The sequence below is a fragment of the Megalops cyprinoides genome, chromosome 6 (genome assembly GCF_013368585.1).
Source record: "Megalops cyprinoides isolate fMegCyp1 chromosome 6, fMegCyp1.pri, whole genome shotgun sequence".
Lineage (NCBI taxonomy): Eukaryota > Metazoa > Chordata > Actinopteri > Elopiformes > Megalopidae > Megalops > Megalops cyprinoides.
The window spans coordinates 19656902-19945259 of NC_050588.1; the positions used below are offsets into that span (position 1 = coordinate 19656902).

At 43.7% G+C, this 288358-nt stretch overlaps 9 protein-coding genes, 1 long non-coding RNA gene and 1 pseudogene across 21 annotated transcripts; 4 read left to right on the forward strand and 7 right to left on the reverse strand.

Annotated features, from left to right (window-relative positions):
• Positions 1–253: 253 nt before the first annotated feature.
• On the reverse strand, positions 254–49702 carry LOC118779229 (extracellular sulfatase Sulf-2-like). Of its 2 annotated transcripts, XM_036531215.1 has the most exons (22): positions 49551–49702; positions 35719–35772; positions 16475–16715; positions 14379–14618; positions 13830–13981; positions 12976–13145; positions 10224–10374; positions 9371–9546; positions 8498–8626; positions 8127–8183; positions 7550–7679; positions 7161–7347; positions 6349–6586; positions 6029–6125; positions 5696–5790; positions 5082–5141; positions 4784–4953; positions 4194–4336; positions 3711–3819; positions 3594–3627; positions 2922–2975; positions 254–2174 (listed from the first exon to the last, which is right to left on the reverse strand). In XM_036531215.1, the coding sequence occupies exons 3-22, from the start codon at positions 16647–16649 to the stop codon at positions 2144–2146; spliced, it is 2598 nt and encodes an 865-aa protein (XP_036387108.1). In that variant the 5' UTR covers positions 16650–16715; positions 35719–35772; positions 49551–49702; the 3' UTR covers positions 254–2143. The 2 variants fall into 2 exon arrangements, with proteins under 2 accessions (XP_036387108.1, XP_036387109.1); XM_036531216.1 differs by lacking the exon at positions 2922–2975.
• A 28868-nt stretch (positions 49703–78570) lies between these two features.
• LOC118778692 lies at positions 78571–80050 on the reverse strand (annotated as a pseudogene).
• Positions 80051–81271: 1221 nt separating this feature from the next.
• LOC118779391 (MRG/MORF4L-binding protein-like) lies at positions 81272–85255 on the forward strand. 2 transcript variants are annotated; one of them, XM_036531473.1, is made up of 5 exons: positions 81272–81431; positions 81932–82053; positions 82160–82241; positions 82701–82775; positions 84705–85255. In XM_036531473.1, exons 1-5 carry the CDS (start codon positions 81293–81295, stop codon positions 84896–84898), a joined length of 612 nt encoding a protein of 203 aa, XP_036387366.1. In that variant the 5' UTR covers positions 81272–81292; the 3' UTR covers positions 84899–85255. The 2 variants fall into 2 exon arrangements, with proteins under 2 accessions (XP_036387366.1, XP_036387367.1); XM_036531474.1 differs by lacking the exon at positions 84705–85255 and adding an exon at positions 82942–84094.
• Positions 85256–91491: 6236 nt separating this feature from the next.
• On the reverse strand, positions 91492–92731 carry LOC118779349 (DNA-binding protein inhibitor ID-1-like). The gene is made up of 2 exons (XM_036531411.1): positions 92149–92731; positions 91492–91935 (listed from the first exon to the last, which is right to left on the reverse strand). Exons 1-2 carry the CDS (start codon positions 92515–92517, stop codon positions 91900–91902), a joined length of 405 nt encoding a protein of 134 aa, XP_036387304.1. The 5' UTR covers positions 92518–92731; the 3' UTR covers positions 91492–91899.
• Positions 92732–123101: 30370 nt separating this feature from the next.
• On the reverse strand, positions 123102–135909 carry LOC118779128 (minor histocompatibility antigen H13-like). Of its 2 annotated transcripts, XM_036531042.1 has the most exons (13): positions 135552–135909; positions 133254–133352; positions 131889–131971; positions 131265–131353; positions 130629–130714; positions 129888–130013; positions 129370–129427; positions 128868–128951; positions 128393–128429; positions 128194–128296; positions 127965–128050; positions 126179–126322; positions 123102–125276 (listed from the first exon to the last, which is right to left on the reverse strand). In XM_036531042.1, exons 1-13 carry the CDS (start codon positions 135774–135776, stop codon positions 125210–125212), a joined length of 1287 nt encoding a protein of 428 aa, XP_036386935.1. In that variant the 5' UTR covers positions 135777–135909; the 3' UTR covers positions 123102–125209. The 2 variants fall into 2 exon arrangements, with proteins under 2 accessions (XP_036386935.1, XP_036386936.1); XM_036531043.1 differs by lacking the exon at positions 126179–126322.
• A 2848-nt stretch (positions 135910–138757) lies between these two features.
• Positions 138758–189925, reverse strand: LOC118779431 (nuclear receptor coactivator 3-like). Of its 3 annotated transcripts, none has more exons than XM_036531549.1 (24): positions 189855–189925; positions 161409–161486; positions 159153–159202; positions 153938–154042; positions 153053–153213; positions 151051–151151; positions 150509–150683; positions 149967–150143; positions 149552–149638; positions 149287–149427; positions 148698–148845; positions 147634–148205; positions 146222–147216; positions 145464–145593; positions 145081–145269; positions 144460–144696; positions 144168–144288; positions 143742–143913; positions 142680–142985; positions 142399–142503; positions 141614–141860; positions 140467–140647; positions 140163–140349; positions 138758–139594 (listed from the first exon to the last, which is right to left on the reverse strand). In XM_036531549.1, exons 4-24 carry the CDS (start codon positions 154021–154023, stop codon positions 139583–139585), a joined length of 4530 nt encoding a protein of 1509 aa, XP_036387442.1. In that variant the 5' UTR covers positions 154024–154042; positions 159153–159202; positions 161409–161486; positions 189855–189925; the 3' UTR covers positions 138758–139582. The 3 variants fall into 3 exon arrangements, with proteins under 3 accessions (XP_036387442.1, XP_036387443.1, XP_036387441.1); XM_036531550.1 differs by having other exon boundaries at positions 142399–142500; positions 161405–161486; XM_036531548.1 differs by having other exon boundaries at positions 161405–161486.
• A 20998-nt stretch (positions 189926–210923) lies between these two features.
• Positions 210924–231050, forward strand: LOC118779045 (protein kinase C-binding protein 1-like). Of its 4 annotated transcripts, none has more exons than XM_036530902.1 (20): positions 210924–210994; positions 217883–217953; positions 218765–218916; positions 220261–220476; positions 221450–221563; positions 222140–222232; positions 222660–222747; positions 223279–223334; positions 223839–223916; positions 224068–224183; positions 224447–224925; positions 225027–225164; positions 225661–225813; positions 226412–226951; positions 227503–227940; positions 228708–228898; positions 229057–229137; positions 229229–229307; positions 229604–229843; positions 230192–231050. In XM_036530902.1, exons 1-20 carry the CDS (start codon positions 210981–210983, stop codon positions 230362–230364), a joined length of 3510 nt encoding a protein of 1169 aa, XP_036386795.1. In that variant the 5' UTR covers positions 210924–210980; the 3' UTR covers positions 230365–231050. The 4 variants fall into 4 exon arrangements, with proteins under 4 accessions (XP_036386795.1, XP_036386796.1, XP_036386798.1 ...); XM_036530903.1 differs by having other exon boundaries at positions 227506–227940; XM_036530905.1 differs by having other exon boundaries at positions 220333–220476.
• A 2838-nt stretch (positions 231051–233888) lies between these two features.
• On the forward strand, positions 233889–262812 carry LOC118778736 (death-inducer obliterator 1-like). 4 transcript variants are annotated; one of them, XM_036530392.1, is made up of 17 exons: positions 233889–233967; positions 241165–241255; positions 243032–243147; positions 243597–244449; positions 244985–245312; positions 245551–245769; positions 246394–246595; positions 252316–252850; positions 253184–253343; positions 253737–253853; positions 254253–254411; positions 255037–255217; positions 255343–255823; positions 256041–256194; positions 256543–256632; positions 256786–256981; positions 259282–262812. In XM_036530392.1, exons 3-17 carry the CDS (start codon positions 243066–243068, stop codon positions 262797–262799), a joined length of 7275 nt encoding a protein of 2424 aa, XP_036386285.1. In that variant the 5' UTR covers positions 233889–233967; positions 241165–241255; positions 243032–243065; the 3' UTR covers positions 262800–262812. The 4 variants fall into 4 exon arrangements, with proteins under 4 accessions (XP_036386285.1, XP_036386288.1, XP_036386287.1 ...); XM_036530395.1 differs by having other exon boundaries at positions 254253–254363; XM_036530394.1 differs by having other exon boundaries at positions 233901–233967; positions 241170–241255.
• Positions 262813–264819: 2007 nt separating this feature from the next.
• LOC118779762 (transcription factor-like 5 protein) lies at positions 264820–268324 on the forward strand. The gene is made up of 5 exons (XM_036531994.1): positions 264820–266070; positions 266393–266570; positions 266668–266833; positions 267116–267323; positions 267738–268324. The coding sequence occupies exons 1-5, from the start codon at positions 265370–265372 to the stop codon at positions 268057–268059; spliced, it is 1575 nt and encodes a 524-aa protein (XP_036387887.1). The 5' UTR covers positions 264820–265369; the 3' UTR covers positions 268060–268324.
• A 4097-nt stretch (positions 268325–272421) lies between these two features.
• Positions 272422–276558, reverse strand: LOC118779457 (opioid growth factor receptor-like). Its single transcript, XM_036531581.1, has 5 exons — positions 276502–276558; positions 276260–276338; positions 275875–275941; positions 275624–275772; positions 272422–275173 (listed from the first exon to the last, which is right to left on the reverse strand). The coding sequence occupies exons 1-5, from the start codon at positions 276548–276550 to the stop codon at positions 273013–273015; spliced, it is 2505 nt and encodes an 834-aa protein (XP_036387474.1). The 5' UTR covers positions 276551–276558; the 3' UTR covers positions 272422–273012.
• Positions 276559–277115: 557 nt separating this feature from the next.
• On the reverse strand, positions 277116–278579 carry LOC118779458. The gene is made up of 3 exons (XR_005005034.1): positions 278365–278579; positions 277556–277615; positions 277116–277180 (listed from the first exon to the last, which is right to left on the reverse strand). It is a non-coding gene; the product is annotated as an uncharacterized LOC118779458 (long non-coding RNA).
• Between the last annotated feature and the right edge of the window lie 9779 nt (positions 278580–288358).

Genomic DNA, 288358 nt, shown 5'->3' on the forward strand with positions numbered 1-288358 from the left:
AAGTCCATGTCACAATGTTGTATTAGTTAAGTTCACTTTCATTTAACAGAAAGCACTCTTTGTTTGGGAAGTAAGATGTAAGCAATGGTGAACCTATGCAAATAATGATGCAATAATGCAGTATTTCTGAGATATTTCTATTTTACATAACACATTATTGGAATATTGTTCCTTTTTATGTGTACCATATGTTAACATTTGTGTGAATTGTAAAACACATTTAAATAAATACAGCAATTCAAAGTTTATTTTTATGACTCAACATAGCACCATGTGTAGCAGGAAGAGCAAAATAAACAAGCTCACAGAAAAGAGAAAATATTTCCATTGAAATCAACCAATTTGTGAAGAAAACTCTCTGGATGGTTATGTCATCAGATGGATTTTGGATGAGAAGCTCCTCCTAGTCGCTGAAAATGCTCCTGAATACGGCCCACTTCCGCTGCTGCTCCACATATTGCTGCTCCAAAAAACAGCCAGTGTGCAGCAATCATTTGCCTGCAATCCACACAGCCAATACCATCACCCCTGTGCTTACCCCTGTGCAAAGCTAAAATAAGAAAAAAACATTCTGAAGTTCATAGATACCTTCTTCTTTACACCTTTTCTTTTACACCTGCAAAAAAAACGAGACATCTTGTCCTTAAATATTCTCTACTATTTTTTTTAAGTTAACTTCCCTGCACCCATTGCATCATGGGTATTGTCAAAAGCAGATGGTACATTTGCTCAATTTGTTAATAGCCCACCAGCAGAACATGAAGGCAACCCCAACCTTGATCCACTGAAACAGACCTCTTCTGCCAAAGGCAGGAAGAGAACTATAACAACGACATCGCTGGAAATAAAAAAAAAAACCCATGGAAAATTACGGCCAGTATCAGAGCCACAATGTAGTGTAACTGTTATGTACACTTTGTTGAGAACAGCTGTACAGTGGGTTTGCGACAGATGTGGGAAGCATCCCTGTCACCATTTTTGTCTGATTATGTTGTGTAGTTTCCCTTTAATTTCATAATATCTGGTTAGGAATCCAAAGAGGACAGATTTCAAAATCTGCAAAAAACTTCAAGAATTCAAGAATCAAGAACATTCAGTAAACACCTGGTTTTTAAGAGACATAACAAACTGAAAAACAAATAAAAAATGAAAAAGATTGAAATCAGGTAGACATGAACACAATACCAAACTTCCTTTGCAGTCATACACAGAATGAGTTAAGTTAGGCATCAAAAGTAATGATAGAACTCTTGTGTGGAGTGCCTTGTCATATAGATACTGAGCTGCAAATTAAACTAATTAAACAGCTGGATTAAAGTATTGAAAATGGCGAATTCACGAGAGTCATGGTGGTCCTTGAAAACGTCTGTCCACCCTGTTTCTTTACAGGCTATAAAACATTTTCAAGAAAGCTTCCTTGTTTACCAATTAACTTGTGCTACATTTGAAGCTTTGGCGAAGAATAACCCCCAGAGAGCGACAGTGGGATCAGACAGCTTGCTGCACAGTGGACAGACACACAATGAATGAGAATAGGGGACTTTGCACCTGGACTCTTCAAGTTAGATCCTCTTTGCAGTAGGAAGTGGCAGTATGATCTGGTGTCAGGGCTGGTGGTTAAGAGTGGCGTCTTGGCCTGAATTCTCCGGCTGCTTTTAATGAGAATGAAAGAAAATGTGGGGTTCAGATGAGTGCCCCCCACTGAAACCCTTCCGTCACTGCAGTCACTTTTGAGTGTGGATCCCCCTCCACCGATGTTTCCTATTCCTCATCCAATGTGAGCTGGTTGTACAGTAAGAGGAAGTAAAGGCCCAGTCACTGCTGAAACTGCCCTCCTCCTTGGGTTAGTCTGGCCCAAGCTGTCAGGCAGGCAGCTGATTTCTGTTGATTCACAGATGACATCCAGAAGATGACTGTGGCTGCAACTGTGGTATATGTTTCACGGTTCTGTTAGACTTATAGAAATTTATCAGCATTCCAAGTGTTCTATCTGCAGCCGCTTGCAAGTGGGTTTCAAGTTCAAGCTGGGTTTGAGACACCAGTAGTGCCATCCAGTCTGTGCAAGGTTCAAAGGTCACACCAGTTCTTTTTATTCCCTGGGAAGGTCCAGATGCTGAAGACAGGCACCAGGCTGCAGGGGGGGCTAACCTTCCCATCCATCCCAAATTTGTCCCCTAGTGGTAAACAACCACAAAGCACATAAAAGTCTTGTTAAACTTAAGGTTTAAGAATTCTCCTTCCTTACATTCGTTTAAAACAGTGATGTTCACTAGTAAGAAAAGGGGAGATGATGAAAATGTTCCTTTAAAATGATACTTCCTGAACAAATTTTGTTTCATAATAATCAGGCTTGCCAATTTGGTAAGGATTACCCACCATCAGCTGGTTCATTTTTTCACTTAATTGTGTCATACATCCATACATCTGCCCAATTCACATGGAATTATTTAATTAAAAAATAGATTTCAAGAGTGTGTGGTTAAAGCTGATCGCTGACATCGTCATTATAATCAGAATATTATATATGTGACCTGATCCATCCCCTTGTTATAGATAAATGAATAAATTCATATAAATGTTTTAATGTAAAATGCATGGAAGTCCTCATCCTCCCCTATTCCACTAAGAAGTGATGTGGAAACTGTACCATGCTCAAGTCAGTGGGCCAGTGGTAGGCAATTGGATTCTGAGTTGTAGCTTGTAGCTCTGTTAGTATATATAGGTAAAAACCAATGATGTCAGAATATCACCATTCAGCTTGCATGCACTGTATCCAACACAATGAGAAACATAAAGCCAAAGAGGAAAACTGGAACTGGAAAAAAAACAAGCTTGAAAGCAGGGATGACGACAGAGGACATCACAGCACGTGATGACAATGTCTGTCAGAACAGAAAGAGGCGTAAGGAGTCCTCACTCACGGCGTTTTGGACGCTGGCCTTTTCACTTTCGGCTTTTTTCGACGAGGAAACTGCCTGGCGCACACGCAAGCAATGACAAGACAAGCTGTTACACTGCCCCCGCAAGCAGAGAGTCAACAGCCGTTCACTCGACACACAAAGACCCTGCTTATGATAAGCTATAAGGACAAATACTGTCAGCCATGTGTTATCATGCAAGATGCAGAAAAGCAATACTGGGCTTCATGAAGCAGACCAAGAGATCTTATTGTCTGTACATTTAAGAACATTCAAGGTCACTGTGACAGACACACAGAGGGATTCCCAGTGTAAGTGAGACATTTTATCAAACATCAAGATATTTTTAATGTCCCACCATAACTGAATATATCCCTGTACATATTCATGGAAATGATCTCTAAAAATAGGCGTGCCCAGGAAAAACTTGATGATCCTTTCTCTTTTTAAATAACAATTAACTACAATCTTAACTCAGCCACTGCCATTGGGAAGACAAAACAGGAGTATGACTATTATATGTTACATTCTTCAGTTCATCTTTCACAAATAAAATCATTTATTTTCCCAGCCGTATGTGATTTATCAAGTTTTTCCATGACACTAGTCAAATTAGTAATGGAGCAGATACATTTCTGTGAGAAGTGACGAGGGCACATATAATAAGCAGAGTACCTGTGCTCCTCTGTGCTGGTTTGCTCTTTCACCCCTGAAGAGGAGATAGTTTCATCAGTTAGAAAACAAATATACCACATGTCACATGAGTGTGTGTGTGCGGGTGTGTGGGCCCACCTATCTCCGGGTTACACTGCTTGTGTCCCTTACAGCTGCGCAGTTCCATCAGCTGAACGTGCAGTTGATTTAGGATGTGGCGCTCTAGCGTGCTGACTACGTTCATCAGCTGCAAACACAACAGCGAATATCACACATTAAATTACGCGTCACATATGTCATATATCACATCAATCAATATTTACTTTGGAACAATGATGAAAATTCAGGTCCCACAGCAGACGTATTTGTAATCTCAGTCATTACGTCTTTACACATCACCTACTCAGTGTTATAAACCTCAGCTGTAATCAGTATGCGTCTAGTTTCTGAGTCTTGTTTGTTGCAATATTGAGCATGCAGAAAAACAATCCCAATTATGATTTATAGAAAGAAAAAGTAAAATATAATCATGCAGGACAGAGTCCCAAGGGTGTGGCACATGGTCTGAGGAAGCTTCCTGAAAGGAGGAGGAGGGGCTAGGCACAGGGTGAGGTACGGTACCTGGTAAGGGTCAGTGTTGAGGTCGAAGTACTCCAGGAACCCCGTAGCAAACTCACAGAACAGGAAGTTGTGTGTGTCGTTGAGCGTCCTCATGCACCAGTAAGTGTTGTTGTTGGCGCTGGTGCAGGCGCAGAAGGGGCCCACTAGGGGACGCACACACAAAGAGCAGTCCGTTGGCTCCGACAGACACCCACAGACACTCCCATTCACAGGAATGAATTATGCTATGATATGCACTGATGGATTGAAAGATCAAAAACTCAGCTGCTGACACCTAACATTTCACAGTTTTACAATTTTAAAAAATACTACACACGTAAAAGACAATTGAAAATGAAAGTATACATAAAAGGAAATGTAAGGAAATCAGAAAGGATAGTGAACCTTGTTTACATAGAAGACTAGTTATTCTCAACCTGGTCAATAATGGTATAGGACTCTTTCTGAGGTGCACTTCTAGTTTCACACATTCCAGCTCCGTGTATTTTCCACTAAACTGGGATCAGTTCACCCAGCTCCAGTTCTAGCCACAATTATTATACAAAAAAGCATGATCCAGGGCCAGTGACTATGGAGCTGCAGTGCCTTACTTGTCCAGAAGGGGGCTGTCTGCCAGTGCTGGTTGTCGTGGGTGAAGCAGGTGAGGCCGGGCATGCTGCAGGTGTCATTGTTGCGCAGTCTCTTCAGCAGTTTGCGCAGCTTCTTCCTGCGTTTCTGCTCCTTCAGGACCCACTGCTTCTTATCCTTCTCCTGTGTCTTTCTGTTTTACACGGACAGACAGGCACAGGCAGCTCAGCATTGCAAGTATGGTAATATCTGTTCCATCACACACATTCTTGGATGCATCTCTGCCTACATGAATGGAAGATGGAGGAGTTCATTCTCTACCTGAAAGGATGGACACGGGCCACCTCGAACCCCAGTTTCCCCTTGTGGCTGGACTCGTAACTGAAAAATAAGAACAGGTACATCACTGGTGAGACAAAACTGACCAACATCAGTCTCTACAGCCCTTAGTCCCCTATATGGAGCGTAACACACTAATGGAGTATTTTTGTCCTCAGAGTTAATGAGGTCTGCTGACTCTCCTGGACTCAGAAACTGGGGGTTGTGGGTTTCAGGCAGCAGTATTGCATAGTGGTGACGAGCCAAAAGTTGCCAGGTGGATTCCCAGGTGGGTAACTGTTGTTGGGAAAGGTACTTCACCAAAAAAATTGGCTGTATACATGGATAACATTAAAATTGTGGGCAATGTAAATTGCACAGGATAAGAGTATCTGGTGAGCTAATGTAAGGCACAAAATCCTGGGAGAACCTAAATGTTGGTGTTTACTCCACAGAGCTTATCACTTTTGAAAATGAGCTTTTATGAGCTGTTCCTATAAAACCTCAACTGTATTGTGATCAGTTAAATGATGTGATAAGGATCACGGGTCACTGGGGATAGGGCTGCATTTGGAAAAACTATGTGCAAAGCAGGGGATGTGTTTCTGACCACTCACAGGTGTCTGTCACAGTGACACTCCTCTGGCCGTGACCTCTTCAAGTGACCTTTCACCTCACGCAGGTTCTTTATCTTAGTCTGCAGGGTCTCAATCTGCATGGTACAGAAGCAGGCATGCACACACACACACACACACACACACACACACATATGCATGTAAAGAAACACTAGTTCTTTTCTACAGTGTAGTGCTTAGTAAAATACTTTAAATGCAGGTGTTCACTAAATAACGTACAAAACAGCTCAACTATTACATTATTTTGGAACAAAAATGTGGGTTTCCATTTTTCTCATTGGTCTGAAAATGTGCAGAAAGCTGGAATAGCCTTACCTCATGATCAATGTGCAGCTTGTGGTCCTTCCAGGCCTGTAGAGATTTATACAGCCCTCCATCACACCTGACTGTGTCATTCAACAGGATGGAACACCTGTGTGAAACACCATTTCTCAGACTGGTCATCCACTCAGTCTCTATACACACACACACACGCGCACACACACACACAAACATGTATGCATGCATGGCATGCATAGACTCGTACACATAGTAATACACTTACACACACACATATGTAGATACATACACACTCACACTATCTCACACACACACATGCACACACAAAAAACACAAACACAATCTCTCACTCTAACCTGAAGGTGACCTTGTGTGAAAAAGGTACAGTGGAGCTGCTGTTGGATTTTGGGGTAGTGGTCACACCCATGCCACTGTAATCCTCTTCCTCTCCCTTGTCACCTGCCTGGCTAAAGTTTCTGGGGCCTGAGGGGTGTGGCACAGCTCCCAGCAGTCCTGTGTACAGACCTCCATCCAATCCTAGTGGCACAGACCGTGCCCAGCGATTCCGGGACAGGCCTTTGCCAGTCTTGAGCTCTGCCAGCGGGAGATAGGGGAGGATATTACACGGATACTGTTCCTCAGTGGAAATGCTCACCACATCTGTTCCCTCGCTATCAGATACAGAGCTTAATGCACCAATACAGAGCTTTGGCAAAGGGGCCTGAGCAGGGCTCCTTACCAAAAGACTACGGGTTTACTTCCAAGAGTGGCCACTGCTGCTGTACTCATGAACAAGACATTTGACCTAAATTACTTCACCTGGTATCCAGCTGTATAATATAGGATATGTATAACTTACTTTGAATAAGGGCATCTGCTAAGCAAATGTTTTGCAATGACTGCTATTGGTATTACAGATTATCATTCTTTCATTAAATCACATTGACTACTATCTAGTCGTGGGATGGGATTGTAAGAGCATAATAACGTTATAATGATGATAATTCATAATTATAAAACATGCCATTGTGTCATCATTTTCCCTGTGTATGAAATAAGGATACTAGACTTTATTATGCAAGTTTTTCAAATTCACTAGCTGATACTATAGGCCATTAACCTGCACAGTGGTAGGATGCTAAACAGGTATTCAATGAGCTGTACTCACTCTTCTTAGGCAGCAGTCTCTTCTGCCTAGGGGGGTAACAGTGACACCCCCCCAAGTCTGAGCCACGTCCGTACCCCTGAGACCTGCTGCTGGACATGCCCTGCTTGGGCGGGGCGAGCAGGCTGGCCATGCCTTTACATTTATAGAGCCTCAGCCTCCCTGTGGGGTCTTCCACACACTGCCACTTCTACAGAGAGAGAGAAAGAACACAAACAGACTCAAGCTTGTGTGTGTGTGTGTGTGTGTGTGTGCTCACACATGCATGTGCGCTTTGGATGAGAATATCTACTTGATGTCTACAATGTAAACGTAATGTTACATGTACTCATCTTGTACATCACCCTGGGTAAGAGCATGTGCTAAGCAACAAAGTGTAAGTGTTTCCATACCTGTCCAGGCTGCTCGCATGGTGTCTGATACTCTGCCCTCTGGCACAGGTCTTTTACCCTCTGGTACCTGGGCAGGAAGTTTTCCTCTTGTCCCACCTCCTTCCCATCATCCCTCCTGTGCAGCAGCTTCCTGGGGAGAAATGAAAATAGGGCCCACTTAATGGTTGCTGTGACGGGGCCACCCCACACACACACTTTACCCCAGTTCATCCTCTCTCACTTTAACACAAAACTTCATTACCAGAGTAATGACGCATTCCCACCGCTAACTCATAACGCCCTCGCAACATTGCAGAGATGATGTGCCAATTCAATAACATCGCTCCAATGTCACATGTCTCTTCCGAGGTCATACTGTGCAAATTGGCCCCCTTCTGTGCATTGTATTATGTTGCTAGAACAAGCTGTTCGACAAATTACAGTCATCAGTGAATAGAAGCTATCCCCTGCTGTGCAGAGTAATATTTAGGAAATAGAATGCACAGCATTGCATTATAGAGTGATTCAGAATTCACAGCTTGTTCAGGGCTGATTAAAAAGGCCAATTAAAAAAACATGAGTAGTTTCCACGACTTACCCTCTCTCTACCAGAAAGGACTGCCTCCACACTTTCCCCTTCCTATTCAACTGGAACCTGCGAAAAACCACAGATTCCCTTACTTATTCCAAGGTGACAGGTGACAGTCTACAAAAGAGTCAAAGTATGTGACATTCTTTAGCTGTTGGCCTGTATGTAAAGGTGTGTGCTGTTCTATAACCTGTTGACCTGTCTGTAAAGGTGTGTGCTGTTCTGTACCTGTTGACCTGTCTTTGAAGGTTTGTGCTGTGCTGTACCTGTTGATCTGTCTGTGAAGGTGTGTGCTGTGCTGTACCTGTTGACCTATCTGTAAAGGTATATGCTGTGCTGTACCTGTTGACCACTCTGTGAAGGTGTGTGCTCTGCTGTACCTATTGACTGGTTTCTCTGTGTCCAGCAGCTTGAGGATGGATTTGCCATCCATGTCCAGAGGAATGTCCAGGCCAGCGATATCTAGGATAGTGGGTGCCAAGTCAATGTTCAGCACAATTTGTGGGTTGCTATGGGAGACAGGAAAAAAGAAACGGAGGTCAATTAAAAAAATCAGATATTGTCAGAATAAGAGAGAGGAAGAGAGAGGGAGAAAGAGAATGAGGGGATGAGGTTCTTGACTTGTAGTACAAATTTTAGTAGCATGGATGTATTAAACATCCTTTCACATGAGTAAATAAGACACAGTATCTGTTTCCTTTTGGAAACTGTAGCTGTATAGATGGGTTAAGGTAAGCATGTAAGACTGCCAACACTGTGAGTCACCATGTAAAACATGACAGCTAGCAGAAATACCACTTCAAAAAATGACAAGCATATTAATAAGATTTATGTTTGTCTACCACGATGAGCGTTGTAAGCAGAGCATTTAATGATGTTTTCTTCCCCTAAGGTTTTGATAATTATTCGCATTGAAGTCTTTTGCTGGTGATTCAAACGAGCTGACTGCAGTCAGTGTGCTCTCCACTGCCTCTGGTACTAACTGATAATACTGTGAATTGTGTTCAGCTGTTGCAGCTTCCTTTCTTTTTAAGCCAGCTTAATTCTACAGTAGACCAAAATGGCACCAAGTGCCCTTTCATTAAGCAGACAGCTTACTGTGTCAGACTCTAGAGAACAAGATGGAGGTGGACAACTCTGCCTAGGCTGTTTTGTAGAGGTTGCTCATCTTGATTGGCAGTGGGTTAATATTAAAGCATCATCATCATCGTCGTCGTCGCCATTGTCATCATCACTGTCAAGGCATCACTCACATGGTGCCTCCCTCCACGCTGGGGCCGCGTATGTAGAAAGGCACACGAATGTCGAACTCATATGGCATGGACTTGCCCTTGACCAGGCCAAACTGGCCGATGTGGTAGCCGTGGTCCGATGTGTAGATCAGGTAAGTGTTCTCCAGTTCACCCGTTTCGACCAGCATGTTGTACACCTACATGAGACAAATGGATGATACAATACCATAAAATACAATGGACAAGAGAGAAACTATGATAATAAATTGTTCATTTCTTTTCAAGAATCTACACCATAATCCATGCACAGAGCAAGTTTTTTCAGTTACTTTTTGCAGTTAATCATAGCTACTGTAATGCCCTCATAAATCTTTGTGATCTCCTGAAGATACATGAATCTGTGAAACTAATTTCCTCCTTTCCCTTTCAACTTAATTGCATCTGATCCAGGGTCCACAGGGTAAGTGTCACCTATCGTACAGCAGAGGATAAGGAGCACTGTTCTGCTTGAATGGCAGAAAAAAAACACAATAACACTTGCATAACCCAGCACCCCTGCATCACATAGATAGAAGTAGGAGCTAATCCACTGCATGCATGATTCCCTCAGGGAGAATAAACAAAATTGCTGTCTACTGCTATCTCCCCGCCGACCATCTCAATCAAGCGACATAGATTTGCATCAGCATGAGAAAGGTACTTTTACCTTGTCATTGACTGCAACACTGGCATCACCAGACATTGACAAAAGGTAGAGACTGAGACTGCTCTGGGTTGACAACATTCATTTGTAGCCAAATCCAGGTATGATGCAAGCACGCTATAAAGGTTGCATCACTGAAATCGCCATGGAAACGAAGAGAGGCCGTCCCACCTTTTCCACGCAGTCATCCACAGACAGCAGCGTCTGCAGGCGCCTCCTCTGCAGCAGATTGGTGAACTCCATGTGCACCGGCTTCATGGCCCCTGTGTACCGCAGGATCCAGTGCTTGTCCAGATTCGGGGCATAGTTGTAGCTCGGGGTTCTGGGACAGAAAAGGTTAAAAGCAAACACACACTATCAAACATAGCTGCGGGTGCAAAAGACGTCAGGAATGAAGTGGTGCCCAGCCAATGATGTTACTTTCAGATGTGGTCATTTATTACCAGTTACTGTACTGCATAAACATACAATGCTGACTGTCTTGGTCTTTGATGGTTTACCACCACTCTTTGCATTCTTTGTTAGTCTCAATAAATCATCACTTCTGGCCATGATATCAGTGTATGGGTATTTTTTCTTCATGTAAAAAAAAGAAATTAACACTAAAACACTAAGAATAAAGAAACATGATTGAGAGAGGCAAATTGAAATTCAACTGCAGTCTTATTATTATTATTTTTGAGTCTCATTACTTTTTGCCTTAGGCAACTTATCTAAATTAAATTTCTCAAGTCTCAGGTGTTTGACTGAATTTGCCTCAGTCATGCCTTCAATAAACATAGCAGAAAACATTAAATTATCGCAGAGGTCAGAGGAGTAATTACATTTTGCAACGCTGTAGGCCATTTCTTTTTGTCAAGCTATAATCATGGTGCAGCTGTTTTGCTTGAATGTGAGGTATGTAAGTAGATTGGTTACCTGCAGTCCCTCAGGCTTCTCACTGATATTTAAAGTCAAAGCTGAAGCCATTAAAATGTGATTAACATAAAAATTATCATCATTAACTCTATTTTTAGGCTCTGCTTTTACCAATGTGTTAGTTATTCAGTTTGTTGCTCTTAAGGAGATCTTTTTGGTGCTGTGCTCCTTGTCACCACTAGAGGTCCTCGTGACCTAGCTGACGTAACAGAGCATCAAAATGCATTTTCAACATTTTGATTTGTTTGCTCTCAGTTTTCACGGTTGAGGAACAGAGTGAAAGGTATTTGAATGCCCCTGATCAGCCTTCAGGAATCTGAGCTGTTTTTTTTTTTTACAGCAGGGCACAGAGCTCAGGCAGGTTATTCTACCGTTCTTCTAACCTGCAGCACTTTTAAGGTATCAGTCAAACAATCTTCTTCCCTTAGGACGCTGGCTGATCCAGATCAGCAAAACCCTCTCTACTGAGGCATGGAAGTGTATCAATCTGGTTAGAGTAATCACCCAACTTTACAGGCAATCTGATTTTTAACTATGTGTTTGCAAACATAGTAAAGGGGGAAAGAGATTAAACCAGGATGATTATAGCAGATGTGCCTGGCGTGGATGAGTGATGAGTGATGATTTTTTTTTTTTTTTTTTTTACAAAGTTCTAACTTACAGTGCATGTGTGCCAGTGTATGTATATGTGTGTGTATGTATTTGTACGGGTGTGAAACTTTAAAGGTGAATGGACTGAAATCATGATTAAGACAGAAGCTAGAAGTGTGCATGTACATTAACTTAGTCACCATAGATTAGTCATGCTAATGTTCCATTGAACTATTTAACTGAGATGGTGAAGACATTAGAGAAAATCCACACTAATTGACAATAAATGCTTTTCTAGTCTTAGCTAGTCCCATCCTGTTGTATCTTATTGTATATTATTTGGTCTTATCTTGTTTAGTCTTGTCTACTGTTGAACATTCCACACAAATGGGCGATTTTTACAGGGGGAGAAATGGAATTCCATTCGGAGACTCAGTGACTTCCATGTCGACCCTCTGCTGAGAGAAAATGAGATCACCAACATCTTGTCATTGTGATCAAACTGCAGCGCCTGACTTGGGGTGGGGGTGACACAGCGGAACAAGGGGGGGGGCATTAAAAATGCAAACACCCTGAGGAGAGGTTATGGCTGGGGCCAGTCTTTGTGATAATGGAATTTTACAATTACAGGAAGAGAAACGGTTTCCAGAAACACACTCAACATGGCCTTTCTCAAAGTCTATCTCCAGAGGGTAGTCTGAAAGATGCCATTAACCCCAGGAACCTAGCATTACTGTCTCCATCAGAAAACCTCACTGTGCCCTCCCACTCACCACAACCCAAAAGAAAAAAAGCCTGAACTGGCTCTCTCAGTTTGTTAATTACACATGATTCAATATCATAAATATTTCTTATGAAGGCATTATGAATATTTTCAAAGGGGTCAGTCGGAAAGGCGCTATTAACAAGGGACCATGCATTACAGAAGCAATTAGAAACATTGCACTTATTTTACTGGATAGAATTAAAAGGAACGTTAAGGGCATAACAGGGCATTGCAAACCCTCTCCAGTACCCCTGGGTCTGGGCTGGAGGTCTAAAGCCAGTTTTCAGTCATTTGGGCTCTCAGTATGTCATTTACAGTCTGTGTCTCTTACAGATGCCTGTGTGTATGTCTGTTTCTATATACATACAGTACCAGTCAAAAGTTTGGACATACCTGATTAAGTAATGGGAAACATGCATTCAAAGACATTTTGATCTGAAGACTTATGCTTAAATGCTTGATTGTTTCTTAGCTGTTACTCTAAAATGTGGAAAATAGCAAAAATAAAAACCCTTTTATGTGTAGGTCTGCCCAAACTTTTGACTGGTACTGTACATATAAAGAGAAAGACATATACACATATGTGATGTGTGTTTGTGTGTGTGTGTGTCTGTGTGTGTGAGTGAGTGTCTTAGCACTTGTACTCACATGTGCTGTGAAGCGTTGGGGAAAGCATTGCTGTACTGCGGTGCTGCATCCTCCGGGCCATGGGGGGCAGCATGACTCAGCACCATCATCACTGGCCGGTGAGGGTACATCCTCTTAGATGCACGAAAAAAGCTGATGCTGTCATTGGTGATGATATCAGTAAGGTAGTCCTGGATAGAAACAAGAAAATAAAAAAAGGAGAAAAATCAGTTCAGTTGTTTGCATCACTACAAAATAATACTGTAGAAGAACAATATGTATGTTTCTATGAATACATCCAAACTACTTGACCACTGATTCATTATGATTGCATTATATTCGAAATGACTATGAAAATATGTAAATGTACTTGCATTTGTCAGTAATAATTTACATTCACCTCCAATAACATTAATGGAACATTTTAACTATTATTTATGCTTTTATTAAAAATGAATTGTTTTCAGAACTGTTTTTGAAGTTAAGTTATTATTTTTCAGTGTCTGTGGTAAATTTGAGCCCGCTCCAGAATAACTTAAATATGAAGTGAACATCAATAAACGCCATAATTAACTGACAGAGTTAGGAGCTAATCGACTACAGATATGATTTATGGAAATGTTTTACAGTGCCTGTCCTAGAGTCATTTGTACAGGTAAATTTGACATTAAGATAGACACAGAAATAAAACTTCATATTGTTTCGATAATGTACTAAATAAAGACTGATGAATGGCACCTCATTATGAAGTATTACCCATTTTGACCTTTGCATTAAATATGGCACTTTATCTTTTGCTCTACAAACAGCCCTGTACAGGAGTGTCAGCAGGATCAGTGGATATTGATAAAGAGTAAGGGTGCCGAGGAGGGTACCTTGGGGTACTCCGAGCCGTGCTTCTCCCTTGCACCATTTCTGCACAGGGTGTAGTTGTAGAAGCGGGAGTTCTTCACTAACGCTACCCACTCCTTCCACCCAGGGGGAACATAGGAGCCGTTGTACTCGTTCAGGTATTTCCCAAAGAAAGCTACAAGCACAGAAGGACACAAAGCACTAAACATTAAAGTATATTGAGCTGCCATAAGAAAAAACATCTTTTACAGCTGTTGTTTCATGATTGTATGGGTGGCAGTCAGCAAAACATGCTGGGACCAACTTTCAGCAACAGGCTCAAGGTTTTTAAGATAATTGGCAGTAAAAACTCTAGTTTGCAGTTTATTGTCCTGGATGATTTTTTAATTTCTCTGGAAATAGGGTTTTCATTTTTTTCCTGAAACTGCTTTGTCGCATTGATGAAATGAACAATAACAGTAAAAAGATGTGGGCTCACAAGGCTTCACCTTGAGAGAAAGAGTAAATGGAGAGAAATGAATGAGAGATGAAAAGAGAAAAATGTCGAAATATGCAGAGGCGGACTAGCTGACCTGTCCTGTAGCCGGTGTTGTTGAGGTACACGGCAAAGGTGTGTGGCTCGTGTTGGGCCTGCCAGGAGGGGGAGGAGCAGTTCTCGTTGTTGGTGTAGGTGTTGTGGTTGTGCACGTACTTCCCTGTCAGTAGGGAGGAACGTGAAGGGCAGCACATGGGCGTGGTTGCAAAGGCGTTGGAGAAGCGGGCGCCTCCTTCCTCCATGATGTGCCGCGTCTTGTTCATAGCCTGCATGGAGCCTATTGGGGGTGAGAGGCAAAGAGGATGAAATGATTTTATTCAAAATGACTCTAGTTAGACAAAAAAAAATACAGAATCCCTTCATTAAATCAACTCAAAAGGACTCATCCAATGAGAAGAAATGAAATATTTACTGTACTATTACTGTAGCATGAATAGCGCTAAATTAGAAAGTAAAAAATAATTTTCCATCTTGTACCATTGACAGTGCTACTTTAACACCCCCATCCTTTTCAATAAGACTTTCATTTTGTAGTTATTAGAATCCAATCCAGTTCTGGCTTCAATCACATCATGAACTAGTACAATCCAGACTTGATCCCTATGGTCTATCATTTTTACTTGTCTGCTTAGGCATATTTTAGCATTGCCCAAATAAAACTGGCCTGGCAGATGAAGGACAAGGAGTGAGACAGGGAAACACACCGCAAAAAGGAAAAAAGAGGGGGAGAGAAAAGGGGTTGAATCACAGAAATATTATTAGATACGCCATTTAATAGAGCTAAGACAGAGATCCCAAAAGAGGAAGAGAGAGAGATAAAGAGAGAGAAACAAACAGAAAGGAAGAACAAGAGAGGGATTGAAAGAGAAAAAGGAAAAGAGAGCCAGGGAGAAAGAAAGAAAGAGGGTGAGTTAGATTACAGAATGAAGCTTTTTCAGTTGAGAGCAAAACAGTTGATTCCCTGTGAATTCATTGCATGCTCTCAATGGAACTCCAACCTCCAAAACAATGACTAGTGAATGACAGCATCCCTCTGTAAACCACAACACTGCTCCACTGGCAGCTGCCTTAGTGAAATCAAAAAGGCTCAAGGACTACACAGAGGTTTCATGACAAGGACCTGGCCAGGGTTTGGCTCTGAAAATAATGTGCTTGATTGTCCTCTAATTTCCAACTGTGCCAATGGTCTCCCTCATTCCCATTCAACACTAAAGGGGCTCATTTTCTGACAGGACCACACAGGGTCATGGTTGAAAACAGTCTGGTTTGCTGTAATCCTAATTGCTGCCTTTATAAAATCCTTGTACAGCAGTGAAAGGAACAGGCACAATGTTGTCCTTTATATCACAGCACGGTGGCAGGGTGTTCATAACTCCATGTACACTTGAGTTCTCTCGTTTTGATGGACAGTTTTCTGAAACCTAAAATTGTTTCTACTGGGCCCCTCTCCTCATGGTTGCATGAACTGATGAATCTAATGTGCGGTTTTTCTCTTGTACATTGAAAAAGTCCATTGTAAAAATGGTAGGATAGGATAAAAGGGAGGGATAAACAAGCAAACAAATAGACCACAGCTCTGAGGAGAACAGTTGCTGCACTTCTCTCTCTCCCTCTTTCTCTCATTCTCTGTCTCTCATCCCCAGAAGAAACAAGAAAAAAAAAACACATGTATGATGGTTTATATGAGTGTTTGGTTGGAGATTGTCAGCAGGCATGAATATGCTCAGTTTCTGAGGAGGTACCAGAATGTGGAGATTCATGGGCTGTGTCAGGTGTTCTATTATCCTCCCTTTGCATCATGGGAGAGAGGGAGGGGTGGGGTTAAACAGTCCCAGTGCTGTATTTGGCTTGGGATAGGTTCTGCTCTTGGCCCCTTCCAGGTTGTGCAATCTAGGTCTCCTCTTCCCTGTGTTTTAGGGCATTTTGATATGTATGCAGTAGGCTGTTTGCTTTATTCCCACTCTTTCTTGTGTTTTAGGGAGTTGTGGTATGCAATAGGTTGTTTGATTTAGGGAGCTGTGATATGCAGTAGGTCGTTTGCTTTGGGGATGTGTTTTACGGAGTGGTATGAGGTAGGTTCAGGCCTCCTCTTCCCTGTGTTTCAGGGCGTTGCGAGGAAGACCATGCCCTCACCCAGCTCAAGGTCCTGGTCATCGGTGAGGATGAGAATGATGTTGGGTCGGACATTGCGGCGGTCCCTCTGGAAGCGGGCCTTGAGCCGTTGGCTGGAGAGGAAGAGGGAGCCATGTGCGACACAGAGCATGCCCAGGAGCAGGGCGAGGTCAGCGGACAGCCCCCACCCAGCCATGGCATGCACCCCTGCCTCCCCGTGACCCTCCTTTAAGGCTTAGTCACACTCTCACTGTCACCGATCCTGAAACACAGAACAAAGAAGTACGGGTCAAACCCAATAAAATCCAGTCCAATTTTACTATATACAGTACGCCACTCTTAAAGGAATGGTTTCAGAACAGTCCAAAACAGAATACATTACAAATCAAGAAAAAAAGGCAGAAAACACCCAAGAACAAATAAGCATATTAAAAAAAGGAGTTGTTTTCAGACTATGCCATGCAAAACCCTGTGGTTACATAAAGGAGGCAATCTTGAGAGATGAAGATATTAGGTAGGAAATCACCATAGTACAGAAGGCACTTAAGCAAGCAGACTTGTATGCATGTAGAGACACACACTTATTAATACACACACACACACATGTTCACTCCCCAGTCTGAAACTAGCATATGGAGCAGGTGTACACCTCTGTATAAATGACCCAGTTTATGCCCGCTAGTTATTTATCAATCATTAATGATGCATTAGAGCTGTATCATTTTCATTCCCACATGAAGTAATCTGCTGGCGATGAGTTCATGAGGGCCGTCTGGTGCACTGATGGTGCGGAGAACTGGGCTACTGCCCAGTATGGAGAGAGGGATGGAGAGAGGGAGGGAGAAAATGAGAGACAGAGGGATGGAGGGAAAGGAGGGAGACAAGGATGCAGAGAAGGAACGAGATAGGGATAGAGACAATGAGGGAGTTAGAGAGATGGAAGGAGGGATGGAGGGAGAGTGGGATGGAAAGTTTGACACAGGTAGGGAGAGAGGGAGGGAGAATGATAGGGAAAGAATGAAGGATGGGGAGAGATTGAGGGCAAACACAGTAAAATAATTTCTAAGCACAACTCAAAGCAGAGTGACGGTTGTTCCCCGAGTTTCATTCCTTTCATTTCATTCGTTTCATTTCATTCATTTTTTTGTGAAATCTGCAAAATGTATTTCTGAGATTTTCTGGGGTTTACATCAATACCCAAATAATTTGTCCAACGATGGTTCAGAGTTGTCTTCATTTAATAATGTAGCACATAAACATTATGAAATGAATCTCCATGATAATTTTAAATGGTCACAAAATACTTAAATTTCATATAAGAAGTGGGACAAAATTCCCTGTAAGTTCCATTGATTAAATAAAATGTCCTTGTTTTGACAAAGAAATTAGTCCGCTATGTTACAACATCATTTACATTAGGCCTGCATCACTACATAGGTAATTAAACTGAAACTACAAAAACACATCACTAAGTTTAAATGTGATATATCTACAATGCAGTGAACAATTCAAAACGGCAGCATTAGGCTACTAAAGTAGCTAGCTAACCTGTCGATTCACTGAGGTCCGGTTACTGGGTAGACACACTCCTACTTTGTCCACAGTTCATAGGCCTAACTAGTGGTACACCTAACTTAGCAAGCTAGCTAAGTTACTTTTCGTTTTCATAGGTTTGAAATTGTTTTGCACACTCCCATGAAAGGTACAGTTTTTGAAATACAGGCCTAGTTCCTGGCCATGTTGCTCCACCATTTTCTGTTCTTAACGGACAGCTTCCAGAAACCGTCATGGTAGCTGTCTGCCTTATGGCCCCTCGCTGACATGATCTCCTTGGTTTTTAATCCGGCAATGGAAACCATTTGCAGGGTTGTATAAACTATAAGTCAAATGTCCCGGCTTCTTTACATGTGTAGTAGTCGTAGCTGACACCGAAACAGCAGCTTGCGTTGCTAGCTAAGAGAGAGGAGTTTGGGTTTGGAGCCCTAATGGGACACCATCACTGCAAACATTGAATAAGGCAGCAGCACTCAGTTACATCAGTAGAATTCAGCTCTTTAAATTTGTACGATTTAAAACTTTAAAGGGTGTCTGCTGAGCATGTTTATTAATTATAAATGAACTTTTTCGTTTCTGAATGAAATATTAAGGTTCTATAAAGAGACCCCTGTACACTTGCTGTGTCTTATTCCTTGCCCTGATGCAGAGAGATGATCCCATACAAAACATCTCCAGTCAGACTGGAATGAAGAGGGTAGCAGTTCCTGTCCTGGAGGTCTCTAATGTTTGATAAACTGTAAATATGACCAGAAAAAGAAAGTGAAGCAAAAAAAGCTAATATTCATACATTCAAGCCCATACAAAAATAAAATACATCGTAATAAACTGAGAAATATGTTGTTCAGCCCAAGAATTTTTTTATTGAAATATAATCAAAATATATTTATACAAATCAGAAATATATTGGAATATACCAAAACAGCAATAATTTACATATTTTAAATACATTTATTGAACTAAAAATGTACTCATACGCACTCATACACTCCCACCGCCACACATTTACATGCATATACTATATACTCCCACACACACACACAGCATTATTAGCATTTCTCATTCCTGTATTTATGCAGGAGAAACTTTCATTTCCCCATACAACACAAAGCTTTTCTGAGCAGCAAAAGAACCTAAGAAAGCCATAACCTGCCAGCCTCCACACACATCCCCCTGTTACCTGGGGAAGAAGATAAAGTACAATGGAAGGGAAAGTGACAGTTTAATAAGTGCCTGAAAACAGACTGAAGGATGATATTCGCCTGCTGAAGGAAAGAGGCACAGAATCCCTCTTCTCCAGCACTGCATACATTCGCAGTATCCCTACACCTGTCCACCCTGCACCTCCAGGTCTGTCTCCTGAGGCTGTCTAACACTGGCCAAATGCTTAGGTGCAGCCAAATGCTTCCCATCATGCACCAGGAGAGAGACCATCCAGAGAGAGTGCTGTACACTGCTGCGTTGTTATCCCAGATAGCTGCAACATGAGAAACTGCGCTCCTGCACAACACCTTATCACTGTAACTCTGTATCTGCATATCTCTCACTCTCTGTCTCTCTGCCCTGCCTGATCTGCAGCTCACCACAGCAGCTTCACCCGCTCCCTCTCTGTATGAATTAAGTTGCCATATTCCTACAATGGCAGACAGTTTTGCTTCGGCAGGAGTGGCAATAAGCAGCAGGAACATACAACAGTCAACAATACAGGTCGTTTTTTTCTCTCACTCTTCTTTCTCTTTCTCTCCCTCGCACTCTCACTTCCTCTCTCTCTCAGAAATTCACGGCTACTTTCACTCGCTCTTCACTTACCAGACACCCAGTCTAACAGAGCAATATGTTCTGCTGCCTTCAGTGCACCAGTCTCCGTACTCAGAGGGTGCTGTTTTCAGTACAGCGGGCAATTCCAGGCTTCGCACTCAGAAGCATTCAATGCGCCTCTGTTTGCTGGGGTTAGGAGTCGCTATGGCAGAAATTGCTCAATGAGCTGATACATAAGTGCTGTGCACAGTACTTCCTTAGGTACAATCTCACTCAGCTAGAGGCAAAAAAGACCCATGACTGTAAAATGACTAAAATATTATAAAAACATGAATTATGTGCAGTACTTATATTTTGCACGCCGTTACTGTTTATATTGGCTTAACAGATGCGCTTATGCAAGGCAATTTGCAGAGCTCACACTTTACACATCATACTTCCACATAGCCAGGTATTTACCGAAACATATCAGTTTAGGTACCTTGCTCACAGGTCCATATGCAATGGCCAGCGGGGTACATTTCATAGCTCCAACCAGCTACATAATGATGCATTACATCTACACATTTTAATCTCCGCTATAATAACTATTTTCCTTGTCTTAGTGCTTTATTTTTGTGTCACACAGTGAGAGATGAGGTGTCACTTAACTGTCTAAAGTGTCTGTGTTAAGTGCATGTTAAGTCCCACTTCCAGTAGTTTGTCTGGATTGCCTTTGAAGTGATCAGGCAATAATCTTCCAGCCGTTCCATACTGGTTAAAAAGATGTCTTTGTCTGTTTTTACTACTCTCTGGAAAATGGCAACTGTCAACTGTTCTGTGACAACGTGATTATAAACGGCACTAAACTGAATAATGATTGATTTACGGCGATTCGATAAATCTCTTCTTTCAAAGACTGAATTTAATTCAATGTCACATTAAGAGAGGATGTACAATTACTGCAGTCTTATTGTTAAAGGATGTACACTTTGTCACAGAGTCTTGTTCCGATGTGTCCGAAAAATGTGTATGAGCACCATCTAGCCCTTTCTTTATTGTCTGCTGTACAAAGACTCCGAAAGTGGAAGGACGAAACTTGATTTAAAACTTTTTAACACAAATGTGTACTGCACAGTCTCCATTGAGATGCTGACTGTAGCAGAAAGTTAATTAATTTACACCACCAGAGCTTCCAAACAAATCTTCTGAGAGAGAGAGCAAGCGAGCAATACAGAGAGCTGAATAATGAATGCTTACATTGCTTGTGGAAATGCGGCAACATATTTTCAATGTCCTTTACCATCTATATAAATCACTTTTGAAAACACACACTCTCTTCACATAGGAGACGTTAAGGGGCATGTATTGTTGCTCAATAATGGATGGTGAGGAAATTGAATCGTGTGTGTTTTTTGTGCATTCTGCAGATTTATAATTGGCGTGTCTGACATCATAAAGCAATGCTGCTGACATCACAATTTACTGAAAGTAAGAAGGAAGACACTGTGGCTAATGTGACTGCCACTGCATGTTTTATGTGTGGAATGAGAGTAGGAAGACACACGTGAACATATGTCATTTGAACAGTGCAAAGCATTCCTAGCAGCCCTTTATATCAATTTAGTGTGCATTTACCGGTGAATTGTAATGAATAGAATGGAATTTAAATGAAATTTACCGGGTAACAGTAAGAAGCATGAGTTTGTTATTTGTTGTGCATTGCTGTGCGAGTTCTGGGGCCTTTGTTCGATTAGTTTTGCTAGGCTATAACTGGATCCACAGAAAAACATCCTGTGATCAAATACCACACCTTCCACATCTTCTACAGATAGGTGTTGCCGCAATTTCCACACCTTCATCAGACAGGTAGTTGCACACAGTTAACAGGTCTTTCACAGGTTGAACCTGATGCACTTTCCCTGGCAGTGATGTTTGTGGATGTGTGTACAGGCTTCTTCTGTTTTGTTGCAGTTTAGATCTGGATATGCATGGTGAAACCCACTCTGATTTTTAAACAGACCTATAAGAAAATCCAAATTTACCCCATCAGAAAGCTAAGTGAAATTTTATTTTCTTTTGTGTCTGAGCAGCAAAACACAGTTATGCCCTAATAATAACCATTCTGAAAATCAAACAGAAAAAAATCCATTGCATCCTTTACATCCATCTCAGATCAAAATCTCAGGATGGGTCTTTTGTAATGATTGACATGTGACAGCCTCGCTCGCAGGAGACACCTGCTTTGAGTCAATCACTGCTCACAAATTCACCACAAGGCTCCTCGCACACAGCGCACTGCCGAAAAATATACAAGCAGAGAAATGAAAAATTTGGATCATTTGAGAAAGGAGGGGGGGGGGGGGGGCACATTCTCTCTTGATTTTAAATCAAACGATTGTTGCATTGCCTCTGGGGGTAGAAAGCTGTCCCTTTGATAATCTGTCTCTAAAAGGCCTCTCTCTGGAAAGTTTACTAATGTTGTGATCGGAATGTGCAATGATTGGAATGTAAATGAAAAACAAGGAGAGAGGAGAAAGCAATAGAGGAGAAAATGCAGGCTTCTCTTAGGCTCTGAAGAGAAGACTACGCTCCATGCATTACTCATTTTTTTTTTGCTGTGGAAAATTTAATGTGATGTAAGACAATGTAATTTTTCAGTCCAGCCCGGCTCAGAGCCCATATGAAATATGCAAGCGCCTGCAAGGGAATTGCAGACTCTTTGATAAAAAAGCCCTACATCTATAGGCACGCACAAGCAAGACTCTGACAGCGTAGTCATGAGTGCCGAGCATGCTGTAAAAAAAAAATGAGTTTCGAATTTAATTAGAGGGCGCAAAACAGACCTGGTGCTCAAAATGAATGGAGGGGGACTTACACTGAAGATTACATCTTCCACGTTTCATTTGCATAATGGTTAGAATTCATGTGGAGATGTATGTTAGCAGCAATTGCAATGCCAGACAAATTGTCCAATTGTTAGGCTTCCTGTTCTTATTCCAACATTTTGTGTGCTCCATTCCAAACCATGTGGTGTCAAAGAGACACAACAGCACCTCTCCCCTTGACGGTGGGCATGAAGGGAGAAGAACTGGGCTAGAGAGCACATTTTTAGGCTGGAGCTGTTTCACACATAAACATCATAAGCATCGGTCCCATGAAAAATGACTAAATGCAGCTTAAATTAAGGGTGAAAAGATACACCTGCATTTGTACAGGCGGAGCACAACAAGCCAAGATGCTCCCTGGCTGTTTCCGGAAAGCTCTGACCTCATAAATCAGGCGTGCCTGTGATAATGTAGCCATGATTTCTAGTTCTTAAATACTTCATATAGGCCAGAGAAGGATGTGAAAGGATGTTAATAGCGAAGGATAGAAATAAATAGAATTGAAAATAAAGAAATAAAGAAATTGAAATAAAATAAAGAAATTGAATTGAGAATAAAGAAAAAAGGAACAGAGACAGGAAAAACACACTTTCAGAAAGTACCACATTCAGTGGGATCTTTTTTTTTAAAACAGAAAAAACACACAAGACCTCAAATGCTCCTTTCTTGGTCTTTGATGAGACAGGAAACAGCTTGCAGATGACTCTAGCTGAAAACAGCTGAAGAGGAAAATTGAAACGATCCAACGTTCAGAAATCTATGACTTCACACCTCAATAAAGCTGCACCTGGCAGTCACATCCTCAAGGCAACGGACTGAACTGAAATACTTTCCTCTCGATCGATGCTAAAAGGTTTGAGGCTTTTGTCCACCACTGTGAATGGAACGGCTTTTGCTAACCGTACCAATCTAAAAGGGATGGTTACACTCCAATGTGCAGGGTTACCAATGCAAAGGAAATGGTGGGATTTCTTTATCAGTATAAATTAATGGGTTTGACAGTTCTTGACAATACAAAAGAAACAGGTATACTTTCCTCTGCCAGTGACACTTGAAACAATATGTTCTGCTCTGTTCTCCCTGTCTCTCCCCATCTTTTCCTCTTTTCCTCTGTCCCTATCTTTCTCTTTCACTCTGTGTCTCCCTCTTCTTTGAGGTAGACCTGCTGAAGAACGCAACGCTCTCGGAGACTTCATCACAGGCCAGCGCAGTACTGGCCCTGTCGGAGCGATACCTCTCTCAGCCCGCTGCTGTCAAACACAGTCACCATCTGCGACCACAACGGCTGACAGCAAGCGGTCAATACCACACCGTGCTGATTCTGGAGCGCCGCAGAAAATGGGTTTTAATGACTCGACAGACACTTGACACTGCAGTCTCCATGCTGGATGCTGTGAGCTAAATTGATCATGACAGCCTCTGTTACCCCTCTGTTGGCAGCTTGTAAAGTATCAACAAAGGAAGCATGCTGCAAAAAAGTTAGGTCATTATTTCCTCCAGCCCTTATTGCAAAATTTTTCTATTCAATCTTTCAATGTTGGCATTGTTGCATAATAAAATATGCATTTATTGATCTATTTATCTATTTATTTATCTGGGGGGGGGGGGGGGGGGGGGCTACATTGTGTATATTTACACATCTACGCCTGACTACAGATACATTAAAAAATCTGTACAAGCTCAACTAAGGTGCAGGGCATTTCTCTAGCACCACAGACCAGTGTGACAAACTCACAATCCCCTGACCCATAATCTGGACCCCTAATTACTGCCCCACATTGATGTTAGCCACTCAGTCCTTTGGCATTCTTTGTGCTCTCTGTGACTGAGAGCTTTACATAGCCAATATCCCTGATTAATGCAATGTGCTGACCAGCAGGCTAAGTGTTAGAAGACCTCTGACATTAAGAGACACTATTCCTCTGTCATGCATGTCTTTTATTTATTTATTTTTTTTAAATCACTGTTTAAATAATCCCTACCTCTCAGCACTCCAGCACAGTGCTGCAGGACTGAATTTTTATTTAGGCATTTGTTTAGATTTAATTACAGCCTGTTTATACCACTAATCGTCACCGGCCTGTCTGCTGATGATTACAGACGTTATCGCTCCTCTTTGGTAAACAGACATGGCAGTGAATAAATAAAAGAGGTGGGAAATCAATGGCTAAGGAAACAGTAATTCCAGAAAGGGACCCTTGTGAATCAGAACACAGCAGAACCACCTCAGGCGTAGGCTGATACAAGCATTTTCTGAGCACAGAGCATGACTCAAAGCGAAAGGCATTAGCATGCTGTCGCTGATGGGATTCAGCGAAGAGCGGGTTTGAAAAGTCTCTCGTTCCTATTTTTGTTTTTTTTTTTGTCAGATTTAATGGAAAGACCAGGTGAACTGAGCTCTCAGTCCGATCCCCCACTCCCTCTTCTGCTGGAAGTTATGTCTGAGCCTGGACTCCACCACTCTTACTTTTAATAGCACTGATTTTCTTTCTGCTTGGCATGTGGCATTATAGACATTATAGATTAGGGTAATGACTCCGTAGACTGGTATTTTTTCCTGGGTGGAGAACTATTAGATAACATTTGTTTGGATGGTTGCTTGAGCGAGTGATTGAGTGATTGGGAGGGTGGAGTTGCTCAGCCTGTTCCTTCAATCTTTCGATCTCTTTCGCCCTGGTAATCCATTCTCACTCTCTGTGATAATCCATTCTCAGTTTCACTTGGTGACCCATTCTTTCACTTTTTATACGACACCAAACATCATGCTGTAATAAGAAACAATACAACTTGTACAAACGACTTGAACATGTATGTACTTATTTTTTTCACACTAGCTCAGATGCCTGTATGCATGTAATCTCTCTCTGTCTTTCTCTCTCTCTATCTCTCTCTTTCTGTCACACACACACACACACACACACACACACACACACGCACACACATGCACACACACACACACGCACATACACCAGATAGAGACCTGGTTATGTTTCTTCTTCCAGTGTCAGTGTACGTTATTGTGACTTAAAGACAACTTTCCTAATTTAGAGGTTGCCAGCCAGTGAGACCTCTGGCTTATGGCCCATGCACTAAGCACTCCTCAGGCAATAGCAGCCATCTCCAACAGGTTCCTTGCTGCTTCTCTGGCGCTGCAGTATTGATATAGTGTCCTTTTACAGATACCTAGTGGGCTTTTAATGATGGATCTTATCAATAATGCATGGCTGGATCGTCTCTGGCTAATTCTAATTGCTATCATTTGTTTTTCCCAGCAGATCCTTGCCTTTAATGTGTAATCTATACCAGTCACTGGCACAGAGACACACAGGAGGACACTCATGTCTGGGTTCACACACATACGCGTGCGCACACACACACACACACACACACACACACACACACACACACACACACACATGCATACAGACATGGGTGCAGACGTTTTCATGTGAGGCAGTTCTGTATGTTCTCTGGTGAGAACATGGCGGTTGGTGTCATAATCGGAAGGCAGCTGAGCATAATGTCGGGTGCTGCAGAGGAGCTCATAACTGTCTGTAACAGAGTCATCACACAGCTGCCCCCTCAACGCGGGTGCATGCACATATGGAGGCCATTTTACAGAGGGGGAAACAGATAGAACATGGATGACAACTGGGAATAAAACGGGAAAACTGCCTTGGCCACCTGGCCCCCCTCACCCCACACCCTCTGAGCCTCCCTGACCCAAAGCAGCATGAACACACCCTCTTTAATCAATCCAGTAAGATTACCACAAGCTCTTCATCCATGGACCGCTGCTTCCAGAGACCACCAGCGATGTCACAGTAGGTTAAAGGCAAACTGTGCCATATCCACTTATTATTACCAAACTGGAACTAAGTAGCTCCATTGTGATACATGTGTACATGGGGCTATTTTGTTTCTGCATTGGTGGCAGGAAGTGTCAGGCATAGGAGCCAAGGATCACTTGGTTTATCTTTGCTGCTCTCATGCTGTGATACATAGAGTCACAGAAATTTGAATACAGGTAGTGCTATACTGTCCACTGTAGTGCTGCACCTAAGCAAGAGGGGAAATGAAAGGCCTGCATTGCTAATGACATGGTAGATAACTGGCTACCATGAAAAACAGTAGCTTCAATTAAGTCATTATTTTTTGGAGCAGTCCAGTGTATGCAGCCTGCTGTTTTTTTTTTTCAATTAAGAATGTGTAGCTAGAGCTACCAAATGTCACCATGAATGCTTAAATGTTAGGAATATAACAGTTCAATTTATTAAATTCTAAATTATTTGTCACACTTCACAGAACATCAAAGGTCCCCTCTAACATGTTTCTTCCCTGACAGCTTTGGCACTGGCTGACATTATGCATTTCCCCAACTTATAATCAAGCCTGTACCAGACTTTCACGGTTGTTTTTTTGTACAGTAATTTTTTTTAAAAAGACTGGAAAACTGGGACGGAGCTGTACAATTCACGGTGCGGCTGACTGTGACACAAAAATGGAGAAAGGGCGGACTTACTAAAAAGTGACAGATGTGGTCACTCCTTGTTGAGCTCTACTTAAACCCACCCTCCTCCTTCTACTCCACAACGCCATCAATCCCCCCATCAGAACTTTACCAGTCACACACACACATGCACACGCATACACACAGAAAAGAGGCACCAGTCATTAATACCCCAGGCAGACGCAGCACGGAAACGCTGCCCCCTGCTGCCGGGAAACACATCAGTCATGCCCTCTGCTTACTCCCTGCCAGGTGTGCTGATGGCATCATTTCTCTCATAGATAACCCTCCCCTCCAACATCCACCCCCCCTTGCCCCCAATCTGCTGAGGAGGCAAAGCTGAGGCACTAGATTGATGGGGCATTCTGGGAGAAATGAGAGAACCAGAGGCGCTAAATCACTGATATTCCACCACGTGATCTTGTGGTGATTTTTATTTATGAGAGGCACTGTGGGAGGAGTCTGTGACGAAACCATGCTCTCAACCCCATTAGTGTTTCGAGTGTCTGGTCTCAGGACTGGCCTTCTGCTTCATACTGACTCTTTCATTCATGAATCTTTAAAAAAAATTCTGAAGTGGGAGAATGAAGAATAATTTTTACAGTGGTGAAGAACAGAAGAACAATATCGACTTTTTGGATGTTTGTATTTTGGTTTAAGTGGCTTCATCATCTACCACTGAAAAATTCATGCACTCTGCTATCAGGCGGTTTAGAAACCACATCCGCTGTGCAGGACAGAATGGTTGCTAAGGCATTCCCAGCACAAAGCAACACCACCTGACCCCTTTCTCTCCAAAAATGGATTAACATTACCTCTCACCGGTTCAGCAGGTAGATTGTTCTGTACACTGTATGCGCATGTGTGTGCATGCAGGTAAAACACAGCCTGGTGGTAATGAAGTGTAGGTGAATGGTCTGGCCTTTGCTTTAAAAGACTACTTTGCTTTGAAACACAGTCTGCTTTTGGAGGCTTGCAGGATGCTGTGAGAATGAAGTGTGGCTTTGGTCCACTCTCTTTCTCTGCACATACTGCACACACGACATAAAGCCAGACAGTCTCTGAATTCACTGCCAAAGGGGAGAGTTAGCAGCAAAAAAAAAAAGCCTTAAAGCTTTAAAAAGCCTTGCTTGAATACATTGGTCAGGCTTTGTAGAATAACCGTGACTCCAAACCCACTGCATTGTGTGTCACCAGTTTCATTCCCTGACCATACCAACACTCATTCACATGGATAAAATTCAACATCACATATAATATGTAAACTTCCCACATATGCCTTTAGTACTGATGCACTAGAATGGATATTCCCATTCCTAGCATTTGCTGTAACATATTCCCTGTGCTGTGTTGTGTGTGTGTGTGTGTGTGCAAATAAATGTTATTTATTTTTATTTTATAATGCATGTTTATAGATACATGAAATACATAATTGCACAGTAAAGACTGAGCAACAATTACCTTTGTCTGTTAGGGAATATGCATTGTTTTGCATATGCACTGAAATTACAGACTAGTTCTTTGGAGTGGATTTAATTAAATCAACCTGAGGGCTGAGTCTACTGATGGAAGAACAGGCCTATATAGAGCCTTACACAGCCACCAAACTGGGCAAACTGCCAGCAGTACAGATGTGGAAGAAAGATTGACGATGGCAAATCCACTAATTAGAACTACCACTCACCTCACGTTGTCGTGTACGCTATTGTTGCCGGAGGGATTAAATGCAATATTTCAAAAGGATGACTTTGAAAAATACACTTAAATGACATTTTCATTTTAATTTTCTCTTTTGTAACGTGCTGAAGATTTTCATAGCCTATTTCGTTATTAGCCAGTGATTTTTTTTTAATCATAAAGGTGAAAAAGTTATTAATACCTCACGAGAACGAAAGCTGGTTACAGCATATTCCTCCACAGCCCCTGTAAGTATCTCTCTAAAACAACTGTTCTGCCTGCCTCCTCCTCAGACATGCAAGCATGCAGCCATACACATTATACAGTCACACAATTACAAAGACTACCTGGTTTGTATGAACTTTTAGCTTTATGTTTCATCAGTTTCTCCTCCTCCTCCTTCTTTTTCTGTTTTTTAATGTGTTCATTCCTATTCATTCATTATTCTGAAAGCAACATTAAAGAGCATTCATGAAAACGTTCTCTCTCACACATCCCAATTAGTGCTGCACCCCATTGTGTAAAACAGCTCATTTTCTTAATGGTGCAATTAAACTGTTCCAGGATCAGTCCAGGCTCCCCTTGGCCCTGTCAGTAAAGTGATAGAAAGGTGCACGATAGGACCAGACATCGTTATGCCTACTTTTCTATTTATGACAATGATGGTAATGATTGATTTCCTTGATACAATAAACCTTCTTGTGGATCAGACAGTGCTTCAGTGTAGGAGAGAGGCAGGGAGTGAATAGACCCCCACCTGGGTGATGAATGGCAGCCATTTTGCACCAGAATGCTAACAGCCGAGGTAGAAAAGAAAGGATTTATTCCTTCAGTTAAACTGGAGGATGATTAGATGGACAGATTGAAAGAGCTAGTTTGCGTATTTTTGCGGAATTAGTGCTATGTGATCTTTAACAACTACAGTGAATCAGGACCGCAGTTTAATATCTCCTACAGCACAGTGTCCCTGTCACTGCACTAGGGCACTAGTTGGTCCAGAGGAACGACTGCCCCCTATTGCTTCCATCAGCAACTTGGCTTTCCTGGGAGGCCTCCCATACAAGTACTGAGCCTGAGCCATTAAGCTTTTAACCACATTCATGATGCAGAGGAAGGCCACAGGGTGGTATGACTATGTGCCTGAACCCTTCTACAGCATGAAACTCTAAATTTCTGTCTTGTCTTGGGTGTGTATGCTTTGAAGTGAATACATTCAGGTTCCAGATGAAAGTGTGATATGGTGGCTAACAACCTATACTTGGAACAGGAGGTTGCAGGATCTATTCTTTGGTGGAGTATTGCAAGTGTACCCCTGAGTAAGGCCTTTAGTCTGCATTGCTTCAAATATTCAGCCATGCAATAATGTTCACACCTCCCTGAAAAAGGTGTTGTCTAAGAAAAAGAAATAAGAATGTTAGTTGCTTGTGTAGATGATCATAGACTCTGTTTATCCTGCTGAGTGAAAAGGTAATAAAAAGAATGGGAAATTCAACAGGTTTGGTTGGACTAGTTTTCAATTAAAGACAAATATAGTGTGGGAATGAAATACTCTGTGAGTATTCCCCAGGTGGAATATCGCTGATGGTGAAATTAGCTGAGTGCACAAAGCCGTCAGATTGAAATAGCGACACAAATCGAAACTGCAAATCAATTCTGAAATAAAAAGCCAACACTCCATAACAAGGGTGCATTATAAGGGGAAACTGATGCAGGCCTTAGTGGAGGACATCAAATTAATGACCCTGGGCTTTTTGTGAGCACAACTGCTTTATAAACATGATGATGGCAGTATTGCCTGGTAGAGGTTGTCAGGTGTGCACCACAGGGTTAAAGCCCCGCGAAGCCGTCCCCAGTGGGGTGTATCTGAGGTTACCAGCTGTACAGACTCTTTCTGCTAGGATCATCTTGTCATCAGAGATCATCAGAGTTTAAAAGAACAATCAGTCATGATTTTGGCCAGTAAGCACTATGCTGACCTTGGTCCTGAATTTCATTTGTAAACAGTGTGCATCAGGAGAAATGTATCATAGCATAGGACAGTTTGTCTTCTACAGCATGTAAACTGTTCATATGCATGCTGGATAGTGATTATATGTTTTTCCTCATCAAATCGATTAATTGAGCGCTTGATAAATTGAGCAGATTGGTACAGCTCTGTACATGTCTTTCTTGAGATTTACCAGGCTTCACATTCAACTGAATAATTATCACATCAGTAATAAATTAAGACTGGATACCCCAGGCAGTAATAAATGATCAATTAATCAACATGAAGCCAAAACCAATTAACGGATGTTCTAAATCCATATTTTCCAAAAAGCATTCATACATAAATAGCGTGACAGGTTTCTTCTGTTGCTCAGTGTACTACATTTATTTAGCTCCGAAACAGCCAGTAAAACAGCCTTTACAATAAAGGTCCATCAGCAGCATGGAGCAGCATAGTCAGACTGTGGCAAAGAGCTGGGCCTTCAGGACCCTGGACAGAGGTCATCTGCTCCTCTACATGCTGCTCTCTGCTCTCGGCTCTCTTTCTCTTTGTATCATAAGTTACTTCTGCTGTCAGATCTGGAAATAGATCAAACTGCACAAATGCTTCAAATTTGTGAATGTTTTCAACACTGTCATTTTGAAAAGAGTGTGACAGATCACACACACAGGTACTACAAAAATAAATACATATTATAAATGATAGAAAGCTCAGAAATGTTTAATTCCATATCAGGGTAGGAAGCTGACAGCATGTACTGCTGCTTAATTGCTTATGAGCTTTGTAATTATAACTCAAGGCTACTGATAAAAGCAATCACCTCATCAGTGGGTTATCAGTAAAAGGCGAAAGCTTGAATAATAGCCCTTCTGTACATGCCGTGTGTCTGTAGAAACACTCACCTTCATGCTCTATACTGAGAAAGTTATTCCTCATCAGCTTCAACTTGGCTTTTCAATTTTTTAGCTTTAATTTGTCAGTGTCATAACACACGGGAAAGGTTTGAGCTTCAAGGAGAAGTGCAGCTAAGGTGTGGTGACTGAGGAGAGAGATCTTCTGTCTGTCTGTCAGCTGTGCCTGTGAAAGTCTCACAGGGCAGGAGAAGGTAAATAAAATCACCTAAAGCACAGTCTGGGCTAGGCAGGATGCTCCTTATTCCTTCTATCCCACAATGCCTCTCTGCCACTGTGTGTGTGTGGCCTTCAGTTGGCAGCTGTTTTGGGTTTGGGCGCAGTGCAGCACAGTTTTTGGCATAGCTTTCTAAGCCTGCACATGGCCTGGTATCTCCTGCTGTCAGGGTGTTTCTGTGAGCATGGAGTGGAAAAATCAATTAGGCCTGCACACAATAGACCATTTGGGTTTTTTTTTGGTCTTTTTCATTTTTATTTAAAGCTAGGTAGTAGCATAGCAAGGTAGAGGCTGAAATATTTTTGGAGGGAGTGAGTTTGGGGGGGGTGGAATACTGGAACTTCTCACAGATTCAGACAACATCTCACAGCAGCCCAGAGCAGACAGATTAAAATGCTTTCCGATATCTTGCTTCTCTCTCACCAACTCCCTGTGGTTTGTAGTGGCTGGGATGATGATGAAAGTGTATTTTATGTAATGGCTGAGCAAACATCCTTATCCCGCTTGACTTACACTGAAACACATTTTACATCTGGCACACCTGCTGCAGTCCATTAACTGCACATAGCTGAGTAAATGGACTCAAGAAGTACTGTTCTGTATGTGTCAAACAGTGCTGTCTCACCCTGATCTGGTCTAATACAGACATTTGCAGAATAAAGTGAAAGATCACTCAGGTGGGTGCTTAATGCATGTTATATTCATTATTGGTAAAGAGACACAGATGCGTTCCAGAAAAATTCAGGATAAGTCAGACAAATTCCACAACACGAAAGCCGAGGTGGAGCCACACTGATTGCAAATAAATATGCAGTTATAATGAGCTGATAAGCAAAAACAATCCAAATGTTTCTCAACTGCACGTTCGTCTTAGTTACACTAAAATTCAAATTTAAAAAAATTAAAATGAAACTAAAATTACTTAGTTATGAAAATTGACAAAGCTCCAGAGAGTGTATTTTATTCAGTTTTATTCAAAAAGTGCTTTGCACCATTTGACATTATTGCTATGAAACAGTGAGACACGGTTCCCACTGGTGGAATGACAGGAGAAGAGGCACACACACACACACACACACACACACACACACAATATGAACCATACCTCTGAAATAATATGGGGTGATTTCTCACTGGTCTCCGTTTTATTCCTGCTTCAAAGGAGCAGGCTGAGCTTCTCTAGAGGCCACCTAATCATCACCAGAGAACCAGGGGAACCGAACGTTTCTGCGCTTTGAAACTGATACAGCGACCGTAACCGAAGCAGAAATTCAAAACAGTGAAGGCTTTTGATCTTGGCCTTAGTCTCACACTCCACAGCAACGGCAAACACAGAGACAGAAAATAAAGATGCTGCTCAGTCATGCATAGTCACATTTTAAAGTGAATCAGCAATACTACTGCTAAGATACACAATCCGTTCAGATTGAAATCAAATAGACTGTAGCAATCTGTTTCATGGTTATTTGGGGGGTTTGGCAGCTGTGTAGATATAGACACATCTGTTAAATGTGCCTAGGGAATTAAGTCTGGCTGCTAAATGGCTGCATATGGTAACTGGGTTACCTCTGATTATATTGCTTTTATTATCTATCAGCTGGCCCGCATTATGCTTCTATTCCATTGGTCTAGAGGGCTCAGAATGCTCCAGATTTGTTTTGTTTTTTTTGCCGTATTATGTTCCTACAGCATGTTGCGCAGTGCCAGGGTCTCTGTAGACAGGGGACATGGGAAAACTGGTGATCGGGGAAACATTATCATCCCGTTAGCAATCACTCTGAGAAAAGAGAGTGATGAGTGATCAAGTGAGTGAAGTAGGGATGGAGAGAGAAGGAAATGCACAGCGAGAGAGCAGCAATGTGTCTGGCACCAGCCCACCCCCTTCCCCCCACCCCTTCAGGGGACCAGTGTGGTGCAGATTGCTCTTTTATCTCTCCACAGGGGGAGATGAACTACTGTTATATTGGCAGATGGCAAAAAGAAGCAAAGAGTCTTGTTCTCAACTGGGGGGGCTATTTTCTCTCTAACCTTTGGCCTCTAACCACTTTTTTTAGTCAAAGTTTAACTGCCGTGGTCCAAGCCACCACACAGTGAATAGAGTACAAGAGGTTTCTGTGCTAAAGACCCAAGTCTCCATCTCAGGGAACCAATCACACTCTTGCACTGACTAAAGAAGGTGATGTCACCTTCTATAGCAGACCTACACGCTCCTCTGAGCCCTACCACAATTCTGTGGTAGATTGCTCTATTATAAAAAAAATGTCCTTATCAACATGTCCAAAAATACATTTACACAAGGGTCACAAAGGCCCAAGCAGTCCCCTTTTCTGCAGTCCACAGAGGTGAAAGGGAACAGATATTAAAGGTTTTACTTTTCTGTTGTGCTGAGAGGCAAAAATGAGAACAAAACTCTTCAGCAACTGTGACCACAATATGGCCAAGTAATCTGAACAAAAAAATGGCAGCCTAGAAAGACAAATGAGTAAGATTTGAGGAAGAAATCTGAAGGGCGAAAGTGTATCTTTCTTTCTGCAGCACCCTAAACCCTTATCCATCGATCGCGAGGTAATGCCACTGACAGTACAGAGCTGTCACTGCTCTATATGATCTATGTGTGTGTTTGTATATCAGTCGCAGAGGCCTTTGTAAACTTTTCTGCCTTCAGCTTGGGGCAACCAATAGCCGTGACCCCATCCCACAGACTGGCTCACACATAATGTTTTCAGCATCTCTATTGGCTAAGGCTGAGACTCCACACACATAGCGTTCCCTCGACCGTGAAATGGCCATAGTTTTGAGTCAAAGCCCAGGGTCAATCTAAGTCAATTGAGACCTAACACACAGCTGTGCTCGTCTCCATTGTGTTTTTTCCCCATTCTCTTAACACTATATCAGTTTGCTACACTTGCATAACATATACATGTATTTTCACTGCCAATGCATGCCTGTGACAAATGAATTGGGCCACAATAACAAAATTACCCAAGACTACAATATATGAATATGAATGAGTTCATAATTGCACAGAATAGTTAGATAAAAAAGGAATTCCAGTGAACTAGATCAGTAAAAATGTTACTAAAGAGTATGACATTCTAGAGACATAAATGATTAAGCTGAATGTTGCAGGCAGCAGGCAGCTACATTCAGGCCTCGCTTGACCTTCCTCTCTCTCTCTCGCTCTCATTACAGAGGACAGAAGGGCAGCATTAGATCCTGGGGCTTCAGACGTGAGAAGAATGGAGCTGGCATGGTTGATGACACTCTGCCTAGCCACACAGACACACACACACACACACACACATACTGTGCAAGTCTTGTCAACAAGCATCCTTTATGGCTACTGACTGAGGGCTTAGTCTGAGGAGACAAAATATGTGAAGAGATGTTTGGTTTGAAGAGGGAAGGGAGTCAAAGCTGGATGACAATAAGCAAAATCATGCCCTCTTTTGGAGGTTTCTAAGACATAATATCCGAGAAACTCTGCAGATAAACTGCTGTTGGTAACCGATCTGGTTGATGGAAAAAGCTTTCAAGGAGCTTGATGCTATCCTCAGAGATAAGCCCACCAGACAACCACAAATGCTTTTGGAATCATGCATCGTCATGACAACAGTGTATTCACATCACTAATGGAATTCCTGTGTACAACACTCAAGCACAGTAAACGTCTGTAGACACTGTAAATACAGTAGTTGAGCCAGTCCAACACAACTACTTTCTTTGGTCACACATTTCAGCGGAAGCATTGCAATAATTCTGGATAATGATGTTGACTTACCTTGTAAACAGTGGAAGACTTCACTGCATTCACTTAGGTTAAAGCATCCAAAATCTAGAAGCAAACAAAAAAAATGATAAGACAATCAACCACCTCATATTAATAAGCCTCTAGTGAACACTGTTACATCATGAGCTTAGAAACCTGTCACAGGAGGTATGTGTCCCCATAAAACGAGACAAAAATATTAAGTCATACAAATTAAGTACACACACAGTCAGCACATAAATCAGTGGCAACACGTCTAGTGCTTAAATGTGACCTCTGCATTACCTGTGCTCACCTCCTCAACTTGTTTTCCCCACACTCAACTGACAAATCACTTGCTCTTCCATTCTTAACTAACCAATCACTCACTTTCCTCATTTATACTATCCAATTACACTCTCTTCTTCTGTCATTGGACCAATAGCATGTTCTCCTCTGTACAGACCAATCACCAACACTCACACCTACAACAATCAGACACTTTTTCCTCTTCTTCCTTCACTTTTCTCAGGGCTAACGCACTCTGCTTTTTACACACCGCTGCATGGTCATTTAAGCCTATTGCTGTCCGGTTGTCATGCCGTTCCCTCTCACCCAGATACTTGCCCCGCTGAGTCACAAGGCCTTTGGGTCTGAGTATTAATCACCTCTGTCCGTTTGTGTCAATCCCAGCAGCTGCAGAGTCAACAGAGTGTTATAATTACTGCTGCGAGGGCAGGAAGCGGAGGAGGGCCGCGTGGGTAGGCTGCTGATTAATGTGCCACTCTTATTGTTGTGCCACTGTTATTTACTTATTTATTTATTTATTAGTTTATTAGGTTTTTTTGCCTGGCAGACATCTTTGGCCTTTGGCAAATTAAATAGTTTACATTGCAGTAATGAATTTCAGGTCAAGTAACTAAGAGAATAATGACAGTGTCGTCGTCCCCCTCCCCCCAGGGAAGCAAACCTACCACCTTCTGGGTACCAGTGCAGTTTGTTAAGTATTGACCTGTTATTGACCATGTTAATGAGCCATGACAGCTGCGTTAATTGTACATGTTACCTCCATTTAACCACGCATTTCATGCACAACTCTCTTATCTGTATAACCCTGTCTGCGAAGTTTCAGCCCGTTCAGAATTTTTTGATTTTGTAATACTACCATTTTTCATCAAAACTGGGTGGGTTAAAGAAATAGCTCTTGACTGAAAACCCCTCCTCATGCCACTCACAGACAGACACCACACCCCCATCTCCACCCCCTAACTGTTGCCAAGGTGATACAGGAAAAAAGGAAATATTTGTGAGAATCTGCTTGACAGCACCCTCAAGTCAGGGCCGGAGAAGGGAATCAGGTTAAGAGTAAAGCAGTGCCTCTTTTTTCAATCATACTGACATTTAGACACAGTGCTGCTGAGATGAAACTAGCTTATTTATTTTTCTGTCAAACATGCCACTTATAACCTGTAAAATGCCTAAACTAGATCCTGAGTCCAACCCCCCCACACTGACAGGGTTCAATATCATCAGCTTAGGTCTGCACTCACAGGAGTCAATCTCAATCCACCAAAATGCTTTTCATATCTGTTGCCGTTTTTGATGTTTTCATAATACTGCACAGTTGAGTTCCTTCTGTCTTTTCCTGTCCCTGTGCCTTTTGTGTCAGAGCGCAACATGACACTGATACATGACATGCTCCATTTATTCTCATTACAATAGCCTTCCCTCCCCCCAAACCCGAACCTCACAAACCCCTACAAGCCATGAGCTCATTCATCACTGCCACATAGCATTTCCACAACGCTTCTTTTAATGTTGCCTTGATGTTTACCCCCACCCCCTTTCAACAATGTCACAGCAATGTTATGAAAATGTTATGTGTCAGCTGAGAAATGCCCCTATCCTGACTCAAAATACAAAATTACTCTGAAATTGAACAGGTTGCCAGACTCCACTTTTGTCCTTGGAGGCATGCTTTTCCTTTTTTTAACTGTTGCTATTTCTGATATTGAAAATACGATACAGCTGTTTTGTGCCTGGTTCTGTAGACACGCTGACAGCATTCTGGCTCTCTGACACACATTGTGATTAGCTGTGGGGCACAGCCATTGTGCAAATCATGTATCTCTGCCAAACTACCACTGCGCAAACTCTGCATCCATAAGAACACGGCAAGATGCTTAGGAGAGGATATGCTGATGGAACAGCAAACCATCTTCAGATGTGATTAGACAGTACACTCTGGAAAGCACAGGGGTGCCTCTAATAGCATTACTAAATGAAATCTTTCTGAGCTGACAGACAAGGTGGACAGTGTATCTTACATAATGCATAAGGTTTCATCTCAGACTCAGACAGGGCACTATTGTTTATGCAACAATCTACAAAGCAAAAAGCTCAAAATACAATATACCAAGAAATCAACAGTTAATTGCTTTGATCACATCCACAGTGGAGAGGTCAGAATCTGTACCCAAATTCAAAATGCAGCTCCCTGTGATGGAATCTGGAAGAATCCATTCATACCTGTGTAGCATCTTTTGCTGTTGCAAATAAGCAGCCTAGAATGTAACCTCTTTTTGTGGAGATTTCTATAACTGAATGTCCGAAAATTTCCACTGTGCACAGCACTGCACTGCACACTGCACTCGTAGTGAAGGACAGCAGGGAGCACTCAGCAAGGGAGTGAGTGGAGGCACAGGTGTTCATGTTGCTTACACACTCGCCTTGCTGTAATTTGGCTGTAGCCCTCAACTGTCATTTGAGTGTGTCTGATGGGTAACCTGGGTGCTCATTGCTCCTGGCATGCCTCGGACCTCAGCAACAAGATGGACCGAACAAGGCTGAAGTATACGGTTGGGTGATGGATGTGATTTTAAATCATCCAGCAGTGTTTGGCAAGGTATTCCTGCCACATGCAGGAATGAATCATTGCATGATTAGGACTCTGTTTTCTTTTCTGTTGGACTGGTGCATGTGTCTCTGGTATTAACTGGAAAACAATATTTAACGTATCGTGAATGTTTTTGCTTCTTTAAATTGTCAATAAGTAGGACAGCTGTAACTAAGTATAGCAATAGGAAACAGCATTTGCAACCTAGGACAGATGTACTGCCCTCGTTGTGAATAGTATGCTGTCAGTTTCATTTGTGTCATGAAACATATTTAGAGCTGCTTACCAATATGTCACAGCAATCCAGCAATGGAAGCAAGGCTTCAAAATTTCACACATCAAATCACACGTCAAATACAGCCTCCAATTTATAATGCACTGGCAAATACAAGCCACACAAAATGAGATGTTTGACATGTATAGGAACATTATGTGAATGTTTAATTCAAGCATCTCCGGAGTCTTAATGCAATTATGTAAAAAGAGGGGAGGGGTGGGCAAGATAATTAAAGAAAAGCCATGACGCAATTGAATTAGCTGTTTCCTTGTGATTGACCAAATGTCAGATTAACAGACAAATGCATAATCAGGCTCTTCAGGTTTCATATTCAGTCCTCACAGTCCGCTTGCACAAACCACAAAATTGCCAAAGCACACTGAGCTGATTTTGGCTGACTTAACCCAGATGAAAGGTTGTGTTCTTTGATGAGAGGATTCTCTTCATCATAGTGTTAACATGGTGCCAAAGGATGATCCATAAAAGCAACTCCCATCAGAGAATACCATCCCCACAATGATTCTGAAAGCACTGATGGTTGTAATGATTGGACTGTGAGAGCTAGGCTCAGGACTGGTGCAAGTTTTGAAAAACCACTTCTGAACATTTCTCCAAATGACAGCATGAGTTGGGGGAAGGTGGGGGGGTTGTCTAACTTGGCTGGTGCTTTGGAGCCCTCCCAATCTGATTCATGGGAGAGAGAGAACCTTCAGGCGGGTAGGGCATTAGATCCATCTGTTATCACTTCCAGCTGATTGATTCCAGAACCCTCTCTGGGAGCGTTCTGGGGGTTCTTTGTTCTAATGAATGGCAGGGCGGATTGGATCATGGGTAATCTCTCCTTTGCTGTCTCTCTCTCTCTCTCTGACTGTCTGACTATTCAGTTGGAATCCTTGCGTTCCTTGGAGAAATGATCTATGTCCGTCGATGAAGCACAGCGTGTGACCCTAAGACCTGAAATCACAGCACAATTATCTCGACTTTCTCATGACCACCCTTCACAGTTTTGCTCATGTCCCTTTCTGTAGTGTGTCAGCGCCATGAGATCTGATCTGACGAACGGTGACTGCCGCCGACCACCAGAAAGTGGTTTGATTGATTTACCACGGTCAACAATGGGAAGATAGTTAGCAGTGGAGGAGTAATCCTAACCCCCCAGCTGCAGCAGAGCTGGACAGCCTTGAGGCACTGCGCGGTCATTACACAGTGGTTTCTGATCAATTTTTCCATACTGATGTGTGGTTTCTATTCAGTATTGCTATAAAGTTTAGGAAGTCAAATGCAGACTGTAAAACTCCTGCTCTGCATGACACGCTTATTTAGAGTGGGAAGTCTTGTCACATGTTTTCACAAACCTACATAACCAACCTGCAAGAACCATTGTAAAGGGGGCAGAGATCAGTGAACATCAAGACACAGTAAAGTGAAAGGGCTGACAGTGAAACGCAACACATTGCAATATATTCCTGTGTCAGGTCTGCAAAACAAACATTCAACCACTGCCACATAAAACTAAATGAAACACAACATCAATTTGAGAGAGATGCTTTGTGATGAAAAGTGGTACACCTGCCAAGACATTCTCCTCTGCATTTTTCTATTGCCATTTCACACTATTTTACCTCTAAAACAGTTAACTCTTTCATCACTGAAAAATAGAAAAAGAATTCTAATGATTTACTGTATGGAATCAACAGTGATGTAAGAGTCAACCTCTAGAAACACAACGCTGTTTATTCCAGTAAATTCTGGTTCGTACTTATTGATGTCACTGAAGAATCCAGGCTTGCTATGTGGAAGAGTTCTATTCAAATAGAGTTCTTGCCTCTTTGTTGTTAATATTTGGCAATAAAGCAGAGATTTAAGGAATGCAAAACCGCTCTGAAAACATAAAATCAGGAACATGAAAAATAAATCAGGAACAGGGTGTGAAAGATAAATGCATAAGTTGCCTTTCCCAGCGAATCTCTGTGTGACTAACTTTTTTGAGGAAATCCAAATGCAAAAGTAACTCTTTACCTCCAATATGTCACCTGCCATACCTTTTGTTCCATCCTTGCCATTGAAAACAGTTTCTTTGACACACCGCAAAGGTCCTACACCCCAAGACAGACTACGCAGGTGCACTGTTGGTCCCACTGAAGGACACGCTGTGCACACATTCTGAGCAGACACACCATGGCACACACTGAAGGGCAAACTATGTAGATGCAGTGCACAGTGTACTGACGCTGCGCACACACACACTGTAGGACATACAGTGCTCCAAGATCGAGTGTGCAGACACTGCACCCGGCCCTACAGCTCACTCCTTCTGGTGAAATATTGATGAGGAGACTTGTGTCCGTTATGATTTATTCAATGCTGCTGTTGAACGCTCCTTTGGCTCCTGCGTCATCCACAGCGATGAAAGTCTCTTCTCTCAAGCTCACAGGAGCATCCTCAATCCGTTCCTCTTCATCACACTTCTTAACTCCCGTCGCCAGCTGCAGGGACATAAAAGCTGAGCCCAGCATCACACCCACATCTCTCTGTGATCTTTTCACCCATGTCCTCCTGACACACGTCCTTCGTGCACCATTGATTTTTCCGCTCTATGGAAAAGACTCAAATTAAAGCACTTTTTTCTGCTTACATCACAGCATCTGCTGATTAGGCTGCAAGTGTCACTTAGAACCGTCCCACTGGAGAGAAGGGACTGCAAGTTGAACTGTCCTGTTATGCTCTATAGCAGGGAATGGGAGTGAAATGGTCCTTTCACAGTAAAGAGCAGGGACGGTAAGATAACTGGTCCTTCCACGATCAACAGCAGAAACTAGTTAAATGGGCCTCTTAACACTCACTGAAACAGGGGCTATAAGTCAAACGACAGTATCCTTTCATGCTCAAGAACAGAGCTGAAAGTTAAATGGTCCTTTCACATAAAGAGATGGAACCATAAATTAAACGATCCTTTTGAATTCAAGAGCAGGACTGCAAGTTAAACGGTCCTTTCATGCTAAAGAGCAGGGACCATACGTTAAACGGTCCTTTCAGGCTAAATGGCAGGAGCACTAAGTTAGAAATTTCAGTCCTCAGAATAGGAATGAGTCCACATCAACATTCATCAGAAAAAAAATATCTGAGGATATGGAGCTGATTATGCTAGGCATTTTCATCTTTTTTATCATTTTCATAATTTTCATCCTTTCAACTTGAGTCATTGTTGTTCTCATGTTGATAATTGTGAAATAAAAGCTGCATGATCATGAGAAAAGACTGAAAGAGTGGAAGTGGGTGAAAGGAAAGGGGTGAAATGTTCAGATACAGGCCCCCTTGAAATATTTTTTGCTCTGATTTTGATGTTCCTTGTTCATATACTAGCTAACAAATTATCATAATTAACATAACATCCACTGTGTTAATTATGTTATGCTCCATTGTACATTTCAATGCTTTGGCAGTCTTTACTATATTGTATTTCATGCCCATAAAGTCTTTTGAATTTGTGAAAAATAAAAATTGGAGAGGAAGAGAGTTTTTCAAATGGGGCTTGATTTGAGAATGGGTTCCTGTTTTCAAGAGACTCTAATCCTCTTTACTGGTGCGCCTCCACAGTCCCGGGGCCCACAGGAAACAGTGATTGGCCTGTACTGCTGTAGTGCATGCCGTGTGTGAGGGATTCACCTGCAGGAGGAAGCTGTCTCTCCAGCAGTAATCAGAAAGCTGACTGGCTCAGCAGAGTTCTGTCTCCACGCACAGCCACTCAAAATGGAGTTAAACAGACACAGTTTGGGAGAAAAGAGCACCATCCCTGTCCACTATGCTCCCAAGCAATGCTAGCACACAAACGTCATCACTGCCCTCTTTTCTTTGTGTGCGGTATTTCCCACACCCCTCCTCTTCAATTTGTATATATTTTGGATTCTCAGGTTGGGTAACTTATGTCCTCAGAGACAGCAGAGCATCTACCCAAGACTCCTAGCAAAATACTTACAATTCTTCACTCCCTTATACTGTCAATAACATACAAAGACTGTTCTGTTTCTACATTTTATTTTTATTTCCTCTGTTCATATATTTTATTTGCCTGAGTGCCCTGGACTCTTAAGCATGCATTTTCTGTAACAAATGCTCCTGAAGAGCAGGATATGTAGATGAGGTCTGTATCTGGTACACAGCCTTCACACTGCCACTGCATACAGCCCAGATGCACTATGAAAGGCAGCGCTGTGCAGAGACGTGCTGTAATGCGAGTAGTCGCCAGAATTGCAGGTCTCACGGACAGGGAGCCAGCGATGTCACCTTGAATAGCATGGCTGTGACTGATATCCACTTCCTGCTGTCTCCCGCCCGGGGTGTTTGCGGTTTGCGTTCAGTGATCTGTCAATATCACTTTCCCCTTGTTGTGAGAGGAGAGGCAGCGTCTCCACTTTCATCCAGCACAATCAGAGCCGCTAAGGCACTCGCATGGAAACACACACACATAGCTATGCACGTGCACACATGTATGAACATTTAAAATAAAAAAAACACACACGTAGACACATATAAATGGACACACATATTCATGCATGTACACACATATACATGCATACCTGTTTAAACACATGCATATACATACACACACATACCTACGTATGCAAGTACACATATTCAGATATAAACATACACACAGACATACACACATACACACTCACTCACTCACACACAAAAACAAACACTCTCACCACAGGTCACACAGAGTTGCATTTTCATTTATTTTTAAGTTATAGCCATGGGGAGCCGTCTACCACCTCCATCTGTGTAATGTTTTCTCCTCTCTGTAGTAAATGATTTACTTTTGTTTACTTAGCAGGCTCCTTGACCCACTGATACTTGCATCGCATGCAGGTACACGTACATTTATATTCAATGAAGGTAGCTGGATTCAATAACTTGTGCTCAAGGCCACAACAGTAGTGTCCCACCTGAGAGTCAAACTGGGCAGCCCTGCTCCTTATCAGTACACCATACTGCGGCCCTGCTCCTTGTCAGTACACTGCACTGCTGCTCTTCTCCTCCCCACTAAACCACACTGCTACACTAACATCATTGTGATGTTTTGCACATAACAAGAGTATGTAAAGTCTAAACTAGGAGCAGTTACATCCAGTGCAGTATTATGCAAGTATCCTACATATAGTTATAGTGAGCAGACAATATTGATCATATTTACCATAACCCACAGCCATGTATGTAAAGGACAGTGGGCCACATCAAATCAGACTTGTTTCTGACCTTCATAAAAGAGGCACAACACATAAATGCAGTGCAAATATGTAATGTATTGAAAATAAAAAAACAAAAACGCCAGGTAACAAATTAGGTAAGATGCAAAAGCAGATACAGGGCTTGGAAGTCATGATTCAAAAGCTTTTCCTTTTTCAGAATACTTTGCTGTGACAATGTCCCATTCTGCTAAATTCAGGAATGAGATAGTTTCTTTCTGCTGGGGGCTTTGGGGGCGGGGGTGGTAAAGTCCCAAATCGAAAGTGATCTGTTCCGCTTCACCTAGCCCTGATTGAAAAAGAGACCAAGACAGACAGGAAACAGATGGAAGACAGAAAATACAGGAAGGAACATAACATAAACGTAAGGTACAACACCTTTATTTCCATATGTGTTTTACTACACTCACACTACATATTGCTTTTAAAGACACACAAAAAAAAAAAACATTTTTCGTAAACTACACAAGAACAACTAAATGAAAGTCAGATCACAAACACAAAAATATTATACCAACAAGGTAAGATGTCTTTCATTTGAACAATTTATCTGTGTTTATCCATGTAGTCATTACAGTCTCATTGACAGAAATGTGAAAATACCCTGTTAATAAAAAAAAAAAAAAATCATTCCTGTAAATATTCAGGTTCGCACACTGTGTTCTATAACAGCTAGAATGCCCTTCTGGCCAACAGCTAATCTGGCTGTTTTCTGCAATAACTCCTGATAAGACAGGTGTTTACACTCTTTGCGACCACAAGCCCTCCAGCAAGCTGTTCACCATCATTTACCCTGTAGTGGAGCGCCAACCACATCCGCTGACAAGCTGGGGTAGGAAACTCATTCTGAGAATGAGCATACGCCCTGTAGATAGTACTAGGAAATGTTTTGAACTCAGTATGGTGAGAATGCCTTACCTGAGAGAAAATCTCCCAATATTTGATTTAAACCCCCCTCCCTCTCTCACTCACTATCTATCCCCCATTGTCACACACATCTGTCAAAATATCAATACATCAACATTTGAACATTGATCTATCTCAATATAATAACATTTCAACATTTACCAACATTATGCCTAAGTAATCATTTCCTTTTGTTACTTTTTATTTCCTAACCACAAGGCTGCCTTGATAATTTGTTCTTTAATGCTTAATTCATGTGGCTGAAATGTAACAAATGAAAGTTCCTTTCTGTGAATTTCATTAGATGGACAGTTAAAATGTAATTATTATATTTCAATAACTATGGGACCTCTGAAAAGGGGAGAAACAAGATTGGCCATGAAGGCACTTTAAATTAAAGAAGGCTTTTTATGGCCCACCCCCGATGTTGCCCATGCATGAGAACTGAATCTTCTCTCTTGGATAGAGTAGGTATTTTAGTAGTTGCTAGATGAGCTTGGACAGTAAATTACCCTGCCAGGTTTATAGATCCATTAAACTTGATGGAGCATAGTCTCTCCCCCAATACACTCTCTTCTATACCCCTCTGAGCAGTGGGGTGAGAGGTGCATAGTGTGTACAAGGGTGAAAGGTCATATTTATGATCTGAGGTCAGTGACCCAGGTAATGAAATTTGTCTTTCAGCAGAGCTGAACTGATCACTCATGCACCTGGGGTTTTCGCTTGGTCATTATTGGACAAAGACTTTAATAATTGGATTTCTTAAATGCATGTGTTCATTGAGGTTGTCCCAGAGATCCATATTATCAATTTCAATGACAAATCTCTTTTTGAAACATGATACAGAACTGCATCTAGAGTTATTTCTACTTTTATAGACTGCAGAATCCCTGGTTTAACAATTTTTGCTAACAAAACTGAGAGCAACTGTAGATTTCTATCTGCATTGCACTGTGATGTCCGTGCTGTGCTGCATACATTTGTCTGGCGTCTAGCGTTCCCTCCACATCCATGGGTTATGTTTTATGCTTTTTTCCCTCTATGCAGCCCTGTTTTGGAATCATTTAATTGGAATTGTATATGGTAATAGGCTCCTCTCACAATGACAACCTCTCTGCTCACACAAGGGACTGAGGTGAGAACGAATACAATCTTCACACAGCCAAGTACTTTCCACACTGCAAGTCACACAGCACATGACAGTGGAGTGGGCGCTCACTGGAAGACAGACCGACAGACCCTACTCCAGTCATTTGCAGGTGTATTCTGGTATAGTTAATGGTGCCTCCCACACCATCCCTACCATTTCCACATACCTCTCTCCCTGCTGTACAATAGGCCAGCTTGCTCTGGTCACAACACTCTTTTGATTTTTACTCTGCCAGTTGTAGCATGGACACAAAATCAGTCAAAATGATGTATCACATCTTGGTGGCATCTGCACTTCCTGCTTTGGGCTCTTAAACGCCTTGTGATGGTCTTGAGAAATCAGTCATAGTAATATGCTCTGGTAACTTGCTCACTTTCCCCATAATCTCATTGCAGTGAGGACTCCATCTGTAGCTGGAGGATGACTGATTCATGTCAGGTCGATTGGATGGGATTTCCAGTGCCTTGTGCAACAGGACAATCAGAGGCAGTACGCTCTCAGGCTCCACCACCTGCACTTTTCAACTTTCAGTTTTTCCCTTGTGCATCAGAGAATGATGATCTCATTCCAAACAGCAAAGTGGGAGCAGCTGAACAGCTAATTTGGGACATTACAGTTCTCCTGAGCCCAGCAACACGCACCTGTTTACCCTCCCCTTAAGGAAGCAACAGTCCTGTACCCGGGCTCCCTCAGTGACCCCATGCAGCGACTCGCCCTCCCTGATTTTACTGAGCGCTTATGTCATTGCACTGGGATCTGGCTTCCTGATGCTGCCTGACCTGACCTGACCCAGCAGCACCGTCGCCCGGCCCTCCTGAACAACAGATTCCCACACAGCCTGTCCCCTCCGTCCAAATCTCAGACTCCTGACCCCACACGCAGCCTACCCCCTCCACGTTTCACTGGAGCATTCAAGCAGCTACTGCATATAGTTATTTTGGCAACCTATCTTTATTTCCCAGACTATCTATTTTGATAACCACTTATTTACAAAGAACATCACTTTGATCATACTATAAAGCCTAAAAGCACACCTTGTATGCAGTTCATTCTTTCATAAGAATCTATTTTCTGTGTTGATTTGAGATGAAAAACAAACAGCTCAATAAGTGAAAAAGGTTTCTTTCAGTGAGAATATAGCAATACTGTTCTGAGGTCAATTATTGACTTAAGTGGAACTTGTTCAATCGAATCAAGCCCAGGGTCTTGGGTCTCAGAATCAATAAAATATGTGTTTACTCACTGAAGCATCTAAAACGAACATGACACGTCAGCATTAGTTTCTGCTACTATTTCATAATTTCTTTTTACTTTTTCATTGTTTTGGCCACCAGTACAATGTTCATCAATATCTGCAGCAAATCAACCAAAGGGCTCCGTATACACGACTGTCTATGAGTAATCTTTCAAACATGAATCAAATGAACTGAATCACACTAGAGAATAAAACAACAATCACAAACAACTACATAGTCATTTCAGTTTTACAGAGTCAAAAGATATTTAGCTTTCCATTTTCACACAAGTAAAGCAAAAATCTAAATTCCATTACCAAAATTAAGAGAAAAGAAAACAAAACGTCCACACTGTGCAAAGACAAAAAAGAGAATCAGCTTTTCGCTGAAATGTTTGTCGTTCACACTTTTTGCACTTTCACGTAAGTTGATTAAATAAATTCATTCTGACAGACCTTGCTGGCTGTTTTACTTATTTCTGTGGACTGCATTTTGTTCTCTTGACTCTTGATTAGTTGCCAGATGCACCCACAAAAATTGAATATGTATTTCCTCGACTGAGCACAAATGCTTTCACTCAAGTTATGACCAAATTGTTAGAAAATCGATTTGTCAACATCTGAAATCATGCACCAGAACAAGAAAGGGAAGAGGGGAGTTCTGCCAAAACACTGCATTGCCCTCTGTGCTGCCATCATGTAAACCTCCACTAGGAGGAGACATCTAGATGCCACGCAAACTGAAACCCCGCAATAGGAAATGTTTATCTGTGAGGTACTGGAGTTTGGTAAATACCCAGTGCACACATAGTGGAGCCCTGTCGTTCTCAGCTGCAGCCCTAAGATTAAGTAAATAGATACAATGCCTTCAGGGAGCGAGTGCATGACATGATCACAGCTCTCATTTCCCCCACTCAATTACACCCGTTATCACTGGAAACACTATTAGCAGAAATACACCAATGTTAACCGCTGGGATAATGGGGCATAAATATCTCTCTTGCCACACTCCGGTAACAGAGACAAATCTACGAGGAGCAAAGATTGCACAGCACATCTTTAGGGTCTCTGAAGAGTGATTGAAAATTTCCCCTCAGTGTCATCATTTAGCACAAACGTCTGATTGGATTCTGATATTTTTTTAATCATTGTTTGAAAATTTAAATCCAGGGAAGCTGTTTTCCTGGACACCAAGGCACCCAATGCCTTCCATGCTTTTGCCATTCAGAAAACAATTCTCTCTGACCCGGGACACAGGCAGTCTGAAACAACCTTAGAATTTGTTGGAAATTCAGTGGGTCTTTAAACTGATCTGAAGCAGAATTTTCAGTATTATATACCTGTAAGGAGCTCACACAAAATGAATGGCCCCTTTAGAGGCTGAAAGAAGAAGGCATGTGAAATACAGACAGTTTCCCTGATTTTACTTTATAAATACAGTACACGACTCACTGAAATGCTTTGCTGAGAGATGTCACCATGCAGAGAGGGACTGTGGATGGAAGTAACACAATGGCTAGATGAACTCCACAGCCAAGTCCACTCAATCAATCAATGCATTCACAAGAAATTAAACAGGTAAATTAAGGAGCCTAAATAAAAAAAGCAGTTCAAAAGAACAGGTCTCTGTACAATATGACATTGGCAGACAGAGAAAGAAACAGACGGGGGAAAGAGAAGGAGAGAAAGGGGAGTTCTGTCCATCATCGGACACTTTAACACATCTAAGTTGCAGAGAGATTGTGGCAGCTCAGGTGTGTAACCCCTGTAAACGGAAGAAGCACACCACCTGGAAACAGCTCTGATATGCAGGTGAGACAATGCAGAGAGACAGTGAGACAGTGCACAGAGAGAGACAGCAAAGGAGGAGACACTGGGGACAGTACAGAGAGAGACAGTGCAGAGGCAGAGTGGAGACGCGCTGAGATACAGTGGAGACTACTCAGAGATACAGTGAGACAGTGCAGCTAGAGTAGAGGCTGCAAAGAGAGAGAGTGAAGACAGCACAGAGATACAGTGGACACAGCGCAGAGAGAGACTGGAAGCCGTGCAGAGAGAGAGAGAGCAGAGGCTGCACAGAATCACAGCTGTGACAGCACTGACACGCATCGGAGACAGCGCGAAGATGGAGCAAAGTAGGGCAGTCACTATACCTCAAAGCTGCAGCATTTGACTGCCTGCCGGAGATGGAGCTGATGTTCTCTCGGTTGGACAGCGATCACAAGGGTCGTGAACTCATCACCACTCTGCTCTGCCCAGAGCTGTTCTCTCTCCAGCCATTCAGCGGTCTGACAGAAGCACAGCTCTGGCACAAATATAGACACACAGAGGAGTGAAAGGGAGGAGGCGGGGTTTCAAACAAGGAACAGAGAAATAGGGGAGGGAGGGCGGAGACAGAAAAGATGAAAAAAAGTCCCTCTCTTCACTTTAATTTCCCTGCACACCCTTGCTCTTTCTCTCAGCCTCTCTCTCTTTCCTCTCCTTTGCTCTATTCTCTCTTTCTTTTTCTCTCTTTTTTTCTCTCGGCCTCTCTTTCTTCTCTGCCGCTTTATTCTCTCCCCCCTCTCTCTCTCTCTCTCCTCTGTCTCTCTCTCTCTCTCCGTCTCTGAGCTCTCATTCATCCAGCTGCTGTGTGACTGAATCAGGACAACCAGAGCCATCTGTTGGAGCACGCCTGTCTCTCCGCTTTACCCCCTCACTCTGTCACAGAGCGAGGGGGCAAGAGTGTGAAAGGAAAGGGGGTGCATGTGTGCGTGGCTGGCTGTAGAGGCAGAGCCAAAAAGATGGTGGGAGAGCCAGAGAGGGAGCAATAATAATGCTGGAGGGAGAGTAAGAGGGAGAGTGAGAGGGACAGCTTGGCACAGGGACTTCATATTCAGGAGGCTGCTACAGTTCAAAGTGAGTGGCCCATTTGAGGCGGTCTACAGGAGCGGGAAATATTCCTACAGGACACGAAGGAAGAAAGCAGATTTGCAGCACACCCACGCAAACGACAGAGGCGCTGGAGCAGCAGCACAGCATAACGAGTCTCTCCTAAAATGCAGAGTTTCTCACTGAGTCGAAGCAGGTTATTCAGCTTCGGTCCTCTCCCCGTAATGAGAAGGTAAGAGAGGATGGGGCTTACTCTGCCAGTGGCTGTCCATCAAGCTCAGGGGGCTGGGCCACAGCCAATGGCCCCAGCATGAGAGAGAAAGTGTACCTGTCACGTCAGTCAAGCCAATGGAACTGACCTGAATAGAGAGGAAGAGAGAGGGAGAGAGAATGAGAGAGATAGAGTGAGACAGCTCTCAGTTGTCTCACCTGGCTGAGGAGGTGCTATGATAAGGTAGGCGTGTCCATCCAGGGTAGGGTGAAGCCACTGCACTCCTGCTGAGCAGACTGCAGAGTTTCTAATAGTAGGGACACTGGTGTTCAATTGTTGGCATCTGCTTTTTCTAAACCTCAGTGATTTCTCATTAAACAGAAAATTGGGAGAATCCAAAGGGGGGGGGGGGGGGGGGGTACTAATCCTTCAAACCTTTAAAAGGTCAGGTTGCTAAGTACAACACAATTTAAAATTGCAATGAAACGTCCACAATATTGGGGGTCCAGTCACATCAGGATTCATTGGGGCGGTCACAGTACCCTCAGGAATTATTCATGCCTTTGATTAAATAGGAACATGACAGACATCGATCATTTTTTATGATTGTTTTTATAATGTTTGTAATGTTAATGTTTTAAAATCGTTTTTAACCTTGATCTTAATAGTATTGCACAGAGCAAAGTCATATTTACAATTTTATTCAAGAAAGTACATTGCATTATATTTTTGTTCCTATTTAACCGTTCAGGTTTTTATGGTTTCCCAGCAGAAATGTGTGATAGAAATTGTTTCCACGTAGAATGTTCACATCTTTTACAGGTCCCCCTGACAAGAGCAGGAGAAACTCCATCCCCTGTCCAACCGCCACACCCTGACCTCTATTACCACGCTTCTTTCAACGGGACTGCCCTGCAAGAACACAGATCCGCAGCACGGTCCCGCATGCATTCATCAATACCCCGATCACCATACGGCCCCCGGATCTTATTAGTGCTCATTTCTATTAATAAAAGTGCTCCCGTCATTTATTCCTAGCATATGGTGAAGGCTTGGAAAGGAATCAATCAATGCCTCGAAGATGGTGTTTTATGCTTCTGGGCAATTTATTTGCAGACATAAGATGAAAGCACACAAAATGCATTATAAATACACCAAACAAGTGCAGGCACACACACAGACACACATGCTCTCTCTCTCTCTCTCTCTCTCTCTCTCTCTCACACACACTCACACACACACACAAAATAGATATCCATCTGAAACATATGGTTTTACAGTTTTCATAGTGTTCTACGGTAAGTAAGTATATAAGTATTAGCTGGGACTGTGTGAAAAACATCTGTTCTTTTGACAGTGTATGCAAAAGCACTCAAATAACACATGCTAAATGACTCAGAAGGACACTCTCAGCATGAAAAGTATAGATTAAACGTATTACTATCACTGCACAGCTGCCGTTCTACAACTTATTCCAGTGTTATATTAGTAGGTGAGACTGTCAAGGATGCAATAACATAAAAAGGAATCGATTGCTAATTGGTGGACCTTATTTAAAGCGGCATGCTTTTTGGTTGTGGAAAATGGCCAGAACCACATTTAGGAGGAATGTCAGTTATAAAGGTCAGTTTATAATATAAACAATATATAAAGGTTTGCTTCACCTACCTGTGTCTGCCTGCGCCACTGTTCAGAACTGCCTCCAGAGGGACATCTGCTCCACCTGGAACAGCATCCAAACAACTAGATGGAAACCATGGTGACCCCGACCTGCTGACCAAAATCAGAACCAAACAGTGGATACAGTTTAATCATACCACATGAGTCAGGCCCACCCGACATGGCTCTGTCCTCCTAAACAAGCCTCACCCCTAACCAGCTCGGTGCTCCTCAAATGGGTCCCACATCGACTGACCCGGCTCTATGCTACTCAAACATGCCTACTGATCTCTGCTTTCTGTCTTATTTTAAAGGTCACTGTCATTACTCATGTAGCATTAATTGGTACCCTGGAGGCGTACAGTGAAAGGCAACACATTTAATTTAGATGAGCATGAATAGATAGACCGAAATGCCTTGTGTGTCTGTGTGCCTGTGTGCGTGGTTGTTTGTGTGTGTATGTGTATGCATGTGTGTGTGTGTGTGTGTGTGTGTGTGTGTGTGTGTGTGTGCATATTTCTGTGTGAGAAGGGAGCAGCAGTCTTGGCATTAACTCGGAAACAGAACAGAAAAACAAATTGAACAAACAGGAAAACAAAATAGAACAAACAGAAGACAAAAATACCCCCTCACCCCCTGTGAACTAAATCTGTTTTACAATGAAGGAGAGGCCCTTTCCGACGGCCCGTGTGCCGTAAATAATCTCCCCGATTTATAGCTGCATTTTTATTCTCGCCCACGTCCTCAGCAGCTGCCGCGTGCTGTCAGGACTCATTCTGCAGCACGAGGGAGACGGACCTGGCATGGCTCCCGAGGACAACAAACAGAGCAGGAAAACCAGAGAAAGAGAAAACATCACACGAAGACAAACGAGCCGGTCCGGCTCAACGCACAGGGTCTGACGGCTCTGCGGCAGCACGGGTTTCTGACTGATTCACGAGCTCACAGAGAAGGCGGTTTGTTGATTGTGAGGCCTTCGTTGCACCGTACACTGCTCACACACTTTGAGGCTGGTGTTATTGGTGTGTGGTAAGCGGAGTGCACATGGTTACTGATAAAACAGACAATGAATGCTCTCAAGACAAGAACAAGGAATGCTCTCAACATACAAGGATCACATCATTCGATTATTTAATATATCAATCAGAAATTAGATCATCTCATCACTTAAAATATCAGCAGTCAGTATAAAGAGTTCAGTCCCAGTAAAAGTTGCCTGCCTACTTATTTAGTGTCGGCATGTTCATCAACATTATGGGAGATGTAGGAAATAATGAGGTTGTTGGCTGGTTGTCTCCTTTTTAAGGAATACAAGATGCACAATAAACAGCCTTTATATTCTCATTTTCTTTAGTGAACTCACAGGAACGTTAGGCTCAGATGTGAAAAGTCCTGGAGTGGTTTGGGAGTCAAAACAGCTCTCAGCAGAACGAGAAAAAAAAAATACTGCAAATATGTCAGGCGCAAGCTCCACCCACTCTGACATGAGCAAAAGTGTGGGTGGAGGGGCAGCACTCTGTTACCACCCATTGGCTCCCCAGGTCCATAACCACCCTCCCACAGGTGAGAAAACCAATGATATCATAAACGGCTTATTCAGACATACAGAACAATGCACACACTATGATCTTATTACCAATCTAAATTACCCTTGGGGGCAAAAACAGAACGAGCAGTACATTCAAACCAGACAGGAAGGAGGAAGAAACCAGAGGCGGGAAAGAGCCTTTCTTTACGGGAATAGGGACAGACTAATTCAGCCTAGGACAGGCTGGTGCCATCTCAGGAAATGATGTCATTCCACCTCCTCTGAATTCATCTGTGACATCTCCCACTGGAAAGTCGGACTTTCCAGAGTCAATGTTGCTTTTCCATCATCGCCCCCCAGTGGTGGAATGAACTCCCCACCCCCCTGAGAACAACTCCTGCACTCCAACCTTTCAGACATGGGCTGAAGACACACCTCTTCATACTCTACCTGGACTGACACCCTTGCCATCTGACCTTGCAAATCTAAGATTCTTGGCTCATACTTGTAGCACTCTCTTACGTTGTATCTGTAGCACGTTTTTGCTTAGGTAGTATAGCAGCACTTTATTGTCCCAGTGACTGTATTTGATGTATGTAACCTTACATCAAATTAGTTCTGTCTCGCTACACTGACCTTGTGCTCAGCTTCAGCACTATCTACATTGTATGACCTGTTCAGATCTTGCCCTTGTGCCTGCTGTTTGCCCACTATATGCACTTTTGTATGTCACTTTGGATAAAAGCGTCTGTTAAATGAATAAATGTAAATGTAAATGAAAGACCAAACTTATTTCCTGCAAAGCTGGAACCAAGAGACACAGACAAGACAATGTGTGAAGGATTCATTCCCTTACCAAATGTCAAGTTTAATTTCAGTAGACCCAACAAATTCATCTGTAATTCAATCTAATTTGGCAAAATCTAATTGCCAAACCGTAAGTCTTCCATTAAGCAAGCAGATGACAAAAATCATTTACAGTATGCTGCTGAATGAACTGAATTATCCCTTTAATAATTTCCATATTTACATGCCTGAAATGAAAATGAATAAAGCCCCCAGAGTTTTGCTCCATTTGGCCAAATGTTTTGTCCTTTCATTTTGTCTTCTTTGGCTAAAAGTGCTAATTAGTTCCTCAGGGGAACTTTGTCTTCATTCAGAAGATCACAGGCATTGATCTGGGTTCAGACACCTTAAGTCTAATCTCAGCCTATGCGGTTTCAAGGGAGCTGGAGAAGCTGCTAGTCGGACAGCAGACGTGAAAGGACTTGGAATTACAGCTCCCACACCCTGTCTGTCTGCGCGAACTGAAAGTATAATTCAAACAGTTTCATAAATGTACTTGTAATTCCCTACATTTATTACAGTAGTAGTCCACACTGAAGACCTTTACTGATAATTAAATAAACTCATTTAAAATCACTTTGTGGTTTTATTAATTCCAGCTATTTGGTAATCAAAGTCTCCCACAAATACCTGAATGCCTTTCAAGTTCAAATATAGAGAGGAGGTTCAATCTCACTGTACTTGCTGGAGACTAGAAGTAGATAGAAGTGTTGAAGGAACTGCTGTCTGTGTCACTGGAAATCTTACAAAATAAAAACAGCTGTATAAAAATATAAATGGATTACTTGATCGAAGGCAGTCACCTAAAAATGCTTTGCAAATTCATATTGAAATCGTAAAAAAAAAAAAAAAAAAACGCTGGCGTGTTGCAGGGAGTCAGAACTTGGATGTCCAATCATTTCCTGGAGTAAGGAACCATATATTTATGTTTTGTAAATAGAAACTGGAAAAAAACAATTGAAGTTGTCTGCTCCTGATTTGCATGCCAAATGAATGTGTGCACTAAGGAGCAACAATAAAATACATTCATTTTCAGGGTGCATGCTCCTTTAAATCAAAAGTCATCCACAAATCCAGCCAGCAGCTGAGACTTTGCGCAGCTTTGCACTGCTATTGTCATCTTCAGTGCAGCTGCGATGCACAGTTGAGCCTGCTACTGTGATATCACCCAATACGGGAGCTCCAACCACAGAGACGTCCAGAGAGTGGACAATACTGAGCGGTAAAATATGCCCATGACATCACAGGGGCAACTTCCACTGGGTCTACATTATAAATAATAATGATTTAAATTAAATAAATCAACGTGTGTGCATTCCCTTGTAGTCAGCGAAGTCTTCCACATCGTTCCTGCTGTCACCATGCAACAAATCTCCCCTGCTGCCTGTTTCCCCCAACCCAAATGGATTTGACTGTCACACACAGTTTGGCAATTCACCCCTTACAAGGCTAGAGTGCCATCCAGTACATTACATTCATATACATTCATTAGGTTTCATTTTATTTCATTTTAGGTTAAGAGCTGTGTTTCAGCTCAGTTCCTGGAATAAAAATCAGTCAAAAGGAATTATAATAAAGGTAAGTAACCCAACATTCAATCTGAAACCCCCTGCTGTGGAGGACACATATGCTGCTCTTAGTGAAGTCTGCACCAACTCTGTCCACTTATTTCTGCCAGTACACCCAGAACAGGCTATGGGAAACAGAATAAAACAAGCAATTACTGCACAACAAGAATGTGGCATAAAACTATTACAGCTCAGTTCCCTGAATAATCAAATGGATTCCTTGAAGTCATTTTCCTCCTCCTTGAGTCACTGGAACATTTACATTTTGAGGACATTCCATGCACGTATTTCACAGCTGAAGATGGCCGCTAGCAGAGATTTTACTTAATGCACCCCTCTTTGGGATGTGCTAAATGTGGATATGTCCAAACATGCTGAATTGTCCTATTTATCAAACAGGCATGGTTTAATGTGAGATGGTGTCAATACCAAGACCCACCTTGGATATGTGAATCAAGACATCAGGCTCCATTTGTTTTACTTGCTGCTGTGTAGACCCTTCGCAGATTCACTGCTCTTTGAAATCATATGGATAGTTCCTTCTACTCATTGAGCCAATCCACAAACAGTAAAGGTCAGTGACTCCGTCTTGTATTCATCCAGAAAACAGGCCCCCTGACATTGTGCTCTTAGAATTGTGTGCTCCAGCTCTTTTTCTAGCAGGAAGTTGAAATCTCAAGCTCAGGAGGGAAAAATAAAACTTCTTTCCACACTCAGTATGAACAACAATTGTACACACATTGCTGGGAGTATCCATTCCCCTGCTAAGTAATCAACAAGTAAAATGAAAAATGATATTTTTTGACAGTGCAAGGACTCCAAATGGCAAAGCTCAGACTCTATTCCATCCTCCTCCTCCCCTCTCCATTTTGATGCACCAGCTTACAACTTTTCAACTGTCCTTTCCCCAACCTCCATTCCTCATCTTCCAGTCTCTTCTCTAATGTATTCCATCTGGCCCTCAGCTCTGTGAGCTAACAAGTAAAGCTTCTCTTTATCCATTTATATAAATATATTTCACATGAAACATTTTTTCTAACTGCATTGCCTCAAAAATCATTCCTTGACTCCAGGAAAAGGTGATTGAGAAAACTCCTAGAAAACAGTGGTATAAGCAGCATACCAAAAAACACACGAAAGCTTGTAAACGCATGTATCCATCAGATCATTGAATGAATCCAGAGACACTCAAGTGGCTGGAGGGATGACCTTCAGTGACACATGGCACACTTCTCTCAGAGATTAATGCTGTACTATCAAGGATGTGCATTCACCCATTGTAAATCATCTCTTCTATTCAATGGGTCTGCACTCCTGCAGACCAGATAAAAGGATGTGCTTTCAGCTGTGAAAAGCTTATTCAGTTTGTGTCAGTTGTATGGTTTCCAAACAGAAGCCTTGTCTTGCCCTCTCCTCCTTCCTGCACGCACCCAAGAGCCTGAACTGTATAGGGAAATAGACTTTGTAATGGTGGACTAATTAGCCCTAACGAGCCCACAGTTTGTCAGCTTGTTAGCACGTATTATCAGGTTTCCAATAAACCTGTCACCACAAACTGAACAAGATGCTGCTAGTTTCCTTATTGCTCCTCAGCTTCAAGCGGCAGCCACAGTAGAAACACACTTTCTATTATCTGCTCAGTGATTACAGAGTCCACGGGTCCACATTTAGTGTTGTATTTCATCATTACACATGTACACAAGTGTGAAATACAAGGAATTCTGCCCTGTTATATGTCTTGTGTGAATACTGAATTGCATAGTGAAAAATAAAGAACCAGCGTATTCATTTTTTTTAATCTAATGAGTTTTTGAGCAAAAGGGCATTAAACTCAGATAGCTACATTAGTGTTTGAAAAAGAATCTACTGAAATGGGAAAAGGCGAATTAGGAGAAGGTGTACAAAAGGACTCAATCAGTTTTAGCGGCAGTCGCTGGTTTTATTAGCCAATAAATCAGGGGAGATACATTGCAGCTGGCTATGCTGATTGGGGGAGCACCATGTTCAGATTAATTCTCCAGTGGCAGTGGCTCTTGACATTCTAAACACACTGCTATGATTTGTGGTTCCAGTTAACCACAGAAATACCAACTGAGATAGAAATCAGACAAAACAGATTACAGGAATCTGATTTATGTCACAGTGTGACTGTGGACATGGGAGGCAAGAGCATGGATGAAGATTTTTCAAAAGGAAAATTTCTTACTTCATGGTTGTGAAATCTCTGCTTGCTTTCTATGTTACAGTGTCCATCAAACACACACACACACACACACACACACACACACACACACACACAAGCAAACACACATGCACCTGCACAGCCACACATACATGGAGTGTGCACAAAGCACGGACACACATGCACACACACCCAATTTATATGACACTTACACATGCATGCACTCACAATCATACGCACCTACACATACATGCACACACACATCATGCCACACATGATGGACATGGATTCAGCTGCCTGATGTTTTGTTCCATCTCAGAGGAACAATATGGTTGTGGCCACACAGAATTGCCCCGTTGGGGGGAGGGCAATTAGAAATTGTTGTGCCTTTTTAGCATTATGTAGATTATCTTGCAGTAGTGATACAGTCATTAATAATTAATGTGTTGTTTATGCAGAAGCAGAAATTCCCCCACTCACTCCTTCCTTGACACCCCCCAGGTCCTATCACCAGTTACAGACTGCTGAGCACCGAGAGTATGAGCGGTGCAAGGGCAAAGCTTCTCAGAACATTGCTGCAACATAGAGCCAGTCTTCAGAGAAGGGGGGGGGACAGGGGTTGGAGTTCTGAAGTCACATCAAGCCTATTGAATCACTGTGTATCCACAAAAATGTGTTTAGTCCACAAAAACAGCAAGTTACTCAAATACGTGAAAAAGACAGTATCTATTCTCTATTGATTTAAAAATAAAAATAGGTCTTTTGATGTGAAAATGGGATAAAGTCGCACTAAACAATTTTGGCTCACACAAACTACAGAGTCAGCTTACAGTGAAGAGTGATGTTTGCGGCGATTCCGCTATGGCGTGTGCCCCCCTCACACATATGCACACATGCACACACACACACACACACACACAAACACACACACACACACACACACACCCTATCAACATCCCTGTCATTCCAATGGCAAACAAGCTAGAAGTCTCCCCCCCCCCAATGAGCCAGAATTTCCAGTTTGAGAGGTAGAGTACATTTGATGGATGTACCAGAATAATAACATTACAAGTAACAACAACAATGTTAATATGAATCTTGTGAAAAGAATGCATTACTGGAAGTCTGTTCTTTCTAAGCTTTGTTTCCATTTGTGTTTTTAGGACACTCTGGCTTAGATTCAGTGAACAGTCTCACCCTTTCATTTTTTTACAGCACAATCTGTGTATCTGAAAGCTGTGCCTTCTCAGAAACGTACGCATTCCTTCAAAAACGAGCTGGTGAATAAATTGTGTGGTGTTCCAGTTATGTAGTTAAAGCAATAAGGGATAAGATCTTTAGCTACAGACCTCAATCTGATCTGATATGTTGACCTCTCTGTTTCCTGGAACAGATTATTAACAGAATTCTCAGACATGTCTGTCATCGATGCTAGAACACCCCAGTATGTGCACACAATCATAGCCATGAACTCAAATCACAGAGTTTACAAATGCATATTCAGGATCTGTGTTCATTTCCCTGGTTAGTTATCTACACAGTAGCAACCACCAAAGCTCTCTTTTAACCACTGTTACTGAATGACCTCAAGCCTTGTTGGGTTGTAGCTCACACTCTTTTTAACACATACAACTGGAATCAGTTAGCATTAACTTGGGATCAAAACTAAATAGAATTTAATTGTCATCTTAGGCCTTCTTCTGTAGAGATGTAGCCAGGCTGAGACAGAGATATAATCAGCCAGTCTGGTTCCAGCTCTACAGTGAGAAAGAAGTATAATGAGTCAGCCTTGTTCCAGCATTACAATAGAAAAGGGGTGAGAATCCAATGCATTTTTTGCATTCTATTCTGCACTGGTCTGCATCAATAGCGCCTAACACTCACTCAAACCTACAGGCAGAATGACCCATCTCTTGTTTTCAAACACCAACTCATGAAACCTGCGGACAGTGAGAGGACTCCATAATAACCACATTTGCTTCCCAGCATTAGGTTGAGTGGAAGCATCCTGAGCAACAGCACCAGAACTTTCACCTAGTTCTCAGGCCCCTCCTTACCTTTGATTTAATCCCACTGTGACTGAGAGGGGAAGCCATGTTGGAGACATCAAGACATGATTAGGTACCATGGCTTCAATAGGAGGAAGGGAGGTTTCTTGTAAGCAGAAATTTCCTTGCAGATAAAGGTTTAGTTATTGCTGTTTTTACTGACGTGATGGGCTTCATTAATATCCTCACAGTGTTGTTTCAATGTTACAAAGACATTATTCTATATCGCTTTACATCTGCAATGCCAGTCAATGATATCGTAGTCCTGCCCTTCTAGTGAACTTTCATATGAAGGTTAAAGGTTCAAATTGACGGGTTGAAATAGTAACCTGAGGATTTAAAAGTCAGAATTGTTTTAAATTTACCTACTTGTCCTCTAACAGACTCTGTATGTTCATGTGAATTAATATATCCATCCATATATGAATTAATATATCCAGACGGCATTATACTCCATGGCACTAAGCCAGGATTTTCCAGCTGCTTATATGCCTCAGCTCTTCAGCTGTCTTCCTGGGAGACCTGCTTGGAAGCTCTCTTTTCCGAATGAGAAACCTTAAAACCCACAGAAACAGGAAACGAAAACCTGCGCCTCAGAACGTGCTGTGTGAAGGGAGCATATATAAATCAGCAATTTTTTTTTTCCAGATGTAATTGGCTTCATAAATCACCAGTGACAGGTGGTCTCGCACTCAGTGTTTCTGGGATTCTTCTAATCCCAGATACATTTCTCCATGAATTAATGACTGGCCATCTGAGGCAAACCTGACCCACAATGAGAACAGATGTTACCGCACAGGTGATAACTCTGAAGGAGCAGACCCTCACACAAATCCTGCCACATTACAGGGAGGGGGCTGTGCATCTTGGTGTCCTCACCATCAATCTGAGAAAAAAACATATTTTCAAAAATGTGACAATATCACAACAACTGATCTCCATTCAGCTCTCACACAAAGTCCAACCACTGATTTTATCATGTTCTGCCACAAGCAATTAGAAGTTTCTGGCTCCCCTGTTGGGAACGACATCAGTGGGATTAATGTTATCATGGGTATTATGACCTCCTGAGGTCTAAACTGGCATTTAACACCATTCCAAGACATATGACCTGCAGAAATTACTATGCAGAGATAACAAAGCTAAATAAATAAATAATAACTTTATTATTACTAGTATTGTTGTCATTATGTAATTGGACTCAGATTACCTCACTACTACATACAGCTGCTACATAAACAATCCATGAAAGCTACTACATAAATGCACTTCATTATTATTAGTTTTAGTGTGATTATTACCAACATCACAAGTTAAAACTTATGGTTTATGGTAAAATATTTAATATTCACACACTCAGTCTTTATTTCATTAAGTAATGACCAGGACCTAGCATGCATTAGATTTACTGTTCATGGTAACTGATTAAGCAAAGAGCATTTCAGAGAAATGCATTAAATCAAAAACAATTGTAAAAAATATCACCTGTTTAAAATGCTGGAGTGGCATTTCCTGTTGAATGACATGCAGAAGTATCAGGGAAATTTATCACTATCAAGAAAATACACTCCCACTCCTTTTGCTGGTTGACAAAATCAGTTATTTGTTTCTCTGTAGATCAAATCAAATTCACAACAATCTTTAGAATGATAAAAACAAATATTTGTACATGTACCCAATATGACAATCTCTGATTTAATTTCATTTCAAGTTTGCCTGTAGCAATACTTCTATTTTAGTATTCATGAGAGACATTTCTATCTTTAATCATCAAAGATTATAAACAGCGTGAATATTTGAAGGATATTGGAATGAGTCATTCCAAAGTAGTAGCAGAACCGTACATTTTAAATTAGGCTTTTATTAATCTCAAAGAGGTTCTGTCTGGCTTTGGGACTTTCATGCCTTACATTTTGAATACAGAGGGTCACCCGAGACAAATACAGAAGACAAATGGCTAGGAGAAATGCATGCTGGGAGATTTCTCTGAAAGGGACATAATGTCAGGCTTGGCAGTCACATTAAATTAAACTGTGCAACACCACGTTGTGGCCACGAAATAATTCAGTTACCGTTCTAATACATGTGGTACAGAAAGGTAATATACAGTATGTGTCTTATATGCTATATGTAAAATGCATTTATGGTATTTGTCAAGATATGTAACATATATCATATCTATGCATGCAATATTAAGTTGTTTAGTATAGAATATACATATGATATGTTAAAGAGTATAAACGTACAGTGTAAACATTCATTCAGATAGCTTCTGTATTTGCAATTATTTCTGCATTCTGTAACTGTAAATCCCATTCTGCACAAAGTCACATGATAAAACTGAAAAATGTGATTGCTGGTACTTATAGCAATACACAAGCCTTGAAAAGTGCCAATTCCATTATTTCTCCAGAACACTTTGCTTCAATACTTTGTCCTGCCCTGAATGTCTTTGCCTGGGGCAGGAGTGGGGGGCAGACAAGCTATTATTTGTGGATAAAGTACTCTTTATATTTCACATTTGCAACAATGTACGCCTCCAAACTAAGTCTGCTTTACATGTTACAATGGGCCCAATTGTCTGGGTATTTGTGTTCCACCTACAGAAAGATAAAGGGTTTTATTTTGCAATTGTGTCAGCTTTTGCCAAAAACTCCAAATGCAGTCAGGCCTTTTGTCAAATGATAGACAGCTTTTTGCGGTAGGAACATTTAATTCCAGAGTACCCCTGTAGATTAGAACACAAAGTCTCCACCTCCCTCTCTCTCTCTCTCTCTCTCTCCCTCTCTCTCTCTCTCTCTCTCTCTCTCCCCCATACTCTTCTTCTCTCTCTCTCTCTCTCTCTCTCTCTCTCTCTCTCCCTCCCTCCCTCCCTCCCTCTCCCATTCCTTCCTTGCCTCTCCTACTCTGGTTTCAGGTTTTTTATGCAAATTTCTATGAGATATGAAATATCAAATGGAGCAAATAAACAAAATAACAATACCCCTGAAAGGGCAGACTTTGTAAAATAAGTAACTTTTTTGTCGAGTTAAAATGCAAAATTGTATAATAATAATTATTACTATTATTAGTAGTAACAGAAGAAGTAGTGGCCGTAGTAGTAGCAATAGTAGCGTTATTCTTGTTAGCTGCCTCTGTGTCAGTGTATTGCGCCGCCAGTTTCAGTCAGTTTGGCACCTCTCCCAAGAGGATTGGAACTTTCTCTGTATGTGGGAGGTCAGGGAGTGTTGGGGCGGAATTGGTTTATTTTGGGAAAACAGAAAACTCTTCTCTCTGGCTCTCCATCTCTCTGTTACCTCTGTATTTTATCTCTCTCTCTCCTCTGTATCTTCTCTGTGGGGAACCTAACGAGCCAGTAACACAGGACGTACAGTATGGTCACTTATGCAGCACATATTTGTAATTGTATCAGTCTAGACTGCATTGCCTACAGTAATTAGGGATAGGCTTGGTGCCTCTCAGACACCGCTCTGTCACAGCAATTACCAAGGAATCTAGGAGCCGACACAGACAGACAAAGGGAGCAATTACTCCCAGCAGGTAATTACAGAAGAGTTCTACCCTCGGTTAGGCTGGGAATACCACAGATCTGGACAGATCTGCTGTTGAGATGAGAAAACTGAGCTAGATGGGAGAAAAAAAAAACTACAAAATCATTCCACCAGGTCATCCATGCTTCACACAGGAGTTGTACCACCATCTGCCATTTTCAGAAAACAAATTATGTCAGTACAACATTATATCAACTATAGAAGGTTATGCATTGTAATGTAATCCATAGATAAAAGATAATTTACTGCAGTGGGTTCTATGTATATTTCATGACATAGATTACACCTCAAAGGACACTGTATAAAACTACATAATAGTATATGTAACAATTCATGAACATATTCACAAGCACATAATGGCTGTCATAATCAGTTAGAGACAGTCATAGCTGTTTTTCACCACTGATATAAAATATCATAGACCTGGCAAGGTATAAAAATGTGACATGCTGCATAGTTTGTGCTTATGATAATGACTAGCTCTGAATGCTTATGAGCAATGTCACTTTGTTTTATGCAGGGTTGCTTATCTGCATACAGCTGTGTGTTAGTAAGGAATCTGCAATATTTTTACTAAAGATCAATGTGACACCTTTATAAATATCCAGTTATGAAAATATATGTTTCCATTTTCAGGTACAAGGACAAATTGGTACAAATGGCATGACTGGAGCCTTGTTTACTGAGAGGGACAGTGGCAATAGTTAATCCTAATATCCCCAAATCCCTCCAGCTTTGAATTGCATATGCAGCCATAACCACTTCCCCTCAGACCCACTGCCCCCAGCCCTGCCCCCTCAGAGGAGGGCAGTAAGGAGACCTTACCTGCACTCTTTGAAACCCCTGAGCTCCATCTATGGCCCTGTTAAATTCCACTGATTCAAAATGCATCTGCTTTACTTATTCTGGCTTCTTTGCATTTTATAATTTATCTTTACAGACATTTCCCTGACAAGGCTCTGGCTGATTACTGCGGTAAACAGAATGACAAAGTTATGCAAATTTAATCGTTTGCATAAATACGGAATATAATTGCGTGCAACTCGGTCATTACAAATTAAAACAGCACCAAAAACAGGAAACAGATGTCTTGCAAACAGCTCCATGCTCAGCACGCCAGGACAGTGAGGTCAGTGCCATAATGGATTATTGCTATTCCATAGCCAGATAAAAACAACACAAAACACAAGTCAAGAACAACAGGCAGCCGCCAGGCTTTCAGGTCAAAGGGCTGGGGGCTTTGAGTCACGGTCATGAGTGCATCTAGGGATAAAGCTGGAGACATGGGGCAAATATTAGTTGATTGAGTGAATTCTTGCAAAAAAATATTTTTGAATCACAGGGAACCTGAGAACAGTGAGATGAGAGAACTCTGGCCGACCTACCCACCCCTATCCCTGGCCGAACAAAGCCAATTTGTTCTGCTGCCGTGGGATCCTGATCATTGTTGGTAAATGACACAGCTGATTTCAAACCTGGGCCATAAGGCTCAGTTTGCGCTCAAAGAAAATGCCAACCCCCAAAAATTATTTACACACCATTGAAGACAAGTAGTGTTTACTGTGTCAGAGGGGTCAGGGACCTGGAACCATAAAAAAGAGTTAGCACTGTACAATTCATGCCTATTGAATGCAAAAAATATGACATACAGTGAATAAATGAGTTTGGTGAGATGTTACTCACTCGTGTGAAAGCTGTGGGTGTTTGGTGGCTGTATTGGACACAGTCTGGGAAACGCTTACAGACTAAGAACAGTAGTTACATAACAGTATGTTATGTTAGAGCTTAATTAAGTAGTGTGTGAGAACTAATGCAAAACTGTGGTTATTCCATATTTTGCTTGGGTGGGCATTGCTGGTAAATATCAAGTCCAACAGAATATAATGACTTCTGTGCTAAATCAGAGAGGGACCCAGTGTTCATAAGGGAAGGAAGGAGTTTTACTGGCTGCAGGGTGTGATACAATAGCCCTTGCCCTGACTGCAACCTGGAAAGCAGCAGCACTATTGTTAAGCTAAACACTACTGTCCTCTCCAGAATATTATCACACAAAAGTGTTACCTCCACCAGTGGTAAAACATTGGAAACATCATGCTAAGAATGCCAGAGGTTATCTGTGGGTGCTCAGACAAACATTGTGTTTCCACCACACACTGCAATTCATTTTAATTACTTTCTTACAGTGGGATTGGCCATGGTCAGCTGTGGCTGTGTGTACCGAGGGACCTGGAGCTATGGCAGTAAGCATGCATAGACCCAGAGACCACACCTTACAGGTACCAAATTTGTGAGGTGTAAGTGGTGACCAAAGTGACTCATGGGTGAAAAAGGTATTCAGTAACCATAATGGGAGTGGTACAACACCTGAAGTGAGGTAAAGTCCTCCTGACACACCTAGACACAATGAATAACAAACATGCCACGCCTGAGTCCAATAATTCAACTCGTTGAGTATGAATGTTGAGCAGGAATTATATTTTGCATACATTTTCCATATATTTTGCTGTGAGGCATGGCTGGAGAGAGAGCTATGACCAGCGGTTTGCACACAGTAGGTTATATTGTGTGATCAACTTACCATGCACAAGATGAATGAGTGAATCCTGTGAATACATAAATGCTAGGAAACATTACTGACACATGGCAGAGAAACGTGGTGTGGCCTTGGGCAGAAGGAAACCAAAAGTGTTTTATGTGTAAACACAGACCATGACCAATAAGCCAATAACTGTGTCAAACTGAGGAAAAACTGCTTTCAAGTTAATCAGGGAAGAATAAGAAGAAGAAAGGAAGGAAAAAGAAAAAAAGGAAAACAATACTAGTAAAACAGAAGACATCAAAAACAATTTTCAAAAAAACAAACATTGACATTTACAAGAGCAGTTTTAACTTTGAATCATCAAACCACAGACACTATCTTACGTCATGCTTTAATTGTCCTCGTTACGCTGCTTTGATTATTCTTATTGCCCTTTATTTTTATGTAGGCAAAAGCAAGACTGTTGTATAGCAGATGCTCTCATCCTGGGCAGATTACAGGGATTATAATTTTAATAGACTATTCATTTACAGAGATGTATTTGACTAAAGCAAACCTAAACCAAGGATTTAGCAGAAGCAGCACACTTAGGACATGACTCTGCAACACCTGGCCTTCAAGCTCACCATGTCACATGCTGTACATTTAGAACTGTCTATCATTTTTGACCAGCCTTCATAGGTCTAAGAATTCTTTACAAATCATTCATAATCATGTATATTCTTTAAAAAAAAATAATAACTGATGCTGTAGTTTTAGGAACTAGCTTCAATGAGTCACACGTCTGTGTGTTTGCATGCATGCTTGCATTCAAATGTGTGTGTGAGTGTGTCCAGGTTTGCACAGTGTGTTTGTGTGTATGTGTGTGTCTTTAAGCAGAAGGAACCCTCTGGTGACACATCAGCATGCTGCAGGGAGAGTTAAGCGCTGGGGGTGGTGTGGGGAAACTCATTCCCATGAAGACAGCCATCCTGCTGGTTTTTGACCATTAACACAGGCAGCCCTGCAGGCAGTGCACAAAAGCCTGGAGCTTTTTAAAGCCGCGTGCATAATATCACAACACAAATCAGAATGACATCTGCACACTCAGGTTCCACACAAATTGTCTTGTTTTTGTTCCATGCATCAACATGGAACTGCTCAAATGACTTAAGAGTTTGCATGTCTTTCTTTTGAATTAAATACTTGTAATCATGCTCTTCCTTCTTACACAAGCTGGGTTCAGCGATTTATAGACTTTGAATAATATCATTATCATTATACAGCCAAATTACAGTCTACTGGCATCCAGCTGAAAAGGAGTGCTGAAATAAAAACAATAGTAAAACTGTAATGCCTAGCAATCATCTATAGCAACAACATAGTTACATCACACTAAAGTGAATCAACAGTCAAACTATAAATCTATAAAAGCAACATTAACTTAAATCACAGCACTTGCCACAGCACCGTGGTGCCAGGCAATGATATTATATCATAATATATATAGCATAATATTACCATGCTCATAGTAATTAACAAGCTCATGAAGGAGCTACATATACACTGTATCAGTACTTGCTTCAGCATGAGTACATGGCATAGAACAGGTGTAAATTTAGGGTAATGGAGTGCTAATATTAAAAGAGGTCACCTTCAATTAAAGAAACCCGAGAATGTATGGTAAATTGCTCCATAGTGCTCTTTGAGTTGATTGTGTATGGTAGGGATTATGACACTCTTGAATCGAGGAAACATAATATATCAGCATATTAACCTCACCCAGCTAAACGTGAGGATAATAAGATAATGTTTGACCTTCGGTGGAGACATCATCCAGCTTTGGTTGAAAATGACAGACCCTTTAATTGCAATTAAAGTGTTTCGTTTGATGTGGCAGCTAGCAGGAGTGTTTGGCATTTTAAATGAACTTCCAAATGTCACAGCAGTTAGTCTGAGGCACAGTAAATGCCAGCCTAATGATATCACCGCAGTGTTTTTGAGGAAACGTTTACATTCCAGGCAAGGATCCAATTTGCATTGAAGCATCGTCCTTGCCGTTTAGAAATAAATACATCTGGTCATGAGCTAACACTGTGTGGGCATTTTCAATGTTTTTGACAGTGGGAGCCTTGTGATTCACAGAACCAAAATTAGGGCCATATATGTCCTGCTTCTGAAGAATTAAACAAAAAACATACATAAAATGTATTATTGTGATGACAATAGGTTTACTATTTCGACTGCAAACTTAAGACACAGTGTGGTTAAAGCTAATATGCCTGTGATGCCTGAGAGAAGCTTTGACGTGATGCTTCTGCAGGTGGTGTGAGGAGAGAAGAGAGGGACGGCCAACTGAAGGGTGAACGGAGGACCAGAGAGGAAGAGAGGGCAAGGTTTATTGGAGGAAGAGAAGCATGCTGCTGTGACACATCTGGCGTGATAATGACAGAAACAGCATGGCCTCTGCTCTCCCTGGCACAACCGCAATCAACACAGAGAGACGCACGCAATGAGAATGAGATACTCACAGAAACAGAGACACACAGAGAATGAGATACTCACAGAAAGAGAGACACACAGAAACAGAGACACACAGAGAATGAGATACTCACAGAAACAGAGACACACAGAGAATGAGATACTCACAGAAACAGAGACACACAGAAACAGAGACACACGGAGAATGAGACACACACAGAAACAGAGACACACGGAGAATGAGATACTCACAGAAACAGAGACACACAGAGAATGAGATACTCACAGAAACAGAGACACACAGAGAATGAGATACTCACAGAAACAGACACACAGAAAGAGAGACACACAGAGAACAAGAAAAATGCAGAAACAGACACAGTAAACAACACACACACACACACACACACAGACATAGACAGTGTTATACAGAGAGAGTCACTCACACACACACACACACACACACACACAAGCAGACACCGAGACAAGCAGTGTGTGTGTGTGGGGGGGGGGGGGGGGGGGAGACAAACAAAGTGAAAGAGACAGACTATGAGTGTGACTGAGGAGGACATTTCAGCAAGGCTCTGTGCTGCTGCCCCCGGGCTAGAAAAGTAAAAACTGAGCTCTGCCCACCCTTCCCATTCCATCATACTTATTGATGTATAATGCTGTTACATTAACACTGAGGCAGAGGGGGACTTACCAGGCAGCTGCACAAGCTTTGCATAAGACACTTGAGAGAGCCCCAGGGCTACACTGAGGCTCTCCATCAAAACATGTTTTGTATCTAGATTAAAAAAAACAGAAATACTAAAGTAAGTTAACCTGGCAGTTCCATGAATGCTGGAAAGCCTTCATCCACAGACACGCACGCAGCCTGGGATCACGGTCTCGGGTTCGGATCGCTCTCTGCGGACACATTTCCGCTTTTCACACAGCGAGCCAAACTTCCCATCACCCCTGCACTCACCGCCTTTATCGGTTCAGATGCAGTTCAGAGAAAATTGGATTTTTTTTTTTAAACATTTATGCCCTGCAAAATTGTCCTACCTTGTTAAAACGTCAGGGCAGAAGAGAAACAGAGCTAAAACCTAAATGTTTTCAGGTTGACATTTGTAACACAGCAATGTTGCAATAGTAGCACATATTAATCAGCCTCCATTATGACATCATTTTATGAAGGATTTTATGCTTGACTGTTTGATTGAGTAGATATAATTTATATATTTATGTATTCAGCTAAAGGGAAGTGGTGACCTTTAAGTTTGCCATATTGTAAAAATCATTAAAATCCTTAATTTCCTTTAAAAAAGCTTTTCAAATTCGAAACAAAAATATTGTGTCCAGGATGTTTTGAACATCTATCATATGACCCAAGTATAACACAATGCAGAACCATTGCACTACACATAAAACAGCAGGATGAAGAAAGACATACAAAACATTCATTTATCAAAAAAAAAAAAAACCACACACACACACACACACGCAAACCAGGACACAGCCTTAGTAGTCCAAACCAACTGCTCAACTCATTGCTCATCCTTCCCAGCTCATTACAGCAGCCAGCCTGTTTTAAAGTCCGTTAATTAGCTTGTTAGCCAATGGCAGGCTTCTCACTCACACACACACACACACACACACACACACACTATTTACAGTTAACCAATTTGCAATGGTTGGATGTTAGGTGAACCTTGTAATTTGCACTATGTGTGTTTGCACTAATGCCCAGTAGCCTAGCCATGGATATGGGGGGTGAAAAAATTCACAGGGATAAGAAATTCATTAAAATATGCCAACTCTCTGCCACCAACATGCTACCAGCACATGATGTACATAAAGTTCTTTTCAGTCCTCCTCTTCTGTTGCATCACCTGTATATGTGTGCTGCTTCCTCCCCTCTCTCCACCTCTTACTCGTCTCCTCCTACCTACAGGTAGGAGCTTTCCGGGCTTTCTGGGCTGTACCTGAAACTCTTCTGTCTGACCGTTGATGACCATTCTCCACGGTTGGACCCAGGGTTACATTGGCCTTTTCTGCTCCGAGCAGTCTAGGGGGAGAAGCAGGTAATGGGTCTCATAGTACTGCCCTACATCCATGCTGACCAGGTTCTTCCTGAGGGATTGGACCACAGGTCAAATCAAAGATGCCTGCAGACCTGCTCCCTGTGCAGTGCAATCATGAACATTTCAGGTCATGAATCTCCATAAAGTTATTACAGTTGTTTAGGAAATTATTTTCTTTTTGAAAGATATTGAGCTGTACACCAGTTTATCACACTGGTGCTGTGGTGCTGAGCTGTGGGGTCTGCTAGTAAAAGTCTACTACTACTCTATTGTAGGCTTCATTGGTAAAGTTTGCTTCAAGATGTTATGTTAAAGTGTTCTTGAACAATGTTATGCGAATGTTTTCTTTAACAAGGTAATGCAAACCTGCTTCCAGGCCACTAGAGACACTGTTGCTGGCTGACTGTGCCCTGAACAGTCAGTATTGGCTTTTTTATTAATAATTTACAAAGAAATCACTAATTTAAGCAATACATTTCAGTATTTGAGTACTGTAATTATTATTATTAACTATGACATTTTTATTTTATGAATAAATGTAAGTGTTTAATACAAAATGAAAAATAGTTTTTTTTAAATCCATCCAGGGGCTGGTGTTAGCCTTTACTATAAACATTTTACTGCATCTTGTTGTCATAACAACATGCCAGTGTTTTATGAATGAATATGTTGAAATCTGCCTGTGCTCTGGTCTCTAATCCAGCCATCCCACAGCGGGCAGACATGATTGGGCGGAGTCCTGCAATAGAGACTGTGGTCACGGATGGCTGGCTTCACACTGAACTCCACCCGGAAAGCACAGCTGTCAGCTGCCTCCATCAGGCATTTTCCCCCATAGGAAACTCCCTCTGTGATCCACAGGTGTTTCTCTCAGATCATCAATGGCCAGATGATGTGTGTCCTGTACTTATAACCAGAAAGTTTAAAAATGGCAAAATATGGTCAAACCTTGGTCATCCCCCCCCCCCCCCCCAGCCCAAATAAGCCTGAGATGAAAAGGAGCACAGAGCTCTGAAAAACACTACCCTCCTCCTTAAAGACAAATTTACTAACATTTAATTGTATTTAAATTAGCCAACACTTTATTAAGTATTTATTAAGCACTTATAAACTTTCACTGATGTAATCCTAAAAGAGTTAGGGAATGTTAAAAACAAGCTGCAGGGAAACCCTTGAGTACAGTAAACAGCAGAATGTCTGGATTATAGAGCCGTAGGTTTCTTTACTTTTTAGCTTCGCGAGCGCTCTGACAAGACAGGCCTCTGTTCCATGTAGATATAGACAGCTGGCAGCTGCTTCATTTTGCTTGCATGCTGTCCTGATGTGTGTGTTGACATCTCCAGCATATGGTGTTCAACACATGCTCATTTTTTCCATTTAACACATGTTTTTTGACATTGTATCTCAGTTTAATCTTGTTCATCAACACATGAATATATTCAATGGGACATGATTATGTGTGTGTGTCTGATCGTGGTGTGTGTTGTGGTGAGAGAAGGGAAAAGATGGATGAGGGAGAGGAACACAGCTCTGCTCTATGTCTCATCTTATGATTTTGTTTTAGATTTACACACAAACACACACACACGCACACACACACGCACACACACACACACACACACATATACATACACACGCATACACAGTGACCTAATTAAAATAACAGAGTTAGAGGTCCAATATGACCAGGTCTTTAAAAGATGATTTATGAAGAGAGACTTAAAGTACTTAATCTCTTTAGTCTCAGTAAAGGGAGGCTCGCAGGGGATTTGATTGAAGTTCTTCACATTTTAAAAAGGATTCATGAGGTGAACCACAGCAGCCATTTCAAACTAAGTTCTGCTGACAGAGGGCACAGGTGGAAATGAGTTCAGAGCAGGTTTCACACTGAAACTGTAAAATATTTCTTTACTCATGCATGGATATGTTCCTTGGATTTGTAGAGGAATCAGAAACCTTGCGATCATTCATTTCATCAAAGTGATAAACTGCATTCCATGCCAGATGCTGGTCCTCGAAACACTTGATGCTTTATCCAGCGTTCTGTGGTGTTTTCCTGTCATTATCTGGAGGGGAATGAAATGAGAAACTACAGCTACCCACCCAGACAAAGAAGAAATACTAAAAATCCCTGTTCTGCCATGTCAACCAATGTTTCAGGGCCCAAATGAGTCTCAGCTTCATGACACATTAACTTTGGCTGAACCTGAAACTTGTGGTGTTCTCAGAAAGCCTACATTTGATCTCTTCGAGCAGCTTTTGAAAGTCTTTTCACCCCTGTCCATTACTGCTCTGTCTTCCCAAAGTGAGGTTAAGCCAGCCTAGAGAACTTTAAGAAACATAATTAGAAAATGGTTTAACTGGTTTAACTCAAAATGTATTCAGTCACGGTTTGATATGTGTCATTTAATCAGTGTTGGGGAAGCTACTTTGAAAATGTAACCAGCTAATTTACAAGGGACTCTCCCATTGTAAATAAGTAAGCTACAGCAAAGCTATTATTTTGTAGAAAATTGCTAACTACACTACAAGCTACACAGAAGAAGGAGCTTGCTACACTGAAGTTATTTCATATAATTGAAATGTAATAAAAAGTGACACATCAGGATCAGATCATTGAGGGGACAAAAACTGCTTTATATCAACTAGATTTTCAATATTCAAGGGAAACACTCGAATCGCTGCACACAACATTAACAGGATGTCATTCAAACTCCATACATTTTAGTAAATCTGGCAAGCGTGGATCTGTCACATCTTTGTTCACCAAGGTGCTGAAAATTGTTTGTGCACTAAGTGCAGACTGCCTACGAATTACTATCTCATACAGGAGGTTGTGAGGGAGGGACACTGATAAAGGTTGAAATAAAAAAGCCGTAAATGCTGTCATAAAAGCTGTTGGAAGCTTTGGTTGAGATGCCCTCCTACTCGGCAACAGAAACAGTTAATTACAGAAAACACTACATGATTCTGAAATTAGCTTCACAACCACCCTGCTGCTGGGAAATGTAGTTAAGACAATACTTGGGCTAACTAGTCCCCAACACTAGATTTTGGTACACAGTATTTGGTATGAAGAAAAGTATTGCTTTCAGAGTATTATATCTCTGAGAATGAAAATTATCTTTCACAGTTTCTGTGAACCTCTGTAACCAAAGACGAACAACGGCAGAAATTTTGGAGAAATACCTTTCACCTGGCACTCCTTCCTGACTTTATTTGGGTTGCCTGAAGAAACACATCTATGAAGCATTTGCATTTTCATGACAGATAAACTAAAGAAGACTTGCTAGTCATGATCATATGCATCTGAGTTTAAGTCTGGATAACTCACAGGACATGGAGCAACAGCGGGCAGACAACTCCCCTGTTAGAACCAAAAGAAGCTCAGCTATTATTCCGTTGCTATAGATATGCTTTGGGCATGGCATTGATAAGGGGTAAAGGTCTACCATGAAATACCAGTCTGGATTGCCACATCAACCTTTAGTAAGCACTTTCTTCTACTCTCCCTGCACTGGCCTGGAGCACAGCCTAAGAGAGTTAGTTTGTTGACTGGAGGGAAATGACACTTTTGCCAGTGTTCTCAGTTATGCGTGACCAGACCCAACCAGGCACGGTCTCTGGAGCCAAACGGCAATGTGGTTCACATCTACAAGGCTGAATGTTCACTGCCACCAGACAACCGTGTCTGCTGTGGATTATTTATCACTCTCGCTGAATTATTTATCCTCCATGGTTATATTTGGATTGTTCAGGACACTGCTCGCGGGTCAGCAGCAGGAGAAATAACTCATGACCAAATTAAAAAAAATACAGTTTTCTTTTTTTTTTATAAACTGATTGTTTCAATTGACCGTGACAGTGGTATTTATGAAAAGGAGTGAAAAGGAGCCTGAACAGAAAGGGGTACATGCAAACCAAATGATATTTGTCTCTGTATTGGCTGACAATGTCTTGTTTAAACACACATCTTTGCGGAGTCTGCCTCTCTTCTGCCCTGAGCTAAGTTTACAAACACATTCTGCCACTACGTATGTGTATCTATGTATATACTAATAGATGAAATTAGATTAATAGATAGACACACAAACTCTACGTAACAAGGGCAACTTAAATTACTAATTTTACACAGTATCCACCTGTACTTAAAATTGGACTGGCAGCCTCACAAGCCCGTCTGCTTTTAACCTGTGCTGCCACTTTTGAAGCACAATACCAAATACTATCATTAATGGTGAAGAGCTGAACAAGAGGACACAGCTCCTCGTAAGCAGTGACTCTTTTGAGAAGCTTGCAGGTAATTGGCATAAGATGCTATGATTGTATATTGGAACGTGACCCCTTTAAAGCCTCGAGGGATTCTGCACGAGCTTTGAGCGGACGCAGGTGCTTCTGTCTTTTGAATTCTCCCTGTTGTCTTTTGGGTGTCTTTTCTCTTACGGCCTGTCAGGCTTTTGTAGGTTTTTTTATACATTTTTTATTTTATCACCTTCCTGTATTTTGGCACCAGATTTTGAGACCAGTGAAAAAGAAATTTATTTATAATTTATAATTTAAATAAAATGATATATATAATGATAAAATTTATATAAAATATAATTTATTTATAATTTAAGAAATGCTTGGAGTTACAGCACATGTTATGTATTTTTTCTGTTTGTAAATTGCAAAAATAATATTTGTAGATCATTGGTACTGTTTCATGATGGATATATGCACAAGTATAACTGTAACAGCCAGTAAAAAGTGTACAAGAGAAACTGGCTTTATTAATCAGGTTTTTAATTGGTTATTGAAGAGCTATGATATGTGATAGGCTCTGTTCAATCACTGAGCTCTCACAAAACAAACTGCTTCTTATATATACTGCATTTGTCTTTATTCTGGCTGGGTGCTGATGATGATGTAATCTCACTGCAAATACTGCATGGACCCTAACAACTGTGAGCAAGAAAGAGGAAAGTTATTTCGTACGTGCTCAGCAATGACATAAGTTGCCGATAAATCCAATGGTTTTGTTTTATTAAACCAGGAAAGACTTGCTCCTGAAGGCTGTGTTTTCTGCAGTCTATCACATTGGCTGTAATTACATGACTTATCATTTAATGATGGCCTCTGGCTTTTTCCGGCTATTTACTCGAGCGAGGAATTGACCACGTGACCCCACTGCAAATTCACTGATACTCTGTTACCGCCTGGTGGAATGTTCAGGAAACAGTGGCAAACGGAAGCTGTATTTGAATCCTTTGATGGCTTAAAGCTGGCTCCCATCCCTTTTCACAACACACAGCTAAACACCTCCTGGATAACATGAAATTACAATGGCAAAATTGTATTCAATTTTGCAAAAGATGGACACAGATCTGCACTATGAGCCAGGGGAGAGGAGGGGCACGTATGGTCTAAACCCTAACATTACCAAACTATTAAATGCTAGGGAGTACTAGGACAGTCAAAGCTGGAGTCTTTGCACTGCATGCAAAATCTCCCTGAAAAAAATAATATGATATATAATATGATAATATATAATCTATATATATAATATATAATATGACACTATACATTTGCTTAGCAGGCACTTTTGTTCAGAGGGACTTGCTGGAGTGCAAAATAGAACAGCCCGAAGGGAAATTCAAACCTCATATGTTCTGGTGACAGGCCCAGCTCCCTTTCAGCTACTGTACACTGCTTCACAGAAATCATGCACTGAGTAGTTAACAAATCACAACTTTAAAAGCATTAGACTTAAACTAACTTTTGTTTTGTATTTTGATTAGTGACTGCTTTGAGAAATAATATCACATAACAGCAAAAATGTCAGCACAGCCTTTTCTAATGCAAAGACAATAATGAGGATGAATGCTGTATCTTGAATTGCTGCAACTGGATCAAAGTCAGTAGGTAGCTAATGATGAGCAAGTGTCTTCTTATACCAGGAAAATGAAAATGATAGCAAAATGTTTAAGCTGTGTGTTGTTTTTTTTTTTTTTTTTTTGCAAACATAAACTAATGTAAAGTATAATTCTATGATCAAATTTTAAAAGTATAGTACAGGTCCATGTACTTATGGACTTATACTTAACAGAAACATTAATAAGCTATCTTTATATTGGATGATTGGAGTTCCTGATTGAGGAAATAGCTGGAAGAGTAAATAGTTGGAACAGGACTGCTCCCTAGTGGTTAATTTCACACAACACACCAGATAAAGGTGGCAAACAGAAAGAAGAACAAGTGCACAACCTTTGGTGAAATCCTGACACTACCATTTGTTAAGGATAATACATTCACCTGAACAGAACAATCGTAACATTCACAGATTTCGCTGACATCCAGTCTTTGATGAGGAGCATTTCACGGGCATGTGCGTTGTTCACTGGCTAGGTGCTAGAGGAAGCTGGTGGTGGCGGAGGAGGTGTGGCCTGACCCAAGCACACAGGCCCACACACACGTGCATGCACGCTCACAAAGACCCACATACGAACACGCACATGGATAACAGAGCGAGTGCATGGACAGCAATCATAATTCATTCACCCACATACACTGTAGCTCAGAACACACCCCCCATCCCCCAAGGAGGGGGATGGTAAGAGATAATGGACAAGCTGCAGTATAAATTACAGGTAATAAGTGGCAGGAGACTGGTGACTGGGTGTAAAGGATATATCACATGTTACAGGACCAAAAGGACATGTAACGGGGAAAGGGGATAGATGTCAAGGACAGGTGACAGGTGTAACAGGTGTAACAGGTGTAACAGGTGATAAGGGCCAGGTACTCACCCGGCAATGAGTACTTGGAGAAGCTCTCCACACACATGGACTTTCCAGGGACCGTGTCCACAATGGCAGCATCGCCAGACTTAAGGGTCTTGGGGTTGTCCTCCAGTTTCTGCCCAGAGTGGCGGTCGATCTTCACTTTCAGCTCGGCAAACTTGCAGGCAATGTGGGTGGTGTGGCAGTCGATGACGGGCAAGTAACTTACACTGATCTGACCTGAGTGGTTCAGGATGATCACCTGAGAGACTGAGAGTGGCTAACCAAAGTGTGTCCCACTGCAGTGCTTTCACATTGCATAGATATTCTCCTGACCAGAGCCATGAATTCTGCAGCCTCCTGGGGGAGACCTGCTGTCCTTCCTGAAGGATGTCATTCACAGACGTTGAAGCCCATGAAGTCACCAGGCAAGGCCTCGTTCATTGCTTCCTGTTGCATCTCCACTGACTTCACCTCTGTGGTGCTCATGGGTGCAAATGTCACTTCCATGCCAGGTCACAGGACCCCCGTCTCCACCCGCCCCACTGGCATGTTTCCAATGCCTGCCAGAGGTGAATGACACATGCATCATGCTTTGATTTAAAACTTTAAACTTATTTCTATAATCTATCTATTTTTATCATATTAATCTGAGTATCTGTTCATCATCGTTAAAGTGTAAGTAGTTTTGTATAACACTAACACAATTGTGCAGCAGCAAGAAATGCCCCTGGAGAAGGAATGATTCAAAATTCAAATGGTGGATCCACATCTCTTATTTACTGGGAAAATGAGCAAAGACACTCACGGATGGGATAAGGAGGAGTGAAGAGGTTGGAGGGTGAAACTGGAAGTGATAGTACCAGGAGCGGCTGGGGACTCACTTTGGGGATGGCTCTAGCATGTTGTTGCCATGCCAACCAGAGATGGGCACGAAGGGCACAGAGAAGGGGTTGTAGCCAATCTTCTTAAAGTAGGCTCTGACCTCCTTCACAATCTCGTCAAAGTGCTTCTCGCTGTAGGGTGGCTCTATGGAGTCCACCTTGTTGACACCCACAATGAGCTGCTTGACACCCAGTGTGTAGGTCTGGAGGGCATGCTTCTGCCTGTTCTTTGAGATGCCCGCCTCGTAATCCCCCATCCCAGCCACTACAATCAGTACTGCGCAGTCTGCCTAGACAGAGGTAATACACATTAACACATGCATGCACAGACATCTGCTAAACCAGTCTATGCTGAATATTTGTGGGTTAGAATGACTGAGTTGTTCAAAACTGGAAGTATTTCTGTAACCGATAATATGTGTGTGTGAGTGTGTGTGTGTGTGTGTGTGTGTGTGTGTGCAAACATTTTGCTCTAAATGCATGACAGGAACAGAGCCTCATGACTGCATGACCTACTTTACTTGCACTCCCAGCTATTGGTGGCCCATGAGAAACAAATACAGGAGGCAGAACACTTACTTTTAAACTCATAATGGTCTGCAACTCCACCTGTCTTTGATTTTTACGAATAACAAGCCACAAGCGTGTAGCATAGTGGTAATGAGCAGGACTCATAACTGAATGGTTGCCGGTTTGATTCCCCGCTACGGCACTGCTGTTGTACCTTTGGGCAAGGTACCTTGGGGTTACACGATATAGGTTTGCTCATGACAAAAACTGGAGATTTTTTGCTATAAATGAAATGAAATGGAACCACAAACCACACTGAGTTGACCTGGTTTTCATATGTTCAAAAATAAAAATGTTGTTGAACATTGCAGACTTCTCATTCTTTGATTTTCACCTCCAGTGAAGAAATCTAGTTACTGCACCCCTTTGGTATGATTGAAAGAACTAATGAATGGTGAATAATAAATAAACACAGGATGGTGTAAAGAAAACACTTAATATGCTCCATTTACACACACAATTTCCCCCTTTACAAGTGCTTATGTCTATCACACCTGTGAGGTCCCTATGAGCATGTTCTTGATGAAGTCTCTGTAGCTGGGGTTATCAATGATGGTGATATAATACTTGCTGGTCCCGAACTTCCAGAGGGAGAAGTTGATAGTGATACTCTCACTCTGCCTTCAGCTTGTCCAGCATTCAGGCATACTTAAAGGACCCCTTCCCCATCCTGACAAGATAAAACAGCAGATTGCAGAACCCTGTGTCTGTCAAATAAATAAATGCTAATAAAGCCTGGTGGCCCACAGATGAGCCCTTCACCTCTGCTGCCTCCTTCTCAGACTTTTCAATGGTCCTCTTGTTGATGCCTTCACACTTGTAGATCAAGTGCCCGGTAGTGGTGGACTTGCCCAAGTCCACATGCCCCATGGCCACGATGTTGATGTGGATTTTCTCCTTCCCCATTCTAAGGTGCCCATGGTGGGTATGGTGTCAAAGCACTGCGGAATACCAAAAGAGAGGCTATTCTTTGAAAACATGGATGGGTCGTATCACAACATGAAGATGGAGACAAACACTTGGCATTGCATACCATATAGTCTTTGAATGTAATTAATGCTCAACTCCATTGATACCAGTTTTAGTCTTGAGAGGGCAGGGGTATTCCTTCTCCCTGATGGAAGAGCATTCCATGTTTTTATTAAACACGTTTGCCAAATGTACAGGAGAGCAGCCTCTTACGTGTATTTTATTTACAAGCCAGTAGTTGGATAGGGAACTAGTTTTAACCAGAGGGCTGCAGGTCCAAACTTCAGGTGGTCTACCATTGTATTACCTTTGAATATGTTACTTATCCTGAATCCCAAAAAATCTATCTGAATAATTAGACAGCATGTGAGCTATGTTTTGTGTATAATCTGAGATAACAAGATCAATATCTTGATCAGATTTAGTAGAATTTTCTTTTTACAGCACAAGATGACCAAATGTTAACCTGCAGACAAATCATTCATATATTGCCAATGTAAGTGCTCAGAATGAACCTTTTGTGACAGTAATTCATCTGTCTGAAATCTCACCTAATGCTCCACCTTACTTAGAAATTGTTTATTAGATAGAATGATAACAAAAAGACAAAAACAAACATATGTTAACACATGTCTAAAGAATACTATTATACTTTAAAAGTTTCAGAATTACAATGGCCAAAGAATCAAAGTATCACTTTGAAAACAACACGTGAATATAAGACAGAATGGAACATGGCAACTGCACATCAAGGTCAAGCATATATGTCCCATCCTGTGTTTTCTGCCATAGACCTACCTCAGGATGCCTACGTTAATTACTACTACTTCTCATTGCCCTTGTAAAATAGGACCACGTGGCGGTCGTAGACAGTTATGCGCTGGCTTGTGACTAGCTATACCCTGTCCTTGGCCAGAGGGAAATATATTGGAGCATTACTGGATTCAAAGAGAGAGGGTGTGGAGCATTTTCTGAAATATTATTTTAATTTACCTTGTATGAATTTGCCTCCTACAGTCGGTCTGGTACTGTATATGTTATTCCCCCGCAGGATATCACAGCGCACTGCTTGTTGTTTTGACTGTAGATGGGGGGCGTAGTTTTACCATCTCTGTATTTTTACCATTTCTGTTTCTTTTCCTCGGGCTCTTCCTGAGTTTAGAACCAGTCTGCAGAGTCATGGGGGAAGCCGGAGCGTCTCCTACACCCGAGGAGAAACAGGCAGATTCGGAGGTTAACACGGCTGAAGAGTCGGTCTCATGGAGTCAGGAGGTCGAAGTGTGCCTTTTTCATGCCATGCTCGGACACAAGCCAGTAGGTAAGATTCTGGAGGACTGCAATGTGCAGGGCGTCGTATTTTTACTGTAAACCCAGGCCCACGGACAGCCAAAAGTAGCACACGTGTTAGCTTATAAGGGCTAAAGCATTTGATTGCTGGATATCAACCGCTAGCCTCACTGCGTACATGCAAGGAATCGCTTTGTCATGTAATATTTAACTGGAACAGCTAGCTAGACAAGATAGCCGTGGGTGCTTGCCATCATGAAACCATGGGAACCTAGATAGAATACATGCATTCGTTCGCTATCATAAATAGTAGTAATAATAGTAATAAAAATAAATCAGGACGGATCCAGAATGTTAACACATTAGTGTAAACACAACGTTACATGAACCCTCTCCGTCCTATCAGGCTAACTGATGTTAGCTAAAATTTGAAGCCTGCAGAAACCTTTAGCTAGCAATGTTATACATTTTGGGATGCCCGTACTATTAGTAGATGGCTAACTAACATATACATGTTCTTTGCTGTTTTAGGCGTTAATCGCCATTTTCACATGATATGCATTCGAGATAAATTCAGCCAAAATATTGGAAGACAAGTGTCCTCAAAAGTAATCTGGGATCACCTCACCACCATGTACGACATGCAAGCTCTGGTATGTTAGCTAGCAACCTGCCTTTCTGTTTCTTTGAATGTGATTTTGGTATTCGCAACGAATAAATTATAAATCAAAAGATGACAGTGCTTCTTGTTTACTGCAGCATGAATCTGAAATATTGCCTTTCCCGAACTCCGAAAAGGCTTTTGTTCTGCCAGAAGAAATAATTCAAGAAGTGAAAGAAGGTAATCTTCCATCATCTTAATTTACGCAGTACGTGAACGTCCGCACGTACGCGTCATTTACGGCACTGAATTCCTTGGCAGGTGCTTGTATCCAGGGTGGTTCGTATTGTGGGGGGTGTTGAAATGCAGAAGTCGCTTATCTCACATATTCTTTCGGTAAATTGTTTAGGCCTAGTATTTTTTGTGCTGGAGAATTTGTGGTAACAGTCAGTCAAGTGTGCAGTAGTGAGCTGTCCTGTCTGTGATTCTGAACCTTCCGAAACTCTGCACCTTAAGATACAGACTGTAGTATTGGAACTGCATCTTCACCTAGATGGCCAAGGTGCCCACCCCATTCCACTCCTTGCCGGGTGTGTTTGAACAGGAGGGTGATGAGGGATTCTTTTCCTTGCCATTTTTAGAGAGCCGGTTCTCTTTCAAACAGTGGAATTTTTTCCTTTGTCTTTCTCACTTTGATAGGGAAACTGGGGCTGGACGAGGACTCAAAAGAGGGAATCAAGGAGGAGGGAGACTTGTCCACGTCACATGAAGAAGGTTCTCTCCTCATACATTTTTTTTCTGATTCATTTCACTGTATATCCTTGTGTCTCTTTTGTGGAGTGATTTTGCTGGCTGTACCATGGCAGTTCTTCTTCACAGCCTCCTGGCAGAGATGTCACCAGCGTCCCTCACCATGGTCATTTATGTCTCACTTTCTAAGGTCAGGGTTCCAGTTTGGCTGGCCAGGAATTTGAGAGGTACAGACAGAAGAGCTCTTTCACTGTCCAGTGCTCCAACATGACCCCAGTAGAGACCAGCTCATGAGCAGTGACCTTTGTGTGAGATGGCAGAGTGCACACATGGTGCATTATGCGTGGTGCATCATTTTTCCTCTTTTTCTAACCAGGACTGTTAACATTGTGGGTTTTTTCCCTCTATTCGCTGCAGTGGAATTTGAAAATGAAAAGCATTTTGTGTGGACTCACAATGGTATTACCTGTGTAAGAACATTACTCTGTGGTGTCTACCTCAGGTGACCTGTTTTCACCCAGTGGACGAGTATTTTAAACAAATGGGTGTGGGTCAGTATGAAAAGGATACAAAGCAGTCTTGTTCTTTTTTTGTTGTACGTTTTTTTTATGGAATGACTCATGTTGCTCTTCTCATTTTTCCCCTTTTACATGAATTTAAAGAGGTGGTGTGCAACCAGAAGAATTGGCACACATTTTATTTAACAGATGCTTCTTCTGTTACACAGGGTTGGTTAGTAACTGAAAGCCCATTTGTGCTTGCAGCTGCAATCACTCCCTCTGCTACATTTCCCCAGCTCTGTATGGGATCTAATCCCCTCTCCTTAGGCAAGGGTAGCTGTGGTTTAAGAAACTGGGTTTGTATCCAGTAGGTTACAGGTTTGGTCATCTGTCAGGTCACTGCTTTCATACCCCTGAATACGGTACAGTACCACTGCTGCATCAGTAATTATCCTATTGTGTAAGTGGATGTATAAAACTTAGCTGTGCATGTCACCCTGGATGAAGGCACCTGCTAAGGAAAGGAATAATGTAATTGATTACATTAGACACTGGTTTTGTATGGAAAATAAAAATCGTCAAAATCCGGCCCCTTCTGTGCTGTCTGTATCAGGTTATTAACCTCTAAAGCTTGTGACCATCTTGCATCTGGGGGATGTTTCCCAGGGCCTGGTTGTATTCAGTCCTGCGGCTGAATCACAACAGTAGACTAAGGAGACTAAGTGGAAACTGCTGCGGCATCATATGACTGTAGAAGGTGTCAAAATCAAGGCTATATGACTTTGTATATAATTCTACACTGGTGGCCGGCTGCCCAACCCTTTCTGTCTAGCTTGTGCACTGTGCACTACAAAATTTGCTAACATATGTTTTCATTCTTTAGTGGACTTTGCTGATGCTGGGCAGCTTTTGGGTTAAATCCATGTTATCTTTGACCTCAACAAAATCTCTGATGTCCCTTTTTATTAGTTGCCGACTGGCTGCATCTAGCTGGTTTTGCTGTATCTACCTAACTAGCTATTCATGTGATGTCATCACAGTTGTCCATTTGGTCTCTTCTGCTACTGCAGTTGTTCTTGACTTGTGACCTAGCAAGTGACCGAGGTGAGAAAGAGCACAGCCAGAGAAAGAGAAATTTTTAAGGTGAGGTCATTTTAGGCTGCCTTGCCTAAAAAAGCTAAATTGTAGTTATGAAACATTTACCCTGTGCAGAAACAATGAATGTAATGGGCTGAGAACCACCGGCCAAGGAAGTGACAGAGAAATAACTCTGTAATCGATATATGGATTAAAGAGTCCAAAGTTTCTTGCATCTTCTGTGATATTTCTTCTGCTTTTTTGTGACTGAATAGGGATCATGCTGAAATGAGGAGAAGGTGGCTCCCTGTGGAGCACTGTCCATTTTGGAAATCTTTGGTGATTTCACATGTTAACATTCCCAACACCCTTGCAGGCAGCAGCTCCTCGGTGAAGACCGCTGGAAAACCCGCTGTCAAAGACAAAGAGAAGGAACGAGAGAGGGGCTCAGGTGAGAACTCTGTGAAAGAAGCGTCGGACAAGAGGAAGAGGAACCGCATCACTGACAAAGTGCTCGGCCACAACAGCAACCCCTCGAGCCCAGGTGGTTCCAAGCGTCGCCGGACATAGTCAGCAGAGGGGTGTCCATGAGCTGACCCTCATTGCCAGATGGGCCTGGACACCATACTGAATGGAATTCTGAGACCTGCAGGGGTACAGAGGAGCAGTGAAGGATCATGGGGGGGAAAAGAGGTTTCCACCATTCAGAATGTGGACAGGTTTTTTTTGTGAAGATGTTTGTAGAGCAAAAAAAAAAAAGTTCCATTCAGAGTAGGTTCAGGGTTGTCCTCTCACTCTTGCTGTAGAAACTGCTGTGTCACTTCCAATAGCTGAGTTGATTAGCAGCCTGGTAGGGTTTAGTTAACCACCAAGCCCCAGACAGTAAGGGTGACATCATACTCTAAGCATCTAGCTTAGAAAACTGGTGGCCTGCACTCTTCCTTGTTGTGATGTCACTGAAGGGATGTGAATTATAATTATAACTCTGTAGGATAATTGAAAACCCTGTAGTGAACTGGGTCAGCTTGTCCATTGCAGGTCAGAGCTGCTCTTGGATCATAACAGGGTAGTGAGTCTCTAGTCCTGATCCATGCTCTGCCAGTGGTTGTCACCAAAAAGATGTGTTGGTGTTTTTTTCTTTTTTGGAAGCTGGATTGATGTTTGGTAAGAATCCTGCTTTGTGGTAAGCGCGTGTGCACACATTAAACTGATGCCTTTAACAGAAACTAGGAAAGGGAAAGGGTAAATCCAGTGTTTCCTGGTTCCTCTGGTAATGTATTTAGCTAAATTGACCTATATCTGCTTCCTGGAGAAATACCACAGGTGGGAAATATAACTTTTCTGTGCCCACATTTCTTTGCAGTGGTGTGCCTTCCTTGAAGTGCTTTTTAACTGTAGGTGTTGATCTGTTAACATTTACCCATGTATACTTTTTGGCCTAGGTATGGTCTGTGTGTGAAGGTCATCTTCCTACAGCAGCAGCTCCTAGACTCATCTCGGGGGGAATTCATTGAAAAATCCTGACCATTCCACTTTTACCAGACTAAGCATGACAAAGGAACACTCTAAGAGAGATATTATCTGTAGCTTTCAGGAAGCAAGCATATAAAGCACTCTTATGCCTGCCATTCCATTAAGTGTAAGTCCCTAGTCGACTGCACAGAGCTGGGGTCCAGTTAATACCCATATGTCCAGTTTTTTCCATTTTTGTTTTTGCTGTATTCCAGGTCTGTTTCATAGTGGATTAGTTGCATTTGATTGTGGTACCATTGGAGAGAATTCTGTATGGATACCTGTTCTGTTCTATCACTTGGTTCCATGTGTCTCACTTCTATAGACTGAGAAATGACTGCAGGGTGGATGTACCCTCAGAAGTAAATGCTGGCATTTTCTGTTTTGTTTTTTATTAGTGGCTGTCTGATGACACGCTCTGAATTTTTAGTTCTTTTTAATTTATTCAGGATGTGAGATGCTATTTTTAATTATTAAATTGTATTTTTAGATGAATGTGTGAGTCCTTTGTTTTCAGACCTAACCACAGCCATTTTTTGCTGTGTGTCTTTCACAGTTAACAAACAATAATTGGAGTAACAGCATTACAACCCATATATCATCTAAAATTTTTCCCAATGAAAGTGATCATGTGAGCACTATGGTGGAATTCAGCCCCCAAAGCTGGTACTAAAATGGTTAATCCCTTGGGCTGCAAGTGGGGAGTGCAGCATTTAAAAACACTGCAATCCTGCTTCTTTTACCATAAATAGCTATATGAATAGCTATAACTCACAGAACATTTACTGGTCTTTTGTCTTCAGTGTATGTGTAATTGTTCCTGAATTCCTTTGTAGGCTACTTAATTCTGGTTCTGGAAGGCTGAAATTTCTTTAAAACAGGAGTGCCTAAGGTGAGTAGCAGTGAAAATTAGCTGAGATCACTGCAATAATTATCTGGACCCACTGTTTGCTGTTGCCCCCAGTCACAAGGCAAAAGCACTGTATAAATATATGTATGTTTTTTGTTTGTTTTTCTGACCAGGTTAGATAGCTAGCTGACTTCCTGAGCTGTCAGACATCTGCCATATAAAAGTGTTTAATAATTTCTGAAGAGAATGTACTGGTAAGTGAGGCTAAGGGTGAGACTTAAACCATCATGTGCCCAAAGAGACCCTGAAAAAAACTAGAAAAGTCAGGGGACCATTTCTCATTGTGAAACAGAGGTACTTAAGTTTCTCAAGGTTTAGTTTGTGTGCCATCCTGTACTAATAATTTAGTCCAGTCATTTTTCACATATCTTGTACAATGTACATTTTTTCTGCCACATATTTTGAGAAATGTACAGGTGTATAAATGTATACTGTGATAAAGAATTGGGTCCATCTGAACCAGGAAGGGGTTGGAATAACAATCATACTTCAGGAACTAATATTAAGCAAGAGCTCAGAGTAACATTTAGTAAAGTGTGGTATGAATGACAAAGTGTCAGAGACTGTGGTCATACAGTGCTGGCCAAAAGTATTGGCACCCCTGCAATTCTGTCAGATAATGCTCAATTTCTCCCAGAAAATTATTGCAATTACAAATGTTTTGGTAGTAATATCTTCATTTATTTTGCTTGCAATGAAAAAACACAAAAGACAATGAAAAAAAAATTAAATCAATTATCATTTTACACAAAACTCCAAAAATGGACCGGACAAAAGTATTGGCACCCTCAGCCTAATACTTGGTAGCACAACCTTTGGACAAAATAACTGCGAACAACCGCTTCCGGTATCCATCAATGAGTTTCTTACAATGCTCTGCTGGAATTTTAGACCATTCTTCTTTGGCAAACTGCTCCAGCTCCCTGAGATTTGAAGGGTGCCTTCTCCAAACTGCCATTTTCAGATCTCTCCACAAGTGTTCTATGGGATTCAGGTCTGGACTCATTGCTGGCCACTTTAGAAGTCTCCAGTGCTTTCCCTCAAACCATTTTCTAGTGCTTTTTGAAGTGTGCTTTGGGTCATTGTCCTGCTGGAAGACCCATGACCTCTGAGGGAGACCCAGCTTTCTCACACTGGGCCCTACATTACGCTGCAAAATTTGTTGGTAGTCTTCAGACTTCATAATGCCATGCACACGGTCAAGCAGTCCAGTGCCAGAGGCAGCAAAGCAACCCCAAAACATCAGGGAACCTCCGCCATGTTTGACTGTGGGGACCGTGTTCTTTTCTTTGAAGGCCTCGTTTTTTTTCCTGTAAACTCTATGTTGATGCCTTTTCCCAAAAAGCTCTACTTTTGTCTCATCTGACCAGAGAACATTCTTCCAAAATGTTTTTGGCTTTCTCAGGTAAGTTTTAGCAAACTCCAGCCTGGCTTTTTTATGTCTCTGGGTCAGAAGTGGAGTCTTCCTGGGTATCCTACCATAGAGTCCCTTTTCATTCAGACACCGACGGATAGTACGGGTTGACACTGTTGTACCCTCGGACTGCAGGACAGCTTGAACTTGTCTGGATGTTAGTCGAGGTTCTTTATCCACCATCCGCACAATCTTTCGTTGAAATCTCTCGTCAATTTTTCTTTTCCGTCCACATCTAGGGAGGTTAGCCACAGTGCCATGGGCTTTAAACCTATTGATGACACTGCGCACGGTAGACACAGGAACATTCAGGTCTTTGGAGATGGACTTGTAGCCTTGAGATTGCCCATGCTTCCTCACAATTTTGCTTCTCAAGTCCTCAGACAGTTCTTTGGTCTTCTTTCTTTTCTCCATACTCAATGTGGTACACACAAGGACACAGGACAGAGGTTGAGTCAACTTTAATCCATTTTAACTGGCTGCAAGTGTGATTTAGTGATTGCCACCACCTGTTATGTGTCACAGGTAAGTAACAGGTGCTGTTAATTACACAAATTAGAGAAGCATCACATGATTTTTCAAAGGGTGCCAATACTTTTGTCCGGCCCATTTTTGGAGTTTTGTGTAAATTGATACTTGATTTGACTTTTTTTTCTTTCTCTTTTGTGTTTTTTTATTGCAAGCAAAATAAATGAAGATATTACTACCAAAACATTTGTAATTGCAATCATTTTCTGGGAGAAATTGAGCATTATCTGACAGAATTGCAGGGGTGCCAATACTTTTGGCCAGCACTGTACATAATTATCAGTCTTTAAGTACATGGTACTGGATGGTCTACTCAGAATTTATTATGGAAAAATGAATGCTTACTTCCAGGCAATACCCACCATGGTGTTCCTCTCCATTTTGGAAAAAAAAAATGTTGAAGACAGTTATGGCACTAAAACAACAGCCTTTGGGCCGGTTACAAAGCACAGACCATCAGATGTGCCTTTAAAATTCGTGCAACTCTCAATTTGAAATTTGGTAGTTATGTGTTTACTTGTAGCTGACTGTAGGTTTGTTCATGTGTTTTCTACATTCATATACACTAGGTGGCGTGAGAGCATTAAAAGTCAGGACCCAGTTTAAAACTACTAACTTTGTCCTTAACTTCGAGCAACGAAAGTGTGCTTTTTTACATACATTTTCCACCAGTACCCATGACCACCGAACCCACAGGAATGTAGGTAAGGAAGTAATGCTAACAATTACTCTTCCGCAAACTGATAATGGAAAATGTATCTTTTGTTATTCTGAAGATACAAAACTTATCTGGAAAACGTTGCCTTAGTAACAATAAATATTAATGACACTACATGGTAACAAATAAAATGGGGGTAATTATTAACGTGGTGATCAGACCAACACGGTTGTGTCAGCTGGTTCGGGTTCGAGACTAATAAACAGGATTCTTCAAAAAGTGAGCGAACACTCCCTTATCTCATCCGTATTTCCGAATTATTCCAAGAAAACCAAGTACAATAAGCATTTAACAAAGACGTTATACGTTGTCATTGTACGCCACTTCCACGGGTCACCTAATTTATTCATTTTTTTCCTTTTTAATTATTCATTTAACAGACGTCCTCACAAAGTTACCAAGCAATGAAAAACGTGTTAGGCAGCACCGCTCAGCAAATACTGTTAAAGGTTGGAAGCTTACAACAACATTAACAACTACCCCTTTCTGGAATCCCCTATATTAAAAGCATCGCGCAGCCTATTGGAAAGACCCGAAAATCTTAATTTATTTTTATCTATACTGACAAGAAAAAAAGCAGAGTGAGTTAAAAAAAAAACAGGCTGCTGGATTTTAACTGCTGCACAAATATTTAGAGAGTAACCGAATAATTTCCCTCAGGGAGAAGCTGAAGTTTTTTTCTCTCTGGCAACGCAATAGTTAACTCCGCTCTGCAGTTCTAAGTAATGGCAATTCGCTGCGTGATTTATTTTATCTCCCTGGTGCAATGTTTTCCCCATTCCCCTGCAGCGCGATGCACACAGCTGCGGAGTTAACGTTCAAGCAGAGCCAGTGTGTGATTCTGTTTGTGTGATAGCTTTGTGCCAAGGGCAGCGAAGGGCAGGCGGGCCCAGACTGAGCGGCGCCTCTCCACACCTGGAGAAGTTCAGGTTAAATAGCTCCACATTCCTTAGCGCACAGCTGACTGAAACATTAACAAACAGTAATCCGTGAGCCAGGCCACAGATGGGCTGGGATCGCAGCCAAGAACCAAGACTGTGTGTGTGAGACAGAGAGAGAGGGAGAGAGGGAGGGAGTGAGAGAGGGAGAGAGTGGAGTGTAACTGTATTTTATCTAAATACTATCATTTAAAATACTGTATGTGCATATTTGACACTACTCTTTTTCAAGATATTTTACACAGTAACTCTTTTAATTTTATGTTTTAAAAATGCAACTCATGTTTATCCATACATGAGATCACCTGAATTCTTAACATATTGGCTCATGCTTAAAAAAAAAGGTTTAAGGACAATGGGGTGCAACATAGCTCTGTGAACTATAACTGTACTGGGGAAAACTTCATATTCTCTGGTGTAAATGATTCTCAGCACTATTATCCCACATTCAAGGAAATTAATACCCAAGAGTTGGTTTTTTAATTCAGCTCAGAGCTGTTGTGCTCTGAATCAATGTACATGATTTGAATTAGTAAAATGAAATACAGAACTGTATAAATGGTACGTGAAACTGCCATTCTATTGTGCCAGAAGTCACTCTGGATAAAAGTGCTAGCTAAATGAATGTGATGTAATGCAATGCAATGCCAGCCAGGTCTTCTTAACAAAATAATTCAGATAACCAGGCTCCGGGTGGGAGCCCATCAACACTTGACAGGTAAATTGACAAGTCTGTTCTTGAGAGCACTGTTTACACTAGGTGATGTGATATATCATTTTAAGTCACATCAGTTCTGGACCGGGTCCCGCCACCAAAGTATAATAGGCTACAACTTTGTACTGCTAACCGCATGTGTTAACAGAACACATGCGGTTGAATTCCCAACCTATTGGTTAACGTCAGTCATATGTATTGTATTACTGCTCTGGTCATGTCCTCTGCTTCAATGCAATCGTTTTAGATTACGTGTGTCCCTTTGGGTTGGGTAGGCCTATCTATACGAAGGAAAATTACTACACATACACACAAAATAAAGAGCCATTTTCCATAATATTTTCATGTTTTAATAAAAAAACGTAACTTAAGATACATTGTAAAAAAACAATATGACTTTCACGTCGTAAAGCATTGTAATATACAATACAATTATTACTCAGCAATCTGAGAAGTTGACTTTTTTTTAACAAAATATAAGATCTCTTCTACAGGTGGGTTAAACAAAATGTGACAAGAGAAAGTAAGAATGACAGAAAAGACTCGTGGAATCCAAGAAAAAGCAAGATGCAAGGGGGACGACATGTGGTGATATGGTGGTAGCCACCCCAGTTTCCCAGATAAAACGTCAGTCTCACGGAGCATGACCCCGGCGAGCTCCACTGCAACAGTTTCGGTGCAGTTCCTCTTCAGTCGCTGTAGCCTAGATATCTTGTTCAGACGTCTTTCTGCCATCATGGGAAGCTTGCAAAAAGTCTCTACAGGTTCAAGGCGTGGATGTGAGGAAACCTCACGTGTAACCTTGATTGTTATTCGAGCTGTTGACGATTGAAAAGTTAGCGGCACAGGATTCTGTCATCTGAGCATCCATTCTGTGGAGAGATGAGAAACATGAGTTCCTGGTCTGGTAGACTGTGCAATAAAACACGATCAAGCGAGATTACATAGGCTCTTTTTCTTTTTAAGATATAGATAGCAAAAAATCTGCCGCATAAAGCATCCTGGCTTAGGACTTAAAATCGATAAATGTGATCTAAACATTGATTGAAATGTAATCGTCTTTGAGACCCCGACACGTAACCTACCTCAACAGCGATGCTCGCGAGCTCTGAGTTGAGGGTGGTGAGCGGAGAACGGTTGAGGGATGAGCTGCCGGTCGCCTGTTGACGGTTCATGCCCGGCTCGTCCAGCTCTACCTGCAGGTCCCAGATGTAATCAATGACATGCTGCAGGATTTCCATTTTGCTGGCCTTCTTGTTGGCTGGCAGAGTCGGCACGAGTTCCTTCAACTTGCTATAGCAGCTGTTCATGTCCTGGAGGAAAACGCTCATATGTTCGTCCAGCAGCGGGATTTTGCATTTGGAAATTGCCAAACTCTGGTCTGCAAGGCAACGAACAACCTCCCCGCTGCCAGCCTTGCTCTTGAGTGCGCAGGTAGATCCGACCACTTTCATCTTAGCTTTTTCGCTGATTTCAGTGGAACTGCAGTTGTAAAAGCACTTGCAGTTGTAAAAGCACAACGTAATAAACGGGAAGACGACGCTCGCAATACAAATAACCAATGAAGACTGGCACGTGCTCTGCAAGTGAGAATCTAAATTCGCTTAATGTTCTGTTTCTGAGATATTTTCAAGCGAACTTGGAATACAATAGTCCTCTGCGATGACAACTCGTAGATCGCGACTACGGCCTGCCGGTGCCTCGATTTTATTTGACTTGGAGGTTTATGGGCGTGAGCACACGATCGGAGAAGAACCAATAGGAAGCGTGCTTTACACTTCAAGGGTGGTCCCGTTTTCTGGTCTCCACCAATAGGAGCACGGACCTGATTATCAAAATTAACAATCTGTTAGAGGATGGTGTTACAAATGGAAACAAATGTGTTTTTTTATGGGTGATATGTGGGAACCCAGCTGTCTGTCGCTCGGGGACTCGGCAGGTGTAGAAATTGCTTCGAGACACAACGGGGAGGGAGGGGTGTATTTTCATAAGAATGCAGCAATTACGTGGGATGAATAGGCTTTTAATTGTATCCTTTAAGTAGCCTACTACTCCTGGCATGGTTGGGCACACTATACTGCAAGTGTAACCTGGATGAAGAAATCCCATCGATACACCGATCTTATCATATAATTATTGTTTATGCTATTACAGAACTGCATTTGTGTCTCCATATCATAACCGATTATTACATATATACCCCACTTTAAATTACCGGGTTGCTCTGGGCGTATTATGAGGAAGGTTTATGTGTCTGCCAAGTTCAGACATAAAATGTTCTTTTTAATGTACCACTGGAATTTTGAGAGGAAAATAAATTCTTTTACATGCCAGTTGAAAATAACTCGACGTTTCATATAACTGTAAAGTTTGAAGCAGGCTACAGTACATCGTATTCCAGAACAGAGTAGAGTTATTTATTTATAATCGGTACTAACTACAAGACATGTAACTAGACGACACTTTTTCACAGTGATTAAATTAAAATAAAATACATATGGAGACACAGATGGCTATACACTGTTGCAGTATGAGCTTTAGCTAACTAATGCCTCAGAGGAATTCCCATACACCTTGGCTTGCTATCCCACCGTTTAACATGTTAAAGAGGTCTTTATACTTACAAATTGCACATTTTTAACCCCACCCCCTCCTCCAATTTTTCCCCTTATTAAAAAGGATTCCCTGTGAATAGCTCCACAGATTTTTTTCACATGTTCCCACTGTGTTTAGCGTTGTGTGCATGGCTCTGCTCTGAATCTTCCCCCCAGATTGTCTAAACAAGCCGAGGCAGACTGGAAGGCGCCAGCCCCGTGACGTCAGCCATTCATACAGTCCCTGACGGCTGTCAGCCTGGCGCCGCGCGGGCGGTCTCCATGGAGACCACAAACAACAGGCTCACACTCCCCCCATTCACCTGCGCAGCGCAAACCCTGAGAACAAACTGGCTGCAGAAGTCGTCATTCATTTATCACCTAAAACCCCTCTCTGATGAGATTACCGCTCCGCACACCTGCAAACGGTCATTGTCGCCAGCCGCTCTAAAGGAAAAGAAAGAGCGATTTGAATAGAAATGATAATTCCTGGAAGTCTTTTGATTGGATTTTTTTTCTTCAAAGAAAAATTCCTTTAGAATAATTAGTCTTAGTCATTCCTTTACACAAAAACATTCTGGACATAAACGGGTGGCTTGTAGACTGAAGCACACGTTTTTCTAAGATGACGTTTAAATATTTTTGTATTTACATTTGACTGGATATTATTATTACTGTTGTTGTTTTCCTTTTGAACAAGCTGTTTATTTTGGACTTTGTTATATTTGAATATTGGCTGTAAACAACATCTGCATAACCACAAGTAAAATTACTCAAATGAACAGCAGTAATAACAGAAAAAAGACTCATAAAGACTGCCTCATATTTTTTATATCCAAACAGCAATTCAAGTTTTGTCCCAATTTTTAGAAGCAAGTTCCATGCATCAGTGCTTATGTTCTACATGCTTCTGCAAGCCAAAGGGGTCACAAGTTTGATCGCGTTTCATGGGAAGAACTAACCAGTCCAAACTATTTTCCTTTTATATGAAAAGTAATGGACAAATCACGAAGACATCTGGCAATAGGTTGCTTTTACATGGAAAGTAAAAATCTGTATATCAGATAGAGCATGTGTATCAGATGCTTATTCAAAATATCATATATATATATATATATATATATATATATATATATATATATATATATATATATATATATGTAACTGCACCATTTTTTCCAGGTAAACATAACATAGGCTGTGATTGGTCAGTTAGTTTCATGGAGCATACTCCATACAAAAGCCCCCCAGAGGTGTAAATAATTTAAATATGGGGGCTTCCTGAGCCAATAATATCAACAAAACAAATAAAAGTGTGCACTAAGGACAAATAACAATAACTAAGTCGATATTTTTTCCATAATTTTTTCCCATTTTTCCATAACGTTTGGAAGAATGTGGTATAGGACCCTTAAACTGCAACATAGTGAATGTCACTATTGTTTTTTTATACCCTGCCTCCCTGTTGGCCAATAATTTGTGCTGTTCACACCCACTGAATTTTATATTTTCTCTTAAAAGCAATATTGCCACATTTAACTAAATCTTTGCCCTGTCACTCCTCCGTCTCTTTTTCCCTCTCTCTGTCTCTCTCATGTTTCTCTGTAGCAGGAGGCAGAGTTTTTAAACATCCTATTGTCCTCCCTGCTGCCTGATGTCTCAGGCCATGACTGTGGGAGCTGGGGTGTGTGTGTGTGTTGGGGGGGGGGGGTTCAGTCAGAACAATGGGAATGTAGAGCAAAGGATTGTGGGAGAAATCTAGGCTGGAGCCACTGTGTCTGGAACGCCCCTCTGGTCTCCCGTCCAGCTTTTGTTCAGCTGCGAAAGCTATCAGCATTTCCTACTGACACCAACAATAAGTCCTCACAGCTGGTCCTTTTAATCTTGTTTACAGCACATCAAGGCATCAAGGGGGGGCTTAGCTCCTGATTTTAACTGACAGAAAGGAGTAACCCCCCCCCCCCCCCCCCCATCTTACTCTGATGATGAGTAATTAATTGGAAAAGGTATTACTGTTTGCGATATATTTTGAATTAATTGATATATATATATATCAATTAATCTTCCTCTCTCTCTCTCTCTCTCTATATATATATATATATATATATATATATATATATACATCTCTCTCTATATATGTTATATATATTATATATATATATATATATATAGAGAGAGAGAGAGAGAGAGAGAGAGAGAGAGAGTCTGTTTGTTTGTTTGCTGTATTTTTTTCATCTGGAGAAGTCGGAAGCAAATTAAATGTTTTAAATTTGGTTTGAATCCAGCGGCCGGATGCAAACGGTGGCAAACTCCACCCCAAGGGACAGAGGAGGCACAAACTTTGTTTTGGAAAGCCATCTTCCTTCACATTATACTTTCCTTTTCAGAAAGGGGAAGTGCATCGGTCAGCCACACACCCTCTTTATCACAGCAAAAATAGACCTCCAAAGGCTGTGAACAGGATGTTGCCTGTGAGAAAAGCTGGATGACAGTTTATGTTGAGGAAAAAGGACATTCCACAAGTGTTTCACCTCTTTTTGCTGCTCTGCCTGTGATTATAAAAATAAGCTATGCCCTTGTAATTGTAGAAATAATGTCTCAGCATAAACAATTGGTAATAACAAATTGTACTGAAGCTGACTGCCACATGAAATAGCTTTTAATTATTGTATTCAATGGATGTGGTGGTTTATTTCATGCTAGGAGGTTGGAGACACTTTGGAAAGTTTTTTTTTTTGAAGGAAATAAAGTCATTTCACCAGATTTGACATGGAAAAGAATGGTTGAAATTAGCATTAATCTAATGAATTATGAAAGAAGGCACTGTCCAAATGACTGTCTTTGATTAATATTAAAACAGTCTATAAAGTAAGGATTGAAATTAAGTAGTCAGTTTTGTTGATATGGCGCAGAATGTTTTGATGGGGAGGTGTGCAGATACAGGGGGTAAATTTGCTTCAGCCTGTCAATGAAACTATAGCTGGTGAACAAACTCTTGAAAATGCCATGCATATGTGTGTGAGCTGCAGTGAGAGCATGTGGGTTTATTTAATCCATCCACAGAAACCTACTACCACTACAAACAGCAGTAGTAAGACAAGAGGTAAGAAACAGCCAGCAGCAGAAATAGTTGGTGGCTTTTTGCATCTTGAAGTTACGATGAGCGCTTTCTAACTTCAAAAGGCAGCACTAGTGACCGGTGGGTAGCATTGCGCGCCATACAGATTATTGCTGAGTCCTAAGGCAGTGACACACAGTTCGATTCCCCGATTTCAGAACTGGGGTTGGTGTGTCAGCCCTGATTCTGCAGCGGCTCACGTGTGCGGTGGGTGAGGTTCGCTTGTGGGTGTACCTGCTTTTTTAATGTGTGTACAGTGCGAGCCAGGGCTCATTCTGTGTCTTTCGTATTTCCAGCAAACTCACCGTGGAAAGAACACCTCCCGTGTCGTTCAGCCATCTGTCAGCAGCTAGTGAGCGAAATGTATGGACAGGAATTCCTCTCACGCCGCACCCTCCTCCTCCACTCCTGGATTTGTACGTGCTTCCTCATCTCGCCCTTCCTGCTTGACTGATAACGATCACCTGCATGCAGGTGTGCATGGTACAGTGGGAGGGAGAAATATTACCATGTGTCTGTCATATCTGCTCTAGCCTTCATAATACAGGGCTGACTTGTACAGGCTTTTGAGAAGTGATCAAATGATGCCTGGTTTCCCATGCCAGGCCAGGTGTCTGCAGCATCAGTGCAGTGGAGGTAGGCAGAAGAAGAGGAGCATTTTCTTGCGATTATTGAATTAATGTTTTGTATGACCCCGGAGGGATTGATCTGACTGATCTGTGTAACGGTAAGCGTGATCATGTTTAAACCTTTGAGATGGCTTGAAACAGAGAATAAAGACAGAAAAATGTGACTCTCTCCCCTTCGATGGTGGTTTTGACTGACATCAGGGATCACTTTTTTTGTAACAGGAAGCCTGATTAGTCTGGTGTGGTTTGTTGTTTGAATAGCACTTGACCCCTAAGACAACTTGACAGTTTTGACTGGATCCAGTAATCGGTCCTCTCTTTGTTACATCAATGGATGGACTGAGAGTGGGCACAAAAGCGGGCAGAATGGGAATAATATTTGAGGTGTCCTGTTCTCTCTTAATTAAGCTTCTTCATATAAATGCCACGGTAAGATTTTGCATTGGTCTTGTATTACAGGACATCTCTGTTGGGGCAAGGGCTCTGACTAGCCATGCAGAACTGTCTGAGGGGCCACTTTGCAGGGTAATGCTTACATGAGTGTAAGTATTTTTCAGTTGTATTATCATATCATATACTACCGCATTCTGTCATATGTCAAATTCTCTCACCAGAGACCCTTGTCTAGAGTGACTTATGCAGTTTTGATCATAGACAATGCACATCATCACGGCTGGATCTTCACTGAAGCATTTCAGATTAAATTCCTTGTTTAAGCTGCAACTGCAGTAGCCTCACCAAGGATTTCCCTCCAGTTACAAAACTGGTGCTTCACCCACCCCTCCACAGTCATATAAAGCCAGTACAGAGACAGGGATACCCTGGTTAGAGGCACGCGTGCGCTCCTTGTGAACTGCGGGTTGTGGAAGTACAGGCAGTGCAGAGGTGAAGAGGTTAAAGGTCAGAGAATGCTATGTGCAGCGCTGCAGCGTGCCAGGCGGTCAGCTGCTGATGCTGTAATGCGTTTTCTCTCCGAGCCCCCAGGGAACAGTGGCTAATGAGCGTCCTCTTGGAGTCACATCCTCCCTGTTGACAGCAGCGGCCTGTTTGGTGACATGCCATTAGCAGCGGTTTGGCTAATCCCAAATACATGGCTGACTCCCCCTGCCCCCAACGTCCACTCCACACGAGGCCAAGGGGGGGATTCAGAGGGGGACGGGCCTTACAGGCAATTTGCCTGAGGTTCAACCATGACATGTTAAAAAAATTAACTTAAAAATTTAAAAGAGAAAAAAAAGGATTGTATAATCACAGAGAGGTGACCCTGTGTGGTACCTATGTGGTGTGTACATGGTGTCCAGGGTTGCCCTTTCTCACACTCAGAGCTGGGGCAGGCGATCTGCAGCAGCTTGCCTGGGCATTCAGGGCCTGAGCACCAGGCCCTCCGGCAGCCTGGTTCCCACACACACTATCAAAGCACTTAATGGCCTCTAATTAGCTCACCATCTGCTGGTGACAGTGCACCAATGGCACGCAGAGACCCATTGAGAGCGCGGACATTGTGCTGCAGAATACTTTCCACTCCAGTGACAATTGCTTTGAGAAAGCCACAGCCATGGGAGCCACACACGGCCAGGGGCTTTGGGGACACAATGGCAGACACTGTTACAGCTTGTAGCAAATCTAATAAAGCAGGAGTTCTTTTCCATGGCATCCCACCCGACACCCCCGCATACACACACACACACACACACACACACACACACACACACACACACACACACACACACACACACACACAGTCTCCCTCTTCTCAACTCATCAGCTGCACTTCTTCCTCTTTAAACTAATCTCCTGTGAGCCTCTGGTATCTGTGAAAAGAGTCCACTTCCTCTGACATGACAGTCCACCTGTTGGAGGTACGAGACACAATCAATCATTCCATTGTCCCTTTGCACCTTCTGCTTTGGGGAAATGGGTGCAAGGAGGTATATGGTTCAGTCAGAGATTGCGATGGGCACATAGGTCTGTGCAGGTGCTCCAGCATGTTACCTTGTTGATGGATTCAAACCAGTTGCCTTGAGCTCCGCACTGCCCTTTAAATCAAATCACAATGACGTGATGTCATCCACAATATTGCCAGCAGAAACACAAGAGCCACTTAATGCGCTAACTTCTCTTAGATGAGCTCAATTTGGCCAAATAGTATTATCTGTTAGGGCTTCAGATTTTAAGGTGTTACCTACCAGTGGTTATCAGACATCAAGAAATATTTGTGCCTTTTATATTTTATCACATGCAAGGTAGAGCAAGGTTTCATTATGTGGTGTATGTATGTTATCTGTAACGCTACACCTTGCCCAGGGACAGATGAAAATGAGCTTATGAACTAGTTCAGCCATAATATTTTATGGGCAACAGCATTCACGTCAAAAATTGGACATAATCCTCATCAAATAAATGAATGAAAAAATGGTAGAGATGCAAGGCTTAACCTAAGGGGCAAGCTGCTGCTAAACCGTTTTACAAGATGCTGAAAATGGTAAATGGATCCAGCTTTTTTAAAGGAGGGGAGCGGTGAATTCCTTTACTGAAATTCTCTTAATTTGCATGTCCATTCATTCTTCAAAGCCCTTTTGAAATTAAAGATTAAAAATTAACCTCCTACTATCAGGAGACTTTTTGTGACATAACATAATAAATGTTATGTGAGTAAACTATGCAAAACAGATCTCATTATTATTATAAATGTATTTTACTCTAAATAGATTTTTGTATGCCCTCCAAGAAGAAAATACAGACAATCATATTCATTGCAAAAAGATATGATGTAAGCTCCACATGAGGAACCACATGGTTCCTTTTTAAGAGAACAGTAAACATCTTTCGTCTCACAAAGTGATTTTGTATTTATGAAGACAATAGGTTCTGTCTTAACGAGGCGTTTTTGTCAGATGTTACTCTGGTGTTTCAGATTAGCTGAGCCATGCCCTCTGCCCCACCCCCTCTCAGCCTTCAGACACACACACACACACACTCTTGGGGCGGGTGTGGAGGAACGCCCCCCCCCCCCCCCCCCCAGGACCCGCCGCCTCAGGAGGACCGGCTGTCCACAGCTGGGCAGCAGCAGGGCGTCTTTGGCCAGGCAAAGAATTACAGCCCCTCAGCCGCCAGCTGTCAGCCCCAACGGAAAAACAAGCGCGAACAAAGTACACCAAACTGTCAGCCCTGTCAAAGGAGTTCCGTCTCTTCCTTCTCACAACTTTTTCAGACCCCCCCACCACCATCCTTTCACCCCACTCACCACAACAGGAATAGGAGCCCTTATCTGGATACCAAAAAGGAATGCATGCTGCTCGTAAATTTGGATCAATTTCCACCTTTACATCTTCTGTCCATTTCAGCGGGACAGTACCTGAAAATACAATGGGCTCCAACATGAAACCAAGGGGAACCCCTAGGAGACATTCTCTTTCATAACTTCCATTGGGTTGGTTTGTTTAGTCAGGGGCAAAATGTAGCAGTCCAATGATAGCAACTTCAATCGAAACTCAGTGAACATTATCATCCTGGTGACAGGTCTCTAAAAGGCTGGGATTGAAGAATGTCATTGTCTTTCTACTCCTACTACTGTCCTATCCTTTCACTGCTATATATTATATATATTTTGTTTTTTATCCAAAGCATATTGTAATGAAGCTCACATCTCGCACATCATTGCAAGAGCAACAAGTACTCTTATTTACAGACAGCAGAGTAGAAACGCACCACATTCCGTCACACCTTCTTCTGCTTTCAGCACCCGTTCCAATGACGCCACACGCCTCATGGCCAGGTCCAGACCAGGTGCAGGACAAGCACAGGCTATGTCAGGGATCCAGGCTCAGGTGTGAGGAGGCGGAGTCTAACAGGCTTGTACCGTGTTTGTCACATGCCTCTCATTCCTCATTCTCCGCTGTCGCTTCTGTCCTTACCGTGCACGACCTGGACAGAGTGTGAAACTCACCAGCGTGACCGAAAAAAAAAAAAACAGAGAGCAGAGAAGCAGCACAAATGGCAGAGCCGGGCTAAGCGGAGGGATGTGCCTCCGTCGGAGCGTTTGCAGGTCACCTGTCCGGCACGCTGCGGGCTGCCTTTGTGAGGAGGCTGAACCACAACAATGCACACAGAGCCCCGCCCTGTATTCAGAGCCTGGGAACGGGGAACAGGTGTTCAGCGCGCTCGGGGGGGGGGGGGGGTCTGGGAACCCCTGCCTGAGCACACCCTGCGCTCACACACCTGCACACATTACTGCATGCCAGCCCCCTGTCAATCAAACTGTATTTACACTGTGGGCAGAAAACACTGATGAAATGACAAGTGACAACTGGAAAACCGAGGATTTCTGTTTGATATAGGTTCAGTGATCACAATGATGGTGTAATAGAGTAACAATAATAGTGTTTTAGTAATAATAATAGCAACAAAAATATTATTATTAGCTGTGATAGTAGTAGTAAACACTTACTAGTAATTATCTGTATCATAATGTTGAAAACACAATGACAATGATGGTATTGTTTAGGGTTGTAATGACAATGATAACAACAAAAACCATTATGGTTATTGTTGCTGTCGTCAATGCCATCATTATACATTCATTCATAATTCTCGGAATTACATACTCTAATCTGTGTTTTTGTGAGCCGAAATGAATGGACACGGGTATGCTTTTAACACATGAGAACTGAGCGGTGCCCGAGTGTGAGAGAATGTCCCATCTGTTGGCATTCATTCTCTCTGCATTCTCTTTAATAAAGGAATGAATGCTTCCGAGCAGCAGTGTCCACCCCCTCCACCCCCCCCCCCCCCCATCCCCTCTATGTTTAAAGAAGTAGTTCCCATAGCATAGTTTTAATGTCAGGCAGCAGCAGGCTGGTATCCTGCCCTCTGTTTGAGTATTTTTTTCACTGGCCTGCTTTCAGCACACACTGCTCCATCAGGAAGGGATTGTGTGATAACCTGGCAACCTGAACACGCCAGAAGGTGCCCTAGAGTCCCTGAGTGTGAATCTTTTAGGCTGTGGACAAGGGGGAGACCATGACTCCATGACTGTGTGTGTGTGTGTCTGTGTGTCTATGTATGTGCAAAAGAGAGAGACATATAGAGAAAGAGAGAGCCAGAGAAAGCATGACTGTGTTTTAATTAACTATGATAATATTTACAACATCATGGGTATACATTTGACACCACTGTCTAAGTGAAATCAGAACAGAGGGGTGTTATTGTTCACACAGGGACACATTTACTGGAATTATAGATTTTTTAAAGCTGTAGTCTGTGACCAAAGGGAAGAATGTGCGTGTTTGCAACAGGTGGGAGAAAGAAGGTAGAAAAGGAAAGAGAACAAGATGAAGGAAATCAAAAGTATGTCAACACAGCAGTAGAGAGTTATTATTATTATTATTATTATTATTATTAGTAATAGTAGTAGTAGTAGTAGTGGTGGTATTAGTTATTTTTCATTACTATAATTGTTGTTGTATTATTGTGTGTGATGATATATCTCATTGATTTCTTGTTCTCTGTTCTCTTCCTTATGTTTTGGGGATATGTATTTTGTATATCATGCCAATAAAGATTACCTTGAGAGAGACAGCGAGAGAGAGAGAGAGAGAGAGAGAGAGAAATTCCTCTGTCCTACACAGAGGCGTGATCTCTCCCTCCCTCTCCTGCCCCTGGGAAAATCAAACAGGTGGTTTGGGCCTGGTCAACAGTCCACTGTAGCCAGTGGTGGGCAGAACCACAAGGTTGCTGGGACTATCAAAAGCATGTCGGCCCAGCTTTCGGCTGATGCAGAGTGAAAACCCAAGCACCTTCATTACCATGTGAATTCTGGGAATGGCGGCAGGCCCAACCCCCCTACACACACACCAGAAGACACCGACCTTCCAGCCCATATGGCACTTGCTCACTCGGCAACCGTGGCAACTGCAGAGGATCACGGGTGAATTCAGAGCAGAGGGGTGCCCTTCCCAGCGCTAATATCAAAGGGTTCGAGGGTTCACACGCTGGGACTCCTTGGCCATTGTTCCTGGAGGGCCAGACCACACAGAAATGACATACAGCAGTGGTCTGTGCTTCCTTAAGGAGAGCTTTCCCAGTCCCAAAACCCTCTAATTTCTGCAGGTCTTTTAGCTGCCCTCATCCCTGCCTGTGATATTGGTGTTATCCCCTTGATAATTTCTTATACTCTTTTCTTATTATTATAAACAAAGATATTTTTAGATCTGTTTTTGAAAGTAGAGCACTGAGCATGATTTCAGTGTGTAAAAAGTATGACAGACCGCTTTGGATTATGATCTATAATTAGTGCTGCAGTCAGTGTTCAGGACTACCTGGTCTGTGCAGTTTGGTAAGTGGTCTCTCTGAATGCTCAGGTACTTCGATCAGGAGAGAAAGGTAGACATACTGCACCAGTGGTAAATCACAGAATAGGCTTCATGTTTATGTAATTGAAACAGAACCTAGATTTGTGCCATATGTAGGATCTATCTCCTCCTGGAAGAGGGAGGTGGGGGTGTAACTGTTTGAACTGACCCATGTGAGGGTGGGAGGCAGGGTAACGGGATGGGTGGTAGCAGGGTGCCACAGTGGCCGGGTCACCCCACAGGGCCACTGCACCAGCTGCCCGCAACATGCCTGAGAGGAGAAGAGGGAGGGAGTGAGAGAGAGACTGAGAGGGAGAGAGAAAAAAAGAGGAAGGGGGTACTGAACACAGCGGGGGGGCAGTCAGAGGCAGAACGTGCTGGTGGGCCATTCTTTAACCAGCTGCCAGCTGCTACACAGAGGGACTCCACACACACACGCACACACACACACACATACAAACACACACACACATCTTACTCATTCACACAAACACACCTACGTACACAGGCAGATACACACAATTGCTTTCAGGTGCTCCAAACACATACACTTTCACTGAACATGCAAATAAACCAACAGAGTGAGGCACATGGACATTTCTCAATATAATATCTCTATACAATATTATCTATTGTCTGTAAACATGCACATTACCGGGCATATAGTGTATACAGTGTCTGGATACACATTGTTAGTTGATCCTGGATCAGTAGTTATTTCCACAGAGAATCCCTGGTGGCTTAATGGATCATTTTCACACAAAAGACATAAAAAGATTTAGTGAGAAGTTTCCTAAGAGGGGTAAATAAAGTTTATGTTCAGGTATGGTTCTATTTCTATATCAGAAACCCAAAATGACCATGAACCAGGTCTGACCGCCTTTTCCTGCCTAAAACAGGCCAACCCCACCACTGCTCAAACTCTGATAGTAATCATGTGGAGCTATCACCCTGTCAGCTTCTCTGCAGCCCAGAAAAGCAGAACCAAAACAAAATGAAAAACACAGTCATCAGTCTTGTGACTTGTTTAATATGTGAGCAAATGTTTAAAAATGTCTCTGATAGCAAGATGTCAGTAGTATTGTGCAAATGGGAGACACCTGCTGACTCTGGGGGAGTCAATGGGGAATGTGTGACACAGTAAAGCATTCTGGGGGTTTGCACAGTAATAGGGAGAGAAGCCGCTGCACATCACAGGACACTGCTGGCACCATGGTAACCCTCCCGTCAAAGCATTGACAGCTCAACACTGGCACTTCAATCTTAACTGGAAACTGGCCTACTCTCAAAATTTATACAAACATACATGCGCACAGACACATCCACACACATAGTGATGCACACACACATACATATATATACTGTATTTCTTTCTCTACTTCACAATTTTATGCATGTGTGTGGAGAGAAAAAGTGATAGAGGGAGAGACAGAGAGAGGGACAGAGGGAGGGAGAGAGCAGAGGAGGGAAGGAGGGAGAGAGGTAGGGAGGTAGGAAGAGAGAGGGAGTAAAGGAGGTAGGGAGGTATGGGGAGACGGAGCAAGGGAGAGGGAGGGAGGAAGAAAGAGAGAGGGAGGGAGGGAGAGCGGGAGAGAAAGGGAGGGAGCGAGAGAGCGAAGGAGGCGATTGTCAGGCAGAGTGAAGGAGGGGCTGTCCCACTGACTCATGCACTCATGCTCTTGCCCTGCAGCTGCAGACGAGGCCTCCACGTGTTGCCAGCGTTGCTGTCATCGTTTAGCAACATCTTCCCGTCCATCGTCGGAAATTCCTCCCCCCCCCCCCCCCCCCCCCAACACACACTGTCGAAACTCTCTGACTGTAAGGCAGGTGCAGGAGTTAGTCATGGCTTCTTCCTAGAGCAGTGTGTGGGGGTGGGGTTAGTCATCACAGTTTTAAATGAGATTGGCTCTGGCGCAGCGGTCAGGCCATGATTGCCTCCTGACCACAGAAACTCATTGGTCACAGGTATGTGTTATAATCACCCTCTTGTGAAACCCTGCTCCACAGCCACCTGTGCCTCCCCACATACATATACATATGCATACACACTTATACACACCCAAATAAAAGTCTCCCTGCTAAGATTTGTTAACCACAGCCACAGTTTTTGTGTCCATACCAGAACTGTGAAATGCTAGTGTGACTGTGGAGTGGTTTGTGAGCACTGAATGACTCTTCAGCACTACAGTGCTCCTATTATCCTCACAGCACTACAGTGATGTGGGAAAACATTACCTTTTTCATTTTATGGCACCATGATTACGCATTTTTTGTCTGTGTGATTATGTAATTGATTCTGTTGTCTGGAATGGTTTTATTTATGGCCTGATTGGGTTTCGGACCTCATCTGCACATACATATTTGATTTTTTGTACTGTAATAAACTAAACTAAAATAGATTTCGACTTTAGCTTGTTTGTTATTTATTTACTTGTTGTCTTAAGATGCGGTGAAAATGGCCCATTGGTGTGGTGTGAAAGCCCTGCTATCTGTCAGGCTGTTAGCACATTCCTTTCTGATGTTTGGAGCTCCTTCAGATGTTAATGGTGCCAGTTTTCCTCATCCCAGCTTTAGCCCGACACAGCTGGGACAACCTGTGGAATTGTGTTCAGTGAAAGCCATGCAGTGCTGTCAGGCTAAGGCTCCCTAGCTGCTAAGGGTGGTATGGTTACCAAAAAAAAAACAAACCCAAAATTATCAAAACATCAAAGACAGAACTAATTGTGTGAACAGCAGTTTTAAATATTATCCTTAACAAAAGTTTTGAAACTGTGTTGCCATGTTAAAAATATCTCTTAAATGTATCTCTCTGATAAAAAACAGCTGCTTTCCTCTCTCTCAGAAGCTGCCTCAGTATGATATTTGACCAAAATGTTTAAACGCAAGGCTATCTTTTGGGGTTGTTTAATTGACCACTGGGTATTATGGGAGATGTGTCTTGTCATTTGAGCTGTTTTGACAGGAAGGAATTAGAGGAATGGTGATGAGAGCACCACGGAATGAATCACACAGGAGAGAGAGAGAAGTAGAGAAATACAAGTAAGCAGAGAAAATGTGTAAACCATTTGACCTGTTTGCTTTTCTGTCAGACATGATGGACCAACTGGAACCACCTTGCAGTTCTTTAAACCCTGAAATAAGACCAAAAGACTAACTCTTATCTGTAGCAGTAGGAATAGTCATCCACTTCCGACAGAGTTCAGTGGTCTAAACGCAATAAGGTCATTGTGTATTGGCCAAACCAAGTCTGATCAAATATGTGCCTGATAGGATAGGCATGTGCCGGATAGGCATGCGTGGACCTTCGCCTGCTCTTTCTGTCTTTTTAAGAAAACAGCTTTCAAGTGCCCAAAGACTTCACTATTGCCTCTTAGCCCTTTCGAATTCATGGTCAGAGGAGTATGTAGCTCGGTTAATAGTAGTCCAGTTAATGGCTTACACATGACGTGGAAGCAAAAGGATTATGGTTCCTCCATGCCTCTTGTAGTTCCTTGCTGGAACAGATCCCCTCTTGTGACCAACCAGTGGACTCCCAGAAGGCACAACAATGCTGTCGCTCACCAAGGGGTGCTTCCTTCACCTGGATGTGTCAGTGCTTGTTCACAACAAACACCACTAAGAGATACCCTGGTCTGGCCAGGAGACCAGCGTTCTTCTTTGGTAACGTTTAGAAATGGAGTGGATACTCACTCTGCTTCTATCCACTCACTGACAGCTGAGCTGACTCTTCAGGTTTCTAGCTTGCTCAAGTGTTGCTTTCCACGTCGCTGGATATTTACACAGCACCTACATTATCCTCTAGTGACAAAAGAGTGCATTCTTTCCCTTGTGTTTGGATGCAGTTCTGATGCCAACTGCACACTGCTCTCGAGGTGACTGCTTGAGCTGAATCCGATGTGATTGGTGAGCGCACATGCCACAGTTGGGATCAAAATGGTGTGAAAAGGAGAATTTGACCCAAATTCAGTGTGTTGAAGTCTCTGTCCATGGAGAAAGGAAGCGCACCCAGAGTCCCCAGAGAGGAAGCGACACTCTCTGCTTCAATTTCATGGAAATCAGCAGATGTGCACAGCCTGTGTGCACATTTGTGTGTGTGTGTCTGTGTGTGTGTTTGGACCACTTAAACAAGAACGCAGAGACCTATTGGTAGAATAAGCCCAGGGGAAGTGTTTCAGCTGGATGTTCCCAACATTTAGTATGAATCTTTGTACACGCTATCTACACCATGCACGTTTGGGCCTTCATACCAAACACTTTCCCTGACTTAATTGTGTTAATTTACAGTAGCAAAGTGGTATAATGGCCATGCTTGGAAGGGAAACCCTGGGTGTTCTGTGTGAGATACTTTTGTGATGGGCCAACTGCAATGGCTTAAGCAAGACAGTTTAAACCTCAAGTTTAAGACTTCTAGGCCACTGAACTGTACCGAAATGGTAACAGCCGTTCCTAATCAGCGGGAGAGTTGTGACAGCTGTCCCAGTTCTAGCAGTGAGCAGGGGGTCTAGCAATCTAAACTGGTGGATTAAACCCGTGCAGTTTGCCTGATGTGTTTTCATCTGCATGCTCTTGTGCAGTGAGTGACTGCATGTGGAAGTGGAAGGGCACGTGTTGCACGGTGCTAATTTGCCTGTTGTGTACACAGTGTGCGCGAGTGTGTAGCTGCGTGCACGGTTGCATGTGGGGCTGAGGGCGTTGGTGGCAGATCGGACAGCTGTTTGAAGTGGAGCGTGGCATGACGCCGGTAGCGATGGAGCCACCCGGTGCCAGCCTGTTTAACGAGGGACTGTGCAAATGACACACAGCTGCAAAAGGGGACAGCCCCCATTGTGCCCAGAGAACGACATGGTCTCTCGCCGTCTCTCTCTGTTTCTCTCTCACCCCCCCCCCTCTCTCTCTCTTCCTCCCCGCCCAAGACCCAGACTGACTGGAGCCAGAGCTGACTTCCTCTCATTTTGTGTGACTTCCTGCCACGCCTCTGTGATTGGGCCTTGAAGAGGCTTCTCTCGGGCTCACTTCCTGTGTGAGGCCACAGCTGCCCACAGTGGGGACAGCTGCGGAGAGATAATATCCACTTTCTGCTTTTGTCAGGGTTTTTTTTCCACTCCTTCGTCTTCCTCTTCGTTTTCTCCTTCTTTTTTTATCCATCCCTAGTGCGGATCACACATGGACAGATCTTGCACGGTTTCCGCACTGGATATAAATGTAACTAGTGCTTTTGGGCCGGGCGATGGGAACCGGCCCCATCTTGGAATAATGAGAAAGGCACAGACAGAGTGTCTCTTCACTTGCTCCATTCCCACTGCTGCCAGGGTGTCTCTGTGGTTCTGTGGCTCTCTGTGGTTCTGCCGCCTCAATGAATCACTCATCAAGCAGGCTGACCGCTGGTGGAACGGGCATTTCGCGTACCTCCCTGCTGGGCCTGGGCTTACAGTATAGTAGCTAAACACTAGCTGGGGTGGAACAGCCTAATTCAAACTCTTACAAACCAGCCCTCCCGGGCCCAGAGCACAGCAAATGTCATGTTACCCTGAGATTTTAACCATTTCACTTCAAAAGTGAGGAAGGACCAAAACCAGGTGCTGGATCTTAAGCCCCGGGTCACAGCATGTTAAGGGTTTGGTCAGGGGAGAAGATACCTTGTTGCTGTCAGCAAACTAAGGCCAGAGTCAGAACCAGGCCCAGATTTACACACATGGGCACACATGCGCAAGAACACACACTCTCACGTATACATACATGTATGCACGTACATATATGTGCAAAACATGCATGCCCACAGACATTGTCACAGAAAAAATGTAATATGTCTTTGGCTGTATAAATGAATGCATGTGTGTGTCCACATATTGTTGCTCCTTTGCTGAACTCTAAAGGCATACTTTCTTTCCGTTAGTCTATTGCTCGCCCTGCGGGGTTGTCTGACCACTGGTCTTTCTGTCTCCTGGCAACAGCGGGGATTCCATGCCCAGGCTGAGTGGGTTACAGAGGTCACCACCGGTCATCAGAGACACCCAGTATGAGAGAGTCCCCTCTGTGATATAAGAGATGCTTGAGTTCAGACAAGGTATGTGTGTACATGCCCCCCACTCAGATACTGCTCAGTTATTACTCAGCTTGGTACAGCACAAACACCCCCTCCCTTCTCTTCAGAGGACATCTAACTACGTCGTGGTAAGGAGCAGGGCTCATAATCTCATGGCTGCCAGAACCATTCCCAGGTGGGGCACTGCTGTTATGCCCTTCGGCAAGGAAGTTAACTAGAATAGCTTCAGTAAATTTCCAGCTGTACAAATGCAAGCTCCTCTGGATAAAGACCAATTAATAATAATTTGTAAACCAACAACAACAACAACAATAATAATAATAATAACAATAATAATAATAATGATAATACATGTTGTTCTGATATGCTGTTGTGAAATATAAATGTACACATAATTCTTTTTATTACCTTTGTTCCAAAGTCTTGGGCCTGGATTTAATCAGCATTTGTCGTTACCTTTGACTTTAAATACAAGTGTTTCAATGCAAGTGTATAAACACAACTTTTTTCATTACTTTTTGTGAAGCTTTTTCTGCAACTACAGCTTTCAAATGCACATAATTTTGAACACAAAGTGAGATCAAACATTTGTAGTTCACATACAAGTGAACTGTGCAGCTGAAACCATGTGCCCCCCCCCCATGTCCTGTACCTCCCGCTCCCACCAATATCCAGTCTTTAAGGATGAGGAGACACGTCCTTTAAAATAAAAGACACCCCAGTTTTGAAACAGCACAGGAAGACCTTGAGGATTTAGGCGTGTCGGGGTTTTGCGCAACTCTTGCACCACGCGTATGACTCCAAGGTGAAAGGCGGGGAAGCTCACTCACGCAGTTGTCTGAGCTGACAGAGAGCAGTAAGGCCTTGAGCTGGAGCAGCTACCTCTGAGCAGATCTGAAAATAAAAGCAGTTTAATCATAAATGAGGAGAGAGGGGGGTCAGTCCCCTGTCAATCTTGCCACATCCAGTGTGTCTTCCTTGTCAGCTGGAGCCAGTTGCAAGGTGTGACCAAAATGCATCCAGGAGGCCAGTGCTTGGCCAGGCGGGGAGTTGTGTGCTCAGCATCTGCCACAGAGACAGGAGACAACAAACAAGAACCTCACCTGTTCACACAAAAGCCTCCAGGAGCAGCCATCCCACAGAAAGAGCCGGCATCTGGCAAACACTGCCGAAGCACAGATCACAATACATTCTTTTGAACAGCTCAGCAGACACCCTCAACCACAGCGTCATACACACACTGCCCATTCATAGAGCTGGATATTCACCTGTGCAGTTTAGGTTAAGTGCTTTCCTCCAGCGAGCTCCACCTTGGATTCAGACTTGCAACCTCCAAATTTACAGTAAAATACGTTGACCATTAGTGCCTTATGCCTTGAAAAACTGACAAATCTTCCCTGAAAAAGTTGGCACATATTCACATTTTGCAAATTTGTACAAGAACATCAGTTAATCTGGACTCTGAGACTCCTGTACTGTTCTAGTTAAAGAGTCAACATTAATAAACATGTAAGAAAGGGTACTGTACAGATTTTACTTTTTAGGAGCTGATCCTGGAAAATGCAGTTAAAATCTGGTGAGTCTGGCTAGCTGTGGGATATTAGTAATGACTGTGGCACGGTGAGTTTGGCATGCTATGTAACACTGGCAATGGCTTGCAGCACAGTGATTTTAGCCACATTTGCTTAAGGAGGACTGTCATCTGGTCACGCTGCACTGAGGAAGTGGGTGAGGAAAGAGAGAACAGTTAGCGGAAGTGCCTCGGAGAAACGCAGCCCCCCGACAGAACTGGAGCCAGAGCTGGACAACTGACTGACTCAGCGAATCTGTACGCTTCCACAACAGCAGCATGAACCTCCATACATGCACAAAGGAACAAAAAAAAAAGTAAAAAAAAAGTCTGTAGCTATAGTATGTAACTATAGAACCTCAGCAGCAAACAGAGGGGAAAAAACCCTGACGATCCAAGGATGACATTAAATCACTGGATGAAATGTGTGGAACACATTAGACATGACAGACAGCATGGATGGGTACCAGTAGCTGCTGAACACTCCTGGAAAGACACTGCTTCCAGACTTTTCCAGGCTCACGTCCCTCATCAATCACTCATGCCTCTGTGCTGGCCCCAGTAGGCTGTTAGCAGTGTAACGGACACCACACTGGCACACTGCATATCATCACTCTTATTTACTTAGCAGATACCTGTATCCTGGGCCATTCTTTCCTGCCATCCATTTACCCAGCTGGAGTAAATTCAGGTCAAGCAGCTTGTTCCTGGGTGCAACAGCAGCACCTACCATGGGGTTCAAACCTGCAAAATGCTGGTTACAGCCCAGTTATCTGACCACTGTGAACACTGCTGCCACCCAAAATTCAGTATGAATACTTTGATGATATCTGTGGAAGCTGCACCCAGATGAGCAGAGATTGATCCAAAGACCCGAATTGTATTTTGCAGTGCCAGCGGACTGGATGATTTGAACTAATCATAGTGTTTTGCTGCCGAGTCTTCTGATTGGTTCATGGGTGTGATTGACAGCGCATGGCAACCCCTTTGATTGAGGCCTTTGGGGTTCATAAAGCTTCAGTCTTCTATCCTTAGCTGTGTTGACAGCCGAGACAGCCTGGAGAACAGCCTTCCTGCCCCAGACTCAGGCACTCTCCACAATATTCCACTCTGACCTCTCCAGAGCGCTGAGGGTGCATGCAGTTATTCACACAACTCCCACTGCTGATACACCGCTGGCATAAGGGGAGCACATGCCTTCCAAGCCTGGGCCTAAGTGTAGTGGGGCCAGAGAAGCCACAGGTTGTCCACCCCACAGGGGCAGATGTGTAACCCAACCCTGCTGGAGGGTGACCCAAAGAACGCACCAGACACTGTCTGCACTAGACCTAATGAGCACTGGAGCGTGTCCTCTGTCTCATGTTTTTCCTCTATCTTCAGAGGAGGGTGCAGCTGTCTGGGAGTGCAGCAGGCTGTGTGTATGTGTGTGTGTGTGTTGGGGGGGGAGGGTGATGGAGAAGTACAGAGGCTCACCACAGCGCAGCAGGAGGGTAACATGAGGAGCAGACATAAGGGTCATGTTTTAACAAAACACGCTACATGAAATTCTGCACAAATGCACTGACCTTTATGGCACGTGGATGGACTGATATGCTTGGAGCAGTGAACAGGGCAGGAACCCATCCAGATGATGTAAAGGTCAGTGCAGATTTAGAATGAGGCCCTCAAACATGACCACAGCCAGCCATTTCCTAAAATGCACCTCAATTCTGTGAATTTCACACTTACTTGCTCTGCCAGTACCAAGGAGAACTTACATTTCTCCTTTATATTTCTTTATATTTCACACAACAGGTGCAACATCAGAGTCCTGCATGGGATTGGCATCAACAAATTTGTGGTCACAAGCTCATTCGCCGTGCCTTTATTCAAGATAGCAAGGATAACATTAATTGCTGAGCAGATGAAATAAAAGGAGGATTATAGAGGAATAAACCTATGAGGGAGAGTGGAATGCTGGGGTAGGGGGTAAAGAATTTGGACTGGACCAAGGCAACTGTGAACCAACACACACAGGCTGAAGAGGGCCAATCAGAAGAGAGGAATGGAGGTATCAGTGAGTCAGGAAGTCGGGCCCTTTGTGTGTGTGACAGTGGTCAGAAAGTGTGTTACTGCAGTTGTCTGGGTTGCTTGGAGTGAAAATAATGGGCCACCTTGAGAAGCCAGCCTCTCTCTCTCTCTCTCTCTCACACACAGACACACACACACAAAGCACAATGTCACATGTCAACTAAATGCTGTCATAAACATATACACATGACTACAAATATATGCATGTACACACAGTCATGCATGCAAACACACACAAACACATCTGCACATATACACAGAGACATACTGTAGATGCACATCTCCACACACACACACACACACACACACACACATAACGCACATACAGCCAAATCCCCAAGAACTCTTAGGGACAGAGCAGAGGAACAGGGAGCAGATTTGGGAATCAGCCCCTGCTTCTCCGCTGCGCTGTGACCTCACTGGCGTCCTGCTGTCGACAGCCAGCGTGCTCAGGGGCCGGGTGCAGGATTTCTGCGGCCGCTCCCGCGATCCTCCCCCTTATAATTTACTCCCGAACCAACGACAACTGCTGGCGATATTTACAGAGGGCCGCGCGGCCCAGCTGCGCACATCTGGAGTCTAGACTTACTGGCTCTACGGCAGGCCGCCAAAGCTGGCCCCTGCCTCTGTCCCTACTGTCCACTGTTTGCATAGCTGGCTGTGTTTAATACCAGTTAAAGTGCCTTAGCACTCTCTGTCTCTCTATCTCCCTCTTTTTCTCTACCCTCAGCCTCTATCTCTCTTTTTCTCTTCCTCTCTCTCTCTTTCTCCATTCGATAAAGGACAAATTGCCTGCATGAGTCTTAGAAAAACATGTGTGGCACATTTGTAAGGTCGTTATCACATGGGGTCTGGCGCCAGTTTTAGTGTCCTCGGTAGACTGTAAAATTACTTAAGAAGAATGACTCTGTCCAGAGAGACCAAACCCAGAGAGAAGACAGTACACATGGACCGTTACTGTTGGTGTTTTCACTGGCAGCTTGAAGTGTAAGATCAGAGTCTGTTCCTCCTCTGATATGACAGTAAGGCAGGCAATCCCCATTAAATGACAGAAAAATGCAGAGCTTCAAGCAGGCTGGCCATTTTAACTGACCATATCTTTGTCTTATACTGTTTTTCAGTCCTGGCCCTAGGTGCATACTTTATGCACTTATTGGTGATGTAGGGGTATGATTTTTGCTTAAATTATAAGCGGTACCAGGTTCCTTGCTGAGCCCTGCTTTAAACTCCCAACTGAACAGCAATGTAGGACTGGGCTGGACTTCATTGTAGTGTTGGTGCTGAAAGACAGTTACAAATTAAAGCTTTATATCAGTTTACTTCTGTTAATTTGTTCCCCACTCAAGTGAGTATCAAACTGGTCTTCAGCACGTAGTGTGCTGTTGGGACTAGGGGAAATGTGGTCCGATTGCACATATGTCTACAAATCCTAACTGTGGTTTGCCCAAAGAGGTTGGGATTATATCAAAGAAACAGCATTCACGCCACGTTACATTGGACTCAATGTCCTTTTTTCTCATGCCCTTGCACACAAATCCCGCAGCGTGAACCTGTTGCACAGCAGTGGAGGTGCCCTCTGTCTGCCTGGGGGGAGGGGCTCCCATTTCAGATACAAACCCACCGGTGTGGAACACATAGGCTGCAGGTGGAAGGGCCGCCCACCCTCTGCTTCCTTCCTCTACTTGGTCTGAAGCATCTCTCATTTGCATGAGGGGGAAGTGGTTTGGCTCTGGAAGCCAGGCGCTCGGGTTTAACACCTGAGAGGTTGCTAACGTTGTACCCTCGAACGAGATACTCAGCCTAAATGCTACTATACTGTAGAATTTTGTGCTTGAATCTCGGGCACCCCACTGTGGTGTCTCCCTTTGGCAGGTCACTCTGGATAAGACCTTCTGCAAGGTAGAATAATGATAATACAAATCAAATAACTAACTTACCAAAATAATTAGTAAGATGAAGTGCACATGGAAACTGCTACTGCTAATGAACTAGAAGCCAAGATGCTCCTGGTCAAGGATAAGTCATTCATCTGAGAATGGAAATTAAAAATGTCATCATGCTCTGACAAGCACAACAAACACAGGCCAAAGAACACAATACAAAAATGTAAAAAAGTAGAAAATAAAATATGAGGAGTGAGACTGCATAAACACCACTAGGATGGAGTGGTATGGTGCAGCTCTAGCAACATTTCCCCGAAGTTGAAGTGTAAATGAAAGGATAAGCCCTCTTGCTGGTGAGAAGTCCTCCCAGCCACCCACTGAGTGAGGAAAACAGTTTACAGTTTTGTTTTTCCTTGCCCGCGTGGTTATAAAGCCTGTGTACGCGAAACCAATAGAGAAATTTTGAGAACTTCCAAAAAAAAAATCACCTCTGCTGAAAGTAGAGAGGGAGCCATTCTGAAAACTCAGATTTACTGCACAAAATGGAACATGTCGATACATCGCCAAAATGAGCCTGGAGTTTTATGTTTCAGTGCATTATGCTGTGGTACTGCCACAGTAGTACAACTAATATACGGCCATTTCAGGATTGGTATTTAACAGCTCATAAAGTAGCATTGAGTCACAAACCACTACTGTTTGTCATCTTTTCCCAACTCCAAAATGGTAATAACACATTATAGCAGTTATTCACTCAAACACCAACAGGTAATGTTTCAAAACACATCTGGATGGCACTGGCTCTGTTTTCATACTCTGGAAGCCATAACGACAGCAGCAAAATGTTACATAACATTATTGGCATTTCGCAGACACTCTTATCCAGAGCGATTTACATCAATTACGGGTTTTTACAATGTGATCCATTTATACAGCTGGATATTTACTGAGGTAATTGTGGGTTAAGTATCTTGCCCAAGGGCACAGCAGCAGTGATCCTGTGGGGAATCAGACTGGCAACCTTTTGGTTATGAGTCTTGCTCCTTAAGCACTATGCTACACTGCCGCATTATGAAATGAGTTTTGCGTGAGGTGAGGCTCCGGGCTGGCGAGAATGATCGTGGTCATGAATGAGGTATAAGTCTCATGCTCCTTCACACACACAGTAATTATCTAATCTTCTTGCTTTCAGTTTTTTTCTCCACTAAGGAGGAGGAAAGTTCTCCTTCAAAGTGGATGCAAGACCTCTGACCACAAAACTGTTTTACACTTTGAAACCAACTGTGAGCCATATTGTTTTTCATATATATACTGATATCATTTTCACATTGTAAACTATATAACATACTACTATGCCAGGTTTTGTCAAAGTCAGTCTGACACGTAAAATAGCGTACTATATCACTATGATTACTAATGGTGGTTGACACCCATGACATTTGACATGAGTAGTGATGGTCATGAAAGCTGACACAATGAACACCAATGAGGCCTTGTCACCAGGAATAAATACATTACAGTTCATTGGCATTTATCAAGTGAAACATAGCTCTGTGATTTTCCATGTCATCCATTTACACAGCTGGGTATTTACAGATCTACAGGGTATTAACAATCTTGAGTTAAGTACCGTACCCATGGGTATAAACAGCAGCGTCCCACCAGTGAATTGAACCAGCAATCTTTAGGTTACAAGCCCTATTCCTTACCACTACACAACACTGCTGAGTAAAAATTAGAGAATGTCAGTGAATGTTTATGCCATTTAGAAAATGTGTAGGCATTGTGTAGACTTTCAGAGCAAGCACCTCCAAACAAGCTTAACCAGCAGTTGTGATGAGCTCCAGTGATCCTCCCATCCAGCACATAGTGTTCTCACAACATTTTTGCAACTTCACAGCAAAATCGTGGCAGTGTTACGGTAAGTTGCGGCATACTGATGTATGTGTTTGTGACAGATGGTGGTTTGGTGTTCTGCCCTGCGATAGTATCACCTCCATTCCTCTGTAGCTGACTTTCCTGAAGCTGAACAAAAAAAAACCCTCATAAACCCAAATGTCAGCGTGTTCTCAAATGGTAGAAGACGTACTCGTTTATTATTCACATAACTTATGAAGTGACTGATTTGTTCGTTTTTCCACTCATTCCAAATCACAACCCTCTGGATTCTCGAAATGGAAAAAAGAAAACAGTAAGTTCTAAGAATTGACTCAGCAGTCAAAAATCAGAACAATGTGTCCAAAGTGTTCCCTCTCTTTTCTGCTGCACAAAATGACACGCTTTTTACAATTCAATTATACTTCATATTAAAGGTCACTAAGACTGTTGAATCTCCCCTATAGTCAATTGTATAAAAAAAAGCAACTCAATTAAAACTTGTATGACTCAAGTATAACATGCACAACGTGCAATACCATTAGATTATAGTTCATTATAAATGATTACAAAATTACTGAAATATTGAAATATCTAATCCCTGAAACACAGGGACTTGTTGGGAAAGTTACCCCAAAGTTTTTTTTTTCCTCTGTTTCTGTGAAACTATTGGGTCATTTCTCTCGGGAGCTTTAGAGCAGTGGTCAGTGAGGAAGGAGAGGAGGTCAGTGTGGCCAAAGGTTGCTAGGATAAGTAAGGGGTAGTCACCGAGCAACTGCCTGGCAACAGGCTATGCATACAGAGTCAGGTCCTTTTGCTTGGTTATGTGGGAGGGACAGAGGGTCGGATAGAGTCGGGGGGTGCTTGACAGGCCAGGGCAGAATTAAGCTCTCTTTTGGGGCTTTGAATTGCACACCTGCAGTGGACACAAAGTGTAAAGCATGCTGGGAGAGGAGGAGGGGAGAGGAAGAAGAGAGCAGGAACAAGGGACACAGAGGCTGCATCCAAAACGTGTTAAATTGCATCCTTTCCTCGATTACTACAACCTACATTGCACCCAGCGAGATCCGCACTTGAACGCAAGAGCCCCAGATGGTCCCGCTCTTTCAACTTTGACCCCTGGTGGGTGCCTACTGTCTGTTTTCTGCCTCCTCTCCCATTTCACTCTGTACAGGGGTCAGTCTCTCTTCTCTCCTATTGATAAGGGTCTCTCTATACAGGGCAAATTATTTCTCACACCCTCACTCAACAGACCCATCTCCCTCAGAATAGTCTGGCAATGTACCCTGCATAGGTTAGTTTGTTTCGAGCTGCTCCAAATGGTTGTGGCAGACAACTTAATTTATAAAACCGGTAATGATCATGAGTCTGTGTTTTTTCCATGTGCTTCACATGACATAATTATCAAATATATTAAATAAACAGATTACAATTAAATGAGATCTGTTTTTAGTGTGAAAACATGTTATTTTTTATTGCCAAAATGATTTAATCGGAAACTCAAAAAGGCAATATTATAATATGATAAAATAAAGTTAAAAAGAAATCAGCCAATTATTCTTCTCTAAACAGGCACGCTTGTAAATCATGCGGACCCACATCTATCAAAAATAGGTTCAGGTTAATTGTCAAATAAAGGTAGGATCTCTAAATCCCCTTTCTGTAGGTCAGTTGCTATCATTCCACAGAGCGCTGATAACAGCTGTTAAATTGTGTCCTTCCTTACAATCTGTTCCACCTGCAGGAGATACCCTGTACAGTGAAGCCCTGCAGACTTTCAGTCCTCATAAAAGCAAAATATGAGAGCCTCTGATCAGTGGCAGACAGCTGCTCCTGACACAGTGGGCGCTGGCAAGCCCGTGGGTGTGGGTGCGGACCCATAAGAAGAGGGCGTCCTGCAAAGGCCCATATTTTCGAGGTGTTCAGTGAGGCGAGACCGAACAGCGAAAATCCCTTAAAGTTGGAATGAGCTCCAAGGAAACACTGATGTGTGCATGTGGGTGTGGGTGTGTGTGTGTGTGTGTGCAGGGCGGGGGGTGTGGGTGGGTACGCAAGATGTACTCTGAGTAATAGGAACACGCCCTCAGATTCATCTGTGCCCCCAGCCATTCCTGGTCCATTAGAGACTGAAGCACCTCAAGATCCAAGGTTAAACAGCGCTTTGTCACACCAGTGGATCATATCACAGCTCCAGGCTTCTCCTGGCAAAGCTCCAGCACTGTTCAGCTGATGCTTCTGAGATTCGTAATGAAAGCAGGGGCAAGGGGGGTGATTTAATCTCTAGGTGTGCTAACAGGTGTTCATGTTGGATTTATGTATGAGTGTGTGTGCATGTACATATGCATATAAGTGTGTGTGTGTGTGTGTGTGTGTGTCATTGAGCACGATTGAGTGTGTATGACTGTGTGAATGTGTTATCCCAGGGCCTTGGACTGTACATGGTCCATGTGTTCCCAAGGCCTTGGACTGTACATGGTCCATGTACAGCTTATTTAATATATTTGCACATTGCCAGTATTAAGTTGCAATGGTCTGTTTCATCCATAAGGCCACTGTAAATAAATAAATGGGTTCAGTGTTAAGAGGAAGAGCAGAGAGAGAATCTAGCATAATCAACAAGAGAGGAGTACAAAACCCCTGTCCTGATAACCCTGGAAGAAGGAGCAGACATTGAGATGCTTGGACATATACAAAGAGGCTGTGAGTGAAACACTGCAATGGCCCATTTGAGAATGGAACCTGGGACTACTGAAATTCAAAGTTTGCGATAAGCCTGTGTTCAGTTTGTAGTGCAGTAGCAGTTAAACTGCAGAATTGGCAGCAAATCTGCGAAGTGTCTGTTATCTGGTGTCAGAGGTCAGAGTAGCTGTCCCAATCAGTGCACTGTTACACCAGTCAAATCTTGCACGAACCCGTGTGTCACTTGCATAAGGGCACAGTGTAGAACCCCAGAGTGACGTGTGAGACTCATTTTTGTCTTACTATATTAATATATTATACTGAAAGGACTATGAACTGTATTCGCTGAAAATACAAATTGATGATTCCAATATATATGTAATCATCAGTATGTATCACTGAAAATACATACCGAAAATTCCATAGATGAGGTAAATGACATGCTTCTGTTTCTTTGTGATTCTAAGTTTCTGTGATTCAGTGTAGCCCTTGACTAAAAATGCAAAGGCCGTGGGCTCAAATCCCAGATGGGCTGTTGGTGTCACTACCATTGAGCAGTGTATGTAACCTCTGCTGTAATAATCCAGCTGGATAAGCAGGCTACAGAGTGCATGAGTTAAAAAAAGACATTTGCGACTCTCCCTCGGTATTACTGGGCGTCTGCTCATCAAATAAACAGCCATAAGTGGCGTCTTCAGATTCATTTTTGGTGCGGTTCTTTGGGAACTGATGTTGTTTTCGGAGAAGCGAAATGTCTGTTTGTGATGATGACATGATTGTTTTAACAGTGAGTTTGATACCATCACCATTGGAGGTCTGAGGGAAACAAAAACATCCTCACCATGTTTGCTCAAGGTTATGCGACTTGGGGTTATCACCACTGTTTTTATTCCCATCATTCATGATGTGATTACATAATTTGGTGAGCACGCCCCCCCTGCCAACGCCCAGGGTAATTGATATCATTTATTGTGTGTCTTCCTGTGGATGGACAAAGGGCTACAGAGACATGATGAACTCACCATCCCTGGGCCTTCCTCCTCATTGGTCCATGATGCAGCGTTGCTGCTGTGTCCCTCCTCCTGATTAGTTTCCAATGCTGTGGCTCTGCTGCAAACATGCCTCTGATTGGTCCTCAAAGCAACAGCATTACTGTAACTACTCCAAGCTCAGGAGGTGTCAGTGTACAAACAACCATCTCTTCTCCTTTTTTTTTAACTCCGATTGATATTAGCCATGTCTGTATGGATTAATAATTAACAAGTTCAGACAAGAGGGTGATAGAGGTGTATTGAATCCAAAAACATGCCTGGCCAGAGTAGTGAAGCACATTCCTTAGATATTTTTCATATGTTTCACACTCACAGAGAGGCAAGGGAAGGCACAATGTTAAACAAACCCTTGGGATTTTAGGCAATGAACTTGGAACTCTCTGTTTTGATATGCTTTTTCTTGTCATCTCTGCCGTTCTGGGTGACTGTCCACATACTTGGATCCGAAAGTGACCCGGTTATGAACTTGTACTCCTGCCGAGCTGGGACTTCTCATGCTCCGAGCTGCATAAACTTGGAACTGTTTGCCCCGGAGGGACCTGACTGGATGGCAGGCAGGACAGTGCTTATCCAATGGGCTATGAAAGGCAAAGTGGAGGGATCCCAGTGCTGCATCAAGAGATTTCAAACACAGGGTTATGACAGCACAAACTCAGGGATAAGCACCTGTGCTAAAAAGTGCCCCGTGGGTAAAATGAGTGTGAAATGTTTGCACGATGGAGTTAAAGTTTCACACTCTCCGTTTGCACTTCGTCTTCTCCAGCCATATACTCTAAACAATGTGTAGTCTAGCAAGGCACAGACCTTAATTTCCTTAACGGCATTGCAGGGAAATCCAAAGGACAATAACTGCACACTAAGAGTCGCTCACAGCCAGCTGAGAGCAGCTCTATTATCGTACAGAGTGATCTGTACAGAGAAAGCCCATGACAGGGGCCAGAGGTGTGTGCCTGAGTTGAGTGTGTCATATTTTTTTAATTGGCTCAAACTCACGTTGCTGCATGTGGGTGTGGGTGTGTGCATGCACAGGAGAGTGAAAACAAGAGAAAGAAGGGTGGGGCCTGGACCAAATCTTCCATCAGAAACAGAGCCAAATATGCCACCCTCTAGCAATTACAAAATATAGTCACACCTCTTCGGGGGAAAACTGAACTATGCCTGCCTCCAGAACCACACCACATGTCATGAGGAAAAACAGTACAGCTCATAGCACAGTGAACATACAGGTACCAGAACTATTAATATAACAGCTAACCTGCTAATTTACAATCAGCATAAACTTATTAATTTTTGTCCGTGAGCATCAAGTATAATGTAAGCACATGTCTTTGTGTGTCTGAATGATTCACGTGAAGCAGAGAGCTTTGGTCAAAATGAAATTATGGCATTAACACATACGTGACTTTATTGTCGGCCTCATGGTAACTGAACTGCAGTGCAAAAAAATGCAAGGAATTCAGAATGCAGCCACTAAAGAATGTCTTTCTGTTCAAAAGAAACGTTCCAGAGGTAATTCATTTCAAATCAAAGAAAAAACAAATGCAAGTATCTCCAGCCATTCAGAATAATGGAATTCTAACTGGACAGCATTGCCTTACAGCCAGACTCAGGCTTACTGGGGATTCATCACTATCATAACTGAAAGTGTGGTGCCACCTTGTGGTTAAAGCCATCATCCCCACCCAGTCCAGAACAGACCACAGTGATGAAAGCAGAGAAGAATGAGTGAGCTTGTTTATTTTGGAAACAGGAAAACAGAACTGGAGTGGTTTGGGAGGAACCAATGAGTTTTGTGAGGGCAGCCTCACAGTCTGTTGAAGAACACCCCACCTCCCCACTCCAGGGGCACAGCCCACACAAATGCTGCTTTCTCACTGGTTCACTAAGCGATACACATAAAGCTAGCTGGGAGACCACCAGCAGCTCACTTTAACACTGTACCATAACACGGGACCAAGGGACCCATTTAACCTTTAATAATGACAAACTTAAAATCATAAGTCTTGCAACCGTTGTTTTTTTTTTTATAGACATGCAAGTGTATGCAAATGTAAATTCCTTCAAATAGTGACACTTCCCAAACTTACTGTACAGTCTGTGTATTCTGTGTTCAAGACTACATGGGTAGGTGCTTGTGTTTCCCCACTAAACTCTAACAATGTCACAGTGCCACTTAGAATGCAGACAGACAGAAACAGACTTATTGCAGCTACAGTGGTGTACACCACCATTTATTGCAAAACCGCTCCTCAACAAAAGAAGCAAGCTTCCACGCGCACTGGTACAATGGCAGAAACAAACATTGACAAGCAAAAAATGGGACATATCATTGTACACCTAGCAAAGCAGGTAAGAGATGAGCTTTAAAAACTACAAAATTGTAAACCCAAAGCCACTCAGCTATGCCCAAATTCTACCCTTTTCAAACTTTAAATCTTCATTCAGGACATGTTAGCAAAACTGATACATCAGACAAATATAATTCTCTTTTAGAGAAATAAACACAATGCTGACAGACAGCTGATTAATGTGGGTAGATTCAGTGGCTGTTGTTTCAGCAAACCACAGCAGCTCCGAGAATCTGTGCCTGAACTAAGTAGGATCCGACATTGCCTGTCTCTTTAAAAGTCTATTTATGCATTTATTTATGCCTTCAGTACATATAAATAGATGGACGAAATTTAGCAGTACAGTTCAATCACAGCAGGGATATGGTCTCCCCTGGTGATCCTGCATGAGGTTGTGCTAGCACTTCCGGAACTCTCTGAAGGGCCAGAACATTCCGGAAGCACCCGCAGAGCTAAGCCCAACCAACACTCAGCAAGCCAGAGGAGTTCCAACACTTTACAGACAGCCTTATGGTTGAGCTGGAAACAGGAGGGTGCAGGTTTAAAATCTGGGTGGGGCACTGCTGTTGTAATCTTGAGCAAGGTACCTAACCAGAATGACTTCAGTAAATTCCTAGCTGTACTTAATCTGTAATGATACAGCTGTGCAAATGTGTAAGATGCAAGCATGACATGTTGGATAAGGTCGTTCGCTAAGCAAACATTTCTGAAGTAAAAACAATCTCTATTTCTCCACTGTGGGTTTGGCACAGCTGTTGTGAGGGAATATTAAGTGATTACAGTACTTGGCAGTGATTCTTGTGCTCATATACAATCAGTACTCAGATTAATGCATTTGAAAAATGAAAGGGCCCCAAGTAGTCAGGGGTTGTGTTACACTACATTCTTAAGTTATAAAATAAAATAAAAATGTCTCCATTTAGAAACTGGAGTAGAGTTAACATAGTGAGGGTTAGTAATGGAGGATAGAGGAATCATAAACCCCATAATGTGTGGAACAAGACAATTAAAAACAATTAAAAAACCTCTCACCATTACAAAACAATGATTGGTTAATACCAGGGAATCGTTGCCAACGAATGATAGCTCCACTGACTTTTGGGCTCATGAAGCCTGAATGAGTGAGGGGATGACAAGGAGACCGCAGTTTTCAAAATGTAACAAATGCTCATTATGGGACAGCCAGGCTCCGTAAACCACAAAGCAGGTGGAACATCAAAGAGATTACTGATATGAACTTTTCAGTCTTTTGCTGTTGAGAGCAAAGAGTTGTGATTGGTTCAGTAAAGTCAGCGATATTCAGAAAGAGCTTGGCTATGGAGCCTCCTCTCCCATCACCTCCAACTACAGGAAGAGTACAGTGTGTTCTGTACAGGCATGGTCCAGAGGAAAATGTACATGGCTTTCCTACACGTCTGTGAGCAGATTTGTTATGCAATCCTAGTGAGCAGACTTCATACAAATAAAGCTAAAAATATCTAAACCACAAAGGCGCTGTGTGCCTTTAGAGATAGCACGCAGACATGAATGAATCACTACTGTCCTCTGTAAACTCAATCACCCCCTACACACATACTGATCATTCACATCCCTATTATTCTTTTGCTCAAGGAACATACATGGTGTGTTTTTGCTTTAACTTGATTGATTTCTCCACCCAAAACACAATTTAAAAACACAGTTTAAAATTCTAACCATGAACACGGACTGAGTTACAGATTCACCCTGTAAGAATTCAGGATCCTAATTCTATGGACCAAAAGGATAAAGGCTTACACAGGCACCAAAGCATTGCTGGACTTTTCATTCTTCAAACAGCCACTGAAATGCTATAAACATCCAATGTCATACAGTCATGTAATACAGCAGCCACTTTCACACACACGGTGGTTAGAGCGCCCTCTGGCGATATACAGAGGTGGTGTGTGGCAGTCTCTACTTCTCCTTCTTCTCCTCCACCTCTTCCTTATGAGCCTCCACCTTGGGTGCAGATTCTTCGTACCTGGTGCAAAGACAAAGATTGAGAGATTCCCAAACAGGTGCAAACATAGACAGGCAGCACGCAGTCCACAGGTACGCGCACACAGCAGACAGCGCATACATTCACGGTATGCTGCATATGCACACACTCAAGGCGGGCGGCACACGCACAAGATGCAGCCCACACACAGGCCCAAGAACATCGAGTGCAAAATGGTGCTGGCGATACTAAAAATACTCATTTCAATTAGACACCAACAGAAGAGTCGCAGCACTAAATGCTGAGGACAATTAGTATATCTGTCCCCCTCCCCCTTGTTTTGCACCTGATGTACGAGGCTGAAGAAAAACACAGCAGACATGTCCTTTTTTAACGGCTTGTACTGAATGACACTGCGCAGTGAGGACAGCCCCTGGTGCCAGCTCTGTATTCCACACTGAGACAGCTGCTCTAGAGGGGAGTGGGTGCTAGCAGGGACGGAGCAGAAACAGCGGGTTGTGGCACCTACATCAGAAGCTTCAATCAGGGCAGAGCTGTGGTCTCCCTAGATTGCCCTGTGTGAGGTCCAGCAGGCACTTACAGAACCCTCTGAAGGGCTGAGAACATTCCGGAGGCACCCGCAGAGCTGAGCCTAACACCTGAGGCTACACTCTGGTTTCATGTTTCTATATAAGCTTTTATGGACATCGTCATCCAGGACCAGCTACAAAGCGTGCAGCTCTCCCATTCTGAAGGCCATGCATGCAGCTGGCCTTACACTGGCAAGGCTGAGGTAATGTACCTTTTCCAGAGGGATCAACAGCAGTGCCCATAACCTTATGAATGTATCCAGATGTCCTTGCTGTAGAGACCGTCTCCAGCACAGAGCAGCAGAGAGTAACAGAGGGCAGCAGTACCTGCCCGGCAAAAGACTGGCCACCTACGTGGAGGCGGGCGTGTGGCGGCGCCGGCAGGGCGAGGAGGGCGAGGGCTGCACAGAGTTAGCCAGGCTGGCAGGAGAGCTGGGAGCAGCGGGGGAGTGGGAGGGCTGGAGGGTGTGGGGCAAGACCTCCGCCGAGGACTCGTAACTGAGGAAGAGGGAGAGAGGAGAGGGGAGAGAGGGAGGAGAGAGGAAAGGGGCAGACAGGAAGTCAGCAAGGCCAGAAGGAGAGGAGCTTAAAGATGCCGCTTGGAAAAAGAAGCACAGAAAGAACATAAAAAGAGAAAATAAAAGTAAATGCAGAAAGCACTGTACTATACTGCCAATCCAGCTACACCACTTTACAGAGAGGAGCCACTGAATGCACAGTATACTCTGCATGGAGTAACTGCACAGGCACCGCTTTTACAGTACATACCAGGGAAGTTAAAAAAATAGTGCTCAGGTAGCGCTAAAGGGATTCACATTACTTACAGGGTAACTGCTTGTACTCTTGTTTGGGCTCTAAGTAAGTATTTCATTATTATGACTCTGTGTCATTACATTGGCATTGCCCATGTTGGGTTGGACTCCAGCGGGGGTGACGATGTGACCGTACCACTCATTCCAGTTGCCACCACAAGGGGTGTATGAATGACCAGAGTGAGTGAGTGTGTGTGCCCGCGCGCGCATATGTGTTTGTAAGGTGTTCATTCGCGTGTGAAAATGAGCATCTGTGCATTGTGTGCATAGCAAGGGGCCAAACCACGGAATTTTGTGATATAGCAGTGATGAGAAAGCAATGAAGAAACGGCATCTCTCCACTCACGAGCCATCGACCTATTCATAAAGGGGAGGGGACAGTCCTGCTGTGACACATGAGGTGTACTGTGTACATGATGAAATGATTATCAGAAGAAATGAACTAGAGCACAGCTGCTGTCATGTTTGTTATTTTCATTCATATGTGCATACATAGATTATCCATTCTAACCATTGGTATTGTGAAGGTGCTGGCCTTGTTTTGAGATGTGTATGCTGCCCCTTTAGGGACTTCACATTAATGTCAGACGGCGTGCTATAGGGAATTTTTCTGATGTGAGCTGAGGGGAGAGGCAGATCTGACTAATGTATGAAAGGAGTAGTGGCAGGCTAGGAAAGTTTATGCAATGCTCACAGACAGTTTTCATACCATACTGTGCGTTTATATTACTGTGTTTGCATTTGTGTACTTTCATTGGGTACCTGGACTTCATCACATACACATGCCATGCTGGATTACAAATTCAAGATCTGGATTTTAACTAACGTCACCACAGGAGTGGCGAGATACGCAGGTTCGTCTTCAGTTTTTACGCAGTGCATTGTTTGGTAATTGTTGCCAGAGTCACAGCAGAAGAGTCTTTGTTTTTTGCTTGTTGGCTTCTTCCTGGAGGATCTTGGTATTGTTTTAGATTTGTGTTGATTACCGTTTGGATTATTTTGTAAAAGTGGAGTTGAGTTAAATGGTCAATTCTTGTCAACACTGCTGCTGCTTCTTCCCTTTTTGCTTTGGATTTACACGCATCAATATCATTTGTTAATCTATATTTTTGTTTCAAAATTATATATTTTACATCTGCATATACGTATGTGATGAAAGATTGTTCAGCTACCTCAGCAATTTGCTGGGTAAATGTCTTCTCATTACAAAAGTTTAACCACTGCCATGACACTGTGAATGGTAACTTCCACGGTTCGTCCAGGGAGAGGAGACACAGACTGTTACAGGGTTCGTATAGAGAAAGAAAGAAAAAAAAAACATCTTTTACCTGAACATTTCCATCAGTTCTCCTTTCACAAGAGCCACCACCACAGGGAACCCAATACATGCTGGAACTAGGTACAGCAGAGCAGGCTGGGAAGGGAAATGACAGGGACAATCAGAATCCAGGGACAGGAGGTTGATGCTTTGCACACACCCCTCTCTCCCCACTGTGAGACGAGGTGCTTTGGTCTGAGTCTTGTTGAGGGTGGGGGGGGGGGGGGGTAAGGCCTCACCTGTGCGTGTTTGAAGGTGTGCATGACAAATATAGTTAACCCCAGGCCGAAGACATAGGCAAGGAAACTGGTGTAGAAATAAGTCCGTGTATTCTTCTTCAGGCTGAGGGGCAGAGGACAGAATCAGAGGTTATGAGGGGACTGCTGCACTGGGAATGGAGCATCAAACATTTCAGTACTGAAAGAAATTATTACTCACCTGACATCAAAGCGTAGGAGCAATGCAATAAAGATACCTAAAAATATGAAAAAGGACATAACAATATAAGATGTTTAATGACTACAACACATCATTGAGCACATCATGTCTATAGACTCTGCTGCACATAGCAGTGTGTCCAGCCTGTTTGTGAACACTTTAAGGGAGCCTGTTTCCACTGATAACTGGCAAGTTATTCAATCAAAACAAAAGAGGGACCCTTAACTACAGAGGGAAGCTGATGTGGCTGTACTGGACTGTTCAAAGTGGAAAATTCATTCAGTAGTGTTACAGCACCCTCTAGTGGAAGTACAGAGCAGACACAGATTCAAGTACAGAACTCCTCCACAGCTATCATGGAGAGTCAGACCAGAAGATCTCAGGATGACTTGCTAGTAAAAGGGGAGCAGTTGCAGGAGTATGTCTAGGGCATGATACAGAACAGAAGCTGCAGAATACGAAATTTTCAACTTGCCTGGAATTACGATGTCTCCCAGGCCTAACATGGCAAAGTTACTGGCCTCCAGACCTTTCTCCAACAGGTCCTGGGGGAACACCACTAGGAGAGACAGGAGAGACCAGGACATCCTGAGCTCAGGCATAAGACTGTACACATGGAATTTTATACCCCTTTTCCAATTTAGCTAGCCAATTGAGCTAGACTCAAGCTGGCTCATTACACCTTTTTCCTCCTATAAAACATGGCCCAGTCTGAGTCTACAGGATAAAAGGAGAATAGCCGTTTACACTGCAGAGTTATACCCTGACTCATTACAATCCTTTCCCACTGTCAAATTGGCAACAGCCTAAAACACAGGTCGATATCCTATCTATCTATTTTCACAGTATCAGTTTACCACAGTAAGCTTCAATGGTGCCACAGCCCACATCAGACTCCAAACTTCATAGGATCACTATCTCAGGATCATGGGGTTTCACCATTTACATTTGATTGGTGCTGCAAAAAAATCACTTACATTTGATTGGTGCTTCAAAGGATTTGGCAACAGTTACCATGACATTGGTCCCAAACACCTAAAAAAGACAACAAACACATGAGACAGCCGTATAAAAGGGACAAATAATTAATGACAAAAAGCAGGGAAGGATATAAACTCATTATAATAATGGTATCAGTAAAAGTGAGAATATTATCAATAATAACAGTCATAATCATCTAACATCTAGTCTAACATCATCAATTAAAAGTATTTGGTTAAATTAATTGGATTTTAATAAATAGGCATGGAACACTGATTCCAGCAATCAAGGGATAACCCACGATTAGTTTATTGGTTTATTTAGCGGGGACTGTGCATAACACATTCATTTGCAATCACATTGTGTTTACTAATTACTGACATTAATTTAACTATGTAGCAAATCTGCATCTGTAGCCCCTGGAGACCCGTGGGGTCCCTGGAGACCCGTGGAGTCCCTGGAGACCTGTGGGGTCAAAGGGCGACCCAGCAAGAGCAGCTTCAGGCTCACTCACCCAGAAGACGTCGTAGACAAAGAGGCCCGACAGCAGGATGCAGCCGGTGCTGACGTTGTTGAGATGCAGCAGCTCCACACCATTCAGAGCAAACGCCAGGCCAAAGAGATTATTGGCGATCCAGTGCTGCCAGACGAACACAAAGTGATAAGCTGTTACACTAAGAGGTAAAGAGTGCACACAGCCTGTCGTTTGCTACAAAGCAACTCTATTGCTCAATAAGCTGTCTTACAGCTTAAGAACCTTATGCAATTGAATAAGCTTTATTGACATGGCAAATATACATTTGTGTTGCCACAGCAAAACAAACACTGATATGCAGAATATATAAAAGCTGGACAGAAATGATACCCCATACACAACTCAATTCTTTATCTCTAGCCACTCTATATGTTATACAAACAAACTCAAACTGAAATTAAAGTATCTTTCATTGGAACGATGACAATTGTTCACAAATTCATCTATCATTATCAAATCATAACTGGTTACATTCCGTAAGATGGAATTGTGTACAGTTGTTTATAGTAGCACTGTGCCTGTCAAACTGACCATTTCCTTTACACTTTGCCCTCTCTGGATTTTCACATTGTCAAATTCTGTCATAACAACACTGAAAACTGGCACTTGCAACTACAGGTCTGTATTATTCAAAAAGACTCACTCCACCACCTTGTCTTTAATACAGGTTCTATATTCTGTATCAAGAGAAGTTCCTTTGATCAGTCAGTGTCTCTTTACCTTTTTCAGGATGTACCAGACTCCAACCACCGAGCTGATGCACAGGCACACCAGGTCTTTGGTGTCGAACTCGTAGTTGACGATTTCTGTGCAAAGAGGAGAGGATCATACAATGGTAAACTCTTCACCATTGGCATCATGCCAGGATACCTCAAGCTGAAAAATGGCTGCAGCAGCATCATTACCAAACAGGTTGAAATGCTGAAGAGGATGGTGCATGAGAACCAGCCAGACACCTGACACGTTACATGATTGACATTTTAGCAAAATATAGATATTTTTAATCCCTACCCTTGTATTTTTAAAACTTCTAAAGGAGAAGCTGTGTCACATTATCATGTTCATGTGAGGTGACTTTTGATATGAAACATTCTTGTTTTCTGGAAAACAATGCACTGGCAAAGGCAAACGGAGGGAAATATTTTTGGGTCATCACTGAACACTGCTCAACACAATACCATACACACTCCACAGAGTCATGTCTCCATGCATGTCAATGTCATAATTCTTTACATAATTAGCTCTCTTCATACTGCATCCTCACAGACTGTCAAATTACAGCCAATCTAAGTAAACTCAGCCCTACTGGAGACCCCGTAAGGCAGGGTTTTACAGCGGAGTGGGCGGCAGACGTACCTTCCCTGCCTTCCCCGGAGCCCTGTGTGAAGAGGAGCTGGTACTGCTTGTTGGGGAAGTTGGCAGGAAACAGCCCGTTCATGAAGGGACTGTGGGAGAGACAGAGAGACGTCAGAGAGGGTCAGAGAGGGTCCGTTACAGACATCGCTCTGGAGTAGGATCACATTTTAACAGGAAGTACCTCCTACCAAGCTGACTGTAGCTGCTGTGCTGAACAGTTAACAGGAAGTAAATAAAGTGCGAGAACATCACACATGGTGTTCCATAAGCTGAATTTAAATACGGAATAGACGAACACAAGATCCCACAATCAGGGGAGCAACATGGAGAGCAAAGCAAATGGACCCACTCAGAGCAATGTGGGCAGCTGATGGCACTAAACTGAAAAGAGGCTTGCGTTAGCTACAGACTAGCACCCAGGCTCTATAAAAGCACCAAAGAGGTAGTAAAACACCCATAGCTCTGAACACACGCACCTATCTGCCTTTTCTGGAGAGCAGACAGGTAGCACAACAGCACACATTATGTGAGAGAAGCCCAGAGAGCCACGAAGCAGGTGTTCACACAAACCTCTTCAGTAAAATAACCCAGTTAGGAGAGAAACACAGAAGGCGGCACACTCACCTCATGGTGTGGGACAAGGCCAAAATCCCCAGTATGAAGAAGTACATTGACAGCAGCAAATTGATGTATTCTTCAGAAAATATCTGCAGGAGAGGATAAACACCTTGTTTAAATAAGGAGCAGAATAAAACAAACACGCCATTATCATCAAACAAATAAGAATATGCACAGGCTTTGGTATAAAGACCAGTGAAATGAACCACCACATACTAAAAGAATTTCTCTCGCTAATGCTAAATATCAGGGGCCGTATTCATAAAAATTCCCAGCTTTAATGAGCTTAAAGTCTAGCTATTGAGGCTCATGTTTTCTTGCCTAAAAGCTGCACCAATCAGTGTTTCCCAAAGGTAACCTGCAGTGAAGAATTAGGACAAACTCTCAAGCGAAATACAGTGCGTTTTCCGTCATTGCTAGGAAAGCAATGAACACAAAATCCTGACCTTGCCTTCCCAGTACAGACAAGTGTCTCTCCTCCCTTCAAATCTTCCCAGAAAGTTAGTTCTGTTCAGCAGAGAGGAAACTCTCTCAATCCTCAATTTCCCCTCATCTGCACTGGATTATTTATTGTTATTTTTTAAATTGCTCCCTCATTTGTGATTATTACCACTGCATTATCCACCACTTGAGTGTTCTGTAAACCTGATTACATAAGTACATATTTACCAACTCTTCTAAAATACATCATTTAAATACATTCAGTTGCGATGAATATAAAAATATAGAAAAGAGTAGAGAAAAGAAAATGATACACACACATCCAGTACTCAGTAAAGGTGTAATGTAAAAGAGGGCAATGAAACAGGAAAAAAAGAACCATTTAAATGCTCCCAAAAAGATTCATTATAAGAACAATCTGAAGACCATGTAGGTCAAAACACTGTATTTTAATAAAATACCAGAGAGAACTTAAACTATGCTTTCCCTTTTTCTGATCATAAAAATGCTCTGTCCAGTCTCACAGTATTGTCAGACCACTTCTGACTTGAGAAGGGTATTATAATTTCTTTGCATCTGTGAGGTCACTGACTCTCAGATTAAATCTTTCTGAAACTAAATCCCTGACCACTCTGATGGATATACTCTGACTAATGCTTTGTTACTGTGCACTGCAAGCTTTCTTTGACCAGCACCTTCATTCCTTCTATAACTTTTAGCTCTCTGAAGGTGGCCAGCGTTGGTGCTCCTAACTTGTTAACTTGTGTTGTTTTGCAGCTGATTTCCACACCCAAGGTTTACTCTTCAGCCTACAGTACACTTACAATTTTTACAAATAAGGCCCAGGTGTTTCACTCCAGCCCCTCCCCAACTACACTGCCACCCAATCAGAATGTAGCTGGGGAGGGTAGGGCTATACAAGGATCTTACTTTGAAGAACAGGTACAATCCAAAGAGGGTACAGCTGGCGATGAGGGGGAACCTTGCAGCATCTCGGCTGGTGATGGTTTCCGGCATGTCTGAGGAATTCTGGGAAGAAAACCGGACAAGTTTAAAGTGGGCACTGGTGCATCATCACATACCAAGGCAGCAGCAGGTTCTATATGGGGTATTTTTAAGAACAGCAACAGTAATTGCCAAGCTGTATGAATGGATGATCTGTAACGAGAAAGCTATGCATGTCACACTGGATAAAGGCATCTTAAATTAATGCAATGATGTAAGGGACTGTAGTGCAGATCATCACAGAGCAGGTTTTAAACACGTGCACCTGTTTATCCTTCACAGAACTACCGACTGACTGAAGTCCCACAGTGCATCCCTCCAGCCTGCTCTCGTCCTTAACGGTTTTCCCAGGGCCAAGATTTACAGATTGTGCAATGAAAGACAGCACCATCTGTAACTATCTGTTTCTGCAGGTTGAAAGATATTAGCTAAACAACAGATAAAAGTGAGGTCTGTTAGTTAAGACGCTCATGCTTTCTTTGAAAACTGACACAGAAAGAGTTACTTGAGTTTTGTCTATTCTGGTACCTGTGAAAGCACATTCTCACCTTTTAACACATGCACACACACTCAGTTATTTTTAGAACAGAAAAGAGGTAATGAAATGAGATTCATCTCTCTTCACTGAACCGAAGACTGCGGGAACCAAATTCACGTCAGATATAACCCCACTGGGCCTGCACATAAAATTAGAAAGTCTTCCTAAAACAGGTCAATGTAATGCTACAAGACCAAGCCATGTGCGCATGACAGCTTTCTGTTCATTTCTGTTCCAAAGAGGAAACGAAAACGTGCTTAGCATAAAACTGATCTCAGTTCTCAGGTTTCTTGACCAAGGCAGTGATGATCTTGGTCTGTAGGCCTTTGCTCTCACGCGCAGAACTAGGATAGGAACGCTAGACTTGAACACGTCATCTCTCGAACAAACAAAAATCTGCGGTGTGCTACACGCATGTTGTGGTTTAATGCGTGATGGTTTGAAGATCCACGGATCTACCAAGCCATAGGTCGGATGGCTCATCCCATTTACTACAATAACGGCCCATCCATTCGCTATTCGAACAAGTGAATACATGCCGAACGGCGTGCCCTATTTCAAGACTACATGCGACACGGTGCTCTTGAAAACAGGACAGTGCTTAAAGTGAGTTAATCATATTCATTCATTGATTCAGTAACATATAGATTTGCATTACTTAGCTACATAGGTAGCTGACCTTACATACACTTAGCTATAATCACAGCGGGAAAATCGTGGGGAAGATGCCATACATTGCGATACGTTCAATTCTCCACAGTGCTCTCATCACCGCTGCTTGTGGGGGCGTGGCGTGGGCAGAAGGATGAGAAGCGAGATGATTTCAGGTCGTGTACAAAGCTGACCCCGAGCTTTCACTACAAACCTATTAAGAGCTCAACTCAGACCGCCTCCAGCAGCATCCACCACCAAGATCCGAGGACGTATCACATGCACTGTTACACGAAATACGCTCGTGTTCAGTAATACGTGTTACATTACACAATTAAACTAACGTGTCGTACAGTTGTTCAGGGCAGGTAATCCCGGCAGCGCGCAAAGAAAGGCGACCACTTTCCCCTTTCACGTTTACATACTTATTCGCGAACTGTCATCTAACCAAAAACTCACCGCAAGCAGCGCTAACTTGCTACATTGATGTCCCCTAATAATACGACAACACGCCGAGAACGGTGGCAAAGAAAGATCCTGGCGACAGAGGTTGTTGCTGCGACTAACTGAACAGCTCTTCGTTCATAAAAGATGGCTAAAGGTACCTGCTCGGCTGACAGCTGCGCCGACACAGGTATGCATCCTTCTCCGAAGTGGCCAGCTAGCTGACGTTACCTGCCTGCATTCGTTTGCACTGGCGAACTATACCTTCAAACGTTAATTTAGTATAGAGCGACATCACCTAACACCACATTGTCTGGATCACATCAAGCATAATATGAATAATATCTAGCTAGCCAACACACGAAACTTCATGAACCAATTCAGCTGGTCCAGTTGGCTAACAATAGTCTAACGGTTTCTTTCTTGCGTAAAATGACTGTCACATGGGGTCTACACCACTTTAGCTAAAAAAATCACCGCATCGGTTCCTTCTCCACAAATCACCCACCCACCAGCTCCTTTTATCGCCACAGACTGCCTTTCTTCTTCAACGAACTAGTTAAATTACCGAACTAGCAACTGTAACTTACCTTGCTCTTGGCGCAACTGACGGAGCGCAGGGCACCAAAGAAGATAGGCAACAGAGCCATGAAAACCAGGCTACCATATGCCAGTGCCGTTCCTTCGGGTGTTGACACAAACTTGGCTACCGTGGCGTTAGCGGCATCGGTACCATTGGACAGAGTATCATTGCCAACGCTTGCTGGATCTTGAGTTTCAGTTGGTAAAGGCAATCCTGGGTCGACATCAGCCATATTTGCGTGTAGCCGGCGAGATATCGAACTGGAGTCAAAGTGCGCGATATGGAGGGGTACACCAAGTAGGTGCACCAACAATACAGTAAGTTAGCCCGTCAGCTGTTAGCGCTTCCTTTAACAAAGGCCACGTTTCTTAACTCTCACCGGGAACTGACATCACTACCGGGTAGGAGCACAAGGGAGGAGCGTTCATTATCACAACTAGTGACAGGAGTAATCTGCCACAAATTATGAGCGTTAGTTTTGTATTGCTCGTAAATCACTGTAACGCTCGCGGCACATTGAGTGAAACAACCTGTATAGTAATATTTTAATTTAACATCTCGTAGATTTGGGCAACCTTCCTAAAGTATTGTGTTAATAATTAGACTGATGTAAAACAAATACTCGTATTATAATTGGCTAATGTTGTGGAAATAGGGGTAGCACTGCTACTACCACTTTTGAGGTCGTTCTGGATAAGAGCGCCTGCTAAATGACAGCGTATAAGTGCTAAACTTCAAAAGATGGCGTTATGTGGCTTCAGCATCACATTCTAACCAGTCCCCTAGCCCTTAAGTACATGAGCTTACATTCACATGTATTCATTTAGCAGACGCTCTTATCCAGAGCAACTTCAAAATTGCTAGTAGCTCTGCTGACCCAGTGCAGTGTACAAAACTAAATGCCTATGATTGCTTATCAAAAACACAGTACCTAGCAACAAGTGTGTCAATGCGATACACAGCCAGTGTAACAATCAGTGCCACAACTGAAACAGACTGAATGCACTGCAACAAAATGTCAGTAACATATTTCAGCATATAAATTAGTAGACAAGAATAAGGGCTTCAGTCAAAATGGTTCATTCAATTTAAACCCCCATTAAATAAGTGTATGCATTACAAATGTTAAAATTGTAGAAGGACGTTTCTGAAAGCTCAGTGTAGCTGTCAGAATCCCTACACAGCCAGCTAATGTAACTGTTGTGGTTAAATTATGATTTCGCTACGGCATCAGAGAGCCAAAGAGGCACCACACATACAAAATTCTAAGAGATTTCTGGCTGGTTCTCAGTAACATTAGTGTGTGTAACCACAAACAAAGCAAATACACAAAAGAAAAACAAAAGGCCATAAATGTTTAAATAGAAATTTGTATTTACATCAATATTAACATCGCGAAACAAGAAAAAAATGCAATTTACATCCTGGAATTGTAACAGCATATTCATTTACTGTTTTCAAATTTAATAAAGAGGACAGAGAGGAGGAACTTTTCCATTTTTCCACAATAACTGAAAGTATGAGCACGGGCAAATGCCACTCAAGTTGTACAGAAACTTTTAATTTACCTAGTCAAAACTAAATAATAATAATTATTATCATCAACTCTAGGCTATGTCATATAGTAATAATCAGAGTGAATTATTTTAAATCTTCACCATCAGTTGGCTAAAAAAAGTTGGCCTCTTAAAAAATATCAACTTAAAGCATACATGTGTCAAACAGCATTTAATTCAGTTGATTTTCCTGATCAGGAACACTTTCACAATAATGGTGTCTATGTGCAGGCAGAGTTCAACGTTACCAAATGGTCTCCATAGAAACCGTTCCCTGCAACACTGCAAAACATTCCCCACTGGCCATATATATCTAAATATATTGTTTTGTTTGTTTTTTTTTCAGAAAAAAATAAAAACTTAGCTGCAGAGCTGGAAACACATGTACTCTTTCTGTAATATATAATACAATATACAAAATATTAATTTCATAGATACTCATCTCATTTAGCCTATCTATGAGTGTGCGCATGTGCACACAAACACTGTCAATATCAGAAACCGTTCAAAGCACTGGAACAAAAAACAAAATCTTTGGATTGCGCATGTCTTACAAGGTAGATTTCTTGAGGAAAATCAAGCATAGAATATTGGTATGATTTTTTTTCATCTTAGATAAAGAATGATTAATGATCGTAATATCAGACATTACTTCCCATTCCATTCAACAGCCTGCTGCCAATTTTTTCATCGCCTCAAGAAATATTTCAGCACCACCGAGACAAAAAATGCTACCATTTTGTGTCTGCCAAGTTGCTACTTAAAGCAGTATTTTCTGACCTCTTTTTCTTCAGCGATATTAGTGAGGTCAGAGGTCAGTGAGTGACACAACTTTATCAGACCAGGCACCAGGATGGCTTTGACTGATCTGTGCGTTTCTGTATTCTGCAACACTGCTCCTTGCTCCTGAGCGGCTCTTTTCTAGGTCACAAAACAAGGCGGAGCCTTAAAACGCAATCTTGTCATTAGAAGAGAGGCCTGGTGTCAGCTGTGTCTGACTGAAATGAACAGAGCCTGTACTCCACACAATCGAGTGTGCCACTGTGTACGTATGAGGAGTTCACTGAGAAAATCCTCCTGCTGTTTGTGCCTCTCTTCTGTGTGTGCGACTGTATGTGTGTGGGTGTCTGTCCCTCAGGAAACCCATGGCTTCTCTGGTGTGAACCCTCTCTATGCGAGTCGTATCCCTATCTCTTACAGTGAGGAACTTCATTAAAATGCTACTATGCAACTAAAATAAGCAAGCACACTACCATCTCATCTAAAGGCCCATCCTGACATGAATCAAAAACAATTTTGAGATTTTTAATATCAGAAATAAAAGTGCCTTTCTTAAAAATGGCTGCTTTACCCTTTTACAATGGACTCAAATAGAGGAAAGAGGAAAAATAATCCATACCCCTCCTTCCCTACCAAATAAATCAAATAAAAGCTCTACTGACCTAAAAAGAGGCAGAATAAGAAAATTATACTTTAAATATGAAGAAGCTCTACAGTCTGTGCAAAAACCGTATGTGACCTACAAAAGCACTTATAATATACATTTTAAGCATATTTACAACAGTTCATATACACAGACATTTTAAAAATTTCAAAATGTGACATTACAATCGCAATAATACTGCAGTACCTTTGCTTCGAGTTAATGATGATCTGTTTCAATTTCAGTCGAAAGAACAGAAGAAAGTTTATTGCTTCAATCTGCATAATGTAGGAACATCTGTGCTTACTGCTCTCTGTAACTTTTTCAAATTAAAAAGAGCCCGGTGAAGTAAAGGTTTGCTATGTGCATTGATTTTTGAATAAGGCTATAATGACTAAGAAATATTGCAACAATCCTTTCAATATTAGCCTTTCTGTAAAGTGCAATGCAATCGCAACAAAATATTTTACATCGTACCATAACCCATCATATTTCAAAGCAAAGAGTGTTTCCCCACACTAAAGGCTAAATACTGCATGACTTCTACTCCGTCAGCAAATTAACTGAGACCTCTCCTTTCACTGCAGGAACAGACCATGTTCTGTTTGGTCCAGCAAGCAAAGCTAGGTTCCTCCAGCAGGAGGACATGAACCCCCAAAAACTAGATAAATATATGTCTAAGATTGAAAATGATCATCATATACCTGTTTGCGAGTGTATGAGTAGGTACATGTACGTACATATGTATGTGTGTGTCTGTGTATGCGACTCTATGCATCTGCCTATGTGTGTGCACGTGTGTACAGTAGGGTGCTTGTGAGTGAATGTCAGTCTGTGTGTCTGTGTGTGTTTGAATGTGTGTGTGGTCACAGTCTCACATTCACAGAGGCCTTGTTTCAGCACCACATTGATCCCAAAGGGATAAGTCTCTGGAGGTGATGCAGGACACAGTTGCCTGATCTGAAAACAGGCTCAAAATCAGCCGCCTTATAACACAGCTAGGGCCCAGGTTTCACAGTAGGGTGCAGCAAGGCCTTCTGACACCAGGAGTTACAGCCATCAGCAGTATTTCTGCAGGAGATACAAGAGAGTGACAAATTAGTCAGAAACGAAAGTGCAAAATGCTAGAAAATGTAACATTATATCAAACTAACCGTAACTATATATTGAGGACATATTAATTGAGAAAATGGAACTTTCAAACATAATACTACACTCCTACTTGCACCAAGCGTTTAATTGTGCTTAGTGCAATCATGATTACAGATAAGAAAAATCTCAGTCTCCCAGTCCAAGGTAGTAAAATGTGCCACGAACAGCAAAAAGCATGTAATAAAGCTTGAACTCATACCAAATAAATAATGAAGAAAAATCTATTACATCTATTACCCCCTCTCCACACACACCCTCTAATAATTTCAAAAATAACGATACAATTCTACCAGGAGCATTTGAAAATATGTGGAAATCCTTGTCAACTGCTCTAAATTTAAATTTGCTATTTTTACTTAATTTTATTTTAATATGCTGCCTGTTTGCACACCTAAGCACACACCTACACAGATACAGAAGACCACCCAGACACAAAAATGCTCACACATACATATGCCCATGCATGCACACGTACACACAGACGCACCTGCTCAGGTCCCATGGGCATCCGGCCCATGCTCATGGGATTCATGCCCCTCTGTCCTTGCATCTGCCCCTGCATCTGTCCCATGTGTGCCCCGTTGCCCCCGTTCACCGGCATGCTGCCATTCATCATCATGCCCCCGTAGGAGCCTGGTGCCCCCTGCTGGCCAAACTGCTGTTGCGGGTATAAGCTGAAAAGCAGAGAGCCCCTTTTCACTCACAGGCTAAAATAAAACTACAGCAGTAAAGCACAGAGCACCTTCTCTCTCACAGAAGTAAATGACTCAGGTATGAGGTTGATGACGTACTTATTCCGTGGCATGCCACCTTGTGTCCAGCTCTTCATATCAGTCGACTGGTACATAGGCCCGCCCTGAGGGTGCTGCTGCATCATGGGAGACTGAGGAGGACCCAGGCGGCCAGACATCATGTTGTTAGGGGGGCTGCCAGCCGAGTTTGCAAACGAGGGGTCTCCCTGCTGGTTCATCCCTAAAATTGCAGATGAAGAAAAAGGTTTGAGTGAAAAAATGCATTATCTTGTTTCAAATTAAATGGTCTTCTGCGCTGGAGGATAATGACTGCAAAATGTTCTAGCTGCATATAAAGTTAAAACAACGCAGAAGGATAAAGGCAATTTCCAACATATACTGCACATATGTTCAAAATGGCTTGTGACATAACTGCATGCACAAAATATCCACTAGATGGCAGCAGGCTAAACTAAACCAAAACTTACTTTACCTGTCACAGAACTATGAGCCCAATAGGAAGGGTGTTTACACCGGCCAGACATATCGGTCACACCACAGTGTAGGCAGGTTTATCCTCAGGTTTCCTGTATGGCCCATACAAGCATGTACTGCTACCTTTCTGATGCAATACTCAATGTGGCTGTGTATTGTGACTAACCAGAATTCAAGTATGGCCATTCAAGTGCTGCCATAAGCATTTTGTCAGTTTCCATGCTTCATCAGTTTTCCAGCTAGCTTCCACACACAGATGACCGAGTGAAACACACAAAAGCCTGGCCAGCAGTAATATGTACGGTCATGCTGTTAGTTAGCTGTCATACAGAAGTGGCACAGGGGCAGTCTGCCTCTGGTGCTGCTAGAATGGGCCAGGTATACCTGGTGTAACACACACATGAACCTCTGCTTTGAATGGCCCAGACCTCATGCAGTAATGCTATTTACATTTACACTTATTCATTTGGCAGACTCTTTTATCCAATGCAACTTACAAGTGAGGCAGAGTACAACACAAAAAAACCATAAGGAGTCAACAATATTAGGAGCACTAATGACCAGGTTTCATCTGGTCATGCAGGTTTACACCTGAATGTAGCCAGCATGAACAAGGGAAAACAGATACAGTGTTCCTCCGGGTAAACCCAGCATGTGGACTGAAGGCAGGGATGTTGAAAAGGGGAGTTACAGGGAGACGGGGCCCTCTCACCGTAGTTTCCGCCATATGGGAAGGGCTGCTGGCCCGGAGTGTTCATCGGGGGGCCACCCATGGAACCGTCCATGCCCGCGGGCGCAGTGACGTTGGGGGGCGGACTGAAACCTGCAACCTGCTGCTGCTGCTGTTGCTGCTGCTGCTGCTGCCTCTGCATGGCCATCACCATCCTCTGCCTCCGAAGCTGAAAGTTCATCATCTCCCGGTTCCTCTGTGCTAGCATCTGTGCATTCAGGAACCCCGGCTGAGACAGAGACAGAGAGAGAGAAACAATCAGAGGACAAGGTGGGGACTAGAGCTACTGCTTTCCATGCGTCGCTTACCACCAGCACCACCCCAAAGCAGGAAAAGCCTGAATTCTGCATTCAGAGACGCATGAAATGACTCAAATGCATGAATTTACTGACACTGGTATTTGTATAGGAACAACGTATTTTTCACTGAAGGCTTTCTGTTATTATTCTATTTTAGCAACTATTTAAGCAAGACATGAATTACAGGAAAAAGTAAAATGATGTGTCCTCAAATTCTGCCATCTAACAAGCCCAAATCGCCAAATTTTGTCATTGCAAAAAAAGTGCTCTTAGATGAACAGGCAAAATTTGCCCTCAGTCTCTCACATGAACACTAGGAAGCATTTTAACTCAGACAGTTATAAATGCTTGGAATATTTTCCCACCATATATGAAGGTAGCCGACACACTGAAGCGAAATACACTCTCAAATGAAGGCGTAACGACGAGCCTAGCTCAGGTTGAGCTGGTGCAGGGCAGGAAGCGTACCTGTCCAGTCATGCCTGGCTGCATGCCTGGTCGAAGCACAGGGTTTCCTGCAGGGGCATTCTCTATCTTTACACCTGGACCCTGCCGGCTCTGGTTCATGAACTGCTGTCAGAGTGAAAGAGCAACTGGTCATGATCTGAGGTGAGCCAATCGAGACCTTGGAGGTGGGGGGAAGGAGTGGGGTGGTGGACGGGTATGGAAGGTGGTACTCGGGACAGATGAATGTGGTAGTGTGAGGGGGCACACCTGCAGGACAGGTGAGTGTGTTAAGCACGCAGTACCTGCTGGCCTTGCAGTCTCTGCTGCAGCTGCAGCCGCAGCGGCTTGGTGGCGCTCATCATGCGCGGCCTCATGGCGCCGGCGCGGGGGTGCATGGCGGGCAGGGGGAAGCCGCCCTGCTGGCTCATCGGGGTCCCCATGGGGCCGAAGCCGGGCGGCTGGGCCTGCACAGGGCCCCCGCCGTAGCCTGGCTGCATGGGCATGCTGGGAGGCCCTGGGTACCCCTGGCCATACATCGACCTCTGCTCCATCAGCATGGGCGAGTCCGGACCCGGGAACATGTCTGGGGGCTGCTCCCCGCCCTGGCCCTGTGGGGGTGGGGGATGACACTCAAGCATCTCTACTTTACCCCTTACACTTTAATAAATATACTACAACTTACTCAACTCTGCCATTGTTTTAAACAGTTAATTGAACAGTTTATTAAACAGTTAATGAAGAGACATTAAACACGGATTAAACGGGTCAAAGGTTTCCCATTTCAGTTGTTGGTATGCCACTCTGCATTTACATGGAGTCATTTGGCAGATGCTCTTACACAGAATGACTTACAAAGTGAAGGCACAGAGGTGCACATACATACTTGCTGTGAATGTGTCAGTTTGTACTAGAATACAGAGTACCAGAATAATCATTTCCACACTGCATACACAATAAATGCTATGCTTTCAAAAACTAGTGTCAGACTGCCATATCTGCAAGAGAATAGTAAAAAAGACTAATGTTAAGTGCAGTATCTAGTTGGGGGGATTTAATTTGAAAATGCTCACACTCACTGGTTTGACAGTGTAGCCTGGTCTGATACTGTTGCTCATTCAACTTGAATGGATACTGTTCTTTCGTGCTGGAAGTCGCTCCAGATAAGAGCGTCTGCTAAATGCATGTGATGTAATGTAATGAATGTAATGTAATAATAAACACAAGTAAAACAGGTGGACATATGGCATAACATTATGCTGAAAGCAGTCATGTTTTTGCTGCATATTAATAATGGGCCAACAAGAGGCTGGTGGCGTGCTGCATGTGGAACAGCTCCGGGAGAGTTATGTGTGCATGGGATTCACCTGGCTGACGAGGTCGGGGATGCCCAGAGCCCGGTCGATCTCCTCCAGCGCTATCACGTCCGTGTTGTTGAGCAGCGAGTCCAGCTGGTCCAGGAGAGCTCGCTCATCATTCTGCCCCTCGCTGGTGGAGGGGGGCCCCAGCAGCTCATCCAGGGGGTTCCCAAACTGCCGTCTGAAAATGGAGGGAAGGGCAACACTGAATGTACCTGAGAGACCACAAATATTCTACATATTGATGAGAAATTTGACTGTGGGCTCTGCCACCGATGCTGTAGGTGTTCTGATTTGCTGGCTCAATGTGGACATTCCTGAACGGGGTGCACCAGTTAGGCTTGAAAACCACAGCTACGCACACTGCACCCTACTAAAACACACTTGTGTTTGATCATGTACTGACTCTGTGCCAAACCTGAGCCCTGGCATTACCTGCCACATCCATTGGGGGGTCCTGGCTCCATCCCCATCATACTGTCTGACCAGGAGGGAGATTGATTTGGGGGGCCCTGCCCACTGAAGGGACCCACCCCCATATTCACCTCATTGGGTCCTGAAAAAACATGAACACATTAAAAGACTGACGTGTACAAGGTAAAACCAAGACAATCATGATTTACATGACCTACATCACCATACACATTCATGCACATGCACACACACACACACACACACACACACACACACACACACACACACACACAGGGTGATCTGTGCTGCGTACCCATATCCATCAGCTGCTGCTGCAGCATTGACCTGCCCCCTGGCATGCTGTTGGACCTGTTGAGACCCATGGGTCCTCCCATCATGCCTTTAGAGCTGAAGTCTCCTGGTCCTGGGCGGACCATGGAAGGGTGTCCTCCCGGGCCCACAGGACTGCCACTGGACGGGGTCATCCCCCAATCCCCTGCACCCCCCATTGGAGAGCGCTGGGCAACCCCCATCCCTCTGTTCATCATTCCTGAGGAGAAACACAGGTGCACACATACAGATCAGCACCTTCCTTTAACTCTGGAACAAAACAAGAGACAATGGTAACAACTTGGCATAAACTGCACAAGTTCCATTTCCAAAACACTTGATGAAATGAAGTTGCAAATGGACCCCAGAATCAAAAATGTCTGGAAACCCACTAATGTAATCGTGCAATGAACCCCACCACCACCACCCCGCAAAAATACCAGAACTGTCATTTCAATCTGCTTTAAACAGATCTGTTGAGCATGTTCTCTAAAATGGTATAAGAGAATCCATCATTACTAAAATATTAACACTGTGAAACACATTAATCCCCCATCGCAGGGAACAATGACGAGAAGATTATGGAACACCCTGGGATAGTTACCCATATTGCCTGGGAAGTTCTCCGGCACGCCCATCCCACGCGGGCTCTCCATATTCTCCTGTCTGAGCATGGGACATGGGGCACTGCGGCGCCCTGCCAGCCCGCCCCCCATGGGGGGCTTACTGTCCACAGACATGGCTCTCTGGAAGGGAGCACGCGGAGCAGGGACCAAGCTTGGACTCCTGGAGCCTGGATCACAATATGTTAATGTGGCACTCATTATTATAATCATCACTTTACAGTTCTTACCATCATTTTACCATTATTATCATTTTCACTATTATTGTTGATACTATTACTACTGTTGTTTAACTGTAGACTGGAGGAATGGGTCTATCCTACGTGTCACTGAGACACATGGATCCGATCTGTCTGTTGCCTACCACGCATGCCGTCATCCAGACAGGTCCCCTGCTTGTTCGATTCTTTGCCAGCCCCGCCCGGTACTGGTTCTGGATACAAACTGGAGGCGGAGTCCCTCATCCCTCCCAGGATCATCTCCAGGTTATGTAGCTGGAAGGACACAGATAAGAGTTCATCAGTATCAGTCAAAAGTTTGGACACAACTTATATTCTTTTAACTATTTTACCATTTTCCACATTTTAGAATAACAGTAAAGACATCAAAGCATGAAATAACACATATGGAATTATGCAGTGACCAAAAAAGTATTAAACAAGTCAAAACTCTCTTATATTTTAGGTCTTCCAAGTAGCCAAGAACAGTTTTTAAAAATAATTTTTTGCAAAGAAATTCATACATAGGCATCAACTTCACTATTTATGTTTTTTCTAAGAAACAAATTTCAAGCATTTAAGCATAAGATTAGATCAAGACATTAGATCAAAATGTCTTTGAATGCATTATCTTACTCAGGGCTGTCTAAACGTTTGACTGGTACTGCGTGTGGGGGTGCAAACACACCCACACACGTACGCACATGTATGCACGTGCACAAAACCAACCCAACCACCCACAACAGCTGGTTCAGTAGCACGTCAGGTTGCTTTCTTGTGATGGTTACATTTAGAACAATGACCAAACAATGTCCAGATTATGAGAAAAACGCAGGCAAACAGACAACAGACAGAGAACGACAGACAGAGACAGATGCTGACGGAGAGGCTGATTGGCAGTTACCTCGTCTGCCGGCTCAGTCTTGACCTTGCCCTCTGTGCTGTCCGTGTTGGGGCCGCTGCAGTCTCCCTGAGCGCTCTTTCCCTCCAGCTCCTCCAGCTTGGGCTTGATGTCGCCAGGCTCCTCCTTGTTCAGAAGGTAGTGCAGTAGGGCGTGGGTCTTCTCCTTCCTGGGGCTGTGCTGCTCCTGCTTCACATCCACCATCCCCGCCCCGCTCCTGCCGGCCCCGCCCCCTGCCCCCAGCTCCGCCCCTACAGGCACCTTCCCAGTGGCCTCGGCGGTGATCTTGGCCACCTCGTCAGGGGTGTTCCCGTTCTGCAGGAGCTTGTGCAGGATCTTGTGCTTCTCCTGCAGCGAGTGGGTGGCATATTGGGCAGTGCTCGAGGAGGAAGAGGGGGCAGCCCCACCAGGGCCCTGCTGCCCCGGGGCAGCCGAGGAAGAGGAGGAAGAGACTCCCGCGGAGGCTGGGCTGGTGACGCACCCAGCGGGCTCCTTGGCGTCAGGCCCTGTGGGCGTGGAGGCTCCGGGAGGGGGCGCAGAGGGACCCCCGCCAGTGGCCAGGCAGAGCTCCTCGGTGGGCGACGTCAGCAGCTGCAGCAGCTTCTTGTGCCCCTTGTTGCCCGGCATCCACTTGGCTGGCTCGGAGCCGGCCCCGCCCCCCTCGCCGCCCTCCTTGCTGCCGTGCGGGCCCGCCTGGCTGTCCGGCCTCTCCCTGCCGCTGTCCGCCACGGAGGGGTGGGGGTGGGGGTCGCCCCCGCTGCTGTGCACGCCCGCCGGGCTTCCGGTGTCGCCGTGGCCCGGTTTACCCGCCGGGTTGCCCTGCTGCTGAGGGGGGTTGAGGCCGGGCGAGCTGTCGGGTTTGTGAGCGGGTGAGGTGAGGGCGGAGGACAGGGCACTGCCCACCCCCTCGCTGATGGCCTGCAGGGCATCCAGGGAGCTGTTGGAGAACGTGCTGGCTCCCCCAGCTGGGGGTGCTGGGCCAATGGGGGACTGCATTCCTGTGGGGCACAAACTGGGCAGTGAGTCTTTCTCTTTGTGGAACAAAGGATGACTACGTTTCCCAGGGGAACGCCCAGCAGAGTAAGACCAGCAAAACGTGCATTGTCAAGCAGAACATTAATATAGAACAGGTGCTGTGACTGGCCTTTTTGCCAGTAAACATTGTTACTGTGGGGAGCCACTGTAAATGAGTGAATGAGTGAATGAGTTAGACAGCAAGGGAGTAAGTGAATGAGTGCGTATGTGAGTCAGTCAAATTATTGTTTTGAGGGCTGCTTCCGCCAGCTGCAGCCAAAAGTACAGAATCATTTGCACGCTCTGTGACATTCAGCACCGTGTAAAAATGACTACAGGAAAAGACTGAAGAGGAAATGGAAACAGGATTCTGTGAGCCAGAGAGACAGATCCACACTTACCTCCCGGGGAAAACTGGCCCATTTTAGGACTGCCACGTGTCCTGGGTGAGACCATGAGGCCCTGCTGGGGGGCATTCATGCCTGGGCTGCCCTGGGAGGGACTATTCATGCCTCGGCCATACCCCCCACCCTGAAAGGGAGGCTGCTGCTGCTGTTGTTGCATGCCAGGGCCCGGGGGATTCATCTGATTCATTTGGTTCATCGAGTTCATCTGGTTCATCTGATTCATGGGCTTCATCTGATTCATTGGATTCATCTGGTTCATGGGATTCATCTGATTCATTTGATTCATGGGATTCATCTGATTCATTTGATTCATAGGATTCATCTGATTCATTTGATTCATCTGGTTCATGGAATTCATCTGATTCATGGGATTCATCTGATTCATCTGCATCATTCGGTTGCCACCGCTGCCATACATGGCTCCACCCATCTGGCCCATGTGACCCTGCTCGTTCACGCCATAGCCCCTGTTGGCCATACCCCCGCCAGGCTGGGCATTGGGGTTGGTGTTCGGCATGCCTTGTGGCCTCATACCACCCTGGTTGGTGCGATACCCATTCTGCTCTCTGAAAGAAAGCAAAAGCAACTGTGAGCTCACCCTGCTATCACCATTTATCACTCTGCCATCACAGACTAAAACTAAGGACAACAGCTTGCAAGAAGTAACCCAGTGCTACACAGCCCTGTATTAGCCCTGTGCTTTGTGCTTATTTAGACCTCAACTGAACCATTTGCTTTAACTATATATAACAAACAGCTGCTAAATGACACATTCTTCCTTCCTGTTAAATTAGACCACCAAATGAACCTTCCAAATGACACAGCAGCACCCTTGTCAGCCTGCTCATCTTTATTAAGAATGGGGTTTGCAGACACATGTCCGCATTTCATATGGTCCGTGGTTGCACTGTGCAGGTCTTGAGCCACATTTTCTAGCCATTTACGTCTGCCTTAGTGTGAATACTGTAGCGTCCAAGCCTGATTGTGCTTTGTGGTGCAAGTGTGGTTGTGGTCAACATATGGCTGGGCAGAGTGAACAGCGGTCAGCCAGCGGTTACCTCTGCAGCAGATGGGTGGATATGAAGCCCTGTGGTTCATTGGTCACGTGGTTGCGACACAGCTTGCTCTTTGTCTGTGCCGTGACGGGAGTGCCGTCTGACAGCGAGAAGTGGTACAGCGGGGTCTCGGCATGTCCCTGCATGAAAGCTGGGGACACGAGAGGAAACCGAGACAATATGATGAATGACACATCACATGACACCTGTCCTAAACGCCAGTGGTTGGTGCGGAAATAGCTTCACCTCTAAATGCTCTACTACTGTGTACTCAGTGGAAAAAGGCATGTAAATGTACCCATATAATTAAACAGTTAAGCCAGGGCCATTTGACATTGGACACCTGTGACACATGGGTTTGAGATAGTCACAAGTACTCTGTGCTCTGAGATACTCAGATGGTTGAGCATTGAGGAGTCCATTTCTGCTACTGTTGAAGGTAAACATGTTCAGATCTGCTGTCTCCTGAATATACATGAGCGGGGTGTGGTGAAACACAGACCATCCATAGCTGGGACACTAGCACTAGAACACTAGAACACCAGAGCCTCCTAAGATCAAACTGGACATCTCAGAGACACGGCAGGCTTACCCTCTTGGTAGTGGCGTCTGTGGGACCAGGGCTGGCCCTCGCTGTGGTGCAGGAACATCTGGATGCACCTGCGTAGGAGGTCCTCCCAGCCGGGCCGCATGGACGTGCGCAGCGAGTTCGGGTCCACCTGGATCAGCTTGCCTGCCGGGCGGAGGGGGGGGGCACACCAGAAAACCAAGCAGGTTAGAGAGCTGTGCGCTCAGCTACGACGGGCACGTTTTCAGGGGCCCCTCGCAGGACGGGGTGTGTTGTGCAGGGGGCTCACCTGAAAGCTCGTGCTTGGTGTTGAAACTCTCCGTACGCTCCACTGCGGTGATGCGGCGTGCCACACAGATCATGCAGGACTGCAGGTCTGCAGAGCAGAGTGAGAGACATAAGCCCGGTTTCCATTAATCCTTACTTCAGTATTAACACTACAAAAAGCAGAAAACAGATCAAATATACGTATTTTTTCCTGTTACACATCCTATACCTTAAAATTTTTTACATTTTATGAAAGGGCCTGACAACATACGAAAGTCATTTTTCTTCCTAATGTAACATAATGTAATAATGTTACACTTAATGTAATAATCCCAAACAGCTTGTACAAGGGTGAGTCCAAAAATGTTATTAAATAAAATATAAAATGAAGGAACATTGCTCATTTGGAACTGTGGCGAAGCAGTCCCTGTGGGTACCTTCGCCCTCCTCCATCATGGCTTTGGGCTGTGTAAGGGCGAAGCACTGCATGGTCTCGTATCGCGGGGCGCCGGCCCCCTCCTCCCCAGGGCCATGGCTGTACTTCACCAGCATGCGGCAGTTAAAGGTGTGGCTCTTCTGCCGCGGCGCTTCTCCTGCCCAAGACATGCCATTCACTGCGCGCGCACACACACGTACACGCACACACGAGCACAAACACACACACACACACACACACACACACACACACACACACACACAGACGTTAGTATTCCAGCATTACTGTAATTAGAAATACAGACTGCAGTGCCTGTTGTTAGCCTGGTCTGACACTGTTGCTCGTTTAAACTGAACAGACACACTTATGTTCTAATGTGATGGAAGTCACTCTGGATAAGAGCGTCTGCTAAATGCATGTAATGTAATGTAATGCATGAGTGGGAGTGTGTGCATGTGCAGATTTGTGTGTGCGTGTGTATGACTGCATATGCACGGTTGTGTGTGTGTGACTGTGTGCCCATCTGTTGTGATGCACTCTTACTGTTGGTCTTGGGCAGGTTCTTGTGGAACTCATCGCGGTCATCCTCATGCAGGATGGTGTAGACACTTGTGTTGATCAGCTCCTCCTGCTTGTACTGCAGGTACTGCGTCACGTTGTCAGACACAAAAACGATGCTGCCCTCCCGGTTGACCACGAACAAGAAGCCATCCAGAGCCTAAACAGGAGAAAGCCACTATGAAACAAAAGAGAACATGCTCTCCCGCACAACCAAACCCGGGCCTAAACAGCGTCCATCCAGCAGCTCTACTGATTCACTCTGCAATTACTACCATTCAGGATGCCAGACAACTCCACTGTGAAACATTTGAAGTAGGATGACACGGCCAATCACTACAGCTAGGCCATAGGGCACTCACGGATCAGAGGAAAGGGCCTGCCATGAAATACAGATATGCTGTTCTGCGCTGCATGCAATCTGGTCTCCATCACAGACACTGTATTACTATTAATCAATGGTTCAAATCAGTGGGTGTGGTTTCTGCTAAACCTCCGACTTTTGACCTCTGACCCAGAAGGCATACCTGAAGCAGCAGTGGCCCCAGATGGTCCTTGTCAATGACCCCCTGGCCCGTGGAGGACACATCGGCCTTCTGGACGTCATCGTCATTGGAGGAGGCTTTCCCTGGAGACGGAGACCACACCCTGATCAGACCCACCCACTGACCCCTGGAGCAGGCGTTCCATGTTCGCCGCTATTCCGCAATTCATAATCAACGTAACATCACCATGGTCACGAGCAGGTCATTATGATCGTTATGATAGCTGACCATGACTCATTAGTGACAGCTGAGCTAATGAGCTATAGGCTGGAGGCACCATCTTCTGACAGCCCATTGGAAGGGAGACAGACATGCTGAGTACATGAGGAGATACTCTTGTATCTACGAGGTTATTCTCTCCCCGCTCTGAGAATGGGGCAAGCTGGTGCTGTACTGGTAATCCTCTGAGCAGCGCCTAACCTCTATGGGTGTTCCACTTCCTGAGGCAGAGAATAACAGAGCATATGCAGAAGGGGGCATGTGTGAATGCAGCCAAGTGCAGGATGGGGCACATGCAGAAGCTTTGCTCCTAGGGAGATGCTGATCCTCCCAGGCTGAGAGGGCATTAGAACAGGGTGTCTGGTCTTCACATTCTGTACAATAACCCTTCCCTCCATTCATCGCTCAGCGATTCTGGTTGCCATTATCTCAACCCTCCTCCCACAGCCGAGTGAATATAGGAGACTCGGGGCAAAAGGACATGATGTCAGGATCGCTTATGGATATGACAGAGCGCCAAGAGGCAGAGAGTCAAATATTCATGACGTGTCTCCAATTTCATTCCAAGAAGAAAACTTTTATTTTCTCATTAATAATGAAACCTTGGAATGTTTCCACCTTAAATCTAAAAACAGCGGGCCAGGACCCCCAGGCATTCCATTCCCCCTATAGATCAGCTCATTGTCTGTACGACCAGGAACCAACAGGGGGCAGCACGTTTCAGAAGTTCAATCACAGAACTCCGAATCAACACGCACAGATTCTCATAACATATAACTGATACGATCTGACTGTTAGACTGGTGTAGGTCAAAGCTGTTGCATGTCAGATCCTGAGGGAGAACACAGATCCGCACTGTTCACAAGAAGTCTGCAATTACCCGATTCCAATGCTGAGCTGCCATGCTGGCTCACTTGGCACGACACCACAGCTTTTCTATAGCATAGCTAAACCGACGGAGCCATGCCACAGGACAAACTAAATGCTGGCGTCTGCTCACATCAACACGAGCACCACTGAGGCAGACAGTCTCCAGCTCCATAAAGGCAAAGGAACAGTTCAGCTCTCTGCAGTTGGGTAACGGCTGTACAATAAAAACTGCAAATACTGAGGTGGCATTTACAAGTGTTTGTCTGTAGTTCATAGAGACCCATTCTGCAAACAGGAATACTAAGTAATGTCTTTGCAACATTTAAAGGAGCTCATTCAACAACCTCTTGTACTTTTGACTTTGGGGAAAGGGGGGGCAGTACAGAAAGACAGAGAAAAGACAGTGGAGGGAGAGAAGAGAGAGAGACAGAGAGAGTGCAGTTTCATTATTCACTTCCTGTAACCATGGTAACAACTCTCCACAAAGTCTCAGCCTGGCAGCTGTAGCCTCTTCCCCTTCCTATTTAGATGTTGAAGATTCTGAGAACTGTCACTCTCGATACGAGGGGGCGGGGGTGGGTGTCTGGGAACGGGGCGGGGCCTATTTGCACAGCTCAGATGCTGTCTGCCTTCCAATCACCATCGTTTTCCTGCAAGGGGGATTTTTGGCAGGCGCTCTCCAAGCATCACACAGAGAAAGAGGAATATGACGCTGATCAAGTCATGTTTTTCCAGCCACGGCCAAATAAAAACTACAATACAAAAAAAGCCACAAAAACTACAACACAGCTTAAAGTACAGCACCTAGACTTCAAACACAACTTCTTTGACGGATATGATCAAACAAATAAACCCCCTAGGTTTAAGACCCCTAGAGGGCGCCTAAGAGCCCTACCTTGCTCCTTAATTTGCCGGATCTGCCGCACCGTCTCCTTGAGGATGGCGCACTTGTCCGGCTTGACGTTGAAGCTGTCAATGTCACTGAGGTTGGCGGAGATCAGCTCGGCCAGCTCCTCAATGTACTTGCTCTCCTGCTCCCGCCGCCTCTTGTCGCACCTGCGGAGGAAACCACACCCATATCACCCTCTCCATGACGACCACCCACACGCCATACATCCTCTAACGAGTGACGGGTCTCAAACAACTGCGACCGAGTTCACTGATTGCGTTCAAAATGGGGAATTTTACGAATTGGCAAGAAACTGCTGATCATTGAGTTACTCAGCAGATGGGCCCACTCAAGGCAAGTTATAAAGCAAAAGAAACTTCATAAAAATAAGCACCGATCTAAAAATCAATCAAGGATAAAGTACTCTCAACAAGACACTTTGATGCAAACACCCACATGCTCCTGGCTGAATTAGCCTTCGTAGGATCATGTGCGTCTGCTGTTTCAGTAAATGCCTTAGCTGTCGATCACTACACAGCTAAGAGCCTTAGACACTGGGTCAGCATTTCCCATATTTCATTAGCATCTTAGCCTTCTCCCTTGTCTCTATATATTCCCAAACACCCTTTCTCCAGAGGGCCCTTATTCATCTCCACAATCAAACATCACCTCCCCAGAACTCCCTTGACTGTTGCCTTGTTCATATATTATAGAAGGAAATGGTAACTACTTTTTTGTAGCAAAATATCACAGGGGTAGAGAAAGAAATGCAGTGATTAAGCATTCAACAGAACGATCCGGGTTAAAAATGTGTGTCGCCCCGTTATAAGCGGGTGGCCCATCTTTGGGGTGGTGCTGCAGGGTAAAGGCGGTGTCAGCAGGAAAACCCACCCGAGGCCAGGCGTGTCACAGGTGGAGAGTTTGCGTTTCCGGTCGGAGCACAGGGGCTCCAAGGAGTTGTCTCCCAGTCCACTCATCGTAAGCACATATCAGCACCTGGGGGAGGGTGGGGGGGAGAGACAGACACAGCATGAAACACATATTCATCAGCACACAGACAATGCTGCCAGCTGTACCCAACATACATATTCATATTCTCTTACAAGGGCTCAAACCCGTACCCCTGCTGTCCAAGCTCCAGTTCACCATCACAGCTCCACACTGCTGTTGCAGCAGGTTGTGACACTGACTGCGTTTTTATGAGACCATTATGACACTTTTCATCATAACCGTTCCACACACACACTGGCCCAGTCCTCACTGGGGCCAAATACAGAGACACTCCGGCAAAGCTGTTAAACAGAGGAAGGTTTACTGTGGTGGCGGGTGGCGACAGGGACGACACACACGCGTCCTGACCCTCGAGTTCGTGCCCCACCTAGCAGCCGCCTTGCTACGGCATGCGACCCGCGAGCACCATGGCGACACAGCGCTGGCCATCAGCCACCCGGGTGACGGCAGCCGGGCCCCACCCCTCCCCCCACAGCCGACCCGGCACTCTCCCAGGCCCTGGATTAGCAGCACACTCACTGTAAGCCATGCTCCACGACAAAGCCCATTAGAGAGAAGCCCATCACCCTTCCCAGCATGCCTCACAAGCCCTGAGACCAGGAAGTGAGAGGTTAGGACCATACTGATTGGTCGACAGACGTCGTGCCTTTCCATGATGTGGCGGAGAGGTGGGATAACTTGGAGCTGAGTGAAACTGAGTTTTTTTTTTTATCTCTCTGCTTCATGTGCATGAAGTCTTTTCTTTACCTTCACACAGATGTTCTTCTTTTCTTTTATTCTGTTCCTATGCTGAGTTCTAAGTATTACCTCAGAGGAAGTGGAGGGAAAAAAAAAACGACGCAGCGACACTCATTCACACTCCATCTATCAAGAGTTTCAAATTACCATCCAACGTGCTGCACACAGGTTCTCCCTGTACCTGCAATGAGCCACACAACCTCACCACACGCTCTAACACCGCCTTACTCCTACCGACTGCCCTCACCAAACCAGTGAAAACAAACAGCAGGAAAAGGGACTGGCTCAACATGACAGGTGATAAAAATGATGGGGGATCTGTAGCCAGAACAAACATCTACAATTCTCCTGTATTCAGGTAAAACAATATAATGTGAGTGATGGTGACACACACATCAAGTGCAGTGACTGTCATTCATTCATTCATTCATTTATTCAGTCATTCATTCATTCTTTCCTCAGAGGCGCTAATTCAGGACCACTAACAGAGCATTAAAGAACACAGGCATAGAGCACACCTGCACTATTAGTATCACTGGCAGTCATGATTGTAATAGCAGTACTATTTTTACTTATAAAATAAAAATAGGCCCACGATATTAAGTGTTCTAGCATACAAACAGGGTGGCATACCTCCATCATACTAACACAGAGCTTAATAATGTTCAATACGAGCAATGTTCAATTATCTTGCACTATGGAGTTACCATGGTGCTTGCATTAACTTGCATCGTAACATCATACTCATAGTGCAAGACAATGATCTATCAGTACAACTCTTACATTGCAGCAGCATACTCACAGCTTCAAACAACACTATATTAGTGCAACTAACATGATTCACACTGAATCATGCTAGTCTACTCATAGTGCTGCACAATGATCCTAAAAGGAACGCTATCTTGCATCATACTGCATCATATTTGCACCTTCTGTGTCTAGCATTGAGCTTTAGGAATATTAGACTATATCCAATTTCCCTCGTGGGTCGGAGTGGTCAGGTCAAAAATTGAAATTATAGGTCTCTCTTAATGTCCTCAGCCTACTTCATCCAAGAATACAAGTTATCTACATACTACACATTTCAAGTTGAGAAAAGACATTCTAAATTTCTAAGACACGGTCAGAAACAAGTAGGGTAAAATATATCTCACTTCCTCACAGAAAAGCTTAGTTGTTTACTACAGGCAAAATGAAGATGACAAGCACTGCTTCCAAACAGCTGCCTGTCCAGACACCAACTGTCAAATTATCTCTCTAAAACGGGAACCCATTTGCCTCTGGAGACGAACAATTTGCTACTGACCGCATCCATACCGGGAAGAACAGACACTGCTGGGGCTTTCGCCTCTGACCGAAACGCTGCCCTTTGGGCTGTAACCTAAGGACCAACTGTGCCCCGAGAAAACCAGTCAGCTGGCAGAATCTTCTCAGTGATGTTCTAAGAATGTTCTCAAACTCCACCTGTCCCAGTGGAGCCACCTTTCTGTCATTATATATCTGACGGACATCAGAGTGCATGCTTCCCGGATCCAGACACACCCCGCACAGCACACAAACACAACATGAAGCCTCTGGTACAGCAGAGGGGGAGACCCTTTGTCACGCGCTTCTCTGAACCGGGAACCCCCGAACGTGCGGTTCGGGTGAGTTCAATCACACAGGGTCCACTTAACAACGGATCACATTCCACTTAATTTGCTTTAAAAGACTTCTGAAGAACCACACAATGAAGGGGAGAGCTCCGTGGCTAAGCGCTCATAAGCGGCACCTACTCTGTGCCAGACTCACACAGCCGAGTGTTCTCTCACTGTATACTGCAGAGCTGCGAAAGAGACCGGGGGGGGGTCGCACACAGAGAGGCCGAGCCTCTGTATTACAGAGCTCATGCCTGATCCCCCATTTTAAAACACGTTATCGTCATCACCAAGGAATGGACTGCTTTTATTAGTCTAAATAAAAGGAACATTACTCTGAATACAAAAGGACAGCAGACTTTTTATTGTGTGCCAAATTAGGAAAAAAAACTCAAGTATGTTCACAAAGCACTAAAGTCTGCAGAACCAAAAAAAAACTACTCCAGAAGCCTTATTTTCTAACTGAAAATCAAATGTGTAAACAGCAGACAGTGAAAGAGGGTCTCCTCATGCAGTGGGGGATGGATCATTTCTTGGTCAAAATGAATTTTCACAAAGCAGAATAAACGAAAAAGGCAAAAATGATAAACAACAGGAAAATGAACCAAAATAGAGGGGGACACAGAGCACCCCTCTACTATCATCTGTATTTCTACCCACCTCTGTCAATTCCCAAACTGGACTGAGGGAAAGATTTTTCTCCCACCCCCAGAGATCCACCCCAGGTGCCCTTTCAGCAGAGTGAAGAGTGACACGTCTGTGAAACAAATGCGGCATTCTTCGCCCAGACTCCTCCTCGGCTTTGCTTATCTTTCCAAGCCGTGACCGAGGTAATGGACTGAGTGGGGTGGTGCTGATGTTTCTGGATATTGCCCACAGATAAAAAACCCTTAGGTCTTCCAAGCGTCAGTCATCAGCACCACTCTTCTTCTGCACCCTGGCATTTGACGAGGCGTTTGTGACATGGGTGCGAGTGGACTGTGAGGCCGAAGGAAAAAACTCAGTCCTGAAGGGAGATCCCACACAGGCTGAGGTGGATCTGCCTCTCTGCTCTGCCCATGGCCCCGCCCTGCACTGCTGCACCCTATCACATGATGCAGCACCCAGCCTATACACATACGCACAAACAGACACAGTAACTGACTGTGATGTGCAGATGCAATCAGTCGGTCACACCCAAACACACACACAGCTGGAATGCATGCAAAATAATAGAGGAAGAGAGACCCCGTGAGCTCAGACACGTCACGGACACCGCGGGTGGCGTGCTGCTGAGAAGCGCGTGGACTCACGCACATGTACACGCGCACACAAACACACACACATGCGCGCGCGCGCCCAGGCAGGCCCACAATACAGAGGCACACACCTGCAAACGTGTGCAGATATCTGACACCACCCGTCCAAACCTGGGGGAGAGAGCTGTGACCATTCGCTGACACAGAGCCGCGTCGCCCAGGAGCATCATGCAGGCGGGCCATTAGTCACCGAGGCCTCTATTGTTGGTGGAAGTGACAGGACACCGCCCACGGAGTGTGAGGGATGACACGGGGGCCCCCTGGCGCACCCAGATATCTGATGATCCGAGTCCTCTCCTCCATCAGCCGAGCTCCGGAGGCTCTGGGCTCATTAAAACGTGTCGCTAACTGCAGGGCTGAGAGGCATTATTGCCCCACTCATTTATCCTGACAGCTACAACCAATGGGCAAACGAGCGCCATGCTGAACCGATGAGATATGGCAAATCCTGTGAAAATCTCAGAGGGGGGCATTCGCTCCTGACACGGACACTCCCATCCCCCAAGTCACACGTGAATATTTTTTTCTACGTCCATCTTCACCCCCCTCACCTCTCTCCTCTTTTCATTCCATCACCATCTCTCCATCCCTGTCTCTCTCTCCCTCCCTCTCCTTTGTCTCCTCTTAATCCCTCTACGCCTTACCTTCTTCTCTATCATTCCCTCTTCATCCTCTCACTCTCTATGTCCCCTACCAATGTGCTTTACTGCCTTGGCAAACATCCTCCAAAGTAGGTGCACAACAAACCAACAGAGGAACTTCAAGCACAGGAACACAACGGCACAGTAAGAAAAATGTAAAAATACAACATATGGAAGAAAAATTAAAGTGAACTGAAGCTTAATTTAAGTTGTATTTTTCATTTAATATACAAATAATTAAGTTAAGATGGTGTTACATCAGAGGTGTTAAGTGTTATAAATGTTTTTCCTCAGGAGGTGCTGTACACTTTTCTTTCAGTCTCCAAAGACAATCTATCAAGGTCCCACAGGACAGGAAGTTGTGGACAGATTTGTTATTTTTGGGAGGCCAGTGTCTCTTCCTCCCTTGAGCTTCTATGCGCTTCACTTAATGATGAGTTGCAGTGTGAGCACAGTGTCCTCTCACCGTAGCCAGGTCTGCCTGTGTGGGCCAGCCTCTATCGCCAGGCCGTGCTCAGAGCCTAAACTCTGCCAAAACGTTTCCCGTCTTCATTTCACAGATACAGTCTGCGTGTCAGAGTGTTACTTCTTTATAGGCTTAAAGTTTGCCTGGTCCATTGCTGTGTGTATTCTCATAGTCGATGTCGTTGTTATTTGCAATTTACTGCATTGTGTAGGTAGTCAGTGTGTAGGGCAGTGTGTAGGTCAGCGTGTAGGCCATCAGCATGCAGAAAATTGAACCACCCTCCCAAGAAAGCCAACCGCTTACCCCCAGACTCACCTCTTCAGCAGAGTAAAACCATGAAATCAAACTTCACTCAACTTCACATCCTGGGGAGAAAAGAAAACAAACACAACAGAACTCAGTATGGGTTTGGACACCATGGGCAAAAAAGGCAGGTATTCCTTTGCAAATTCTAACATAATTACATTTAATTGGGTGTGCCAGGGGAGAAAAACTGAACAACAAAAAAGGGTGAGATATGCCTGCGTAGATGCTGGTATGCAACATTCACAGAAAAAGGTGTTTATTATTGCCCTGCTCTCTTTTTCACCTCCTCCCTTTCACCTGTGGTCTCTGACTAAATACCCTGCCTGTTGTGTCTAAATCTCCCTCTCATTCCATTTCAGCACTCATCAGTCTTCCTGTCCGCCCTCCCTCTCTCCCTCCCACTTTGATGGTATCTTTTACCTTTCTCTCCTGCCATTGCCACTAAAAGACTATTTTAAGAAGCCATACTAAACCAAACTAAAACGTGGCAAAACAGTTATGAACTAACTGTGAGGTATCTGCATGTGTGTATGCGGGAGGGTGTTTGTGTGGCTATTTTTCATTTACATTTGCATTTATTTATTTAGCAGACGCGTTTATCCAAAGCGACTTACAAAAGTGCATACAGTAAGTATAGCGACAGTACGGGGACAGGATGTGTACAGTTCCACAATGAGACAGTTCTCAGCTGAGAGCAAGGTCTGTTTGAGGACACAGTACTATTAGATTTGTACAACTACAGCGTATATGGCAACTTTCATGAAAGCAAATGTAAAGGTTATCTACGTGTTTGTGAGAGAGTGATTCCAAGTAACAGCGTGCATTTGCATTTCTGTGTGTGTGTGTATGTGTGTGCGTGTGTGTGTGTGTGTGTGTGTGTGTGTGTGTGTGTGAGCATGTGAGCATGCGAAGTGAATCACAGCAGCTGACTGAAGTGACAGGTGACTTTCCAGTCACACCACGCCGTCTCTCGTCGAGTTTAGGGAGGGAGGGGGATGCTGCTGTTGGTGGGCAGTTTAGAGCCCGAACCTCACGCTGACGTCGCAGTAACTGTCACGGCTCTGTGGCAGCTGCATTATGGGAACGCTGTGCGTCAGCTGTGTGGGTAGCTGTGTCACTGGGCCCAGCTGTTCTGAGTGGAGGCACTGTGAGGCATTCTGCAGTGACGTCACAGGCAACCCGCACCCCACCTTCCCCTTATTTACTCCCCGGGGGCCGCCACGCCACCAGTCCTGAGAGAGATTAATGCCCCGATTCGCCGTCTTCGCCAGGCACATCGCGGAGAATAATTTGACTCCTCCTTGAACTGCATCTCCACCTCATCCCCGCTGAGCCTCCTGCCAGCGCCGCCACAGACAGACGTGAAACGCAGCTACAGCCAGGGTCTCTCGCTCAGCCTTAAATCTGCGGCACAGACGTGACGGAAACGCTAGAGTCTCAAATGTGCGTTTGCGCGCGCGTGTGTGTGTGTGTGTGTGTGTGTGTGTGTGTGTGTGTGTGTGGAGACCTGGCTTTCGGTTTGCTTTGTTTTGAACAGAGCTCAGCGTTTCTGCTTGTAGTCACGCTGATATCGTTTCTGAAGTGGTGAGAGATACGGAGGAGGAGCCCCTTTTCTGCGGTCCCAAATCTTCCTATAGTGACGCAAACAGCGGTCTTAGCCAAGGGGAGGGGGTGTTTTAATCTTAATGCAGACACACCGACGTACCCCCCTGTCACATTCAACAGTTAATAACAGCTGCTTGTACTGAATCCAACAGCACTTCACCTGTGGATTGCTATGGATCTGATGCATCCATCACTTCAAATGCATAGCAAAGTGGATACAAGTTGCTGAAAAGACACACATATTCATAGCCAAGAAAACCCAGGGAAGGTTTTTACTTGGATTCACCACATAGTACACAGCCATTTGATTTGTGCTTGATGCACCCAACCAAAAACTTTCCCTGGGAACAATCTGGCAGAAAGGAACCCTAAATGGTCTTTCAGGACTGTAAGGCTGGAACTGAGGGCTGCTCCTGGCCGTGTTCTTTTTATGGGTGGAAATGAAACTTTTCCCATGTGCTTCCCGAGCAGCGGGGCCATCTTGAGGGAGCGTTTACAGTGCAAGTGAAGGAGGGGAAAATAGAGGAGGAATCTCCTCCAGCAAGGACGTCGCATACACATGAGATCAGACTCAGAGCTCCTGCACGTCGCACAAGCTCATTATTTAACGTCACCTGACAAACCTTATTGGGAGATTGTGGGAAAAGCATACTTACCCACCTTGGCATGAGTCTGATCTGCGTTCAGCCGTGGCCTGTCCAGAGTTTTGTCTGGTCTTTAGTAATGTGTGGGCTCCTCCTTCCAAGGGGGGAAAAGACACTTTATCAGTTCACTGCTGAAGATCTGATCCTCAAATTAATGCTAACTAACACACACCTCCAATTCACTAAGATCGCCCTGACAGACAGTGCCACAAGCACTAGAGAACAAGAAACGGTAATCAAACAAAAAACATCACTCAAATCTTGAATTAGAAAATACATTTTCAAACTCAACATCGGCCCACTGTTACACTTGTCGTGACCATTCTTCAGGGCTGTTTCTCATCTAAATGACACTCGTGTTGTTGTGTGACCCACTGAAGGGGGTGCTAAAGAGGTATTTCTCCTGTGAGGGTGTCTTTGAGGCTGGCAAGAGCTAGGAACGACCTCTAGCTCATTCAGTCAAACAAGGTACAGCAACAGCAGTGAATGGGGGCTCCAAATGCTTTCCAGAAGTGTGTGAGCATCATCACTGTTAACCATCTTCCAGAGAGATTCGAGAGCAGCGTGCAGGTTTATACTTTCAATACTTTTTAATTTTTTTATTTTAATTTTTAATGAAGCCATTCACATAAGGAACATATGTGAACTTCTACATTCTACTTCACTCTTCAACAGTTTACACATGTTGGGTGCATGTTTTCTTCCAACTGAGATAAAGTGCCTTCACTTGTATTACTTCAGTGTCCTGACCAATAATCAAGCCCAAAACTCTGCCAATTTGGACTCCACACTCAGAAATCCCCTGCTGAGTAAGAGTTACCCTCCAGCCTCCCACACTACCAGAAAGCAAAGGACACTGAGCTGCCGTGATGAGGGGAAGGAAATAAACCCTTCAAGATTCAGATTGGCTCTATGATCTCTGATTATGAGGGTCAGGGATCAAATCCCACTGTGGGATACCGCTTACTGAACCTCCAAACACACCGAAAAAAATCCCGCCTCAAACACAGGTAGCAGATGGTGTGAAACCGTACGCATGGTAAAGGCATCCCCTGAACGTGTGAATGACAAGGATGATGACCTGAACCTGCCTCTCTCGGTCCTGCTGTTACCGCGACTGCCCGCCGACACGCCTGGGGGCTGCCTCTCTCAGCAAAGCGCAGTCTTACTTATTCTCTGACCCCCAGACACTGACTGCCTCTCTGTTTTTATTGGCGGCCAGCCAAACCTTCCTCCCGCTGGAAATGTCCTATTGGCCGCTTCCCAAAGGGAAACAAAAAAAAAAAAAAAAAACGGCAGCAGCAGCAGCCCCTCCCTCTTCTTCCTGTCCCTGAGATTAACTAAAAATGTCCAAAACTTCACAGGAAAAAAAAATTATAGTAAAACAGGAAGCACCCAAAAGCCAGCATCCTGTTTGGGTCCCCCAGCGCAAGTCTTCGCAGACACTACCCCTTCCTGGAAACGTGCTAATGCCTGACTCTGCCTCATCTGCATATTTCTTTTTGTCATCTCACTCCGTCTCCCCCTCCTCCTCTGTGCCTGCTCTCCTGATCTGTTAGCACCCCTCTCACATTCGGCTGAATACCCGCCATCCAAGATGGCGAGAAAAACAGCAGCAACAGAAAGCAATGAGTGACAGTTTAGAAAATATCAGTTTCTCTGTGAGCTTCCACTGTCCTTAGGTGGTCCTAGCATACACACACAAGGCTTTGCTACCTAACGGGGGCAACGATGCCGCTCTTCCAAATGGGACTCATTTATCATCATAACCCCAATCCTTGATCATACATCTAGACAAACACAATTGTGTTAATGGTAAGGCAAGGCTGTAAACCAGACAGTTTAAACCTACCAGTCCCTCAGATGCTGTGCTGCCAGGTCAGGTATCCCCCTCTGAGACAGGTGCACCTGCCCATGTACAGTTACTGAACAGATGACAGTAGCTGCTGGAAACATGGTCTAGAAGGTGGGCACACCAAATGCAGAAACACAACTACTGGAATTTCTGCACGTTGCAGGTGAACTGGGTGCCACGGGGGCACACATTCTGAGGCTCTTTTCCTAGCTAGTTCCTTGCTGACTGTGAACTCTGTAAGCCTATTTACCATCGTTTGCATGTCAACAACCTCTGCGATTTTTGCCAGATCCTGCTACTGCTGATTAATGAAGCTACTGTTATGCACTGGGCCTCCACCAACAAATACAAAGCCAACTTTAGCTGATAGCATTTTTATTCGTTGAAAGAGATCGGGAAATGCTCAAAAGTACAAATAAAATTATTTAATTTTTCTGGCAGAGGTGGACTCAGTTGGTTCAAACACCAAGAACCCAAAAACGACTTGCAAACGATTTATCCCCAAGGAAAGCTTTCAGTCGAGCCATTAAAACAACCCCTAATATTCACTTGCTTAGGTTAGCTATGCCCACAAAGAGAGGGAAGTTGGGCACAATACATGTTTAAAACATTCTGCAGGTCAAAACAGGGTGATGCTGAGCGCACCATATGCGTCTGCGCTGGACACAGCAGTCCCCTACGAGAGGTGCTGGAGTGTGCAGCCACGTCCTGAGCCATCTGTCTTTTCCAGCAGGCGATTCCTGATGTCCCCGCACTGCGAGTCTCATCTCTGCACACGGCAGCAGTTTAATGAGTCACGCGCAGGGAGGGGAGGGAGACGCCCAGGAGGCAGGACACCACCTCCAACCAGGTCACCCATAAGTTCACCTACTTCCTGCTACGAAACGGAGCTAGCGATTCTCCTGAAGAACTGAACAGGACAGCCCCGTATGATGTGTGCTGAGGGGGGTGACAGTGGACCAGCACCTAAGCAGAAATAACTGCGAAGCGCCCAAGTAGTCAAACAGGGGAACCGTCTGTGTATCACTCGCAGCAAATGGGTTTTTAAAAGGTCTGCCAACTGTGTGGACCTGAGCAACTGTATGCGCACTCATGAACATAAAACTGCATATATTCACACAAACATGTGATACCACACCTCCCTGCCCCTACTCGCCACCCCACCCCCACATAACCAAACCAAACCAAACCACTCTCCAAACACACACACACACGCGTGCGCACATGCACGCGCACACACACACACACACACACACACACATGCACGCACATGCACGCACAAACTCAAAAGGAAATGTCATAGGAGCAGGAAGCCTGTTCTTAATGTTTCCATACAACCCTCATAGTTTGAACTCTGGTTGACTTCTCTTAGCTCAGCCCCTTAACAGAAACAGCAGTTGGAGAAAATGCAAACAGGCGCCAAGCCGCAGTTTGGCACCTGGCCTTCTATAGAACAAAATCCAACCTCTGTGACTAATAAAGAAATGAACTTTCAGCTCAGTGCCTCATGAAGACAGGAAAGGGGAGGTGAGGAGAATTTGTACCAGTTTGCGCTCAGTCCAAATAAACCTGCCATACTTTACGATTTCTCTGCTGGCCTGCTGCAAACATGGCTGACCTCAGACGTACTCAGACTCCAGTGGAGGAGCATTTCCTTGAAGCTCCACTTTATCAGGAATCACAAAGCATGCAGAACATGCAAACGAGATGATGCGGCGTCAGCGCACTGGGGAACGGGTTCTGTGGTGGTGGTGGGGGTGCTAAGTGTGAGCAAAGACACACACAAAGCAGAACAGGAGTTCCGGGAATTGCACCTTCCATCTACAGCACAGGGCTAACTCAGAATGGAACGAACGCACTCCCCCCTGAGCAGCTCGATGCTGTGCGCCTCCGATGCTGCAGAACCTCCTCCGATGCTCTCCGTAGGGCCGTTCAGAGTGGGGTGGTTTTGGGGGGGGGGCTTACTGCAGCACAGCAGCAAACCGGAAATGCTGCTGGACCCGACTCGAACGCTCTCACGCTCAAAGACACTCACAGCAGCAGCTGAATGTCTCCTTAAACAAACATAGCAAAAATATGCAGGTGACAGAGAGTCTTGCACAAGTAGCAAAAATATTGCATAAGAAATCTCTTTCTCGACCCCATTCTCTTCACAGCCAAATTCAGATATTGAGGAGCCTAAAATATGAACTTGGTGAGGTGCACTGTGTGAGCATGGAGATCTGAGCAGGAAGAGGGCGGCGGCTATACCCTTCTGCATATTGCCTCTCAGGCCTGCACAATGCAGTGAAGCCACTGTGCTGATCAGAGTGGCGAAGGGACACTCTAATCTGCAGCATGGCTCCTAAATCTGAGCTCTGTGAAACACACGCTCTCCCAAAACAAAGATGAGGTACCAGGCCAGCCCACTCCCAGATCCATCAACCAGTAAAGCTCTAACGTTCAAGTGTGCAAACAGATTTTGTTTTTGGGCGCCAGTGTAGCATAGTGATAAGGAGCAGGACTCGTAACCAAAAAGTTACCGGTTCGATTCCCTATTGGGGCACTGCAGCTGTAACCCCTTGAGCAAGGTGCTTAACCCAGAATTACCTCAGTAAATATCAAGCTGTATAAATGGATAACGTGTAAATAATTGTAACCTATATGAGTCGCTCTGGCTAAGAGCATCGGCTAAATGCCAACAATATAATGTAATGTCAGGGGGAAGGAGGGTTCTTGCATGAAAAAAAGAAACTGGAAAAAAGTTTGGATGCAGACAGGCAGCGACAGAATGTGGAATGACAAAGAAAAACAAAAAGAGTGAAAACAGTACAGAAAGAGAAAAAACAGGGAGAAACAATCTACCGGGGCTTGAAGCCTTGAAAACCGCCCGTCGCCCTGATCCACAGACACTTGGAACACAGCCTGCCTTCCCACTGAAACTGCCCTTTCTCACCAAAACTGCGCACACTCTCACAGAAACTGCACATTCTCACAATGCTCCACATGTTCTGGCCGAAACTGCGCACACACATGGTATTCACCCAGCAGAAGACGTCAGCTGGAGGGAGTTGTGGACTTCCAAGTGCATCAAGACATAAAAATGCGGCATTACTGTTTTTGATCACAGAGATGGGCCCCATCTGTACAGCAGGAAGAGCCTCAGAGGCGTTTGAATTGAGGACGTTGGACACCTCTTCATTTGGATAAATTAGCCTGGCAGCCAAGACCTACAGGGAATAGGCCTTGTGTGGCAAAACGACAGACATCATATGGAGCCAATTTTAAAAAAGTACAGGAAGTGCAGCTCTAACCAATCGATGAGGCCGCACAGTGGGGGAAACCCCTAGTAAAAGATTCTCAGGTTTTCTGACTAACAACTTCAAAAGTTACATCTGATTCTGCTATCGGTTTGCCATCAACTTCTAAAAGAATGATAACCTAATGAAATGGCAAGGTTTTCTTAGTGGCATCGCTGACAACACAGCAGTTATCAGCCTCAAAACATGACTCAAAGAGGTGCATCTGGGAGAAGAATTTTCATGCAAGTAATTTGTTATAATGTTGTTCCTCGTAGCTGATAGAGGTGACTTGGTAAAATTCCACTACTATTCACAGTGTTTTGGGCTTCAAGAACTTTCAAGGGAGACCTTTTATGGGGTAAGAAGTGATGTCCAAGTTGCACAGTACTGTAAACTGAACATCAGTGCATAGTGTATCAGTGTGCATCAACTATCATCAGTGTATATTTTTAGATGGGTCATCAAATCATCTAAATATTTACACAGACACTTCTAACTGTAAAATGCCTGTCTGCTGGTACTATCAGTGTTGATCCACTGTATGGTTTTGGAAATGGACTTTAAAAATGGATTAGGGCCTATAAGTGATATGAAATATGGGCCATAAATGCTGGAGGAAAGAATACTGAGTGAGGGAAAGGGAGGTACAAGGAAGCAAGGACAGAGGGAGCACAGGAGCCAAATATCTGGTCATATATGAGAATTTCTGTGACAATAAGATTCATAAATGGAGCAAATCAGTACAACACCCATAAGCCACCTGCATCACTGACAGTTGCAAAAAGAGGCATCTTCAACCAGGTCTTGTTTTTCTGAAAATGTAATTAAACCACATGCACACGTAAAGGGTTTGGTAATTCTGAGGTAATCTAAATGGAGAGTTAAATCAATTCATAAAAAGGTACTTAGGGTGGCTGTCTCAGAAAAAAGACCCTAGGGAAAGCACTTGGTTGGACATAGCAAGAATCAGTAAATCAGCCCTTTCAAAGGGAACCTGATGAAGTGTGTGCTTGCCTGAGCACTTTCCCCGGGCTGCCTTCACTGCCGTCCATTACACACCAAATTATTTTCAAGCTCCAAGTAGACACTCAAGTTAAATAATAACTGAGGTAAACAAACAGAGATTTTTCACAGAAAAACCCTCAGTGACATTTCAGGTCACTTAGACTGGTTAAACAGAACAACGCCTCACACCCTTAAACTCAATGAGCGAGAGTGAGAGAGAGAGAGAAAAAAGGTTGCTATTTATAGAAAGAGAAACTAAGGGGATTTTTTTGCTCTTTCTCACTCTTTTTTGTTGTTCCTTCGTGCATTGATAAATACCACCTATTAGTGATAATATACAGCAGTTTTAATTAAGAGTTCTATTCCATACAGCACCGCTTAACAATCATGTTCTTTTATAAGGTAATGGCAGTAGAGGAGGTTTAATTGAGTGAGAGGAAGAGATAGTGAAAGTAACCTGCCCTCACAATGTGTGGGGGACAATGACTCCACCTGTGCGGACCTAAGGTTCAGAGATCATGTGAGAAATCAGTTGGCGGGGTCCGGGTGACGCTCAGTGACAGCGGGACGAGGGCGAGGGCCACACCCCCCTTGCCACGGCATCCCACGCGCATTTCCTGACGCGGTGGGCGGAGCTGCAGTGGAAATGCATGACTCACTTGTTTTTCTGAATTTCATCACAGTCCTATACGTTCCAGACACAAGCTGACTTGGTTAAAATGTAAATCCCCTGATCTTCTGATCTCAGTGACACCCACTGGAAACACACTCAGAAACGTCACCAGGGATATCCACTTAGACAGTTCAAAGATAGCTAAGCCGGTGTGTCCATGTATCTATACATACACACGCACAAACACACAAACTTCTGTGTCTTCTTTCAAAAAGAAGTCAGGAAAAGGAATTCATTCTGAAGAGAAGAAAACGTGGATGATTGTTGAGAGTCAGAGGGAGGGAGAGAGCAACAGAGAGCAGGAGAGACAGAAAGGAAGAGCGACAGAGAGATAGAGAGGTGGAGACAATGAGGAAAAAGGGGTCGGGAGAGAGAAAGGAAGGGAGAAACAAAGGGAGTAGAGAGAGACAGACAGAGGAGGGAGGGTGGAAGGAGCTCAGACTTGCAGACATATGCCAAGCATGTGTGTACATGTGCAGATTTAGCTTTCTAAAGAGGAATAAAGCCTCCATTATCCACTCTTAATACGCACTGGCTATCAGGAACTCATGCCAAGCCTCAAGACTCAAGAGGACAGGAGAAAAAATGAGAGGACTGGTTGGTTGAAGACGCAAAGCTCTGAAGGAGACAGAGTGACAATTAGGGGATGGTGATAAAAAAAAAAAAACTGCCTCCCACCCCCACCCTTTGGTCCAGAGAGAATGTGACCCACAGAGCAGGGAAGGGGGTGCTTGCACATCTGAACAAATTGCAACCCAGACACAAACTTCAACCGCCACCCCTCCTTCACAGACAGACAGACAGACAGACAGACACATACATACATACATACATACATACATACACACATACATACATACACACACACACACACACACACACACACAAACTCTCTTTATCTCACAAAGAGAACTCCTGCTCAACTGCTCCTCATCAAATAGCAATAGCCAAGTTCCTCACTTCCCCTGCATAACCCCTGTGAAAACAGCCATCCCATTTACGGACTTTTCATGAGCTTATGGCATCTCTGGCACTGTCTCCTGAGAAAGGAAGCATGTCGACCTGACTATGTCTGTATGATGTAGCAGCATGATGTAGTGGTAGAGAGAAGGGCGTTACCACTGGTCAACTTCCAAGTGGGCCACTACCAGTCTGCTCTTGGGCAAGGTGCTTATCCCACATTGTCTCAGTAAATATCTAGCTTTATACATAAATAACATAAAGACTAAGCAATGCAAAACCACTCTGGATACTTGTGTCTACCAGCAGACACAATGTAATACAATATAATGTAATGTACTGAGGTGGTAATGATTAGGTCAGGCATAATTCCAGAGAAGGCCTCTTGTCACCTCTCACATCTTTTCTTTGGTGAAAAGAGGCCTTCATCCAGGACAACTTGTGTAAAATTTTACATCATAGCTGTGAATATCCTTCATTCCAAGAAAAATCGAATACTTTAATACTTTCATAAATCCATTTCTAGATGAGAATTATTATTTTTTTTTTACCTGAGATACTTCAACCAACAGCAGCATCTAAGATATAAACCTGTGCCGTCAGGTCCAGGGTCCTATGTTCGAACCATAACACCACAAACAGCCCTGCCATGTTTCAGAGACACCTGTCACTCACACTGAGACTCCACCCCTGAGTGTGCATAACCACACGGCTCAGTATGCGTGTCAGTTTGACTGGCCGAGTCTGCGTGAACGAGTTATAGTAAACAAAAGACAGCGTGCGTGCGAGCGAGCTGTAGAAAGATCTACTCTTTTAGGCTTTCCTCAAAAAACAAAGCCAGAGGCAGCAGGTGAGAGGCATGGGGGTGCTGGGTGCCATAATTTTCACAGAATTCTCTCAGATGACATCAAGAAGCAGCAGCCCAGTCATTCTGCACCTGTGTGCGCAGCCTGTGAGTACCCAGACTAGGTGCTCTGTTCAGCGCATGAAACCAGGCTGTGTGTCGCCCCCCCCCCCCCCGCCCAGTGTAGAGAGCTGTAATTTATGGCTTTAACTAACAATTCTCAATCAGGAATAGAAAATTACACCCCTCCTCAGAAAATTATACAGCTTCAAAACATTTGGTGCCACTATTTATAATCTAATTACAGGATGTGAATGAAACGGCAGACGGGGCAGCGATTTCACGGCTCTGTTAAGCCAGGGGCCAGCAGCAGCTCTGGAGGCATCTCGGGCCTAATTACTGTAATAGGGTCAATCAATGCATCCTGCCCACCCTATTTGGAGTGGCTGTCGCTCTCCAGTCAGACAGGGCCCATGTTCTACAGCACTGTGCCAGCAGCGAGCAAAACGGAGCAGTCATCACTCAGAGTATGACTGGCGTCAAACAGCCCTGGTGCCACCACTGGCACACCACTGAGGCGCATGCTGTTGTGGTTTTACGGTTGTCACAGCACAGCTGCACCAGGCTTATAAAACGTCCAATCGGGAGACAAAAAGGAACTTTATTTTTTACTGGCACTGTACATTTCTCACAGGGGGTGAATAACAAAAGGTACTGTTAATGCATCGGGTCCGCCACTCATCCTCAAAATTAAATTGTTATTTTGAGAATTAACACATAAAAATACCTACATTTGCCAGCAGTAAGGGTTAATGTCAACTAAATGACCATTTGGTCCAAATTTTCTCCTGTCTACATACAACAATCTACAGGTACTCTGCGAAGTACTCAACAAAAAAGACCTCAAATTGTACAAATGCTAGGAAGTTCCAAAACTGCAATTAATATGAATAAGACAAGAAAGGCTGCACTCATTTTGGCACAAGACTTATCTGCAAAGTCATGCCAAGATTGGAAAATGATGCAGGTATAAACTTCAGAACATTTTTCAGGTTCCCCCCCCCCCCCCCCATTAACCGGTCAGGCTTCAGGAACAGGAAGTCCGTGGGTCAGGATGACACTAACCAGGCTGACACTAACAGAGCCGCTATGGAAGCAAGCCACCGCTTCGCTGCAGACACGTCCATAGTGGGAAGCGGAGACTAACCATGCGTTACCCGCTCCCTTTAACCCAGCGGGTTTAGCCAGACTGATCTCACAATGCTCCCCATTCACAAAACCGGACACTAACAAAACCGCGGTGCCATCTGAGATATTACCCTTCACCCCTTCACTTCCCTACCTGGGAACTGAACCAGCAGCCTGCAATTACTGTGCTCTGTGGCACTGACCATAGATCAGTTTCACCTTCTCGCGCAAAATGGTTGTGCTCGCAATAAAGGACTGGTCAGCTAAGCGTGGACACAGATGGGACACATCTACCAAGTGCAGACGGGGGGAGAGCAACTGATACACAAGTGAAATACACAAAGAGAAAAATCATGTGCCTTTTGTCTGCACAAGCTCGTAGCTGTCAGGACAGACTGTCTGCCTCCCGTCGAGGTGACGAGGTGTTTTGGTGTCTGCGGGAGGTGCAGAAGTGTCCGTTTCGAACAAGTGGAGGCCCCTCCCATGCAGACCGTGCGGTAGAAAGCGCAGCAGGGGGGTGGGAGGGGGGTTGGGGGGGGTTCTCACTGGCACTAAGGTGAATCAGCTCTATTTTAGGTAGCCTGCAAAGTTGATGGGCAAACAAAACAAGCCCTGTCCTCAGATGTTTGGAGACTTCTCTTTGCCTACCTGGCTGTCCATTTAAGGCTTTTTACAAAATGTTACATGCATGTATGTACACAGGCATGTACACTCGCAGAGACAAAAACACAAGCACGCCAGCAAAGACGGATGTTTTCAGCTCTCGCAAGCCTGGGATGTCCCGGGGTGCGTGCAGCCACACGCAGCAAGTCACAGCCAATCACGGTCAATCACGGTCCAGTTCCAGCCAATCAGAGCATACCTCTCATTCCAGGGGATTTTCACACACGCAGGGAGAAGGGAAAGGTTGTTCAGAGGGGAGAGGAGCTATTTGAATCATCACTGTGTGTTTCATGGAAGGCTCCTGTTGAGAAAGCATATCTAATGCCCCCCTCCCCAACCCCCCAAACCACCATCCTACCTTCCCATTTGCCAAAAGCACAGCAGTCAAAAACAGCAATGTCCACTGAGGCACATGCATCAGTCCAGGAAAAACACAAAGAAAATGAGAGGTGGAAAACAAGCCGGCACTGCACAGCCGGCTGACCATGTCGCGGGGCAGAAAATCTCGACCGCTGGGGACAACAAATCACATTTTACTCCCACTCTCTCATCAATCACCAGCTCAAACAAAAGCACAGCAAGAGAGGGCGGATAATTGCATGGAAGCAAGAGCACGCACACACACACACACACACACACACACACAAAAATACAAACACACAGGCCATACACTCGCATGCCTGGATGCTTCCAAAAACACAACTTGTTCTACCATTATCCTTTGTGTCAGTGAAAATTCACCCAGTACAGACAACCACTACAAACAAAAAGCGTCCCCACTTTAAATATTCACAGTAAACATGTATGGGGGCAGGGGAGCTCTTTGCTCTTTGGAAATCATTATATTTCTTGTTGGTATCAATCTCCTATGCCATTAGCACAGAGCTCTGGGACTCTTCATCTAATGGACTGTCTCCGAAGGGTGGAGTAATTGGATTCAATGGGAAAAATGTCCAGGGGACGGCTTATGTGAAATCCATCCGTTAAGCAGCCATATGGTGCTGGAGCCACAGGCAGCCAGAGAGGAGGAAGCTGTCATGCCAAGCTGCCCACCCACTCCGCCCACAGCCTGTCCTTCTTCATAACCTTCATCATCCTCGTCTTCATCTTGGGGACCACGCTCAGAACTCAGAACTTTTTTTTTTTTTTATAAACCATAACTGTATACTTAATGCCCTCATTGTACCAGCAACACTGGTAAAAATACAATAAAATAACAAAAAAAAAATTCAAAGACTCATGCAGGTCAATGGTAGGTCATGGGAGTCTCCTCCTGCAAAACGGAATATCAGAAAAACTACTAATAAATTCAGATTTATTCTTTTAGAAATGCACTGTGTTCATTGCGTAAACACAGACACACAAACTCACACGCATAAACAACAAGAGACCCACCCATGCACAAACCCTATCATTGTAACACGCCTTCATTTAAACACACCACGAAAGGGGTGTGTCACAAGCATCTGAAGCTCATGAGCTTCTCCAGTGCCAACAAGCCCTTTCAGTTTTGGCTTTTCGGCCTGATGTGCAAAAGCAGGCTATAGCAATGAGCCCTGCAGGGCCACGCTCTGACTTTGTCTCCCCAGCAGCCCTCGTGAGGCCATCACAGAGAGCGCTGCTCTCCCAGTTTAACTCGTGAAATCGTTAAGTCGCTGGAGCCCGGGGGGCCCCCCTTCCCTGCCTGATCTCTAATGACGGACAACACAGCCAAACAGCCTGCCCCTTGCTGCACTCCTATAGGTTTCTCTTTTTTATTTTTTTTAACAGGGAGTTGTGTGTCTAATTACGGCACGCTGTTGAAAAGCCTGCATTCCTTTTGTCTGCCTTCCTGACTATCTTTCTCCCTTTTCCCTCTTACGAGGTCTCCCCCTCTCCCCTCCCCTCCCCTCCCCTCCCCTCCCCTCCTCTCTGTCGCTCCCACATGCAGCGCTGTGCAGATCCATGAGGCACATACAGGAAGCGAGAGGATTCCATTCCAGGCCGGCGCTGGGCGTATCCACAGAGCTCCTGCGGGGTCAAAAGTTTACTGTGGATTTAATTTCACCTTTCCTCAGCCAATCGCAGCTCAGCGGCGCTGCTGCGGCTGAACTTTGACCCCCTGGAAGAATTCAGCTCCAAAGATCTGAGGCCGCTAGCGCCAGTTTCATTTTTTCCATTATACAACCCCCCCCCCCTACATGCACACACACATGCACAGGCGTGCGCACACACACGCGCACGCACGCGCGCACACGCACACACTTCTCTCCTGTTCTGTCCAATGAAAATCTATAGAATAAAGAGACTCTCACATATTGACTCTTACAAGGGTATAACACAAACACACATTGTCTCTCTCTCATGTACATACACACACACACACACACGCACACACACACACACACACACACACACACACACACAAAACACAAGCATGCATGCACTGCGTAAGATGTATAAGGATCATGCCATTTGTTTTTGCAACAGCATCCACCACTAGATAAGAGATTTCTCAAGGGTGTGTGCTGTATTCCACTGAATTCCAGTTATAATTTGTAAACAAGCATGTTTATACACGCTGTTAGCAGAAATCAAAATGCAAGCAGCCACAACCCTGAAAATGCCTCACAGAGAGCAGGCTAGATTGCTGCAGGATCCTGCTGTGGACCATGCCGACCCTGAAGTAAAGGCAACAGTGAAAACCAACGGGAGAGCAGGCTCCATCCTTAAAGACTGGTCTTTCTGCTCCCAGCAGGACCAGAGCACACTGCTTCTTGCAGCAAGTGCAACAAAAGGAAAGGAATAGGAATATAAGGCTGGAAAGGGCCATCCTATCAAAAGGTTTCATATTTTAATTAACAGCCAAGAGCTTTTCCAAGAGGCTCTTAAGATGACGCGTACATATTCTCCATTCTCCTCTGAGGAGGAGCCTGCCGTTCTAGGGTCTTCCTGTTAAATCATCAGCTTTCTGACAAACCCAACCCTCCTACATCTCTCTGCTTTTCTGTGATGGTTATTACACGACTCCGCTTATTTGCCTGCCAGCCATCCACTGTGCATGATGGAACACACACACACACATTCACATGCACACGCACAAGCACACACACATACACAAACACCAACACACATGCACACACAGAAGATGCTGAGGAAAGGCACCTCAATCGAAGGGTACTCCACTGTGTACATATCTGGACCCACCTAGGATTCCTAAATTCAGAGAGGGGTGTCATGTCTGCCACACCACATGCAAGTTAACACTACTCAGAACGGGTTTTTAAATGACTTACAGAGACAGCCAAAGAGTCACATGTGCCCTGAGATCAGGGGTAGGGGGCTTCCAATGCAGCATTTAAATACCAGCCAACCAAGTTGAAAGATCAGCAACCAGCTCTTCCACAAGCTGAGGGTGACCTTTCCATCCACGAGTCCTTTTGCCACAATGCACTCTCTCTACCCAAGTATTTTTTTCTCCTTTTCGTGAAACAGCTCCAGGTGCCTTTAAGGGGCACTGGGTAAGGTTAGAGCGGTCAAAGTCCGAGAGAAACTCCCTTAGACCCCCTAGACAGCGTTGAGCTCTCTGAGTTCACAGCTCCGTCGACAGGAGAGCAGGGAACATCATAAAGAATCGCTTCGGCATCAAAAACAGCGAAGGACATGCAACAGAGCCGTTCTTCTTCTCCCCCCTTCTCACCCACACCCGCTCATTACGGGAAAAGCAAGCCGCGCTGTCACAGGACAGCTCCAGAGCCGGGATTCTCACCCCTCCGTGTTGCAACACAAAAAGCACAAGCCCCCGCCATGCAAAGACCGCTCGACCCCTGTACCTACATCCCCTCTGGAAGTGTCCGATGCAAGAATCATTTTTTCCCTCCTGGTCCTTTCTCACACCCTCTGATGTGGACTGAGCCAAACTGCTGCTGGCCCGTGTTGGTCGCAGGGTTTTTGAAACTATGCTGCAGCGCTGCGGAGTTTCAACAACAAAAACAACAACAAAAAAAACTACAACTCTGAATGGAAGGGAGAAAAAAAAAGAAAAGATCCCTTGATATGTTTACAGGAAACAATGAGAATGAACAGTGAGCAACGCCTGGAGGCTGGAGCTTTTTATAGTGTATGGCAACAAGGAAATATTTACGGACGACAAACAGAAAATGCTATAGCCCTCAGTAAAGCGATGAGATTCTCTCTCATAAATATTCCTGCATTGAATGTACTGCAGAAAAACTAACCCAGGTCATCGATCTCTCCATAAATATGCCAAACCTGAGCATTTGGGGCTCTTTTATGGAAAGCAGTTGCCTATTTCCACACACACTGATGTACTGTGCATACACTGGCTTTAACATAGTGTCACTGAACTGGGACTGACAAATCGTAAAAGTTGAAGTCATTGCCAGGAAAGAAAAGAGGAAATGGTTATTGACATCTTGTGTGAACGAGGAGGGCAAAGTAGGAGTGACATTTGTTTATGGGAAACTGGAGAGAAAATTTGAAGGAAGCCAATCCTACTTATCAACTAGTTTCTCTCGCTGCAAAATTCATCTACCGGTTGGTTTCTAGTCATTAAGCACTCCGGCCTGGAATCCCAGTGAGGCTCCAGCAAAATACACAACATTCCAACAAGTTTGCAGTGACACTGCAGCAATGCTGATACAGTTACCAGGTGGAGTTTAAAGAGTCTGGACTGTCCGCCTGATGATAGGCCCGCTCGTCTGAGCTTGCAAAGGTGCCCCAGTGGAGCCAGGTTTTGGTCAGAGGTCACAGCAGTTTAATCATTAGAGAAATGTTCTTACCACAATGACAACCTGAGAGTGCACTTTTTCCATTTGCTTTACTTGGTGGGGGGGGTCGAACTCTGGAGCGTCAGCAAACGGAAACAATGGGCTGGTCCACCTCTCTTTACTTTCCTAAAAGAGAAAAGCTGAGGGACAAAGGCCATCTGCTGTGTGCGATAACCTCTGACCTATCCTGGGGTCAGGGGGAGAAGAGTGTCAAAGTGCTGTGCAGTTTACATGGGTCAGGCAGAGAAGCCTACAGGTCTAAGCCAGTCTCACACACCAACATACTCCTGAACCTGCTGTCTGCCCAGTGAGGTCACTTCCTATCTAGTTTCCACAGCAGGGGATGAGGCAAGAAGGTCTATTAGGTGCCCCTCTGTGCTTTTGGCTCTTGTCAAGACAGGTGGACAGACAGACAAATTAACAGACAAGAGCCTGCTTCTGTTGCACCCTGACTGGCCATGCCTGTCAGTCTGATGTACCCACAGATCAATGTGTGCATAATGTCTCCAGAGAGAAGGGCAGGCCTCTGTACTCTCACACACCTTCATCAACTACAAATCAGCTGTGTGTCCACAAAAGATAAGAAAAAAACATGCTATCGTATATTTACACAGAAATTCATTTTGTGTTCGGCTGACACACAGCAATAACGACAGAGCAAAATACACAGATAATATTTAACATTTAACAAAAATTACATACTTTACAGAGAACGTACAAGAAGAAGAGGGAAAAAGTGTGATGTCATTTCCCCAGTTGAAAAGGAAGGTCCAGTTTGGTTCAATTCAATGGGAAGTACAACTCATACACCAGGATCCTTTTCTAACTTATTGAGAAGCCTAATGGCATAGGGGAAAAAAGATTTCTCTAGCCCTATTTTTGCTGAAATTTACCACTTATATCTCCTTCCAGGGGTGACAGTTCAAAAAAGGTGAGCCAGCCCGAGTAGAGTTATTGATGATTCTTTCTTTCTTCAGTGCATGATTGTCCACGAAAGCCCACTGCGATGCAGTCCACAGTGCTTAGACCCCAGGGAAACTGTTTTCCGAAGCTTGTTTTTATTGCTCACTGAAAAATACATATACTTTTCTTTCTCTGGAATTCTTGTGACTTAAAACTGTCCACCCCACATAAAACACTCACTTTTGGCTGTCTCTCCTTGGTCCGGGCTTCCACCCACACTGCCAGCTGGCCCCATGCAGGGCGCTTCAGCACCAAAACCCTACCATCCACAGGACAGGCAATCTGCCAAAGGGGTGTGGCTCCCTCTTGCACTTTAATGACCAGGTGTACTGAAGTCGATCCTTAATAATGACACCCACAATTCCACCAATGCCCTGCCTGGAAGCGTGCAAGCTCCACCCCTGTTCTGCCTGAGGGCAGTGTCAAGACAATATGCCTCAGAGACAGATTACGGCATGGAACATGTCTCGAATTAGCGCAATCGTGTCACTCGTCCCGCGGTCGGATCGCATAATTTGTTCCGCTGTCAATAGTAAGCCTAAGACTATTTAGCAGACTTGCACAAAGGCCAACATGCCAGATTGCGAGGAGAGATCTTCCTGCCAATACCTGTCCTTATGCTAACGGGCATTAAGGACAGGCAAGCTGTTTTCCCACATCACATTTACGTACTCTAGTGTTTATTTACCGTGCAGGTGATTGGATAACACACACACACACACACTCACAAGCAACAGACACACTGCTGATGAACCGACACAATACAATGCACTGGAGGGGTTTTAAAACTGAGGGCCTGCTTTCAGAGCCTGTGGAATTCCATCCATCAAATAATGCAGCATGCTCTTTCTCAGACTGGTGAAGACAGCAGTTAGCAAAAGCCTTTTTCTGATATTAACACAAACTAAATGAAAGCATCCAGACATAAGTGGAAATTTAGAGATGAATATGTCCCAACTAACATCACATGTTGTTACGATTCATCCTGCCTCAGAAACAAATTTCTTTCCTTAAAACTAGATGTAATCAAGCACCAGTTTCACCATGTGTACAAAAACAGAGCACATACAAGTGGGCAGGTCTAGGTATTTAATTAGGGTCACAAGGATGCTGATTGGCAGGGCCCTGGTGATGACACAGTCACTGACAGCAGCATGTTCAAAGCGCTCCAAAATAAAGAATGCATTTCATCAATGCTGGGGTTCGGGGCACCCTTCCTGGTGCACGGCGCTTGGCCTGATGACAGGCCTACACCCCTAAGGTGAAACAGTACCTGGGCCTCAGGTGAATAATTGATGTGGTCTCCCTCCCTCTCTGTCTGCTCATCCCTCTGCAGCTCAAGCACTAGATGGCGGGTGCCTGGTATTTATAGCACACAGCAGGAATGGAGTCTCAGCTTAAAATACTGAGAAATATATATATTTCCAGCTCCCGCGGGGAGGGGGAGGGGGGGGAGGAGGGTTAATCAGATTCCTAGTGTTGGGCTATTTCCAGCTAATCTGCTGCATAGAATTGACAGCGGAGGCCTGTGGAGATGTGCTCTTTCCTCCGGGGGCGCAGACGTGCTGCTCGGTCCGCCCCGGCTCCCAGCCCTGCGCTCCCTGCGTGGCCTTCCTTCTCCTCCCTGGGTCTGCGGGAACGCCTGGGGAAGAGCGCTCAGCGCGCGGCCCGTCTCACCTGCGCGACACGCCTGTCGCCATTGGACATGGTGCCGACGCGCCACAGCTGATCCGCCCCGCACCCCCCGCGCACGCCCCTTCGCTCCAGTTCTCTTCCTCTGAGCGGGAGGGCTTTATTCAGCCGGTCCGACGCTCTCAGAGTGATGGGGACCGCTGTAATGCAAAGCCACGCATTCGGCAAATTCCTAGACATTCAGAGAGTCCTTAATGGCCGTCACATGGGTGTGTGCATGCGTGTGTGAACCTATGCGTGCATCAGCATGAGCACCAGCTGACTGCAGACCTGAAGGGAGGGCGGATGTCTGAACTCCTGTGGAGGCTCCCTCCATACTGAGCACTGTAGCAGACACCCAAGAGACACAGTCTAGATCTGGGTCATGCAATGTCTGACTGCTTCACCACATATAGCTCCTTTATGAAAAAAAAAGGATTCACACCTTACACTGTATAATTACTATTATACTATTAAACTATGAGCAACAGTGTTTGGAGAACAACCAGACATGTATGCTGAGGAACAGCTGACTGGGTTAGGCAGTCCTAACCTGGCTTTGACCTGTGCCAGGTACCCTAAAAATTCTGAAGAAAAGAACGCCACTTTCTTTCAACTGAAGGTGCAGCAAGAGGAAAGTCAGCATCTTTAAAACCAATCTTTTTGCTAAATAAATGCGAGTGTAAAAAACAATATTATGCCATCATGTTTTTAATTTTTAAACCAGTCCACATTAAAGAAAGACAAGGTGGGAGAGAAGGAAAGAGAGAGGGAGAGAGAGAGAGAGAGAGAGAGAGAGAGAGAGAACGGGGGGGGGGGGGGGGGGAGACAGAGAGAGAGGAGACAGAGACAGGGAATTGAGTGATATGTAGATAAGGAGACAGCCAGACAGCAAGGCAGACTGTGGAGGTGTGTAATCAGGAGAGACCTGACTGTTAAACAGATAGAGGGACAAGCAGAAAATGCAGAAGGCTAAACAGACAGGAGAAGGAGAGACTCCGAGCATCGGCTGAAGACAGAGACAGAGGAACAGAAACCCTCCCACACCATCCTAAGGATGACAGAGACGAATACTCGAAGGCGTTTTTCCCTCCCATCTACCTGTACACCAAGGAGCTTTTAGACGTAATGGCAGAACCTCTGTCCAATTTCACCACACCTGTGCCGTGGCTGGTGTCTTCAGAAGAGTGCGGGGAAGGGAACGCAATGGCTCTACAAGTGATACTTTCATTCTCCTCCCTATTCACCTGTAAAACTGGACTCTGGACAGGTTAATCACTCACCAAAGCCCTGGGTCCCAGCCAGCACCTCCAACAAGTGAGGTGTGATCAATCAGCAGCCTACGCAAACTGGTGAGGGCAGGGACAGAAGTGGGTCAGCCACCTCTAAAACTTGACAATATTCTGGGGTACAAATCACCGTAAAAACGTAGGAGTGATCACAGCCAGATCGACAAAGGAGTGACCAAAGGACAACACCATCACACCTCCAAACGCATCAGTAACAGCTCTGCGTGCCTTTTTAATCTGCGGTTGGGTCAGTGCAGCTTCGGGGAATTTTTGATAAAAACACAGACCAAAGTCCTCTCTTCCATTTTGGCACAGATGAACACAGGAGTCCAAGCCAAGCACGAGAGAGAGAGAAGAAAAATACAAAAGCTGCGTTCAGACCGTGTCAACGACACACTGACTCAGTGCAAATACCAATGCACGCTGCCCAGTCCCCTTCCCGTGAAGCACGAGGAAGCCAGACCCTCCTCTCTGCATTCCTATCACCTCCCGCAAAAGGCCCTCAACAAGGCCAAGCGCAAACGTAGCCAATCACCACCACGAACAACATATCCACTATTCACATTGGGGCAAGAGGAACCAGGAACACACACAGAACCCCAGAGAGCTCTGGTGCTTTTCCACCATCTCTCCCTGACCTGCGATGTCACAATTCCCGAAAAGAGGCGGAGCACAGAGGCATCATGTAATGAAAATGTGGCTGAGCTGGAGTTTAGCCTTGAGTTTGTTATTGCCTCTTTGAGCTTAGCCGCATGCTTAATCACTAACAGCTTCACTTGCAAGAGGACTGCCATTGCACTGCAACGACACATTACTCTGTAGGCTGGTTACTCTGTCCATGTCCTAGCTGTCCCCTCTTGCTTGCATGAAAAAGATCACGAGCGACCACGAGCACTGTGAGTTAGCCTCAAGTGTGGCTTCACTGCACCCTGAAAAAGCAGTGGGGCCACTAGCCCCCGGGTTCTCAGGGTTCAGACCCCAACGGTGTTGAAGGGACAATATAAAGGCTCGTAAAAACAGGACCAGCAGTTTCTCTTTAGTCTTGGAGAAACCATGTCACTATGTTTTCCAATAATGTCCTACACTCAAGAAAAAATGCTGCTGCTGTTATTTGCTGCTATTGATATTGTACCACCAGATCTCTTCAGCTTTTAAAGTGTTTTATTGCGAGGAGCATTGGCCAGCTTTACTGCAATCTCAGGATGAGGGAGAGCATGTGGGGGGGGGGGGGGGGTAAAAACAAGGTGGTCACATTACGGCCGCGAGGTTCACGCAGAGTTTAAGCGCCAGCCCTGCGCTCGTCTGACTGATCAAGCATCTGGGAGCGTTTACTGCTGCCCCGTAACTCCAAGAAGAGGGGGGTCCAAAACAATCGGCGCGCACGTTAATGAGCCAGAAGACCCCGAAAACCCCTCTCTCCCTGTGTCCCGCTCCCCGGATCCCATTTTACGAGCATTCTTGCAGAGGGCGAGAGGCAACCAAACACAAGGCCCTTATGTCTTCTGGAAGTCCTTTTTCTACCCTTCTCTCGCACAGCCATTTGGTCCCCAGCGCCTGCTCAACTCCTTCCATTCAGTTCGGAAATTATGCATCTTCGTCCCATCAGTTCAAACGCGTTGATTTCATTGCAGCTGTACTTCATACTCCATCCACGTGTAACTGTGTGCACGTGTGCGTTGGCAAACATTAAAACGGTACCCCTCCAATGTTTTTCTGGTGTCTGATACACCTCAGAAATAACTTTCAAATCATCACATCTACGGTATACCTGCAAGACCGTTGTGAACAAATATGAGCCAGAGACTATGAAAGGGGGAAAAAAATCTTTCAAAGGCAGAAAAGAAAACACAACACACAGAGGTAGGTGAAATCCCTGGTAGAGTGTTACATCCTGTCTGTAAGAACACATATCTCTCTCACTTCTCTTTCTCTCTGTCTTAGTCTCTCTATCTGTGTTAGTCTCTCTCAGTCTCACACACATTCTCTCTTGGTTATTCGCTTGTTTCTTTGTGAGAAAAAACGGGTAGCTTCTTGCTCTTGAACCCTTACCCACAACCAGCTGGTATGGTGAAATAGTTTTAGTTTTGTATATTTTTTTAATGTTTTTGGTGCACCCTGTGCGTGTGTCCTGTGTGTGTGTCCTGTGTGTGTGTGTGTGTGTGTGTGTGTTGTCAAGTGCAGGCCCAGTTCAGCATCACTGGATGAACGACCTTGAGCTGGCATGAGGGACTGTGCTACCATGGCAACGCCTCCTCACGCAGCCAGTAACAGCTGGATACTATGCGCGTGCACACACACACGCACACACGCACACACACACACACACACACACACACACACACACACACACACACACACATACACATACACACACAACCAAATTTTAACAGGAGAGGCAGCGCTCAAAATTGTATAACTTTATAATACTTTATCAACTTCATAATAAAAAACAGATTTAATATCGATAAGGACCTTCTGCAAAAGCATCACCCCCAAAATTGTTAGATTGCAATGAGTTTAAGTCTAGGCTCCTTCTTCCAGCAATCCAAGTGCCAGTTGCTTTAATTTCCTTGAATGCAGCGCACCTTCTTGGAAAAAGTGCTAACCCTTGTAAACATGTAAGCTGAAATAATTAGAAAAAAAGTTATAAGGTATGATGTCACTAGCATTAGCCTGTGCACACTTTTACCCTTTCAAAGAGAAGACTGGAGGTGGCCAGTGAGGTGGTGTCACTGAGCTTTGCAGCTTCACTTTGTTGTTTCTTGTTATTAAAATGAGTACAAAGAGACCGTTCCCCCCAGCCTCCAGCAGTCACCCTGCCCCCCTTCAAAAGCCATAAAACCCTTCCTCCATAAACATGGCCTTGAAAACACACAGCACTCAAAGAGGTGCTCCCTCCCCGCCCCCCTCAAAGTCACAAATGGACAAATGGACAAGGAAGCCCATGTGGAATCCATTTACGGCTCCTACATCGCAGTGGACATGGACAACATGTCAGAGAGAGGAAGAAAGACCCCGCGTGTGTGAATCTGTGTGTGCATGTGTGTGTATGTGCTTGAGGGTGTGTGTGTTCTTGCATGCAAAGACGCAAGCACGTGTGTTTGCCTGTGTTTGTGTGTTTGATTCCCTGTATCTTCTCCATGTACCCGTCCCCTGAATACTCCTACCCTATTCCAACTACACTTAATTGGAAAAGTGGAAACTGCATTGTTTCAGCATCTTGTCAAGTCTGGGGCATCTGGACTTAGCATTCCACTCACAGCACTTCAAGCTCTCATCTGGAATACCAAGGACACAATGAGAGACTGAACGCACGCTCTACATAGGAAACAAGTGCAAGAACACACAGGGGGCACACCAGAATTTAAAATAATGAAAAAATCTGAGCTGTAACTCTGGGGCCGTATTCTGTACAACTAGGGGGTGAAACCACCCCATCCGCTACCCTGAACGAACCTGTAACTAGAACTGGTTTGTGTCCTCTAAGTACCTGCACACCTGTCAGATGGGAAAGAGCAATCTACAGCGAGACAGAGAGAGGGAGGGGGACAGGGAAAGAGAGAGAGGGGGAGAGAGAGAGGGAGGGAGAGACAGATATGTGTTCTGAGGTGAGGATCTGTGTCCATCAATACCTAAGGCAATGTGAGCTTGAGTGTGGGCTTGTATGTGTGCCTTTATGTGTGTGCACAGGGACAGGGTGCAGCTTTTCCCACATTCCGAGTGCAGGTTAGAATTTGGTAAATAAACAGGGAAGCAAGCCTCTTGCTGCCTGATCAAAAAAACAGATTCCCGCCTTAATTCAGAGCAAAGCAAACTGCTCTTCCTTCAATTAGTCAGCAGGAGGCGGGAGGGTCAATCTGCAATGTTGTTGATGATCTTGAAGTATACACGCCTTCCATAACTAAACTACGTACGAAACATAACTCCAATACCTTTCCCTGAGGTTCCTCCCTTCTAAACCGGATTGGGCACTTCGAAATGACTCCACCACAATGGGGCACACACTGGTCCTCACAGGAACATTTCAAACCTGTTTATCAAGTACAAAAACAAAACCAAAAAAACAAAGACACACAAAAAAACCCACTGAAGTCATAAGCTTACTCTTTCCAAGAAGCAACACTCAGTTCCATCAGACTGACCAGGGCACCAAGGTGCAATTAGGACACAAGCAGCCTTCGCTTCCAGAACGTCTCTCCCCTCAGCCCCCCACCCCCAGAGTCACTGGTGTTCACCTCGCACAATTAATCTTGCCCCAAACACACAGCCACCCCTGACGCCATGGCAAAAGAATGCCACACATTCAGGCACCAACGGAAAAAGGCGCTCCATCAGCAGCGGGCAGAGGCAGTGAGAGGACAGCACGCGCTCTCTTTCTCCCTCCCTCCCTCCCTCCCTCTCTCTCGCTATTCCGCACACCCTCGACAGCTCCGCCCTGAACACACTGCTTCTCCTACATTCTCTGTGCTGACACTGTCCACACGCATGTTTGCGCTGCGACTCAGATGCAGATCGGGACATAAAATATCATATTCCAGCGGCCTTTTGCCGAAACCCCTGCTGAGGGGGTAGTGCGTAAGACGGCACTTTGTGAGATTCCTTCAAGTGTGAACGCAAATCTCCTGTTGACAGGTGAGGACGCCTGGTACACAGGGCCTTTTGTCGCATGCCCATTTCCCCACTGCTTTGGAGCACAGCCTTCAAAGACACAATGATCAGAGGGCACAGCACTGGAGATTCTAAGAACCCTCAATGACATGAGGTAATCCACCGATGCTCTTAACTTAACTACTAACTGGAAGTGTGAGTGAACACAGAACTGTTTGCATAAAGTCATTATTTACACAGAAAGAAGTGGAATTACACACGGTATTATGATATCCAATGACTAAGTGCGCATGCCATAGTGCTGAAAGCACAGTCACTCCCTGTCAAAACCACCACACATCAGGGCAGCCACTTTCCCACACATTTAGAGAATGCCCAAAACAGGGGGTGGGGATGGGGGTTGGGACAGAGGTGCAGGGACCCCCTTCTTAAATGATTTAATCTCACACAAGATTAATTCATTTTTAATCCCTACTGACATGCTGAGAGGAGCCCCCCCCACCCACCCCCGGGTTCACCAAAAGTCAGAACAGAGACAGCCTGTTGGGCCATCCTGCAAACATTCAGCAGCACCGGTCCAGTGGGCCAGAAGAAGGGGTAACAGAGACATACCTAGGGCATTGCAGCCCTTGGTCCAGCGGGCCGTGCCTGGCTGCCTCCAAACAGCTGTCCCTTCATGACCGCTGGCTGCCCCCGCCCTGCCAACCCCAAAACCCTGTTTCCCACCCAACCCCCGTTCGGCGCGGCAACACGATGCATCACTGTCACTCGGCTCTTTATGCGCTCATTCACTCATTCAATTGTTCCTTCATTCATTCATTTAACCCCCCTCCCTGCATGCAAGCCCTTAGCCCTTAACACATGGCCATGTCCAATCCCGCCTGTTAACTATGATTTAGAAGCCCCCAACAACTTTAGAGGCCATTAGAAACAAGCTGTTATTTGTTAATTGCAGGACCAGTGGCAGATAGATGTGACTGTAAAGCGTATAAATCTGTCAGGGGCAGCTGCTCCAGGGGAAAAAAAAAAAAGAAAAAAAAATGTAATCACACCGCTTCACTCCTAAACTGCAACAGGTTACTAGGAAAAAGGAGGTTGCCAGGGAAACTCATCCACCTTCACTTTCAAAGTTCACCTTGAGGCTCCACCCAAACCTGTACTGCATTCCTTCCGACATTTGAGCGGAGCAGACTTAAGGTATCGATCGATACTGAAGAGGAAGGCCGACATTCCTCACAGCAGTTTTGGGTCAGGGATTTATGCTGGCCTCAAATGAGAATGTTAGAAGTTTGCAAACAAAGGTTTATGTATATGTGACAGCACTTCCCATATACATGCATTCATGTAGCATAGTACCACAAAGCATAAGGGTTGTAACAGCACAGTCATCTTGAACAATACCTTTTACAGCAGTCACATTATGTAACAAAGCTTTAACAGTCCAGTAACTTATGTTGCAACAGGAAGAAGCTGGCTTCAGGTCAGCCATGTTGCCCATTCTTTCCCTGGTTTTACATGCCTTCAACACAAAGGAGTATTTCACCAAGTTTAGGAAAAAGAGACAACTGATTCCATGATGGCCAGAGATGTATTCTACACCACGACCATCACCATGTAACTTGTTTCCTGTCTGTATCATCACCCAGGCTGGTGCGATGCCTTGTCAATTTCGACTCTGCTAAGATGGAAATCTGTCAATGGCTCTGTGGACTAATGCATGGAACCAGCCTCACCAGAATCGATTGTGCAACATGATGCTGGTGCGGAAAGGCAAAGCACCGCTCACAGCGATCGCAAGCAAATGGTCGGAGGTGAACTTTGGCTTGTGAGCCCTGTCAGCCTTGGTCATCAGTGCATAAAGGGGACCGCCACAGTCACGTGCCCCAATGGCACCCAGACCCAACACCCTGCAGGTCAACTGACAGGAAAAGTCACGTTGAACAAAAAGAACGCTTAGGGATTAATCTGACAATGCTTTGGCTTCATTAAAATGGCTTCATTCTGTGGAAGACAGGGGGTGATCTACTGTAATACAGTGTTGGATTAATCTGGATGGGGATTTTTTTTGATTAAACATCACTTTCCCTTCAGGTGAATTAGTGGTTTGGATTCAACCCAGGAGGCATACCTGCCTCTCCCAACCCTTCCCTGTGACTACAGTCATCTGGCTGTGTAAACAGACTCAAGGTGCAGAAAACACATGCACTAGAACCCAGAGATGAGAGGGAATCACAGTCAGCTGCAACACAGCCAGGGAGATGCAGTCGCATGTGCAGATGAAGACAATACACAAGGTTTACAGTCCTAAAGCTTGTGTAGCTCCGTACACACTCCTAAATTTCCCCAAGGGGATGAATAAAGTATCTATCAATCTATCTATCTATATAAAGCACCCATAAGGCAGCAATGTACTGCAGTGGTTAAGCAACGCCACCAGCCAGAACTTTATGTTGTCTTTGTTTTTGCCAATGTAAGTCAAAATGTAATATAATTAATGCAAGGCTGTTTAGAGAGTTTTAAAAATTGCAATAAATCAATAAACCGTAACTTTAGCATACAAACAATGTAACACAAAGACATCCACGCGTGTAAATAGGAAATAAATCAATCAATCAAAATTAACAGCTCCGACATCACCTGTGGACGCTGCAGGCATTTTCATGTTATCGTTTAACCCACAGGGTTCACACTGAGCAGCAATGAAAATCGTATCCTTTTCGTGTCACTGGCAGCACTTTCATAATTTCTCATTTATAATAAACAGAGGGACGACGAATGAGAGACTATAGGGACCCGTTATACATTGACTGATTCTCTTCGTCTATATCAAGTCTTTTAAAGGCAGATTTCTCATTAATTGTTGATACACGATCAGGCACATCTACCAGCGTACTGCGATCGTTTCCGCATTGATAGGCTACACACACACTTACACGTGAGTGTTTAAAGTTGCAATGGGGAACTCTGAACAATAAATGCCGAGAAAACTTGTTATTGCCTGTTCGAAAGTACTTTATAGCTGTCAACGTCTCTTACGATGTCGGTCTTTGTCACGTTCCGTTTCAGAGTAAGCACTCGGGTTTGTGCAAAGCAGACAAGAAAAAACAATTCCTACCTGATAAGACTAAAACCATTATTTCCGCATTTATTTGGCTGCCACATAGTTCTTTCCTATCTAATATAAATAACAGCGTTACAAAATGCGAAGGTCCGCCCATGTCACTGTTAAAAGTAGCCTAGAAGTATCATTCAAATCAAATCAAATCAAAACACCACCAAAAAGGAAAGTCTTATAGGTACAAAGTGATGCAAGAAAAAGTTATTAATTCCGAAATGCCCTGGCAACAGCAAACGTTTCAGGGAATCGAATAGGACGTTTTTCAGTTATAGTTTAATTTCACACACCATTTCAAGATGAATTCGATGCCACAGCGCAGAGAAGTAGAAAGACAGTAGCCAAATGGCATGAAAGTTACCATCTTTCCCTTCTACGGCTTGAACATACAAGAAGATCAGCTTTGCTTGTGTGTATGAATTTTCAGGTATCTGGTTTTCACGGTGATCGAACGTTGCAGAAACGAACGCAAGACGCCTTGTATGTCATCTGAGCGAATGGTAACCCAGTTCACAGCACAAGAGCACCCAAATGAACTACCTTCTGATTTACAGATGCAAGACAGACAAGGCATCCTCACTGATAATATCGTGCCCGACGTGGTCAGACAGAGGACGGCTAGCACTGACATTCACATTTTCTTCAAACACCTGATTTACACTCCGAATGCATGTGCATTTACAATTTACGAATAAGCCCTCGGGTTTTTAGTTTGAGCGAGATAGCCAAACGAATCGAGCACATGTAGTCTAGATCGTAAAGTAACACAGCCACATATATGCCGTGACTGACTCAGCCAGCTAGCTAGCTTACTTGTCTGAAGTTCCCAAACATTGCCAATACCACAGCCAAGGAAGTAGGCTACAGAATCCTTCTGCTCTAAAATGTATTTTGGAAGGCAAGGCTAACTATTTATCATACAACGCACATACACGTAAATTAGCATCTAATCCTCAAATTTAATTATCACATCAAACAGGAGGGGGTGTTTAAATGGACTTAGTAAGAAAGCTGCCTGCTATGAGCAAATGACACGGACTCCATGAAAGCAACATGTTCTGATACATACCTATAACTTTGCTATGGGGATTGTAGAGCATCAAACAAAATAAAAAGGTGGAAAGGTCTTGCAGGACTTGACGCCAAGAACATTTTAAAGGGATGTTATATTTTGTTTGCTTCTCCCTACAAACTTGGTACAATTTTTCTCAAATTTAACAAGCCAAGAAATTATCTTCATAAATGTTACACTATGGAAAAAATAAATAACTAATATCTAAAATCAGACCTAACGTTATTCATAGCGTACTGCACCCCGCTCAAACAAAACTGATAATAACGGGTCGATTCAAAGTAATACATTCTCTACCGTCAAAATAAACGAACAAGCACGACTCTGTAGAAAACGTTGTGGTGGGTATTTACGCTCGCTAGCTGGCGATAGCCAACAAGAACATCTGTGGAAAAAATGAAGACTTGGCATTTTCTTCATGTCTGTTAAAGAGCAGCAACGTTGTGCATGAGAGCTAACAACGCGGACATCGGCCAGATGAAAAAAGAGTACCGCGACAAACTTACCAGCGTCAATGTATTCCTTGGAGCGCACCAGTTTCTTTTCCCCCTACTATTAACTCTCCGCCATCTTCAGGACTGTGTTTGTTTAAATGGGAAACACTCCCTTAGCGCAAGAAACCAGCTTGCACTAGAGCGAAAAGGTTTGTGGGTAGGATAGTTATTCACTGCTCACTGGGCGTCCAAATTCAACTAGACGTCCCCAAAACGGACTACAATTACATGAAGTCCCGCCGATCAATGACAGTCCTCTGGTGGAGATGGGTGGAATTAGCAATGTAACAGCAGAAAGGTATTGAATTTATTTTTAGATAACCAAAGAACTCGTAAGATTACCAGGAACTTGTTCAGTGCATACAGTCATCTTGTGGCTGTTTTTGTAGAGTGGTTTTCGCTTCTTCTCAAATGATGCGGAAAGTTAATTTTCTTGTAAAGGAAGTCAGGGTAGGGGTTCAGTTCATTTGAAGCAGGTAAAATGTTATTAGATTGTTATTTACAATTTCGCTATTGATCCGTTTATTTATCCTGAAATTAGGTGGTTGATCGGACACATTCCAGTGGAGATAATATGATCTGATTAAAACTGTCACATTTATATAGGTGTATCTTTTTTCAGTATTATGCATGTACGTACAATGATTCGTCTTTCTTTCATGTCCTTCGTATGAGTCGGTTACTATTTTCCCACCAGTAGCCTACTTGTATTTCAGCTTGTAGCAGGTTCAGGCAATATATAAAACAAATCAGCCAAAAAAACGCGTATTTTTTCTTGGAAGCGTTAATAAAGTCCATTCAAGGTGTTTATGACATGTGGTAAAGGACGTAAAAGTAAAATAAGCTTATTTTCAAAGTCATTTGGATCAATGACAAAGACAGTTACTTTTTAAGAGTAATCCAGTCTTAAACCTAGATGTTTTTATTCTTATTTACTACAGCTGACGGAAAATGCAAGGTTTTTTTTTTTTTTTTTTTTTGCCGGGAGGGGGGTCTAAACCAAAGGCATCATCAGGTGTTCTTCGGCTCAGTCCTTAAATGAAAAGACATTTTAATTCCAAAAAATCTGCAGACTTTTGCAGGCTGAATGTTTTAAAAGTAATTCTTATCAATTTTATGACTGAATGAGGATAGACCTGACAATCCACTCTTTTTAAACAAACCTATCTCTCCTGACCTGACATTTGCTATCGTAATAACGTTAATATCCACTGTGAAGTCTTAAAAATAAATATATATTATATCTCACCAGATGTATTCTTTAATATATTTTCCTCAGCTCTCAAAAGTGTTTGGCTTTCTGAAGCGTCAACTTAAAGTGTCCGATTAAACTGAAATGTGAAGAATTGCACAAAAAGAATGTAAAACGGGAATCCACATATATCGGTAATGATATGGATGAACGAATAAGTAAATAAATAAATATTGCTTGGGCACGTTCAACATAAGGAAGCGCACACCATATACAGGTTTCGAACTGGAGGGCTGGCGCCGTGGCGAGGCAGACATGTTTGCGCCTGCGAGCCTGGGGCCTGCGTGAGACTGTAGGAACCAAAACCGTCTCCATGGTGATCTCAGGCGCTCCAGTGTTGGATTTCAACTGATCTTCGAGAGGGAGACAGCGCCAAGGAGGGAGCATGGAGAGAGGGGAGGGGGAAGGGGGAAGGAAGGGTTGGAGGGAAGAGGGAGCAACGCTTGATAATTGGCCCCTTGCTTGTAGCTTCCTGTCTGAGCATATTTTACCACAACCAGGACATACTCCACTCTCCTGATAATGTTTTAAAAAATAAGAATCCTTTACCCTGTACCAACCTCTGACAGAAGGCTGTGGTGTATGTTAACCTGAGGTTTTGTTTTTGAGGTACTGTTAATTACTTGCCTCATCACTTAAAATTAGACTCTGAGAAAGCATCCTGAAAACAGGTTTACCATCCCCTATATGTTTCAGAGGCAGCAAAATCTCATCATTTGGAAATCCCACATGTATTGGTTTCACTTTAAAATGATATAAACATACACTCGCTGTCAAGACAGAGAGAGAGAGAGAGAGACAGAGAAATGATCAGAAGCTGATGTGTTTCTTCCTGTTTTATGCTGATATGTTTCATATGTGGTAGGAGAATGACTTCTGTGAGAGGCGCTTCGTAACTCTGCATCATTGAGGTTGCCATTTTTTAACTGATATCTCAAGGATCCAGGAGTGATCATAAATTCATTTGTTTGCCTGGTCATCTGTGTGCATAGACACAGACACAGACACACATGCACACACATTTTTGCACATTTGTGGAATCTTTCTTACTTTCCACACAGATCCAAGGGGACTACAGTGCTGTTTGTCCCTTCCCCTCCCCTCCCCCACCACACAATGCAAAGCAGGCTTTGACTGCTCACCCTATCAGGGAGAGGGGTGGGGGGATGCTATTGTCCGTCCCCTTCCTCCAGTCTGATGTGCCCGGGAGATAACCCCACTGCTCCTGTGAATCAGTAGATGGCTCTACCTGCAAAAGCATTCACAGGAAGCCCATTCTCCTTGCCCCCCCAGCACCCCCACGCTGAGGCCATTACCTTCCCCCATGATGCAATGGGCCTCAGCGGGTTGTGGCCACTCAGCTTTGTTGGTGTTAGGTTACCAGGTAAGCAATACTAGGTTCCAACTCACACAACATCTCCCTTGCCAGAGTTTGACTGCAGTTCACACAGTCGAGGGAACCTGATTCACTACACATGTGCATACGCGACTCATTCAGCTTTACACTATAAAGCGATGCCTTGTCATTTCGACACCAGTGAACTGGCATGCAGAGGACATGCAGGAAACATTAAACACTAAGCAACAAAAACACTCTGGGCAAAGGAGGGGGAGAATAGGAGAGAGAGACACAGGCACATAAAGACATACAGAAAGCCAGGCAGAGAAATGGATAAAAAATGAAACATTTCAAAGACTAATGGAAAAAAAGGATCTTAAGATTGAAATGGGAGACTGATATAAGGATACATGCATGGATGCAGTGGTGAAGTCCCCGCCCTGGTTGGGATTCTGATTGATGTGAGAGGTGCCAGCTCGTGGTGCCATAGGACGGGAGGGCCGGTGGGGCTGTTTAACATTCCAAACAGGTACAAAACCTGGGTAGAGCTCTCTCAAGAAATGGAAAATTACCACACAGGAGAGGAGTGACAGCACAACCACTGAACAGGGGGAGGGGGGTGAAGACTGACTGGAGAAAATGGATTCCACTCCTGACCCGTCATCTTGAGTCTTTCACACTGACTGGCCCCAGTTCTTAATGTCTTTACTGTAATGTATAATGAGCTCTTGTGATGAATGAGCCAGGAAGTGTTTTTCTGTCACATGTGACAAAGGTTTGTACTGTAACAGATCAGGACACATTGTAATATATCCTGTGAAGATGTGTCACATGAGGTTTCTTTTTGCGATAATGGTAAGGTATTATAATGCAAAATATAGAAGTATTGCACTGTAACATGGAAAGACCTCTATTTTGAAAAACACAAAATCAGGCAAAATAGTGATACAAAACCTGATGTGCATGTTTTGGATTTTTTTCCCCAAAAATGTCAAGAGTCCTCTTTCTCAATAGTGTTAAAAGATAAGTGAATCATTAATTTTTATTTAAAAAATTCTCTAGACAGTTTTGACAAACAGGAGGTACAAAGACTTCTCCAAAACATAATGATAGAGAAAGACAACATAAAACAGAAACAGAAAACTATGATATTAGGAATATACTACACATTGTCACATGTACATTTTTCAAATCCATGTGAGAGGACCTAGTCAGTGTGTATGTACATGCATGTGGGCATGCATTTATATGAGTATGCATGTGCACATGTATACGGACCAGCACCTACAGGTGTGCATATGTATACCTCATGTTTGTCCTGTTGCAAGTCAGCATGAAGTTTATAGATGATGTATTCAGAGCAGTATTAAGAGGAAGTGATCAACTCAGAGCCCGATCAACTCTCAGCTGTCGTAATGGACCCCTCAGGAAATCTGTCTGCGGGGCTCGTCTCTGGAGACGGACCTTGGAAAATGGATACGAGAGAAACACAGAGACATTCAGTCAAACTGGGTTATCGATGGCGGTGCTGATGTGGCATGGAGAAGTAGCCTGTAGTGCCAGAAGATTCCTTCAGTGCCCTTCAATGCACTGCAATTTTAAGAGCTGTGAGTATGGAGGTGGTTGTCCAAGTAGGCTTTACCACAAGGCACTTTTACCACTTCTACCACTTCTGTGTCCTTGGATGATGGGGAAAATGGCACAAGAATACTTCTAGCGCTCTGTAACTGTGATGCTGGTGCCTGCCACCCAAAATTATCCATTAACCACCAGGGCTGAATTCAGGTACTTCTTGTTCAGCTCAGGCTCAAAGACTCATGACACAGACTGACGGAGAACTTATCTTTACCAAAAGCCATTACAGGAAGAGGAAGGAGAGAAGTGTTTACATTTTCACGTTGCTGAAGTAGTAGGACAAGAAAATACATTTTGCGATTATTGATGAATTTTTCACTGTAGAGATGACTGGTACAAAATCTCTGGCAAGATTTTGTACCTTGTTCAACAATTAGATAAGATAGATTGGCAATTTTCTTGAGCAGTTTGTTCAGCACTAAGCCACACTGCCACCTTCTGGTAGGGGAGTCTTTTCCACTAAATCCCCCTTGCTCCCTTTTTTTCTGTTTATTGCCCTCTGCTTTGTCCTGTTCTGACTTTATTCAATGTCCTCTGTTGATGGGGGTAGCAGTGGATAAAACCGGATAAAACTAGAATTGCCCATTTACTCCTATTTCAAACAAACTGTGATAAATGTTTTATGATCAATGTTTTAAATGACAGGGGGCATTAGGGGTGTAAGTGGAGAAATTGCAGTCAGACTTTGATTTGAGGCAGAGTGTATAGGTTACCTGAGGACAGGTATGAGGTGCACTGAGACTGCACTGGTAGTAACTGGGACAGGTTCTTGAAAAGAGCAGGTTTGCTGCTGGCCTGTTTATTTTTCTCTTTGATAGACCGTGACAGGGAATATTTGTCAAAACGTGTCTGAACAGCTGTAGGCTAAAGTATGCAAACAATAAAACGATTATACTCATACATCATTCCATAATAAAGCTTGCTCATGCCAGCTAACTGTTTGCGTGCTGCACATGCATGAAAATCCTTTCCAAATGCATACTTATGCTTGCTATGCTTACAGTTTACATTGCATATGTTATGTATTTGGGGGGGGGGGGGGGGGGCTTTAACTGTCAGCTCTGTAAGAATTCACCCACTGGCCTGATAGATATCAGCAGAAGAAACTCAGGGGGCTTTCACAAGTGACGCTTCAGAGCGTTCCAGAGATCAGTGCAGTTTTTTGTTCCAGGAAACCAGTTGTGCAGGAACGTGGTCTGTGCTGCAGTCTACACCGGTTTAGTAGAGTTCCAGTGGTAGCACTTGGGACCGTTCCAGAGTCAGCCCACATTTTGGCAGGAGGGGCCTTCTACCAAACTGATCATTGATTCAGAACTGATAGTGTTAATAGCAGAGAGAACAGCAGGTAAATAACATGGAGTGTGTGTTTGTATTTTGGTCATCCATATTTCCCTCTTACACAATCAAATTAACAAAAAAGGTTCCACATTCCTTCAACTTGGTAAGCTGAAGGAATGGCAGCAATTAAGGCAATCAAACAAAACTGAATTGAAATGGGGGACTTAATACTTGTCTTGGTACTGGGCTGAAAGGTCAGATTAGTCTTTCTGGCCTCATACAGAGCCTTTTTTGTAGATACACATTGCTGTTTTCCAGGATGAATTGAGCAAAAAATATAATACAATCAGTGGAGCGAATGGACGGCTACAGAAAACAGAAGCTGCCATCAAGGAGCAATACTAACAGTCAAGGATCCTGAACTAATATTGGGGGTTAAACCTCAGTTCAAACCAAAAGGCTAATGGTACCTAGCAGACTGTGACCTAGGACGGATTACATGCATTGAGGTGTGCGGAGAAAAAAACGGCTATAACAAAGGAGACCGTCTCATGTGGTCTCATGTAGTGATGTGGAGAAACCAGAGGGCTCTCTACACAGTGCATTTGTTGTAAATATAGACATCTTTGTGTCATTTTTCCAGGGCGGTGCAGGTAGCACTAGAACATGCACGACATCACCCTTTGCATGTGGTGCTGAACACCTGTGTGCTGGAGGTGGGGCTGAGCCACCAACTGCTGGGTACATGTTGGGTTGCGTGGGAGGCAGGGGGTTGGGGGGGGGGGGGTGTTGGGAGGGGTGGGTGAGGTGCTCAGACTTTCCTGCTGTTGCTCTTCTGCCAACCTATGAGAGGGAAAAAAAACTGTACACGTGACGTGATAGAAACGGCCACAAACTCTCAACCACTCAGACAGAGAGAGACATTGGCTGGCAAGAAGAGACAGAGAAAAAAAGAGAGTATCCTACAGTTATACATATGCTGCATATGCATATGATGTTCACTGTCCTCTGTTGTTGTTAATATAAGCAATACTAATAATAAATTAATACAAATGCTTTGACAGGACAGATGTAATCTTTATTATAATAACGAAAGTTGAATCAAACTAGTAAACTGAGAGAGTGAGATTAAAGGAGAGAAGTTAAGAAGAGAGAAGGCAGCTTAAAGAGAAGGAGTCAGTGAATGAGAGAGTGAGACAGAAAACAAGCTAAGAGAGGGCATGAACAGGAAGAAGACAGTGAAAGAGGGAGAGAGACAGTGGCAGAGAGATGCCTTCATGATGACTACGTGATGCTTACCCTGAAAGAGGGAGGGGATGGAGCAGCAGTGTGACAAATTAGTTAGGGGCAGGGCCTGTAACCCAAAGATTGCTAGTTCAGTCCCTGGTGGGCCACTGCTGTTCTGCCTTTGGGCAAGCCACTTCAACTGAGGCCTCAGTAAATGTCAGGTTGCTTACATGGATAACAAGCAAAAAACTGTATGCTGAGTAAGTCACTCTGGATAAGTGCCTCTGCAATGTAACCATAATGTAATGAGGGAGGTCTTGCATCTTATGTTCAAATCAATAATAGGGACGCTGGATAACTACTGCCATGCCAGTCAAGTCTTTCTGAATCACAGCGGAGAGAGATAGAGTGAGATGGATAGAGAGACAGAGAGGGAGAGAACAAGATAGATAGATGGATAGATCGATAGAGGCAGAGATAAAAACCAAATTAGCATCGGGAGGAGTAAAAACCACAAACGTTTTGATTCGCAGGAGGGCGAGAGACGCGAGCCGGAGTGTGCGGGCAGGCAGGTGTTACAAATCCTCGCGGAGAGAGAGAGAGGAAACTTGGCGTCGCAGTAGCTCTAAGAGAGCTGCGTCCAAGTGGCCTAGATTCACAGGGCTGGCGAGCTGTCCCTTCCAGCCTCCCAAATCCCAAAGAATGAAGAACAACTCGCTCACTCACTGCCTGGCCGTACGCCACGGACGAATCTGCCACATGGCTCCTCCAGGAGGGGCTGAAATATTAATCAGCGTCATCATTGGCAGTTGTTTGTGTGTGTGTGTGTGTGTGTGTGTGTGTGTGGTGGGGGGAGTGACTGTAGCAAGCCTTTAGCAATAATAGTAATACTAACTCACCTTTAAATAGGTAACTGTCCAGAACCAGTTTTTTGATGGTCATGTTTGATTGTCATGTCCTGCCACTTTAAGGCTTGTCTGCAATCGGCTGCTGACCCCTGTTCACAGAATTGTGTCTAATGTTATGACATCTGTCATGACGGTGGCTTTCTGCACTCCTCACAATATTCATCCTCAGACCGAGTTACATTACAGACTGTTAATTAACACTGAAATGTGATGTGATTTTAGCACATCCACCTGATGGTAGCACTGATCATAGTTGCAGTTTTGTAAAGAGGAACCCAGTGCAAATGGGTGATCCTTTTTTGAGTCTGTAAGGTTGTTTATCATGCAAACCAATCAAAAGCAAGCCCTGAAAATGACTGAATAAGGAAAAACCCTCTGCCACAGTTGGCACCTGTTGAGAATGCTCCAACTTTCATTTTTACTTGATTGCTTATCAGATGCCCTTATGTGGGGAAGACTACATAACAGACAGTTTTGCATATTATCCATACTGCTGAGTGCACTTATTGAAACAATCCAGGCTAAGCACCTAGCTTAGGGGTGCATTAATAGTGCCCCACCATAGACTCAAACCTTCAACCCCCTGAGCAGACTTGTTAAGCACCACCCCTCCTGCCTCTCTTTACCATTGCTCTCCATGTTGAGGACACCACAATGACATAGTTACAGTGTTGCAGGAATGTTGTGGAAATGTTATGAGCTGGCTGGGCCCGTGACTGTGACAATGAATCAACATCTTCAGTGCGCCTCTCTCCAAGATTCAGTTGGTGGCAAAGAAACTACCTTTCCCCAACTGGCTCTTGGAAACACATGGATTCTGGGAGAATCACATATGACTGTTCCAGGAAAGAATGAAACGTGGATGATGGGCAGTCAGAGACAGATGTACCTCTAATATTGTACTGCAGCTCCAGCTCCTGGTTCTGGATACTTGTCAGCTATTAGTGTGAGTCCATGAAATTACAAGTCTTATTAAATTTATAATCCCAAATGAGCTGCATTGAATAAGAGAGCACTTCCATTTAAACGGACATAATTATCATGGAAATTAAAACCGTCTGCATAATTTTAGGCTATGTAATTGCTTTAGATGTTGGTGTAGGGTGAGAAACTGGGATGTAGTCAAACTGTTGATTTTTTTTTTTTGTTCCAGTTGTGTTTCAAGGCTGGCAGTTTTCTGAGGGACAGGCCGTAATCACAAACCAAGCTGTGCGGGAGGACGGCACAGAGAATGACCGCTCGTTGACTCCGCGGTGACATTTATCAGAGGACACCTGCCCAAGTGTACGACCACGGCAAAGTGACTGCTCAGTCACAACACTTAGCCCAGTCTAACAGCTGGAGGTGCGTTATGAAAAGACAAAAGAAAGGTTGGGAGGGCTTTCAACCTAGATATCCATTCTCGAGCACATAACTGTCACAACTGCCTTAATTCACAAAGAGAGTGCGACTTTTTCCTATCTCTGATTTAGGCATTTGTACCACAGAACTACTGTTTAGTGATTTATTAATGCAACAGAGAACTTCACAGAACTGTCATCTTCACAGCTGCTAGTTTATGAGACGAGAAACACAAGGGCTCCCTCTGGTGGACAATGTGCAAACTGGCGGTGATGCATCCCAGGTAAAGGCAGTTTCCTTCAATAATTTGTCCATTGGTCTGATGTCTTCCTTTTGAACTATGAATTGGGCTTGCGACCATAAGTTGCACATGCATTACCTAAGTGGGAGACTGCTGTTGTACCCATGAACTTATTGCTCCATCTGAACTGCTCGACAAAAATGCTAAAAATTAATAATATCTGAAGATATAAGCTAGTCTCAGACAAAAAGAGTATGACAAATAAATATAGCTCACCTTTATTATGTAGAGCTGCCCGTAAAGCTCTCACTCGAACACACCAACGACAGAAGTGCCCGAGTGGCGAAGGATGGCGTGCTGTCTTACCTTTAGCGGTTCGGGAAAAAAATTCATTACATATAACTGCTTTAATACATCTGACTCCAAATTTTGTAATTGTTAATGCATTTTAATTTAGTAACCGAATCACTCAAATGCCTCTCTGCTAATCGCTAAAACAGAATGCTTATACATGCAACCGAGGAAGTGTAGCCTCTGGTCTCGCGTAGTGTTGCTCTATACTGGTCGCAGTCTCTCATAGAGATGAATATAATCAGCTGCAGCGAGTAAGACGATGAGCATCGAGTTACAATAAATGAATTTATTTGTTACGATGTATGATAATCCAAAATAATGAACAATAGGCAATGTGATGGAAAAACAGAGTACAACAGAGAGGAAAAGACTAATGAATGGGCTACAGGCTACGCAAAAGTGCGCAGGACGTCGTGTTAACGAGTCTCCCCGAATTATACCATATACAACTATATAACTATTTCCCCTCTACTACCCGAACATCAAAATGCGGTAACTGGACTTTGGTGCCGTGACCAAACATGATAAGCTCTGTAACAACAGTGTAGTCACGATTCAGCAATTATAAATACTGCAAGTCTTGCAGTAACCGGGGGGTACAAAGGGGTATTAGTGAGTGAGGAATGCAAAGGTCCTCACTGTTCACTTTTGTACCACGTTAACAATCTTTATTATGAACCCATCGTACCTCCCTGCATGATGCATACATCATTGACATGCAGGTGAAATTAGCTTTCAAATGACACCAGATGTGATCATGTTGCACATGAGAATTACCATATTCAATACTTTTGACAAGAGATGAGAGATGAGTCCTGAGTGTGGCTGTGCTGTAGGTTGCCTGGCAGCAGACAGAGTCCAGAGTCCAGGATGCAGATGCCCTTAGCGTGACCTGCTGGCCAGAGATTAGTGGCAAGGGTTGGACTGCCGCTACTCCCCAGTTGAGTTGCTTAATAGTCACGTTTGGTGGGTGTTGCATGGTACCTGAGGTGTCGAGATAGCTATTGCACCCTGCTAACCTCCTGCAAGCCCAGAGGAAAACACTTGCATTCCTTTGGGGGGTTTTGCAGGAGATGTGGTCCTGTAAATTGCCCTACAATGACTTGAAAATTTGGTTACAGAGAGAATGTTTTACAAAAATCAAATCAAAAATAACTTTATTTGAGCCAAAAGCCACAAATATTTCCATCAACGACTAAGAAGGTAAGGTATCCTTAAAATCGGTTTAGTGTCAGCATCTTAAAAATAGAAAATCAACATACTGGCAAAACAATAGTGCCAAAAAAGAACATTTTAATTATGTCAATGCACCTGCTTTAAAATCTGATGAAATGTTGATGTCCCTATCATTTTTTGGTTTAGCAGAGAATTATATTAAAATGATTAATTAACAGAGGGCATGCCTGCAGAAAAAAGTCTCATTCTGTGTATATACATACATACACATATACACACACAAAAATATACAAGAAATAAATATACCTTGTCGGGTAGGCATTTTATAGGCATTTTTCCCTTCCTGAATTGCACTTGTAAAGGAAGGAGGGATGTAGACTTTAAACCATTTCTGACAGAAGTTTATTGACCCCTTTTTCTGGATCCACTACTGTTTGATTGGTTGATCACTGGTGACTTCATCACTATTGGTTTTTCAAAGAGAGACCCCAGGTCTAGCCACAGAACTAAATAGATCTCATTGAGACCATTATATAGACATCTAATTTTCTGTTCATCTGTAGTAGAAATTTCTTTTTTGCCATGTTGGCATTTTGGTCCAAACTACTTCAGCACTATGCCTGCATTTTTAAATTAAATACACATTAATTATGAGGCTGAAATGATGAACATCATGCACTATCTACAGTGGGTTCAGCACTATAACAGAATGATGCCTTAGAGTAGAATTTGTAGAAGCAGTCTTCCCATTTTGGTTATTCAATAAGGATATGTTTCCTAGTGTAGTGAAATGAATAAACAATACATTAAATAATGACTACGCTAGTAATAGTACGCTAAAGAACTGATTTTTTTCAGGGAAAATCTCTAGGTACCTCTGAAGCTGTACAGTGTTCCAAAAAAAGTTTTTAGTTGAGCTTTTTTTAAATAAAGACAGTTGTGTAACTTGTCCGTCGACTCTTCACACACTGAAGAACAAGGAAGAGAAAAAAAAAAAAACAACAACTAAAAAGCAGACTTACTGACTAAACAGGTTTCCTTAATGTCTCCTCCCGATTATGTCACTGTAAATACCACTGCTGAAAAGCTCATGCATCTGAAACAATACACAATGTACCCTCAAAAGAAAATACACCATCACGCACACAATCACGCAGAGGACTCTCACTGCCAATCAGAATGCAGATCAATGCAGTTACTAAGGACATGGCCTCCGTACTCAAAAACTCAAAACATTTGCTCCCGCACATCATTTTGCATTTAAGGACACTTGAAGACAGCTGTGTGGGTCTTACTGTAGGTATGAAATGCTTTGCACTGCTCCCTGTAAGGGAAGAGCCTGTAAAGCTCAGTGAAAGTCAAAACCCTCATAAACAGTGAGAGCCCACACTGGAAACAAAGGCCAACAGATGTCTGCACTGCCATCCACTGATTCTTCTAAACACAAGCATCATGCCTGTCAGGTGATGTTCCTTGTGAATGTCAAGCTCAGGAGAAACTGCATCACAAATTCAAAGCCAGGAGATACTGAGTCACACACCTAAAGCCAGGAGATACTGCATCTCACACCTAAAGCCAGGAGATGTCATTTTTCCATTCTTGTCCTTAGTCTGTCAGGCTGTCGCTCATCCTGTCACTTAAAGTCACACCCAGCTCCTTGATATTCTATTCTGTACCAGAATATTTTATTTTGGAGCTACTTCATCATCTACAAAACGCTGTTCCAAACCTCTCTGCTCATGCAGCTTTTGCATCATTTTACCACTAGGTCAAGATGGTACTCACAGACACAGAGACACGCACTGCAATGATCTAAGCAACTGCCACATTTAAAACCATGGTGTATGCTGCTGTAATGCTTACAAACTCCTACAACTCAACTTTGAATTTTTGAAATTTGAATGTGAAAGTTAAGATTTAAGATTCACTCCCTGCTTTTGCTGCCTGTCTGTTGTTACCTTAACATTAGGCAAAGGAGGAACACAAGCAGTTGTGTTTCAGGATGCATTACTACCCCAGAAGTTGCTGCCGACCAATCAGCTCACTTGAATCTGGTTCATGCTATACAACTGGGGAAAATGAACTTCGACTTTAACCAGCCCATGAACCTGTAGACTGTCAGTCAGAGGTTTAGAAGGATCATCAAATCCAAAATCTTCCAAGCACGCTAACAACGTGCTTTAACCTGTTCCTATTTTTTCATACCCCTTCACCATGGGATTGACATACATTCCCCTGACATCCAATGAGATGATGCATGTTTTCCTGTAGAGAGCATGCTGCCAACAGATGGTGTGTTGACCCCTCTGTCTACGCTCTATGTTTTTCACACCATTGGCTGAATTTCCTGCAAGAAAAAAAAAACCCACACACACAGAAAAGGCACAGTTCAGGCTTAGACACAGTTTGGGTAGACTCCATTATTGTTGTGCATTCCCCATCTAGTGACATTATGGAGTCACTGCTGTTACCTTGAGAGAGTCTCTCATTCACAAAAGTAGCCCTTTCTAGGGCTTTTTAGTTACAGCAAAAGAAAAAATAATAATGCTGAAGGTGATATGCATAATATTCCACATGCAGCTCCACATGCTGAGACAGAAGGTTGAGGACAAATAAATAGGAAGTTGAGAATGCATTATAATTGATTCAAAAGCAAGCATTTCTGTTCAGATTGAGCAACAGGAGATCTGGAGGGCAGGGCTGTGAACACTCTTACATAGTGCACCCTGGTCCCCTTGGTTTGTATTAAACCCACGTGAAGCGACAGTGAGTCAGAGCTGATTTCAACTACAAAATCTCTAGAAACAAACCACGTGGCCACCAACCAAAGCTTACACATCAACTCAAAGACAAAAAATCCACTAACCACACTTTGCTAGAACCTGTTGCCCTTGGAATGTATTATATACAAGCTTTTGAAACTGTGTTTATAAAGGGCCTTCTGAGAAAAGACAACTAACTGGGGGACACAAGTTCCTGAACATTAAAGATGCCCTTAACAGAGGTCAACAGTGATTACAGACCACCAGCCAGGTACAAATCAGACTCTCCTATGCCTCCCCTCACCAAACCTCCTCCTAAAAACACCCTTTAGGGCAGAAGCCAGAACTCTGCTCTTCTACACCAGCCTCATCCCAAGCTGAAATCCAGGGGGCACATGCAGGACACTTAACTGCAGTGGTTATTTCTGTGTAGAGGCAGCTCCTTCACACAAACACACACACACACAGAGCACCTTCAGTTTTTGAGCAGAGTGACTGTTGCCCACCTTAAGATGTAGGCACCAGTGGTGTGGAAAATGTAAGGGTAGATGTAGTGCAGCTGAAGGGGCATGTCCTCCCACGACACAGAGAAAATCTTGGCCAATGACATCATGCGCTACCAATCACATCACGTTTCACTGGAACGTTTGCTGGACGTTCACTGGACAACAGGAAGTGGTGGTTCCTGAAAATGTGATCATTTTATTCTGCCTAGAACTGAAATAATTAGCTCTGCAGATGGTTATGTCCCTCACTCGCACCCAATCAATGACTGACCAACCAACTCCCTCGAATTCTAACAGAGCAGATAATGCAGTAATAATGTTTTGCCACTAGAGGTCACAACTGTTGAAATGTACCAGTTATGTCCTTGCTATGTATTGTATCCTTTATGTATATGAACATCTCATATCTAGACCACCTTATAGTCTGAGTTAGTTAAATCTACTGACGCAAATCCCAATAATGGATTGAAAATGTGTACAGGAATCAATGAGTTAAGACCTCAAAAGATGCTCAGTTGACCCTGCCTCCCAACTCCCCCACTCCATAACACCACCTTACCTTCCTCACTCTTTGACAGTAGAGCTCTGGCAGGGCATGCAGCCAGTAGGCGATCTGACATATGTAGAAGAATTTCACCTGAAAACTGAAATGATAAAATCATGTTCATCTATCTGTGACATGCACTTCACAATCTGGCATGGACATGACAGAACTGTGCAGAAAGGAAGATGCTGGGAATGAGAAAACGTGACAGACAGGAGTGAGTGAATGCAGGAAGATTAAAGAAACCTCATACAAACATCAATTATGCAACTTATGTGGAATACATGCAATGATGTTCTTAATTCAAGCACCATTTCTGAACATGTGTGGTTCATGCAAACATCCTGTACCTATGTCTGCCAAACCTGGCTCACATTTGTCACTTTTGGCAGTGATATACAGCAGGAAACTAGCAGTATAAAGTTATTAAGAGCGGTGTGGAAGACACTATTGAGTATAATGTTTTTTAAAACACAATAAAAAATTTCCCATTGGTGTGAAACGTGAGTTAGAAATGTCACATGGTAGTAGGAGAGTGTGGCGTAATGAAGCCCAGAATGGGTGGCGCTATCACATGTTCTTAGTTCATATGATTGAATTAATGTGATTCATAAATTTGAACCGATTGCTTTTCATCGACTCCAAACAAAGTCTTCTCATTGGTTTACACAAGTCAGTGACTGACAGCACACAGTAGTCACACCCATTATGGGGTTTCCAACACCCTTCCCCCATCCCTACTATACAATGCTGCCACACTTTGAAAGGTTTGAAGAGCTCACGAGTGCTCCTGCTGCACTATGGTTCATCTACAGCGATACTCACTATAATTGTGAGTCACATGACACGGATGTTGTCAAATTGAGGCCACAACTCCTAGAGTGAAGAGAAGACGCGGAAACAGTGACAATGCCAAGAAAACAGGACAGAGGAACTACACTTCCGCCATGTGGGTACGGGGGTACCCTTCCCACAACAGATTAGGGCTCGTTGCAAACTCCTCATGGTGGACACAGTACACAGTAGAATTAACCACAGCATATATTACAGTGGGCAGTGGTCCTTCTCATTTGCAATCATGTAGAGTGGAGTTAAGCTCCTCCTATGCCCACCAAGATGCTGGTTTCCCAGGTGAAGGGGAGTATGTAGAAGGTGACCAACTCGCCAGAATCATTGAATTTACTGTGCTTGGCTTTTGACAGATGAAGTCGTTGGTTAATTCTCTGAAACAATACTGAACATAATGTTCCACTTGGAAAATTGGTGCTGTGTTTGTTTTACAAAATGAGTTCAAGGGATTTTGCAGCTCACTCTTCTCAATGACACTACCCATGGCTGCAATATCAAAACCATGCCCAGCATTTCACAAATGACAACATAGTAGTAAACCAATATGTAACTTATAACAGATCTGCAGACTCATATTATAACCAATTAACATACAGTATTATCTTGTTATGACATTGCTGCACATTACAGCACTTTGTTAAGCACTGTACCCAATCGATGGTGATTAGTTTGACTATATAAGAAACAAGGTACAAGAACAGGTACTACTAGAAGTGTTTCCTTTGGTGGATCCTCATGTTAGTACCTTTCCCTCAACTAAAAACAAAGACCTGCTGATTTATTGGGGTAGCTGGTCACTCAGGAAGGTAGTGAGCGAATGAGACACTTCCATTTATAAAAAATAAAGTAAAAAATGGGCATTCCCTTGTATGACAAAACAAACAAAATCATCTGTATGAAACAATACCAGTTTAAAACTTCTTTTAAAAAAGAATAAGCAAACAGTAATATGAATGTGTGTTATGATTCTGCCTTTTAATTCCTACCAAAGAAACATGCAAAGTAAAAGTCCTAAAAGGACACCTGCACTCCTGAATGACAGTAGCATTGCTGATGCTGGAAAAAATAGCTTATGGGTACAAGTATGTCCTACATATAAAAGTGCACTGGGAAGGCTGTTTGCAGGCACTCTGTTGGGTGGCAACCACCCAATTCCAGAGGTATAGTCTTTCATATGGCCTGCCCTGTCAGAGAGGTGCAGGTACAGGGGATCAAATTTCACTTGTGCAAAGGGAAAAGGGAAGGACACCGATAAGAGCAAAGCTCCACCTCAGGGCAACTCACAACTCGCACACCAAGCTGGGACGACAGTGAGAGGGTGTGTGTACATCGGTTCATATAACAGGCAAATAAATTACACTACAAGTACTCAAGGATTGTGTTGAGGGACATTTGGCTAATCACTTACATCGAGAACATATTCGTCTGAATCAAAAAAGAACAATAAGCATTGCCCAAAAAAGGTGCATCGGCCGATTATTGTTGCCTTCAATGACATTGTTATATTTTATATCACCACTCTGACAGGTTTTCATGCAAATGAACTGTTCTACTGCAATTACGCCTCAAACACTCATCTAACCCGATGAAGCTCCTTAGATATCAAACCATACATACCTTGCAAGCCATGCAGACCATTATGTTTGCTGTTATGTTTATGCTTTCCATGACTATTAATGTCTGCTTACCAAAAGCATGAGTTACATTGTACTGGATTGTGATGAACACAATGGAATATTTTGCAGTCACCTGTAAAATGTAAAGAAATTCAAATGAACTGCATCTTTAGAAATGGGCTCTTTTATTTAGTTTACTGTAGTTTGATTTACTAAAATATTCCAAGGTGCTAGTAGTGTTATGAATTGCATTCACACAGCTTCCCATGGTCAATGAAACGCAGTGACACTGGGAAAGGGAAAACAAAAGATTGCCTCTGTTACCTACACATCCCCTCGCTATACAAGCAATCACCACCTTTAAAATAACATAAAAGTAAAGATACAGTTAACACTGCAAGATAATCGTGCCAGGGCATACTGAAATAGTGCTCTTTGGTGAAAGCGCAAGTCAGGATTTCTACGTATGGTAATGGGGCCACATGTTTCAATAAAGCGCTGCTGTACCTCGAACGTCAGTCCCATGAGAATTACCAGGACCACGCAAGAAACCATACCCGCGTGATTTTGGATCACGAACTCGTGGCTCAGCAGCGGTGGGATTTTGCTCTTCTTGTGAAAACCCATTGACACTGCTCCCTCCGGCACACTCACGCGCTGCGTTAGCTTGAGCTTCCACGTACGAGTTCTTTCCGCACCCTAGCTGCTAAGTAAGGTTGTAAGGTGGCTTGCATGTTCCTATCAGAAATCAAAGGACTGTAACAAGCAAAATGAGCGAACGTGCATTGTACGTGTAAACTACCCATTTTGACAGACCACATCAATACCCTCGCTTGGACAGTTTCTACTTCCTGAACGTTGCCGCCCACCTGCTGTCCAATGTCCCCTTTAGCTTTTTAAGTTGTGAGTGACAACAAAACCAGCCAATAAAATATCAGAAAGCGTTGTGGTATAGGGTTACCATCAATAATCGTAGCTAGTTGGATACCTTAGCTGGCTGTGTTAAAAAAAGACTATTGAAACGAAGCCTGTAATCGCTCGCAAATGGAAGTCGCTGACTTTCAACAAGTCAATCTCTCCATCGCCGTGCAGTCGGTAACACAGGACTAGCTAGCAGAAATATTTAGCAGCGAAATCACTTTGAGGATACCGCTGACTAGCAATATCATTGTCCTGTAGGAAAATAATATGTGAAATTTGAATCCTGTACATGGGATAAATTCAGGTAAAAGCGGCATTGAAGCTATCTAGCCAAAAGGCTAAGTTAATTAGCTTGTGTAAAGTTCAGTCAGCTGAAAGAAAATAAACAATCTTAAGATAGACAAGAGGTAAGTTAGTTAGCGCCTCCCTGTCGACAAATATGGATGGCAACGTTAGCTGGTTACAGTATCTACAGAATCCGTTAAAGTGTTAAATAGACTTCGACAGGTACCTGGTTAAAGTGTCTTAAACTCTTGTTTTTCAAACGTTATATACCGGAATGCTAGTGTGATGTAGGGGGCTTTGCTTGCTGGGTAGCGCCTTTCGTGTGGTGGCCGTTTGTTAGCCAAATGGCCAACCCGCGGTGGTTAAATATTTCTTATTTAGCAGATTAGCCAAGTAATCTTGAACTATCGGTTTCTGCCCTCTGTCGCTTCACAGTAGTGAACTTGGTAGAAGGTGGTGACACACCCACCATTGCCACACAGTCCATTGCAATTTTTGTATCCCAGTTAACGATGCTTGAGTTTCGATTGTCCAGCCTGGAACTAGCAGCATCCCCTTCCAGTAAACCTTAGACATGCATATGGACGGTTGATGATGAGTAACACTGTAGATAAGGCTTTACTGTTGTACACATAAGTGATATAATTCCCCATATATGTAATGCGTCTCGAGTGTTCGCGTAATTGGGTCACGTCCGTGCACATTTCGAGGCAACAGTAATTGTACACTTAGTGCAGTGATGACAGTGACAATCGGTGATTAACTGTAGATTGTACAAGATTTTGATTAGGGTACCTAGACTCGAAGCCACGAGGAAATCGACTTGATAGTAAACATTTGTTTTGTAGGATATAGCTAATATACTTTTATTCGAGGGTGGTTTGCTGATGCTTTCGACACAGAACTTACATTTATTTGGCTTTGCACAATCAACCGGAAGTTACTGAAATAAATCCCGGTTCTTTTCAGTTTTCTCCAGTTAGATAACTAATGCCGGTGAGAGGTCAGAGAAAACAAAATATTTACTTATGTATATTGGGCTGCAAGTCTTGTGGGTTCCACTAGAGGTCACCGTTAACTTGATGATCAAAGAAGAGTCATAGAACTCGTATGCTCAACCGCAGCCGAAACATTGGCTTGATATTTTAACATAAATACGAAAATCTACTGGAAGTGTATGGCATCGTTTTAATAATGCATTGGTCGAAACAAGATTGTCACAGTGGTTCTGGGTCTTAAGGCTACACAAACAGTCTTCTCAGTGTTTGCGCTTTCGTTTGGAGTGTAACTAATTGCACTGACACTAACAGAGGAGAAGGTCTATGTTTTTATGTGACTACTGGCAGAGCCAACAAAATTCTCTCTGTGCATGTGCCCTGATATTAAAAATAGCTCGGGTCAAAGCCCAGTCTTTCAACGGACAGAGCTGGACATTCTGACAAAGAGCAGGAATGGAATCAGTTATTAGCAGAACAAAGCAACAGTATACTGTTTAAATGATGCACAAAAGAGACACAGGCCCAAGCCAGGCCCGTTTCATTTCCTTTTCTGTCACCCAGGATTTGCCGGTTCTTTCATTACTCCTGAAAGGATTTCAGTCATCAGTTCAGTTTGGTATCAGTTGCTGATTAAAGGATGTTTTTTCTCCTGCTACCTCTTCTTTGTGGCTTTCTGTCTTTCAGGCAGGCTTTGCTGGAGAACACTTGGCTGATTTTTTTTTTTTTTTTTGAAATGAGCACAACAGATTTTAAGTCAACAACATTTAAAAAGGAAATTCATCCACAAGGTTGTATAAATAGGCTATTTATCTGCCGTGACTGGTTCATTTGAATGGAATGATGTAGCGGCATGCACAGCCCATTAAAATAACAGATCTGGACATTTTGTGAAAAGGAAATGGGCTTTAAAATGCTTAGTCATTTCAAAGGTGGAAATAGTGATTCAGAGTTTGACAGTTAGTAACGTCCAAGTATATGACACTAAAATTGATTGTTTTTTCCCTTAAAAATTCAGTGGAAATCCATTTGAGGGGCTGTATGATTGTGCCAGTAGCCAAGTGTATTTCTCAGGAATTTAAGCATCTATTTTACATTTATTAGGTTCGTAATTTGCACCTAAAGCCTTTGAGTTAGTTTTGTAGTTTGGGGTAAACATAGTGGTTCATGTATGTGTGGCTGTAAGTGATGTAACACTTCTGTTTAAGTGAAGATTCTTTGTGTACCTCTAAGTAAGTCGTGGATTGAGATTTGCTTTGTGTTGTTTTCTGTTCATTTTTCTGTTCTTTGTCACAGTGTCTGGGTCTCCCCTCTGAAATTCTGTGCTTTGTCTGTTTTTCGTGTGTTAAATGAGTAGATCGATCAGACAGATTGCGTCTTGTATTGTTTTTTCTTTAGGTCCGTAGTTGCATTAGAGTGTTTTCTGTAGCGGTGGCCAAAATAAAGGGAGGGATTTCTGAGACAAAGGCCCTCTTTCCAACAAGGAGGCAGCACAGGTCCTGGCCTGGTTGCCTGTTTTTGTTTATTTAAAATCAAATACACCAGGAAATACACACACAATACACTGGATGCAGCCTTAGGTTACAGTATTACATGGTATTCTGTGTTCTTTTGTGCACAGGATTGCTTTAAAACATGTATTTTGTGATTTGGGCCTAGCATTTTTTTCTGTGTCCACAGAGCTGCTCCTGCCTGCCTGCCTGCACCGAACAAAGATAATCACTCAGGAAACGTTTCAGCCAATCGGCTGCGGCCTTACATCCCGCCCTTGAAAAGAGGCCACTCAGGGTCTGGCTTCTATCAGACGGCCTCGATCACTGAGCCTGAAGTGCCAAGCCCACTCTACTCAGTGCGAGGGCTGAGGCCGTCCTCCATGTTGTATAAGCATTGACATAACACTGTGTTAGCCATGCATCCACAGAGGTAAGCCTGCTTTTTCTTTTACTTCTCCTTCCTGTGCTGTGTATCTACTGCAGGGGTGCAGCCTTGCTCTCTTCGGGGGAGGAAGGCCAGGGAGTCCCAGGCCTCAGAAGGGGAGCCAGGCCGGAGCAGAAGCAGCAGCAGCAGCAGCAGGAGCAGGAGCAGGAGCAGGCTGTCTGAAGTCCCTGCTGCCTGTGCTTTTGATCACATGGTGCTCAGCCTGTCTTCATACTGTTGTGCAGAGGTGGCCATGGCAGATCCTTCTGGGGTTTTTATTGTTTTGTTTTTTTTGGTTTGTTTTATTTTTTTCTTCAACTTTTTTTTTTCTCAAAAACAAAACAGAAGTATATGCAGAGTATTATCTCTCGCCTTTGGTCTTTCCTGGTATCTGTCAGTGTGTAGATAGCCTGCATCATTGTTAGCCTGGGTCACATGCCAGCCTAGGGAAAATGGAGGCTGGGGCGGTGGGGGTTGCTGTGACAGCCCAGCAGGGGTCCCAGGAGAATCTGACAGTAAAAACCAAACAGCATGGGGGTGTGCCTGTGGGGGGGATGGGGAAACAACATATTCTTGAGGGTGAATGTGATTTTTTTCTTTGCTGTTTTTTTTCCTTTTGCTTAGATATGATGCAAAAGGGACCTCAGTGAACTTAAAAAAAAGAAAAAACAAAAGAAAAACATGGCCGCCTCACAGCCCAGGTTGTTTACTTCACTTGCGTGGCCCTTCTCATTGACAGGGCCTCAGTTTTAAAATTTGATTCATTGCTTATGTTTTGATTTGATGCCAAGCGAAATAGCTTGTGTCTGAATTTATTCTAGTACTCCATAGCAAGGGGATCGTAAGAGGGAAAGCGTGGGGAGTGTGGCCTAATGGTTGACGTTACAGGTTTCTGACGACTCGGCTGTAGCCAGTCTTATTTGTGTGCAAATAACTAAGCCACTCTACAGGTTTTCACAGCAACCCTTAGATGCACCGTCCCCATGCAGAAAGCTGTTGCAGCTGAATCATGCATGTTGCACTCATACAGTGTTTTTCTCTTCCACCTCCAGTGAATCAAATGTGTGTTCTTTGCGCTCCATTGCCAGTGTAAAGTCTCTGTGGCTTTTTTTTTTCCTCACGAATGTCCGTGACTTTAAGACGGTCACCACTCCCTTCGTCTGGGTGTATTCGAATGGCAGCCTTTTGCCCTCTGATGTGTCACGTAGGGGGGAAACGAGGCGTGAGAAACGTGCAAGGTGTCACATTGGTCAAAAGCTATTAGTCTGCTGCAGTGGCACAGACAGTATGCTACTTCCTGCCCAGAATGCGTTTGCTACAGAATTAGTCGAATGCCTCGTGATTCGCTCAGCTTTCTGTAAGGTCCCAGTCTTTTTACAATACTGACTTATGTGGCCATGAGTGAAATCTGCTGAATACCTGAATCAAATTCACTGTCAACATGGCTGCACCATGGACTTGAGACTTTTTTTTTTCAAATGGATTATTTCTACTTAAAACCAGCCCTTCTCTTTGCAGCATGTTAATACATTTTTGAATGCTGTTTTTTTTTTCCTCTTGCTCAATGAACCTTTTCACTATTATGAATCCTATCTGCTCTGCAATCTGGAGTAAAAATTGTGAGAGATGTGGAACACAGTCTCTTTAAATGAAATCACCTGACCTTTATGTCTGCAGGTCAGTGCAGCTTTTTTGGCCTTTGCAACATTATTCTTGGCACTCTGCACACTGCAGATTTATTTTTTGACACCATGATTATATATTTGGAAAATGACATGGGGCTGCTGCCCTTTGGTCTGTTGGGGGGGGGGGGGGGGTCTTTGAAACCTAAAGTGATATTTGCATAGTGTATCGCCCTTGGAAGGTTTCCTTTAAAAGTAAATCAGTGCAAACCACACGTCTCTATCCTGATGTTGTAAAATAGATTATGTGAAAAGGAGTTTATCTGAGGGAGGAAAAAAAGCAGAGAAGTTTCATTTTTAAATGGATTATCTGAGAAGGATGGGAACAGAGAATCAGCAGTGCAGTTTCATTCTCTGCAGCCCAGTCATTTCGGGCACCTGCCAGAGTTTCAGTCCCCTTGTTCTCTGTTGAAGAGCCTCTGTTTACCAAACCGTGTTATCCCTGGCAGGAAAGAACAGTGACCACAGGAAGGGACATTCTGTGGACACCAGAGCCAGTTTTTTTTTTGGAGAAGAGGAACAGGACATTTAATACATACCCTCCTAGTTTTTGACCGTGTCTGTATCATGTGCTTCGAATATAAAGACTGAGTATATATAGTATATATATCTTAATTAAGAATAAGCTTATTTTGACTGAAAATGTTGAGTTTTGTTTGTGAGAAATTCCCTCTGCATTGCAGCAGGGTGTTTGAGAGGGAGAGCATAGCAGTAGGCTGTGTTGCCCAATCAGATTCCTCCGTGCCACGCTCAGGCCAATCGCAGCCGCTGCCGAGGTTACAGATTGACAATCTCCGTGGAGCTGCAGGGAGAGCAAGGCCCTTCTGGAAAATTCTGCACCCATCTCTGTTTTCATCCCTGCCATCCAAAAATTTTGAAAGGCCCTGGCTGAGGAATTTGTCTTGTATGCTCTGTGCGTTAAGACGAGGTATGCTGCTGCTATACATCCATTTTCTGCCTTGTGAAATCTGTATTATTTTGTTAAGGGGGGAGTGGGGGGAGGGTGAGAGAGAAATGCTATGAATAATGGCTTTGATATTTTTATTCTTCCTCATAATGTCTGTTGGCTGCGGTGTTGTGGCAGTCATGGCCGGGCGCTGATCAGCAGCTCCGTGCTGCGCTGGTGTCTCATGGCTGTGCCTCTGGTGGTGGAAGCTGCAGGCAGAGAGACAGGGAGAGAGAGAGAGAGAGAGAGAGAGGCCAATATGGCAGAGCCGTCTCTAGGTGTTTTCCTCTGCACGCCGTCACCGTCTCCCACAGGCGCCGTCCCCCTTGGTGTCAGCTCCAGAGGGAGGGTGCAGGGAGAAGCCACGGATAGGAGCCGACGGCCGAGGAGGCCGGCAGCCTGACAGGAGCCCATCTGGAACTGCAAACGCAGGGAAAGGGGGCCAGACGACATTCAAACATGGGTTCCTGATGCTGCGGGCTTCACCCCGTTCAAAAAAAGAATACTACAAACGCGCTGTTTGATAAGTCTATGGGCTGTGTGGTTATTTGTATCTGAACGTGCCGAATGAACAGCAAAGTCAAGTTGGCCTTTTGTTTTTTTTTTTTTTTTTCCTTTCCCGGATGAGCGTCGAACCTGTTTGTCAGTTTTGCTTGTAAACGGTGGCTTCCTCGTTGGAAAGTCCCAAGAAATACAGCACACGCAGTGTCAGTGGAGCTATGTATGTGTGTGTGAGTGGGGAGGGGTGCTGAGTTCCAGATTGTGAGTGATCTGCTTGATTTCTGGAGTCTTTCCACAATGGCTTGGGTGAACAGGGGGCGGAGTTGACCCCAGAACCGTGCAAGCGGCATTGTGGACACTTGTTTGTTCACTGAGCGAGCGGCAGCCACCATGGTTCAGATGGCTTGCTGTAGATGTGAACGCTGGCGTTTCTTAATGCTGCAGTAATCTCCACGGTCAGGCTCTCTCTGTGGCTGTGGACTGTTGTGTATGTTAATACTGCTGTAATCTACTCAGTCGGGCTCTGCCTGAGGTAGTGGATGGTTGTGTGTATTAACAGGGCATTGGGATCCAAGGGGCAGTGTGGTATTGCGGTCCCTCTACTGCTGCAGAATTAACTAGTGACTGCTTCTTTTTTTTCAATAAAGACTTGCATTTTGTTTTTGAATAGAACGATTCATACTTGCAAACATATGGTTAAGGAAGACTTCCCTTTTCTGTTTGGTGAGGCATGTTATGTTTTGGTCATGCTGTGTGTGTGTTTGTGTGCGTACATGAGCATGTATTTCCCTGGAAGGGAAAGGCCCTTACAGTACTGAAACAGATTATTGCATTGGCTTGTACAGATATGTGTCCTTTTGGATTTTGTTGAATTCACAGACTGATTCAGAGGTATTTCCATAGGTGTGTATGGATATCAGTGCTGAGGCTGGAGAAAAGGATTTTTGGATGACTTTACTTTCTGTGCTCGCACCGCTGTTCATCTGGGAGCTGATTTATGGAGCGCTTTTGCTGGAGTGCCAGGTGGCTTTTGTTTAAAAAAGAAAAAAGAGAAGCTGAAAGGTTTCTGTAAGGATTTATTGGAAACCGACATCCTTGTTACAACTTGTTATAATGTCTAACCGGACCTGCCTGGCTCATTATAAGCCTGTTCCTGTTGTCTTGGAGGTTGTTTTTCTCGTACTTCCAATGTTCAGTCCCGTCACCCGAAAACACATTGTGATCCAATTATGGGCCAAATGTGTAGAGATGATTGGTGGAGACAGTTGGGGCCTTCCTACGCTGAGATGTGGAGAGGGGTCCGTCCCTGCTCTTGGTTAATAAAGGTGATGAAAAGGGGAGGGGACATGTGCCCTCAGCAGAAGAGTGACCGTGCTCAACTATGGTCACACATGTTTGGAATAATTTGCCCCCTCCGATCTATGGGCAGTCTCCATAGCAACATGTTGCCAGGGAAATGAAAGCTGAGTGCTTGGCAGTTAGAGGTATGTTGAACTTTTCGGCCTCCCGCAGACAAACAAAATAAGCCCTCGCTGCGATGGAAGGCACAGTTGAAGCATGGCTCAACAGTCTCCTGCTTAACAAACTGGCGTTAAGCGCTGGATGAGCGACCTCTGTGTTCTCACAGATGAAAATGTCAGACATTAGCAGAAAGATAATAGTAGCAATTTGCTTTCTCATTCTCTCACATTAACTGTGTCACCAAGTTAAAAAATTTCAGTTGACTTGGATTCGTGCACTGTCTGTAATATACCTTCCAAATCAGAGTTCACCTATGACAGATGGCATATAGTAAAAAGCAATATTATTGATGGGCTGCACCGTGGGTATAGTTTTAGGGTGGAAATTGTCACATGATGCGGCAGGAAAGGAACAGATCTTTGGGGCTGCATTGCAGGGAGGAAGTCGTGTGGCGACAGCAAAGTGGTCTGGAAAACAGCATTGACTGTAGGAAGTTTCATTTACTTTTTTTTTTACCCAGAAGTGACACTGGAGGTCCTGTAATGCTGGTGTAATTGTGTGCCTTTCTCTCCTTGAGAATATACAATCCAGGTGAAGGCCCTTGTCTCACGGCCCTAAATAGCAAAGTGGCGCCCGGTGTTCAGTCAGGACTCATTTGTGCTGCTGCGTATCCAGGGGTGAGCGGGCCTTGGTCCTGCCTCTGAGGTTATTAAACTGCTGAGGAGGGGAGCTGTGGCAGGGCCAATGTCAAAGAGGACCTTTCATCTGGAAAGGATTTTTCCTTTACTTTTGCAGAGCTGAAATTAAAACCAGAAGTACAAAAATAACACCCCTAGCAAGGCATTTTGAGTGAATCGGAGTGCTTTACTTTCGGGTGTGTGTGTGTGTGTGTGGGGGGGTTCTTTCTTCCTTCTGTTATAATTGAAGCTATTTTTTTCTGCTGAAAGGATCAGTTTGAAACCATATGATTTGTGTGATGCATGTTTTCTTTTAACATCATGCACAAAAGATACATTTACACTGGCAAACTATGCCAATGTATGCTATTTGTATGTATTTTTCCTTGTTAGGTTTGTAAAATTACTTGTTTGAATGGTTTCTTGTTTGTAAATATGGGTCAGTGTGTTCATATGATTCACTGTGTGTGTGTGTGTGTGTGTGTGTGTGTGTCCTTATTATGGATTTGTTTCTGTGTTGTACCACTGTGGTGAACAGTAATTTTATGAAAAGCAAGGTGTTTGTGAGAAGCAAGGTGTTTTTAGTGGTCACAGGGTTAACGGGTAAAGCTTTTGCTCTAAGTCAAAGTCTGTATTCCATTAAAAATTGAGTAGACAACCGTTAAAATGAATCCTGTCAGCTGGTTATCTGGGCGAGGCGAAGGAAGCCATAGCATGGATATTTGAAAATATGGATCTGCCATATTCCTTTTAAGTGTTTGAGTAAATTTGCCACTCATAATTGACAAATAACATATAGAAAACAGCACCTAACAACAGAAAAGAAAGAGTGCTACCCAGAGAGCTAACAACCTGTTTGAAAACTGCATACAGAAGTTCATTTGCCTCTGAGATAAACACAAGGAGATACATGATATGAGGTCAGATAACCAGTGGCAGCTGGGTATTGTTGCCATGTATCATTACTTAATTTACAGGTTTTAAGCAAGTGGCTGTAGTTTGCTGCCCTTGTCTTGGATAATGTGTTTGTTTTAATGCCTTATGAGCATTAGACTGACCCCTACCCCCTATATTCAGCATATGAATAGGTTGAAAAGTGTGTTGTTTTTTTATGAGTGTGTCCTCAACATGCATTTGTTTTGGCCATGGACGGATAACCCGTAAACTACTTAACCTGCAGCCGGATAATCAGGGGCTGGCAGTAATCTGAACTCTGATGCATTCTGTTCCAAGCGGATGGCCTTCATCTTAACAGACGTGACTCAAGTGTGAAAAGTCCATACGTTGCCTCTGAGATGGCCTTTACTATAACATAAACACTTCAAATGCTAACTGGTACCAGTTAGCTAACCGGTTTGCTAAATTTTAACTGATTGCAGGCAGTTTTGTTGACTATAAAGAAAGCAACAAAAATTGCCGGCTCCCATCACAGCATTATGGCCGATAAGAAATAAACTGAGGTCACAAGGAGACTACGGCCAGCCCTGGGTTTTAAAACTACGTGGGGATGGTTTCATTCAAGTAAACATCAGGTGACGCACAGTGCTGTGGTGAAACTGCTCTTGGTGTTGGCGTTGTTTGCAGGTCTGTTGACAGTTGTCTTTTGCCCTTCCTGTTTCTATGGCAGTTTGGCTGAGGAGGAGATCAAACAGGAGTCTGATGTTGGGGAGGCGATGGACATCTCCACGCGGTCCAAAGGTGAGAGAGTAAAGCCCTGCAATTTCCCACAGCTGGGATACGCTGATCTGGTGCTTAGCGGTGATTACATCGCTCTCTGTAACGGCTTTATTCGGGCACACGCAGATTCATTCATGTACTTTTGTATGTCTTCACCTGCACCTTTAGAAAACTAAAGGTGAGCGGATGTTTTTATTTAGACCAACATGCATAGCACAGTATGTTTTCCTATCCTTGTCCCAGGGACCCAAAAATTTGGGCCTGGAGGCAGGGATTTAAGCAACATGGAAGCTGTCTGAAATGGGACAGAAATAACCCAAAACACACCCATGAAACAAAGCACACTTACATTTTGTTCATCTTAATCGACTTAAATTGTAAGATTTCCTGCCTCTGCTTATATTACATTTGTGGTGCAGACACCCTTATCAGGAGTTAATTACATGGCTTACATTTCACAGTTTGGTATACCACTTTACCTTGGTCCAACAGCAGTGCGCCACCTTGGAATCAAATCTACAAACCCTGCTCCTTGTCACTACACCAAAATGCTGCTCTCCTTACCAGGGTACACTTTTTTGGGCTGTCTTTGTACAAGGTGACTCTTATTGCATGAGAAACCCAAGTGTATATTTTTTAATTCAAATAAACCTTGCACCTTGTGATGATGACTCAGAGTCAGATCCTCTGGGTGAAAATGCCGTGATCTTGCTATGGTACTTGTGAATAAGCACTATGTTGCCCCCTGGTGGAGCACAGCAAGGATTGTGTGTTATTCTTGTTGTGCTGTGTGAATGTTTGTTTATGCATGTAACACCGGGTCCACCTCTAGTTTCAGATCCTGGATCAGCAGAACGGGCAGCTCAGAAACGAAAGCTGCCCAGCCCCCCTCACTCCTCTAATGGACACTCTCCCTCAGAAACCTCTCCCAGCCCCATCAAAAAGAAGAAGAAACCGGGCCTGGTTAACAGTAGTAAAGAACAGGTGTGTTGCTGTGAGACATCATCATCAGCAACGCAAGGAAACAAAAAGGAAACACCTGTTGATATTTTGCCTTGTTTTCACAGATTTTTGCATGTGCTGTTTCTCTGGATTAAATTAATATGTAAAGTGATTCTTTTATGATTTGAATCTTTGTTGTCTCCCTAACCGTTTTGAGAATGACATGTTTTATTTGATATGTATGAGACTTGAAAATGGTCTGGAATGGTGGCAGATGTTTTACATGAAATGTGCTTCTGATGATTACCAAACAATTTTTTATTAAACTGTGTTAGCAAAAACTATATAAAACTGAAGTAACCTCCATGTTTAGCACACAGATGTGTGTTCTGTTTAGTATAATGTTATTTAGATGTGAATACATTCTAGTTTGTATGTACAAGACTCTTTCACCTCTCCCTCCTAGTCACATATAGTAATTAGCTGCTCTTTTCAACATCAGTGATAGAGCAGTCAGTTCAAATCTGTGACAGGTGAAAAACAAGATTACTTTTACACATAACTTGTGCATTCTTTTGTCTTATTTTAATAAATAATAGTCATCATAATATAAAAAAAACTCTTATATTAGTGTGTATTGCTTTTTCACAATATAGTGGATAGGCTCAGGGCTGCATGTGATTGGAGCACATGACCTCTGCACTGGAAGGTCACATGTTCAAATCCTATTTTGGGACACTGCTGTAGTGCCCTTGAGTAAGGTCCCTGACCCCAATTCCTGGCATGTGAACAACCTGCAATGTACGAAGGATGAGAAGTTAATAAGTATTTCCCAGAAACACCACTTCCAGTGCTAGTTACAAACACAGTTCATTGCTGTGTCATAATGAGGCTCCGATGGGCACTAAACACTTAAATTATTACAGCTGGACATGGGCATCAAGATGACAGTAAATAACCCTAATGGTAATAACTGCTTTCATGCATGAGGTGAAGGAGTCTTGTTGCAAATAACATGGCAACAGGGGGAACGACAGCCAGACTAGCCAGACTCATGAGACCACGGTGAGCAGGAGGCACTCCTTCAGTGCATTATTACATGAACTTTTCATTGATCATTGGTTGAGCCACCCAGAATGGGACGAGTAAAATGGAATTTCATGGCTGAGCTTATCCTCATGCCATATTTCACAAAATAAAGCAAGATAGATGGATTTCTCGGTCATCCCACGGGTCTGGTCTGGGATCAGTCTGGCAGGCGTGTCCCTCTGTGCCGTGTGTGGCGTGCGCGTGTGTGTGAGTGTGTGTTGCCCGATGCGGCACTGTGTCCTGTTCACTCCCCTGTTTTGACACTCGACCCTTTGTTTCTTCTCACCTGCATTGCAGTCAGAACTAAGACATGGTCCCTTTTACTATGTGAAGCAGCCACTCACAGACCCTGTTGATGTTATGCCGCAGGACGGACGGAATGACTTCTATTGCTGGGTGTGCCACCGCGAGGGCCAGGTTCTCTGCTGTGAGCTGTGCCCTCGGGTGTACCACGCAAAGTGCCTAAAACTGGCAGCCGAGCCTGAGGGGGACTGGTTCTGTCCCGAGTGTGAGGTACCCCGCCTCCCCTCTCTCTGCCTCTCTCTCTCTTGCCCTATGTCGCCTAATCTCTCGCTGGATCGGATTCCGGTGGGTGCCGGGTGGGCGGGGCAACAGTAGGAGCCCCCCCCGCGACAATGTTGAAAAGACTGGTTTCTGCTTAAGTCATGAACAGCACTCAACCATTGGACTTTGTCCCACTTGTTTTGAGTCATCTAGGCTGGCTCTGGCTAGGATGGCCACTGTGTGTTCTGGCAGTGCATTAGTATAGATAAATTGAAGTCTGGGGATATTCTTCCTTTTTTGAGTCCCCTTCGATTCATTTTGGTTGAAAGAGATGTCTCTGTCTCTTACTGGTGTTGCAGTGCATTTATGTAGATAAATAGTAGATTTGGGGATAGATGCAACTGGCATATCTGACTATATCATAAAGATTGTCATACGGTCAGATTATTGGTCAGAGTATTGTAGAGTACACCGGGAGATGTTAATATTGATCAAGTTAGAACCCTGATTTGAGCTGGACAGCAGAGCTCTAGGAGAATACTGACCCTGCCAATAGACACCAGCCACAGTGCCTAGACTTTGTTCAGTATAACAGCTATGAGCTGTCTTTTTAACTTTGAATAACAAATTCTTCAAGTGGTGCTTTTGTAGTGTTTCTTGAACCATATCACTGAATGCATTTCACTCAATAAAGTGGGGTTGTCATTATGCATTGCTGTTCGATACATAGGCTACTGTATATTTGATTTACTATGGTTAATTTATGATTCTGGCTGAATTTCAATTTAAATTGATTTCTTCTGCTCGTAAAACAATGCTTTGAATCACTTGCTTCTAATCATGTGGTCTTGTCAAAGATGGTCGAAAGTCTTTAACGTAGAAGTCTATGAATAAATGAACACGACAGAACATATTTTCTACTGACTGGAGAAATACTAACCCATGAGACCTCAAGTAAATGCTGTTTCCTGCTGTCTTTCAGAAAATAACAGTGGCGGAGTGCATTGAAACTCAGAGTAAAGCAATGACAATGCTAACATTAGACCAGCTGTCTTTTCTGCTAAAGTTTGCACTTCAGAAGATGAAACAGCCAGGGGTAAGTGGTGCCTTGGTGCACTTCTAAATCCCACCCACCAAATCCCACATCCACGACAGCGCTTATCTCATTTGGCTCAAATTTGCATTCATAAGGACATACAGGTGCTTGCACAAAGACACACATGCACACACACCAGCAGAAAATCTCTCTGCCGCTCTGTTGTTTTGTTGTTAGCAAGCATATGAAAAGAATGGGGTCCATTCATTAAAAATCTGTTACAGACTAAAAGGCATAGGATATTGTGCGTGACAGCACAGTGCATGCATTCAGTGTGTAAAAACAACTGAAACATTTTTGTCACTTTATTTTTCCTAAATGTTTGATCATGGACCCTAAAGTGTAGACCTGTTTGCCATGGTTACAGCTGTTGTTCATACTGCATGTACGTAACATAAAACAGGAATTTACTGAAATCTGTGTTCTGTGAGTGGCCTTAAGGTGAGGTTATCAACAAAGCCACCAAAATGAAATTTTAAAAATCCGTAACGGTGAGGAAGTTCGCAGGCCATTTTGAAAATGTGCTGAAATTAACCAGCTGCACATGGGTCTCTCTTTTCTCCCCTGTGGAAACAGACAGAACCATTTCAGAAGCCAGTGTCTCTGGAACAGCATCCAGATTATGCAGAATACATATTTCACCCCATGGACCTCTGTACGTTAGAAAAGGTATTTGGAAGGGTGGGGCGGGGTAGTATCCTTCCTCTCAGATCCATCTCCTCACATGTGCAGAAATATTCCTCCGTACGACTAACAGAGCTTGTTAGGCTGTTTGGAAAATAAAACCAGGAGAGCACGGTTATAAGTGTCAAAGAGGACTATTCAATTTGTGTGTGCTCAGCATGACCAGTGGAGGACTTTTGCCATTTGTTTAGGTTTGTTCCAAATTGGTTTTAATTTTTTTCTCCCGGTGTACTTAAAATTAATTTCAAAAGCAAATTAAATTCAATGACTGTTAAGTGTTAATGAATGCAAGTAATTTTTCAGAGGATGACCCAAGGTGCCCTCTAAGCTTATTGGTGTTCATTATAGTGGGCTGTTAATAATTTCTGCTGTTGTATGGTCATGCCTGATTCATGTGCTGCTTCCTCTGCAGAACATTAAAAAGAAAATGTACGGATGCACCGAGGCATTCCTGGCTGATGTGAAATGGATCCTGCACAACTGTATCATTTATAATGGAGGTGAGCCTCAAAGCACTGGACAACACCACATGCTAATTACCACACGATTTTAGTTAGGATTTTATTGAACTCAGCCAATGATCTCATTTACTTTTTTATTTTATAATGGTCTGAAATTCATTGAGAGTTACTAACCATAAAGGACATAAACATCCAGAGTAAAAGGGCAAAATGTGGAAGGAGGCATTGAGGCAGGGCAAAAAGGTGGGGCAGGAGAAGTGATACATGGTTACATGGAAATGGTTTGGGGGATTGTAATATTGACATGAAGGGCATGGTTTGTTCTTGATTGGGTTTTAAGAATGTAATCATGTATGTGGTAATACATAATGATCCATGATAATAATAATCCATGACTGAAATGTGAACTTACAGAATTGGATGTTTGTTCAGATATCCTACGGACATTGTTACTGGATTTGTAATGAGGGTTATTCCTATGGTATTCTAAAGCAAGTCTAATGCTGTATATTATAATTGTTAGTATTTTTCTTATTGTGATAATCATTAATCTCTGTACTCTCATTCCAGGTAATCACAAGCTGACAGCAACAGCTAAAGTCATCATTAAAATATGTGAGCATGAAGTGAGTACTGCAGTCAGTTTTTTTTTTTTTTGCCTGGAGTACTGTCTGTCCTTGCATCTATAAATATACATTTTTATAAGTATTGCCATGCATACACACATGCATACATAAATACACATGGACACAAAAAGGCATCCATCCCTCACTTCCTTTGGCAGGTGCAATGTAAGGGGTAGATGAGTTGGAAGTAAGTAGAGCGGCAGGGTTTGTATCCTTCTGTAAGGTTCTTAACCTGAATTGTCTGAATGGAATGGATACAAAATGTGAGGTATGCCCTGGATAAGGGAGTCAACCAAATGGGTAGATGATGCAGTGTATGAACCTGCACCCAGTAGTGTTTATGACCCACTCATAAAACCAGGACAATCTGTGGATCCACCTGGATCTTTGATGGAACAAAGACACATTTACAGCACATGTACTTATCTCTGTGTAAATGACCCTTTTTGACAATATCTGTACGTCATATGTATTCACTCATTTGAAAACACGCTTGTCTTGCAGATGAATGAAATCGAAGTTTGTCCAGAGTGCTATCTGTCAGCTTGCCAAAAGAGAGACAACTGGTTTTGTGAACCATGTGTAAGTGCCTTTTGCCATTTTAGCCACGAGGCTTTCTTTAATCTCCTTTTGTATTTCAAAATCGGGCCCCTTGAGCAGGAAGAGGGCCTCACGTGCCTGTAGAATGGGATGCTCATTTCATTGCAACTGATTTCTCCTTTGTTGTGTTTAGAGTAACCCCCACCCTCTCGTGTGGGCCAAGCTGAAGGGCTTCCCTTTCTGGCCAGCCAAGGCCCTCCGGGACAAAGATGGGCAGGTGGACGCCAGATTTTTTGGGCAGCATGACAGGTAACGTGCTCCGGGTTCGTGGGTCTCAGGGTCTAGTTTAATAATATGTGTGTATTTTACATGATCTAGGGCTGAACTGAGTGAAACCGAAATGGAGTGAAACCGTGTTGATTATGTATTGCAAGTGTCCAAAAACTAGGAAGGTCTCATCAACTGCATAAAATGCTACTCTTGACCATAAACTGTCTGTGCAATAGTGCTATTCCCTCGTAATTTGTTCATTTAGTTGTCTCTTAAACCTTATCCCTCTCTCTTCCTTCCAGAGCTTGGGTCCCTCTGAACAACTGCTACCTCATGTCTAAAGAGATTCCTTTTTCTGTGAAAAAGACCAAGAGCATCTTCAACAGTGCCATGCAAGAGATGGAGATCTATGTGGAAAACAGCCGCAAGAAGTTTGGGGTATTCAACTACGCCCCCTTCAGGACGCCCTACACCCCTGACAACCAGTTCCAGATGCTGCTGGACCCGTCCAACCCGGCCGCGGGCTCAGTCCGACCCGACAAGCAGGAGAAGATCAAGTTAAGTTTCGACATGTCTGCCTCTCCCAAGATCCTCCTGGGAAAGGGTGTGCTCTCGGGTGGCGGGGGGCGGAGGATCTCCCTGACGGACATGCCACGATCTCCGATGAGCACCAACTCGTCCGTCCACACAGGCTCTGACGTGGAGCCAGACGCCACAGAGAAGGGCACCAAAGCTCCGCCCAGCCACCTCAGCGCGGGGGAAGAGTCCATGGACTGTGCAGGTACAGGCTGCAGGCTGAGGTCAGCTGGCGTTGTTCTCAGGTCTCGATGTCGTCTTTCTAACTGTCATAATGACACTATCCCCCTCTGGTGACCTTGACAGCGTCTCCTGCACCTGCCAAAAGCGGGACTGCAGGCAGTGTGACGGACAGCCCCAAGACCTTCTCCCCTCAGGCCCCCACACCGATCGTCCCCAAGCAGGAGAGGACCTCCACCGGGAGCATCCTCAACCTCAACCTAGGTGAGCCTCAGGAGTGTGAAAGGGCTGCAGAACAGCTCCACTCGCTGCACCGGGGACACTCGCACCTCTGTAGAACATTCATCATCGAGGCCAACGTTTAAAAGGCATTGCATTTAAATATTTTAAATATTTAAATAATTTAAAACATGGACGTAGTGGTGTTACTTTAGAGAGTGTCACCTTTTCAAGAGTTTCTAAAACGAAAGCAGGAAAAAGATGAGCTAACTGTAGCGTATAGCAGAAGCCAAGGACAGCTCAAAGTTCCCAGCAAACATTACATTACAGAATTGTCATTTATTATCACACTCTTATCTAGAGCGAGGTTACATTTTTTACATGTTATCCATTTATACAGCTGGATATTTACAGAGGCAGTTTTTGGTTAAGTACCTTGGCCAAGGGTTTAGCAGCAGTGCCCCAGTGGGGAATCAAACCAGCAACCTTTTGCTTACAAGCCCTGCTCCTTACCACTGTGCTACTGTTTGTATGTGTTCAGACCGTAGCAAGGCAGAGATGGACCTGAAGGAGCTGAGTGAGAGCGTGCAGCAACAGTCAGCATCAGCACTGCTCACCTCCCCCAAGAGACAGATCAGGAGCCGCTTCCAGCTCAACTTGGACAAGACCATCGAGAGCTGCAAGGCCCAGCTGGGTATGGACTGCCCAGGGGAGCGAGGCACCCCAAACACACCACAGTGTGAATGAGTGACCCCCAAACACACCGTAGCTACAACAAGCTACCCCAAACACACCACCGCAGCAACAAACTACAGTAAAACCCACAGCAACAACAAGCTATCCCAAACACACCACAGCAACCACAAGCTACCCCAAACACACCACAGCAACCACAAGCTACTCCAAACACACCACAGCAACCACAAGCTACCCCAAACACACCACAGCAACCACAAGCTACTCCAAACACACCACAGCAACCACAAGCTACTCCAAACACACCACAGCAACCACAAGCTACTCCAAACACACCACAGCAACCACAAGCTACCCCAAACACACCACAGCAACCACAAGCTACCCCAAACACACCACAGCAACCACAAGCTACCCCAAACACACCACATTAACAATGCATGACCTGAAACACACGACAACAGGAATGAGTGACCCCGAGGGCCTTGTAAATCGCTCTGGATGAATATGTAAGAGCAATGATTATAAACTGCTGTCGTGTTCAGGCCAGTGTTAGAGCTGTGCCACTGTTCCTCACAATCTGTTCTCCTGAACAGGGATTGAAGAAATCTCAGAAGACGTGTACAAGGGCGTAGAGCACAGCGACTCGGAGGACTCAGACAAGTCGGACTCCAGCGACAGCGAGTACGCCAGCGAGGACGACCAGAGGCCGAAGAGAGGCCAGAGCGAGACAGAGGACAAAGACAAGCCTGAGAGGGACTCTAAGAAGAGGCCCAGAGCGCCCTCTAGAGATGAGGACAAGGAGAGCGGCGCAGAGGCGGCAGCGGAGACGGCGGCTCCGCCTGCCGAGAAGAGGACGGCGGAATCTCCGGCGAAGGAGAAGCCGAGTGGTGACGGCGACAAAGAAGCCGCGGAGCCGGCCAGGGTGCCGCAGGGGACCACCGCGAAGGACACACCCCAGCCGAAGGAGGACAGCCCAGCGGCCCCGCCCGAGGATCTAGACATGGACTCAGACTCTGAGCGAAAGCTGGTCATCGACTTCGAGGGGGACCAGGCGAACCAGGACCGCAAGAAGAGCAAGAAGGAGCCCGCAGGGGGGAGCGAGCCCAAAGAGCCCACAGCAACCAAGCAGGAGGGTGAGGGTCCACCCACACCTCTCATTTCACTCGTCTCATTTCTCCTGTCACAAACAAGAAGAGATTATTATGAACATAAACTCCTTTACATCTATCATTATTTACTTCTTACATATCACTGCATATTTTTCTGGCCCCGGTCAGTTTATAATTTGCAACATCACCAGTTTAGTGGGAGAGGGGTTTTTCACACAGCACAATATGGCGATATGTTGCAGTGTCTGCAAGTTGTATTTCCTTCCTGAAGTACCAAGTCATTATTTGAGTTAGGGCATAACGTGCCAGATGTCTCTACTGTGTCATTCAGAATGCTTATCGTGTGTTCTGGGTTTAGGTCTAGACTAAATCATTAACCAACATGCTTGTCCAGGTATGATTTAGCCCTAGATTAGGAGTCACAATGAGTAAAAGAGTACAGGACCATGCTGAGCTGAGAAAATGAGGACAGTCAGAAGTAGTTTCACAGTGGCGTAGCATATCTGTGCTCACAGTTTTAATTTTGTTTTTGTTCATGTAATCTTGGTTGTTTATATTATTTATGTTCTGCTTAGCAGGTAAAGCCCCTGCAGCCTCCGGCGTAGCGGCTCAGCCCGTGATCGACACAGCCTCCTCCACCCCCAGCGTGAAAGACTCCACCCAGGCCCCCATCACCATCCCCCTCAACATGGTCTCCTTCACCGCCTCCGCTCTCTTGCCCAACGCCACCACCACCGTGAAGAAACAGCGCCCCCTGCTGCCCCGGGAGACCGCCCCGGTGGTGCAGCGCGCCGTCGTGTGGAACCCGACCACCAAGTTCCAGACGTCCTCACAGAAGTGGCACATGCAGAAGGTGCAGAGGCAGCAGCAGAGCCAGCAGCCGGCTGCGCAGACGCAGGCGCAGATGCAGGGCGGCTCTCAGCAGCAGGCGCAGCCCCAGTCGCAGTCGCCCTCGTCTGCGACGCAGCAGCCGTCCCCCAGCATGCGCTACCAAACACGGCAGGCGGTGAAAGGTACCTCAAACCACAGACCGGGTCTCTGTGGTGCAACCACAGTAGGACCCCAGCAGGACCAGTCAAATGAGGTCCAGTCAGTAGCGTCAAGAAATTAAAGTCATTCGTTCTACATTTGTTCCAATTCCATAAATGCAGACTGTTCCAAACTATCATAAAATCCAGAGTTAAAAATGTGCACACAAATTCAGAGAAACCCATACTGGTATGGTGTGGGAGGCTACCCATGATTGCCAAGGCTATACTGCAACCCCACATTCTGAACACTCACCCACAGGGTTTCCACCATGCTTGGAAATCACTGAAAACATTTGTAGCTTGGAAGGTTAAAACAGTTGTGTAAAGTTGTTAACTTTGACCAGATATAAATAAAAGGGGAAAAAAATAATTTTCACCTTCTTCCTTTCCAGCCAGAAAAATGCATCCCATCTCTCTTTTTAACATGTTAGCTCTATGTCACAGGTGTAGCTGGATTGATGGTTTGTACAGGAAGCCCTCAACCAAAAGGTGTTTACCCCTGCAGTTATGTCTTCAGCATATTCTTGCACAAAATTGTGCTGTCGCAGTAATAAAAATAATCCTTAAATCTTTTATGTGTTCTTAAAAGTTCATTGATTTGTAAGACATGGAAAGTAAAGATATGATTTGAATGGTAATACTGTGTGTGCCTACAGCTGTACTTGCAACTCCTTTTCAGTGCTGCCTTGCCCAGGGTAGGCCTGGCATTGTACACTAACAGCTGGGCTGTTTTCTCGTGCCTTTTTCAGCTGTTCAACAGAAGGACGTTCCTCAGGCCACGCCCACTTCTGCCGTGACCCTGGTGACAGCCGCACCGACCGTGTCCATGATCGCCACCCCTGGGACGGTCAACGCCCCCTCGTCCTCTGGGGCTGGAGACTTCCAGATCGCCACTGCCTCGGCCGACGTCGCAGCAGACATAGCCAAGTACACCAGCAAAGTAAGCCGGCTTCTCTGCACCTGACTCATCTCAGCTGTGGCTGGCCTCCTGCGGTCTCGTGTCTTTGACATGATGTGACACCGCATTCATGATTGTATTCATGCATTGTAAAGGGTTGATGAATTCATGTTCACTCTGCAATTGCTTCTGCTTTTAAGATAATGGACACCATCAAAGGGACTATGACTGAGATATACAACGACCTCTCTAAAAGTACATCTGGAAACACAGTGGCAGAGGTGGGTATGGGTTGGCGAATTTGAGGTTGCTTCACATGTTGCCTGATCTGAGTACCCGAGCAAGCCTGACGGACTGCATTCATTCCCACAGATTCGACGGCTGAGAATTGAAATTGAAAAATTACAGTGGTTACATCAGCAGGAGTTGTCAGAAATGAAGCACAACCTAGGTGAGATTTTGTTTTTCTGAGATTATAAATATTTCAAGGATTTATACCTGACCGTTTCATTTGCATTATTCCCTGTACAATGATAATTATTTTTGCATTTATAGGACTATTGAACTTAACAGTTTTACTAGGGAATGAAAACCTGTTCTTATATCATGTAGAAAGTATTCTGCTTTATAACTTTTAATGAATTCACAAGACAAACTAGTTGTATGGTTACTCTGTGTGTACGTGTGTGTGTGTGTGTGTGTGTGTGTGTGTGTGTGTGCCTATACATGTGTACGTGCGTGTCTCAGAGCTCACCATGGCGGAGATGAGGCAGAGCCTGGAGCAGGAGAGGGAGCGTCTGGTCGCTGAAGTGAAGAAGCAGATGGAGCTGGAGAGACAGCAGGCTGTGGATGAGACTAAGAAGAAGCAATGGTGTGCTAACTGCAGGAAGGAGGCCATCTTCTACTGCTGCTGGAACACCAGCTACTGCGACTACCCCTGCCAGCAGGCCCACTGGCCAGAGCACATGAAGTCCTGCACACAGTCAGGTGATAAACCTGTGCCCAGCTTTCACCCATTGTCCACACACTTTATGCATGTCTTACAAACACCTTATCCATGTAAGGTATGTGTGTACACATACCTTACATACCCATGCTGTTACGTTGAAAGACCTTTACACAGATAGGTAACATGCTGTACACACACTGCACATACACCTTACACACACTGTGTACACATACCTTACATTCCCATGCTGTTATGATGAAAGACCTCTACACAGACAGGTGACATACTCTACATACACTGCACACACAATGTTCACACGCTGTGCACATGCCTTACAGACATATATGCAGCTACATGTGTCATTGGTGCTGTGTTTCTCCTTACAGCCACTGCATCCCAGCAGGAGTCTGAGACGGAGGCAGCCATGGACGCGGTGAGCAAAAGCTCCGCTCAGCCTGCCAGCGGCCAGTCTTCCCCATCAGAGGCCGCCACAGCGCCACCGGACACCGACTGCGGCGTGGACAAAAGCAAGGACGGCACCGGCGTCAGTGTGTCGTAACCTCAGCGACGGAGCGCTGAACCTCTCCCACAGACTCCTCCTCCTCCCTGTCGTAAGGACAGGCTTTTTAAAAGAGCTCTGGTTTATTAAAATTCCAGAAATCACCACCAGAGAATTGCTCCTCGCTCGGCCTGGGGCTTCTGCCCGTCCACCCCTCCCAAGCTCACCCCACAGTCCGCCACAATCACACAAACATGTTCAGAGGGTTCTGATTAGCTAGCAGAGGAAGAGCCTTTGCCTGCCTGTTACATCTGACCTAACGGTTAGGACACTCCCTGAGGCAGCAATTTCAGGTCTGTCCTATTCCCCTGGGCCCTGTGGATCCTTCCCTGTTCTAGACACTCCAGGAACAGGATTCTGTATTCCGTAGAGGGTCCCGGGGGAGAAGCTTTCCCAATGTCTGTTCTAGAAAGGAATGAACATGCAGAGGGGGACCTGTGACATTTGTACATCTGTATGCCAGTACATCAATACATCAGTACATCTGTACAGTATAGTCAGAGCAAAGCGTGGAGGTTCACTTTCTTCACTCTTTGGCCTGTTTCATGTGAGCTCTGGAGCTCATTTTCCTCATGTCCTGCCAGAGAACTGCTGTCTTACTGCCTCTCAAGTCAGGGCCTATATAACTGTATGAACAGGCACTACCATCATTTTTTTTTTTTAGAGATTTCATATTCTCACCCCCCCCCCCCCCCCCCCACCCTTTCTGTATCCCTTTCTGTATCCCTTTCTCTCCCTTTTTGTCTCGCTCTCACTGGGAATAAGCTATTAGTGGGCAAATGCAATCAGAGAATGCATGCACATGTAGCAAATGTCAGTATCGTTTTAAGGAAACCCTATCACATTCTGAACATTTTATAAGAGTGCATTAAAACTGTCTTGATTCTTCAGTTGATAAGAGGCAAAAAAAAAACAACAGTACCCGCATTACAAATTACTACCCCTTCTTCCCAAAGACCTGTCAAAAGTAAAGAGGAGCAAATTTGTGTGCATGCACAGGATAGCTAACTTTGTACATGAACACATGTCCAAGACCTATTTTTAGTTATTTATTTTAATTTATGCAGGGCACAGAGGAAATTGTTAGTGTAATTGGCAGTGATTACTATGTAAAGATGCCTTTTGCACATCAGATAAAATGTATTCTGAAGATGTATTCTGTGGTACTGAGGCTGAGTGACATAATGTGTGGGAGCGAGAATTCTAACCTGTTTGTGAGGGACTTTGGTTCTTTTTTCTTTTCCTTTTTTATTCTCATGTACAATATTGTTGATTTATACTCTTGTTCTATGATGCAGTAGAAAATAATAAGTAGCCCTATATCTTAAATTATACAATTTAATGCAGAGTGATTAAAAATTGTACATTTTTTAAAAGAAAAAGATGAACAATTATAATTCTTTAAAAGTGTATGCTCTTCTCAGAGCATACTTTTCTGCCTTTTAAACCTAAGAGCTGCACCCCCCAAGGGATGGAGCTTGGCTTCACAAGTTTCTGGAAACATCTGTTCCATTGACAGATGTGTTGTGGGGGAAAAGGAGTAGAATATCAGCAAATGCCTTTGTTTTAACTATAGACGTAGAATTACTAGATTAGACACAACGTTGTATCAGACATGTATAGCGAACAAGTGAAGAGCATAGCTTCCTGAATGGATGTACTCATGGAAAACATCTGTGTTTAGAAGATTTGAGTGTCAGTATCCAGATTACTTACTTTTGACTGTTGCTTTTAATGGGGTGCCTGATCTAGTACTTCTATATCTATAGGTCTGACTGTGAACCGTCATCATTGGTCTGAGCCAGCTCTTGTAGTTCCATTGTACTGACTGTTAAGATGTGCTTTCATGTGACGGTATGATTCCTTCCTAAAGAAAAAACAAAGAACAATGGGGAAAAAAAGAAAAAAAAGACTGTACAGTATATTTCTCCGTGAGTTTGTCTCTCGGCATTTGTTTTATACTTAATGTTAATAAAGATCTTTTGGGGTCTGGATAACGAGGTCTGACTGGAGTTTTATTCCCACTGTGGGTACTGGATGTAAAACTCAGTTTATCAGTCCCCTTCACTGGGAGTGTGGGGGCCTTTTTTACATTATTGCAAATTTTCATTTTAATTATACTCTAGCGACTGCCATTAAAACCAACTGCTTGGTGTATGGAGGTGTGCATGGGATTGTTTTGGGGTCTAAACAGTACTCATACAGTGAAGTACAAGAAGAATTAAGTCATTAAGGGACTGTTTTTTAAATATTTGTGCTGTGTACCCTTTTTAATGCACTGGGAATTTAAACAGGATTTGCCATATGTATGAAAATATTTAAATGATCTATGATTGGCATGTTTATGTATTTCAGACAGATGAATGGTTTTCTAGTTTTAGTCTGACTTGTGCTTTTTCCTTGAAATACAAAATGGAGTTTCATCACCACCTGCAGACAGATCCAGTAACTACACTTGTTCCACCAATTGCCACTATCGCAGCAACAGTGGTCCAGAAAACCACCAGCACATGTTTAGACTACCTGTACCTGTCTCTTGTAGTGCAACAGAAACATTGCATCTGATCATGTCCACCATGATTAAAAACCCTTAACAATCTCAGACATACATTAGTACCAGACAGATGCTGCCATTCCAATTCAAAACACTGGATTAATTGTTTATTATTATGATGTGCTATTTTTGACTGTGACTGCAGCATTTCATCGACACCAGTGTAAAGGCCCTGTTGTGTTGTCATAGCCTACTGAGAAACGCTTGCCTATTTCAAATCATCTTTGGTACATGGTAGGGTGACCATACGTCCACTTTTTCCCAGGCATGTCCTCGTTTAGAGACGCATGTTTTTGGTCCCAAAATGAGGACATGTCCGGGAAAAAGAGGACGTATGGTCCCCCTAGACATGGACTCAGTGACCTCAAAAATGGAGAGCCAGTAAATTAAAGTTTTACTGCCGCCTTGAATCAGAAATTTGTGGGCCATATACCAGCAATATGCATTGGTGTACAGGAAAGTTATATTTCTGCATCTTATATATATATATATTATTATTATTATTATTTTTACCAGCTAATTATAACAATAAAAGGTATTCAAATGGCATTCTCTTTCAACCAAGTAATAAAGCACAGCTCGGTTCAGTTCTTCGTTTTTTTTACCATCTTATTACTCTGCATCCTTGTTGGTTGTCCGCTATAGGTGGCTGAATGAAACTTGAGCAATCAGTTTTCACGAATATTAAACTATAAATACAGCCATTAGGGGCACAATTTCCTGACTCCTTACGGTTTTTTGCTTCTGTTGTACTCTACCTCACTTGTAAGTCGCTTTGGATAAAACGTCTGCCAAATATGTAAATATAAGGTAGATACGGGGGTTCGAAAGTAAACGCCAACGGCCTACGACATCAGGCATTCACGTCAAAGTCAAATCACTGCAATTCCACTCCCAGCCTGTAGTGTCGCCCTAGGTCGGCGGAATCTTTTCTCTTCCCCTCCACTGAGCACGTTTATTGCCACTCCGACCATTTCCACCGCGGAGAGAAAATGGAGGACTTGAATGGAGACCGTCCTAAATTCTAAAACAACAACGAGGACAGTCAAGTGAGTCTGCCGCTAAACGCTTACTGATAAATATCGACGTTACCGACGGATGAGTAGCTGTATTGAAATTCTTAGGAATTACGAGTGCACGTGACGTTATCAAATGCTTTTTAAATACTACTAGTTAGTTCGCTGCCAGTAGTCTGAAGCGTGGTCTGGTGGTTGTAACGTTATGGCGGGCTACGTAGTAGCAGGGCATATCCAGCCAGTTAGCTCAGTAGCTAACTTGACCGCGTCCGTCATTGCTACGTGCTAACAATTTCGTTAGCTAGCCAAGCTGCTAACGGCAACTATTTATTCTAGCAATGTAAAAGTATAGACTAACGGTTTTAGCTACCGGACCGAGTTTGCAATTTTGTGATAGTCGTCACTATGGTGACAGTTTATCTATTTTACACTGGGGTAGCTAACGATTGTTGCCAAAACAAGGCCTGTTGGGCTTAGCGGCAGTCAAGCTATCGAGTTAGCTGTCGTTAGCTAGGTAACCGCCAGCAACACACGATTCGATAGTTGGGCTAGTTAGAGGTATGTAAATAATGAAAATGTCCAACTAGTAAATTAGCGACCTAAGATAGCTAGCTAGCTGCCTGCAGCATAGATTAGGTAACATATCTATCTTCGAGATACGCAGTGAATGTTTGTTTAAGCGATGTTTCGCTAGCTATCTAGTTAACGTTAGCCAGCATTTCCACGCCTTTCATTGTCATTTTCCATTGATTTTTACATTCGTGCAGGATATTGTGTTCCTATTGCGAAATAGGAATAGTTCGTATTGTCTAACTGTCCGCATGACTGTAATATAGTTATGTAGAGGGCGAAGCATGTCTCTAGTAAGTAGAAAGGTAGACCGAGTATTAAGATCGCGAGTGGTTAACGTTGGCCAACATTAACTGGTTAAAGTAATGTGTTATGGAACACATCAGCCGACCAACTAGCCTTACCTTACGCATTAACATTATCTAAGTGCAATGAAAATGACATATGTCTAATTGGCTAGCTTGTTACCATTAACTGACTAGCTAACGTGTCTGTTGCACACACTCTAGCGTCGCATCGCTGGCTATCGGATTTCGCATTCCAGCCCTCTGTTCACAGTGGACGTGATGCATCACCTTAGTGCACCGCTCAAACCGCCAGCAAGAGGAAACTTTAGTTGCATTATCTAGCGACTTGTGTAGTCCTGTTGGTTAACTTGCGGTGGTAGCCAGGTTATAAGATGGTTAGGTTTTACCATCTAGTTGGCTTTTTATATATAAATAATATATAGTTTAGCATCGTCGAAAATACAGGAGTTGCGCTCGTTCATGATTCGGCAGTAAGATTACCTAGCTGGCTGGCTAGTTATCTTTTCATCCGCATGTGATGCATCGCAATTCAACGTGCGACATGTATCGCTAGCTCGGTAGCGTTTCTCGGCTTGATGTCAGTTACCGAACAGTTGAGCTACGAAGAATATAGTTAATTTAGACAATGTATGTGCATTTGTAATAAGGCTAGCGAAGTCTGAAGCAATCAGACAATACATCTGTTATTCGTTGGTCTTAACGTATGCAGTTAAATCAACAGACGTAGTTACAAAGTTGAGTTGGGTCTCAGACCTTCACTTATGCCAACGCAGGGAACGTTTCTGGCTGGTCTTACTGGGCTATTTCCCTTTCTCTCACGTGTTATTGTGTGTTGACCACGGGCAAGACCAACCAACAGGCGCTCTTGAGCCTGAGGAATTTTGAGTGGAAATGTATGGCTCTCCACACTACTGAGTCGTATGCTTTGTAGTAAGGTGTTCACAGGTGCACACTCAAATCAAGCTTTGCAGATCTGATCTCTCAAATTAAAACCAGTCACATTTTGGTTAAGCTACTGTATTGTTACGGACAGTTTTCCAGCTTAGCCTTTTACTCGCTTCTGATGGACAGTTGCAATGTTTTCCCAACAACCTGGAGAATGGACGATCCCCGCAGAAAGATTTATCCGTATCCTTTTGTTCCTCTTGCATTTTGTGTGGTCTCACACGGCAAACATTGCATGGAGAAACTCAATTCAATCAAGTACCGACTTCGCTTTGTTTAATATATCCCCTCTGCCATACCAATTTCCAGCTATTGATTTTCAGATATTGCAAAACTGCATGCAGCTGCGATGACCTTTACGGACGAAAAGCAGCACTGGATTATAAACGTAATGTGATTTAGTAGTACGTCTGATCAGGCAGAGCTCCACGGTTTGAAGTGGTCGGTGCGGTGTGGCAGTAGCCCAGTGGAGCACAGTTATTTATCGGTAATTTTCTCTCCAGCGAGAGTTTGGGGAATTAAAAATTCGAATAAAATTAGCGGGGCTGCTCTTTGGAGCTAGTTCGAGTTGGGTGGTGAAGTGTTTTGTTCCTTTATCAAAACACAGACTCTGAGTCTCAAAATGGAGGACCACGTCAATCAATAATACAGTACACTAATCTGTGGAGTGTTTGGCGCCATCTCGCGGTTACAGTTATAGGTACGGCAGCTCGTCATAGACTCCGGAGCCTTTCTTAAACTGCACCAAAAACGGTGCACGGCTGACTTAAAGGTCCTAGCTGGTCTCTATCTTATGTGATGGGTATCTAGAATAGAATATTCTAAAACGTTTACTTTTCCCATTGTATAGGTGGTATTGTCTGTGTGGGGTTATCAACATGTTAAGTGTAAGGGCTTTAGTTGCTGTGTGTATTGTGTTATTACAAGGTTTATATTAATTTTTCTGGGTGATGTTTTTAATAGGTCTTTTCACCGTGTCATAAATATCCTTATTCACACAATTGAATGTATTATTTTCACATAGACTGTGAAATTAAAAGTAATTTGCCCACAGTAGGGGTACTTGCTGTGAGTTGAATAGGCTGTTAATGCAGTTTGAATAACTGTTGTTTGTGTGTAGCCCAAGCCTGAGATCAGGTTTTGTTACGAAACGTTTGCCTGGACTCTGCCCTGGCTGGAGGGGACATTGGCCTGAATGTGTGTGTGTGTGTGCTCATGGGAACTACTCAGGGAATCATTTTTTCGTGGTTTACCAAGTTTTAGATAGAGGCGTAAAGGTGTACAGGCAGGTTCCAGGTTTCAGAGATCACTGTGTGTTTGTGACAGAGATTGGGGCATCTTGGTTTCAGTGCTTTTACTGCATTATGTGGCTGTAGGCATTGAGTCAACAGAGTGCTAGTTACAGTTTTCAGGTTTAAAGAGCATCACCTTTTACCCAAACCAGTGTGCTCTGTGAGTGGATATTTGTTATAGGCAAAGGGTCACACTGGAAAAGATAAACAGTACATGTGTGAGTGCATGTCTAAACTCATTATTTATTGATCCAACTGTTATTACAGCACTGAATGCATGTTGCACACAGTGAATATTGATACTGGTTAATGATAAAGTTGAAAATGGCGTTTACCACGATGAAATGTAGTGTGTATTTGGGTTTAAATCCAGTGAAAGGTGTGTGCGGAAGCCATATTAGGCCACACAAAGAGAGGGGTTTGTTTTGCGGCTGTACTGTGCACTGCACTGAGACAGATGTCACAAATGCGTGAGGATTGTTTGGTTTCAGAAAAGCACCAAGAGAGAAGAGACACAAAGGCGTTTGTGTAAAAAGTGTCTCAGTGTTTGAAGTAGGGTCTGGATGGATGCAGGCAGGCATGTCAAGCAAGGCAGTACTACACAGAAGCCATCTTGCACACAGACATGATGCTCCAAGCCAAGTTTGTAGCCTAACAAAGAGAACCGCATCAGAGTGTGTCCTGGACGAGGTAGCCTTTGTGGATATATCTGGCCTGGCCTCTGCAGCCAGGAACTTCTGAATGTTGTGGGGCAGGTTTGTATTCATAGCTGTCTCTAACATGCAGTCATATAGCAACTTGTTTCTGACCTTTCTGCCACTGTCCAGGTCTTTGACCATGTCTTCCTGTAGTTGATTTGTGCAATAAAATGATAATTTTTTTTGAAAATCATGGGTTCATTTTAAAGTCCAGGGTTTTAGTAGGGTCACATTTTCTGCTCAGTCTCGGATAAGTCTGTCATGCATGAAAACTTACAGTACGATTTGAAAGCATCTTATGGCATCAGAATACAGTTAAGTAATAATGACCTACCAGGGAGTTCCGTGTTTGCGCAAGTGCAATTGACTTGCTGTTTTTTGTGTCTAATTAGTATTGATATAGGTTTCAACTGTTAACGATTTCAAACGAGTGTGATATGTATAGGTTTATTTGTAAAGTAATTACAGGATAGTGTTTGATTTTGTCTGATGTAGCCTTAGGTGTCTAGTTCACTAGTTTGAAAATAGCTCTTTGGGCATGACTAGTTCCAGTTCACTTTACAGAGACTCTAAATAGCTGTAAACATGCAAGGGTTCCAGCAGGGATCTTTGAGGGATGCAGAGTTGAGCAGCACTGCCTCAGCCATTTTCTTTTCTGGCAGGTGAAGCTTTAGTTGCAGGTGACTGAAGCTGAACTTTATACAGGGTGTTTCGTGAAGGCCATTAATGGCCTCATTAAAACGCACCAGTGCTCTCCTTCATTTTATATCTGTGTTGTTCCTCTAAGAAATTCTTCCATGAATTGTTTTAATGCATTCATGAATTTTTTTGTACACACAAGTGCACTGTTACTGTTACATCTTAATCTCAGGACCTTTAAAATGTGAAAGTGTTTAACCACTTCCCCTCTTTGAATTATTTCTTCACATCAAGTGTATTTAAACAGACTGTGTGCACTCTGTAGGACATTCATTAGCTGTTATCTGTGCCTGAGCACCTTGAGCAGCATTGCCGTTTCCTCATACGGTACTCTGGTCTTGGCTGAACACAGAAGCGTAGGACTCGTTAATGGGGTACCTGAAAGGAAAGTCCAGGCACCCTCATTGTTTAGCAGCCCAAAGTAATAGCACTGTAGCACTCTGGATTTATGATTAGTGTGGCAGAAGCTGTAGGGTGTGACTCCTTGGAGGGTGAAATGCAGGTTGGCGCCAAAGGTGGAGATTTATAGAGACTGCTATTGAAGGCACAATTCGAGTGTGAGAAGGCCCCAGGCAGCCATGTTTGACAGGAAACGTGTGAAGTGTACCATAGAAGCTGCATTGATTGAATGAAAGGCCACATTATACAGGAAGCAGAATTGTAGTATCGTAATGGTGCAAGGACTGTGGGCTTGAGTTGCATGCATTTTGGGATTTTTTTTTCTTTTTCATTAATTTTGGCATCTGTTGTGCAAGAAACTGTTTCTCATCTAGTGTTTGTGTCTGGTCAACATATTTATGAGACTGTAAAAAATGACAATGAAGTGATGAAATTGCAAGGAGCGTTAATCACCTTGCATTAGAGCTCTACACACTATATTTGGTTGTAATACTCACAGCAGTTTTTCATTTTTTGGGTTCTGTCATTATTTACTTATTTATTTTTACTTTTTTGATTAATCCTGGGGTGGACTGCCTGTCTGTTCATGTGGAGATAACATAGAGCAAGTCTATGCCATTCTAAGATACTTTTATATAGAATTGCAGATTCTACCTGGGATTTGAATCCCTGTTTTTTCTGTGGTCAGTTTATACCAAGCTGGGAAGCCAGTAATTTCCTGGTCTCCCTGTTAATACAGGGCCACTCCAGCCCTGCCTTTGCTGGTCAGAATGTGCAGAATTATCAAAAAAGATGCTGCTGCTCAGTTCCTCTGTGCCTGTCAGATTAGTTTCATAAATAGGCAAAATGTCAGACGTTCAGAGTAATTTTAGAGAGAACATGTGTATGTAAGTTTTTCTGTTTTTTTGGGGCACCTATTCAAAGTTACCATCTACTGACCTCCTCCCTTTTCATCATCATTTTTCCTTCCTTGTTGACAAAATTATTAATTTAGCAATATATTCACAAACTTTGCCAGCAAACATGCTTTAATAGATTGATAGCTAGCTGTCTAGATAGATAAAAATTTTGTGCTCTCAGGGTTTGTGGAACATTGACTTATGACAGTTGCCTGCAGTGGTACATAGTATAGCAAATGTAACTGCAGTGCATTTTTCTTTTTTATTGGAGACTGTTCAGACATGTTTACTTATTTTATTGTCTGTCAGTTAACGCATGATGGTCATCTGAATCCAGTTCACTGTAATCTTGCTACCCCCAGATCAAAAAGCGTTGGTTTACTCTGGTGAATGTAACTTGAAATTAGTGCCAGTGTTCACACAGGAGGGTTTCTGATGCTCGTCTTGACAGTAATTGTGAGTGTAGGGGCAACCAACAATGGATGAATGTGGGTCAGAAGGTGAGGAGTGCCCTGTATGCAAATGATGGATCTCCTTTTACACTGAACTTGCTGGGCTGGAGCCAGTTACTGTTCCTGGTTCTGATAATCTGGGAACACCTATATACTGAAGGTGAACTGAGGAAATTCCAAGAAAAACCTAGTGTAAAAAGGGTCTAAGGGTGACACCAGTCTTGCAGAAAAGGCTAGTTACACAGCAGTCTGTTAAATCTGTCTGCATTTGCTTTTATCCACTGCAGCTGTGTATATCTATGTTTGAAGGGGGGGTGGTATTTTTTTAGGAAACATTCTAATAAATTGTTCTTTTGAGCTGCTGTTATGTTAAATGCTTGCATTTGTGTATATACTAGGGTTCATATTTACTGGGTGTTGCAACATGTGCGTAATATAGTTATATCACATTTTGTGAAACGGGGTTGGTTTTTCTGTGATGTAACCTGTTAGCTGTTGGATGCAGCTTCATGATAGAACTCCTGAGTGTGGGTCTCATTAGGCGCAGTGGTCACTGTGGGCCAGGTCTGTGTTTTGCTCAGCTGGAGTGTAGCTTTTAGAGGGACAGTTAAATCGTTGTGGGGTGATTACGTAGATGGGAGGGTTCTGCTTCTCTCACTTTTTTTTTTTTTTTTTTAACGGTGAATTATTGAGTTTGTCTCTGGTCATGTGTGTGTGCACTCATGCGTGTATGTGTTTCTGTGCATTCGCATGCCTATTTATGTACGCACATGTGTGCGCGCACGTGTGCTGTTGCTTGCTTGGTTCTGTCGTCTCACTGCTCAATGATCTCCACCAATCCCACCACAGTTCTGTTTAACATCACACTGTGTGTGCATGCAAATGTGTGTTTATGTGATTGCAGGGCTGGCTGTACCCCCCTCCCTTATCTCTGGTCTTAATTTGCTGTTTTATCCCTCTGTCCCCAGCTCAGTTACCGCAGCACCTGGCCTGTGATGTACGCTTGGCTGGACCAGCTGTAAGAGAGGACCGATCACCTTTCTCTTCACTGAGAGGCAGGTAGGGCAACCCAGCTGTGCTCCTCACCCTGGTACTGCCTCTCAGACAGTGCCCAGGGCTGAAGGCTCATATGTCTCTTCAGTACATCAGCTGGAAGCAGCACTAGGAGTGAGTGCTGGTTATCTGAAGCTCCACTTAATGTGGAAGAAAGTTGGCTGAATGGAAAGACACAGAACCCACAAAAAGAAAACAACTCAATGGAAACGCAAAGGTCTGCACCTTGGGGTGTATGACCCTATTTAGACTATCACACTCGAGAAATGGCTCTGGGGTTGCACCTACTAAAGGCCGCGCTCTTTGATGAAGTGTCTATGACAGTAAGGATAGCACAGTTCGGTATTCATACAGCTGTTGGACACTTTAACATGCACTAGGCCTGTTGATGCAGAAGTGCAGGTTGTGAGTTTGGATGAAAGCTGATAGCACTGAATCAACTCAGCCTTTGCTGGGCAGGTAAATGATAGCTTGTCTGTGCAGTGCCCTGGTTCTCTCCCATTATCTCTGGGAGAGGGGTGTTAAGTTGAGTTTCCTGAGGAAAAGGCTGGCTTGGCTTTCATGTGGAAAGCATCTTCAGAAAGTGGGGTGGTTTGGTCTAAGAACCATCAAGCTGTCATGTCAAGCTTTTTATCAGCTCAGGCTGAAGGAATTTGAGCCTCTGTTTGATGGAGTGGTTTGGGCAAAGCTGACAACTGACATAATCTGAATTTCATTTTTAAAACAAATATTCGGCCTTGTCATAATCAATGAGTGCATGGTTGTTTAATTTGCTTAAAGTTTAATCTGTGAAACCACAAAGCAGTTGTTTAGTTTTGCACTTTGTTAGGTAGCATTTGGACCACCTGAATGTAAGTTAATTATCAATTTGCATTGACATATTACTAAATGGGTTGTAACACGATACCTAGGCATAATATTTGGCTTGGTTGTTGCGTAAAATTTACACCCACCACTAGGAAAGGTGTAGGCCAAACGTCTGTAAAAAAATTCTGTTTTGCAAAACACTGTGCGAGTAGTTTTGTCATCTTTCCAGATAAATGGTACTGTTTTGAGCAGTTTGCAACATGGATTGTATAAATATGTTTAACAAGCAAAAAATGTCAGCCTACACATTAGCTAGTACAGCACATTACAGTATGTCAGGTAATGTCTTTGTATTGAGTAGTTTCCAGAATTGAACAATAACTACATAGTAATTTTTTCTTTTTTTCTCAGCTTGGGTTTTGATCCCGTTGGTGCTTGTCTTCTGACCTCGAGTAACAAAAATAACGATTGAAATATTGATCGAGGGAAGTTGTAGATAAAGAAATTGACAGCAGCATGTGAATAATGAACAGTGATGAATTTGACATTTAGCTAACTCTGATGAAGCATTATCTGCCTAGCTACCAATGTTTCCTGTGTATTGCAATTGAAAACAAATAATGGCTAATGAAAATGGCTAGCTAGCAGGGTAGCTGGATGATAGGAACTATCAAAAACATCTCTACCAATGTAAGTTGCTGTAACATTCCCAGCACCAACAGAAGTGTGGCAACTCTGCAAAATACAAATCACTGACAGTCAGTGAGCTGGAATTTGAATGTTGATTGCCTCAAGAAATTAAGTGTCACACCTAGGTTCCTGCTCAGAGCAAGTACAGCACAGTTGCAGTTCACATGGTACGAACAACTACCAAATATTGAGTTGAAGCTTCAGAGACAAACCCAGGAAACGCCCCTGTGCAAGTGGAAGGAACTCCCTAACTTCCATTTACTGTTGCTTCTTTCTTGGTTGTAGATATTGTGATTGAAACTGTAGTGGCTTATCAGCTATGGAGGACAGTATCAGCCCAGAGCGGTCTCCCGCTACCGGGTCAGAGCAGAACCAGGATCCTCTGGATATCAGCTCCCAAGGTACTTCAGAAAGCTTTCATTTGCTTCAAGAGCTTTATGGCTTGGGGGTGATATCGCACACCACCTGAGCACTGCCATAATCTGCTAATTGGGCATGTTTTTCATCAGGGGTAATGGCTGGAATCGAAAAGGCACAGTGAGAGGTTGCTTGAATGTAAAACCTCAGAAATTTAGGCCTGCTTCTCTAATCTGCTCTTCCCCCTTTGCTGCGCTGGTGATTAGAATCAGCAGTTGAACTCACTTAAAAGCCTGCTTCATTCCTCCTTGCACTGTATATCTGTGTAGGTAATTCTCAAAGCAATGTTTGTCTGCCCTTGCTTTGTGACCTTTCACTGCAGTGCTTCCAAGGTAGTTTTCTGCTTAAGTTTCAGCGGGGCAGAATATCGCCGCTTGACATTGTCTTGAGCACCTCAAACACTTGTTCACTTTTCCCCCTGTTCTGTCGACAGCTACAGCAGCAGAGGAAAAAGAGGAGCCAAGTAATGAGGACACGGAGAGGCAGGAGGAGAAGTCAGTGAAGGTTGCCAGCGAGTTCAAGAAGACCTGGGGCTTCCGTAGGACCACGATAGCAAAGCGAGAGATGCCGGGAGACGGCGACAGCCAGGAGAGCAGGAACGCGCCGGTGCGGCGCAGCGGCCGGCAGGCGAAACGCACCGACAAGCTGGAGGAGTTCCTGTCCACAGCCAAAAGAGGGCGCGGCGGGAGGAGGAGCGCCCCCGCCCACCTGGAGCCCTCCGACCCCCCTTCCCAGACACCCACCGACGCCGAGACTGCCTCCGAGGCCAGCTTCGACGGAAACGCGGAGGTCAAGGCCGGCGATGGCAAGAAGGCCCCGGAGAGGGTGAAGGGCGGGGCCAAGAGGAGGGCGCAAAAGCCCAAGAGTGGCTCTGTCAGCGATGAGGGGAGCTCGGAAAACGAGGAGGAGGAAAACGGTGAGAAGCCCACCCCGAAGGAGGAGGAACAGAAGAGCGAGGAGGACGGAAAAGAGGAGGTCCCTGAGGCAGAGCAGGGAGCCGTGAAGGAAGAGGAAGAGGAGAAGAAAGAGGAGGAGGAGGAGGAGCAAAAACCTGCAGCCGAGCCCAAGCCAGCATCCAGTAGCCCTGCTAGGGCTGGCGGTAAGGACTCCACCCCCGCCAAGAAGAAACCAAAACCGAAATCAGCGGGGAAGAGCTGCGTGGACAGCAAGGGTGATGACGAGGAAGATGACGACGACGATGATGATGAGTCGTCTGGTAAATCAGACAATGAGGGCTATGACCCCAATGCGCTATATTGCATCTGTCGGCAGAAGCACAACAAGAGGTATGTGTGTGTCTCGGGCATTAGTGAAATTAGGCGGCGACATATACAATGTGTGCTAACACAGGTGTCAATTCAGGGCACTCTGACTGTAGCAGTCAAAGGTAAAATAAGTTAATGAGGAAGAAACTGAAGCCTGTGTGGTCCACCAGGGGTAGACTTCCCTGGTCTAGGAGTACTAGAGCTTTTTATGGTGATTGTCCTATCCAAGATCTTGATCACACAATTTATTCAGTTTTTCCACACAATTAGTGCAGGTGACCAAGTCTGTTTGGTGAAATGGGGAGCACAGTGTCACTTGCATTAATTTAGCGTAATAGCTGACGCAATCATGTAATTGCCAGCTCGAATAAACAATTATCTCAGGGGTAGGTAACCACGCTCGCAATTATAGAATACACAGCTTACATTTAGCAGACTGCCAGCAGTCCTTGGGCCCCTGTACTGTTTGCTAAGTGGACAGACAGCTCCGTGTTTAAGTTCACAGCCCCTTTGTATTGGTTGCATCTGTGTAATTAACTCTCCTACCTGTGTGCAGGTTCATGATTTGCTGTGACCGCTGTGAAGAGTGGTTCCATGGCGACTGTGTGGGGATCACTGAGGCGCGGGGCCGTCTGCTCGAGAGGAATGGGGAGGACTACATCTGCCCCAACTGCACTATGCAGAAGAGCCGCTCCGCTTCTCCTGCCAGTGCATCGGAAAACGAGAAACGCCCGGTCCGTAAGGCCGAACAGAGCTCCCCCGCTGAACAGACAGCACCCCCTGCTGGAGGGGAGGACAAACCCGGCGAGGACCTGGGAATCAAGGGGAGAATTGAGAAGGCCACCAACCCCAGCGGAAAAAAGAAAATCAAGATATTTCAGCCGGTATGTTTTTGGCTTTTATCCGGATCAGTTCGGGTAATATCACAGTGGTGTCAGTGATAATTAACTTCATGATAATTAAATTCAGAATGCAGTCATGCTGCACATTCTTTTTGAAATGTGTGAGTGTAGGAGAAAACCTTTGCTGCTCTTAGCTTAAGATGATTTTCACTTCTCAGGTGAGGGGTGGTATTCAAGTACAGGGTGTTACAGTGTTGACGTGTTTGAGGTGGGTTCGCAGGCCGTGGAAGCGACCGCGACTGTGACCGCGCTGCCCAAATGTATTGGCCCCGGCTGTGGTAGAAACGCGTTGCCGGAATCTGTCTACTGCGGTAACGACTGCATCCTGCGTCACGCTGCTGCCGCCATGAAGTCTATCACCGATGTAAAGGAGACCAAACCCAAGGAGAAAAGCAAGCCGAAGGCGCAGAAGAAACCCGCCACACGATCCACTGCCAAGGTAACCGTTCAGTTCATTCATTTCTTGTTTATTCATCTGCTGTTTGAGTAAAGATTGTGTCACCATTGGTTTCTGTGGCTTTTTATGTTCTGAACTGAGAAATGTAACTCTGCTTAACGTCTTCAAGGTTGTAAATCTTGTGTTAGAAGGATGTGCAAAGGTATTGATAAACCCCAGGATTTGATAGCTCCAAGTTAGTCCAGGAAAGGATGACCTCCCACGTCACCAAGCTGACGTGCAGATGAAATGTGTAGCACAGCTGAGCTGTGGAATGATGAAACTGTGCAAAACTCTGTCCGAAGATGCAAACTCCTCTAAACCAAGCACTTCATGAATGAGAATCATTTCAAATTGTCTGTAATGTTGTTAACTTGTAGAATGATGACCTGCTGTCTGTCTGGTGGAGTGTTGCCAGTGTCCTCCCTCACCACATAAACCCCCGTTGCCTTCCTTTCTTTGCATTATCTGTGGGTGTAGAAGCAAAGAACAAACTTAGAACAAAGGAGCCTACCATTTCAAAAATTGAATGGTTGAATGGTGCAATTTTTATCTCTTCAGAATAAGTTGGTCACCACCTGTCATTGATTATGATTGGTTGTTTGACTTACTGATTGTGTCCAACAGAAGAGGGCCGTCCCTGAGAGGAAGGCGGGGAGGAGGTCCACAGAGTCATCTGGCCAGGCGGAGGAGGAAGACTCGGACAGCGAAGAGGAGGAGCAAGTGGAGCAGGAGCCACCCATTGCGTCTTGGTCCAGCGACCATAATTACAATGCAGTAACGCCAGAAAAGACTGCTCCCATTGCATCATCTGTGTTTAACAAATCGTGTATGTATCTCCTGGAGGTTTTTCCGAAACATCTTGACATCCTATATGTGCTCACACATGCTTAGCTTAAGATCATGCGTCTTGCACAAAGGTTTAAGATCTTTACTCTTTGAGACATTCTCTTCTGCAGTCCTGTCTCACCACATCAGTGACCTGACCTTAGTGTTCATGAAGGCAAAGGTGGTGGCATGAGTTCATTAGGGCTCCAAACCAGTGGTCCTCCACAGAACCTCTTGTGTTTTTGGTTTAAATTTTTAATATCAATAACAAGGTGTTTTCATGCTTCGAAATGCATTGCGGTTGAATAGCCACAGATTGGCAACAGGTAAGTACCCTTCGTGGTTATAGTTATGGCAATGTTCTCAGGTAAGTATTTGGGTAATGTGAGACTCCAAACTATGCAAAAAAGACAGTCCCAGTGCTCAAAAGAAGATTGTGAATATTGCTCTTGATCTCTAAAGTGTACCTACAGATTTTTAATTGGTGTTGCCTAAGCTTTCAAGAGACTTACTCCATTCTGAATGACCTAATGCAGCACTCAGCACTTTGCACTGTTTGGGTGCAAAGCCCACTTTTGGCTAGTCAAAAGTTAAAAAGAATTTCAGGAAACAGCTGTGTAAACGGCTTCCTAATGCCTAAGTATGTCCCCGTAGGGGCTGTGTCCAATGGCAGCTGTGTGAATGGACGGGGGAGATCCCATTTTAAAGCAGAATACATTGCAGTACACCGGGTTCATAAACCAATGCAAACATCTGATGCTGTCCGGGATGACTGACTGTGTGGATCGGTCATGTTGTCCTCTGCCAGTCGTGCCTTAATCACGGATAGATGTTTGTCCTCTAACTGCGCTCCCCTCTGCAGTGTATGTGAGGGGCCATTATGGCTCGATCTCTTCTCCGTGTCCTACTTTGTTTCAATCTCCAGTAGGCTGCGTCTACCATTCCACACAGACAGGTAGGTCTCAGTGATTCCTTTCTTTCCATCTGCACTCATTTTTGTTGAGGAAACAGTTTCAGTTCGCAGGATACTGACTGATGAATTACTGGCTGTGGGAACCCTATGTAGCATGACTGTAGGACCATGTTTTACACTGGTAATGTAAACCAGCAAGTCATTTCAGCGCTTTTTTTAACATTATGGACATTGTTTGTAGAGCTTAACTTTGCATGGTTTGCCTCACCCTAAATCCGTAATTGAAACAGATCTACTTCTAAAATAAAGACCCCCCTCCCCCCATATCACAGATTCTCATTTTTTTGGTGCCTTCTTTGATGGGCCCCGCCCTGGGACGTTGTGGGCTGGGAGCTGGGTTTATGAGGGTTGGGCACCCGGGGTCAAGATGCTCTGTGGTGTGTCCAGGGGTTTGAAGTGATTGGATGTACACAGATCTGTCTGTGCAGAGTGGATACGGTCTATGAAAGAACATCACAGGAAGATGGAGAGCAACCCTCTACGCAGCAGAGACCTGCAGAAGAATGCCAATGGGGAAATGCCATGAAGACTGCTGGCGAAGTGTCAAAGACCTGCTGTCGGCGAAATCTGGACACCAGTCCCCGGAGATACAGTACACAGTTAAATCTACAGTTGTGATTTAGCTCATTTCATATTAGCACAAATAGGCAGCCTCTTAATTCTACATTTAATTCTCTGAGAGTGATTGAGGTCTCTTAGCTGGGTTGAGCTGGGAACAATCTGAAAGGTTACCATCAGGGTTAAAAACATGATTTGGGTTAACAGTGTGTTAAGTCCAGTCTCAAAGGCATAAAGTGATTTAAACACCCCTCTGGATGAGCACTTTCAGTGGCAGTTAAAGCCTAGTGCAGTGTGCTGGTGTCAGCACTCAAAAAGCTGTTATGGCTTGGATGCAGCTTGCAGCTACACAACCTTGAAAATGAAGCTTGTGTAGTTTTCATACAGCTAACTTGGCATCAGTTTCATTCACTGCTTATGCTTTGATAGAAAAGGAGTTGGATTTTTTTTTTAGACACGCAAAGTGAAAATGTAGTTAGCATCAGTATTAATTCTGCACATGCAGTGGACTTGGAATTGCTTTCATCAATTCCAGCTGTTCAGTTGGATATAGGGTAGTTCAGGAGGCCATCTTGAATCTTCATTTGGTGATAATAAAATGCAGCAACTTTTAAAATGTTAGATTTATCTTTCTCGTGCGATACACATTTTCCTAATTATCCCTGTGATAGTGTTGAGTCTGAGGAGCTGTAATTTTTCACTTAAAAGTGCATATAAAATTTCTCTGGGAATTACTGAAAGGCTTGAAACCTCCAAACCTAGGTTCCTCTTTGACAGTCGCAAATGATAGAATAGTAAGAAAAGTTTCTCTTCTGCCAGATTTTCAGCCTTCATTAATGCTGTGTAACTCTGCTGTCACCCCTGTGGAGATGTCAAAAACAAAGCACATGTTGCCTCTAGTGGTCTGATAGAGAATAACATTCATATCAGCAACATCCAACAGGCTGCCAGAGGTTGTGCTAGTTTGTTTTGTAATATTTATGATCTTAAATTTGGAACAATACACAAAGTTATGACATGAGTGTTTTATTTCAACAACTTTACAGAGATGGCACAAACTTGCACCATTCCAGCCTTTTTGTTGTAATTTTTTACATTAACCTAATTTAGACTGTCCAGTTCAACTTAATGTCTGACTACCTTCTAAAAGCATTATTACAGCATTAATTTACAGGTAGCGCTATAAATATGAAAATGTGTGTCTTGGGCAATATTGCTTCATATATAAGCATAGTACAATGTGCCAGTCTGATTTTAAGCAACTGAGGATGTGTCTTTGTGTAAATGGTAAAGAAACGTAATTTTTAAAGGCTTTTAAATGAAAGTCATCAAATCATGCTGCTTCTACCATTGTTGAGTTTTTGGATATTACCCAAAATGCCTCATTTCACTTCACATCATCGGGGTAGTATAGTGCATACCTATGTCAGGACATTTGAGTAAGGACACGGTATAAGGGCCTGGAAGGCTGTGAGTGCAGACCACATACCTGCCATGACTTCATCTCCAAATTGTGATACTACGCCTAGTAGGAGTAAAGAGGGTCATGTGTGGGGTTAACAGGTGGCTAGAGAACTTTTTTGGATCCGTTTTAACCTTCTGGCAGTGCTGCTTTTCATGTCTGGTCCTCTGTGAACCACAGAGGTGTGACTGGGAAGTGTGGCTTCCAGCAGAAGAGTCTGTACGTAAAACCACAGCACACAGGTGGTGTTGATGAATCCTAGATGATTAGCCTACAGGAAGCACTTCAAGGTGAGGTGATGTCCTGCCAGACAGGATGAGCCCAGAAGGAGCGGAGGAGCTGCCATCTAGGTAGCTCTAAAAGTGGTCTTTGGGTCCACCTTGATGAAGGGGGAGTAGGTAGCCATGGTTAACCCCCCACTGAAGGGTGTAGTCCCTTCCCTACACCCAAAGCCTGAAATCGAGTTTTGTGGTGATAACCTTTTCCAGTTTTCTTGCACATCACAAATGCTGCCCATATTAACTTATGCCATTGGATGCCATTAAAGGAGTTTCCTTTAACGTGTCTTCGCAAGTGTTAATGATGGTTCATGAGCAAACTTTGGCAACCGTCATTTGGAAACTGATCGTGAGAACTGGCAAGTTAAGTGACATCCTACAAAAGCAAGTGGAATCGGATGCAGTGGAATGTAGGGTCTCAGCAGTAGATGTCTGATTGTCCAGACTGGGAAGGCTGGACGGTGGAAATTAAGACCATTGTATGTAACTGCTCCTTACTATGCAGATAGTTTTGAAAGTTCAGTGACTTAAATTGGCCACCTCTGTTTGTCACAAAGACAGCTCCTTGGTAAATCAGCTTCCATTTTTCTGCATGGGGTCACTTGGGTTTGTATTTGGACAGTAGGTAATAGTGACCCCTACTGACCCACCAGCACCACCACAACAGGAACCTGATTTTCTTAGGGAGAATTAATCCTCATTGTAGCGCAGGCCGAGTATAGCCCTGCTAAGGCACTAGAGGGGCCAAGAAACTCACCAGGCTGAATGGTTTAAATATTGAAATCATTTCCAAGAAATGTTTTTAGGATTATATTCACCTGTGTTTAGTTGGTCTTATGGATCCCCTGTAATCTGATGACACCTTTATCTGATGATCTTTACTGTGTTACAATAAAAAAAGTCACGTGATGTTGAGGTATCTGTAGATTGGGAAAGGGGGCAATTATGTGCCATTGAATAGATCTGTAACAAGTATTTGTTGAAGAGACACCTTTACCTGTAGTTCAAACTGCAGAATGCTTGCAGGAGTACTCAGATTTCCTGCTTCTGTAAAAGCCAAGTCTTATCAAAACGAACCTCCACATCTGGCTTGAACCTGCATGTCAGTCGTCTGAACTCTTCAAGTTCTCGTAACTGTTCAGAGTTCAAGAGGACATAGTGCTAGGGTCAATATGTTATGGCTGCCTGGGTTTTAGAGTCTTGGAGATGAGTCTTTTCATTCATGGCTCATTGTGTGGAATGAGGCTCTTCCTCCAGTACATCTGTTTGGTTCGCCATTGTGAAGTGCCCTCGTTGAGACTCAAGTTTGTCCCCATCCAGATATATAAACAGACGTAATGTGCCCAACCCTAATGTATAAGCATTTCTTTTTTGTACACGTGAGAAACTACGGAATGTTACTCCTTTGCTGTATGAAATGTCTGTAGCATGACCCACAATCTGGGGCTATATAGAGATTTCTTAAAAGGCATGCACCAGCTGATCTCTGACCTGTGCTTTAGCAGACTAAAGCTTCATGAACCGCTTGGGCTCCCCTTACTTGACTGATCCAGAGCCTCGTGTATGTCATCTGTTGGAGCCTCGGATAGAGGGAGACTGTCTTTATAGGGATGAGAGTATCTCCGGTGAAAAAATCCACTAACCGCAAAGTCCATCCAGAAAAATGGGCATCTAATGCTACCTGAGAGGACTGTACAGGTGGGGCTGGGCTGAGGTCTGGATCACCCTTGTGTGCTACTCTTAAAATAAATAAATAAAACCAATTTACAATACAAGCTTTTGTCTGTTTCTTAAGCTGTTACAGTTTATGTATGCAAGGTTTTATTTGGGCTTCATAATTTCTGAAAGCCAAATAAAGAATGAATCTAATGTTTCAGTCCCTAAGAAGTGTTTTTCCAGTGATGTGTATTTCATATGTACATTTCATGAAATATGGTACAAGGTCAGAGAATTTCTTACTGACATTCCAAATTTACTGTTTCAGTAGTTTATAACTGGTGCTTTAACATTTTGGGAAGAAGGAGTCTCATTCCCTCTTATGCTGTGGGTCCCAATTGATATATAATGCTTATATCATTACTGTCATGAGAACATAATAATGTTGCAGTCCTGCATAGAGGTTTTAATGCTATATGTTGCCTGGGTGAAGGTATTGCAGTAGCTCTGTTTCAGTGCATGGTGCTCAGGTATAAGCTGCAGTGATCTTGTGAAGCACACTGGTGAGAAAATCCAATACCGAAATGCTGAGTGAATATGACCTGAAAATTATGTAGGAAGTTATGGGGTTCTGACATCGGGCCCTTTTTGCATTTCTGATGAAAGCCAAAAAGTGACATTCTTGCACTGTGCACAGTATTGTGCATTTTGTTAGATGGTTGTAAGCTCGTGCCAGAAAGTGAATGGAGTAATCTCACCATTTTTGCTTTGTGTCTTTTTCCCTTTTCCAACAGCTGGAAAGGACAGTGAAGAGGATGAGGATGAGAAGGAGCCGGCATCTGTCCGCAAGCAGTCCCCAGTCTCCTCCCCACCCCCCAAGTCCAGCAAGAAGTCCCCATTAGTCACCAAGATGCTCACAAAGGGGAAAAAGCACACCCTCCCACCAGCCAATCGCGGGAGAGCTTCCAAGAAACCTCTGCCTCCCAGCAAGGCCAAAAAATCCAGCTCTGCCCTCCCACACCCTCCCACTGCTGCCCCCTTGCCAGCAGGGCCCCCCGCAGCCCGACATCACATCACAGGGGCCCTGAGGGTCAGTAAGACCACCTTCACCATTCCTAAAAAGCAGTCCCAGCCCCAACCCCAACCCCCTGCCTCGGGGCTGTCTACCACTTCCAAGCCCCCACCAGTGTCCAGCATGCCTCCCACCTCGTCCTCATCCGCCCCTCCAAGACCCCCTCAGCCTGCGCCCGTTGTTGCCCCTCAGCCTCAGCCAAACAACCAGATCAGACAGAACATCCGTCGCTCACTCACGGACATCCTGTACAAGAGGTGAGGGTTCCAGGAGCCACTCGGTACACAGGGGTCAGTCCTGCCAGGTTACCACTGAGAATCTATGACCTATAGCCTGTACTGCACACAGCTGGTTTTATCTTTCAGCCCTTATATTATGGCACTAAACAAACAAGAAGTGCCTCCTTGTTTCTTTGATTTGTAAGTGACAAATATCTGATGGAAGCCAGTTGTATTAATATTGGTTTAGGTGTGTAGATTGTACAGAGGTTTCATCAGACTTGGTGTCTGAGAGCTTAGCAACACAGGAAACTGGTACCTAACTTAAAACTGCACATATCCAGAGGGTGGACAACAATATTGTTTTTTCAGGGTGAGCGACAGCGATGACCTGGCAATATCCGAGAGTGAGGTGGGAAAACTGGCAGTCAACATCGAGAAAGAGATGTTCAACTTATTCCTCAACACGGACAACAAGTACAAGAACAAGTACAGGTCCATTATGTTCAACCTGAAGGACCCAAAAAACAAGGCAGGTTTGAAGCAGGAGTCTCTTTCCATGAGCTTGTCTTTTATACAAGCTTCTCACTCTGTTCAGATGTCTGTGTCACAGCTCAGCCATACTTCTCTACACAGGGCCATACAGTACTATACTGAATTCAGATGTTGCTTTGCAACAGATTGGTTTCATGAGATTGGAGTGCAGTATCGCTCTTGGTAAAGTTACAGTGCTGTATTGTTTTGTGTCACCGCACTTTCCTTTGTCTGTTTGTCTACCTCGGTCTGAAGAGGGAAGATGTGAAGAGACGTAAATGGAGCGGATATGGACAGCGGAACAGAACGACCAGTTGTATTGCTGCTTATGGTCTGTACTATGAGTGTGAAGTGGTGGTCTAAAAAAGGTTGTGCCTTGGTTGTTTTCCAGGGGCTGTTCTATCGAGTTGTCGGAGGTGAGGTGACTCCCTTCAAGCTGGTGAGGTTGAGCCCAGAGGAGCTGCTCTCCAAGGAGATCTCAGAGTGGCGGCAGAGGGAGACCCCTGAGGTAACGGCAAGCAGCCCCAGTGCATGCTGGATCCGAGGCTGGGGCCCTGTTACGGCCAGAGGCCTGTGGCACTTTATTGTCATTCCAGTTTTAAAGAAACGATATAAAGCAGCACACTGTGTGTCGTGCTCAGTAAGGGTACTTTCTGAAAGATTTTTTTTAAATGTAGTCGTAAGAAAAATGCCCACAAAACATTACACATTTCTGCTAAACTCACAGTCTTTGCTATGGAGAAAGTCATGTTGCAGTCCCTCCAACTGCCCGTCAAAGTGAATGCTTAGACTGATGTGGTGCTCATAGCCATAACTTCAGTGGAACCAGTGACTGCCAAGTGGGATTATTTCCCCCCAAGCTCTGATATATTTTCATTCCCCAGACTTAGCCTCTGTGTTTCTGCAGGTGATGGAGCCCAGCGCCAGAGCCCCACCTGGCCAGCTGAAGCCTGGTCAGAAGCAGGAAAGCGTGCCTGACGTGGACATGGAGGAGTCTCCTCCACTATCAGACGGAGACGTATGTATCCTTGCCACCTCTCCGTCGCCTGGCATGGCCTCTGCTGCAGTAAGTGCTGCCTCTCTCTTCCTCTTGCTTTCTCACCTTTGGTTTCCCAAGCCTCCAGTAACCTCAAAAATAATGCTTTTTCTTCAGAGGGCGTATTCCCACCATGTACCCCAGATTCCTTATCTGTTGAACTCTGCGCTGTGTCCAGAACTTTCCCTTATGCACTATTTATAGACTCCACTGTGTACTGTCTCTTTGGCCTTGCTCTTGAGTTCTGCCTATTATAACTTCCCTAAGAATAGCACAGGACAGGTCACCAGCCCAACCCATGAGAGTCTGCAATGGAAGAAAACACGAAGGTTACTGTAGAGAAGTTGCAGTTGACAACCAAGCAGGCACTCATAGGTTAGGTTGTGTTGTATAGCGTCCTTTTCCTCCTTACTACTATCGCTAATACTGTCGCTCCCTGCTTACTGCTTCGCCCTGCCAGGGGTGTTAGTTCTATAGGTTCATCAGCTCCTAAATTCACCTACACATCCATTAGTTTGAAATGAATTGTATGTTGAGGCCGTGTTAGGTGATGTCCTCTTTGTCGTTAGAATGATGATGATGATGATGATGAGATGTGAATGGGTGATGTGACTCTGTGGTGTTTTTTTTTTTTTGTTTTCTTTTCTTTTTGTAGGATCAGGAAGAGTCCCGACCATCTCCTGCCCCTGCCCCCACCCCTGCGACCACTCCTGCAATGAAGGCCAGTCAGATCAGTGTGACGAGCCCAGTCCCTGACATCTTCAGCAGTATGCTCAAGGACACCACTGCCGAGCACAGAGCTCACCTGTTTGACCTCAACTGCAAGATCTGCACGGGTAAGCAGAACCTCCTCGTACCTCTCTGCTGCCTGATGTGGATATTTGGTCACCTGTATGGACTCTCACCTGCATGTTGTGTTGGATCTGCTGTACATGCTTGTTCCCATGTTTCACCACTTCAGGCCAGAAGTCTGCTGATGATGAACCTGTGCCAAAGAAGCCGAAACTATCTGCATCTGCTGCCACCAAGAAAGCAGAACCCAAGGTTAAGCAGGACCCACGGCCGGCCAAGGCAGGCGCTTCCTCAACTGAGGGGACTCCAGCCGCCCCACCTGGGGGCGAGACGCCCGTCAGCGAATCTCCTGCATCCCCAGAGGACACCAGCATGGTGGCCACCTCGTCCCAATCCTGCGCCCCTGTCACAATCCCTGCAGTTTCCTCTGTCTCCATCACGCGCCGGGACCCGCGGACTGCTGGCTACCGCCCCCCTGTGACGGTCACCCCAGCCCCACCAGCCACCTCCAGCACCTCTGAGCCATCTGTGACGGAGACCAAGGTTGCCCTACCCCCACCCCCGCCCCCTCCTCCCTCTGCTCCCAAGTCCATCCTGCTGAAACCTGCCTCCTCGCCTGACACACGATTCTTCAGCACATCTGGAACCAGGTGCCCGATTTCCCACAGTGCCAAATAGAATAAACAACAAATGGTTTATGCGCGTCTTGGGAGCCCAAGTAGCTTTTGGGCATTTTGTGCATCGTTTTAAGTTGCGTTGGGGATGGAAAAGGAGATCCCAGTATCAGAGGCGTTAGTGCACTGATGTAAGTGAGATTGGAGTGAATGTGCTGTTGCTAACATGGCCCTGCCCTGCTTTGTGTTTCAGCGTGGCGGAATCACGCTCCCCTCAAGACAGTGAGACAGCCATGTTCCTCTCTGGCCAGGAGATGATGTGGAAGGGCTTCATCAACATGCACACCGTGGCCAAGTTTGTCACAAAGGCCTACCTGGTGTCTGGGTCCTTTGAACACCTGAAGGAGGTGAGGCCTAGTTCACAATGGCACTGTGGTTGATGAGGTGAATCTTATGAGGTTTTACTTCACAGATGGGGCGGCCAGCCTTGAATCCTGCTACGTGGCTCAATGGCAAATGATCTGTTAAGCACTGTAAATGACTGCTGTTAGCTCTTCTCAACAGAAAGAATCAAAATGACAATTTAAAAAAAATTCATCCCAGATAAATGTTTACAGGCTTTTTAGTACAAACTGCTGTGAAGCTAATACAGAACAGAACTGAATGTGTATGAGCTGGTTTGGGTACAGCAGAGGGCTTGAAGTGGAATATGGGAGATCTGGTAGATGGGGTGATAATGTATTTGTCCTTTTCAGGATCTGCCGGATACCATTCACATTGGCGGCCGAATCTCCCCGCACACGGTGTGGGACTACGTGGGGAAGCTCAAGACGTCTCTGTCAAAGGTGAGCAGCAAAGCCAATTTCACAGTCTGCATCAGAGCCACTCAGGGGGTTGAAGAATTCTGACTGGAGGACAGTTCTTATGTTGATTTGAGTTTGTAACATGTAGTCATAATTTTTTTTTTTCTCCCTGTCTCGTTGCTTTGTCCGTGTTAGGAGCTGTGCCTGATCCGCTTCCACCCGGCGACGGAGGAGGAGGAGGTGGCCTACATCTCTCTCTTCTCTTATTTCAGCAGCCGGCGACGCTTTGGCGTGGTCGCCAACAACAACAGGCGCATTAAAGACCTCTATCTCATCCCGCTGAGCGCCAAGGATCCGCTGCCCTCCAAACTGTTACCCTTCGATGGGCCAGGTAAGCTTTGGGAATCTGCAGGGTGGCGGGATGATGCCGCTGCACCCCCTCTGTCACCCCCTCTCCCCAGACCTTGGGGTTCATTTCTAACAGGTCTGCATCACAGTAGAAGCACGTAAAACTTCTCCCATCACTTCATAAAGCCCCCTGGCCTTTCGGTCAAGAGGAAGCGCATTCATATTTATCCCTCTGACAGGAGTTCTGCGTGAGGCTGGTAGGTATATAAAGTGTACATCAGGCCGGTGCCCTGCCTTAATGAGAGCTTGTTTCAAAAATGACGTGATATGTTCTGTTCCCTGTATAGGGGTGCTTGCACGTTCCCTGAACATCTCACGGAATTGGCGTTGTTTGTTTTGTTTGTTTCCCTTATGGCTGTTGTATTCTCTTGTGAAATGCCTTGTATGACCAGTCTTTCTTAAATAAAGGATGTTGTGCATCTCAGGTTGGTGCAGTGTTAGATATGTCAGTCTCCCACAGTGTCCTAGGTCTCCCTTTCGTGCTTTTTAAACATATTGTGTGAAAACAATGGGGTTGGGGGGAAGCTTTGTACAGACATCCACAACAGTGCACCCATGTTTGCTTGAATTTGCACTCTGTGCACAAATTAGACTGAAACTCACATTCAACATATGGCTGGAGAGCTTCAGCATTTCAACACCTTTCTGATCAGAGCATGATCAGAGCTGTGGAGATGTTCACAGTGCTCTTTGAGAGGGGAAGACCCCTGTGATGGCAGATGGGGAGACCGTGGTAAGTGTTTAGTGTCATAAAAGGGGCACGCTACATGTGTCTTCATGCGTGTCGGTGCGCATGGGACTGCTCCAGCGGAGGATGGAGAAGCTGTGGAAATGGGCGAGCTTTCCATGTTCCTGTCTGTGGATATGGTGGGTGAATGCAGTGGAAGGAACCCTCCACCACACATCCCTCGACTGGCTGGAGTCACTATTACAGCAAAGACATTACACATGACTGGAGTACATACTTGCCCACAAATAAATGAAGGCTCTTTCAGGCAATGGGAGTTTTTGAATTCTTTTTATTTATTTGAGGGTACCTCTAGCAAATGGGGTTCATCTGAATAATCCAATTATAGCATGTAAAAATACTGCTCTAGTTCTAATACAGTTATGCAACAAATCCTATGAGTAATGAGAGCAGAGACCTACTCAACACGTGCTAAATGTCATGGGAGTAATATTGCTCTTTTGGTACTCCTTTTGGCATGTCATTTGTACAAATTTTATGCACAATTTCTTTTTAGAAGACAGTGAAGTTCAAGCAGTCACCCACAAGTCGTATTGTCTGGGTTTCAAATTAAGGTGTCCTGCATCCTGTCCAGCCAGAGCACTGGAAATCTCGTACACTTTCTGCTGACTGAATATTTTCAATGAGGGTGTGATTGAGCTGCCAGCTGCTTCAAGCACCGAACAACACAGCTTGAAGACACTAGCCAGGGACTATTGTAGCAGTGAAGTGGACATTGGAGTTTTTGAGGGACATCAGTATTTCAGGATGCAAACCATGCATACATTTGCATGAACTCAAATGGAGATTGAGTATTGAGTATCATGTATGTTACTCAGATTCAGAGCTGAGTGCATCAGATGATGAATATTTGAATTTGATGAAATTTGTACAGTACTTTTTTATCCATATTTAAAGATGGTCAGTTTTCTCTGGTATTCTTGTAACGTATATATGTGTAATCATGCATTCATCGCATGTCTTTAACCAAAAGAACAAACATGAAACTGAGTGAACTTATCCTGGAGAAACTAGTGGAATAATATTTATTTACAGATGTGTATTTTTTTTTAAAGAAAGCAGCTATATATACAGTTTTCAAAAGACCCATACAATGGAAATATGTGGTTCAATTACTACTTACGTAGTATATACTGAGTTTATTCAAATGACCTGAAGAAATTTGTACTTAAAAGGCAGTATTAGGCAGAGTTTTTTGTGTAACCCTTGTGTACATGCACCTTTTTGATGTTGAAACTGCAGAGATGTTGAAACCTTTGTTGGACAAACGTGGCACATGAATTCACCGTTTCTCTGAACTGATATTTTTAAAAATTGTGTTTATTTACTGGTGTTTTTGGTAATTCATCCAGAATGTAAAATCATGAATTTATCTGTTATTATGACTTTACCTGACTGTTGATATCACACGTACTTTGAAACAAGCTCTCATCTCACAGACTTATCTAGTATACATTAGTCTGTCTTACATTTCATAACTAGTTCTCCTGAGTAGCCTAAAAAAATATGTATTTTTGTCATGTTTGTTTTTGCAGGTCTGGAGCCAGCACGGCCAAATCTTCTCCTCGGATTGGTGATTTGCCAGAAAGAGAAAAAGCGCTCCGCAGCCCCCCAGGAGGGTGACGAGAAACGAGCTAAGCTGCAGGCGCGAGAAGCCGACGACACAGGCCTTCCCAAACCTCTTTCCCTTCCCAGGCCTGATGTCAAGCAGGAGAAGGCCCACCTGTACAATCCAGAGGCTGCCATGAGCACTACCCCACCAGGCTCCCCACCCCCTCTGGGCTCCTCTGAACCCTCCACAGGTTCCCTCGTGACCCCCTCTGTGCTGTCTCTTGTGTCCTCCATGAAGACTCCTGCTGCCGGTAGCGCAGGCAAGGACTCTCCATCCTCTTCCACCTCGGTCCCCACCTCCTCTGCCACTCCCCTTCAGACCATCCTGAAGACACTCTTTGGCAAGAAAAAGCAGGACTCTGATGCGTCGCTCTCCCCATCGGAGCACGGCTCATCTGAGACCACAGCACCCCCAGTACAGTTGCTTGACCCTATTGTCCAGCAGTTTGGTCAGATTTCCAAGGAGAAGGCGATGGAAGAGGATGAAGATGACAGACCATACGACCCTGAAGAAGAATACGATCCAGCTATGGGCTATGGAGAGGAGGCACCCATTAGCACGAGAAAAGCATTTGAGGCTGGTAAACCATCTGAGGCTGCTGACGCCACCACGAATGCGGACGTTGATGACGTAGCCTACGACCCGGAAGATGAAACCATCTTTGAGGAAGTGAAAGTTGGCGTTGGTGGCAGTGAAGCAAAAGCCAAAGCATCATCTGAGAACGAGGGTGGAGCTTCCACACTGACTGAACAGCAGAGGATGCTTGATGAGCTGAACAAGCAAATAGAAGAGCAGAAACGTCAGTTGGAAGAGCAGGAGGAGTCCATTCGTCAACAGAGAGCAGCTGTAGGGGTTTCAATAGCAGATGCATTATTAGTCCCTCCTACAAAATCATTATTGGCTAACAGCCAATTGCTACAGTTGGGCAAAAAGGTTGAAGAACTGGTGGGTAAGACCCCAGCTGCTCCAGTGATTAACCAGAGAAGAGATCCAAGGCAGAGCAGGGACCCGCGGCAGGCAGCAGCTAATCGACGGCTCACAACTGACTCTGTGGAAAAAGAAGACACCACTGCAGGAGCCAGTGGTGAGGACACAGCAGCACCACCACAGCCAGACGTCATACAACCAGCCCCTGTCCAGCCAGCAACAGAGACACAGACTGAGACAGTCCCCTTCCTGGATACAGAGAGCACAGAAGTGTCTATTCCTCTGTTAGGGGAGACAATAGAACCTGAAATGGAAGAAGACACTTTTACTGAGCCAGCAGAGAAAGCTAACAAAGATTCTACCAAGGCTGAGATCGAAAGCAACCCTTACACGGCCTGGCCGAATTCCGCCAGCATTCTAAAAGCCAAGGAGCTTTCTGATCGGGAGCAGCCGCTGGAACCACCTGTGGCCGACCCAGCCCCGGCCCAAACTCCATATTATGGCGCACACGGGAACAGCAATGCTTCGCTTCCTTCAACTCTTCCTAGAATTCCCCAGGACACAACACAGGGCAACACCTACCCGCCGGATTCTCAGCCTCCTCTTGTGCCGCACATGGGAATGTCGAACCCAGATTATGCCACCCCTCAGGACATACCACCTCCTTTCCAGCCCCCGCTTGGGCCTCCACCCATGCAGGGAATGCCCCCTATCCAGACTCCTCCTGCTCTGCAAGGTGAGAGTGACCAGTCCCAATACAGAGATCCGTCCCACTTTGGGCCACCTGCTCCTTACCCACCCTATCAGAATCAATGGGGAGCACCTCAGCAACAGTTTGATGCCCCTCGAGGGCCCCCGCCTCAACCCATGATGGGACCAAGGGCTCCCCCTCCGTTCCAGCCTATGGGTCAAAGGGGCCCTCCGCCTCAGATGTTTGATGGTCCCATGGCTTCCATGCCCCCCCAGCACATGGGCCAGAGAGGCCCACCTCCTGGACAGTTCATGGAGGGTCATGGCCCCCCACCCCCGACTTTTGATGGACAGAATGGTTCACTCCAGCCAAGGTTCAATGGACCCCCACCTCCGTTTAATTTTTCTGGGCCTCGAGGTCCCCCTCCACCTTTTGCTGGACCACCCCCTGGTCATTTTGATAACAGAGCACCTCCACCATCACACTTTCCTGGACCAAGAGTGCCCCCACCTCCCCATCAGTTTGGAGACCATGGGCCTCAGAAGCCCTTATTGGACACACCTAGAGGGCCTGATGACCAGCAGTATGACAGCAGTAGCGGGTCCTATCAGCCGGGGATGGAGCAACACCAAGGGCAGACGCCACCACACATGTACAGAGAAAACCAGCCACCATCGCAGGCTCCTCCCTACAGGGCTCCACCCCACAATCAGTTTGATGGACGGAGAGGTGGTGGCGAAATGGGGCCGCAACGTTTCACCCCTCCCAATCAGTTTGGAGGACCAAGGGGGCCACCCCCGCACCCTCACAATCAGAGGGTGCCTTCACCTCCACATCGAGGGTCCTTTGAAGATCAGCGAGGCCCTCACCCTCCAGACTTCCCAAGACAGAGAGGGCCTCCTCCATCGCACTTTGGGGGCCCACGGGCCCACCTGCCCCCCACTCACTTCTCAGAGAGTGGGGGAGGGCAGCCACGGTTCCATTTTGATAGTCATCCACCGGAGGGAAGACCACTGCGGCACTCTGGTCCTCTGCTCCCCACACCCCCCGAGGGTCCCATTCCAATCCCAAGCCGCATGGGACATAGCCCCGACTCCCACCGTGAAGACCACTGGAGGCATGGCCCTGACATGAGGAGGAGAGGCAGTGCCAGGGACGATTCTGATCCGCGCAACAGTGGGGACAGGCCTGGCAGGTTTGAGGCAGGACACCGAGACAGGGAGGGCGGTCAGGGTCCGTCACGTCTGTCTGAGGAAAGGCAGAGAGAAGTGTCCGAGGACAGGAGGAGGGAGAGGGACAGCAGCAGGCCGTGGGACAAGAATGCCGGCAAACGCTGGAGCAGAGAGCGAGACCGGGAGAGAGACCGTGAGAGGGACCGTAGCAGGGGGAGGGAAGTGGACCGGCACAGAGAAGGAGACGGGGACAAGAGGAGGGACAGGGACCGAGAGAGAGACCGTGAAAGGGACCGTGGCAGGGATCGAGACTCGGACCGTAGAGACCACGACCGTGACCGTGCTAGGAACAGAGACAGAGACCGGGACCGTGATAGGGACCGGGATCGCGACAGAGACCGAGACAACAGGGACAGAAGACGTGATCGGTCAAGAAGCAGGGATAGAGACCGTGGAAAAGACCGGGACCGTGGGAGAGAGAGGGACCGGGACAGAGAGAGGGACAGAGACCGGGACAGAGAGAGGGACCGGGACCGAAGGGAGAGGAGTAAGAGCAAAGAAAAGGGGAAAGAAAACAAATCAGAACCCCCAAAGGAGAGTGAGAAATCTTCAGAGACTGAGACAGCAGCCAACAAGAACACAGCATCCTAATTTTCTGACATAAATGGACATTATGCTACAGTCTTCAAATGGACTTTATCTTTGTCTGACTAAAATACAATGTTTTGAACTAACCTCTGTATCAATACATGGAAATAGACTCTTTTAGGAACGGTTTTCTACATCTGTATAAAAAAAGTCTTTAGATAGGTCCATAGGTATTGCTGTAGTGTGTCTAAGATTTTTTGTATTACATTTTTTCCTTCATATTTTATCCTTTTATCACCTTTTGAAGTAACTGATTATGAAGTCATTTGAATTCAATATCTGTGTCAAAGTGGACTTAGTGATGCCTTGTCACAAACCACTTTATGAAATCTGTGAAATCCAACATTTATGTATCACTGAGAATGTACCTACTGCCTGTTGAAATACTTTTTTTAAAATGATACAGAATCACTTGCATAGCGCATTGCATTGAACACAAGGACAGAACACTTTCCTTGGAGGAAATGTAAATATTTATGTATATGTGTATATATAGGTATGTTTTTTATCACATTTTTCTAAGTAGACAAATAAGCCATATAGTTTGAATGGATACATGTGGGTACTGAACAAATACCTTGGAGGTCTCAGTTTGCGGTCTATTACGTGCTTGTATGTTGAACAGTTTTAGTTCAGGAAGGTATAATATGGCCAAACATTGGCAGTTGTTTTTGAAGCCTGTCCTGATTTGCTTAACCAATTAAACCTCCTTTATGTCAGTATACATTTTCTTGTTTTTTTAAATCCATAATTAATTCAGTGTCATTTCATTGACATATTAGAGGAGTAGAACCTTGGTTCACGTGGTCACAATTCTAAGGTACAAATGTGCACCGAATAAAATCACACGAGCAACAATAACTGGAGAAAACGACGGCACATTTTATTGGGAAAAACGTGCATGTTTTAGACTTATGAATGTTCTCCTTACTTGAAATTTAGAGGCAGTTGTCTCCAAAACAAACCTGAGGCTAAAACAGAGTGTGAAAATTAAATGTATATAGTCAGTTGTTTTCAACTCGTTCTCACTCATACGTAGTTTGGATTCTGTGTCCCCATATGACGAACAAACGTGTGAAAGTAATTTTAAAACGTATTCTGCAGATTAAGTTGTAAATTGTGCAGCCACCTCAGTTTTTTTTAGAAGCCAGGATAAACGCACAAAAATATCTTGCAGGAAATATTTAATAGTCCGATGACCTACGAAAAGAAACATTAACGCACGACCAGAAAAGAAAATGTTATAGGCTAGTGGAAGCAACATTGTTACGATGTGTGTGTGTGTGTGTGTGTGTATATATATATATATATATATATATATATATATATATATATATATATATATACTATGAAAAGTGGTGTCTGATTAAGCAGAATTTGATATGATGCAAATATTAAAATTACATCTCCCTTTATGGTAGGGCAACTATAGATTGCGAACTGGCTCTAAGTGTGAATGTACAATATAAAGACTCAAGCTATGTAGACCTAATAAGGTGTATTCCTTTGGAGGCATAGTGTTCAACCGCATATCCGTACATTCCTAACTAACTACCAACACTGTAACATTACACATTATACACACAAACATAAGGAGCCCACCAATGCGCAAATGGCTCTCAGAAAAACATAAACGTATTATTAGCCTAAACCTTATGCAACATTTTCATCACGCCACGTGAGAATGGTATTAGAGTTATGAGGTATAAGAGTTACAGACATGTAGCCGCGCTGGCTTTGATACACAATTATTACTACTGTGCTGTTAAACTGAAGAGTCGAAATTTATTGGCAGTACTCGCTGCTCCCTCCCCTTTCTATCGCGACACGATGACGTCAGAATACTGGGAGACTGGTGACAGTTGGTGAATTTTGTGGAGAAGAAATCAAATTTGTGCCTAAAAAGGGAGGCTTGACAGCTTGATTCGTACATTTATTTTTAACAATCATTGTTCTTTTGGAAAGATGCCTTTGTTATCTTTATAAATGTTTTTTTTTCTTCTGTCAGAAATGTGAAGACGCTAATGGTACGATTTGTCTAAAATCTTAATCAGCTGGCTAATTTAACGTCACTAAGGGCTTTTGGTAAACGGTGAACGTGAACGGTGAAGTCTTTACGACAAACTAACACACTATCAAGCTGTTTCATTGATAAGCCCGCATTTGTTGTGAGAAAGTTGCTGTTTTTTCATCAAGCTGTCATCCCAAAGTTGTGATTTTCCGCCGCGATCGGACTTCTCTGGAGAATGATCCGCGAGGCTTCTTTTTGTAAGAGCGCGAAAGGCTGAAGACGCGAGACTGACCGACCGTGAAGGGAGAGACTAAACATAAGTAACTATAATAAATGAATAGCTGTTAAGACAGCCATATAGCCAAGTGAATTTAACTAACATTACCTGTGTTCATTTATATTTGTATAACTACCAAGTAGTTACCAAGCTAACTAGCCAGGCGCATTATTTAGTTACTGCAAGTGCCGCTATCTTGCCATTTAGCTCACCTTAGTTATAACGTTATCGTTAAGAAAGCATAATTTAAACTAAACAATTAGCCAAGTCCTTGGTCAGCTAGCTATGTCAGTAACCTGTAAAATCGAGCCCGGGTCGTCTCCGGCAGACGTTTACTCGACAATCCCAGTGGAAGTGACCGTAAGTCACGAATGCACCGTGTCAAGTGCCCCGTGCAGCGAAGGGATGGCCCTGAACTCCGTGTCTGAGCTGAACCTGGTGGAGATGACCGAGGTCGAGTACACGCATCTCCAACACATCATCTACTCGCAAATGGAGGCGCAAAACGCGGAGCAGGAAGGAAGCGGCAAGTTAAACTCCGGCTACCCGGCGAGCAGCCCGCCGGCCGTTCAGACGGTGTACCCGAGCTGCGACCCGCACGGCGAAGCGGAATACGCCGCCAGAACGCCCAGCCCCACAGTGGGGCAGGCGAACACCCCGACCTCGGAGTCGCAGTACCTCTCGGCGAGCTCGGACCAGCAGGGCGACTTCCAGGAGATTAAGATGATTCTGATGAACGAGAGCGTCCACCTGCCGGAGCGGACGCCGACCACTTGCGGCGAGGTCCCGGGTTCTGTGTTAGCTAAAGTGAGAAGCGCGATGGAAGCCGGGGAGCACAGAGCGGGTGCGGGCGACGGCAGAAGCGCACCGCTGGACGCGAGACCCAACCCCGCCGCTCGAGTGCGCCTGGAGAAGAGGTTTAACTGCAGCCCCTGCGACGTCTCCAGGCTCCCTGACCCTCATGAGCAATCTGCAGCTCTGAGCAAGTAAGACTTAACACTTGCTAGCTAGCTTTGATGTATTTGATTTAGCTTGTTAGCTTCTTAAGATCTTAGCCACTGTCGACGAGATAGACAATAAGTATTTGTATATAACGTTAAAAGCCAGCTATATTACTAGGTAGGTAACCAGTTAGTGTGGAACGCGGTAGCATCCGTGAACGCGCCCTACGCCAACTTAAAAAACGTCGATTAACAACTTTTCAGCAGGATACAGCAAGTTGGAATATATAGCTAGCAAGCACATCTGAGCTTAACTCGTCATAGTGTGTAGCAGGCTCACTATCAGGTGTGTTTGTCGTTATTTCAGCGTTTTGTCTAAACTTCATCATCCCACGGAGTTACTTGGAGTCGCGATGCAGTCTCAGCCGGGCAAATGCTTGAAGGTGGGCCGCACTAAACCGACGTCTTCACGGCCGCTGGAGTTTCCATACCCGGTGTTCAGCAGGAACATGTGCAACTCCATGGTCAGTGTTCCTCAAGCACAGGTAGGAACAGAGTGACAGCGAATTCTTGAAAAAAAAAATGAGCCAGCCGTTGTTCGACTATTCACTGAGCTTTGTTCTATAAATGGACTTTCGATAGGGTATTGGATCCATCTCCCACATGCTGGAATCTGCCAAGCACCAGGACCTGATCATTCCCAGGAACTTCAGCTTCAGTTACCAACAGGATACTGCCCCCACAAAGGCAGCCCTTCGCAATCAGAGCAAACAAGTCATTGAACCTGAAGTCTGGATAAAGATGGAAGGTCAGAAGTAGACACTTTTTATTCAATGTGTGCTTCTCAATTTGCAGTTTCATTTCTAAACATGTTAGAGTTATAATGATGACATGTTCCGCATCTGAGAATCTTCTTGCAAGGGCAGAAGAATAGATAAATAAATTAATGACTTATGGTTGCTGTTTGTTGAAAAAATAAACTTTCCCTGACTCAAAGTGTCTAACCTTACTAGTCAGTCATCTGTGCAAATATGGCAATTCCATTGCTGTGAGGGATGATACTCATTGATTGATTTGTCCCCCACTGAAGAGGAGGACCTGCGGAAGCCAGCGCCCCCTAGGCGTGGCCGGGGTAGGCGGCGACAGGCGTGTCCTGAGCGCCCCGCTCTCAACGACATCCAGAATGCAACTGCAGGGCAGGGCGCTGGCAGCAGCTGCAAGATCAGCCTGAAGACCGGGGACACGGGGGAGAATTCACAGAGGAGAGAGAGGCACAACATCATGGAGCGTGATCGCAGGTGCCAGCTTCCTCTCTCTCTGTCACACACATACACTTTCTCTAATGCATTCACACACACACACACACACACACACAGTCACATACAGACCGACGTGAACTCACTCGCACATTTGTACTGTGTGTGCATATATATTCTAACTCACATATAGGCTCTTGTTTTTCCATACACACACACACACACTCGCTCTAACACATACACATACATACACTCTCTCAAACATATACGCTCTGTTATATAAATATGTGCACATCTCTGTTGTCCTCTGAAGGGATCATATTAAGGGGGCAGGCCAAGGCACCAGTTGCTAGGTGTAAGGTCAAAGGACAAAACTGAAAAAGTCTTAGGAGGGTAGAAGCTTGTGATGTCATAGTAGCGGGGCCTCAGCCCATGTTTTGCCTTTTTTTTCTACAGGCGTAGGATTCGCATCTGCTGTGATGAGCTGAACATGCTGGTGCCGTTCTGCAACAGGGATACAGACAAGGCCACGACCCTGCAGTGGACCACTGCCTTCCTCAAATACATCAAGGAGATCCACGGGGACAGCCTGAAAATGGTCTGCACTGCCCATGCTACTAACCCTGACCTCCATGATCATCATGACCTCAATCCACTCACAGTAATTTTTCTCACCTTCAGAAAAAAAACCAATCAACAGAACATTCAGTCTAACTGCTATGGGGCTATATTCTTAGATTTGTGTAACCAAGACTGTATTCACACATACTTCAGTTAGCTCAAAAGCAGAATCTACCTACAGCACTGCCTCTTGTAGCTAGCATGTCCACACACACATTTTATTGTAAGGGTGAGGACACTGCCCGCTCACCTGTATTTACTCTTTTCCACTATGTTTGCATGTGAAATGAGCAAAAGAACATTGTGTGAAAATACAAAAATACAACAGTTCCTGAAATCAGGTTTTCAAGGTAAAGGAAAAAGTGCAGTAGAGTTTAGATTGTCTGCCCCTCCTCCCCACTGTAGAGTTATTGCCTGGCTTTGCATAACCAGAACGCCCTTCTCTTTCAGGAGTTCCAGAACGCTTTCTGTGGCAAGACAGGGAAGCGGATCAAGCTTGCTCACATGGGTGACCAGTTCTCCATGCACAGAGAGTCTGCAAACCTGCCAGACACCTCACCTGCTGAGCTGAAATAGGTCACTCTTTGACTAAATATTACATTACTACATCATATTTATTTTCTATTTCACCTTGAGGAAAAATGGGTATTAAGGACCACTTTGTATTGTGGTTAAGTCCTCAGAAGCGTATTTTTCTGCACAAGATATAAGCGCCAACACTGAAATGCAGAATGATTACCTACGGGCCCATTTGCCAGTCTTGTTCTGGGTGCCTTCTCCGTCATAAGCTCTCAAGTGTGCTGCAGCCATTCTGTTTTCCACTAATGACCATAAACACGATTATTTTTAAGACTGTTAGATATTCCTGAGTTCAGTTTGGCAGACCAGTCTTTTTATCTCATGAGTAAACGGTGAAGATGCTCTCTGGAATGTGTTTGGGGTATAAGTAATTTAGCCCAACCCGTGAAAGTCAGGTTGGAGACTGGATTGAGCAGCAACCATGCAGTCAATGTTACAATTTCGTTATTGTTCATTTTATTTTGGGCTAATTTTTCACTGAGACTAAATGACTGAGTTGTTCTCATGGGTTACTCACCTGAAATGGTCACATTTCTAAAATGCATACTGCAAGATTGTGTAAAAAAAAAAAAAGACCAAGAAGAAGGATATTTCATTCTGGGGAAAAAATGAATTCGTATAAAATCATCCATTGATACTGCCATTTCTCAATATTATTGGAAACAAACTTTATTTTTCCTAATTTCAGTTCAACTTATATACATGCAAACCTCATGAATATACTCATCTATGTGTAAGCAAAAGTGAGCATACTAAGCAATTAGTTATTTATTTTGATATTTAATTTATTTTACAGTAATATATTGCCGGGGGTTTTCAAAAAGTTGTATATAGTGGTTATTATATATCTTAACAAGGTTAATTTGTCATTCAGTTTAAAATAGTTAAGTGTTTAATTAGACCTCGTAATGTGAATCTTATTTTAAATCTAATCGTTATTTGCATTTAAAATAATGCAGCCCACATTCATCGGGCATTTTTCCTAGGCGACAGTACATTTCAAAGTTTTGCAATCACATTAAAGGTTTATTAAAATCTTGGATATAGTTAACAGTTGTAAATATTATGTTCTACTTGGTGTTTATGATCTGAGATTGCTGCATTTAAATGAGCAACATTACAGTACAAGTTTTTCACTGACATAACTGAGTTCAAATGTCTGTGACTTGTATCTTCCTGTTTACAATAAAAATTCCCTGTTCCACTGAAATGTTGACATGTAATTTCAGTTTATGGATTTAAAGAAGAACTCAAAGAAGGATTTTCTTTCCATTGCTTAAAGGACATCCGCCTGGGCCAGGAGGTCCCATGTCTCCTTGAAGACCGACAGCACAAAACTATGTGTTATTAAAGCTCATCCCCTCACACAGCCCCCTCATTCCATTCACTCTGCATTCTCTAACAGTGTTAACCAGCACTGTAAATGTAGGGATGAGACACGTTTATCCTCGCCTCCCAGCTGTCTGTCAGGGCTGCCTAGTTCAGCCAGCTTTTGACTGAAATTTGTGTGCTTAGCAGCGTGTGAATCACACACTGCTTTCAGTTGCTTGGCTTGCGTACACTGTCTTGTTTAAGAAGTACAGGTGTCACTAGACAAGTCTGACCTACAGCTGGTAACAGGATAATATGCTGAAAATCAAGACAAAGCAGCCCTGTATATAAAGCACATCAGCGAGATGTCCACCGTTTGTGAACAGGAGCTAGAAGTAACTGTTATTTGCCTAAGGTCAGTCGCACAAAAGGAACAAAAGATAATGCAAACTGATAATGTTCGGAGTACTTTTCTTGCAATCCCATCAGTTGTCATCAGTTGCAGAGATGAGACTCATCAGACATGCATTAAAATACCAGCAGTGTCCCATTAATATTTTTCATTGCCGTTATGCAATCAATGGCAGTGCAGTGTATGTGTAGTTTTGGGAAGTGAGGAGACTTGTGATCATGGAAGTAGTCATTTGATCTTTTTTGTTATGGTGGGTTTAAACAGTAGTTCATTCTGCCACCAGGGGGCAGTGATGACAGTTTGCATGGCAGCAGAGGGGAGATGGAGGCCCATGAGCTTATACTTGGGGAGGCTAAATATGTACCTTTAAATGCTAATGGTTAGGAATGTGTTTTTGATCATTATCTATGATTAATACATATTTTTTTCTTTTATAATAACATTTGTTATAATCTCATAACCATCTTATTTATGATCTAAATGATTCCATGTTACCCAATCTCCAGAAGTGACTCCGTAAAGTACAGAAAAGTAAAGGTTACCACATTAACATACAGTCAACTAAGAGAGGAATCAGCTGCAGGTAGATTGTCCTTACCTAAATTTACACTGTTGTAAACTGCAAAGCACATTCAGATCCAAAAACAGATTTGAACTCACAAACCTCTGCTAATGTACTCTCCTGGTGTGACCCCCAGGTGCATTTTGGGAAGGTGTGTGGTTATGGAATGAGAAAAATGTGTCAGCACAATAGTGCCATGGCAACTGCTTTTAATTTCCTCATTCCTACTGTACTCTGTCAAAGTGAGATAATATTCCTTAATGGACATCTTCTGAAGGTAGTTTCAACACAGTACCAAGGATTAATCTATTGTTTTTAAAATTCTTTTTTTACTTGTTTTTGTCATTTTCTTCATTTTGTTTGAACTGCTGAAAGGAAAGGTACACCAGCAAAACCCAGTTAGAAGTTTAAAGTGATTTAATATGATAATTAATAGTTAATATGATATAAAAAGGCAATATACAAGTAAAGGATTAAAAGAAGTAAAAGGATTGACTGGCACCTGATGCCCTGTGCTGCCCCCCCCCCCCCCCCCCCCCCACACACACACACACACATAATCTTTGCACATGGGACAATAACTGTTCTCTAGCCATCTGGTCAGGATTTGCACCATGTAGTTATCATTGTTTTGCATATTGTACAACAATAACTGTTTTTCTACTGCACTTCATACTGTATAATAGCAATAACCTTACCCTTGTTTATTCTTCATACTATATAATAACAACAACCTTACCCTTGTTTATTCTTGTTTCATAATTCATTTTATACTATGTATATAATCATAGCACAAGCATGATAAATTCTCCATCTCACTATTCTCATTTATTTATTATATGACAGCTACAGAAGTACTGCACAACACATAATTGCACAAACTTCTTTCTTTTTGTTGTATTTTATACCTCTCTATTTATTTTATTCGATTTATTCTTTTGTTGTTTTTGATGTGTGCCGGACGGTGCAGTTGTGACACTCAAATTTCCTTCGGGATTAATAAAGTATTTCTTATTCTTATTCTTATTCTTATTTACCATTCTGTCACCTTCATCATCCCAGGATACTGACAATTGTATCTGCAGCACTTAAAAGCCCCATCCCCTCAGTTACTAGAGTTAATTTCATGTATTCCACATAAGATTAAAGACATCAGCATCCACCGCTGGGTCAGTCCAGCATCCAGCACAGGGCCAGACTCTCTCCCTCAATAAAAGGACTCCGATGAGGAACCACAAGCAACAGCATTACAGAATCATCCTGACAGCACTTCCTCCCTGCACTAGGTCTGAAACTTTCAACACACTTCAATATTACACACAAAAATACCCAGACTATTTTCACTTTGGGATTGTCTCATGTGTTTAATGCAATTAAGGAAGAAAACATACATACACAAGCACACAACTGAAACCGGCAGGAATACAGTGCTTAAAATTATAGGGGAAAAGGAACATGTTCTCTCAGTCAGTCATGCAAATAGAAAAGATCAAACTTGACATTTAATGCAGATAGGAAATAAATTGTCAGTAGAGGTAATGGACATTGACTGTCTGGTTACATATTTCTGTAACACACAATGACATGAGAAATCAAACTCAAGACAGAACTTAGTTGATGTATGGAAAAAGGGATACATAGTAATGCTGGTGAAACTTCATGTATATACAGGAAGCAGAAGTGAGTTCCAGACTTGGCATGTGATTCCCTGGATGTGCATTTTTATATTTGAATATTCTATGGCTTCTAAGATCACATATTCTGATTACTGCAGCCTTCTTTATACCTTTCTCCATTACATGACAAATACAACCCCCACCATGCACAATAAATGTCTGCTTTCTAAATTCCCTCTCTCAAATATTCAAATATTGATCCTAATAATCTATTAGTAAGCTATTAGTTAAACTCTACCAAAACTCTCTCAAATCCCAGCCAGTTACTGAAGCATATAACAATGATATATTCAAATGACACATCAACAGCAGCACAGTATTTTCACATTTGATGTTTTCTTCCTGAGATTTTTCTCGATTTGAGACAAACAGACCATAAACTTTGGCTGCACAGACCCTGTTAATAATAAGGCGTGATGAGGTCTAGACTGCAATGTGCTTCATTGTTCAGCTTCCGTAACAAATGTAGGAAAATTCCTCTGGAGTGGAATTGTCTTCAGCTCTGTGATGAGTCCACTCTCAGGTCTGTTATCGATGTCCTCCATGAGGACCTCTTCTGTCTATGACTTGTCAATACTCCATCTGTGACTCTGTATTGTCTGAGTAAGTATCCATTGGCTCTTCTTGATCTTGGTCTTGGTCACCAGTCTTCTCCTTCCCATCCTCCCTCGCTGTTAAATCTGAGTTCTCACAGATCATACACTCTGGACTTGCATCCCTGTTATTGCCTTGCATGCTTAGTGCTTCCCCTATCTGTCCACCACTACCTTGATCACTTTGACTAGCCCAAAGCTTCTCAGATTGATCACCCATCTGATTGTCTGTAGGGCCATCTTCATGTCTGTGACTCTCTTCTGCTCTCCCTTCAAATCTGTCACTCTCTTCTGCTCTCCTTTCAGATCTATGACTCTCTTCTGTACTTCCTACAGATCTGCCTCTTTCTGGTGCTCCACCCTGAACTATGTGAGTCCCTTCTGCTCCATCTTTATGTTTGTGACTCTCTTCTGTTCCACCTTTACAACTCTGACTATCTACAGCTCCACCTTCAGATCCATGACATTCTTCTGTTCTAACATCATGTTTATGACTTTCTTCTGCTCCAGCTCCCAGTCTCTGAGTCACTACTATTCCATCTTCAGGTCTCTGACTGTATGCAGTTCCATCTTCAGGTCTCTCTTCTGCTCCACGTTTGGGACTGTGGCCTTCAAGCTTGTGAATAACCTCAATTTCATCTTTGAATCTGTGAATGTTTGCAGCTCCACCCTCAGGTCTGTAACCCTTTTCCATTCCGCCTACAGGTCTGTGACCTTCTTCTAAACAACCTTCAGTTCTGTAATGACTCTTTTCTTTTTCATCTTCAGGCATGGGAACCTCTTTTTTTCCATCTTTATGTGTGTGAATCTCTGCAGGTTCATGACTCCCTTTTGCTTCTTCCTTAGGTCTTTGACGCTCTTCCACTCCACTTCCATGAGGCTGACTCTCTGCTGCTCCACTTTTAGCCGTGTGACTCTCTTCCTTTTCACCTTCAAGTCTGTCGCTCTCTGACATTACACCCGTGAGTCTATGTCTCTCTGCATTTTCACTTGTGAGTGGTTGAGTCGCTGCAGTTTCATCTTCAGTTCTGTGGCTTCCCTCAATGCAACATTCAGTTCTGTGACTCTTTTCTTCTCCACCCTCACGTATGTGACTCTCTGCAGTTCCACCTGTAGCTCTGTGGCTCCCCTCTAACCCACCTTGATGTCTCTGACTGTCTTGCAGTTCACCTTCAGGTATGCAACCCTCTTCCGCTCCACCTTTGGATCTGGGACTCTCTTCCATGTCACCTTTAAATGTTTGGCTCTCTGCGATTACTTCTGTGAATGTATGACTTGGTGCATCTTTAGCTGTGAGAGTGAGACTGTCTGCATCTTCACTTCTGAAAGTGAGAGTCTCTGAATTCTTGTATGGTTGAGTGTCCCTTGGACTAATGGAGCCCCCATCATGTTGAGCTGGATTGTTGCTACCAGAGGCCCCTGCCTTCGCTTCATCTGGGTGGCTAGGTATCTCACCTTCTGGACCCCTTGCCATTTCTTCTTTTCCTTCCTTTTTTAGCTTTTCCCGTACTGCTTCCTGCTCTGCTGTTCGTGTGTTTTTTGTGGTGCCACTCCTCTCCATTTCTTGGTTGTTGTGTAGGTCCTTTACAGGTGATGTGCTACCTTGCATTTCTGCTTTGGTCCCCCTGTCTAGTGCATTTTGAGTTGTACCCAATTGTTGTGGTGTTGGATGGAGACTAGTTGGAATATCTTCACTTTCTAAGTTACTTTCAGCCCCTGACTCCTGGGTATTTCCTTTGGATGGACTCTCCTCATTGAGACTACCTGAGCCTGGGCTGCTGGGGTGTTCCATCTCTCTGTTGTTTTGGGGTGACGGATCAACTGAGGACCCAGTTTCTTGCGGTAATTTATTTTCCACTTTCTTAAGCAATCTTTTCTGGATCTTTCGAGGACACCACACAAACTCATCTCTGGGCTGGTAGTGCTTGAAGGCAAACTCGATCAGTTTCCTGCGCTGCTCCTTGTCGCGGACAGCAAACAGGAAGTAGTCCAGCACACTCTGTTTCACTCTGTCCAGGTTCCCATGTACAAGAGTCTCCTCCAAGAAGAACTGCACCAGCGGGGCCTGATAATGACGGAACCCAAGCTCCCCGAGACACTTCAGAATCCGGGTGATTCGTAAGTTGTTGTGTGTGTATCTACAGAAAAAGAGACAAAAGACAAAAAAAAGACATTTACAATGAGAATTTCGTCAGAATTTTGAGAATTTTGCAATGTGTATCATCATTTCATATATCCCCAAAAGGCATGTTTTTGATTAGAGCTAGCCATATAAGGTTTCAAGAGCCACTCAAAGGCTGCAGCAATGGGGAGCCACAGGTGTCTCGCTGATTTTAAGCAACAAAAACACTTTTATGGGTTCAGATCTGCTATTTACTCTCATGGTTAATGGTTTCATAGACTTAACTCTCTAGTCAGCAGCTTCTTTAGACCAGGGGAAAGTAGCAAGGGCAGGTAGTGCTGTTGTTTTTGTTCTGCCTCATCAAATGAGGTCAAATGGATGGTTAGCAAAATAACATGTGATTCTGGATTAATACCCCCATATAATGTCTTTTTTTTTGCGACGGCACATCAGATGTTTGACTGACCGGTTTAGGTTTTCAAATCGCTCCAGCCAAATGTCTGAGCGCTTGACCTCTCCCGTCTCTTTGTTGACAAGGGTAATGCCGTAGAAGTCCAACATCATCTCGTAAGATGTCAGCAGCCTCTGCTTGGCTTCCTCATTGTTACAAAATGCCTGCAAGAACAACAGAGCAGAAAGCACCAGCATATCAGTCTGGCTGTGCTCTTTGCAATGCTGCATGGCATGCTTTTGCATTAACAGCTTGTGCAACCCCACCTGAATCTCCTTCACCGTAAGCTCATGGGCCATGTAGTTGATTCCAGGCTCTTGCAGTGGAAACAACCTAAGACGTGTGAGGTTTGTACAGCTCAGTTAAAAACCAGATGCTATTGGACACCAATAAAGGACAATGTTCGGTCTCACTTTTTACAGTACTTGGCAACTCATGTAATTTACAGTGTTGGATGAGTAACAAATGTAGATATGTAGTTTAGCTTATGTAATGAAACTTATGTTTATTTGGCATCTATTGCTTTTTCTAGTCCTTATCTAAAGTACAACATGCCCCCACCCCATTGCAAAATTCACTTAGAGTTCTAATTCTCATCTTCACTAGAGTCTGCGGCGTAAACAGTGTAAGGGTAAGAAGAACTTGCCTTACCACTGAATATAAGAGTGGACTCTCTCAAGTTTCTCATAGCGTCCTTTCCAGTATTGGTGAAAATCATCAATATACACATCTAGCACAGTCAAAACACATAGAGAAGAAAGACAATTAGCTTGAATAATAACAGTCTACAATCTTCCTAAGACACTTAAAGCAGTCTAATCAGGTAAAGAAAAACAATCTCCTTATGAGGTGACAATCCACTGTAATTACACCATATTTATTAAGGAACATACCATCAGGATTTGAAGGTGTTTTATTAAGGTAGAACTGTAGATTATCCATGTTTTCCACTTCTGTCATATCCTAAAGGAGAGATGCAGAGGAAAAATAGAATTTCTGTGACAAACTGAAGATTTTTACAATTTTTTTGATGTTGCAATAGTTTCTCGGCTAATGAATGAAAGGGGAGAGAAAATAACACATACTTACCAAATATTCATTCTGATACCTGGTCTCATATTTTTTCAGTGAGACACCACTGTTACCCTTTGAAAGCATAAAGCATCATAAGAAATCAATTTATGAATTAATATGGCCTCAATGTGCAGCTTACACATACATGGGGTGGATAGAGAAGTACATCTGTTTAATGAAATAAAAAGTTCTAGATTTACAAAATTCATGTGTGCATCATTCACTTATAAACTACTGCATCAATGTAAGCTTGTCTGCTATGAAAAATATTTGAAATGCACAAAGTGGTCCTTTTAGTACATTTGACATTATCCAACTTGAAAATCTGTTTCTTGAAAGGATTATGACCTTATTCAATCATAAAACTTTGACTATGATCCGATTTGCATGCAAACAAATTATTTGTTTAAATTGTATGATGATGGGCTGGGCTGGCCTTACTGGATACCCATGTCGATAGTTTTGCATGTCCTGGGCAGCCCGAATATTTCTTCCCCCCTGCAAAACAGTTCCACTGAGTGTCTATTATACTATATTAACACATGGACATTCACAGATAATTTGTTCAAATGAGTGAGTCACTGAAAACACGTGACTATTTTGGGATTTTATGCATAAACTCTTCATGTATGCATAAACAGGACAAAAGTCAAAACAAGTCTGTCCATTCTCATGAGTGCTGTCCTAATGAAACATTTACAAATAATCAAATTTCTTATGAATTTACTGTGGAAGGGACAAAACAACAACGCATGTAACCAAATACTGTGGAAGCAAATCTACTTAATCTAACATTGTCTATGGCTGCATCAGCAGGTGAGGTTTTTCTGTGCTTATACGCCTACTATACAAACCAGGAACGGGAAAACTCACTGAATTTCTGTAGCCATAGCGGTATGTGTCCTTGTCAGAAGTTCTGCTGAAAAAATTAAACTGAAAAACAAAGCACAAAACACCAAACAAGCTTTACGATTCAACAGATACTTTGCCAGACATAACGTAGGGCTTAGATCCTTCTTCTATATTGCTGGTTTTATTCTGAAAACAATGAATCGGGTGCTCAGCTGCGGAAGTGGGAGTTCCCTGTTAGTGTGGATTTTCCATTACATTCTGAATGGTCCCGTTCCGCGTGTAACGGCCATTTTTTCTCGGACTTTTGCAGGCTTGCAGTTGATGCGGAGACCTCAATCACGTTTGCCAACTAAGCACTACCAACTGGCTTTGGCATGCGTGCCTTGTAACTCTATCGACCGGATTTCCAGTTTAAAACGGACAAAAGATAAAAGCGCATTGACCTGTTGCGCCTGTGCATAGAAAGCCATTTTAGACGCCTCGATTTTAACCTCTGAAACATTCCTTTTTGTTGTATCGTACCATTTTATGTCGTAGTTACTGTGAGCAGTGTGGAGGGTAAGAAGAGGTGTCATCAACAGGGTATGATGGCCGTACTATGCTTTGATAAGTTATCCTTACAAGTCAGAAAACAACAGACCAGGGTGTGGAAAAGGGGAAGACGTCGACCGAGCATGACTGTGTAATTTTAGATGGAAACTTTCACAGTACAGCACCCAATAGTTCAATCCAAAGAATCTTATCAAACTAGGACAATTTAAAAAGACAATGCAGAGATTATTTAAGAATGTATATACTGTATAAAATAAATAAAAAAAAAAAATACATACGCCGCACACTATTGTTTGATCAGTCGAGCTGTCTTCGTCAGACTCGCTTTCCGCGTCTTCCCAGGTCGAATCATACTGGCAAACGAGATCATCTTCGTCTTCACGCTTATCCGCATAATAGCCAAAGAAATCCATAATGCTCCTGATACAAACTGAGACCAGGCTGACCGTAAAACAAAATAACGTTTGAATCAGGCGAACCACGTTTAAGAACTGAGGACAGACAGTCATGTAGTCTAGTTTCTCTTAAATAGAAACCGAAAGTTCTCCTTCATATTTTACATGTAAGTTATGCTTGGAAATGAAAACGAAACTATTAGGTCAGGGGCAGGAACTGAGCATTTGTCCCGTCATCTGTTGCCAAATTGAAATCCCTTAATAGTCAATAGGCCAGTACATTTTAAAGTGATGTAGCAAGTTACATTCCTGTTAGCTAAATCGGTATCGAACACCTGTGACGGAGATAAGGGATGCACGACTAACTTCGATTTTTGCGATTTATGTTTTTCATGAAAATGTATTTAATTATGTAATAAAAAGCGGTATACCTATGCGGCGTTGTCAGTATGACTTCTTGAAAATGCACCATTGACTAAATCTAGGTATTAGCCTAATATCATGCGTTCTGGGTAAGATTTCGAGTGCCCCCAACTCTCCAGAGTCAGCCCTCCGAAAGTCTTTTTTTGTTGACGGAGGTTGTTAGGGACTGGCCTTGAGGCCATCCAGGGTAAATAAGGTATAACGTTATTTCAGACGTGTTTCCTTCGTCTGAGGAATTTAGTATGAAAAACATATGAGCTGCACATTCAGTTTTACAACTTACTCTGAGCGTGTGAGCTCTCTACTTTCCATTACTGTGCAGTCTGAGGTACTAAAGCACGCATATGTTCGCTATATAACCGATAGATGGCAGTGTGTTACCATTATTTCCCGGATAGAAAAGACACTGAAGCAGGGTTTTTCAGACTTTTTCACTAGATGTTTTGAATTGTCATCTCTTGTTGTGGATTCCACTGTGTGACAGAATGACGTATGTTTAGGTTATTTCTTTCTTTTCTTTATGTATTGCTGTTCATGTGATCTTATTCCATGTGCTTGCACTATTGTCTTTTTATACGAGACAATGTGTACAAATGTACATCCTTTTTTATTTAACTTGAAGTGTGTTTAGATCTATGAATGAAAATGTCAATGGTCTTTGCTGAACTGCACCATATACCTGTCTCCACCTACTGGTTTTTACTTGGTTGGTTGAGTGTAGACTATCTGTGTTTTGAAAGGTAACTCCAGAAAACCGAACCCCCAATGTCTTTGGGGACTGGGAATGGTAGAAAACCAGCACACACCAACATGGTTTACATGTGTACACTGGCTGCATCCTCTGTCCTTCCTCCCTGTTGCCTCCTGCATTGTTCTGTGACATGCTCCCCACCACCATTGTGAAAAGGAAACATCCTGCAGGAAATATCTGCTCAGCTGTCTCCTAGTTGCTGCATTGTCTGTGGGGCTTCCTGTAACCAGCTGTTCCCACCTGTCCACTCACCTGTCTGCCTGTATCCTGTTATCTGGACCCTCTCGGTTAAGCTTGTATGTGACAATGGGCCATACCTCTTACGTCTGTGTCAATGTGAAGAGAGCTAATCAATCAACGAATAAAATCAATCAATCAATCAATCAATCCATCAATCAATCAATCAATCAATCAACCAGTTAAACAAATCAAACTGGCATGGTGCTCATTACAATCAGACAGCAGAGTGCTGCAAAAGGCACTATTTCCAGCCAGAATAATCCTGAAATCCTGGGAAAAGCAGTATCAAAGCAACTCTGTGTATTTTTACACTCTAACAACATTTTGGAAGTTTTTCAGTCTGGGTTTAGACCTCATCATAGTACAGAAACCGCTCTTTTGAAAGTGCTCAACGATCTTCTACTTTCCTGTGACAATGGCTGTATCTCTCTTCTTGTGCTGCTAGACTTAAGTGCAGCCTTTGATACCATTGACCATCATATCCTCCTTGACCGCCTCAAAAACCTAGTTGGCATAAGAGGACAGGCTCTATCTTGGTTTAGGTCCTATCTATCAGAACGATATCAGTTTGTCTTCATTAACAATGAATCTTCCGCTCGTTCCAGAGTAAGGTATGGTATACCTCAAGGATCTGTGCTTGGGCCTCTGCTCTTCTCGTTATACATGTTGCCTCTTGGCAATATCATCCGTAAGCTTCATTAGCTTCCACTGTTACGCGGATAACACTCAGTTATACATATCTGTCAAACCTGATGTCCCTCTGAATATATCAAACATGGAGGCCTACCTAACAGACGTAAAGAATGGGATGGCCCAAAATATTCTCCTCCTTAACTCAGACAAAACTGAAATATTGGTTGCTGGCCAAAATTCAATCAGAAGCAAATTCACTCATTTTACACTAGACCTTGATGGTGTCTCCCTTGCCTCAAGTGCAGCTATCAAAGACCTTGGTGTTGTTATTGATCCTGAGTTTTGAATCTCATATAATTAACACCTCTAGGACAGCCTTCTTTCATTTGAGAAATATAGCCAAAATCAGGAAAATTGTATCAATTAATGATGCTGAAAAGCTAATCCATGCCTTTGTAACATCCAGATTAGACTACTGCAATGCCCTCTTGTCAGGATGTGCAAATGCCTCACTAAAACCCCTTCAGCTGGTACAAAATGCAGCTGCTCGTATCTTAACTAGAGTTAAATGCTTTGAGTACATTACCCCAGTTCTAGCTTCTCTCCATTGGCTATCCATTAAATACTGGATTGATTTTAAAATACTCTTACTCACATGTAAAGCTTTAAATGAGCTTGCCCCTCCCTATCTTAAGGGCCTTCACCCATACCTTCCACAAAGTGCCCTTCGTTCCCAAAATGCCAGGCTTCTCATTGTTCCAAGAGCGGGCAAAACTACTATAGGCGGTAGAGCCTTTTCCTATTGAACCCCTCTCCTGTGGAACAGCTGAGGTTCTTTAAGTCTAGGCTCAAAACATATCTATACAGTAAATCCTTTAGCTGAGGGACATGGCCTGGTGCTGGCATGGATCATAGAGTCTCTGGTGGACTAAGTGGTCATTGGCCGTGATCTGGTGTTGACTGCCTTAGGGTCGCCCTCATGATTATGCCGGTCCCTTGCCTCCCATCCCCTAGGTATGCTGCCATAATCTTAGCTTGCCGGGGTTTTTTCCTTGTTGCATACTGCCATCTTTTTCCCTGCCCCTCCTCTCCTGCCTCTCTGCTGTACATTCATGCCACTCTTATCATCCACTAACCTATGTTTTTCAATTCTGTTTTCCCCACCCGGCTCCAGGCTCCTGCCTGGAGCTGTAATTCAAGCACCGCTTTGGGACCCCCAGCTCAGCTTCCTCGCTGTCATTTCTGTGGAGACCTCCATGTATCAAGAACTGGACCCTCGAGGACTACATGCCATGCATATTCTGCTGTATAACTCTTAAGATTTAAGATTTACTCACAGCTCATTGTGACTTACGCACCTACATTGCTGTGTCTTACTACTTACATGTTTCATCATTCTTAAGTACTGTTAATAACTTCATAGGAAATTCTTTTGTACTCTATTTGTCTACCCAGTGCCAGCCAGAAGCAGATGGGCTCCCCCTCTGACCTGGGTTCTGCTCAAGGTTTCTTCCTATTAGTCATTGAGTTTTTCCTTACCACTGTCGCCTTTGGCTTGCTCTGAGGGGGTATCAGACCTGGAATACCGCTGTAAAGCTGCTTTGTGACAACTCATGTTGTAAAAAGCACTATATAAATAAACTGAATTGATATAATAAAAATAACCAGTGAGACCTGATGGGAAAAATTATTCCCTGATCCCTTGAAAAAGTCAGTCAAGATAAAGCCCTGGATATATGTGAGAAGATGTGTCGAGCATATACATTATGTCACATGTCTCTGACATTCAGTATCCCTCAGAGCAAAGAGAAAATGTGTGGGGATTCTGTTTGTGGCCTAAGGGTTGTGTGCTGTCTGGAAAAAGGCATTAAATTGTGGGGAATTCACATCTCTTGGCTGTTGGTCTGATTCTCAGCACTCTTGCATGAAATGGAGTTAGGTCTGGCTTTCTCTGAGCTGCTGCCACTGCAGGGAGAATACTGAAATTCAAAAACATTCATTATTTAAGTGTTGAATATTGAAATTCAATATTCATATTTTGTGAAGTTGATTTAAATTTTTGACAAAAGCCTAAAAAAAGGTAAAACTCCAGCTGGCTTTTCAGTCCCACAAGTCAGTGTGAAACCAGTGACAATCTTGATGAAAAAGTCCAAGCTCCCATCTGTGGCTGCGGCTCTTTTGGAGGGAAACATTCAGTAGACATTCATTAGGGAACCAAGCTTAGGAAGCTGCAGGTTCAAATCCTAGGTGCAGAACTGTTGGTGCACCCTTAATTCATAATACAGAGTTACTGTTCTATTCATCTTGCTGTTGAAATAGATGAGATGATGATGTTGTGAAAACTTAACTCTAACTTTTAGAGATGTTTATAGGTATAAAGCACTTGTTGAGGAAACAAGACAGAGATGGCCAGGTATTGATAACACCCTAATTTGATGCTGATGTTAACAAACAACAGACTGACAATCAGATCACACAGAACCTAAGACTAATTCCATTTAAACAATTGCTCCACAGCCTGGCTAGCTGCAAAACCAAAAAGGGAAGCTTAATAGGAGTCCTAACCCCAGAAGTGTGAAATAAAAAATAAAAAGTATGTAAAGGGTAAAGCGTGTCACTTGGGATAAAGAGTACATATGGAATAGAAGATGACATTGATTCTTTAAGATTGCAGGCACAAAAAGGAGCTCAAGCATTGTACCTTGGGTAATGTACTATACCCAAATTGCTTGAGTAACAGTTGGAGTATAAAATGTTTGAATATACTACCTGGAATATAAATGGATGATAAGCAAAAATGTAAATTATGTTTCCTGTAGAGAAGGATGTCTGCTAAGAAAAATGAAGATAAAGGTAATGAATTTTAGCATGTTAGCCTATTTCAGTCATTTCAGATGGCTTCTATTCTTGCTTTAATGTTTTACATAAAATATATCACTCATTCTGAGAGGCACCTGAGTAATTACACAGCAATATGCTGATATCTGAGCTTTACAGTCTAGAATGGCTGTGGGAATATTACTTCTTTCTTAGCTCTTAAACACTGCTCTTAGCAACCGAAGACAGCTGAAGTTTCTGATAATGACAGGGCTGAGGTTTGTCATCACATGAAAAGCGTTCAGCTAAGGGTGAGGAAAGTAATAACATCATTTGCTCCTCATTGCTTACGGCATTTCAACAAAGGAAAATTGCTGAAAATATGATGCCATTTATAATTACAGTCTGGGGTTTAAATATGATTTTCTTTTTTAATACTTGAACTAATGAATTGTTTAAAGCTACACGTTCACAGAAAATGTTTTTTTTAATTGCAGTTTGCTGAGCTGTCTTTTAAGTTTGAGATAAAAAAAAAAAAATCAAAAGCAAGAACAAAAACCAATAATATTTTTGTATTTTTTATCCTTACTTATAATGCCCCTAGAACTATCATTAGCTGTCAATGTGCTAAACATAAAGTTATTTTTAAAAAGCAGATGAAAGGTGTCATTTCTCATTGATTTGGAAATCTTCCAGCTTCCTAAGATCTATTACATGCTGGACCCTGGATATTTATTCAGCTATACAGGTGTTAATAATGCTGAGATATGGGTAAAAATGAAATCATGCTGGGCTTGTCTTAGGGAACAATTAGAAACCATGCTAGTGTGATAGCTAACTACATGCTTTCCTACATGACAACTGAGTACAAAATACAAGTGAAGACCATTAAAGAAGGCACAGGTAATTGCCTTCAGGCTTGCAAGGATGTTATATAATTAATAGGTATCCTTTTTCCCTCTCTCTCTTTCTTTCCATCCTTCTTGATCCCCACATCTTGCCTCCCCGCCCCCCATTCCCCTATCTCTGCCTCTCCCTCCCTCTCATATGTATGCACATACCGATATATTCTCATAGGTATTAATATGGAAAAGGGTTTAACGTTTAATTAGACAACCCTATCTTGTTAACCCAACCTTTTACAAGGACCTTGAGGAGTTCACAAAAGGAGGAGAAGAAGGTTTACATGAGGGTTTAGCATCAGGAATGAAATACAGATGAACGAAAGCATGTCTATGAAGCAATTTAGACAGTATGTAAAATATACAAACCTTTGGTGCTCTTTCGTTGCATGGCAGTCCTCCCAAAGTACAGCAAAAAGGAACATAATGGCACATCTGAGGGCATCAGATGGGTCCAACTAAATGCTATATCTTTGTCTCAAATAAGCAGAGGTTCATCTTAGATTAAAATGATTGTTGCTCACCCTCTGTTTCCTTCTAATTATTTTTTTTTTCTGACTGACTGTGCCTTCCAGCCAGGGGTACGTGTTATCTCTCATGTTGTTGATTAAAATGTGGCCAGATTCCCATAAAGAACAATCATTCCAATAAAACCAGGCGTTAAAGGTGGCTTGTGCTGCACACATAAACAGAACCAAAAATGTTGTATGTTCTTCATTTATGGGGATCATTCCTTCGCTCCTCTTTGACAAATAAATGATTCTCTTGACAAGAATTTTTCAGTGGATTTGAATTCTATTCATACTGATGACTGTATAGCCTTTGAAGCAAATAATGAATAATTACATATCAGCTTTTCATAGCAATCAGGACAATGGAATTGCTGGATGTCATCCATTGCAGACCAAAGATCTGCCCTGTGGCTATTGTAGGGTATTATTGCACTTGTTGAACCTACTGTAGTGCCTCTGTACTCTTTATGGTACTGATTACAGCATTATACTGACATTTTCTGTTTGTACCGTTCTTCTTATGACATTGTAACTGTTTCAACCATACATTATAAGTTGCACAGAATAAGTGTCTGCCAAAGGAGCAAGTCTGAATATACATTTGAGAGAGATATCAATCAAGACAAGAAATGCAAAGAAATGTCACACACGTCACAATAGCTGGCCATGGCCAACAGTTTGACCTCACTTTGCTGAGAGTTTACCTCTCCTGTTTCTGAAACTTGCAGGTCCCTTCGGATGAAATACAGTACAGCTGTTGGTCTGAAGCTTGAGGAATCTAATTTTGAAAGAATTGAAGAAATTCCTGAATGAATGTAATGTTTAAGGAGGTTTATGAGTAGTACTATACAGGATTAAAGTGTCTAGAGAACACAACAAAATATGACATGGTTTGTGTTGGGTTTCTCCCAGTCACGAGGATTAGCATGCAGCCTGTTCACTCCAAAACTGGCTTCTCAGTTGCAAATAACAGAAAGTAGAAATTCCACTTGATAAGTGAAATATAAACACATTTTCATAATTTAAACAGTATTACAAAAATGAGCAATACAATATTGTTCATATTAAACAACACACAGTGTAGTTTTAGCAGCTACAAAATAATGGTTGAAATACCACTGCGTAACCGAACATTAACTTGCTGCTCAGCATTTGAAGGCCTAAAAATGTGACTTGTGTCATATGACTTGAGTCCCATTTTGAAACACCTTTCTGTCTGCAAATGTATACCCATGTAGTTAAAAAGAGAATCCAGTTGTGTGAGATTACACAGGTAAAGGAATCAGGTAAAATGCCCTAGGGACACTGGGATAGCTGCTCTGTGTGAATAGGGTTTCAATAGCACTTCATGAAAGCCTTTAATCAACCTTGAATCCTTGTGGAGGCCTTTGGTGCTTGACCTGACGATGTTAGTCATTTCAGGGGAGAAAGGAAACCTTTCCTGACACGCTGAGAGATCTCCTGAGAGATCTCCACTGAACCTGAAAAAACTGACAGAAAGGTCCAAGCTGGGCTCTGTTAGCAGAACAAGGGGATATTGGGGGGAGGTATTTAAAGGCACATTTCAGACTGATGTTTGGTAGTATTTTCTTACTCAGTTACTCATGATTGGAATATTGTTTCTAGTGGTCATAGTAGAAGCAGACTCTAAACCCTTAGAGTGTTTAGGACCAGGCTTGACATGCACTCTAGACCATGGGTAGGATGATGAGCCTAATTGAGCTGAATGGCTGGCTTTCATCATTTTGAACTCATTATGTTCTACAGAGTATGCCCACACACTTCTAGGTGCTTGACCTCATGACCTGAACACAGTGATCTTCTCCTCTCCTGCAACATGTTTCAACCATCACAACCACCCTCTGCTATTACTGTGGAGCTGAGTGGCACAGATCCACCCCAGTGGAGATGGATAATGAAACAACCAGCTGTATGCTGCTCTTATATTAATTGGTTACAGATTGGCACTGGCAGGGTGGCAGGCATCTTTTGGTAGCCTAAATGCAGGTTTCTTATTTGGGAAGAAATTTGGCCTCTTCACCCTGCACAGTATGCATCAAAGCAGCCTGACCTACTCTGAAACATGAGCAAGCTGTGGTCTTGCATCATCAAAGATGTTATTTGGAATGGCCAAAAGCGGAAACATAGCTCAGACAGCAATGTATCTGTGAGGTCAGGCTGACCATCGTAGACCACTGCAAGCATGAGTTTGTAATTGGATTCACTACTTTGACTTTTTTCTCCAAATGACGTTAATTGGCTAATATTTGTCTATGTGTCTGGCATTTTCAGAGGACAGAAAGCACATGTCTCCCCCATCCTGGGGGTGTACTTTCTTGAGCGGCCCCCCAACTCTTGGCTGCTATTTTAGTCTTTGGTTACCATGGAAACCGGCAGGATGCGCCAACCTCTTGCATTCAGTGACGACTACAACGCCACATCTGGCCCAAATGGCTTCATTTATTTCTGTTCCAATTAAAAAGCATATCTAACCCCTGCTGTGAAAGATCTGTGCTCCCTTCCAGTGTGGTTTCGTAGATTTGGGAGCCCTCACTGTGACCCCAGAAAGGTTTGATAAACAAGGATACAAAGAAAAAGACGATACAAAGAAAATGATACAAAGAAAAAACAACAGTTAGATAAACTGTTTGGTCCAGATAACCTTTTCATGTTTTATTTTTTGTCAGGATTAAATAAAATCATTCTTATGGAACTTTGAATCATAATAGAGTTTATTTATAACTGTGCAGCCGATCTTTGGTGTCGTTTTAATCATTTACCAATCAAGCAATGAACATTCTTTAAAAATGCAAAAAGGATTTATTTTCCCTGAGAACAAATCTTTGTTTGCTATTGATTTGTTTGAATCGGCTGAGGATGAAACCGAAGACTACCTGCTGTTTGCTGCAGGTTGCAGCTGTTCTGACAGGATGCAGATGCATTGGCTCTCGAACCCTCAGGCCATTGTCACATTTGCCATTTTCATTTACCTCATTGCTTTCCTGTTCCTGGAATTTCAATGTGCTTATTTAACACACAGAGCATTTAACCAAGTGTAAACCAATTTTCAGATATCCACAAAGACAAAATCATTGGTCTATGAATCAGGATTTCTCTTTCAGTTAGTTACTTTAAATGTAAGCTACCAAACAAAGGAAGGCATGAACAACAATGAATATTTCACATAATAAATGCAATAGAAGATGTATGCATGGAAGGTGTTTCTATGGAAACGAAAACTCGGCCTGTTGTCCTCTGAAGTTAAACAGCATATGTCAAGTTTTGACCTAACACTTTTTAATACCCTTTTTATTTCTGAGAGGCATCTTTACTCTGTTCTTCACTAACATGAACAGCACTAAGGCTCCAGAAACTCTAAAATCTGAGAGGACTACTTCAAAGGAATCAGTGACAATGCTACATTTGTATCCTCTGCTGAATACTGAATGAACAATCATGCAAAGCAACTGTCCCACTAGAAATGCTAGCATTAACATGTCATAATAGACATCAGACTGTGTAGTCAGACTTTACTTGCCATGTAGAACAAATCCATTTACAGGAAAGTTAAGGGAGGTGTGATGGCCTGGATAGGAATT

Bases quoted from the DNA above. Each gene is read 5' to 3' on its own strand.
- LOC118778736 (XM_036530392.1), top strand. From the start codon at position 243,066: ATGGAGGACAGTATCAGCCCAGAGCGGTCTCCCGCTACCGGGTCAGAG. The intron at 253,344-253,736 runs GCAGGTTTGAAG...GTTGTTTTCCAG, and splicing joins TGAAGGACCCAAAAAACAAG to GGGCTGTTCTATCGAGTTGT. The intron at 254,412-255,036 runs GTAAGTGCTGCC...TTCTTTTTGTAG, and splicing joins CTGGCATGGCCTCTGCTGCA to GATCAGGAAGAGTCCCGACC.
- LOC118779762 (XM_036531994.1), top strand. From the start codon at position 265,370: ATGTCAGTAACCTGTAAAATCGAGCCCGGGTCGTCTCCGGCAGACGTT. The intron at 266,071-266,392 runs GTAAGACTTAAC...TCGTTATTTCAG, and splicing joins CAATCTGCAGCTCTGAGCAA to CGTTTTGTCTAAACTTCATC. The intron at 267,324-267,737 runs GTGCCAGCTTCC...TTTTTTCTACAG, and splicing joins ATCATGGAGCGTGATCGCAG to GCGTAGGATTCGCATCTGCT.
- LOC118779457 (XM_036531581.1), bottom strand. From the start codon at position 276,550: ATGGATAATCTACAGTTCTACCTTAATAAAACACCTTCAAATCCTGAT. The intron at 275,942-276,259 runs GTAAGGCAAGTT...CACACGTCTTAG, and splicing joins GTCCACTCTTATATTCAGTG to GTTGTTTCCACTGCAAGAGC. The intron at 275,773-275,874 runs GTGGGGTTGCAC...TTGTTCTTGCAG, and splicing joins TTACGGTGAAGGAGATTCAG to GCATTTTGTAACAATGAGGA.
- LOC118779391 (XM_036531473.1), top strand. From the start codon at position 81,293: ATGGGGGAAGCCGGAGCGTCTCCTACACCCGAGGAGAAACAGGCAGAT. The intron at 82,054-82,159 runs GTATGTTAGCTA...TGTTTACTGCAG, and splicing joins TGTACGACATGCAAGCTCTG to CATGAATCTGAAATATTGCC. The intron at 82,242-82,700 runs GTAATCTTCCAT...TCACTTTGATAG, and splicing joins AATTCAAGAAGTGAAAGAAG to GGAAACTGGGGCTGGACGAG.
- LOC118779229 (XM_036531215.1), bottom strand. From the start codon at position 16,649: ATGGCTGGGTGGGGGCTGTCCGCTGACCTCGCCCTGCTCCTGGGCATG. The intron at 10,375-12,975 runs GTGAGTACAAGT...TTTCTGTCCCAG, and splicing joins CCCAACGCTTCACAGCACAT to AACCCCGAGCTACAACTATG. The intron at 4,954-5,081 runs GTAGAGAATGAA...CGTGTAAAACAG, and splicing joins GCCCGTGTCCATCCTTTCAG to AAAGACACAGGAGAAGGATA.
- LOC118779045 (XM_036530902.1), top strand. The intron at 224,184-224,446 runs GTAACGTGCTCC...TCTTCCTTCCAG, and splicing joins TTTTTTGGGCAGCATGACAG to AGCTTGGGTCCCTCTGAACA. The intron at 228,899-229,056 runs GTAAGCCGGCTT...TCTGCTTTTAAG, and splicing joins TAGCCAAGTACACCAGCAAA to ATAATGGACACCATCAAAGG.
- LOC118779128 (XM_036531042.1), bottom strand. From the start codon at position 135,776: ATGGCTGATGTCGACCCAGGATTGCCTTTACCAACTGAAACTCAAGAT. The intron at 129,428-129,887 runs GTGAGTGAGCCT...TGTCTTTTTTAG, and splicing joins TTGTCTACGACGTCTTCTGG to GTGTTTGGGACCAATGTCAT. The intron at 128,051-128,193 runs GTGAGGCCTTAC...TTCCCTTCCCAG, and splicing joins ACACCTTCAAACACGCACAG to CCTGCTCTGCTGTACCTAGT.
- LOC118779349 (XM_036531411.1), bottom strand. From the start codon at position 92,517: ATGAAAGTGGTCGGATCTACCTGCGCACTCAAGAGCAAGGCTGGCAGC. The intron at 91,936-92,148 runs GTAGGTTACGTG...ATCTCTCCACAG, and splicing joins TCGCGAGCATCGCTGTTGAG to AATGGATGCTCAGATGACAG.
- LOC118779431 (XM_036531549.1), bottom strand. From the start codon at position 154,023: ATGAGTGGACTGGGAGACAACTCCTTGGAGCCCCTGTGCTCCGACCGG. The intron at 150,684-151,050 runs GTATGCCTTCTG...TCTCCTGTTTAG, and splicing joins TGGGGCCACTGCTGCTTCAG to GCTCTGGATGGCTTCTTGTT. The intron at 148,846-149,286 runs GTAAGCCTGCCG...TCGTGTCCCCAG, and splicing joins CAGACGCCACTACCAAGAGG to CTTTCATGCAGGGACATGCC.